We start from the raw sequence: 259,215 nt of genomic DNA, 5'->3' as shown, positions 1-259,215 counted from the left end.
GGAGTTTGTAGCTTCAAAACACGGGCTCCCCAAAGTTGACTTTCTTACAGGTTATATACCTTCACAGTATCTAAGCAATGAGCATGTGATGTCTTTGTTTAAGGTTTCCCAGGAGAGGGGAGGGAAAGTTTCAGTGGGGTAAACAAGGGGGAAAGGGTTTCCAGATCACTGGTCATAGTTATAGATTCTGCTGTTCTTGCTTTGTATTGTAACTATGGGATGTAGATCATTTATCACTGGCTGACTTGGTTACCCCTGCTGGCTCCTTTCCCTTGTATTCATTTCTCCCTTCTCAGGGAAGTGGGGCTATGCCCCTTCTTTCTCAGTAAGGCAGCAGAAATAAGGGACTAAGACTGTGCCAACATAGGAAACCCAACCTGGGGAACATTATAGACAACATGGCACCCTGGAGACCCTTGTCCTCAGCAATCTGAGGGGCAGGGGTCCTTGCAGTAGCTTGCCGGGCACCTTGCTGGGGGGATGGGGGTGAAAAGTGTGACCTTCCTCTTGTACCCACTAGGTCCAGAGCTCCCTCACTGCATCTCTTCACACTGCACCCCTCAGGCTACCTTGCCCTACAAGATCGGTGCAGCTAGTCTGACTGGGCTCTGCAGGCCTCCAGGACATCCTCAAACTTACCCACTGAGGGGAAAGAGAAGACCTGTAGAGCCAGTTCCCACAGGTCATTCCTAAGCCTCTCATTCACACATGGTGAAAGGAGGTTTTGTACCATGTGAAGTGCATACTACAATGTAGGTCCAGTTATTCCCAGCTCACAACTGTCCCAGGAGCCCGGTGACTCACACAGTACCACATAATGGTAAGTTGGGAGCGAGGGTTGAACCTGCAGCCTGTGAACTGTGCTTTCCAACCTCTCGTGGTTGCACTAGGAACGGGGGGATGCGAGGAGGGAGCCAGGTGGTCTCCAACCTGCAGTAACAATGGGAGGTCCTGGCCTCTGCAGCAGGGTGGTGGGGTGGCAGGATTGCGGGGCTGGGGAGGGGTTGACCAGGAGGTAGGTGCCCAGAAAACAGGCTGGCCCAGCTGGTGAAGAGCCTGTGTACTACATTGGGGTGCTCCTTACCTTCCGTGGTTTCTTATTTTGTTTTTATAATGAAATGGGGAACAAAACTCAAAAGGCACAGAAGGGAAACCATAAAAAAGGGAATCTCCTTCCTTCGCCTTTACCCTCTGTCATTTTGATTCTAAGATTCTCTCTTAGTCCAACAATTCCAGACACTCAGAGTGCCGAGTGAGTCTCCTCTCCCTGTCCTTGACCCTGGGTCTGCTCTGAGACCCTTTTTTTGTTTTTTGGGTTTTTAAAAATTTTATTTTTAAACATTTAAAAAACACTTATTTATTGATTTTTAGCAAGAGAGAAAGGGTGGGGGGAGAGAGACAGGAACGTAGGTCTGCTCCTGTGTGTGCCCTGGCCAGGGATTGAACTGGCCACCTCTGTGCTTCGGGACGATGCTCTAGCCAACCGAACTATCCGGCCAGGACCCCTTTCTGTGGGTGACATGAACACGCGTGAACTTCACTGTTTTTACTGCACAGTACATCGCAGACGTCTCTTAGCAGGTGCCAGCAACAACTGCAAGGCAGTCTCCTGTAGGCGGCAATTAATGTAAGCACTCTCCTGTTGATGGATATTCAAGTTATGTCCCATTTTTCTGGTGTCAACGATACTCTTCTCACTTTTCTATACCCCTAACTGTTCTTTATTAAAGTCCTCTTTAATATAAAATGCAACCTACCTCAACAATCAAAAGATGCATTTAAAAAAAAAGTAAACAGTTCATTCTGCCTCCATGTCCTTGCCCCACTGCCTAGCTGTCTGGAAGCACTGATGTGAATGGCCTGGGACCCAGGCTCATACAGACATCTCACATACCTCCATATTGGGAAGGGAAAGGTGTTTTTTGTTTTTTCTATTCACATGTAAGACTTAGATGTTGTCATTCCTTTCCTTACAACAAGAAAAACCTGGACAAACTGAATACCAATAACTTTTCTTGACTCATGTGAGTAAGGCTGCAGGGCAGGCAAACAACTTCCCTGGAACCTGCAGAGGCAGGTGTACCTAGAAAAACATAACACCCAGGACCTGGAGCAAGATGCCAGAAACTGGCAGCAACAGTTGAAGAGTAATTTTGACAAATAGTTTTTAAGTAGGCTAGGTAGGAATCTGTGTGTGTGTGTGGGGGGGGGGGGGCTGGATAGTAAAACAGGAGCTTGTACTTTGATAAGATTTTCCTCTAGGAACCACCTTGTGTTTGCAGAGTGAGGATAGAAAAAATATCTCTCCATAAGTCTAGCAGAGGGAGAGCAAGAACAGCCTTTACAACGCCCTCCAGACCTCACAAGCTTACCCAGGGGAGGAACTTCTCCACAGGGCTACTCTGAAGCCTTTTCCAAATGAAGGACTTCAAGAACACAGGCTGGGGTATGGTAAGCCAGAAGGGACTAGGGCTTCTGAAGGTTTAACCCCATTCCCAAGGCACAGGCTTTACAAAAGACTGAGACCTAAGTAAAATCTTAGAAGATAACGGAACAACCCTCCCTTCCCTACTCCTATCACCACATTAATAAACCTCCAGTAACAATAATAGTGGATTATAACTAAAAAAGACAAAGATACTCTCTAGAGGCCCGAAGGTAAGAAAGCCGTGAGAACGGAGACAAAAATAAGCCCTGCTAGAGTAACGTGATCATCTGGTGTCTGTATCTATGACAAATGTTAAAACATCCCAACTTTTAGCTAGATTAACATAAACTCTTACACTAAAAGCCTATTTACTTTATTATCTATTACCCTATGTAACATCTGGCTTCCAACAAACAATGGTAAAACCCATGGAAGGCAAGAAGAAGCAAAGTAGGAAGGACAAAGTTGGAAGGACCAGACTCACAGATGTTGGAATTAGCATATAAAATTATAAAATAAGTATGATATGTTTAAGCTTTAACAAGAATAAGTAGGCAACATGCAAGAACAGGTGGTAATACAAGTTGACAGGCAAGAATTCTAAGAAAGAAATCAAGTGGAAATGCTAGAAATAAAAAACACTGTGACAGAAATGAATAATTCCTTTTATGGATTCATTAATAGACTCAACATGGCTGAGCTTTATTGGAAAACACATTGAGACAAGTGAAAATGAAACTCAACATAAAAAACTTACAGGATACAGAGAAAGAAGTATAAGAGAGAAATTTATATCTGTAATGCATACATTGAAAAAGAAGAAAGATCTCAGGTTAATAACCCAATTTTAGACCTTGACTAAAAACTAGAAAAAAAAAACTAATCCAAATCCAGCACAAAAAAGAAAAATTTAGAATGAAGATAAATAAAATGGGCACTAAAATAAAATAGAAAAACATCAACAAAACCAAAAGTTGGTTTCTTGAAAAGATCAACTAAATTAAAAAACATTAGGTTAGAGTAACTAAGAACAGAAGAGACAAAGCTCAAAGTACTAAAATCAAAAACAAAAGTGGGGACATTGCTATCAATTTTACAAAAATAAAGATGATTATAAGAGATATAAATATTGAGATGCCAAAAAATTGGATAACATAGATGATATGGAAAAATTCCTAGAAACATGCATCTACTAAACTGGGTCATGAACAAGTAGAAAACCTGAATACACCTATAACTGGTAAGGAGATTGAGTCCGTAGTTTTTGTTTACACAACATAGAATAGCCCCAGACAAAATGACTTCACAAGTGAATTCCACCAAACATTTAAATAAGCTTTAACACCAATCCTCAAACTTCCAAAAAAAAAATTGAAGAGATAAGAACTATTCCTGACTCATTCCAAGAGCCCAGCACTGCCCTGATACCAAAGTCAGAAAAAGACACTACAAGAAAATTACACCAGGATATTCTTTATGAATATACAGATATAAAATTTTGCAATAAAATACTAGCAAACTGAACTCAGCAGCATATTAAGAAGATTACATACTGAGATCAAGTGAGTTTTATTCTTGATGACTGAGCAAGTTCTCAATGAAGATCAAACAACGTAATACATCACATTAATAAGGTGAAGAGAAAATAGCACATGAATGTCTCAATTGATGCAAGAAAAGTGTTTGACAAAATCCAATACCCTTTCATGATAAAAAGTATGCAGTATACTAGGAATAGAAGGAAACTTTCTCAACATGATAAAGATAATTTAAGGCTCTGGTTGGTTAGCTCAGTCAGTTAAGAGCAATGTCCCAAAATGACAAGGTTGTGTATTCAACCCCTGGTCAGGGCACAATATAAGAACATCTCAATGTTCCTGTCTCTCTCTTTCTCAAAAACAAAAATAATTTTAAAAAAATCACAGCTAACATCACATTCAGTGGTCAAAGACTAGATGTTTTCTTCTAAGATCAGGAACGAGACAAAAATGCCCTCTTACACCCCTTCTTTTAATGTAGTATTAGAAGTTTTAACCTGAGCAATTGATCAAGAAAAAGAAATAAAATAATTTCTATTTGCAGATTACATAATTTTTATGCAGAAAACTTTAAAGACCCATAAGAAAACAATTAAAGCTAAAAAATTAATTTAGCAAATTGGAGGATACAAAATCAGCATGAGTATTAGTTGCAATTCTATACACTAACAATGAACAATTTGAGAAATTTAATAAAACAATTTTATTTACAATAACATAAAAGTACTTAGAGATAAATTTAAACAAGGAGGCAAAGAATTGTTCACTGCAAACTATAATACACGACTGAAAGAAAATTTAAAAGACATCCCATGTTCATGGATCAAGAGACTCAACATTGTTAACATGACAGTACTGACTAAAGCAATCCAAAGATTTAATCCCTACGAAAATCCCAGAAGCCTATTTTTTATGTTTCTGGAGAAATAAAAAAAAATCCTAAAATTCGTACAGAATCTCAAGGTGTGTAAATAGCTAAACAATTCTGAAAGAGAGCAAAATTGGAGAACTCACACTTTCTGACTTGAAAACTTACTACAAAGCTATAGTAATTTGAATAGGGTGCTACTGGCATAAGAACAGACATATAGAACAATTGAATAAATAGAGAAACAAACAAATTTTACAAGGGTTCCAAAACCATACAATGGAGAAAGGATTGTTTTTTCCAATTAATGATGCTGGAAAAATTAGTCACATGAAAAATTACCTTATACCAATACAAACATTAACTCAAAATGGATTAAAGACCAAAATGTAAAAACTAAAACTATAAATATATTAAAGCACATAAGGAAAAGTCTTTATGATCCTGGATTTGGTCATGATTTCTTATCTATGACACCAATAGTATGGGAAACAATGGGAAAGAAGAAAAAACTTGGACTTTATCAAAATTAAAAACTTCTGTGCATCAAAGAACACTATAAAGAAAGTGCAATGACAACCTTTAGGATAGGAGGAAATATTGTTAAATCATGTCTGATAAAAGACTAATATTCAGAATATATAAAGAACTCTTATAGCTCAACAACCAAAAGATAAACAACTTTATTTTAAAAGGGGACAAAGGCCTTTTGGAGACTAGACATTTCTCCAAAGAAGATATAAATAAAACACATGAAAAGATGTCTGACATCACTAATCATTAGGGCAATGCAGATCAAAACCACACTGAAATATTACTTTATAACCATTAGGATGGCTATTACATATATTAAAAAGGAAAATAACAAGTGTTATCCAGGATATGAAGAAATGGAAACTTTTGTGTATTGCTGGAATGTAAAGTGATGTAGCTATGTGGAAAATTTTTTGGTTTCTCAAAAAAACTAAACATAGAATTACCATATAACCCATCAGTTCCACTCCTAGGTATATACTCAAGGGAAAGAAACACAGGGACTCAAATAGATATTTGTATACTACTTTTTGTAGCAGCATTTTCACAATAGTCAAAAGGTAGAAACAATCCAAATGTTCATCAACAATTTCATTGTATGTTTGTTAAATGTGGTATAAACGTACAATGGAATATTATTCAACTTGAAAAATAAATTAATTCTGATACATGTTACACACGGATTAACTTTGAATACATTATATTAAGTAAAATGAGGCAGACAAAAAAGGACAAATATTGTATGATTTGACTTATATAATGTTCCTGGAGTAGGCAACTTCATAAAGACAGACAATAGAATACAAGTAACTAGAGTCTTGGGGTGGTGGGGAGGGGGAAATAGTGTGTTATTGTTTAATGGATACAGTGTTTGTTTGAATGATAAAAAAAAAGTTCTGGAAATGTATAGTGTAATTATTTGACAACATTGTGAATGGACTTGATGTCACTCAATTGTACACTAAAAATGGCTAAAATAATAAATTTTATGTTATACATATTTAATCACAATCAAAAGGTTAAAAAAAATCAGCGAGTCTGAAAATAAGTAATTGAAGCTTCTCAATTTGAAACTTAAAGAGAAAATTAACTGGAAAAAAACCCCCAATATAGAACATTTAAGAACTGTGAGACATATCAAGAGGTGTAACATAGATGTGATTGGAATACTAAAAGGAGCAAAAAGAGAATAGAGCATAAAAAGTTTTAAAAAAATAATGGCTAGGCTCCTGCAAACTACTACCTTCTTTATTTGATCCAGCTAATAACACTGTTTTGTCTTTTTCCAAATAGCTCCAGATATATGGAAAAGATTTATATAGGTGGATGGGGATCCTCAAACCCCTCAGTGAGATCTTCTGAGCATGGCCTTTAAGATACCAAGAGGCAGAAAAAGCCCAATAGAGATCAGGGGAACTACCAGCTTTTAGGATATGCCCTTAAAGGCTCCAACTCTCCAAAGGGGTATCATAGGATGCCATCTGGGTCCTGCTTCAATAGTGGAAAGGAAGGTCATTGAGCTAAAGCCTGCCAAACTTACATGCCTCTGCTGTGAGGAAACAGGGACACTGGAAGGTAGGCTTCTCCCTCACTCCTCTAAGGGAGGGTTCAGTCTCTTCCAGCCCTGCTCCAGCCACCTATGACCTAACCTTGCCTAGAAAGCTGGGGTTTGCCACTGAAGGCTGAAGGTGCCCAGGGCCATCAGCCCCATCTACGACACTGTGAATGAGCCTAGGGTATTTCTTCCAAGAAGCAGGTAAACTGATCTCATTTGCACAAGGGCCACTTAACCATGTCTTGCCTGAATAGTCAGGTTTTTTATTCTTCCCTCAAAGATCTCTGTTGTGGGTGTTGATAGTCCTATTTTCTGCTACTTTGTTTAATATACAGTGTTTCCTTTATTCCTCCTACCTCAATGCCCCTCTCATATTTCAGTCTGGGACCTACTCCTAATTTAGAGCTCTCTTTCCCCCTTTTGCCAACTTCTATTATGAATCTACCTTTGCCACCCAGCTTAGTGTATCCCAAGGTTCTCTTTACCAAGCCACAGTCACAGAGCTCCAGGGAAAAGCAACCTGGTCTCATCTCTCCAGGCAGAGGAGAACAGAAGCTCCATTTCCACACACGCTGCAGATGGCTTTTCCAGTCTACCTGAATCATTACCAGCTAGAAGCAGCGGTCACTGGGACTTGGACATGAGCTGCAAAGTATAGAATTGTGACAACAATTCCAGTGCCATGCAGACTTTTCCTGGATGTGGACTTTTCCTGGACTCCTGCTCCTTGTGACAGCTCCTAACAGACTGAACTGGGGTTGGGTTGCATTTTTCAGGGATTTGGCATGGTGTTGGGGCCAACTTGGTCTTGGTGAACATGTTAAGGACACTACTCTTTTATGGATTCTTGCTGTATTGGCCAAGAGTTTGCTTAAAGGCTTTAATTACTGTAAAAAAAAAATAGAAGACTGGATAAAGAAGATGTGGCACATATATACCATGGTATACTATTCAGCCATAAGAAATGGTGACATTGGATCACTTACAACAAAATGGTGGGATCTTGATAACATTATATAGAGTGAAATAAGTAAATCAGAAAAAAACAAGAACTGCAGGAATTCATACATTGATGGGACATAAAAACAAGACTAAGAGACATGGACAGGAGTGTGGTGGTTATGGGGGGGCGGGGGGAGGGAAGGAGGGAGAGGGGGAGGGGGTGGAGGAGGAGAACAAAGAAAACTAGATGGAAGGTGACGGAGGACAATCTGACTTTGGGTGATGGGTATGCAACAGAATTGAATGACAAGATAACCTGGACATGTTTTCTGTGAATATATGTACCCTGATTTATTGATGTCACCCCATTAAAATAAAAATTTATTTATAAAAAAAATAATAAATAATGGCTAGGAACTTTCCAAATTAACAGATACACAAATCTGAGAAGCTTAGGGAATAGAAAACAGGATAAATATTATAAACACATACACACATACACACCTAGATATACAATATTATATCCAAACTGCAGAAACCAAAGACAAAGATAAAAACTTGAAAAAAAACCCCAGGGTAATGGGGGATGAACACCTTAATTATAGAGGATCAAAAATAAGAGTTAGAGGAAACTTTTTATTAGAAATCATAGCAATGTTAAAATAAAATAAATTTTTTAGACAGAAAGACATGGATAAATGTCAAACACTTGGATCTACATAAAGAAAAAGGAGCATCAGAACATAAAGAAAAGTAAATTATTTTATTTTTTAAATACTTACTAGATCTAAATGATAAATGTCTGCTTAAAGCAATAATAGTAATATGTAATGTACTGGGTGTTTGTGATGTATGGATACATAATATAAATAAGAGCGATTGTCACAAGGCACAAGAGGAAAGAATTAAGCAAACTCTGTTTCTAGGTGGCAGTACTCTACACAAAGAAGTATACTATAATTTGAAGGTGGACTTAGATTATTTTTTAAATGCATGTTGTAGACCTCAGGGCAACCACAAAAATAGAGTTTAAAATAAATATACATTATATGTTAAGATGAAATCAAGTAAGATTCATAAAACCAAAAAGAGGCAAGAAAAATGGGAGGAAACTACAAAGAATAAATGCAATGAATAAATATACTTACCTTAAGCGATAGATTTCATTCTAATCATATCAATAATTACATAAAATGAGAACACCATATTAAAGAACAAGAGCATGATACTGGATAAAAAGAAATCATCTACATGTTGTCTACAAAAGAAAACTTTTTTTTTTTTGTATTTTTCTGAAGCTGGAAACGAGGAGAGACAGTCAGACTCCCGCATGCGCCCGACCGGGATCCACCCGGCACGCCCACCAGGGGGCGACGCTCTGCCCACCAGGGGGCGATGCTCTGCCCCTCAGGGGCGTCGCTCTTTTGCAACCAGAGCCACTCTAGCGCCTGGGGTAGAGGCCAAGGAGCCATCCCCAGCGCACGGGCCATCTTTGCTCAATGGAGCCTCACTGCAGGAGGGGAAGAGAGAGACAGAGATGGAGATGGGAGGGGTGGAGAAGCAGATGGGCGCTTCTCCTGTGTGCCCTGGCCAGGAATCGAACCCGGGACTTCTGCACGCCAGGCTGACGCTCTACCACTGAGCCAACCGGCCAGGGCTAGAAAACTCTTTAATTATGACAATACATAGGTTAGAAGTGAAAGTATCAGAAAGATATACTATGCTAACACCAATTAAAAGAAAGTAGGAGTAGCTTATTAATTTCAGACGAAGCTGATTTCAGAACACAGTAAAATGGACCACTATATAATTATAAAGGAGTTAACTCTCCCAGAAGATACAACAATCTTAATGGTATGCACTTAGTAGAACATCAAAACATACAAGGCACAGCATAATAGAAATAAAAAAGAGAAATAGACAAGACCATTATTGTAGTTGGAGACTGTAACACTACTTTGTCAGCAATTGGTAGACCAAACAGGTAGAAACTCAGTGAGGATACAGATGACCTGAACAGCACTATCATTCAACTTGATCTAATTGACATTTATTTACAGAATACTCTATCCAATGACAGTAGAACACACATTTTCAAGCATACATGAAACATTCATGAAAACAGACCACATGTGGTCCACGAAACACATTGCAAAGTACAGTAATTATGCAAAGTATGTTCCCATGAAGGCACAGGTTAAACCATATATGTATAAAGGGGTTGAACACAGTAGTAAAGGGCTGGTTGCTAGCAGGTGGTGGGAGACAGGCTGTCACTGTTGGAGTTTACAGATAAGCAAGAAGAGAAGGCTAAATAAAACATATAGTAATGAGTTAGAGTCAGAGACATTAGTGTGAACTTGTGTTTAGCTTAACATAGGTACTTATGGATCAATATGAAAGTAGTTACAGATATGTGTGTACATGTGAGTTAGTATATGTGCATATATTTCCTTGCTCTGTCTCCTGAGAGGGCCTAGAAACACCCTAGTAGCAAGGAGCACATCCAGCCCTCAGATCTTTATTTATAATGATAGTCTCCAATGAAGAAAACTTTTATTTTTAGAAAATGCCTAATTCAAGGACTAGGGAGAGAATATACAAAATGAGCCCAGAGCATCAGAAAGTAAACAAGTGTTCACACACACACACACACACACACACACACACACACTGATGGAAGAGACACAGGAGACAGCGGAAAGAACTCCCAATGACTAACGCTGAAATTGTTTGAGCAATAAAAAAATGCAAGTACTGCATCATGGGTCAAGGGACGTGTAAGCTGTGCCTAGTGACTTGCTTTTAGAGTACAGTGTGGAAGGAGGGTGTAAAGTAGGCGTCTGCAAATTACGACCTGCTGCCGCATGCGGCCCCTTGAAGCCATTTATCCGGCCCCTGCCGCACTTCCGGAAGGGGCACCTCTTTCATTGGTGGTCAGTGAGAGGAGCACTGTATGTGGCGGCCCTCCAGTGGTCTGAGGGACAGTGAACTGGCCCCCTGTGTAAGAAGTTTGGGGACCCCTGGAAGTAACTTAGAGTGGATAAACCTGCAAAGTACTTACTATCCAAGCCAGGTAGTTAAAGATAAACCAGATTGAAAGCATGTAGGTTGATGCTATGTGGTGAGAATTGTCCTTCACTCTGTAGTCTTCCTTCTAAAACCCCACAACCTCAGTCTAACTACAACACACACACATATGCACACACACAAAACCACAGAGACACACATCAAACCAACCCAATTTAAAGGACAGTCTATAAAATACCTATTAGAGTGGCTTTCATTAACAAATCAACAAACAAGTGCTGGCAAGGGTATAAAGAAAGGGAACCTTCCTGCACTGCTGGTGGGAATGCAGACTTGTACAGCTATTATGGAAAGCAGTATGGCATTTCCTCAAAAAATTAAAAATGAAACTACCATATGACCAAGCTATCCTACTTCTAAGTGGGATATCTTAAGAATCCCAAAACACTAATTCAAAAGAAGATGTGCACCTCCAAGGTCATTGCAGCATTATTTGCAGTAGTCAAGGTCTGGGAACAGCTCAAGTGTCCATCAGTGGATAAAAAAGCTGTGGTACATTTACACAATGGAATAATACTATACAGCCATAAAAAAGAAAATCTTACCTTTTGCAACAGCATAGATAGACCTGGAGACTATTATGCTAAGTGAAATAAGCCAGGCAAAGGAAAACAAATACCATATGATCTCACTTATATGTAGAATCTAATTGTTGTGGAAACAAAGGAAGCGACTCCCAGAGGACAAAGACGCCCAGGCGGTGCACTGGAAGGAGGGGGTGAGACGCTCAGGCGGTGCACTGGAAGAAGGGGGTGAGACACTCAGGCGGTGCACTGGAAGAAGGGGGTGAGACGCCCAGGCGGTGCACTGGAAGAAGAGGGTGAGACACTCAGGCGGTGCACTGGAAGAAGGCGGTGAGATGCCCAGGCGGTGCACTGGAAGAAGGGGGTGAGATGCCCAGGCGGTGCACTGGAAGAAGAGGGTGAGACACTCAGGTGGTGCACTGGAAGGAGGGGGTGAGACGCCCAGGCGGTGCACTGGAAGAAGGCGGTGAGATGCCCAGGCGGTGCACTGGAAGAAGGCGGTGAGATGCCCAGGCGGTGCACTGGAAGAAGGGGGTGAGATGCCCAGGCGGTGCACTGGAAGAAGAGGGTGAGACACTCAGGTGGTGCACTGGAAGAAGGGGGTGAGATGCCCAGGCTGTGCACTGGAAGAAGGGGGTGAGATGCCCAGGCGGTGCACTGGAAGAAGAGGGTGAGACACTCAGGTGGTGCACTGGAAGAAGGGGGTGAGATGCCCAGGCGGTGCACTGGAAGAAGAGGGTGAGACACTCAGGTGGTGCACTGGAAGAAGGGGGTGAGATGCCCAGGCTGTGCACTGGAAGGAGGGGGTGAGACGCCCAGGCTGTGCACTGGAAGAAGGGGGTGAGATGCCCAGGCGGTGCACTGGAAGAAGGCGGTGAGATGCCCAGGCGGTGCACTGGAAGAAGGGGGTGAGATGCCCAGGCGGTGCACTGGAAGGAGGGGGTGAGATGCCCAGGCGGTGCACTGGAAGGAGGGGGTGAGATGCCCAGGTGGTGCACTGGAAGAAGAGGGTGAGACACTCAGGAGGTGCACTGGAAGAAGGGGGTGAGATGCCCAGGCGGTGCACTGGAAGAAGAGGGTGAGACACTCAGGAGGTGCACTGGAAGAAGGCGGTGAGATGCCCAGGCGGTGCACTGGAAGAAGAGGGTGAGACACTCAGGTGGTGCACTGGAAGGAGGGGGTGAGATGCCCAGGCGGTGCACTGGAAGAAGAGGGTGAGACACTCAGGAGGTGCACTGGAAGGAGGGGGTGAGACGCCCAGGCGGTGCACTGGAAGGAGCGGGTGAGACGCTCAGGCGGTGTACTCGAAGAAGAGGGCTTATTAACTGGCGAAGCAGCGTGCTTAATAGGCACCAAGACACGAGCTCCCTGAAGTGAACTGTTTTGAGTCTTATATACCTTTACAGCTTCAGCTTTTACGTGAAAGGCATCTGATTTCTCAGACCTACTGTCCCTCGTGTCTTTCAGAGGGGATGGAGCTAAAGGGAAGGTTTGGATTGTTTGTCCTTGACTATTCACATATACCATTTTCCTTGCTTGTGTTTCAAGGTGCTTCAGGAAGCTGATAGAGGAGCTGTGTAGCTGTGCTTTGTTACTTTTTAAACTGACTCAGTCCTTGGGCCCTTTCTCCCTCAGCCCCCCATTTGAAACTCTGAGAGTCTTTTCATGCTTGAGTCACTTTCCCCATCTGGAGCCTGAGGGAGCATTTGGTAGTGATGGGTCAAATATATATGGGCCACAGTTGGTTGTTGTGCTATAGCTTCTATCATGCCCTTCAGGCTATTACTAAGGCAGCAAACACGGACCTATCAAGCACATCCCTAGGAGAAGCAGGATTCCTCCTATTAAGGTTTTGAATCCTGCTAAAGCTGAGAACCATCCCCCCAAAAGGCTGTTGGTGTTCAATCCATGCCAGACTTGTACTGGCACATGCACTAATTTTGTCATCTTTTCTATGAGATCCTCAACTACCTGGTCATCTATTTGGAGGCAGCAACTAGTGAGATTAAATTCCTGCATACTCCTCTTTTGCCTGCCAGCAGATTGTCTAAAGCCAACTGTTTTGGTAGACGGTCTTTTGCATCTGGGTTTGCTGGTGTGCAAGGAGAGTTAGGGTCCTCCATTTCGTTGGTAATAACTTCTAAGACTGCCTGTAATTGGATAATCCTATTTATATAAATGAGGGTGTGGTATCCCCAAGATCCATTTATGTAGATGGGGGTGTGGTACCCCCAAGATCCATTTTCTGCCTAGGTGGCAGGTCTATAGTATTGGATTATCTGTTCTGGGGGCCACTTGTCATCTTTCCAGTCTCCTATGCTGAGTTCTCTCTTTGTTCAGCTCAAGGGCAGAGAGGCTGGGTAGCTGAGCCCCTCTCCTGTCCCAAGAGGCAGGAGGAAGAAGGAAGGCTTTATCATTCCAATTATACAACTCCCTTCCCAACTTCTGGGGAGGTGGGTGTAGGCCCTGTTCCCACAGATCCAATAGAGTCCGTTTGGTGCTACCCAATTTCATGCTTGGCCAAGAGTGCACCAGGCCTCGGCCAATTCTGGAAACGTGGCCAACGGATTTTTTTCTGCTTGGTTTCCCCAATGCTCTTGTTAGAAGATGCGTTATAATACCATTGGATGAGGCAAGTCAATTCCCCCCCGATTCAGTATGATTCCCTCCTCCTCTGGCTAAGCAGTACTGTCCTATGATAGCATGTCTTAAAGTCCACTGACGGCCACAGGAGGACTGAGCGGCAGCAGCATTTGGCAAAGCCTCAGAGGGGACCAATTCTTTGGCTTCCCATGGCCATTGATCCCCCATCAGAGTACCCCCACACACATAGCAGGAGGTGACATTCAAGGAATGAGCTATTCCTTCCGCCAATCTGAGGAATAGGTTTCTTTTGAATTGGGTTGGTGGAGGCAGGAGCTTAGCTGCCTCTTCATAGAAAGACTTAGAGATTTGAAAGGCTCTGGATGGGTATTTCTGCACCTGGCCCTGAATAATGATTGAAATATGGGGGTCTACTCCTGTTCCATTAATGCCAAGTGTTAGCTCTTCTCCAGCCTTCCAGAAGGAGTCCGGTGGATTGGTAATAACTAACTCTAAGGGATTGCACTCATGGCTGGTGCAATTTGATAAAGCTATGCCCTTCCTCAGATGTACCTCCTTTTTCTCTGAGCTATCCTTTTCTCAAGTTGCCCATAGAACACATGACCAATATGCACAGAGGAAACTTTGTGAGCATATATACTTTTCTTCTACCACGTAGCTTTTCTCTCAGCTGAGGGACCCACAAATCTTCCCATCCCCTATTTTTACATGACTCATGGCTGCACATGCATCAAACCTCAGTATAACCTGACTGGGGTTCCCTTTAGCCCTGGATTGGGTCATTGTTGACCCATCTCCCCACCATCCTACTGCCATTTTTATTTCAAACACCACTGAGGTGAGGGGATCTGTAGGTTATAGCAGACATAGGGCTGGTTATTTATTGGGTCACATACTGAATATTGGGTCTGGTAGCAACTCTCTGACCCTCTTTGGTGATGTGGTCCCCCCACCCATAGTCCAATTATAAGGAGCCCCACAATGAGGTTCCTCAAGCTTCGGTCATTCATTGACCAGCCAGCTCCGGGTTTGTGGCTGGAGCAGGGCATGTCATCTTCTTCTGTGTCAGCTTACAAGGGTTGGCTGGGTCCGTCTGTGCTGCCCATGAGGGTGTCTCTGTAGGGGCACAGCCTTCAGCCGGCTGAGGTGGATCCAGGTAGGTATGCCTTCTTCCTTGGCAACTGTAGGAATGGTCAGGATCATGGTGTAGGGTCCCTTCTACTTGAGCCAGAGGGGAGCTGGATTATAATTCTTTCTTTTTTTTAATTTTTATTTATTGATTTTAGAGAAAAGAGAAAGAGAGAAAGGGGAGGAAGGAGTGGGAAGCATCATCTTGTATTGTAGTAGTTACTTGTATGTGACTTGACTAGGCAAGCCCAGGGTTTCAAACCAGCAACCTTAGCATTCCAGGTCGACACTTCATCCACTGTGCCACTGCAGGTCAGGCCCTCATTTTTATTTTTATTTCAGCCCTTTTAGATTCCACATATAAGTGAGATCATACAGTTGGATTCTAATTCTTGACCCACACTTGGTCCCCTAGGGAAAAGGATGGATAGTGCAGACAGACTTATGGGAGCCATTTCTAACCCCGGGTGGAGATGGTAGTGGCTGCCCTGCCTAGAGCCTCTAACTGCCTGTGCAGCTGTTTGTTCCGGCCCCCAGGGAGTTCCTGGCAAGTTAGGTAATATTGGGGGAGGGCTATTGTATAATATCTCATAAGGTGAGCATCCAGTGTTTTTGGATGGGGTATACTGGATTTTAAACAGTATTAAAGGTAAGGCTTGCACCCATTTAAGACCTGTTTCTTGACATTATTTGCTAAGCCCTCACTTTAGGGTTCTATTCATGCATTCCACCTTCCCTGAACTCTGAGGTCTGTATGACACATGAAGCTTCCAAGTGATGCCCAAAGCTTGAGCCATCTCTTGTACCACTTTAGGCACAAAGGCAGGGCCATTGTCAGAGCCTATTTGAAGTGGCAGTTCAAACTTTGGAATGACTTCTCTAAGCAACGCCTTTGTTACTTCCCTGGCCTTTTTAGTCCGGGTAGGGTAGGCTTCTACCCGTCCTGAGTAGGTGTGTACTAGCACTAGTAAGTACTGGTAGCCTTGGCTTCTGGGCATCTCTGGAAATCCACCTGCACATTTTCAAAGGGGGCTGCCTCATAAGACTGGATACCTGGGGGCACTGGAGGCCCTTGTTTTGCATTGTTCTGACGGCAGGTTGGGCAGCGCAGGCTGACTTCCTTGGCCAGAGTTGCTAGGAGAGGGATGTAGAAATATCTCCCCAGCAGCTTTTCTGTCTTTTCTTGTCCTAAATGAGTAGCTGTATGCAGAGCCAGGACTACTGCTGGTCCTAACGGGTGGGGAGCTACCATTCTACCATCTGGCAGTTGCATCCAGCCGTCCTTTAGTTCTTTTGTTCCTTCTTTGTCCATCCACCTTCTCTTTCCTTCAGAGTATTTGGGCACAAGGTTCAGGACCTACAGGATGAGAGGGGTCATAGTGGCCTTGTGATAGGGTAGAGTAGGGGCCCTCTTTGCCTCGGCATCTGCTCTGGAATACTGCCAGAATTGTCCTACATGGCCTTGGCTGCTGCTAGTAAATCATGCCACAGCTGCTGCTGGTTAACTTCCAGGGGCCTGCCCTCAGTCCCATGTGTCAGGGCAGCACTCATCCTCCCCTCCCGTCTCACAGCTGTAGCCTCTTGCTGGTTTATCCTGGGGAGGACTGACCTTGGCGGTACAGTTGTCCAGGCGCTGTGCCACGTCTTTTTCCTTTGCTGAGCTCCAGGGCTAGAGTCAAGGCAATCGGATCTGCTCGTTGAGCGGAGGTGCCTTGGGGTAGAGGCTGCACCTCCACAGTCTGCAGAGTTGCCACTGCATACCCTGCCTGCCCTTCTCCCCTTGAGTTAGTAGTTGGAGCTGCTTCTGTCTACATACAGCTCCCAGTCTGGGTCTCTCAAGGGCTGGTCTAGCAAGCCCAGCAGGCTTGAATATACTGAATCAAGCACTTCCAGGCAATTGTGCTGTGGCCCTCCTTCCTGCACCGGGAGTAGTGCAGCTGGATTTCAAGTGGCCCACACCTCTATTACTAGTCTTGGGTTTTCACATAGTAAGCTCTGGTACTTAGTGAGGTGGGCGTCGGTGAGCTAGTGATGTCCTTTGGCATTCATTAGAGTCATTACAGCATGTGGCACCCGCACCTTTAAGTCTTGTCCTAAAGTTAATTTGTCTGCCTTTTGTACTAACATAGCTATAGCTGCCAATGCTCTTAAACACAGGGGCCAGCCTTTAGCAACCCCATCTAATTTTTTGGAAAGGCAGGCAACTGGTCTAGCCATGACCCTAGGTCCTGGGTTAAAACACCTACCGCCATCTTGCTTCTTTCAGAGACGTACAGCACAAAGGGTTTTGCTAGATCAGGAGTGCTGGGGCAACTTGCAATTCCTTTCTGTGAGTCTGAAAAGCACAGTCCGGATCAGGCCCCTACTCCATGGGTTCTTTTACTCTCCGCTTTGTGACCTTATAGAGGGGTTTATCCAGTACTGCAAAGTTGGGGTCCACAAACAGCAGAATCCTACTGCAGCCAGGAACTCTCTGAGAACCTGTCTCCTAGTGGTGGGGACCAAGATGTTTTGAATGACTTGCTTCCACTCCACCCCTAGCCTCCTCTTCCCCTGCCGGAGAGTGAATCCCAAGTACTTTACTTGCCTCTGACAGGTCTGGGCCTTTCTCTTGGAGACCTTATATCCATTTTTTTTTCAAGATGGTGTAGGAGCTCATCTGTTCCCAGTTTCTTAATAGGGAGTGAGGGAGTGTTCCAGGGCGATTGTTGCAGGATGGTAATGCCATGCCCCTTGAGCCTCTGCAGTGTACCTGGATTCCTCTTAAGGAATGGGATACTGTCTCTGGCTGACAGACAAGGCCCCAGATTTTAACTCTATTCACACCGGCACTTGGTTAATCACCTGCCCAAGAGGATTGTCTTTGAGAGTAACCTCCCAGCCAGAGGAGGAGGTCGTGAGCCTGGCTCTGGTGGGGCCATGGGAGGTGTCTCTGAATTGGGCAAGCTTATGCTGGAGCTCGATGGGCCTGGTGATGATGGGCCTGAGTTGGTGAGTTGGTGGCAGTCTCTGGGTTGGGTGAGGGGCCAGGTATAGAAGGCTACTTCTTCTGGTTCACTAGAGACTGAGATTTCTGGAACTGGTGGTGGCAGATGCTTCTTGGGTTGGGTGGAACACTTCCCTGCCTTTGCTAGTAGTACAGCGGATGCCTGACCTCTGAGCCAAGGGGGAGGGTGCAATACTAGTGTAAGCCAAGTGGCTATATAAGGAAACTGGTCAGGGTGGTCTGAATTTCCAGTGACCACCTGCCATACTTTCTGCACAATCGCCTTATCCAAGCTCCCTTCTGCTGGCCACTCAACCCTGAACGTGGACCATTCCAGTTCATACAAAGTTCCCAATTTCCCTGAGGACATGGTGACTCCATAATTCCCTGAAAATCCTTTCTTAAAGTTCTTGATCATCATGGCCAGGGAAGTGGGTTTTCCCTGTGAACCCCCCCCCCCATATCTCCTATGACAGACAAGGGTCACACCACACAGAGGGATTGGGGAAACAGTAGGGGGAACTTGGAGGGGACATCACTTGCTTCGTCCCTCACCGGCTGCTCTCCTTGCGGAGATGATCAGATCCTCTTGGCTTATGGCAGGCTGATATAAACCGTTAGCACATAATTCTGCCTCTGAGCCCTAGGAGGCACCCTACGGATCTGTGGTTCAGGACTCAACACTCACTTTAGCCCTGTGGAGGGAGTTGAAACCCCCTTCGATGTCCGTCTCGTTCACTCCACACTCACTTTCTTTCACACAGCTTCCCACCACTCCTAACCTGTCACCCGGAGGGTTATCAGTCCTCCTTCTGCCCAACTGGGGCAGGACCTCTTAGCTAGCTACCCTTGCCTGGTTTGCCTTACCGTAACTCAGGCATCCCCCCAATCTCTGTTCTTCCATTGTCTGATCCTTGCTGGGACCGACGGAGGGGATCCCCCCTTCATCCTGCGGAGGCATCCACACGGGGAAATCCCCAGTGCAGGCTCAGTGGGCAGTGTCTACAGGGTGGTCTGGGGGCTCCACAATGGAGGTGCCCAAAGTCCGCCAATTGTGGGCATAGTTCCTTCTCGCTTCCCCGCCAATGCACCAGAAACTTCATTGCAGGAACAAAAGAAGCAACTCCTAGAGGGCAAAGATGCTCAGACAACCGTAAGAGGACTTATTAGTTGGTGAAGCAGCGTGACCTAATAGTCACCAAGACACGAGCTCCCCGAAGCTTTTTTGAGTCTTATATACCTTTACAGCTTCACCTTTCACGTGAAAGGTGCCTGATCTCTCAGACCTACACATCACTCATGTCTCCGGAGCAGAGGAGCTGTGAAGGGGAAGTTCGGACCATTTGTCCTTGACTATTCACATATCCCATTTTCCTTGCTTATGTTTCAAGGTGCTTCAGGAAGCTGATAGAGGAGCTGTGTGGCTGTGCTTTGTTACTTTTTAAACTGATTCAGTCCTTGGGCCCTCCCTCCCTCATAATGAATACAATAAACAGAGGGACAAAACAGAAACAGAGGTGGGGTCACAGGGAGCAAACAGATGGACAGCTGTCAGAGGGAAGGGGCAAGAGAGGACGGGATCCAAGAGGGTGAAGGGATTAGTGAAATTATATATACATAATGTTATATACAGCCACAGGGGAGCAGTAGCCAGAGGAAAAAGGGGGTGGAGGTAGGGGCAGGGGTGCAAAGGAGAGGGATGGGGGTGGAGAGAGACTCTGCGTGGGGCGTGCAGGGTACAGTGTGGGGTGTAGAGGCTGTTATAATGAGTGGGACACTTGAAACCATGTCAACATAGTACATTAAAAATAAAAATTAAATAAAAGAAAGAAAACATTGTTCCCATATACTTCTCTCAAATTGCCTATACCGCCTTCTGCCCAGAAGTAACCACTACCCTGAATTTGGTATCTAGTGCTAGCTAGCCTCACGCACCCTTTCATACATTTTACTCAATTTAGGTTAATCCTTAAAAGTCCTCATGGTTTGTAGCTTTTTATTTTTTCATTGATTTGAGAGAAAGAGGGGAAGAAGAGAGACAGAGAGAGAAGCATTAACTCATTGTTCCACTTAGTTGTACACTCAATGGTTGCTTCTCATAGGTGCCCTGAGCAGTGATCAATCTGGCATCTTCGGTGTGCTGGAATGATGCTCCATCTACTGAGACACCCGGCCAGGGCGTGTGGCTTACAGTTTTTATTTTTATTTATTTGTTTGTTTTAAATGTTATTTATTGATTTGAGAGAGAGAGAGAGAGAGAGAGAGAGAAAGGAGGGGGGGGGAGTAGGAAGCATCAACTTGCAGCTGTTGCTTTTCAGACATGTGCCCGGATTTTGAACCAGTGACCTCAGCGTTCCAGTCCATTCCCTATCCACTGAGCCACCACAGGCCAGGCAGTGTTATATTTGGCATATATGGCATCTTCCTGTAGAGATTTCTATGCAACTTGCTCTTCTCACTCAGTGGATATTGGTGTCCAATACCCACCCACTCTGTTACGTGCACTTCTGGTACATATATTTCCCCTGGTGACAACATGTACTCAAAGTGAGTGTTGACAATGCCCCATAATCCATTCTCTTGTTTCCGAATTTCCATTTGTTTACAATCATTTTCCCTTCCAAGTGCTACAATGAACAATCTTGCCTGTATCAGAGGATTTCAAACAGTTTTTTACCGTGTTCTACAGTGGGAACATTTTAAAAATTTATTTTATTATTATTTTTTGTTTGTATTTTTCCAAAGTGAGAAGTGGGCATGGGGGGGGGGGGGAGCAGAGAGACAGACTCCTGCATGTGCCCGGCCAGGATCCACCTGGCATGCCCACCAGGGGGTGATGCTCTGCCCATCTGGGGCATTGCTCCTCTGCAATTGGAGCCATTCTAATGCCTGAGGTGGAGGCCATGGATCCATCCTCAGTGCCCTGGCCAACTTCGCTCCAATGGAGCCTTGGCTGTGGGAAAGGAAGAGAGAGATGGAGAGAAAGGAGAGGGGGAAGGGTGGAGAAGCAGATGGGTGCTTCTCCTATGTGCCCTAGCTGGGAATTGAACCTGGGACTTCCACACACTGGGCCGATGCTCTACTGCTGAGCCAACCGGCCAGGGCCTGCAGGGGGAATATTGATTTTATATTTTAAGCCAGTACACACATATTTACAAATGGTCCACGATGTAAATTTTATTCTCATTATCTGCAGTACACTCTTGATGTTTTCAATTGTATTTCATTTCATTTTTGAACACTGACCTTGGCCCACTGAATGGAGCCTGTGGTTCATGGTGGCTCCTGTCAGCAAGTGAAAAGCCCTTTGTATTTGTTGGACTGGAATTGCGGGGTGTAAAGATGTGAATCCTCTGCTTCGCCCTGCGTATTGCTGTCCTCGGGGCAGGGTGGGGGGGTCCTTCCTCCACAGAGAACAAGACTTCCCATGTTGTCAGACACCTTCATCTAGGGCCATCTGGTGGGTATAAAATAGTATTTCACTGTGATTTTTCCTGCCATTTCTCTGCAACTAATGAAACAAAACAACAATAACAAAAATCCTTTCTATGTGCCTCTGGGCCCGCCACACTTCCACTTCTGTGTAATGCCTCTTTGTGTCGTTTACCCATTTTTTCTATATTTTCTTTATGATTTGTGCATTTTGTGCAAAAACCACCTACTACTTACTCCATTTCTATGGGCTGTCTTTTTGTTTTCTTCTTATTATTTTTTTTCATGATGTCATTAAATTCATATAAAATTTGTGCTCTGTGTTTATGAAATCTTTATGGAAAATCCATAGATATATAGTTTCTTGCAGATTTTCTTAACAGTTTGCCTTTTTATATTTATTTTATATTTATTATTTGACTCACTTGCAATTTATTTTTGTTTGTGGTTTAAAACAAAAAATCTAATTTTATTTTATTTTCCAATATGACTGACAAATTGGTTTAGCAAATTGGTTTGTCAGCCCACACTTTGCCCACTGAAATACAGGCTCGGTCATAAAGCAAGGTTCCTTTGTGGGGTGGGGTGGGGGGTCTGCAGCTGAGTCCATGGCCAGTTTCTATTTCCCTGGACCAGGACATCCTGTCTTAATTATAACAGCTTTATGATATCTTGACAACCCGTTGGACAAGACTTTATATCTTATTCTTTATTGTCATAGTCTGAGCTCATTACTCTTTTATATATGGTAAATTATAAAATCAGTTTGACAAGTTTCTCCCCCACCTCACCCACCAAAACTGCTCAGAATGTATTAGCTTTGCAGTGAGTTTACATGAATTTGGAATGATTGACATTTTTAAACAATATTCCTCCACTTATTTAGATTTTCTCTAACGGTTTTTCCAAAAGTTTGCAATTTTTCTCTATTAGAAACTGCATCCATTTTATTTTTATTCATTTTGTTGGTATTATAAATGAAACCTTCTTTTAAAAAAAGTATACTAAGGGTTTGTTGTTGGGCCTTTCATTTTCACAGGGCTCAAACACCACAGTGGGATGAAGCCCCACGGTCTGCAGGGCTTGGACGGTGTGGCCTCCCACCGTGTCCTGGCTGGGACCCCCCTCACCTGCTCACCAAACAGGGCACCCCGCAAACATCCTGAGAGTTGACTCCTCTAAACCACGACTCCAGGGTCGCTGATTCAGCATTAGTACTGCCACTCCCCAAGGCACCCAGGTGTGAAACTAGGATCAAGAGACCATGTGAGGGTCCCCAACAGTGAGACAGGTCCAGGGAAGACAGCAGTCAGGTCAGTCGGGCAGAGCCCCGCCAGGCACTGTGCGGAGTGAGTGGGACATGGCAGCTACAAGCTTGAGCGGTTTCTTACCATCGGTGGGATCAACGGGGGCGATGGTGAGGGCAGGGGTGGGGTGGGGGTGGAGGCTTGGGTCGCTAACTTTCCTTATTTGTCTAAGAATGAGTTTCCTGGTCAGTACTAAACCTGGGAGTCCTGGGCAAACAGGGACATGCTGGTGCTCTCATGAGAAACATGTACTGTACAAGACAGGTCCACAGGAATGGCTACAAAACCTGTGCAAAGCTTTGCAAAAAGGGACCCTTTGGAACTGCCCAGGTTGCCCTGTATAAATTCGTCCTGCCTTGCCTGGTTTTCTAGAGCCCCCCCCCCCCCCCGCCCAGTGGCAGATGGGGCAGCGTCAGCCCCACACTGAGATGAAAAGAGGGAGAATCTCAGGAAGGGAACACCCCCAGCAAGAACTCTCCACAAAGATGACCCACAGGCAGTGCTGGCTCTTTCCTCCCTCAGCCCAGGTGTTACTGGCCGCCCTTCTCTCCCAAGTCCTTCTGGTAGGGTCCAGGCCCATCTCTTCATTTCCTAGGCCAGTGGTTCTCACACTCTAGTAAGCATCAGAATCAAAATATATGACAGAGGCTGGATATGCCCCCCCCCCCAACCTAAAATATATACTTTCTGGAGCTCTGCAGGAAGTTTGCTGACCCTGACCTAGACAGTGCTTGCAGCGAAATTTGCTGCTGGGCTTGTTACAACGTAACTGGGAATAAATATGCTAAGTTGGTAATTTACTGATCTTTGTTTGACTAGTCACAGAATAGAGCTAAGTATGTACTTAGCTCTAATGTACTAACAAGGTAGACTTATAAAAGTGTTGTGGACCGGTAATGGCAAAAAGCCATTATAGATTCAAGGCTTGGCAGGGGGCTTAAGTTCTACCCCCTCCATCTCCATATTTGGCTTTGATGCTCTGTGTTTGCACCCACTCCACTTCCTTCCTTGGGTTGCAGGAAGCAATATACATACCCTTCCTCTGACTCTTTGTTTTCAGATGTTTGTAAAATTCACTAATGTATACTGTTTTTGCCTTGGGAGAGTTCCTGTCTTAGCCTTTGATGTGCAACTTTGTATCAGGGTCCTTGATATGCATAGGTCCATATAATAAAGCGAACTGAGGCTGTGAGGCACTCAGATGCTGCCAGGCAGTTTGAGGAGTCCTCCCGGTCCCATCGGTTTTGTTCTGACAAAGTGTGTTTCCTTAATTCCGCACTGTTATTTGGAAGCTGCGCTGGTCCGCGGCATAAAAGGATTTCTATAAAATGCTAAACTGGATTTGTTGCTCTTATAACCACGATTCAATATTACTAGTTTAGCAACCAAAGTTATGTATTCTGTAACAAATCACAAGTATATAATCGAGCCTGCGCATTCACCTCTGGCCAATCTCTCATTACAGTTCAAAGGCCTGTTCCCCTCTGGCTGACGCACATCAAGGGTTAACATCTGAAGGAGAAGAATAAGCATCAGCTTCTGCCCTTCTCCCCACTCTCACCATACTGACACACCTGCAGCTCTGATTCTCGCTCAAGGCCAGCGGGACCTCAGGAATGTGGGAATGTGTTGGCACCTGTTACAGAGAACAGTAACTATAGTTTACAAGTTTTTTGCTAGATTCAATTCCAATGAAAGAGCAGACTCTGGCCTTCAGAAGCTCCAGCTCTGGGAAGAGTTGCTGACCTTCAACCAGTTATCTGAACACATGACTCCGAGTCCCCTCAGCAGGGAACTCTAACCTCGTCTTTTCAATTCCTTTATTCTATTTTTTTTTTGTTGTTTATTCCCTCTCCTTCTCCCTCCTTATAAAAATCTCTGTCTGCATCAAATGATTAAAATGGGTTTTTGAGGACAGGAGTCCCTCCGTCTTCTCAGGCTGCCAGTTCTTGAATAAACTTCTTTCCTTTGCCCCAACACCTGTTCCACAATTATCGACTGTTCGGCACAGCTGGCAGTTGAACCTGCGTTAGGTAACAACAGCACCACTGTCGGCCCCATTCCAGAGTGGGAAGAGCCAGCCGGCCTAAACCCAAACCTCAGGCCCCTACATGCTGACCTGGGCAGTCAGACCCATCTCCTGGCAGCAGAGTCTCACCTGGGTCACGGTGGTTCTGCCTCCTCAGTCAGTGAGGATTGCATGGGGTGCCCACACACAAGCAGCAGGTTCTGCACAATATGCCCCCATTAGGCCTGGTCTACCCCAGTGAGGAAGTCCCTGTGGACTGGACATCCTGTGGTTTTGGCATGGGTCTGGGAACGGCTTCCTCCACTGCCAGCAGGACTTCCGGGCTCCATATTTCTGCATAGAAAATGTGTCAAAAAGCAAGAGCGGTGCCCTTGCACTCGAGAACATCTTGGAGGGAGACAAAGAGAGAGCCTGTCTATTCCCTGGAGAAAGCTGACATTCTTCTGTAGCAATGTTATCAGTAACACGTACAAGTCTATAGTACTGTTGATGTATTTGAAAGGAAGTCTCTTTCTTGTTTTGTATGTTCTATCTGGAAATTGCAAGAAGGTGGTCTTTGAAAAAAATAATTTTTAAAAAATTTATTCATTTTAGAGAGGAGAGAGAGAGAGAGAAAGAGAGAGGAGGGGAGGATCAGGAAGCATCAACTCCCAAATGTGCCTTGACTAGGCAAGCCTGGGGTTTCAAACTGGTGACCTCAGTGTTCCAGGACCTGCAGTGCTTTATTCACTGCACCACCACAGGCCAGGCCTGAAAAAATAATTTAAACCAAGTTAAGAACAAACAAACAAACAGACCTGGGTTTAGGTAAGCCCAAGCATGGCCCGCTATGAATGACGTTGAACATCACCCCTGGAAGAAGCTTGTCTCTAGCCATCTTCAATATGCATCCCTCAGTGAGCATGCTCCTGGAGGAGGAAGGGGGGTGGGGGCGGGGGCCTCTGTGATGGAGCCCAAAAGGCCCAAAGCTTGAAGGAGGAGGGAGCATGGCAGCTGCATGCGGGGCCACCACCTCTGGGTCACCGAGGCTAGGCTTTCACCTGGCTCTGTCCTCAACCTGTGTGGAGGCAAGGGGTGATCATGTTCCATCCCTGGGCCTCCACTGTCTCCTGTCCTGTAACCAAGAGCTTCAAGATTCTAAAAGTCCAGAGCAGCATCAAGGGCCCTCCCCAGCTCCTGCTCAGTGTACAGGGGTCAGAGCTGGGAAGAATTTGTCATTAGGGTGTTTGCCCACACTGAGTGGGGCCTTGGAGGACCCAGTCCTACTCTCTGGAGCTCCCCCCACACCATGTATCACATTGTATATCGTGCCTCTGTTTGGATGGAGGGAAGAACTTTTGTGCAGGCACTTAGTCCCGCAGAAGAATGACCAGCCCTTGTCACAGCTCTCAGGGACACAGGGTGTTCAGACTCAGAAAGGGTTCTCACTGCTTCCTCCTGAGTCCTCACACATGCAGATGGAGTGGACTGCTGGCCACAGGCAGCTGTTTTCCTGTGGGGACAGCCTTCCCGCTATCTCTTACCAAAGTGCCCACAGCAAAAAATAGATCTGCAGGACCCACTCTAGCCACAGCATGGTGGCCTCCTGCTCAGGTCACAGCTGCCTTGCCAACTTGGAGACCCTTCTGCCTTCTCTGACCCCTTCACCATAAGAATGTACAGAACTTTTCAAAGAAGCCAAGCCTTTCTGCTGAGCTGATGAGACTTCTGTAACTCAGGGAAAGCAATGTTGGATTGGCTCTAACCCAGACTTTGTAAGGTTAGAGATTCATCATGTTCTGCAGGTGAACTCTGAACTCACTATTGTGTGAGGCCACAAGCCCAGGACTGCTGCCTCTCCTGCTCTATGCAGATTGCAGGAGGTGGAGGTGGGGGGGGGGGTATGGGAGCATGGGGCGGGCTGAGACATATCTTCTATCAGAGAAAAAAACAGGTGTTTTGAAGAGTGCCTAGTGGGGCCATGTGATGGATTTGGGTCATTTCTCTTGACTAAATGTGATAAACTGTAGACTTTTGAAATTGGTTTCTAAGAGCCCTTCCTTAAAATTAACAGCTGCCACATTTACCCAGCACATGTCAGGTGAGAGGACACTGTGCTTTTCTCCCATTTCAAAGATGAGAAACACTGGCAGGGAGAAATGATCTGGCTCTTCATTTTTTATTATTATTATTGAGTGCTGGGGAGACATAAAGACTCCCACATGTACCCCAAACAGGATCCACCTGGCAAGCCCACTAAGGGGCAATGCTCTGCCCATCTAGGGCCATTGTCCGTTGCTGGCAACTGAGCGCCTGAGGTGAAGCCATGGTGCTATCCTCAGTGCCTGGTGCCAACTTGCTCAAATGAGCCATGGTTTCAGGAGAGGGAGAGAGGGAGAGAGGGAGGGAGAGAGAGAAAGGAGAGGGGTAGAGGTGGAGAGGCCGATGGTTGCTTCTCCTGTGTGCCCTGACTGGGAATTGAACCAGGACTTCCATATCCCGGGCCAACACTCTACCGCTGAGCCAACTGGCCAGGGCATGGCCTGGCTCTTCTGTGTACACACAGAGCGAGGCTCGCACACTGTCAGACTCTAAGGCCAGAGCCTCTCCTATGGCCAGCATGGCCCCTAGCACTTGCTGTCTCCAAGATGGCCTGAGTCTCATTTTGCAAATGGCTCGTGGCATCATGACCATGACATGGGCTCAACAGCCAGCTGTCTGCCAGGGAAACACACAGAACTCCTCTTGAGAGCTTTGTGATATCACTGAGAATGGGAACCTGCTTCCCACATACGATGGAGAGAACAAGGCCTGCAGGCCAGACACTCATGCCAGTAGGTGGACTCTTGTGGAGTCGTGCCCACTGAGCCCCTCACGGGCCTGCCCAGCAATGCACTCTTGGCTGGTCAGCCATGACTGATGCAGCACAAAGTCATTCCAGGGTGGCCTGAGCACCTGTGTTCTGGCAGACAATAGTAGATGATATCTGGTGAAAGCGAGTCGGAGCCGTTCCACATAACATGTCCCAGATGTGTTCTGCACAATCTGCCCTCTGGAGACCCCCCTGGAGAAAGTGTCAAGAAAACAACCAAGGCCAGGAAAGACAACATGCTATTCTCTTTAGAGCCCCTAGAGGGGGGTGCCGCCCAGGAGAAGTGAGCGGAGACTGTCCATCTAACATTAGATTGAGCAGGGACCTGTGCTAGGGTGGGGTGGAAGCCAGATGAGGCCTGTTGTTGCAGTCGCTGGTGATTTTACCTCCCCTGCTGCAGACAGGTGGGGGAAGGGAGAGGCCGAGAAGACAACCAGAAGACTACTAAGCCCTGCATTGGATGCTCATCTCTTCAGGGGTTGTAGCATTTTCAGAAAGGACTTCACAATTCCGAGGGTGTGAGTGTAGGAAGTGAAAGGACAGCAGGTAAGGGACCTGTTCGCAAGGCAGTGAGGAGGTGGGAGGCCCTACCTAGTTCTCCTCTGCTCCCTCCCGTGTCTTGCCTACTCTCTCTGATCCACTGTTCATCTTTGGGAAAAGATGTGCTAAGCTTGTTGTGCTAAGCTCAGCTGGTGTCAGGGCAACTCAGAAGAAGCAGGCCCTGTGCTCCTGGACCACACCTGGCTGGGCAGCAGCACTCCACTTGTGGGCTGAAGGCCTGTTGAGGAGGCCACTGACATCCTGGGGCTAAGACCAGCTGTGTGGGGCTGATGAAAAGCTGACAGAGAGCAGTTGGCAGAGCCTTGTCCACCTTACCCTGATTCATTTGGCAAAAGAGGACTGGCTGCTGGCTTCATAGGCTGAAGAAAGAGCGGGGTGAGGGGTGTCCGTGGGTGAGCCTGGTTCATGCGGGCTGAGCTCAGTTTCCCTGATGCTCACTGCTGCCGTGACGGTGAGGAGATGTGAGCACACTTAAAACATAATAGAATATATATATATATATATATATGTCTCTGCTCCCGGGTTCCTGACTCGGAGCCCTAATAAGACCTTTCTAATTTCCTGAGTGGTAGAGTCTGACACAGAGCTCCTAAATCCCTTGGAATCTCCTGGCGGGTGGGAGTGTCTTTGTTCTAATTAGACAGTGCGTGGTGGGCTTTTTGATGGGTGCTGGAAAAACTAAGGCATGATGAAAAAGGTGGAACTTTCAGCTCCTACCTCCCATTCTCCAGAGTGGGGAGAGGGGCTAGAAATGGAGTTAATCATCAGTTATGCTTCACAAAAATTCCAGAAATATGGGGTTTAGAGAACTTCCTGGTGTGAACAGGTGGAAGTGCTGAGAGTGTGGGAGCTTCGCACCCTCCCCAGACCTCAGCCTACATACCACTTCATCCAGCTGCTCATCTTATCCGTTATCAGATCCCTTACTGTAGAGCAGACCAGTAAATATGGTGCTTCCCTAGGTTCTGTGAGCAAATTATGCAACCCGAGGAGAGAGTATGGGAACCCAATTTGTTGCCCGTGGGTCAGCAGTACTAGGAAGCCCTGCTCCTGGAGCTGTCACCGGAAACGGGGGAATGGGGCAGTCTCGTGGGACTCGGCCCTTAAACAATGGGCCCGGCATTTAGGTTGGAGTGTAAGAATTGAACTACACTGAGGGACTCCCAGCTGGTGTCGCAGAGAGCTCTGTGCTGTGAGGGTGTCAGTTAAGGAAAGCACACCACTGCTATCCCTAGACACATGCCCACCCCACAGAGGAGGCCCGAAACAGCATGGAATGTGGAAACCAAGGAACACAAAAATCGACAGCACAGCGTATTTGCGCATTTTCAAAATATATCTGCGCGCACATGCAGACACACACACACACACACACACACACACACACACAAAGATGGTCTCCAAAACCTGTAGCTGCCTGCAGTAAAGGAGGGATGGAAAGGATGTAAGGAGGAAAGGAAGAGAGAGTGAAGGTGGGAGGGAGGAGCAGCAAGGAAGAGAGAGGGGTGGAGAGGTGGAGGGCTTCTGCTGCTGTTAGAAAACCCACCACTACGCGTGACTGTTGAAATTATTCATTGGCTGAGTTAATCTGTGCTAAGTGAGGGTCTGTAATTAGTGGACCCTGTGCCTTGTTTCCCAACATGTATCTGATTGATGTCTGGGTCTCAGTGCTCCTTTGACTGTCAAGAGCATCCTGGCCTTGGGTACACATGTTATGCATGCCCATCTGGGTTCCTTTTACTTTTTTTTTTTTAATTGATTGATTTTAGAAAGACAGAGAGAGGAAGTGGGGGGAGAGAGAGAGAGAGAGAGAGAGAGAGAGAGAGAGAGAAGCTTCATTTGTTGTTCCAGTTAGTTGTGCATCCATTGGTTGCTTCCTCTATGTCCTCTGATCAGGGATTTGAACCCACAACCTTGGTGTTTCGGGATGACACTCTGACGAGCTAATCTAATCCAATGAGCCAGGGCCCCATCTGGGCTTCTTTCAGCAGAAACATTTATCCCTGCCTGGGCCCCTCAGTGGCTATCGTTTCCACCACAGCGCTCAGGACTCCCGCCGGTGGAAAACAGTTCACACAGAGGGTCCTGGACAAGCTCTGAGGGTGACCCTGTTCCTCAATTCAAGGGACTTGCTGCTATGGTGCTCTATTCCAGAAAAAGACATGGTTGTCACAGGCAGTTTTATTTACTTGCAGCAGGTAAAAAAACCAGGAGATTCATATCCAAAGCCGTGTCACCCAAAGGGAGGCTTATCTACTGCTTATCTACTCTATTTGGTCAGATACACATGAATCTCTTCTTTGCAGTTGGGACACTAATGTTGAGTTTCTGCCAGCCCATCCTGTTTATGGCTGCACCTGCAAGAACACTGTGCTACACATTAACATTTAGCAAGATAACATTTAGAAATAACTGCCTAGTCCTTGAGACCCTGGTCTCCTGAAATTTTTTTCATGCCTTATTTATTTATTTATTTTGGACAGAGACAGAGAGTCAGAAAGAGGGACAGATAGGGACAGACAGACAGGAAGGAGAGAGGAGAATTCTTCATTGCAGTATCTTTGTTGTTCATTGATTGATTGCTTGTTCACTTATAGCTTTCTCATATGTGCCTTGACCGGGGGCTACAGCAGAGTGAGTGACCCCTTGCTCGAGCCAGCAACCTTGGGTTTCAAGCCTGGGTCCTCCATGTCCCAGTCTGATGCTCTATCCCAGGGGTCCCCAAACTTTTTACACAGGGGGCCAGTTCACTGTCCCTCAGACCGTTGGAGGGCCAGACTATAAAAAAACTATGAACAAATCCCTATGCACACTACACGTATCTTATTTTAAAGTAAAAAAACAAAATGGGAACGAATACAATATTTAAAATAGAGAACAAGTAAATTTAAATCAACAAACTGACCAGTATTTCAATGGGAACTATGCTCCTCTCACTGACCACCAATGAAAGAGGTGCCCCTTCCTGGTGTGCGGTGGGGGCCGGATAAATGGCCTCAGGGGGCCGCATGCGGCCCATGGGCCGTAGTTTGGGGACCCCTGCTCTATCCACTGCGCCACCGCCTGATCAGGTTCACTCCTCATTTTTGAAGGAACAGGGACAAAGGTCATACTCCTATAACTGCATCCTGCTGAACATGGATGGAGCATGTCTTCGAGTTTAGAAGAGTGACATTCTTTGGCTGCCTGACTTATGAAAGTCTTGGGGTCCCCTGGCTTCTGGGAGTCCTGAGAACAGGTGTGAATACAGAGCACTACTCTAGCAGCCGACATGCACTATAAGGGGCAAGGCAGAAGCAGGCGAAACATCAAGGGGATGGAGACCCTGCTACTCAGAAACTCACACTCCAGTGGGGATCTAATGAGCAAAGTAGACCAGTACAGCCTCCCTGAGGACGAAGAGCTCTCCGCCTCTCAACATTGATGGCAGTAAGGGAGAGAAGCGGAGGGGTGCTGTCATATTCTAATCTTCTTCCCATATGACTCAAGGTTGTCATCCAGGAATCATTCATTGAGCTGCTAGTGCATAGGGTTTTGAAGCACAGTTAGGACCTGGGCAGGAGGTGACTACGCAGAAAGAGTGAGCACAGCAATCCCAGAGGGAAGGGACACCAGCTATGACAGTTCTACACAATATCCTGTCAGTGGCCTGTGGCTTCTCAAGCACAGTTTTGTGTGCCATGCTGTAAGTGAAGAGCTGCACCTCAGAGGCACTGTGGCCTGGGGAGGGAGGGCTGCTGGAGAGGAAGTCTTGATATGGCCCTTGCATTTGCTGCCTTGGGATAGCACCCCCTCTGATGGCAGGAAGCGCTCTTAGGGAACACACACTCATGTGGGTACACAGGAAGAAGGCAAGGCCAAACGTGTGGCCATGCTGATCAGGCTCACATAGTACAAGGCCCTCTATGGTCCAGTGTCCTGTTAGGCACCATCCCTAGTTAGCCAGCTGTACCTTCTTAGCTGCAGCTTGGAGACTGAAGCCTTTCTGAAAATCAGGATACAGGGAGAAAGCACCATTCCCCTGTATTCTCTTCATCCCCTAGACCTGCTTCCCAGTGGGTGCTGGGACGAGCCTTGAGATGAGCAGTTTACCTGAGGTCTAGATATCCCACAGAGGCCATCTTTCTCAGGCTGTGGCTCTTCTACCCTTTGTCCCCGGTTTGGAAACAGGAGCTCAGGACCAACTGTGAGCACAGGTGGTAATGAAACAGGAGAGGAAAGTGAGGCGAGCTGGTGATGCTGAGGGGCTGCTCACCTGAGGTACTGGCCAGCCTACCCTCTGCTCTCCGGCTGCAGGTGTCCGCACTGGCGGTCATCTCCTCCTGCAGCCTCGGGTTCCAGCTCTTCCAGCCCTCTGCTCTCCGGCTGCAGGTGTCCGCACTGGCGGTCATCTCCTCCTGCAGCCTCGGGTTCCAGCTCTTCCAGCCCTCTGCTCTCCGGCTGCAGGTGTCCGCACTGGCGGTCATCTCCTCCTGCAGCCTCGGGTTCCAGCTCTTCCAGCCCTCTGCTCTCCGGCTGCAGGTGTCCGCACTGGCGGTCATCTCCTCCTGCAGCCTCGGGTTCCAGCTCTTCCAGCCCTCTGGCTTCTGGACTTCTAGAGAAGAAGGGCTGAGAAGTTCTCCCCAAGGCTTTGCTTCACCCTGCCCCACCCAGGACTGACTGTGAGAGGCAGTGGACAGGCCCAGGCTGCCTGGTTTGGCAGCATAGCTCACCTGCCACAATTCAGACCCAATGCGCTAAGGACAGCTCTGGGTGGTGTGGCCTCCTTGCACCTGTCTCCGTACCAGCTTGCCCTCAGCCATGCAGCATTCTGTTCCTAAACTTCCGTGCCTGCCTCTACAGTGACAAACCACTGAGCGGCCCCTCCTCACTGCTTCCACAGCAGGGCAGTGCCAGGTCAGTCAGCACACTTACTTCCTGAGGAGGGGATGCAGGTTAAATGCCCTGCATTTAGTACAAAGAGTGAGATCTCCCCTCCCCCTGCCCCACCCCCAGCCACCCCACAGCTTTGGATTAAAGAGGGGAAGCTACTGGGCTGCTCAGAAAAGAGGCTGAGGCATCAGGAGACCTCAGGAGACTTCTGAACTTGGGTGGGCTCTGGCACAGGGGAGTGCACGACTGCGCACCTGCAGAGTCGAACCATCCTCTCAGGTAAATGGACAGAGAAGCAGTAAATGACTTCTTAAGAGTACTTTGTCTTACAAAAAGCAATTTACTTCCCTGTGTCGTTTCCACCTTCTTCTGGTACTATGGGGCTAGGAAGCCCAATCTTTTGACTTCTGTCACTTAAAGCAGTGGTCCCCAACCCCCGGGCCGCGGACCGGTATTGGTCCGTGGGCCATTTGGTACTGGTCCGCAGAGAAAGAATAAATAACTTACATTATTTCCATTTTATTTATATTTAAGTCTGAATGATGTTTTATTTTTTAAAAAATGACCAGATTCCCTCTGTTACATCCGTCTAAGACTCACTCTTGACCCTTGTCTCGGTCACGTGATACATTTATCCGTCCCACCCTAAAGACCGGTCCATGGAAATATTTTCTGACATTAAACTGGTCCGTGGCCCAAAAAAGGTTGGGGACCACTGACTTAAAGTACAGACTGGGCTCCAGGTGGGTCAGCCCCAGACGGTCTGGGAATGGACTCTTCTGTGCTGTTGTGGGGAAAGTGTTTCAGGGACACTTACATGGGAGGAGTTTTAAGTGATAGTGGCAGGACTTATTAGAGTGAAAAGAGACAAGTGACAGAGCAGTCTTGGAGAGATGTAGGGAGAGTGAGTATGCAGGCCCAGGGGAGCAAGCAGCGGGAGGACTTGGGAGAGGAACCAGAGGCGAAAGGAGAGTCTCCGCCTCTGCTCACTGCTCCCCTGGTTGCAAGCCTCGTGGCAACCCATGGAGTTTAGGAGAAAAGAAGGCAAAAAGTATGTGCCCAAGAGAAGGAAGGGCACTGGCATGTGTGTGTGTGCTGGGTTTGCTGTCTCGCTTCCATCTATTTCCTTGGGTTGAGGACAGAGCAGGCTTTCTTTCAAACTATCCCATCACTGGCCTGGCTTTTCCCAGGCTTGTGCTTGTGCCCTCCTCCATCCAATGTCTTTACTGGATTTTCTGGGGCTCGTGACCTGACACAATCCTTTTCCCAGTCGTTCCCAGGCTAGTCCCCTCTCTACCTTGACCTCTACTGAGCATGCACTCATGGACGGACTGTCCCCTCGCTCCGTTAGTCTGGGGGAACTGCACCAGTTACCCTCCAGGTGACTGTGAAATCGCCTTTGATCTAACAAATCTTACCCAGAACCTCCTTCTCCTTCATCAATAACTAACTGCCTACTCTGACAGTGGATTCTACCTGCTTCCTTTTGCAAGTACCAGTGAACTGACTCCTAGCTACATTTTTGAATGATAACAGACATTTTCTCTTTTTCTGTCACCAATCCAATCAACTAATCCTAGCTTTAAATACTCGTAGGATATTTGGCCTGTGTTATTGCTTATCTGGCAAAATTTCTGAAATCGCCCCTGCTAACAGAATATCTCCTTAATGAGTCTTGGCAGAGCGGTGGCTTGTTGTTTTTCCCTATCCTTCAGCGAAAGGGAAGTGTTGGAGTCTTATTCATACAGATCATAGTAAAACCAGAAATTCTGCCCCTACAGCCCCAAGCATATATTTTTACACCGTTAGCCATAGAGTCACCCCCAAGTCCCACAGCCAAACCTTTGCTGCTCTGTCCTGCTTGTCCCAGCTCATCTCCACTGGAAGCTGTGAGCTCAACTGCTTGTCCTCCTTGGTGAAGGTGATGTGGCCTGTCAGATGGGGGCCTTACTGTTCAGGGGACAACTGGGGTGTCTTTCCCATTTTCCATTGAGTTCCACCCAGGCTGTAGGTGCTCCAGAAAGTGCGTGTCTTGGATGGAAGCAGGGTAGGGGTTGCAGGAAGGGGGGCTGGTAAATGCTGAAACCCAGGAAGGAAAGAGGCCACACTTAGAAAACAGTGCCTCCCAGATTGAAAATAAACTCCCAGCCCTGAGCAAGGCTGCCTTGGACAGGACAGGCAGTTTTCTACCATTGACCCATTTGTTATAGTTCTTAATTTTCATTAGCACTTAATTTCTCTAAGTCTAAATGAAGCTCTTTGTATTCAATTCTGAAGAATCTATCCCAAGGGGCTGCACTCAGCGATGGAACCTGAGGTTCCCATGGCCGACACATTGACATATAGGACAAAAAGGCAAACATACAAAAACCACAGACAACCAGAGCTCACTACCGGGCATGTCTCAGGTTGCCTTGCTCGTGCTCCTCGGTCATCCAGAGTTAAATGCTAACCCGGAGATCGTCATGGGGTGAGGGTGGGGTGACTTATTTCTTCACATGCATACCCCAACCCTTTAGAGGTAGATCTAGATAGAGCCTTGAATCTAGCCTGCCAGAGACAGCTCCTACCCAACCAACCAGAAACCAGAAGCACCCTGGAAATGAACTACCTTTCCAACAACCATATACACAGAACAGGAATAGAAATACTAATTAAAGTGACAACGGGCCCGAACTACCTCCTCCCTTCCGAAATGCTGGACAAAACAGGTTCAAGTGGCCACTCTGCTTTACTGTGGAAGCCGTTCAGACAGCTGCTTCAGCAGTGAGCACCAGGTGAGAGAGTCCCACGGAGCCAGTCCTCCCTCCAGTGAAGAGACAGGTGAGTAAGCCCCAGAGGAGCTGCGGCTACTGACTGATTCACCGAGCACCCAAACCAGATTGGCAGAAAGTCCTTTATTTTGACAGGGACAGAGAAAGGGACAGATAAGGACAGACAGACAGGAAGGGAGAGAGATGAGAAGCATCAATTCTTCATTGCAGTTGTTCAGTGATTGCTTTCTCATATGTGCCTTGACTGGGGGGCTACAGCAGAGCGAGTGACCCCTTGCTCAAGCCAGTGACCTTGGGCTTCAAACCAGCAACTTTTGGGCTCAAGCCAGTGACCGTGGGGTCATGTCTATGATCCCATGCTCAAGCCTGCAACCACTTGCTCAAGCTGGTGAGTCCTCGCTCAAGCCGGATGAGCCTGTGCTCAAGCTGGCAACCTTGGGATCTGGAACCTGAGTCTTCTGCATCCCAGTCTGATGCTCTATCCACTGCGCCACTGCCTAGTCAGGTTGACAGGGAGTCCTTTAAGAAAATTCCTTCAGTCCCGGCCAGTTGGCTCAGCGGTAGAGCATCGGCCCAGCGTGTGGAAGTTCCGGGTTCTTCCCCTCCCACAGCCAAGGCTCCATTGGAGCAAGGTTGGCCTGGGTGCTGAGGATGGCTCCATGGCCTCCGCCTCAGGTGCTAGAATGGTTCTGATTGCAGCAGAGCAATCCCCCAAGGGGCCGAGCGTCGCCTCCTGGTGGGCATGCCGGGTGGATCCTGGTGGGGTGCATGTGGGAGTCTGTCTGTCTTCCTCCGCCCCCACTCTCCTTCTCACTTCGGAAAAATGTAAAAAAAAAAAAAAAAAAGGAAAATTCCCTCTCAGTCACCAAATTTGTTGCCAAACTCAAGGGGTTTGCACTTGCGATGTTTTATCCAAGAACAAGACGTGGTTGTTGCAAGGTAGTTGTATTTACGTGTAGCAAGTAAAGAAGATGAAACTACCTTACATTTTGGAATTGAGGGTGGAATTGAGGTTACCTGCTGACACTTTAGCAGGAATTCAGAGATAATTAGCCTGGAGCTTTTGGGGTTCAGGCCAATGAGGCCTTCCTGTCCCGGGAGAGTTTGGGGTCTGGCAGCTGAGGGACCAGAGGAAGTCCTTTCTGGCCATCTCACACCGAGCCTTCTTGCGACCTGCCTCGGCAAGACCGACACGCCCCCCAGGCTGCAGCCCCCTGCTGGCACCTCACTACCAGGAGACCCTGTCTGTGGGTGGAGCCATTGCACATATCTTGGTGCCATACTGCGTCAGCTGCCTCGGGCTGGAGATGCCCCAGTGCTCGAGCTGGGTCTTTCTTGTCATGGTCTTGGGTACCATAGACGGTCTGTGGGGTCAAACTGGCCTTGGTCACACTGGTTCTGCTACATCCTGGCCATGTGGCCTTTGCTAGCTGACCAGCTAGCCCCCCTCTACAACTGTCAGGGAACGCTGTTAGGGCAGTGACTGAGACAAGCGGCCCACGTGCCCAGTCTTATGTTTATTCCTTTATGCATTCATTCAAACCCCTGTCCCCTGAGGGACCTTTTAAAGCCACGTAAGGGGCTGGTGCCCTCCAGGTCCCAGGTGAGAAAGTTGATGGCCACAGAGGCTGGAACTTTCCCAAGACAGGAGACCCGGGGTTAGAAGCACACACTGGCCTCATCCTATAGCACCTCCCTGCTCCATCTGATAGGCTTCCCAAGGCAGGGGGAAGGGACCAGCCATGGCCTGTCTTCTGGCACTGAGCCCTTCTGCTACCCCTCCCCCATACCCAACAAGGCCCTGCCAGGGCCCTGTGACTTGATTGCATCCCCAGTGACCCACTCATGAACCCAGTGGATTCATTCCCCCCCTCCCCCCCCATCCTTTCTTCATGCAGTAGAACGTCAGTCAGACATGGGATTGAATCTTGACTCAGCTACTCCCGCACCAGAGGAGTAACTTTGGGAAATCATGACTTCTCAGCCTTTGTTTCCTCTTCTGTGAAATGGTCTGTAACTATAGTTGAAGTGCTTGCTCTGTGTGAGTCCAGGCACTGGGGAGAGTGTCTGTTAGAAGGCCCACAGGCCATCTAGTCCCTGTGCAGCCTCCCCCCACACCCACCCAGGCCCACAAGCTCGGGCCTGCACACCCCTGGGACAGGACATCCTGAGCAGCCTGTAGCATGACTGCCTGCATCATTTCATTATACAAAACCTAAAGGTCCTTGTGAATACAGCCTGAACCGCTACTAAATTGCTTTTTTATAATAATTGTGATTGTTTTCTATGTAAGAGAATTGATTCATAAAGATGTAAATGTACACAGTGTGAAACTTCTGTATTTCTTGTTTGTCGCTTTGCATGGGAGGATGAATCGCCAAGATTCTAAAGCGCCCTTGGATGGTGAGGGAGGGTGACGAACTCTTTGCTCATTCTTTCTGCCTCAGCTCCTCCGTCTTGTGTGTGAGCATGAATCTCTCTCTCTCTCTCTCTCTCTCTCTCTCTCACACACACACACACACACACACACACAGCCCCTCTGCAAAGGTGTCCCATATGAGCACACAATTGCAGTGGTCTAAAGTAGGAGCAGATTCTCCCAGTGCCCCGTCTCTGAGATCAGCTTTGGCTGGCTCCCAGGCACAGCAATCCAATGGCTGTCCTGCCACTGGCATGGGCCATGGGGACAGAGTGGGGTGGGGTGCAGTCAGGATCGTGAAAGTCTGGTGCCCAGGCAGTGCTGTGCGTCACCTTGGCTCTGGCACCTGCCCGTGGGTCTCCACCACTGGTCCTAAGGAAAGGGCCAGCTCTTTGCATGGAGTGCTTAGTCTGCCATAGGCTTCTGACCCAGCCTAGGAGGGAGACGGGACTGGGGACAGCCACAGAGTGCTGTGGAACACAGGCCTTTCGCTCAGGTCTAAATAAAATCACAGCTTTCTGAGCTGTCCCCTTCCCCCAGGCTCCTGAGTACCTCTCATCAGAAACCAGGGCTGTGCGGGTGCAAGGTCCACAGTACACGGGCATCCCCAGCTGGAGCGCAGGCAAGGTGAGGCCTGGAACAGGGATGGAAGCAGAGCCATGCGCAGGGGTCCTATGCTCCCAGGCAGCTGATGTTCCTTTGGGATCTGGCCTGCTCCTGAGACAGATCTGCCATTCCCAGATCCACAGACCCACTGTGGAAAGGGAGGCTGCAGTCAGAGAACTTAATCTTCTGGCTCTGATTTATTCTTCCTCCAAATGAACCCGGGTATTCCTCTGGCCTCATGGAAGAGAAAGAAGGCCTTGCTGTGGCAACAGCACTGCTTGGCCTGCTCCATCCAGACGTGAACGAGCTAAGCCTTCTTGACCCTGAAAGGGGTGCTCCTCTCAGGCTCCAGAGCCTGTGGGCAGGCCGCTCTTCAGAGCAGCAGCCTCCCCCCTTCTGAGTCTGGAATAAAATCTACTTGTTGCCTAGTGACAAAACTAGGTGGGCATCTTCATCATCTTTTATGGTCCCTTTTCTTTCCTGCAGTCATATTCTCCCTCCACCCTTTTCTCAGGCTTGGGAACAACCTCCCCAACCCCCAATGTGCTGCAGACAAAAGCCCATTCTGGCCTCTCTCTTTGAGACCAGACAGCCAGCCTCAGCGTCGCCCAGAGACTCTGGGCTCAAGCCTCCCCCTCTGCCCAGGCTGGCACAGCTCAGCCATTTTGGCACATCAGACTCCTGAGACACGGGGACTCTGACCTTCTCTCCGGGGGCCTGGTCAGCACCAGACTGGGGTCTTCTTCCTTTGCTGCCATCACCCTGCACTCTCCTCCGGCCCTAGTCTTGCCCTTACCTCCAGCCCTCTGAGCCTAGCTCTGGCTCTTCTCCACAATGAGCCCAGGGGCCACTCCGTACTCACATCCTCAACCAGGGTCTGTCTCGGAATTCTGAAGACACTGGCTTATTATCACGGGCAGACCTTGGCCCAAAGGCAAGTCCTCAGAAATACCCTCTGATGGTTCTCTTGTACACACATTCTCGCTCTGTTCACCCGAGTTGTAGTTCTCTGTCCCTGCTGTGTCCTGAGCTGAGAAAAGGAGGGCCCTATCGTGATCCAGGCTCATGCAGCAGCAGCACAGGAATTCAGGGGAGTCCCAGGGAAGATCCCAGACATGGACAGGAGAATGCATCCCAGCACGTGGGGGCAGTTGAAGTGCAGGACTGGAGAACAGGGAGGTGCAGGGGGAGAGGCACGGAGAACAGGGGCTATGAGTAAGGGCCCCCATCTGCTTCTGAGGCTCCTGCATGTCTAAGTTTCAGCAGACTCTCATATCCCTACCCCTTGCCTTTCACTGGGGTATGCTCTGAGGAGGCACATCAGTCCTTCAGCTCCCAGCTCATCTCCCAGGAGCTTTTTCTCAGCACTGCCCAGCCCTCTGGGCCCCTGCCCAGCCCGGGCCTGGACCCATCCCCCCACAGCCTGTTCCTCCATGGTCCTGACCCCTTGGAGTGGGAGGAGGTCCTGGGGCTGTCTGGAACATGCCTGCTCTGCTTTTGGTTTGAGGGTTCCAACAGCAAAGAAAGATCCCTGTTGTTCCCAAATAAAGACTACTGATTCTTTCTTTTTTTCTTTCCCTCTGTAATAAACCACCCATGGTGGTGGCCAGAGACTCTGTGGCCACTTTTCTTTGCCCTGTACAGAGCATGCTTCATGAATCATGACCTCAGGGTCATGACCTGATTTTTTTCAGGCTTGGGGAGAGAGATGGGAAAGGGTTGTTTGTTAATGCACTAAGCTGGTCACCTTATTGCTGAGTCCTCCTCTTCTCTGGACTCAAAATGTCCCAACTTCATCCAAATCACGGTCAGCACTTTTCTGGCTCCAGCAGGTAGGAAGGGGCAGTGAACATCCTGCCAAAGGGGCCAGGGCTGTGCTCTGTGCCCTGTGCCAGGTTCATCTCCCCGGAGTTCCACGTCCCAGCTGTGTGGGAAGTGTGGCCCAGGCTTCTGTAGGTAGGGCTCAGGTATTTCCAGTGACATATTGGTGTAGGATGTGCCATCACTGATGGCCCTTACTGAAATGCTCTCCTGCCCATGGGCCCCTAGCCTACAGCGCCACCACTGGAGAGCTAGACCTGGGGATTAAGCCTGCTCCTTCATCAAGTGTGGCTTTCTTTCCAAGAAGGGAGGCACAGAAAATCCCTCAGCAGAAGGGAACTGGAAACACTGGTGCCCTTCCCAGCAGAGGAGCTGACTGCCGGTAGGAAACAGGAAAGGATGCCCCAGAGGCAGAAGTTCCAGGCTGCTCACCCACCAGGGGGGCCCAGAGGTTCCATTCAGATCGGAATAGGATTACTGGAGACTGGGAAGGGATGCATGTTCAGGCCAGGCTCTTGAGGAAAGGTGTGTGTGTTCTGCTCATGTCCAAACTGTTCCTGTCTGTCTCCCGTTGTGTGTCTGTGTGGGTGAATGTCACCCTCCCCAGGAAGCTGGCCCACACCCTACACAGGGCTTGCTTCCTCCTATGACTGGGAGACCCTAAGAGCAGGAACAGACCCCCAGACCTGACATCAGTCTTTAGGGACAGCCCCACCCGTCAGGGGGTCAGGGCATGACTGGTACAATGGTCCCACAGGATCCGCGCACAGCACTGCTGGGTGGGACCAGCAGAGACTTGCCTGGAGTCCAGGGCAGCTGGTCCAGGCCTCTGTGTGACAAGGTGATCCGTGCATGGGATTGAGGGGCTTGTGCAGCTATTTGCATAGAACAGACTAAATTGAGAATAAGCTCCAGCATTTCTTTGATATGACCCCTTCCTCCTCCTGCCCAAATCCAATGCGAACCTGTCTGGCCTCGACCACTGGCATTACACCTGGAGTAGTGGGCAGGATTCAGTTCAGACTGGTCTGGAACCAGCATTACACAGTGCATTCAGGGAGAGGCACTGTATCGGCCTCTTTTTCTTTCTTTTTCTTTTTGGAATTAAATTTAATGGGGTGACATTGCTCAATAAGAGTACATAGGTTTCTGGTGAACATCTCTGTAGCATTTGAACTGTTGATTGTGTTGTGTGCCCACCGTATATTTATCCCTCTTTGCTTTCCTAACCCCCTCCCCCAGGTACCATTTCACTCTTTTCTATGTCCATGAGTCTCAGTTTTATAAAGTCATATAGATCTTAGCTTTTTCTGATTTACTTATATTACTTAGTAGAATGTTCTCAAAGTCCATCCATGTTGTTGTAAATGCTTATATGTCACTTCTAATGGCCGAGTAGTACTCCATTGTATATATAAGGTCTACCGGAAAGTTCTGTCCGTTTCTATCACAAGTTTCGACATGTAAGCACATGTTTTTTTGGCGCATGTGTGCCTCTCTATTTTTATCACTTAATGTATACATACTGACGTAGCAAATGAACTAAAACAAAGTTGATTCACGTTAGTCTTATGTGTGAAGCGATAGTGTACCCATGGCTACTGATAAAGTTCATTTACGCCACTGTAATTTTTACAAATTTCAACAAGGAAGAAATGCTACAGAAGCATGTCTGTCACATCCACCATATTCCCCGGACTTAGCATCCTCCGACTATCACTTGTTTTTGTCCTTACAAAATTTTTTGAAGGGCAAAAAATTCAAAAATGAAGAAGATATCAAACAAGCACTGGTTCAATTTTTCGCATCAAAAGATAAAACATTTTTCAAAAATGGGATATACAAATTGCCCTCACACTGGCAAGAAATCATTAATAATAATGGCAATTATATTATTTAATAAAGTTTATTGACCGTAAGAAAAATTTGTATTTTGTTTTATTCCAAAAACGGACAGAACCTTCCGGTAGAGCTTATATGTACCACTTATTCTTTATCCAATCCTCAATCAAGACACACTTTGGTTGTTTCCATGTCTTGGGCACCATGAATAATGCTGCAATGAACATGAGAGTGCATGTGTCTTTGTGTACCAATGTTTTTTAGTTTTTTTGAGTAGATAACCAGTAAAGGGATTGCTAGGTCATATGGTAGTTCTAGTCTTAATTTTTTGAGGAACCCCCATGCTGTCTTCCATAATGGCTGTACCAGTTTACATTCCCACCAACAGTGAATGAGGGTTCCTTTTTGTCCACAGCCTCTCCAACACTTGTTATTACCTGTGTTGATAACAGCCAATCTAACAGGTGTGAGGTGGTGTCTCGTTGTAGTTCTGATTTGCATTGGCCTCTTCAAAGGAGCTCTTTCTCTTGCCTAGTCTTGGCTGCAGCTGCCTCTGCAGCGTCTCCTAGTTTCAGCATCCCTCCACTCCCTAGGGATTTGACCTATACCCTATCTATCCAAACCACCCGTCCCTCCATTCTGTTAAATTAGCCAGAGGGAGACATTTCAGTCCTTTGTGACCCAGACCCTGGTTGTTGGCATAGGTCCATTCATATGTGTGCCTGGGGACTTGGAACAGGGAAGTAAAGCCAGTGAGGGAAGGTCACTAGTGAGGTCAGCCTTGGGCCCTGTGAGTCCTGTCTGTTTGCCTGAGCCCACACCCTTCCTGCCACCACAGTGCCTTTTGGCATCTGTGCAATGTTTTTCTCTCTGACCACTCACCCTTGAGTTGCTGAACCTGCTTAATTGCAGTAGGTAAGAGCCTTGAAATTGTGATCATAGAATTTAAAAACGGTGAACTTGGCTGATTAGAAACCCTGTTGTACAAATCCTCCTGCAAACCTAACAGTCCCACCATTTGTCTTTTATTTTTCAATATGCTATTTTAAGAGAAGTTTTAGGTTTACAACAAAATTGAGAGGAAGGTACAGAGATTGCCCGTTTATTCTCCTATCCTCACACATGCATATCCTCTCCCATTATCAATATTCGCCACCAGAGTGTTACCTTTGTTATAATTGATGAACCTACCTTGATGCCTCATTATCACCTGAAGTACATAGTTTACATTCATGAGAGTTCATTCTTGGTGTTGTATATTCTATGGATTTTGACTAATGCGTAATAATGACCTGTACCCACCATAAAAGTATTTATTATACAGAGTATTTTTATTGTCCTAGAAATCCTCTGTGCTCTATCTGTTCATCCCTAACCTCCAGCAACCACTGATCTTTTTCCTTTTATCTTTTCATAACAAAAGAAAGAACATACCTTTAACTCTACAGTACAGCCAAGTTCTCCCAAAATTGTGTTCTCCAGAAGGGTAACTCAAATACAAGAATAGATTTGACTTATTTCCCCGGAGAACATTCAGTGTTGTTATCACCCCCTAAGACTGCTGAGAGATTAAATGGCATAAGCTTGGCAAGGCTTGTCCAGGGCTGGGGCACAGTAGTTACTTGGTAGATGGAGTCATTATGATGGTTATTTTCTAACCTGGGGTTTTCCCTTTAGGCCTGGCTCCGCTACTTGAACAAGGATTCTCCAAATGTGGTCCCAGGACCAAAAGCAGTACTGTCACTTGGAAATTCATTAAAATGCAAATAATCAGGCCCCACCCTGGTCAGTGTCCACGTTCTACCACTGAGTCAATAGGCCAGGGCCAATTTATTGATTTTGGAATGTGAAAGGTCACTGGCTTGAGCAAGGGGTCACTGGCTCAGTTGAAGGCTCCTCCACTCAAGACTGTCCCTCTCGCTAAAAACAACAAACAATTCAACCATTAGCACTGAGACTTTTCCTGCCCATTTCCATTTTTACTGACCAATCAGAAAGGCTCCATTCCAATCAATCAGGATGTGGCTATTTAAAACTAAACTGTGAGGGTTTGGAATACTCATTTGCATAACATGGAGAAATCAGGGGTGGGGTGGGCCCTGTTCTCTATATAAACCAGTGTCACCTCTGCCTCAATGGGGGATACTTTGGGTTCTGCAGGGCCATAGCCATTTTGTGACTGTAATGCTGGAACAGCTCTGTGGGAGTCATTTCCCCCAAGATCGTCTCGCGAGCTGCTTTGACTGAGCTGTTTCCTAGCTGAGCTGTTTCACAGCCAAGCTGTTCCACAGTTGAGTCCTTTTCACTAAATAAAGCCTCTCCCCTTCACTACCCACCAAGTTGGGGCTTTCTGGAACAACCTTCCATTGACATTTCTTAGCAGAAAACAGTGTTCTCTACCTATCTAATTGAGTTACCAGCCCTGGGCTCTGGGCTCTGGGTGTTTTCCCTTCAGGTGTCCTTTCTAGCATAAAATTATATATAGTTAAAATTATTTTTACAACGATGTTTGTATAAAGATGAATATAATCCAGGATGGATTTATTATTATTATTATTATTATTCCGCTTGGGTGCCTACTTACATCCTTGTCTGCAGGAACATACCAGGGAATGGCCAGTGGTGGAGCGCTGTCAGGCTCTGGACAAACAGCTGGGTCCCAGTGGTGCTAGTCCACACTGTCCTCTCCCCAGCTGAACGAGCACAAACTCGTTGCTGAGCCTGTCAGGGTCTCTGTTTCCTCAACGTGTAAATGAGAGTGCTGGGCAAACACCGGAACTTCTCAAGGCTTGAAAAGCGAAGCTTGCGAGGCAGAAAGAGAGGCCGCCGGGTTCTGGAGACGGGCAGACCGTGCTCCACAGGGTGGAGATGCGAGTGTCGCGCACGTGCATGTGCGCGAGGCACGAGTTCGCTCTTAGACAACACTCCCAGGCTCCGGGTCCCGGAGCTGCCCTGGGCGCGGCACGGGACACGGGACACGGGAAGCGGGTTCCTGGGAGGCGCTGGGCCCTGGACGGCTCCTGCGTGTCTGTGCGTCTCTGGTTCTGTGGGGGACCCAACCCTAGGCTGGCACGTCTCGGAGACTCGCAAGTGCCCAGAGCAGCGGCGCGCGGGAGGCGGGGCGTGGCCACAGCGCAGCTCCCAGCCCCACGGGCGGCCCGGGCGCCGCACTCCGCGCCCGCCAGCCGCCATGCTCCGCTTCCTGCACTTCCTCCGGGGTTTCTTTCAGGTGAGAGAGGGCTTCGCTGGACGCGGGGTCCCGGGTGTGGGCCCCACTGGAGCTCCCTGCCGCCCCCGGTATCCCCACCTGCTGATCCGGAGACCCGAAGCCGGAAAGGAGAGGTGCGGCGTCGGAGGCGGCTGGACTGCCGTCCCGGGCCAGCTCGGGAGCGCGGCCGCCCGGTGCCCGGCCTCCCCGGCACCTTCTCGCCCCCTGCGGGTGGCGCGCTCGCTCGGGCAGGACGCCGGCTCTGGGAAGGAAGGCTTGTGCCTGTCCTGGTCGATGCCCAGGAATCTCTTGATACTGTTACTACCGGGCTGGAAAGCACCTGTGGGTACCGAAGGGGAGAAGGGACAGGCTTGGGGCACCGTTCTGAGGAGAGGTGTCTAAGCAGGGGAGGGCAACAGGACCTGGAGAGAGCGTTAGACTTATGCACGAGGTGCTCCCCACACCAGGCCCTAATGCCCCAACTGCCCACAAGCGGCCTTGGGCACCCACTCCTCAGGGGCACCTCTACCCTCCTGGCGAGCAATGCGGAAGGGTGGGTGGGAGGCAGGGTGCAGTGACTGAGGCACCAACTGCATTAAAAGAGAGGCAGGGAAATGCTGCCCGAGCAACAGGCCGGGGAGTGGCTGCTGGCTTCTGTGAGCTGGCCGTCCTAGGTGTGAGGCCACCTCCTCCTAAAGGGGCAGACTGAAGGGTGGGGGAGGTAGGGGGGAGAGAACTCTCTGCCACTGAGAGTCCTGAGGAAAGCAGCAAGGAGGCAGATGATCCAGGGCTGGACCTGCAGGAATTCCTGCAGCCAATTCCTCAGGGGATCTGGAAGAGCAGCCTGTGAATCAGCCCATATCCCCCGGAAAATTGTGCATGTACAAACATTAGGAGGGAGAGGGATATATAGCCTTGCAGAAACTTCACCAGTGAGTCAAGAAGATACCTTTAATGAGCACGGGTGCCTGGATGGTTGTCCAGAGCTGCAGCTGAGGACACGGACCAACCCTCCCCACTTTTGAACTCGGATTCTGTCACTAACAAGCTATATACAATCTTGCACTATCACTTAACTACTTTGGTTTCCCATTTGAAAATGTGGACAATTCCACATCTTTCAAGTTGGGTGTGAGGATCTTATTACAAAATGTAGGTGTGTTTAGAAAGTGGTGAGGCTGGGATATTGGTCCTTCCCCATCCCATGGCAGTGGTAGAAGCAAGTCACCTGGGTAAGGGGAAGTTCACGGGGCAGAATCTGAGTCACCCACTTGACCTCAGGAGTTTACTGAGCAGGCAGATGTGGCTGAGGAAGCAGTCACTGAACATCCCAGGACAGCTGCCTTGCCTGCCCACTGACTGGGAACCTCCTTGGAAAGGGGCTTTTGGGAAAGTATTCCCACAAAACACACTGTTCTCATATATATATTTTTTAAATTTTAAAAATTTAAAAATACATTTAATACTATTTTGTTTTAGTTTCAGTTATATAGCATAGTAATTGGACAATCATATACTTTACAAAGTGTTCCCCCAATATGTCCAATACCCACCTGGCACAATATACAGTTATTACAATACTATTGACTCTATGCCCTATGCCATACATCCTCATGACTATTTTGTAACTACCAATCTGTGTTTTTCAGTACCTTCAGCTTTTTCACTCAGTGCCCCAACAGCCCTCCCCTCTGGCAACCATCAGTCTAATCTGTTCTCTGTATCTATTAGTCTGTTTCTGTTTTGTTTGTTGATTTATATGTCCTTTGGAATCCCCATATAAGTGAAATCATATGGGATTTGTCTTTCTCTGACTCACTTATTTCACCCTCTAGGTCCATGCATGCTGTGCCAAATGGTAAGATTTAGTTCTTTTTTATGGCTGAGTAATATTCCATTGTGAGTTTGGTACCACAGCTTTTTTATCCACTCTTGTATTGATGGACACTTGAGTTACTTCCATATTTTGACTATTGTAAATAATAATGCAATGAACACAGAGGTACACATATTCTTTTGAATAAGAATTTTGGGGTTCTTTGAGTAAATCCCCAGAAATGGGAATGGGGGGGCCATAAGGCAGTTCCATATAAAATATTTTGAGATAACTCCAAACTGTTTTCCACAGTGGCTGCATCAGTCTGCATTCTCTCAAACAGTGCACGAGGTTCCCTTTTCTCCACATCCTTGCCAACAGTTGTTTGTTGATTTGTTGATGACAGCCATTCCTTCCCACCCCCACCTTCTGTGGCTATCAATCACATATTTATTTATTTTTATTAAGTTGATTAGGGTGACATTGGTTTGCAAAACCATACAGGTTTTAAGGGTACAACTCAATGAAACATCATCTGCACACTGCATCATGTGCCCATTGCCCCAAGCAAAGTCTCTTTATGCCCCCGTTCTACCTCTCCCCACCCCCACGTGTAAAGGAGCTATGTTACATTTACACAATGGAGTACTGCTCCACAGGAAGGAAGGGAGGGAGGGCGGAAGGGAGGAAGGAGAGAAGGAAGGAAAGAAATCTTACATTTTGCAACAGCGTGCTGAAGATTGTTATGCTAAGTAAAATAAGCCAATTAGAGAAAGACAAATACCATATGATCTCACTTATATGTGGAATCTAATTAGCAAAATAAACTGAGGAGCAAAATAGAAAAAGAGGCACAGATTCATGGAACGGACTGACAGCTGTCAGAGGAGTGGGTTGGGGGACTTGATGAAAGAAGGTGAAAGGATATATGAACACACACATATATATATAATTGTATATACATATGTATATATGTGTGTGTGTGTATATTGCATAGACACATGTAACATATAACACATAGAAACAGACAACAGTATGATAATAGCCAGAGGGAAAGAGGGTGGGAGTTAGGTTGATGATAGCCATTCTGACAGCTCTCATTGTAGGTGGTTGTTGTGTGTGTGTGTGTGTTGACATTTTTCCATTGATTGGGGAGGGAGAGAGAGAGAGGGGGAAGGGAGGGGGAGAGAAGGAGAGAGAGAGAAAAGCATCACTGGTTGTTCTACTTTGTTGTATACTCATTGATTGCTTCTCCTATGTGCCCTGACTGGGGAACCTAGGACCTCAGTGCACTGGGATGACACCTGATCCACTGATCCATCCAGCCACGGCTTCATTGGGGTTTTAATTTGCATCTCTCTGATGATTAGTGACATTGAGTATCTTTTCATGTGTCTATTGGCCATCTGTGTTTCCTCTTTGGAGAAATGTCTATTTAGGTTCTTTGCCCATTTTTAAATTGGATTGTTTGTTATTTGTGTGTTGAATTGTATACATTCTTTATAAATTTGGAATATTAACCCCTTATGAGATGTATCATTGGAGAAGATGTTCTCCCATTCAGTGGATTGTGTTTTCATATTGTTGATGATTTCTTTTGCTGTGCAAAATTTTTTAGTTTAATATAGTCCCATTTTATTTTTTTCTTTTGCTTTCCTTGTGCGAGGAGGTATATCAGAAAAAAATATTGCTAAGAGATATATCTGAGATTTTACTGCCTATGTTCTCTTTCCAGATTTTTGTGGGTTTGAGTCTAACATTTAAGTCTCTAATCCATTTTGAGTTTATTATTGTGTATGGTATAAAAAAGTGGTCTAGTTTTATTTTTTGCATTTCTTTTCCATATTTACCCAACACCATTTATTGAATAGACTATCTTTACCCCATTGTATGTTACCTTGCCACACCAAGGTCTGATTCCTGGCAAAACCTCTAATTTGCATGTGCTGCTTGTGAAGCTGACTGGATCTTGCTATGGTATTGTCTGAAGCCCACTACTGGATGTGTTGGTTCTGGGGCCGTGTGGGAGGGACTCTGATAAAGGTCAATGTCAGATGCTGCCTGTGACTAGCCCTGGGCTACCTGTTCAGAGATACAAAGTGATCCACAGTTTGTAGCTGTCTCTGCAGAGCCTCAGTGTGCATGAGAAGGGTCAAGCTGTGCACCAAGGCCAGCTTCCACCAGCACCAAGTCTGGGGGCAGGTCAGCAAAAGGCCATAGGCACCCAGAGATTGCCTCCACGTGCCTCTGCCTGCTGTCTGCCTGTTAGGCTCCATTGATGAAAGAGCTTCTGGTGGTACTCAGGTTGCGTGAGGTAGGTACTCAGTAAACAACCAGGTAGGGGTGATTGTCGTTTACCAGATTGATACAGGTTCAAACTCAGTCCAGCACTGGTTCTGAGGCCACTCAGCAAAACTCCCAGGGTACACCAACGCCAGCTGCCACCTGCTGGGTGCCTGTAGACCTTTGTAGTAGAGTGGCTCTCAGCAGGTCATCAGGCTGAGGCCAGCAGAGTTTATCAGGCCCAATTAGACCAAGGTTCGGCCTTGTGAAGGGTGGGCTCTGCACTGGTTGGACATGCAAGGCAAAAATGACTTCTATTCTAGAGTCACAGAACTCAGTTTGTTCGGTATTCTGCCTGGACCTCTTGGAAAGCTTGAGCTTGGCAGGGCCAGGCTGCCAGAAGTCTGGAGGGTTGTGCTAGTGTTGTCTTCTGAGGGGTAGGTGCCAATCAGACTTTTGTATGAAGGTAAGGGGAATGGCACCCTGTGCCAAAACCACACAACTCAGTCACTGATGCCCCTGAGTCTTCCTAGACCTTTACACCCCAGGCCCAGGCAGCTGACTCCTCCATAGGGCACCTGCTTGGCAGGGTGGGGTGACAGAGAGTCCAAAGGGAGAGGCTACTGCATCCTCGCAGGTTGATGCCGTGGGAGTGCTCCACCCAAGCAAGATGGAGTTGACGGTGGGAGATGCATTCAGCACAGGGACTCTTGTGCCTGTCCCTTCAGCTTTCTTCCTGGAGCCACAAACACTAGACTCTCCTCACATGACTCTAGTCTGCTCCTCCTTCTCTCTGCCAGAGTCCAGGGTGAGTAGTTTCAGACAATATTTTGTTTACTGATCCTGTAAGGGGGCACCTATGTCTCTAGCAGACTCTTGTCTCTCTTTGGCGACCAAAATCCCCACTGATTTTCACAGCCAGATGATATGTGGGTGCCTCTTCCCAGCTTTGGTGCTCTGGACTGGGGATCCCAGTATGGGTTTGAGACCCTATGCTTTTTAGGGGGAACCTATGCACTGAAATATTCCTCTGGATTCTCAGTCACTGCCCATGGGGTCAAGACCAGCCCTATTTGTGTTTTTGACTTTGATTATAAAATTTCTGTTCAGCTAGTCTTCAGTTGGTTGGTTTTATTGATTGATTTTAGAGAAACAGCGAGAGGAAGGAAGAGAGAGAGAGAAGCATTCATTTGTTGTTCCACTTAGTTGTGCACTCATTCATTAAAAGACTTTTTATATTACTGATTTAAGAGGGAGGAGGGAGAGAGAACGAGAGAGGAGGGGAGAAAAGGGTGGGAAGCATCAACTGTGTGGTAGTTGCTTCTCGTCTGTGCCTTGACTAGGTAAGCCTGGGGTTCTGAACCAGCAACTTCAGTGTTCTGGGTTGCACTCATTGATTGTTTCCCATGTGTGCCCTGACCAGGGATCAAACCCACAATCCTGTTGTTTCGGGATGATGCTCTAATGGACTGAGCTAATCGGCCATGATCTTCAGTTGGTTGATTTTAGTTATAATTCCAATTTTGTCCTGGGAGGAGGTAATTTCTGCCCACTCCACCATCATCTTGGATCTCACTGTCCTCACATTCTGTTTTGTTCGAAGAGGTCTTTCCACTCCTTTTTGTACCCAGAACCTGATGCCTCTGGGCCCTGGAGGTCCTGAGACACTCCCACCTTTTTCTTGCACATCACAGTGATGATAAGATGTCCCTCTCAGAATCTTCCTTTCTGTTGTCCTTCAGAGCCACCCTGGGAAGAGCCCTGAATGCCATGGCAGTCCACCTGGCTGTGCAGGTATATCTTGCAGGGCCACCTGTGAACACAATTTACACTTGTTTTTTCCCAGACACTGGTTGTAAAGAATGCCCTAAGAGGTTGTAGGTGTGGAAGGAGAAGGGAGCCACTTGATGGATTCATCTTCTGATCCTCCTGAGCACCTGATGCACTGGACTGACCACTTGAGCACTGTACTGACCACTTGATGATGTGTGCTTGACTTGATTGCTTGGTGGGTCATGAACTCTGCTTTGTTCTAGGAAACTCAGATCATTGTGGCCCTACAGTGAGACTCTGGTAGCAGAGACATAGTCTCCACCAAGGCCTAAGAGCAAGAGTGGTTTCTCAAACCCCAGACCCCAGGCAAGAATTCTGTTGAATCTTATTTCAGAATTTACAGAGTGTCCAAGTTGTAAAGAAAGGAAATTATAAAGATCAGAGTGGAAATAAGCAAATTAGGGTCTAAAAACACAATACAAAAGATCAATGAAACCAAGAACTGGTTCTTTGAAAAGACAAGATTGATAAATCTTTAACCAGATTCAACTCACCAAGAAAAATAGAAAGAAGACCTACATAAATGAAATCAAAAACAAAAGAGGAAAAGTAACAGCTAACATCACAGAAATACAAATGGTTATAAAAAAATCATTAAAAATATATGCCCCAAAATTAGACAATCTAGAAGAAATTAAAATTCCTAAAATCAAACAATCCTCTAAAAACGAATCAAGAAAAAATATCTGGGCCCTGGCTGGTTGGCTCAGTGGTAGAGTGTTGGCCTGTCATGTGGATGTCCCAGGTTTGATTCCTGGTCAGGGCACACAGGAGAAGCACTGATCTGCTTCTCCACTCCTCCCCTTCTTGGTTCTCTCTCTTTTTCTCTCTTTTCTCCTCCCTTCCTGCAGCCAAGGCTCCATTAGAGTGAGTTGGCCCTGGGCGCTGAGGATGGCTCCAAGGCCTCTGCCTCAGTCACTAAAAAAATGGCTCCAGTTGCAACGGAGCAAGGGCCCCAGATGGGCAGAGCATTGCCCCCTAGTGGGCTTGCCAGGTGGATCCCTGTCAGGGCACATGAGGGAGTCTGTCCCTGCCTCCTCTTCTCTCACTAAATAAAAAAAAGAAGAAAAAAATATGAACAGACTGATTACAACTAGTGAAATTGAAGCAGTAATTTAAAAACTCCCAGCAAACAAAAGTCCTGGACTGGATGGCTTTATAGATAATTTTACCAAACCTTCAAAGAAGAACTAACACCTGTCCTTCTTAAATTATTCCAAAATATTCAAGCTTATTTTCTGAAGTCAGCATTATCTTAATTCCAAAAGCACATAAAGACACTACAAAGAAAGAAAATTATAAGACAATATACCCGACTAATATAGTCACAAAAAACCTCCACAAAATATTAGCAAACAAAATAAAGTAAGTGGATTTATTTGTGGGATGAAAGGTTGGTACAATACCCAGAACTCAATTAACACAATACACCACATAAACAAAATGAAGGTTAAAAATCATATGATCATGTCAGTAGATGCAAAAAAAAAAAGGCTTTTGGATAAACCCAGCATCCATTTATGATAAAACTCAGCAAAGTGGGAATAGAGGAAACATACCTCAACAAAATAAGGCCATAGATGACAAATCCTACAGCCCACGTAATATTCAATGGGGAAAAAACTAAAAGCATTTCTCTTAATATCAGAACAAGACAGAGATGTCCACTTTCACCACTCTTACTCAACATATTTCTGGAAGTTCTAATCAGAGCAATCAGACAAGAAGAAGAAATAAAGAGCACCCAAATTGGAAAGAGAGAAGTAAAACTGTTGTTATTTGCAGATGACATATTATAGGTAGAGAACCCTAAACACTCCACAAAAAAAGAACTACTAGAATTGATAAATTAAATACCAAAAAATTTAAATACCTAGTAATAAATTTAAACAAGGAGGTAAAAAAACTGGATTTGAAAAATGATAAGGAACCGAAGAAAGAAGTTAAAGAAGATACAAATAAATGGAACCATACACTATGGTCATGAGTAGGAAGAATTCACATCACTAAAATGTTCATACTATCCAAAGCAATCTATACATTTAATGCAATTCCTATCAAAATGCCAATGGTGTATTTCACAGAACTAGAACAATCTAAAATTTTATATGGAACCACAGAAGACCCTGAACAGCAACAGCAATCTTGTGAAAGAAGAACAAAGTGGGAAGTATCATGCTTCATGATATGAAACTATACTACAAGGCTAAAGTAAAGTAATCAAGACAGTAAGGTACTGGCATAAAGACAGACATATAGGTCAAAAGTCAGAATAGAGAACCCCAAAATAAACTCAGGCTTATTTGGTCAATTAATATTTGACAAAGGAGGCAAGAACATACAATGAGGTAACAACAGTCTATTCAATAAATCGTGCTGGGAAAATTAGATATATGCAATAAAATGAAACTAGACCACCTTCTTATACCATATACAAAAATAAACTCCAAGTGGAATAAAGACTTAACTGTAAAACTCAAAACCATAAAACTAGAAAAAAAATCATAAGCAGTAAAGTCTGTGACATTTTCCTTAGCAATATTTTTTTCTGATCTATCTCATTGGGCAAGGGAAAGAAAGAAAAAATAAACAACAAACTAAAAAGCTTTTGTACAGTAAAAGAAACCATCAACTAAATGAAAAGATAACCTGCTGAATGGAAGAAGATATTTACCAATGATACATCTCATAAGGGGTTAATATCCAAAATTTATAAAGAACTTATACAACTCAACACCAAGAAAATAGACAATTTAATTATTTTTCTTTTCTTTTTGTGGTAGAGACAGAGAGAGGGACAGATAGGGACAGACAGGAAGGAAGAGAGATGAGAAGCATCAATTCTTTGTTGCGGCTCCTTAATTGTTCATTGATTGCTTTCTCATATGTGCCTTGACCATGGGAGGGGGGGCTACAGCAGACTGAGTGACCCCTTGCTCAAGCCAGCGACCTTAGGCTCAAGATGGTGAGCCTTGCTCAAACCAATGAGCCCGCGCTCAAGCTGGCAACTTCAGGGTCTCAAACCTGGGTCCTCTGTGTCCCAGTCTGATGCTCTGTCCACCATCTGGTCAGGCGACAATTTAAGTTTTGGGTTTTTTTTTTGACAATTTAAGTTTTTAAAAAATGAGCTGAGGACTTGAATAGACATTTCTCCAAAGAGGTTGTACAAATGGCCAACAGACATAAGAAAAAAATACTCAACAGCAATAATCATCAGAAAAATGCAAACTAAGACCATAATGAGACCTCACACAGGGCAGAATGGCTAGCATCAATAAATCAACAAACCAATAGTGCTGGCAAGGGTGTGGAGAAAAGGGAACCCTCATGCACTATTGGTCAGAATGTAGATTGGTGCAGCCACTGTGGAAAACAGTGTGGAGTTTCCTCCAAAAATTAAAAATGGAGCTGCCTTATGACCAAAGATTTTACTTCTGGGGATTTATCCAGAGAAACCTAAAACTCTGATTCAAAAAGAATATGTGCACCCCTATGTTCATTGCAGCATTATTTACAATAGCCAAAAAATGGAAGTAACCCAAGTGCCATCAGTAGATGAGTGGATAAAAAAGCTGTGGTACATTTACACAATGGAATACTACTTAGCTGTAAAACAGAATGAAATCTTACCATTTGTAGCAGCTTGGATGAACCTGGAGAGTATTGTGCTAAATTAATTAAGTCTGTCAGAGAAAGATAAGTACCATATGATTTCACTTATATGGGGTTTCTAAAGAGCAATATAAACAACAAACAAAACAGAAACAGACTGACAGATACAGAAAACAGACTGATGGTTGCCAGAAGGGAGGGGGTGAGAAAGTGAAATGATTAGTACTTAGAAAATAGTCACAGGGATGTAAAGTACAGCATAGGGAATATAGCCAGTAATATTGTAATAACTGTATATGGTGCCAGGTGGGTACTGGATATATTGGGAGGACACTTTCTAAAGTACACTATTGTCTAACCACTATGCTGTACACCTGAAACTAATACAAAATAATATTGAATGTAAAAAAAGTAATCTCCAAAACAAAAGAATAAGTATACCTCTATTAATGGTTTACTTACTGATATTTCTGTTTCTTACTGTTCTGAGATACTGGGACTACACATAATATTTTTTTCCTCAAGTTTTCATCTTTCCATCGTACTGTAAAATACGATGTGCTACAATCCATAATGTGCAAACAAGGCATTTCATATCTTATGTACATCATGTGAAAATCCCACACCAGAGTGAAAAACACAACTTCTATGGTACTTAATAATGCATGAACGTATTAATTCAAAACTCAGCCAAACTTAATATGGGAGGTATATTCACAGGTGTTCATCTTGCTGCTATTCCATAACTTATATATAAACATGTCTTTGCATTGTAAGGGACAATCAGGGAAACCCTTTTCTTGTGGTTGTGCACGTGCTCTCTGGTGCTGCCGGTGTGGGGTCAGGGCGAAGAGGAGGGAGCGGCTGAGTCTTCATCATTCCTCAGGAGACAGAAACCAGCATGGAGCTGTCATTTGATTTGCTTCTTCCCTGGCTAGGAGCCTGGCAGTGTCTTTGCAGGTAGGAGGTAGCTGACTTGTCCTGACATCCATGTCCTGGGTGGAGCAGGGCTCCGTGACATCTGGTAAATGAAGGGCAAGAGTATGACGATGAAGCCCAAGGAAAGGGGAATTGCTTGATTCCTCCACCGCCCTGGGTCCGGGCAGGCAGGACCCCCACCCTAGGTTACTTGAGGCTGCAGTGCTCCTCAGCCACACCCGTAATCAGAACCCCCAGCTACACACAGACCAAGTGCATCAGAATTTAGGGCAGGGCCCAGGCTCTGATGTCTAGGCTCGCAGGTGACTCCAGTGTGCACTGTCGTCCCTGGAGCTGCCTGCTGTGTCTGCCCCCACTTGTCACACTGCCCCATGAAACCAGGGTGAGGCCTGTGTTTTCTGCCCAGTGGACACAGCCCTGTTGACTGGACGTGACCGTGGGTGAGCAGGGTGGTACACTGCTGTAGTCTCCAGGCCAGCCAGGCCATCTTGAAACGCCTTGGATGCCAACCACGTTTGTACCAAATAGGTGGATTGGTCTCTCTCTGACAGCTTTTTTCCCCAGGAGGAAAAGATTTCCTGAACTTCAGAAGTGATCTTGGAGCAAGGCTGGGATCTGGAAGCTGTCCCACAGTGCTGCCTGCCCTTCCTGGGGTCCCTTTACATTGCTGGTGGGCCCTGGGACTCCCAGTGTGGACCAGCTCTCCCACAGAGCTCAGCACACTCAGGCACCTTCATCTGAACCCCTCTACTCTCTGAGTGTTGCGTAAGTTAAACAGGATAATAAAAACATGGATAAAAGCATGCAAATCACCCAAAGTTAGAGCTCAATGACTGTTAGTTCTATTTTTCTCTCCCCTCAAATACATACTTTTTCTTGTAACCGGTGGAGTTGAATGGAAACCCATCTCCTGATTCTGGGCCTAATGAGAGTGCTTCTTACATGGATGCTGTTGGCTATGGTCCCCAATGTGGGACAAAGTGCATTTTCAGCAGGAGAGTGCTGACTGTCAGAAACTTGCCTCAGAACAGTTGATGCAACTGATGGGAGAAACCTATGCCCTTGTGGGGGGGGCAGTTTTTCTCTGCATGAAGATTGAAGCTTGTGAGAAAAGCGGGAAACAGCTCAATGGTGGGACATGCATACCCTGGGACTAATTCTCAGCCACAGAGAGGAGGGAAGTGCCGGTATACGCACCAGCCTGGTTGAATCAGCAGAGAATTCGGTCAAAGGGGAGAAGGCCAGCATGCTATATGATTGCTTCTACCTACAATTCTAGCTATTATTAATGAATTTTTAGTAACAGAAAGCCCATCAGTGGTGCTAGGGTCAGGTTGAGGGGTAGGTGGGGGCAGGAGAGTGGGATGACAAAGGAGGAGGAGGTGATGGAGACGTTCATTGTCTTGACTGTGCTGATAGTTTCAGGGTATATTCACCTGTCAGAATCCATCAAGTCATACTTTCCATTTATGTTGTGTATCGCATGTCAATTACATGCTAGGGAATCTGTTAGCCAGGGCCTCTCACAGTGCTCATCTGGCTCTGAGAACAAGCCCCTTGCCATCCTTACCGCTTCCTGGGTCATGACCACAGAGACTAGGATAGTGACAAGGCTGCAGATGGACAGCAAGACAGTGGGTCCCATCTAAAATGGAAATGAGGTGACTCTGGCTATCCTAGGTGAGTGCTCAGCATGAGGCATCCTTAGGATAAGCATATCTGTGTGTCATCGATGGTGTGTCATTCCTGGCTGGTGCCATGAGGTGAGTACAGCCTGGGACTGTGCTATCCCGTGGCTCAATCACTGGAGGCCGGCCTCCACACCTGAGTCAGCTCATCTCCGCTGTAGTCTCCTGGGAGTGTATAAACACTCCTGCAGCTCTGGGAGATGGTGTTAGGAAGGACTTGCTGTGGGATTTGGGCTTGGTGAGGTGGGTTTGCAGAGATTTGAGGAAGCAATGATATTGTCAGGAAGCAGGGCTGTTTCTATGATTGACAACATAGGGACAAGTAGTCGGAGGCCGACTCTGGGATTGGTGGAGTGCAGCCATCTCTCAGAGGAGGCAGCATAGGGGCGTTCGGTCTTTGTGGCCTGGACAACATGCACGTTCTGTTTGGGACCAGCTGTGAACCAGGAGGGGGCTTATTGTTCCATCATGGACCCAGAGTGGCCTTGCCTCACAGATGTTCTGACACTGTTTGTTTCGCAGGGGGATACCAGGGCCACACTGTGAGGCCACGCTGGCTCCTGCATGTCCAGGCTGCTCTTGTCTTTCTTGATCATTTGGAAATGAATAGGATGCATACCCAAACCCCTGAGAGCTTTATCCACAAATACATGCTCAGACCCTTCTGGCCCTAGCAACTCAACTCTCCAGAGGTAACCCAAACAGATAATTTGGGAAAACCCCTGAGATGGTTCTGCTGTGTACCATGACCAAGAGCCCTGTGTCTCTTCCTGACTTCCAAATTCTAAATCCCGTGAAGGTGGTGCCCTAAGCCCCGCCCCTTACCCCTTTTCCTGCTCCCTCAGCCAACTTCATTCTCAAAAAGCCGGTTCTCCCCTCCCGGCTCAGGAATCTGGCCTTGCCCAACACTGCAGGCTGTGGACCAGGGTTGGGGGAGCTGTGAGGCAGGAGGTTTCCTTGCATGGTAAACTCAGCAGCACAACAGGTCCTGTGATTTTGGTGTGCAAGCCTGATGCAACTTAACCCTCCAAACCCTCAGACTGTGTGCCTAGTGAAATAAGTGCGACAGGAGACCACCCTGTAAGACAATTTTGGAAGTTCACATGCTCACCTTGGTGAGATACCTGGTCCTCTCTCCCAGGAGGACACACCGAATCCCTCTGGCTTATTTGCAGGTATCCTAACACAACAGGTCACACAGTGAAGCCTATGTGGCTGGTGGGCAGTAGGACAGACTACAGGCCTGGTGGAGATCTAACAGAGGTGTGTTGCTTCTGCGGGGCACTGGCTGTGTCAGAGAGAGAAGACCCTGCACCTGGGCCCGTGATGTTTTCCCGGCCCCACCATGAAGCTTGCAGAGTGGCCTCAGACGTCTGGCGGCAGGCCCTGCCTGGGTGCAGCCTAGGGTTTCCATGCCTGCATTTCCAGTATGGGCAGTTCATTCCATGCCTCTGAGTAGGTGTATTCTGCTGCAACACTGGAGTCACCACGTGCTGGGCCCCGCCCGCCCCCGCTCCCCCCACACCACACACAGGCTGCAGAAAGGGCAGGTAGGATGTGAGCAGCCTCTCGGCTTTGTGCAGCGCTGGTGGCACTCACTAAAGGCCAAGAGCCCTGCAGACGGCCGGGCACCGACTGCAGCCTGGATGGGACATTTTCTCCATGACTATAGACCAGTGTGTGCCTTTCCTCTTCTTGATGGCCTTGGGTGGGGGGAAGGCGTGACCTGGGGAATGCAGAGCAGAGATGACACAAATCAGAACACGTCTGTAGCAGATGACAGGCCGCATCGGCCAGCCATGGCTGGGTGGGGCCCAGTGTCAGCTCCTTATTTCAGTTATTGGGGAAGAGAGCTAGGGCAGGCTTCTTGGACAGCTCTAGTTTGCATTTAGTAAGTCGTGCAGTGTTGTTTCTCGAGCTGCCATGTCTTTTTCAAAAAAGGGAAGGCAACTCCCCCCACCATGAGATAGGCCCCTAGGACATGTGGGCAAGAATTTGCCCCCAGCCAAAATCTGGGAGCAGTTCCTCCAGCTTGTGGAAAACCCTTTTCATGACTAAATGGGCAGCTCCCACCTACTCTGCCAGGAATGGGAGCAGCTGTGTGGGCTTGGATGGGCAGCCACACGGCGTCTGTGGCCAAAGAGGAAGGAGAGGGGCCACCGTGGGTCTCCAGTGTGCCTGAGTAGCAGCAGGTTAGATCCCAGCCTTTTGAGGGTCCCATGAAAAAGCAGAGTGACATCATCAACACAGGCACACAGATACTTGAATCCTCCTCACTATGGCTGTCATCGGCTCGTATGTGACCTAGATCAAATCTCTAAGCCTTTCAGGGCCTGCATGGACACAGCCAGCAGGAAATGTGGGGGGGGGGGAGGGTGAAGGGCTGCTCCCGGGCTTCTGAAAGGCTCAAGTGAGACATCATGAACTAATGTTTGTAAACCCAGAGAATGGATCAAAGAGACCTGGTCCATATTCAAGGGCTACCACTTAGTAGCTTGTGCAGGTAACTCAGGCAAGTTGCTGTTCTGAGCTTCAGTACGGATAGCTTCAGAATACAGACAATCACACCTGCCTTATTTTAGAATTAAATTATGTGCAAAATGGTCTGCCCTGTGGTGGCACAGTGGATAAAGTGATCTGGAACACTGAGGTCACCGGTTCAAAATCCTGAGCTTGCCCGGTCAAGGTACATGCAACTACTATGAGTTGGAGCTTCCCATTTCTCCCTTCTCTTTTTCTCTCTCTCCCCCTTCTCTTTCTAAAAATCAATAAGTAAAAAAAATCTAAAAAACAAAGTTATGTATAAAGTGCACAGGGCAATATTGTGAGCCCTCCTTTGTATTTCATGATTATCAGTTGTAACTTCTCTTAAATTTCAGATTTTATTTGTGTTCTCTTTTTTTCTTGATGAGTCTGGCTAAAGGTTTGTCAATTTTGTTTTTCCTTTTCCCCAAAGAACCAGCTCTTGGTTTTGTTAATATTTCTTATTTTTAAGTCTTTATTTAATTTATTTCTTCTCTGATCTTAATTATTTCTATCTTTGTACTAACTTTGGGCTTCATTCTTCATTTTTCATTCTAAGTTCTTTCAGAAGTCAAGCTGAGTTGTTTATTGGGGTTTCTCTTGTTTCTTGAGATGGGCCTGTAATTCTATAAACTTCCTTCTTAGAACTCTTTTGCTGAGTCCATAGGATTTGCTGCTTTTTTGTGTGTCTAAATATTTTTTTATTTCTCCTTTGATCCCCCCCCCCCATGATCCAGTAGTTGCTCAGTAACATGTTCTTTAATCTCCACGTATTTTTAGCTTTTTCCGGTTTTCTTGTCATTGATTTCTAGTTTTATAACATACGGTCGGCAAAGGTGTTTGCTATGATGTTAATCTCCTTGAGTTTATTGAGATTTGCTTTGTGGCCTCAGCTATGCTCTATCCCAGAGAGCGTTTCATGTGCATGTGAGAAGAATGTATTCTGATGCTTTTGGATGGAATGCTCTGTACATATCTGTTAAGTTGATCTGCTTTAAAATGTTGTTTAAGACCAATGTTTCCTTACTGATTTTCTGCCTGGATGATCTATTTATTGATGTATGTGAGGCATTAAAGTCCCTTACTATTACTGTATTGCTCTAAATTTCTCCCTTTACATCCGTTCATATTTGCTTTATATATTCAGGTGCTTTTATGTTGGGTATATTTATATTTGTATTATATCTTTATCATTATGTAGTGTCCCCTTTGTATTTTATTACAGTCTTTATTTGAAACAGAGAACAACTCCATGCCTAAAGGCATTGTTAAAACAGTGGAGGTCTTGGTGGAGAGCAGTTAAGAGGAAGCTGGTAGCTTTATGAGTCAGGCTCGACAATTAACTAGAAGGGCTCATAAAAATCAGAAAAGCTGTTATACTCACGGTTATGGTTTATTATGGAGAAAAGGTGTCGGTTTTGAATAGGAAGAGAGAAGGCACGTAAGGTGAAATCTAGGAGAGACCAGGTACAAGCTTCCATGTGTCCTCTTGCTCTGGAATCACATACACAGTGCTTAATTCTTCCAGCGAAGATTGTGATGTATGTGAAGTGTTGGCAACCAAGAATGCTCAGCCAAGCCTTGATGAGTTTTACTGGTGTCCACACAGTCATGGAGTGCCCATGTGACTCTTGGCTACTCAGGCTTCAGTCCCTCAGAAGTCAAACTGATAGAGCATGGCCCAGGGCTGCTGGCATACAAAAACACTCTTATCAGGCAAGATATCCCAAGAATGAGGAGGTGATTTCCCAGGATCCAGCGAAGGGTCAACCTTTTCTTTGGAATGTGCATGGTTCGGGTAATTCAAGTCTGCTGAGATAACGCTTCAGTGCTCAATACAAGAAACAAGAAAATTAAATAGATAGCTAGGCAAAGCCCTCCTGACATGAGGTCAGCCCTGGGAGTTGGAAGGCTGTATGCATGTGCGTAAGTGGCAGCTGTTCAGGAGCTTTCAGAGCAGGAACATTCCCCATGCCACCTGCAGACCTGTCGACAGAAGGCAGAAGCTTCCCAGGTACAGGGGGTTAGCAGAACCTGTGACCAAACACTGGCTATATAATAAGTTGTTCTTGACCAGAGGCCACTCCTTAGAAGCCATGCTTTAAAATAAAACCACACACATCTTTGGAATTCTGAATACATGAGCAAGGCTATATCCTCTCAAAGCATGTTCAAACAAGGAACTTCAGGTACCTACCTAACTGAAGGTGGACAAAACTGTAAGCTCCCTGAACTGTGACAGTAGCTTCTAAGCCACACATACACCTAATGGTAAAGGATGAAAATGTAACAGTCAGGGAGACTTAGGCACAACACTTGGCCATAAGTGTCTCAGGCTAGGCAAGGGATAACCCCTAGGTCACTTGATTAACAGGGAAAGAAAACAAGGGGAGAAAACCTGAACAGGGGCATGAGATGCTTCACATGTTGGGGACCTGGATTTTGCAGAGTTAGTTCAGTTAAACCAAAACTGCCATTGATCAAATAAGCAACAACAACATCAGCAACACACAGGAAGAATATTTGTATCCAGAGTTGTTACAGTATAGTATCTGAAATGTCCAGTGTTCAACAAGAACAAAAGATACACAAAGAAATAAAGTGTGACCCATACACAGAGGGAAGGTAAGCCATAGAAATACATTTAAAGAGATATAGGTGGTGGCCTTGGCAGATAAGGACTTTAAAGCGGCTATGATAAATTTGTCCAAAACCTAAAGGAAACCATGCATAAAGATTTTTTTTTTTTTTTTGGTGACAGAGACAGAGAGAGACAGAGAGAGGGACAGATAGGGACAGATAGACAGGAAGGGAGAGAGATGACAAACATCAATTCTTCATTGCAGTTCCTTAGTTGCTCATTGATTGCTTTCTCATATGTGCCTTGACCAGGGGGCTACAGCAGACCGAATGACCCCTTTATCAAGCCAGCGACCCTGGGCTCAAGCTGGTGAGCCTTGCTCAAACCAGATGAGCCCGCGCTCAAGCTGGAGACCTTGGGGTTTCCAACCTGGGTCCTCTGCGTCCCAGTCTGATGCTCTATCCACTGTGCCACCACCTGGTCAGGTCATGCATAAAGAATTTAAGGAAGATGTGGGAACAGTGCCTCATCAAATAGATGATAAAGATAGAGAAAACAAAAATTAACCAGTGGAGAATCTAGTGTGGGAAAGTACAACCAAAATGAAAATTTCAGTCAACTGGCTCAACAGTCAATTTGAACTGGCAGAATATTTAATGGATTTGAAAATAGATTTGAGAGAGATTAGGTAATCTGCAAGAGAGAGAAAGACAAAGGGAAGAATGAACAGAGCCACACAGAAACGTGGAAGTGATTAAGCACACCAACATATGCATAGTGCGAGTACCAGAAAGAAAGGAGAAGGTAAAATGAAGTCATTCCCGGATACACAAAAACCAAAAAAAATTTGTTCCTGGCCAATCTGCTTTATAGGAAATACTAAAAGATATTCTTCAGGCCGAGAGCAGATGACACCAGAAGATACCGTATTTTTTGCTCCATAAGACGCACCTGACCATAAGACACACCTAGGGTTTTAAGGAGGAAAATAAGAAAAAAAATATTCTGAACCAAATGGTGTATTAAAATATTTAATAATATACTGTAATTTTTGCTCTATAAGATGCACGGGCATTTTCCCCTCCACTTTTGGGGGGGGGAGTGCATCTTATGGAGTGAAAAATACGGTAATTCAAATCCACACAAATAAACAGAATGCCAGTAAAGGTAATTATGGAAATAATTATAAGAGAATTTAATTGCATATTTCTTCTTTTTTCTTCCTTTAATTGTTTAGAAAATAATTGCAGAAGACAATCTGTACATCATAGGTGGGCCTGTGACATTTGGGAACAAAGCTGTATTGGAGCTTAACAGATGGTAACACTCAAATCCATAGAAGGGAATGAAGAGAATCAGAAATGATGAATAAGAAAGTTAATATAACAAGCAATATAAATATAGACTTCTCTTTAGAAAACATGAAATTGTATGAAGTAATTATAGCAATGTGTTGATGGATTTGTAACCGTTACAGACACAGTGCATACAACAATAGCACCAAATAAAAAGGAGAAGGGAGTAGAGCTACAGAGGAGTCAAGTTTTTAGATCTCACTAGAGTTAATATAAATCTGAAGTAGATCCCAACATGCGAAGATGAATATTGTAAAACCCTAGAGGAAGCACTAAGAAAACAACGGACAAACATGGTAAAAGGCTTTAAAGGAATTAAAATGTCACACTGGAAAACATTCACTAACTAAATGTAAAAGAAGATGATAAAGGAAAGAGACACAGAAAAACAAAACACATAAAACAAAAAGCTACCCCATTCTGAGAACGATAAAATGTTAAGAGTCACTTTATTTTTTTACTACTTGATAAAACAATTGAAAGTTAAGCTATCAGTCAAGAAACTGGTGAAATGAATGTATTTAGTAGTTAAGCATTTTATTTTTCAGGGAAAATGTGGCATGAAAATAGATCCATATGCTAGTGTGTCACTTTACATATGGCAGAGCCACCTAGAGGCACAGTTGAAGCAGCTGTCTGTGAAGCCATATTATATGCACCTGAACACAAAATAGGTGGGTTAATAAGCTTTTCTAAGTAAATGCTCAATAAACAGGAAGTATGTAAATTATCTAGTGCACCAGAAGCAGATAATAGGTTTAAATGAAACTGCTCATTATCAAATCAAGAATCTTCTTTACCATTTTGGGGGGAGGTCATTTGCTTGTTTAGGATGTCTGTCTTTCTTCCCTGATAACAATTACTTATAGTATTTGCAGCAAGTGATTTTTAGTAGAATGGAGTGTATGCTAAACTATATTATTTACTATAAAAAATTATCATCATCATTATTATTATTTTGTGGCAGAGACATAAAGAGGGACAGATAGGGACAGACAGACAGGAAGGGAGAGAGATGAGAAACATCAATTTTTTGTTGTGGCTCCTTAGTTGTTCATTGATTGCTTTCTCATATGTGCCTTGACCAGAGGGCTACAGCAGAGTGAGTTTTAGCCAGCGACCTTGGGCTCAAGCTGGTGAACCTTGCTCAAACCAGATGAGCCTGTGCTCAAGCTGGCGACCTCAGAGTCTGGAACGTGGGTCCTCCACATCCCAGTCCGATGCTCTTTCCACTGTGCCACCGCCTGGTCAGGCAACTATCAAAAATTATTGCCAGAAAACTTTTTGGATTTACAAACTTTCAAAGTGGTATACAAGGTAATTTTTTGAACATTGTCACAAATTACTTGTTACCTTCATATATGTATAAAACACTTAGAAATGTACTTGTGGAAGTTGTATACAGAGAGAAAAGTTGGGAATAGGCCTTTCCCAAGCACATGTGAGTGGGGAACCAGGTATGACTGTACATCAAGTGCAGTGAACCAACTGGAAAGTGCCTTTGCTTCTTCCTGAAGCCAAACACAGTCGAAATGCTGCTTATGTTACTGCCCCCCCAACACACATATACATGTCAGAATAAAGAATGCACATTTTAATTAAAAAAAACAAAAATAAAAGCAAAGCAGTAAATGTAAATGTAACTATACCAGTAATAATATTAAACATGAAAGGATTAAATTAATTCAGTCTGAAGTGGAGATAGTCAGATGGGTGAACAGAACAAAACAAAACAAACAGAAAAACAAGATCCAGGTGTATATATGCTCTTTATAGGAGACATTTTAGATTGAAATACACAAATTCACTGAAAGTTAGGGTGTGGAAATATACCACAAAAACAACATGAACTGGAACGACTATGTAAATATCAGCCTAAATAGATTTTAAAACAAAAACTTTACTACAGATCCAGAGATGACATTCTATAATGATAAAAAAGTTGATACATCCAGAGGATATGGCAATCATAAACATATATGTAGCTACTAACAGAATCCCAAAATACGTGAAGCAAAAATAGGCAGAATTTAAGGGAGAAACAAATACCTTAACAGTCATAGTTGGATATTTTAATATTAAATGCACCTGAATTAATTGATAGAATGACTAGGCAAAAGATCAACAAGGATACACGAGACTTTCATGACACATGAGACATAAAGCAATTAGATCTAATAGACATGTTTAGAATATCTCCCAAACAAAAGAATACACATTTTTCTCAAGCACATGTGAACGTTCTCCAGAAGAAACATTATTTTAGCCCCAAAAGAAGCCTCAAACATGTAAAAGGATTAAAATTATACAAAATATATTTTACAACCAAAATAGAATTAAATTAGAAATCAGTGACTGAAGAATGTTTGGGGAATTCTACAAATATGTAGAAATTAATATATTTCTAAATAACCAATGGATCAAGAAAAACACAAGGGCCCTGGCTGGGTTGCTCACTAGATAGAGCACCCTCCTGGAGTGCTAACATGATGGATTTGATCCCCAGTCAGTGCACATACCAGAAGCAATCAGTGAATGCATAAATAAATGGAACTAAGTGGAAGTTAGGGGAGTGCATAGCAGTAGAGAAAGTTATAGCTATAAGTGCGTATGTTAAAAAGAAGATAAAATGAACAATCAATAAAGGAAATGAGAAAAGAATTCCATTTATAATAGGATCAAGAAAGAATAACATAGGCCCTGGCTGGTTGGCTCAGCGGTAGAGCGTCATCCTGGCATGTGGATATCCCAGGTTTGATTCCTAGTCAGGGCACACAGGAGAAGTGACTATCTGCTTCTCCACCCTTCTCCTCTTTCTTCTCTCCCTCTGTCTCTCTCCTCTCCTTCCACAACCATGGCTTGGTTGGAGCGAGTTGGTCCTGGGCACTGAGGATGGCTCCATGGCCTTGCCTCAGACAGTAAAATACAGCTAGTGCTTGACTTACGACCACAATTGGTTCCAACAGACTGGTCGTAACACAATTTGGTCGTAAGTTGAGTTGGCTATATGTACAGTACTGTGAAATGATGTTATAAAAATCTTTAAGTCATATTTTATCATAATTTTCTTTCATTATTGTTATATATCATAAATTTTTATTCATTTTATGCCATTTGTATCATCTCTACACCATTTTGTTTCTTATTTTTACATTCGTCAGGTTTAAATAAAACACTGCATTACCAGTACAACTGGTTTAATATTTGCAAAGACAGTTTCCTCTTGGTAGGCATCTTGGGAGGGGTTTGATAAAAAATATCTAAGACACAAAACACAAATTGCTGTACCAATTCTGGGATAACAGTTGAAATGGTGCACACGGAGATGGTAGTGCTGCCAGAAGCTGGTCCACACTGTCGTACGCCCAGCTGGGCAACTTTTGCCCTGTCAGACATGGAGCAGTCATGGCTAGTGATTGTGGTCGTAAAGTCCAATGGTCGTAAGTTGCATAGGTCATAAGTCGATCAATATTTGTAACTCAGTTGCCAAGCAATGGAGCAATGACCCCAGATGAGCAGAGCATTGCCACATAGGGGGCTTGCTGGTTGGATCCCAGTCAAGGCACATGTGGGAGTCTGTCTCTCTGCCTCCCCACTTTTCTCTTAAAAATAAAAAAATTAAAAAATTTAAATTAAAATACTTAGGAAGAAGCTTAACTAAGGAGGCAAAAGATTTATACACTAAAATTACAAAATGTTGCTGAGAGAAATTAAACAAGACCAAAGTAAATAGACAGACATCCTGTGTTTATGGACAGGGAGACATTATTGTTAAGATGGCAATACTATCCAAAGTAATCTACAGATGCAATGTAATCCCTATTAAATTCCAATGACTTTTTTAATACATGAATAGAAAAACATTCTAAAATTCATATAGAATTTCAAGTGACTTTGAAGAGTCAAAACAATCTTGAGAAAAAAACAAATTCAGGAAGAAAACATAGAATGGTGATGGAGTAGGTGGACGTACAAACGTCCACCTCCCAGAACGAAAGTGGATTACAACTTAATTTTAAGAACCATCATCTGGAAAAACCAACTTTGGACTAAACTAAGAGGATTCTTTAACCAAGGATCACCAAAGAAGACACAAAGAGACTGGTAGGAAAAGCAGAAATGCTGAGAGGGCTGCCCAGCTCCTGGGAGCAAAGGGCAGCCCGGAGAGACTTGCATGGCAGGAAGTGAGTTTAACGGAGAGGGGAGGGGCCTGAGTCCCAGGATCAAAGCCCCAGCCTACATCCCCAGAGCCTAGAAGAGGTGTATGGACAATATTTAGCTGAGAAACAAGACAGGATACTGTTTGTGAGAAAGAGACAGATTTCCAGACCCAGGGTTCTTCTTCAAGGGACAGTGCAGAAAACCTCTTTCACAACCACTCACTCAGGGTTCCAGGGGATGGGGAGAGAGGAGAGGACCGGAGTAGCAGGAAGAGAGTATAATCTAGGAGGCAGAGGCAGAAACACTTTGAGGGAAAGCCACCCTAACCCCTGGGCTGATTCAATCCCCAAATCCGAAGTGAATATTTCCCCTAGAACCAGCAATACCAGCAAAGGGAAGCAGGACACCAGCCAAACAAGCTCTTTCGTGGCACTCAGAGCAGAGTCACTCAGAAGGAGGGAGCCTTAAGGAATATAGTATTGAGTGCTAGCGTCTGAGGTGCAGTGCCCCCAACCACACTGCTGAGGGCTCGCCGGAGGGCAGGTGGGGGCAGGACGCAAAAGCGCAGTCTTGATGGCGGGGGCGGAAGCCAGGCTAGCCACAACTGAGGCCTGGCGTGAGCTCAGTCTCACCAGGCTGGGGTGGAAGGGGTGCATGAAAGCAGTCCAGCTGGCTGTGGGCCCACCTGCAATCCCGCCCACAGGGGAAAGACGAAAGCCTAGGATCTTCAGAGACCTGCAGCTGAGTGCCAGCAGGCAGCCCCACCTGGCCTGCAGAGCTGGGGCTTGAGGCCTGATGCATGAGTGCAACTCTGCCCATGGGGGTAAGGCGAAAGCCCGGGAACAGTTGGAGACCTGTGGCTGTGCAAAAGTGCTCACCCCTGCCCATGGTGCCAAGGCTTGCGGCTCTGGGCCTGGCATGAAGCCCCACCTGCAGTGGTGGGGCAAGGGCTGAGGCTTGTAGACCCAGGCACCTGAACACAGCTCCTCCCATGGAGGAGAGGCTGAAACTGCAGCGACAGCCGGCTGGCACTGGCAACGCCGATACCCAAATGCCTGAGGTAGCAGCAGAGGGGGTGATGGGCCTGCAGACAGACCACACCTAGGGAACACAAAGGCCACAACCGTTGGACTACAGTGGCCACACCCTTCTTATACACAGACAAAATGGGAAGGCAGAGAAATGCAACCCAATTGAATCTTGAGCAATCCCCAGGAAAGGACTTGAATGAATCAGATATAACCAAATTACCAGATGCAGAGTTTAAAATAATGATTGTTAGGATTCTCAAAGATCTTAGAACAACAATAGATTATCAAAACGAACAACTAAATAAAGAGATAGCAAGTATAAAAAAGACATTGAAATAATAAAAAAGAATCAGTCAAAAATGACAAATACAATATCAGAAATGAAGAACACAATGGAAGGAATTTAAAGCAGGATAGATGAAGTTGAGGATCGAATCAGCGAGTTAGAGGATAAGATAAATGAAGGCATGGAAGCAGAGCAGCAAAAAGAAAAGAAATTCAAAAAGTCTGAGGAAACTCCAAGAGAGCTCTGTGACAACGTGAAGAGAAATAACATCCGCATCATAGGGGTTCCTGAAGAAGAAGAGAAAGAACAAGGGATAGAGACTTTGTTCAATCAAATCATAGCTGAAAACTTCCCTAAATTGATGCAGGAAAAAGTCACACAAATTCAAGAAGCACAGAGAACTCCATTAAAGAGAAACCCAAAGGAATCTACACCAAGACACATCATAATTAAAATACCAAAGTTAAGTGATAAAGAGAAAATATTAAAAGCTGATAGAGAAAAAAGGCTATCACCTACAAAGGAGCCTCCATAAGGATGACATCTGACTTTTCAACAGAAACACTTAAGGCCAGAAGGGAATGGCAAGAAATATTTAAAGTAATGCAGAACAAGAGTCTAAAACCAAGACTACTTTATCCAGCAAGGCTATTTATATATATTGTAAATAAAAAGCTTCCCAGACCAAAAAAAAAAAAAAAAAAAAAAAAAAGAAAAATACAACAAGGAATTTATTACAATGAAACCAATGCTGCAAGAAATGTTAAGGGGCCAGTTGTAAACAGATTAAAGGGGGAAAAGAATATAGCAAAAGAGGAATACAGCTTTAAAGAATAAAATGGCAATGAACAACTACATATCAATAATAACCTTAAATGTAAATGGACTAAATGACATAGGGTAGCTGCGTGGATAAGGAAACAGGACTCATACATATGTTGTCTACAAGAGACACATCTTAAAAGAAAAGACTGAAGGTAAAAGGATGAAAAAAATATTTCATGCAAATAGAAAGGAAAAAAAAAAGCTGGGGTAGCAATACTTGTATCAGACAAACTGGACTTTAAAACTTTTAAGAGATAAAGAAGGTCACTACATAATGATAAAGGAAGCAATCCAACAGGAAGATATGACCATTATAAATATCTATGCACCTAACATAGGAGCACCTAAATATATAAAGCAGACTTTGATGGATATAAAGGGTGAGATCAACAGCAATACTATAATAGTCGGGGATTTCAATAACTCACTAACATCACTAGATATATCCTCAAGAAGAAAATTAACAAAGAAACAGTAGACTTAAAGGACACACTAGATCAACTTGATTTAGTAGATATTTTCAGAAGCTTTCACCCTAAAGCAGCAGAATATACATTCTTTTCAAGTGCTCATGGTACATTCTTTAGGATAGACCACATGTTGGGGCACAAAAGCAGTCTCAACAAATTTAAGATTTAAATCATATCAAGCATTTTCTCTGATCACAATGGCATGAAACTAGAAATCAACCACAACAGAAAAACTGAAAAATACTCAAACTCTTGGAACTAAATAGTATGTTATTAAATTATGATTGGGTTAACAATGAGATCAAAGAAGAAATAAAAAAATTCCTAGAAATGAATGATAACGAGTATACAACAACTCAAAATTTATGGGACATAGCAAAAGTAGTACTGAGAGGGAAGTTCATAGCATTACAGGCATACCTTAAGAAGCTAGAAAAAGCTCAAATAAACCACTTAACCCTGCATCTAAAAGAACTAGAAAAAGAACAGCAAGTAAAGCCCAATGGTAGTAGAAGGAAGGAAATAATAAAGATCAAAGTGGAAATAAATGACATAGAGGCTAAAGAAATAAATAACAAGGAGCTGGTTCTTTGAAAAGTAAACAAGAGCCTGCCAAACTTACATGCCTCTGCTGTGAGGAAACAGGGACACTGGAAGGTAGGCTTCCCCCTCGCTCCTTTAAGGGAGGGTTCAGTCTCTTCCAGCCCTGCTCCAGCCACCTATGACCTAACCTTGCCCAGAAAGCTGAGGTTTGCCACTGAAGGCTGAAGATGCCCAAGGCCGTCGGCCCCATCTACGACACTGTGGATGAGCCTAGGGTATTTCTTCCAAGAAGCAGGTAAACTGATCTCATTTGCACAAGGGCCACTTAACCATGTCTTGCCTGAATAGTCAGGTTTTTTATTCTTCCCTTGAAGATCTCTGTTGTGGGTGTTGATAGTCCTATTTTCTGCTGTTTTGTTTAATATATAGTGTTTCCTTTACTCCTCCTACCTCAATGCCCCACTCATATTTCAGGCTGGGACCTACTCCTGATTTAGAGCTCTCTTTCCCCCTTTTGCCAACTTCTATTATGAATCTACCTTTGCCACCCAGCTTAGTGTATCCCAAGGTTCTCTTTACCAAGCCACAGTCACAGAGCTCCAGGGAAAAGCAACCTGGTCTCATCTCTCCAGGCAGAGGAGAACAGAAGCTCCATCTCCACACATGCTGCAGATGGCTTTTCCAGTCTACCTGAAACATTACCAACTAGAAGCAGCAGTCATTGGGACTTGGACGTGAGCTGCAAAGTATAGAATTGTGACAACAATTCCAGTGCCATGCAGACTTTTCCTGGAGGTGGACTTTTCCTGGACTCCTGCTCCCTGTGACAGCTCCTAACAGACTGAACTGGGGTTGGGTTGCATTTTTCAGGGATTTGGCATGGTGTTGGGGCCAACTTGGACTTGGTGAACATGTTAAGGACACTACTCTTTTATGGATTCTTGCTGTATTGGCCAAGAGTTTGCTTAAAGGATTTAATCACTGTAAAAAAAAAACACCTGGATAAAGAAGATGTGGCACATATACACCATGGTATACTATTCAGCCATAAGAAATGATGACATTGGATCACTTACAACAAAATGGTGGGATCTTGATAACATTATACGGAGTGAAATAAGTAAATCAGAAAAAAACAACTGCAGGATTTCATACATTGGTGGGACATAAAAACGAGACTAAGAGACATGGACAAGAGAGTGGTAGTTATGGGGGGTGGGGGGAGGGAAGGAGGGAGAGGGAGAGGGAGAAGGGGAGGGGTACAAAGAAAACTAGATAGAAGGTGACAGAGGACAATCTGACTTTAGGTGATGGGTATGCAACAGAATTGAATGACAAGATAACCTGGATATGTTTTCTTTGAATATATGTACCCTGATTTATTGGTGTCACCACTTTAAAATTAATAAAAATTTATTTATAAAAAATGAACTAATGATTAAATACAAATAAAAAAAAGTAAATAAGATCGATGAACCTTTAACCAGACTCACCAAGATAAAAAGAGAGAGAACTCAAATAAATAAAATTAGAAATGAGAATGGAGAAATAATAACTCCATTTCAGACATAAGAGAAATACAAAGGATTGTAAGAAAATACTATGAAGAACTGTATGCCAAAAAATTAAACAACTTAGATATAATGGACAAATTCCTTGAAACATATAATATTTTAAAAATCAATCGGGAAGAATCAGAAAACCTAAACAGACCGATTACAACAAATGAGATTGAAACAGTTATCAAAAAACTCCCAACAAACAAAAGCCCAGGGCCCAAAGGCTTCACAAGTGAATTCTACCAAGTATTCAAAGAAGAACTAACTCCTGTCCTTCTCAAGCTATTTCAAAAAATTCAAGAGGAAGGAAGTTTTCCAAGCTCCTTTTATGAGGCGAGCATAATTCTGATTCCAAAACCAGGTAAAGACAACACAAAAAAAGAAAATTATAGGCCAACATCGCTGATGAATCTAGATGCTAAAATCCTCAACAAAATATTAGCTAACTGGATCCAGCAATATATGAAAAAAATCATACATCATGATCATGTACCCTGATTTATTGATGTCACCCATTAAAATTAATAAAAATTTATAAAAAAATGAACTAATAATTAAATACAAAAAAGAAAAGAAAAGTAAACAAGATTGATGAACCTTTTATCAATTTATTCTGGGAAGGCAAGGCTGGTACAATATTCACAAATCAATCAATGTGATTCATCACATAAACAAAAGGAAGGAGAAAAACCACATGATCATTTCAACAAATGAAGAAAAAGCATTTGATAAAATCCAACAGCCATTTATGATCAAAACTCTTAGCAAGGTGGGAATACAGGGAACATACCTCAACATGATAAAAGCCATCTGTGAGAAACCCACAGCCAACATTATACTCAATGTGCAAAAATTAAAAGCAATCCCCCTAAGATCAGGAACAAGGCACAGGTGCCCCCTTTCACCACTCTTATTCAACGTAGTTCTGGAAGTCCCAGCCACAGTAATCAGACCAGAAGACGAAATAAAAGGCATCCAAATTGGAGACCTGAAGATGGCAGCGGAGTAGGCGGATGCACAGATGCCCAGCTCTCACCACCAAACTGGAATACAAATCAATTTAGGAAAAATAAGCATGAAAAACCAATTCTGGACTACAAGAACAGCTCTCAAAAACCAAGGAGCTAAGAAGAAGCCACAACAAACCTGGTAGGGAGCACCTGAATCTCCCCTGCTTACAGGAACAAAGGGGGGGAGGGTGAGGCTGAGAGCCCAGAGGGGATCTTACTCCAGGGAAAAGAGGAGAAAATACTGCTCACAGCCACTTGCCTGGCAACCAGAGAGCAAGGTGTGTTAAAAAGACCAGCTTATCTCCCAAGTGGAAAGGAGAGAGAGAGGGACAGACTGAGAGGGGCTAAGGAATGCAGGAGACGACCTAAAAAAGCTGACTCATCCGTGCTGGAGGCAGCCATAGCTGGGGGAGGGACTGACCCTTTCACAAAACAGTACTGAATTGCTTCCAGATCAGAGATCTCCAGACATCTCTCCAGCTGCAATCAGCACAACAAGACACAGCTGAAAACAAGAAGTGGGGAGGAGGGGCAGTAACTCAGGTTTCTATGGAGATCTGAGATACACCTCCCCCTACTGAAGCTGAGAAAACACCCTGCCCCCAGAGAGATTAATAGGTGGAAGAGGCCTTCAGAGTCTCAGGTTACACCCATCGCATTCCTGGATACAGTTTTTCAAGGAAGCCCCCTGCTGAGATCAGTACACAAGACTATCACCTGTTAAGAAAACAAACAAATCAAGACTTCAAAGCTACCTAAGTTCGAAAGTGGATTACAAATAATAGCTGATACCAACCCAAGAAGACCTAGAAATAACACAACTGAAAACTGGAGGCAGACAACACCAAGCCTAGACTCAACCAACTCTACAAACAAAACACCCAAACACAGACAATGAGAAGACAAAAAAGTGCAATCCAAATGAAACCACAAGAGAACCCTTCAGGAGATGAACTGAGTGATATGGAAATAATCAAACTTTCAGATGCAGAGTTCAAAATAATGATTGTAAGGATGCTTAGGGATCTTAGAACAACAATGGATGGTCATTATGAACACTTAAATAAAGAAATAGTAAGTATAAAAAAGAATCAGTCGGAGATGACAAATACAATATCAGAAATAAAGACCACAATGGAAGGAATTAAAAACAGGATAGATAGAGCTGAGGATCGAATCAGCAAGTTGGAGGACAACTGGAATGAAGGCATGAAAGCAGAGAAGAAAAAAGAAAGGAGACTCAAAAAGACTGAGGAAACTTTTAGAGAGCTCTGTGACAACATGAAGAGAAATAACATCCGCATCATAGGGGTTCCTGAAAAAGAAGAGAAAGAACAAGAGATAGAGACTTTGTTCAATCATATCATAGCTGAAAACTTCCCTAAATTAATGCAGGAGAAACTCTCACCAGTTCAAGAAGCACAGAGGACTCCATTAAAGAGAAACCCAAAGAAACCTACACCAAGACACATCATAATTAAAATATCAAAGCTAAGCAATAAAGAGAAAATATTAAAAGCTACAAGAGGAAAAAGAGCTATCACCTACAAAGGAGCCCCCATAAGGATGACATCCGACTTCTCAACAGAAACACTTGAGGCCAGAAGGGAATGGCAAGAAATATTCAAAGTAATGCAGAACAAGAACCTACGACCAAGACTACTTTATCCAGCAAGGCTATTGTTTAAAATCAAAGGAGAAATAAAAAGCTTCCCAGACAAAAAACAACTCAAGGAATTCATTACAAACAAACCAATGTTGCAGGAAATGTTAAAGGGCCTGTTGTAAACAGATCAAAGTGGGAAAAGAATATAGCAAAAGAGTAATACAGCTTTAAAGAATAAAATGGCAATAAACAACTACATATCAATAATAATCATAAATGTAAATGGATTAAATGATCCAATCAAAAGACATAGGGTAGCTGTGTGGATAAGAAAACAGGACTCGTACATATGCTGTCTACAAGAGACACACCTTAGAACAAAAGATACAAAAAGATTGAAGGTAAAAGGAGGGAAAAAAACATTTCATGCAAATATAAATGAAAAAAAAGCTGGGTTAGCAATTCTTATATCAGACAAATTGGACTTTAAAACAAAGGATATAGTAAGAGATAAAGAAGGCCACTACATAATGATAAAGGGAGTAATCCAACAGGAAGATATAACTATTATAAATATCTATGCACCTAATATAGGAGCACCTAAATATATAAAGCAGATTTTGATGGATGTAAAGGGCGAGATCAACAGCAATAGTATAATAGTAGAAGATTTCAATACCCCACTAACATCACTAGATAAATCCTCAAGAAGAAAATTAACAAAGAAACAGCAGACTTATTGGACACACTAGATCAACTCGATTTAATAGATATCTTCAGATCCTTTCACCCTAAAGCAGCAGAATATACATTCTTTTCAAGTGCTCATGGTACGTTCTCTAGGATAGACCACATGTTAGGGCACAAAAGCGGTCTCAACAAGTTTAAGAAGATTTAAATCATATCAAGCACTTTGTCTGATCACAACGGCATGAAACTAGAAATGACCCAAAACAGAAAAGCTAAAAAATTCTTAAACACATGGAAACTAAATAGCATGTTGTTAAATAAAGAATGGATTAAGAATGAGATCAAAGAAGAAATACAAAAATTCCTAGAAAAGAATGACAATGAGCATACAACAACTCAAAATTTATGGGTCACAGCAAAAGCAGTACTGAGAGGGAAGTTCATAGCACTACAGGCACACTTTAAGAAGCTAGAAAAAGCTCAAATAAACCACTTAACCCTGCATCTAAAAGAACTAGAAAAAGAACAGCAAGTAAAGCCCAAATGTAGTAGATGGAAGGAAATAATAAAGATCAGAGCAGAAATAAGTGACATAGAAGCTAAAGAAACAATACAGAGGATCAATGTAACTAGGAGCTGGTTCTTTGAAAAGGTAAACAAGATTGATGAACCTCTAACTAGACTCACCAAGAAAAAGAGAGAGAGGACTCAAATAAATAAAATTAGAAATGAGAATGGAGAAATAACAACTGACACAACAGAAATACAAAATATTGTAAGAAAATACTATGAAGAACTGTATGCCAAAAACTAGACAACCTAGACGAAACGGACAAATTCCTTGAAACATACAATCTTCCAAAAATCAATCTGGAAGAATCAGAAAACCTAAACAGACCGATTATACCAAAGGAGATCGAAACAGTTATCAAAAAAACTCCCAAAAAAGAAAAGTCCGGGGCCTGATGGCTTCACAACTGAATTCTACCAAATATTCAAAGAAGAACTAACTCCTATCCTTCTCAAACTATTTCAAAAAATTCAAGAGGAAGGAAGACTTCCAAGCTCCTTTTATGAGGCGAGCATAATTCTGATTCCAAAACCAGGCAAAGACAACACGAAAGAAAATTATAGGCCAATATCTCTGATGAATATAGATGCTAAAATCCTCAACAAAATATTAGCAAACCGGATCCAACAATATATGGAAAAAATTATACACCATGATCAAGTGGGATTTATTTTTTGGGAGGCAAGGCTGGTACAATATTCATAAATCAATCAATGTGATTCATCACATAAACAAAAAGAAGGAGAAAAACCATATGATAATTTCAGTAGATGCAGAAAAAGCATTTGATAAAATCCAGCACCCATTCATGATCAAAACTCTCAGCAAAGTGGGAATACAGGGAACATACCTCAACATGATAAAAGCCATCTATGAGAAACCCACAGCCAACATTATACTCAATGTGCAAAAATTAAAAGCAATCCCCTTAAGATCAGGAACAAGGCAGGGGTGCCCCCTTTCACCACTCTTACTTAACATAGTCCTGGAGGTCCTAGCCACAGCAATCAGACAAGAAGAAGAAATAAAAGGCATTCAAGTTGGAAAAGAAGAAGTAAAACTATCATTATTTGCAGATGATATGATACTATATATAGAAAACCCTAAAGTCTCAGTCAAAAAACTACTGGACCTGATAAATGAATTCAGCAAATTGGCAGGATATAAAATCAATACTCAGAAATCAGAGGCATTTTTATACACCAACAATGAACTGTCAGAAAGAGAAATTAAGGAAACAATCTCATTCACTATTGCAACAAACAAATAAGTATCTAGGAGTAAATTTAACCGAGGTTAAAGACTTGTACTCGGAAAATTATAAAACATTGATAAAAGAAATCAAGGAAGATACAATCAAGTGGAAGTATATACCGTGCTCATGGTTAGGAAGAATAAACATCATTAAGATGTCTATATTACTCAAAGCAATTTATAAATTCAATGCAATACCAATTAAAATACCAATGACATACTTCAAAGATATAGAACACATATTCCAAAAATTTATATGCAACCAAAAAAGAACACGAATAGCCTCAACAATCTTGAAAAAGAAGAATAAAGTGGGAGGAGGTATCACACTTCCTGATATCAAGTTTTACTACAAGGCCATTGTACTCAAAACAGCTTGGTATTGGCATAGGAACAGACTTATAGATCAATGGAACAGAACAGAGAACCCAGAAATAAACGCACACCTTTATGGACAATTGATATTTGACAAAGGAGTTAAGAGCATACAATGAAGTAAGGACAGCCTCTTCAACAAATGGTGTTGGGAAAATTGGTCAGCTACCTGCAAAAAAATGAAACTAAATCACCAACTTACACCATTTACAAAAATAAACTCAAAATAGATAAAAGACTTAAATGTAAATTGTGAAACCATAGCATCTTAGAAGAAAACAGGCAGTAAGCTCTCCGACATCTCTCACAGCAATATATTTGCTGATTTATCTCCACGGGCAAGTGAAATAAAAGACAGGATAAACAAATGGGACTATATCAAACTAAAAAGTTTTTGCACAGCTAAAGACAATAAGAACAGAATAAAAAGACAAACTATACAATGGGAGAACATATTAGACAATACGTCTGATAAGGGATTAATAACTAAAATTTATAAAGAACTTGTTAAACTCAACACCAAGAAGATAAACAATCCAATCAAAAATGGGCAAAAGAAATGAATAGACACTTCTCCAAAGAGGACATACAGATGGCCAATAGGTATATGAAAAAAATGCTCAACATCACTAATCATTAGATCATCAAATTAAAACCACAATGAGATATCACCTCATACCAGTCAGAATGGTGCTCATCAACAAAACATCACAGAATAAGTTTTGGTGAGGATGTGGAGAAAAAGGAACCCTCCTGCACTGCTGGTGGGAATGTAGACTGGTGTAGCCACTGTGGAAAACAGTATGGAAATTCCTCAAAAAATTAAAAATCAAACTGCTTTTTGACCCAGCTATCTCACTTTTAGGAATATACCCCAATAACACTATAGCACTGTTCAAAAGGAGAAATGTACCCCCCATGTATATGGCAGCATTGTTCACAATAGTGAAGATCTGGAAACAGCCGAAGTGTCTGTCAGTGGACAAGTGGATTAAAAAGCCTTGGTACATATATACAATGGAATAGTATGGGGCCATGAAAAAGAAGGAAATCTTACCTTTTGCGACAACATGGATGGACCTGGAAACTATTATGTTGACTGAAATAAGCCAGGTAGAGAAAGAAAAATATCATATGACCTCACTCATTTGAGGAATCCAAGGAACAATGTGAACTGAAGAACGGAATTGAGACAGAGGAGGGATCAAAGGGACCAGTGGAAAGCTGAAGGGGGAGGGTGCTATGGGGAGGGGGGCTAGGGAGATGTTGAGGGGAATGCGGGGGACGGGGGATGCATTTGGGGCAACACTAGAATCTATGTAAACACAATAAATTGAAAAAAAAAAAGAAGAAGAGCAGATTAGGACCCAGACACACAAAGAGGGAAGACCACTTAGGAGAAAACATTCGTCTACAAGCCAAGGGCAGTTTTCTCAGAGGGAACCAACACTTCCCACACCTTGATCTTGGACTTCCAGCCTCCAGAACTGTGGGAAAATAAATTTCTGTTGTTTAAAAAAAAGAAAAGAAAGAAAATATAGAAGTAACTTGGGCTAAGCTATGGTTTCTTAGATATAATATCCAAAGCAGTCAAAACAAGAGAAACATAAATTTGAAACTTCATCCATATCAAGAACTTTGTGTTGAAAACCAAAAATGTCATCAAGAAAGCTAAAAGTCCACAGAATGGTAGAAAATATTTACAAATCATGTATAAAATAAGATAATTGTATTCAGAATATAGGTCAATCATTCTTACAACTCATTAATAAAAATACAAATAACCCCAATTTAAAAGTAGGCAAAAGATTGAAAAGACATTTCTCCAAAGATGTTATACAAGTAGCTAATAAACACATCAAAATACGTTCAGTGTCACTAGTCATTAAGAAAATGCATATCAGAATCACAAATGCACTACCACTTCACACCCACTAGCATGGCTGTAGTGAGAGGTACAGGCATAGGCAAGTTTGAGGAGGATATGGAGAAGTTGGAACCTCGTACATTCCTACCAAGATTGTAAAATAATGCAACCATTTTAGAAAACAGTCTGGCAATTACTCAACAAGTGCAACATACATTACCACATGACCCAGAAATTGTGTTCCTATGTATTTCTTTAAGGAAAATGGAAGAATACATTTACACAAAGGCGGCCATGAATACTGAATGTGACTTTATTTATAATAATCCAAAGTTGTGGACAACTCAAATGTTCATCAGTGGTTGAGAAAATAAACAAATTGTGGCATATGTATGCAGTGCAGTACTGCTTAGCAGCAAAAGGATGAGTTATTGGCATGTACAATATAGATGAATCTCAAAATAAATATGCCTGTTGACAGGAGCCATTCACAAAAGACAACGTTACATATGATTTCATTTATAGGAAATCTCCAGATTAGGTAACTCTATGGAGACAGAAAGTAGATTAGTGATTGCCTATGGTGAGGAGGGGAGTGTATTGGGATGGAGAATGAGGGGTGAACGCTAATAGGTACGGGATTTCTATTGGGGAAAGAACAAAACATTCTTAAAGTAGGTTGTGGTGATAGTTGCACAACTCTCAATTTATTTAAAAGTGTTAAATTGTCTACTTTCGATAGGTAATTTGTACGGTATGTAAATTATACCTCAATAAATCTTTAAAAGGTGTGTGTAGGGGGGTTGCCGCTGGATTAAATACTTACCCCTTTGATGGCAGACACACATAGTGGTTTGTGTTTTAGGAGTAGAACCAGTCAACAGTGTTTTTCAAACATCTCTGTCACATGTAAAGCTCATACTATAACTGTAAGATGTGGAAGTGACAAAAATGTTGTTCCTTGCCCTCAGGGGGCGGGGGAGAGCTTGTTATTTAAGCAAGGATTGGGTTGTGAGGGTTACAACCACCATTGAAGGTTTTAAAGAATTCAGGGAAGGTTGATGTAGTCACAACAGGCATCCCACAAGAGGGAAGCATTTGCAGGGCCTTTAAAGCTAGATGGGCTTTGAGTAGATGGAGATTTAGAAAACAGTGGGCATCTGAAGGACTAGGGCAGGGGTCGGGAACCTATGGCTCGCGAGCCAGATGTGGCTCTTTTGATGGCTGCATCTGGCTCACAAACAAATTTTTAATAAAAAAATATTAACGTTAAAAATATAAAACATTCTCGCCTGACCTGTGGTGGCGCAGTGGATAAAGCGTTGACCTGGAAATGCTGAGGTCGCCGGTTCGAAACCCTGGGCTTGCCTGGTCAAGGCACATATGGGAGTTGATGCTTCCAGCTCCTCCCCCTTCTCTCTCTCTGTCTCTCCTCTCTCTCTCTCTCTCTCTCTCTCTCTCTCTCTCTCTGTCTTTCCCTCTCCTCTCTAAAATGAATAAATAAAAAAAAAAAGTTAAAAAAAAATATATAAAGCATTCTCATGTATTACAATCCATTCATTTCCTACCACTAATGTTCATGGTTGCGGATGGCTGGAGCCAATCACAGCTGTCCTCCAGGACAACACCAAATTTTTATTGGATAATGTGTAACGTACACGGGTCCTTGTATGGCTCTCATGGAATTACATTTTAAAATATGTGGCGTCATGGCTCTCTCAGCCAAAAAGGTTCCCGACCTCTGGACTAGGGCCTCTGTTTCTCAGGTGCTCCTTCCCTACACAGCCTCCTCAAGTGCCTTTTGAGGCAGCCAGGTGGATTTTGGGCAGCTCTAATTGCTGGAACATCATTCCTAGTCTTAAATGGAAATCTTCCTCCTGTTGATAATATCTTACCATTTTGAATGCAGTTACTATTGTCAGAACTGTGCTGAATCTCACATAAGGTTTCAAGTAACTCTTCCCACGTGAGATAATAGGGAATGTCATTTCCCTTCTCATCATCATCACTACTTTCCAGGTGGAAAAAATCCAGGCCTTTGGTATTAAGTGATCTGCCCACAGTCCCAGTCCCAAATCACATACTTGGGACCACCTGAAAGGCTGCCACCTGTTGATCTTTTTCTCTCATGTGTACTTCATACATCTAACTTTTCTCCCTTGTGATAGTTCATAAAACCAAAGATCGCTATCCTTTTCTGCCTTGCATCATCTTTTTTCCCTGGGGTTAAACAAGCTCAGCTGCTTAATCATTCTTCCTACAGCATGATTGTGCAATTCTCTCCTTTTCTGGATTACCAATCTGTGATTAAAATGATGTCAGAGACTCACAAGCAAGCCCAGAGGGCCTCGACTCAGTGGCAGTGTCCAGGTTCTTGTCACTACACAAGAAAGAATTTAAGAATATGACAGAGAGTCATCAAAGCCCAGAGATTTTTATTGAAGTGAAAGTATAAACTGAGACAGGGAGTGTGGGCAGACTTGAGAAGTGAGTCTCCCTCCCCAAAGGGTTGCCCGGTTGGGTTTATATACTGATATTTTGGGCCAAAGGAAGGGACTGGTAATGGGTGGGTTTTGGATGAGGCTGCAATGGAGCAGGCAAGGCACCACGTTCCCAACGGGAGGGGGAGTTTTGTCCTTATTTGTCATCCCCCCAGCTTATTTGTCATGGGTACTGGTCTGTCTGCAATGCTAATGATATTTAATGGCATTATCATTGGCTATAGGTCCCTGACCCTCTGTATTTTCCGATGGCTTTAGGCGACCCCTGTGTTTTGGTTGTTTGACCCCTGTTGGGGTCACGACCCACAGGTTGAGAACCGCTGCTCTATGGTCAGGACAACTGGCTCAGCTCGATAGGACTGGTCCTTGTTTGTCTCCGTCATTTTCCCTAGCAAGCTTACAAACCTTCCTACAAGAGGGAGAGAGGAAGGGCCTGGTACCTCAATCTAGCTGTGCTGCCTCAAAATCTTTCAGTCTTTGACTTGAAGTGTGGGCCTCAGAACTGCACTACAGTCAGCGTGGTCTTGTCAAGACCCAGGGAGTGCTGAACTTGACCCCATTTTTTTCTGTACAGTGTGTCACTTGATGCATCCTAAAGTGGCATTAGTTCTTTGGCAGCCACATTCCATTGTGGATTAAAATCCCTGCCAAGCTAGGTCAGTGAGCTGAACAGGGGAACATTTTTAAAGCTAGGTCTGCTGCCGGGTCAGGCCGATGAGGTTCAGACCTACGAAGAGCAAACAGCAGGATGGCCTCACTTCCCCTAAGACCAGCTTTACAAATAAAGTAAAAGGTGGCCACTTACATGGTACAAAATAAAATGGGCCTAGTGCCTCCTAATATTTCTCCCCAAACAACCCCATTATTCTGCTGTTTGATACTTTTATTTCAGAATGCAAAAGCTTGCATTTCCCAATCAGAGCTACCCTGGAAAATGCAATCCCCAACCCTCTTTACCAGAGAAGGCCCTGTTTACTCATGAACACTGAAGTGCAGTGACTACAGGGTGACTCTCTGCTGAATAAACCAATATGCTCATGGAGAGGTGGGCACGAGAGAAAGTAGGTGGGCAGTTGAACCCTAAGGAGGCAGGGAAGGAGGGCCACACATAGAAGACAGACTGAAGTTGTGAAACTGTAGGTTTTTGTATGAACACCTTAGTTTTTTATTTCTCTAGGCAAAATCCATGATTGTGAGGGTCATACAGTTACTTTATTAAAAGGTGCTGTGACAGGCAGGATTTGTGGTTTCCGTGATGTTTGTTCCCTGATGCATAACTCCCATGATATGTTATGAGATGAAAGGAACTTTGCAAATAAAATTAACTCAGCTAATTAGCTGACTTTAAAATGGGGCAGTTACATTTAAAATGTGGAGATGAAGGTGGACCCACTGTGATCACAAGGGTACTTATAAATAGAGGCAGAACAGTCAGAGTCTGAGAAGGAGATGTGACAATAGAAGCAAGCTCACCTTGGTGTAAGGTAAGATAGACACCACCTGTATGCACTGGCTTTGAAAATGGAGGAAGGGGCCACCAATCAAGGAATGCAGGAGGCCTCTAGGAACCAAAAAAAGGAAGGCAACAGAATCTCAGAGGGTCCCGTGGAGCCTGCAGAAGACATGCAGCCAGCTGATGCCTTGCATTTAATTCAACATTCTTAATTTGTTCCCAGTTTTAGGGGGAAAGCATTTAGCTTCTTGCCATTAAGTATGATGTGAGCTGTAAGTTTCCTATAGGTGTTCTTTATCAAGGGAGGAAATTTTCCTTTATCTTAGTTTGCTGAGAGGTTTTTTTAATCATGATTGGGTGTTGGATTTTGTCCAATGCTATTTCTGCATAGGATTATGTGATTTTTTTCTTGTTTATTTTGTTGATGGATGTATTACATTAATTGATTTTCAAATGTTGAACCAGCCTTGCATACCTGTAATAAATCTCTACTTGGTCATGGTGTATAATTCTTGTTCACACATTGTTAGGTTCAACCTACTAATGTTTTGTTGAAGACTTTTGCATCTATATTCAGGAGAGATGTCAATCTGTAGTTTTCCTCTCTTGTAGTATATTTTCAGGTTTTGGTATTCAGGTAATGCTGGCCTCATAGGGGGAGGGTTTGTACCCATTAACCTTGGGGACCGGAGGTTCCAGGATTGAGTTGTTTCTTAGACATTAGCTACATGCTAATTCAAATTGTTCACTTTGTTGGCATAGGGGCTTAGCTCTTCCTCCACTGGTTATCAAAACACAAGGCTCAAGCTTCAGGGAGAAGCTGGAAGAGGGGGTTTGTGCACGTCCCGGGATGCAGGCCGGGTTTTCAGACACTTCTCAGATCTAGACACCCTCCCCAGAAGAGAACCATAAATTTTGTATTAAAATTAGGGGTGTGTGGTTGACAGTAGATGAAATTCTGAAATTGAGATTGCCTTGAAGGACCTGGCACTGTTGCCCTCCACATGGCAGACCCCTCAATCCCATGGCAGGGCCCTGGCGTCAGCCGGGTGCAGGCCTCTTGCCAGCAGCTGACACTCCAGGGCCTGGCTCCTCCTCTTTCCAGCTCTCCTCCAAGTGGCCTGCTTTGAGCTGAATCACACCAATTGTGTGTCCCTTCCCTGTGGCCACTGAGTATAATTGCAGATCTTACTGTGGGCAGGTTCTTTTATGCAATATCTGCAGTGTTCTTAATGAGGTCTCTAATGGGGTCACTGAGAAGGGGCACTGTCTCCCTGCCAGCTCCTTGTGAGAGGGAAGAATTTCTTTGTTGTTTGGGGATTATGGGTTGCGCAGGGATACAAAGGAGAAGAGATGAAAAACTGGGCCAGGACGTTGATGCTGTGTGTGTGTGTGTGTGTGTGTGTGTGTGTGTGTGAAGCAGGAGGGCTGCGGTGCACGTTGGTAGGTAGGACAGCGTGGGGCCTGTGAGGGAGCCCCCTGTGCGGAGAGTGCTGTTTCCGTCAGGCTGACCGGGGGCACCTCCTGGCCTACAGCAGGCCAGCAACTGTCACCTGCACCACATCTGCATGTTCATTCTGGGCACAGGTGCACACTCAGTGTCAATTTGTAGAGCACACTTTTCATAAGCTGGAGAGCTCCAAGTCGGACCACTGATGTAGAGGTGACTGTGGGCACTAATGTTCTTTTGTGGCTGTGCTTCACTTCAGAGGAATGGGCACATACAGGTTTTGAGCCAAACTGCCCGTGTTTAAATCTGACTCATTTGTTTTCTACCTGATGCAACTGTGACCAAGTTATTTGATTTCTCTGTGCCCATTTCATTATGGGTAAAACGGGAATGTAGTGCCTATGTCATGTGCTAAGGGTTAAATAAATATCATGCTCACTATTCCCAGTTTATGAAAGAAAATTTAGCCTCAGAGGTTGACACTGGTCCCTTTTTACTTAGCTGTGAATGCAGAACCAACTGGGACATACGTCTAATTTCAGTTTTGGTTCTCTTTTTAGTATACCGTCTGCCTGTCAGATCAAGGGAACAAATCCCAGGTGGTAGGCTATCAGAAACCATCCACGCTCACACTGGGGAGTATGTGTGCTGTGGGGGGTGGAGGTTGGCTCAGGTGACACAGCTTGAATTTTCATAAGATGCTCCCAAGCTCTCAGGACAACCCGAATTGATCAGGGCACTTTGTGAGGGAAGTGACACCTATTTCCCTGGTGGTAATGCTGTGTGGAGCTTTCCTTGAGAGATGAAAGCAGGGGACTATTTTGAAATTAACTCTCCTGATTTTTTTATTCCATTTACTGGGGTGACATTAGTTAATGAAATTACAGAGATTTCAAGCGTACAGTTCTGTGATACATCATCTGTATATTGCACTGTGTGCCCACCATTCAACGTCAGCTTTCCTTCCAGCACCACACACTCGGTCCCGTCTACCTATATTTCCTACCGCCTTTATCTCTGGTAACCACCGTACTGGTTGTGTCTATGAGTGTCTGTTTGTTTTGCTTGTTCATTTGTTTCTTTCAATGTTATATTCCACATATGAGTGAAATCATTTGGTTATCAATTTTTTTTCTGTCCGACTTACTTTGTTTAGCATGATGGTCTCAAGATCCATCCAGGTTGTTGCAAATGGCCAAGTATCGATAGTATTCCGTTGTATATACGTACTACATCCTCTTTATCCAGTCATCTATCAAAGGACACTCTGGTTGCTTCCACGTCTTGGCCACCACGAGTAATGCTACAATGAACATAGGGGTATATATAACTTTGTGAATAAATGTTTTACCATTTTTTGGTTAGTTACCCAGAAGAGGGATTGCTAGGTCATATGGTAACTCTATTCTTAAATTGTACTTACTATCAAAAGGAAATGTGTTTTTTTTGGTTTGGTAGCTGTTTTCTTTTAGGGTATGTCTTCTGTTGTTGCTGTTTATCAGTCATACTCTTTGCAATTAAGTCACTTTTTTCCCCCTCTGGCTGCTTTTAAGATACTTCCACTTTTCTTACTTTTTTTTTTTTTTTCCTGATTTGTATAGAGGTAAATATTTTTTATCATTTGTTCAGCTTGAGGGTTGTTCGATTCTTAGATGTATGGATGGGTGATTTTAACAGGTCTACAAAATTCCCAGTCATTAATTTTTTGAATATTGTATCTTTGCCATCTTCTCTCCCTCTCTCTCTCTTTCTTTTTTTTGAATTCCAGTTTAAACTTATGATAGGTCTTCTCCTTTATGTATCTTAACCACTATTCCATAATTTCCACATTTTATCTCTCCATGTTATATTTTGTGAAATGCTTTTTTTTTTTTTAATAAATTTTTATTAATGGTAATGGGATGACATTAATAAATCAGGGTACATATATTCAAAGAAAACATGTCTAGGTTATTTTGTCATTAAATTATGTTGCGTACCCCTCACCCAAAGTCAGATTGTCCTCCGCCACCCTCTATCTAGTTCTCTGTGCCCCTCCCCCTCCCCCTAACTCTCTCCCTCCCTCCCTCCCATGTCCTCCCTCCCCCCACCCCTGGTAACCACCACACTCTTGTCCATGTCTCTTAGTCTCATTTTTATGTTCCACCAATGTATGGAATCATGTAGTTCTTGTTTTTTTCTGATTTACTTATTTCACTCCTTATAATGTTATCAAGATCCCACCATTTTGCTGTAAATGATCTGATGTCATCATTTCTTATGGCTGAATAGTATTCCATAGTGTATATGTGCCACATCTTCTTTATCCAGTCTTCTATTGAAGGGCTTTTTGGTTGTTTCCATGTCTTGGCCACTGTGAACAGTGCTGCAATGAACATGGGGCTACATGTGTCTTCACGTATTAATGTTCCTGAGTTTTGGGGGTATATACCCAGTAGAGGGATTGCTGGGTCATAAGGTAGTTCTATTTGCAGTTTTTTGAGGAACCACCATACTTTCCTCCATAATGGTTGTACTACTTTACAATCCCACCAACAGTGAATGAGGGTTCCTTTTTCTCCACAGCCTCTCCAACATTTGCTATTACCCGTCTTGTTGATAATAGCTAATCTAACAGGGGTGAGGTGGTATCTCATTGTAGTTTTGATTTGCATTTCTCTAATAACTAATGAAGCTGAGCATCTTTTCATATATCTGTTGGCCATTTGTATCTCTTCCTGGGAGAAGTGTCTGTTCATGTCCTCTTCCCATTTTTTTATGGGATTGTTTGTTTCTTGTTGAGTTTTATGAGTTCTTTGTACATTTTGGATATTAGGCCCTTATCTGAGCTGTTGTTTGTAAATATCATTTCCCATTTAGTTGGCTGTCTGTTTATTTTTATATCAGTTTCTTTTGCTGAGCAAAAACTTTTTATTCTGATGTAGTCCCATTCATTTATCTTTGCCTTCACTTCTCTTGCCATTGGAGTCAAGTTCATAAAATGTTCTTTAAAACCCAGGTCCATGATTTTAGTACCTATATCTTCTTCTATGTACTTTATTGTTTCAGGTCTTATATTTAGGTCTTTGATCCATTTTGAATTAATTTTAGTACACGGGGACAGGCTATAGTCGAGTTTCATTCTTTTGCATGTGGCTTTCCAGTTTTCCCAACACCATTTGTTGAAGACGCTTTCTTTTCTCCATTGTATGTTGTTGGCCCCTTTATCAAAGATTATTTGACCATATATATGTGGTTTTATTTCTGGGCTTTCTATTCTGTTCCATTGGTCTGAGTGTCTATTTTTCTGCCAATACCATGCTGTTTTGATTATCGTGGCCCTATAATATAGTTTAAAGTCAGGTATTGTAATGCCCCCAGCTTCATTCTTTTTTCTTAGGATTGTTTTGGCTATTCGGGGTTTTTTATAGTTCCATATAAATCTGATGATTTTTTGTTCCATTTCTTTAAAAAATCTCATAGGGATTTTGATGGGAATTGCATTAAATTTGTATATTGCTTTGGGTAATATGGCCATTTTGATTATATTTATTCTTCCTATCCAAGAACAAGGAATATTTTTCCATCTCATTGTATCTTTTTCGATTTCCCTTAACAATGCTTTGTAATTTTCATTATATAGGTCCTTTACCTTCTTTGTTATGTTTATTCCTAGGTATTTTATTTTTTTTGTTGCAATCGTGAAGGGGATTATTTTTTTGAGTTCGTTTTCTAATATTTCATTGTTGGCATATAGAAAGGCTATGGACTTTTGTATGTTAATTTTGTATCCTGCGACCTTACTGTATTGGTTTATTGTTTCTAATAATCTTTTTGTGGAGTCCTTCGGGTTTTCGATGTATAGGATCATATCATCAGCAAAAAGTGATACCTTTACTTCTTCTTTTCCGATATGGATGCCTTTTATTTCTTTGTCTTGTCTGATTGCTCTGGCCAGAACTTCTAGCACCACGTTAAATAAGAGTGGAGAGAGTGGACAACCCTGTCTTGTTCCTGATTTAAGGTAGAAAGTCCTCAGTTTTATGCCGTTTAATAGGATGTTGGCTGATGGTTTCTCATATATGGCCTTTATCATGTTGAGATATTTTCCTTCTATACCCATTTTGTTGAGAGTCTTAAACATAAAATTGTGTTGTATTTTATCAAAAGCCTTTTCTGCATCTATTGATAAGATCATGTGGTTTTTGTTCTTTGTTTTGTTGATATGGTGTATTACGTTAACCGTTTTGCGTATGTTGAACCATCCTTGAGATTCTGGGATGAATCCCACTTGATCATGATGTATTATTTTTTTAATATGTTGTTGTATTCGGTTTGCCAGTATTTTGTTTAGTATTTTAGCATCTGTATTCATTAGAGATATTGGTCTGTAGTTTTCTTTCTTTGTGCCATCCTTGCCAGGTTTTGGTATGAGGGTTATGTTGGCCTCATAAAATGTGTTTGGAAGTATTGCTTCTTCTTCAATTTTTTGGAAGACTTTGAGTAGAATAGGAACCAAGTCTTCTTTGAATGTTTGATAGAATTCACTAGTATAACCGTCTGGGCCTGGACTTTTATTTTTGGGGAGATTTTTAATAGTTTTTTCTATTTCCTCCCTGCTGATTGGTCTGTTTAGGCTTTCTGCTTCTTCATGACTCAGTCTAGGAAGGTTGTATTGTTCTAGGAATTTATCCATTTCTTCTAGATTGTTGTATTTGGTGGCATATAATTTTTCATAGTATTCTACAATAATTCTTTGTATATCTATGATGTCTGTGGTGATCTCTCCTCTTTCATTTTGGATTTTATTTATTTGAGTCCTGTGCCTTTTTTCCTTGGTGAGTCTTGCCAAGGGTTTGTCAATTTTGTTGATCTTTTCAAAGAACCAGCTCCTAGTTTTATTGATTTTTTCTATAGTTTTTCTGTTCTCTATTTCATTTATTTCTGCTCTGATTTTTATTATCTCCTTTCTTCGGCTGGTTTTGGGTTGTCTTTGTTCTTCTTTTTCTAGTTCCTTAAGGTGTGAAGTTAAGTGGTTTACTTCGGCTCTCTCTTGTTTGTTCATATAGGCCTGAAGTGATATGAACTTTCCTCTTATTACTGCTTTTGCTGCATCCCATAGATTCTGATATGTCGTATTTTCATTTTCATTTGTCTGTATATATCTTTTGATCTCTGCGCTTATTTCTTCTTTGACCCATTCATTTTTTAGAAGTATGTTGTTTAGTTTCCACATTTTTGTGGGGTTTTCCCCCTCTTTTTTGCAGTTGAATTCTAGTTTCAAGGCTTTATGATCAGAAAATATGCTTGGTACAATTTCAATTTTTCTAAATTTGCTGATATTGTCTTTGTGGCCCAACATATGGTCAATTCTTGAGAAGGTTCCATGTACACTAGAGAAAAATGTATACTCTGTCGCTTTGGGATGAAATGTCCTGTAGATGTCTATCATATCCAGGTGTTCTAGTATTTCGTTTAAGGCCACTATATCTTTATTGATTCTCTGTTTGGATGACCGATCTAGAACCGTCAGCGGTGTATTGAGGTCTCCAAGTATGATTGTATTTTTGTTAGTTTTTGTTTTAAGGTCAATAAGTAGCTGTCTTATATATTTTGGTGCTCCTTGGTTTGGTGCATATATATTAAGGATTGTTATGTCTTCTTGATTCAACTTCCCCTTAATCATTATGAAATGACCATTTTTGTCTCTGAGTACTTTTTCTGTCTTGTAGTCAGCATTATTAGATATGAGTATTGCTACACCTGCTTTTTTTTGGGTGTTGTTTGCTTGGAGTATTGTTTTCTAGCCTTTCACTTTGAATTTGTTTTTATCCTTGTTGCTTAGATGTGTTTCTTGTAGGCAGCATATAGTTGGATTTTCTTTTTTAATCCATTCTGCTACTCTGTGTCTTTTTATTGGTAAGTTTAATCCATTTACATTTAGTGTAATTATTGACACTTGTGGGTTCCCTACTGCCATTTTATAAATTGCTTTCTGTTAGTTTTGTATCTAGTTTGATTCTTCTCTTTTGTTTTTCTATCATTTGTTTTTGTTTGTTTGTGTTCCATACTTCTTTCCTCTGTTGCTACCTTTTTTAAGTCAAGTGTTTTTGTGGTGGTTTTTTCAAGGGTGGTTACCATTAAGTAATGAAAAGGGTACCTACCATATTCATTGTAGTACCCTATCTTATAAGTATTTCTGCACTTCATCGTCCTTTGCTACTGTTAATCTCCATCCTCTCCCCCCTTTTTTTCCTTTGTTGTCACAGTTTAAGTTTGGTTTTATTGTGTTCTTGGTGGAGCTGTTACTTGTGGTGTTGTTTTCTTTTGTTCTTAGAATCTGGTTGGAAAACCCCCTTTAGTATTTCCTGGAGTGGGGGCTTTCTGTTGATAAATTCTCTCATCTTTTCTGTATTTGTGAATGTTTTTATATCTCCTTCATACTTGAAGGATAGCTTTGATGGGTATAGTATTCTTGGCTGAAAGTTCCTCTCTTTCAGGGCTTTAAATATTGGGGTCCACTCTCTTTTAGCTTGTAGAGTTTCTGCTGAGAAATCTGATGATAATCTAATAGGCTTTCCTTTATATGTTGTACTCTTCTTTTCCCTGGCTGCCTTGAGAATTTTTTCTTTGTCATTGGTTTGTGTCATCTTTATTATGATGTGCCTTGGAGTGGGTTTGTTGGGGTTAAGAAAACTCGGTGTTCTGTTTGCTTCTTGAATTTGAGACTTTAGTTCTTTCCACAGGCTTGGGAAGTTCTCGTCTATTATTTGTTTGAGTATATTCTCCATTCCATTTTCTTTCTCTTCTCCCTCTGATATACCTATTATTCTTATGTTATTCTTTCTGATGGAGTCAGACAATTCCTGTAGGGCTTTCTCGTTTTTTATTATTTTTGCGTCTCTTTCTTCTTCTCTCTGTTGTGCCTCAAGTTGTTTGTCTTCTATTTCACTAATCCTATCCTCAATCTGGGCTGTTCTGTTAGCTAAGCTTGTTACCTCGTTTTTCAGCTCGTGAATTGAGTTTTTCATTTCTGTTTGATTTGTTTTAATAGTTTCAATTTCCTTGGTAATATATTCTTTGTGTTCATTGAGTTGTTTTCTGATCTCCCTATATTGCCTTTCTGTGTTTTCTTGTATATCTCTGAGTATTTTTAAGATTTCTATTTTAAATTCTGTCATTTAGCTCCAAGGCTTCCAATATGTTAAGTCTTTTCTCCATAGATTTTTCCACATCTATTTGTGTTACCTCTCTTTCTTTTGTATCCATAATATTCGATTTCCTCTTTCTTATTGGCATCTGAGGGTGGTCTTGTTGATAGCACTAATTAGAATTAATAAAGAGTAAAAAGTAAAAAAAAAAAAAAAAAAAAAAAAAAAAAAAAGGTAAAACACCCCACAAAAAAAAAACAGTAGTAATTTATTATTTCCCCCTTTTTTTCTTTCTTCTCTTTCCCTCCTCTCCCCTCCTCAGGGAAATATCGTGCCTATAATGGAGGGCCTGATTTGGGGTGAAGAGTTCAAGGGGCAAAAAAAGGGAGTAGGGACCTACTAAATGCAAAAAAAAAAAAAAAAAAATGGAAGAAAATTTTAGACAAGCATAAGATGATTTGCTTGTAAGTGATGGTCAACTAAGAGATATAATGAGAGGGATAAGAGGGAACCAGAAAAAAGGACCAAAAAAAGAATAATAAAGAAGAAAAAAATAAAATTAATAAGTAAAAATCTGTTGTATTAAGTGGAGCGAAGACTAAATACAATGGAGACCTTGGGTTGGGAGGACCCAAAATGCCACAAAAATAAACAAACAAGAAAAAAACAAAAACAAAAGCAAAAAAGAAAAATAAAGCCAAAAAAAGCCTTGAGTCCCAAATTAACTAATTTGTTCGTGATTGAGGATTAAATGGGAGGAAAGTAAAACGAGAAAAGAAAAAACGAATAGAAAGGAAAAAATAAGAAAAAGAGGAAAATGAAGGAAGAAATAAAAAAGGAAGAGAAAAAAACAAAATAAAGCAAATAAAAAAAAAAAAAGAGAGAGTGAGAGTTAAGTGTTTTGGAGTATAACCTTAAAGGAGGGTGAGGATGAAGAAGAGAAATAAAATGTAACAGTTATGGGTAGTGTAGTTCAAGAAAAGGGAAGTATAAGATGGGCAGAGAATAGAAGGACCGAGGTGGAAGAAATAAAGGCAATAAGATAGAAGAAACAAACAACAACAACAAAAAAAAATTAGTGGAACAAGTTGTAAAGTCTGTGGATTTTTCTTGATTTTGAGAGGTTAACTTCTTCCTTTTTCTTTTCTCTCCCTCTTCCTGGTTGGTGACTCTGTACCCCAGGCTCTGCCCCTGTGTCACACTTAAGTAGGGATTTGCAGTTGATGGGATTCTATTGCAATGTCATATAATTGGCTTTAGTCTTGCTGGTAGTCAAGGCTTGTTGGCGTTTGCAGGGTCCAACGATGAGAGAGTTTGCTTTCCTGGATTCTCTCTCCTAGTCCCCCCTTCCTGAATTAGCAGCCTGGTGATCCAGCTATAAGGCTGCAACTGCTTCTGCCTGGGGAGTAAGAGGCTCAAAGAGCTGGGAAATCCCCACTCAGTGCAAGGCTTTGGGAAAGACTCTGGCAGTCAGAGCCTCCAGTGTAATTAGGCGGGGGTGGGAGTCAATTGTTGTCAAGGTGACTGTTCAGCACCTAGCATTCAGTTGGACCTCTCAACCCAGGCTTTCCACACTTTGTAACCTGTTTTGGCTGGGAAGAAGAGGCACTAGTCTCTGCTTGCGACTAGTGTAGTATAGATCTTATTATCTGCCAAGTCCCTCTTGTTAGCATTTATCCCTGAATATGGAGGCTCTATCAATCAGAAGTTGCCCCCGCCCCTTTAGCGAGAGGCACTAAAAAATATCACACCTCTTGTCTTGGGTCGCTGAACTGAGAGAGATCTTATCAATTAGAACCGAGGGTGCACAGATTTCATGGGTTAAGCTAATTTCAGTGATTGGGTCGCAGCTGTGCTCCCGAAGGTATTTTAGGCTGCCTGCGCGCGCCCCTCCCTCAATGCTTGATTGTTAGCTTGAATGGCTGGGTGAGGTGCCCTGCCCACGGAGAGAATCTCCCAAGTAGAAGACCACCCTGGTGCCTCTCCCGCTTGCCCTGCCGCTGGCGGCTGGATCGCACCAGGCACAGGATAATGGGGCACCCTGGGTGTGTGGGCCAGTAAGGCGCTCTGGGCATGTGGAATGCCCAGGGCACGCGCGCGAATGGGGTGCTCCGGGCACCGGTGGCTGGCGACTCTCACTCGCAGTGCGCGGGCCGCTGGGAACGTTAGCGGTGCTCGCTCTGCAACCGGACCGGGCGCGCGCCGGCGGCTGCTCGCTGCTCCCGAGTGTGGGCTGCTCGCGCTCCGGAGTGTGGGCGGTGCTCGCTCTGCAACTGGATCAGGCACACCGGTGGCTGCTCGCGCTCCGGAGTGTGGGCGGTGCTCGCTCTGCAACCCTACTGGGCGCGCGCCTGCGGCTGCTCGTGGCTCCCGAGTGTGGGCTGACTCACCACAGGCGCACTCCCTCGTGGCTTGAATGAACGTCGCTGCGGTAGCTTCCTCCACACCCTCGTCTCTCAGATTCAAGTGATAACAGTCCTTTCGCTTTCAGTTTGTGTGGAACTCCGGAATGCTCCGAGGATAAATTTTTCTGTTTCTAGTTGATAAATTTGTTGTGATTTAGGGGAGATCTGTCGATGCGCTGCTCAAGGCGCCATTTCCGTGACGTCACTCGAAATGCTTTTGACTTGTTGCTGACTCTCTAATTTTCTCTTTAGTTGTGTTTCATTTGCTGTAAAGCTATCTGCTGAATTTTTAATTCTTTTATTATAGTTTTGATTTCAAAGAGTGTTAATTTCTGGGAGGTAATTTTTGTTTCTTGTAGATACTTAAGTGTATTTACACTTAAGTGTATCTATACTTAGTATGTTTCTTTAAACATACTACACATAATTTTTTTAAACTTCAAGTATTTTGTATTTTTTGTCTCTTTTTGTCCTTGGGGTCATCCTGTTAAGTACTTTTATGTCCAGCATTGAGATAAGAACACTGAGACACTTGTCTCAAGGTCTCTTAGTTCACTTTCTACTGCCTGCTGTGGCTACAAGCTGAAGCTTTGGGAAATTGAGACCTCTGAGTCAAGAAATAAGTTTTGAATTTGATCCCTGCAGCAATTTTCAGAGAGATTAACTCTGCCTGAAAGAGCCTCCCTGCAACCTGTAGAAAAGAGGTAGTCATTGAGCATGGATAAGAGTTTATTAGAGATAAGATTTATGTCTCTGATTCACTGTGAGCTCCCTGAGGTCAGGGACTATGTCTGGGTATATCCCTGTGACTATAGTGCTTTGGAAAAAACTCAGTAAATATGTGCAATTAAATGATCCAGTTTTTTGGGTACATAGCTGGGATGCAATGTACTTTTAGGAATGAATTAATAAATGACTAAAATAGCAACACATTTAAAACAAACAGACAAAAAAATTGAGTAGTATTTGTTGAGTGTTTGTCAATATCTAGCTATGAACAACATCTAGGTTGGGGGTTGGCAAACTTTTTCTTTGAGGGTCCAGATAATAAATATCTTAGATTTTGCTGACCATATGATCTATTTTACAACTACTCAACTCTACCCTTATAGCCTTCATTAGTCAGCTAGGGATGCCATAACAACAGAACACCTCAGACTGGGTGGCCTAAAGAACAGAAGTTTATTTTCTCATGGGTGTGGGTTTAGAAGTCCAAGGTCTAGGTGTCATCCAGGTTGGTTTCTGGATAGAGCTCTCTTCCTATATTTCAGAAGGCCACTTCTTGCTGTGTGTCCTCACAAGATATTTTCTATGTGTGTGTGTGTGTGTGTGCAGAGATGGAAAGAGTTACACTAGATAGATAGATAGATAGATAGATAGGTAGGTAGGTAGATAGATAGATATCTTCCTTTTTTTATTTTTTATTTTTCCGAAGTGAGAAGAGGAGGTGGCAGACAGACAGACTCTGGCATGTGCCCAACCAGGATCCACCCGCCATGCCCACCAGGGGGCGACGCTCTGCCCTTGCTCAGCTACAACCAGAGCCATTATAGCACCTGAAGCAGTGGCCATGGAACCATCCTCAGCGGCTGGGCCAACTTTGCTCCAATGGAGCCTTGGCTACGGGAGGGGAAGAGAGAGACAGAGAGAAAGGAGAGGGGGAAGAGTGGAGAAGCAGATGGGAGCTTCTCCTGTGTGCCCTGGCCGGGAATCAAACCTGAGACTTCCACAGGCCAGGCCGATGCTCTACCGCTGAGCCAACCAACCAGGGCAGATACAGTGGTACCTTGAGATACAAATTTAATTCGTTCTGTAACTGAGCTCATAAGTTATTCAACTAGTATATCAAACTGCTGATACTGGACCCATGCACCAACATGCCAACTAGAGGCAGCTTCCCAAATCACAACTCATATCTCGGAATTTGTCTCGGATCTCGAAAAAAAATACAGATCGAGTCGCAGCTCGTATCTTAAAAAATTCGTATGTTGGTCCGTTCATATCTCAAGGTACCACTGTATCTTCTTCTTATAAGGACATCAGTTCCATTAGATTAGACCCCCCCCCAGTTTTTATGACCTCATTTAACCCTAGTAACTCCTTAAAATTCTTATCTCCAAATACAATTTCATTGTGAGTTAGTGCTCAGCTTATAAATTTGACAGGGGGATGCAACTCAGTCCATCACAGAGATGGAAGTAGCTATAGACGATGTGTAAATGGATGGGCAAAGGTACATTCTGGTGAAACAGTGACAAGCTGGATTTGGTTCATGGGCTATATATAGTTGGCTGACTCCCACTCATCTAGATATTGAAAGAGATTAATTTGTAGATTTGGAAAAACTTATTTGCAGTATTTCTTTGGGGCACTTACTCTAGAGACTCAGCAGGAAGGTTACAGCACTTGGCACATAGCCAGGGCCAGATTCTCCTCCCCACCCCCGCTGACTGACTGGGTGTTTTGACCTTCTTAGCCTTCCTTGAAGGCTGCTGAGAAGCCTCGCTCATTAAAAACACCTAATGTGGTGACAGTAGTAAATAGGTGCTTAACAAATTTTTTTTATTGCCCTGATACTCTTCTACTTCCTGTAGAACGAGCTACAAAATGTTAGTTTAAATGGCATTTGGTGTGATGTGTGTAAGTGAAGCAAACTGTATCCTGCTGTTCATGTATGTATTAATTCATTTAGATATTTATTGAGCAGTTCCTATGTGTAAGACAAGAATTCTAAGTGATGGGAACACAGATCTGATTAAGAAAAACAAAACATTGGCTTCCCCTGTTGCATGCTGACAAAATGTGGCTCTTGCCAAAGTTATAGTGTCACTGAAGAAAGCCTGCAAATCCTCTTGGTGGTGCCTCTTTTACAAGCTTTTATGTTTCCGTTCATAGCTGCTCTTCGGAATGTGCCCACTTTCAATCTCCTCCTGAGTTCATGCATTTTCCTGGTTGCTTCCCTAATCTCTGCAGTAGGTATGGACCTTCCAAGTAGTCTCAGAAGTCAGTAAGACTTCGGAGGAGTTGGGGCCTGGAAGAAATGAGTCTTCTTAGGGGGTGAGCAGCTGCTTGAATCAATGAGAAAAGGTAGCAAAATCAGCCTTGGCGCTTCCTCCCACCACGAGGGGGTCCTCTTGTACAAAACCCTCCCTGATTTTGGCATCCTGATGGACTCCTACATAACGCTGGTTTCAGTGAGGACCTTGGGCCACGGTTGTGGTGTAGTGGGGTCTGAGCGGTGGCTCACTGAGATGTGATGGCCACTCTCTCAAGCCAGGTGAATGCTGTTTCTGGGAAAGCACTTCCGAGAGTGGGGTGGTGGGAGGACCAGGTGAGTGGCTGGCTCTCTGCGGTGGCTGCAGTGCGCCATGGGAAGAGACAGCAGCCTGAGGGTCAACTCAGATTCTCTTATGTTCATATATTTATTAACCAGCATAGACACCATGCCAGAGACAGCACAGCCTCGCTGTCATCCCGTAAGTGCTCCCTGGCTGCTGCCTCGGCGTGCGTACAGGTACAGGTGCGGGGGGAATGGATGGATTGACACAGGGGTGGACAGCAGTAGGATACAGTGGGAAGATCAGCAGATTAACAAAGAGCTGTCCTTTCATCCCAGCTTTGCCCTTTCCTGTTAGCTACATGTTGGGGAGCAAATCACTTTTCCAGGCTTTACCATGCCCAGACTCCAAGTACAAAATGACATTATTGACCATTGCCTTTTCTAGACTATTAATTTCAGCAGAAAATCAAGTGTTGGCACCTGTAAGCTTTGCCCAGTGGTGAACAGCTCGCTGGTGGCAGACTGAGGCCCAGGGCCAGGGGCAGCCCCCCATAGCAGCCAGGACCTGCCTCGTCACCCACCACGAGCAGCACACAGACAGCCATCTCCCACACGACAGAGCAGGCCCCCCTCTCCTGGACTGCGAGCCTCCTCTCTTCCTCGTGGCCTGCACAGATTTTGCCTGCATTCATGGCCTGCCCGCTGCCTCCTCCTGAAAGTTTTCCTCTGCCAAGAGGCCCTGCCTCTGAGGTTCGTGCACCGGCACAACCATCCCTCTAAACGTTCGTTTCCTACACTGTTGCCAGAGTAGATTTTCTCACTTGGAAACGTGTTTCATTACTTTCCTGTTTAAAGGTGGTGGCTTCCTAGTCAGTGCCCTGCAGGCGAAGGCCAGAGCCCTGAGCCGGCTGTATGACCCTCTGGATTCTGGTTCCACTCACCTGTGGAGCTTTGTTACTACTTTTTTGTAGTCATCACCAGTGTTTCAACTGTGGTAAATTACTCATTTTCATGCTGTGTTTTATCTTGAAAGTACAGTCTTCATTTTTTCTTTGAGAGGGAGAGGAGAGAGAGAGAGAGAAAAAGGGGGGAGAAGCAGGAAGTATCAACTCATAGTAGTTGCTTCCTGTATATACCTTGACCAGGCAAGCCCAGGGTTTTGAACTGGAGACCTCAGCGTTCCAGGTCAACGATTTATCCACTGTGCCACCACAGGTCAGGCTTGCAAGTACATCCCTGAACACCAAATATCCGCTCTGTCAGGCCTTCCTCCTGGTGGACTTGACTCATTTCAAAGTTGAGCTCACACACCTCGTCTAGAAAGCCTTTTCTGTCTGCCCGAGGCTGCCTGGGAAGTCCCGCTGAACACGAACATTTGGCTATCCTAGGATTCATCATCTGGCCTTATAATTTTCTTTTTTCTTATCTGTACCTTCTTATATTTATATCTATATCTATATCTATATCTATCTATCTATCTATCATCTATCTATCTATATGTATGTATATATATATCTTCATTACCTAACATAGAGCTTGGCACAGCAGGTATCCAATAAATAAATGTTTGCATAAGTTACTGAATTGTCGAGGATGAATAAATTCAACCTGACTAAACTTTCTTGCACTGTTGTCTAATAATTTGTCTTGTGCCATCCTTAACCCTTTCCTGCTGTGTTCTGGCTGCTCTTAGCCGCCTGGCACCGTGCGGGGAACAGGTGACAGCCATGGGAGCTGGCATGTTGGACTGTGCTGAGCTGCCCCTTCTGCTGCATGGGCCATTGTATTCTGAGCGGGGTGGGGAGGCGCAGTTTCCTTCCTGCTGTGCTTCTGGCACTCGGCCCCAGGGAGCATAGGGTGGAGCTGGGGAAGGAGGGCCTGTGCTTCTGCTTCGTTCCAGCAGGTGTGTAGCCCCACCTGGTGAATCAGCCTAGGCAGAATGGGCCTAAGAAAGCACATATTGGTGTTGCAAATGCCTGGAACCTCTTTCCAGACTTTGCAGGGCTTACCTCCCTACCTAGTCCAGGCATGTTCCTCAGTTCCGTGGAGAAGGCACTTGGTAGACACCTCGGTTTTCTTGTGTCCCTGACAGCTGGACCTAGCAGGTAAGAGGGCTACAAGTGTTTAAGAGGGGAGACTTATCTTCTCTCTGAGAAGGGACTTTGGATGGGATATAGATGGACCTTTTACTGTTTTCAGAACTCAGCCTGCCTTGCCTGGGTTGAAGGTGGGTGCCAACCACAGACCTCTGGGGTCATAGCAGGACATGGACAATCCCCTCTATAAACATCTGACCTCCAGGTATAGTTTCAGGATTTTGAATCTGGGTCTGTGTGTTACAAACTATGGACATGCATGTCAATTTGCTATGGGTGTGATGTTTTCTGTATAAGATACTTATTGAGCTAAATTAAACTTTAACTTAAACAGAAATACAGAACTTACAGAAACGATGTTTACTTACATGCTTGTTCCTGCCCGTGTGTTTCCCCTCTGCCCACCCAAAGCTATTGCTAGATTTCTACAACTATAGCAGTCAGGGAGGGCTTAATCACTCCAGGCCTAATTCCTGGGGAACATTTGATATGAGGTTTTATAAAGACAAAGGACTGTTTAATGAATTCGGAGCCTCTGAATCACAAACTTAATCTAGTAGTTGCTCTCAGTCTTTCCTCATGAATGAAGCCCTGAGACACTTGGAAAGAAAAAGGGGCTGGCCCTGGCCGGTTTGCACAGTGGTGTGTGGATGTCTTGGGTTCAATTCCTGGTCAGGGCACACAGGAGAAGTGACCATCTGCTCCTCTACCCTCCCTCCCCTTCTCTCTCTCTCCCCTTCCCACAGCCATATCTCAATTGGTCCAAGCGAGTTGGCCCTGGGTACTGAAGATGGCTCCTTGGCCAACACCTCAGGCACTAAAAATAGCTCAGTTGCTGAGCAACGGCCTAAGGTGGGCAGAGCATCACCCTGGTACGGGGCTTACGGGGTGGATCCCAGTCTGGCACACGTGGGAGTCTGTCTCTCTGCCTCCCCTTCTCTCATTTAATAATAATAATAAAAAGAAAACAAGGGGGTCAGTGTTGGTGAGGGTGTGGCCTTGCCCACAAAGGCCACCTCTGAAAGTGGGGTGTAGGGGAGGTGTGGGATGAGGAGGGGATTTTCCTGTTATTTAGTATCCTTCTACGTTCTTTGCCTTGTTTGCATAATGAAGCATCTACTGCCTTTATGAGTTTTAGAAAAAGTAATATTTTCTGAAGGGAAGAACTGGTGAGAGTTTCGACAATAGTATGCAGTCCAGGTTTTGCTTCTTTTCCCCAGGTCCCCATTCTGTAGTTCCCTGCATGGCCTCCCCTCCCCTGTGTGTGCAATTGTTCAGGATACTCTGTCCCCTCCATTAGCTTCTTCCATGAGTCTCTTCCTGGTCGCCGTAGAGATTACAGCATGGGTCTTTAAAATTAGCTTTATTCAAGTATAATTCACAGATAATAGGGTTCACTACTTTCAAGTGTACAGTTTCATGAGTTTTAAGAGAGGTGTATTGTGTAGTTGTATAACTACCACTACAGTTATTATGCAGAACTGTTCTAGTCCCTAAAAATGTCCCCTTCTGCCTCTACCTGGTGAATCCCCTTCCCCTGGTCCCAACAACTGTGCCTCTGTTCCCTGTCATTCTCCATTTCCCTTTATCCAAGAGTTTCACGTAAATGAAGTGTGGAGTGTGGAGCCTTTGATGCTGGCTTCTTCTTTTTTTTTTTTTGTATTTTTCTGAAGCTGGAAACAGGGAGAGACAATCAGACAGACTCCTGCATGCGCCCGACCGGGATTCACCCGGCACGCCCACCAGGGGCGACGCTCTGCCCACCAGGGGGCGATGCTCTGCCCCTCCGGGGTGTCACTCTGCCACGACCAGAGCCACTCTAGCGCCTGGGGCAGAGGCCAAGGAGCCATCCTCAGCGCCCAGGCCATCTTTGCTCCAATGGAGCCTTGGCTGCGGGAGGGGAAGAGAGAGACAGAGAGGAAGGAGGGGGTGGGGGGTGGAGAAGCAAATGGGCGCTTCTCCTATGTGCCCTGGCCGGGAATCGAACCCAGGTCCCCCGCACGCCAGTCCGACGCTCTACCGCTGAGCCAACCGACTGCTTCTGAGACTCAGCTGTGTCATTGAGTGTGAGAAGTCCATGCTCTGTCAAGACTGATGTATGTTAATCAGGCACCAGGTGGTGCACATTTGGACTGTTACCACTTTGGGTATTATGAAATATGTTATGAATATGTGCTTACAGATCTTTGTGTGGACATGTGTTTTCTTTGTTTTTATAAGATCTTAGGAGTAGAGTTGCTGGGTCACATGGTAATTAATACATGGTAATTTTATAAGAAAAAGACAAAATGTTTTCTAATGGTTGTGTCTTTTTACATTCCCACCAGCACTGACTGGCAACTCCAGCTTGCTCCATATCTTCACCTCACTTGCTTTGGTATTTGAACCATCTTAGTGGGTGTAAAGTAGTATCTTGGCCCTGGCTGGTGGCTCAGTGGCTAGTGCATCAGCCCAGCATATAGATGTCCTGAGTTTGATTCCCAGTCAGGGCACACAGGAGAAGCAACCATCTGCTATTCCTCCCTCTTCTATTCCTCTTCTCTTCCCACAGCCAGTGGCCTGATTGATTCCAGTGTGACCCTGGGTACTGAGGATAGCTCCATTGGAGTGCATCAGCCTCGGTGCTAAAAATAGCTTGATACTTGAGCATCGGCCCCAGATGGGGTTGCCAGGTGAAACCTAATTGGGGTACATGTGGGAATCTGCCTCACTATCTCCCCTCCTCTCACCTAAAAAAGGGGGGGGAAGCTCAAAAAGAATAAAATATAGTGACAGAAATCCAGATAAGTCAGTGATCACAACAAATGCATGCTGGTTAAACTCTCCACCTAAAAGGGATTGACTTGGATTTTGGAAACTCAGCTAAATGTTGGTTATGAGAAACACACCTAAGGCCCATAGAAAAATGGAAAATAAAAGAATGAGAAAACATGTACTAGGCAAATACCCAAAGAAATTTCATGTGGGCATATTAATATTAGAGAAGATAGCCTTTAAAGTAAAATAAACAAATAAAAACCTTTTATTAATGATAAAGAAGGTTACTCTGAATAATACAAAGAGCCTACCCCAAGGAAGATGTAATAATTCTAAACTTGTTTAGGCATCTACTGACATAAAATTTAAATACATAAATCAAAGGTTTACAGAATTAAAGTGGAAATTCTGTAAACAAATGCACCACTACCCATAGTTGATTCAACATGCTTCTCTTAATAAGAGACAAAAAACTAGTCAAATTATTGAGGAGTTAAATACAGTTAACAACCTTGATCTAATGGGCACTTACTTAACCAGCAAGAACTCTTAGAAAGTACACATTCTTTTCAAACACTCATGTGGCATTTTATAAAACAGGACCTTGTAGAATGCCATAAAGCCAGTTTCAGCTCATTTCAAAGACTCAATATCATACAGATCACATATGCTGATTATAATTTAATTAATCACAAACAAAAAGTAAAAGATAACTAAAACATACTTTATTTATTTACTTATTTATTTATTATTAGGTGAGAGGAGGGGAGATAGTGAGGCAGACTCCCTCATGTGCCTGACTGGGATCCACCTGGCAATCCCATCTAGGATTGATGCTCAAGCACCAAGCTATTTTTAGCTCCTGAGGCTGATAGTTCCAATGGCGCTCTCCTCAGTGCCTGGGACTACGCTAGAACCAATCGAGGAGAAGGAGAGGGGGAAAAGGGAGAGAAGGGGAAAGCAGATGGTTGTTTCTCCTGTGTGCCCTGCCTGGGAATCGAACCCAGGACGTCCATACACTGGACTGTCGCTCTATCCACTGAGCCACCAGCCAGGGCCACTAAAACATACTTTTAAATAAACTATGGCTCAAATAGTAAATCATAATGGAAATTAGAAAAAAATTAGAATTGCAAGATAATACAAATACCACCTATTACAACTAAGGGCATGGAACTGAAGTTGAATTTAGAAAGGGATGTGTTATCCTCAAATAGTAATGTTTTTTAAAACAGTAAATGGGAGAGGAAGAGGTGTGTTGATAAAACATAAGCTGTGTTGTTGAGGATTTGAGAAGGGAAGAAGATGGGTGTGGGTATTCTGTGGGAGGGAGGCTTATAGGCAGAGACAGCAGGTGAGGGAAGAAGTGACAGTCAAGAGGGTTGGGATGCTGGAGCCTGCTTGTCAATACTATTCTCATCTCCCTCAGGGACTGTTGTCACGGGCTCACCCCTCTGTGTAGAAAACCCCGCTGCAGCTGTGCTACTCACAGGAGAAAGTCCAAACACCGTCCCTAGTGTCGAAAGCCTCACGTACTTACGGAAATAAAAAAAAAATGTAGGAAGTGCCAAAGCTGACAAAAGCTTTTCTGCTTAAAAACATTAAAATTTGATCCACCACCCACCCTCCAAATAAATAAATTAATAATAAGAACTCCGAGCTTCAGTGAAAAGGATACTTTTTGTCCCTCTAGATTCAGCCCTTGAGGCCATCCCTCAGGGACGACCCTGGAATTATCTGGATTTATACTGAGAAATTATTTAAAGATTACTACTGAATCAACTCAGGAATAAAATGTTATTTCTTTGTAGGATTTAGAATCTGATATTCAACCAAATAAAATGATTAAAAAAGAATTCCTATCCATATTTCAACATCTGTACCATTTAAGTAATATTAAACCTGCTGTTGCAATGCTCTTGTGTAGACTACAGTAATTTTGTAATCTGGGAGAATTATTTTAGACATATTTTTCCAAAGGCCTTTATTTTCATTGAGACAGAGCAAGAACTCTTGCCAAAATTCTTGGAACTTGAAGAAAGGCTTGACCCTCAGAAGTACCAGTGAGGGGTCCAGTCCCTTGGCTGCAGCCCTTCCCCTTCCTGGCCGTATCCTGGGTCACGATACTGAACTGAGCAGGGGTAGGGGACAGGAATGAGACATGTAGCGTTTTGGCATAGTCATGTTTAGATCATTGGTCATTCGGACCTTGGGACAGTGAGATCCTCTGGACCTGAAGAATGTGAGTACTGATGTCAGAGAAGTGGCAAGCATCAACTCATAGTTCCTTCTCACATATGCCTTGACCAGGCAAGCCTGGGGTTTCGAATCAACAACCTCAGCATTCCAGGTCAACACTTTATCCACTGTGCCACCACAGGTCAGGCAGAATACTGATGTCAGTATGAGTCTGTAAAGTGACACCAAGCTATGACAATGTGGAAAGGACTGCTCAAATGCTCCACAGTCAAGAGGTCATTTCTCGGTTTACCAAGATGGTTGGTGAGAAGAGGGGATGGAGGTGCTCTTGAAGACAGGAGATACTGAGTAGGAGTACACTACAGGGATTCTCCATTCACTGGTCCATGACAACAGGAACTTGCTGTTGCACAGTCCTCTCTGCTTGCCAAGACGTTCACATCTGTGTCTTGCTCGTCCCCATCAAACTAGGGGAGACTGTAGACCAACAGCTATTATTTTAGTGTTGAGGTGCCTGGCACCTTAGAGTCAGGTGATTAGAGAAAGTTCATGCAGTGGATGTGAGAGACTGTGCCTTCCTTAACTCTTTCTCCCCTTGGACATCACATAAAACATACAGCCCTCCTTTCCAAATATTTTTTAATGTTTCTTTTTCTATTCCCAATGCCTTCCTGCTTTGCAATGTATTTGAAGCTATAGTATCATATTATTCTTGAGTTTCTGAATCCACCTTGCAACCTAAAAGTCTCACATATCACATGCTTTGGGTTTTGTTTTCCTTATCTTGGTTAAGGAGGAGTAAAAGCAATTTTTACTTGAGAAATCTCTTACAACATATCCTGAGAAATCGTGCTCGGGAAGGGCTAGTTCAGTGAACTACTTCTGTATAAAAGTTTGTGTGAAGAAGCCTTAGTTATAAGTGGGCTGACTGGTTGCTTCACCCCTGGCCTGGAGAATCTTCTGGGAGTTTGATAACTGAGTATTTAGTACAGCATTATCACAAAGTTCAGGGTGCTGTATGTAAAATACATGCACAATCCAATATATTGGATGAATCTCCAAAATACTATGCTGAGAGAAAGAAGCCAGACTGCAAAGAGTACATACTGCGTGTTCTGTCGTCTGAAATGCTAGAAATAAAAAAATCCAGACTGTCTGACAGAAAGCAGATTGTTGGGGGCATGAACCATGAAAAAGAAGATACCTACTAAGAAGGAGTCCTGCTAGCTAACTGGGCTCATATTAAAAAGAAAGAAAGAAAGAAAAAAAACAAGGCGGGGGAGCCTAGTACCTGTTTCTGAGCAGGGGTCTCTCATGCAAATCCCACTTCAGGAAGAAGCCCTCACTGAACTCCTTGCCTCCAACAGTGAACTCCCTGCTGCACTGTGTTCCTGCCCTCTGAGTCAACCTTTATAGAGGAGTTCCTGGAGTCCAATAGAACTAAGGTTTTCCCCAAACAATTGAAGTATCTTTACCAATCAATCAGAGAGGCTCCATTCTGACCAATCAAGACAGTGCCTTTTGGACCAATCAAATCGCAAGGATTGGAGTCCTCATTTGTATGAGGACGGACCAATCAGGGACCAGGGGCAAGCACTTATCGCTATATAAATCAGCTCCCCTCTGGCTTTAGCAGCACACTTTCCCTTTCCACCAATGAGTGCAGACTGAAGACTACCTTTCCCCACCTGGAGCTGAAACAGAAGATGTCTTGCTGGAGCATAGCAGGGCACATTAGCACAGAGCAGAGCTGTCTTGCTGGAGTGGGATCTGGCCACCTCACTCCAGGGCTTCCTAATAGCCATGCTCTTTCACAGCCTTGCTGCTTCATAATTGAGCTGTAACACCATTAACCTGCTCTCACAGACTCACAGCCCTGCTGTATCACAGTTGAATAGTTTGCACTGAAGAAAGTTTCCTTCACCCCACCCCAACTTGAGGAGTCCTGTTAGTGTTGAACTGGTGCCAGTGACCATCCACTGGTTTGGGGGGCAGTGTGAGAAGGAAGGAAGAACGAACTGCAGATTGCCTGATGGTAGTTGCATGGATATGCACATCTGTCAAATGCATAGATCTGTACACTTTAAATGGATACATATAAACTTGTATCTCAATAGGTTGATTAAGAAATTAGAGAAGGAAAATCTTCAACTACTTGCACAGTTCTCTGTTTCTCTTCCTGTTCTCAAAGCTATCTAACACAGGCACATGTGTTTGCAATTTCCATAGTTCTTGATTTTGTTTTATGGATTTTTTTTTTTTGTATTTTTCTGAAGCTGGAAACGGGGAGACAGTCAGACAGACTCCCGCATGCGGCCAACTGGGATCCACCCGGCACGCCCACCAGGAGCGATGCTCTGCCCACCAGGGGGCGATGCTCTGCCCCTCTGAGGCGTCGCTCTGTTGCGACCAGAGCCATCCCCAGTGCCTGGGCCATCTTTGCTCCAATGGAGCCTCGGCTGCGGGAGGGGAAGAGAGAGACAGAGAGGAAGGAGGAGGGGGGGGTGGAGAAGCAAATGGGCGCTTCTCCTGTGTGCCCTGGCCGGGAATCGAACCCGGGACTTCTGCATGCCAGGCCGACGCTCTACCACTGAGCCAACTGGGCAGGGCCGGATTTTTTGTTTTTGTTTTTGTTTTTTTTTTTTGGCTTCAGCAAACCTAATTCAGAAAAGACTTCTAAGTGCAAGAGTCTTGACATTAGTCCAGTTGGTTGCATAAGAACAAACAGAACAGAGTGACGTCACGGAAATGGCGCCGTGAGAAGCGCGTCCGACAGCTCTCCCCTAAATCACAACAAATTTATCAACTAGAAACAGAAAAATTTATCCTCGGAGCATTCCGGAGTTCCACACAAACTGAAAGCAAAAGGACTGTTATCACTTGAATCTGAGAGACGAGGGTGTGGAGGAAGCTACCGCAGCAGCGACGCTCATTCAAGCCGCGAGGGAGTGCGCCTGCGTGCTATCAATAAGACCACCCTCAGATGCCGATAAGAAAGAGGAAATCGAATATTATGGATACAAAAGAAAGAGAGGTAACACAAATAGATGTGGAAAAATCTATGGAGAAAAGACTTAACATATTGGAAGCCTTGGAGCTAAATGACAGAGAATTTAAAATAGAAATCTTAAAAATACTCAGAGATATACAAGAAAACACAGAAAGGCAATATAGAGAGATCAGAAAACAACTCAATGAACACAAAGAATATATTACCAAGGAAATTGAAACTATAAAAACAAATCAAACAGAAATGAAAAACTCAATTCACGAGCTGAAAAACGAGGTAACAAGCTTAGCTAACAGAACAGCCCAAATTGAAGATAGGATTAGTGAAATAGAAGACAAACAACTTGAGGCACAACAGAGAGAAGAAGAAAGAGACTCAAAAATAATAAAAAATGAGAAAGCCCTACAGGAATTGTCTGACTCCATCAGAAAGAATAACATAAGAATAATAGGTATATCAGAGGGAGAAGAGAAAGAAAATGGAATGGAGAATATACTCAAACAAATAATAGACGAGAACTTCCCAAGCCTGTGGAAGGAACTAAAGCCTCAAATTCAAGAAGCAAACAGAACACCAAGTTTTCTTAACCCCAACAAACCCACTCCAAGGCACATCATAATAAAGATGACACAAACCAATGACAAAGAAAAAATTCTCAAGGCAGCCAGGGAAAAGAAGAATACAACATATAAAGGAAGGCCTATTAGATTATCATCAGATTTCTCAGCAGAAACTCTACAAGTTAGAAGAGAGTGGACCCCAATATTTAAAGCCCTGAAAGAGAGGAACTTTCAGCCAAGAATACTATACCCATCAAAGCTATCCTTCAAGTATGAAGGAGATATAAAAACATTCACAAATACAGAAAAGATGAGAGAATTTATCAACAGAAAGCCCCCACTCCAGGAAATACTAAGGGGGGTTTTCCAACCAGATTCAAAGAACAAAAGAAAACAACACCACAAGTAACAGCTCCACCAAGAACACAATAAAACCAAACTTAAACTGTGACAACAAAGGAAAAAAAGGGGGGAGAGGATGGAGATTAACAGTAGCAAAGGACGATGAAGTGCAGAAATACTTATAAGATAGGGTACTACAATGAATATGGTAGGTACCCTTTTCATTACTTAATGGTAACCACCCTTAAAAAATCCACCACAAAAACACTGGACTTAAAAAAGGTAGCAACAGAGGAAAGAAGTATGGAACACAAACAAACAAAAACAAATGATAGAAAAACAAAAGAGAAGAATCAAACTAGATACAAAACTAACAGAAAGCAATTTATAAAATGGCAGTAGGGAACCCACAAGTGTCAATAATTACACTAAATGTAAATGGATTAAACTTACCAATAAAAAGACACAGAGTAGCAGAATGGATTAAAAAAGAAAATCCAACTATATGCTGCCTACAAGAAACACATCTAAGCAACAAGGAGAAAAACAAATTCAAAGTGAAAGGCTGGAAAACAATACTCCAAGCAAACAACACCCAAAAAAAAGCAGGTGTAGCAATACTCATATCTAATAATGCTGACTACAAGACAGAAAAAGTACTCAGAGACAAAAATGGTCATTTCATAATGATTAAGGGGAAGTTGAATCAAGAAGGCATAACAATCCTTAATATATATGCACCAAACCAAGGAGCACCAAAATATATAAGACAGCTACTTATTGACCTTAAAACAAAAACTAACAAAAATACAATCATACTTGGAGACCTCAATACACCGCTGACGGCTCTAGATCGGTCATCCAAACAGAGAATCAATAAAGATATAGTGGCCTTAAACGAAATACTACAACACCTGGATATGATAGACATCTACAGGACACTTCATCCCAAAGCGACAGAGTATACATTTTTCTCTAGTGTACATGGAACATTCTCAAGAATTGACCATATGTTGGGCCACAAAGACAATATCAGCAATTTAGAAAAATTGAAATTGTACCAAGCATATTTTCTGATCATAAAGCCTTGAAACTGGAATTCAACTGCAAAAAAGAGGGGGAAAAACCCACAAAAATGTGGAAACTAAACAACATACTTCTAAAAAATGAATGGGTCAAAGAAGAAATAAGCGCAGAAATCAAAAGATATATACAGACAAATGAAAATGAAAATACGACATATCAGAATCTCTGGGATGCAGCAAAAGCAGTAATAAGAGGAAAGTTCATATCACTTCAGGCCTATATGAACAAACAAGAGAGAGCCGAAGTAAACCACTTAACTTCACACCTTAAGGAACTAGAAAAAGAAGAACAAAGACAACCCAAAACCAGCCGAAGAAAGGAGATAATAAAAATCAGAGCAGAAATAAATGAAATAGAGAACAGAAAAACTATAGAAAAAATCAATAAAACAAGGAGCTGGTTCTTTGAAAAGATCAACAAAATTGACAAACCCTTGGCAAGACTCACCAAGGAAAAAAGACACAGGACTCAAATAAATAAAATCCAAAATGAAAGAGGAGAGATCACCACAGACATCATAGAAATACAAAGAATTATTGTAGAATACTATGAAAAATTATATGCCACCAAATACAACAATCTAGAAGAAATGGATAAATTCCTAGAACAATACAACCTTCCTAGACTGAGTCATGAAGAAGCAGAAAGCCTAAACAGACCAATCAGCAGGGAGGAAATAGAAAAAACTATTAAAAATCTCCCCAAAAATAAAAGTCCAGGCCCAGATGGTTATACTAGTGAATTCTATCAAACATTCAAAGAAGACTTGGTTCCTATTCTACTCAAAGTCTTCCAAAAAATTGAAGAAGAAGCAATACTTCCAAACACATTTTATGAGGCCAACATAACCCTCATACCAAAACCTGGCAAGGATGGCACAAAGAAAGAAAACTACAGACCAATATCTCTAATGAATACAGATGCTAAAATACTAAACAAAATACTGGCAAACCGAATACAACAACATATTAAAAAAATAATACATCATGATCAAGTGGGATTCATCCCAGAATCTCAAGGATGGTTCAACATACGCAAAACGGTTAATGTAATACACCATATCAACAAAACAAAGAACAAAAACCACATGATCTTATCAATAGATGCAGAAAAGGCTTTTGATAAAATACAACACAATTTTATGTTTAAGACTCTCAACAAAATGGGTATAGAAGGAAAATATCTCAACATGATAAAGGCCATATATGAGAAACCATCAGCCAACGTCCTATTAAACGGCATAAAACTGAGGACTTTCTACCTTAAATCAGGAACAAGACAGGGTTGTCCACTCTCTCCACTCTTATTCAACGTGGTGCTAGAAGTTCTGGCCAGAGCAATCAGACAAGACAAAGAAATAAAAGGCATCCATATCGGAAAAGAAGAAGTAAAGCTATCACTTTTTGCTGATGATATGATCCTATACATCGAAAACCCGAAGGACTCCACAAAAAGATTATTAGAAACAATAAACCAATACAGTAAGGTCGCAGGATACAAAATTAACATACAAAAGTCCATAGCCTTTCTATATGCCAACAATGAAATATTAGAAAACGAACTCAAAAAAATAATCCCCTTCACGATTGCAACAAAAAAAATAAAATACCTAGGAATAAACATAACAAAGAACGTAAAGGACCTATATAATGAAAATTACAAAGCATTGTTAAGGGAAATCGAAAAAGATACAATGAGATGGAAAAATATTCCTTGTTCTTGGATAGGAAGAATAAATATAATCAAAATGGCCATATTACCCAAAGCAATATACAAATTTAATGCAATTCCCATCAAAATCCCTATGAGATTTTTTAAAGAAATGGAACAAAAAATCATCAGATTTATATGGAACTATAAAAAACCCCGAATAGCCAAAACAATCCTAAGGAAAAAGAATGAAGCTGGGGGCATTACAATACCTGACTTTAAACTATATTATAGGGCCACGATAATCAAAACAGCATGGTATTGGCAAAAAAATAGACACTCAGACCAATGGAACAGAATAGAAAGCCCAGAAATAAAACCACATATATATGGTCAAATAATCTTTGATAAAGGGGCCAACAACACACAATGGAGAAAAGAAAGCCTCTTCAACAAATGGTGTTGGGAAAACTGGAAAGCCACATGCAAAAGAATGAAACTCGACTACAGCCTGTCCCCGTGTACTAAAATTAATTCAAAATGGATCAAAGACCTAAATATAAGACCTGAAACAATAAAGTACATAGAAGAAGACATAGGTACTAAAATCATGGACCTGGGTTTTAAAGAACATTTTATGAACTTGACTCCAATGGCAAGAGAAGTGAAGGCAAAGATAAATGAATGGGACTACATCAGAATAAAAAGTTTTTGCTCAGCAAGAGAAACTGATATCAAAATAAACAGACAGCCAACTATATGGGAACTGATATTTTCAAACGACAGCTCAGATAAGGGCCTAATATCCAAAATTTACAAAGAACTCATAAAACTCAACAACAAACAAACAAACAATCCAATAAAAAAATGGGAAGAGGACATGAACAGACACTTCTCCCAGGAAGAGATACAAATGGCCAACAGATATATGAAAAGATGCTCAGCTTCATTAGTTATTAGGGAAATGCAAATCAAAACTACAATGAGATACCACCTCACTCCTGTTAGATTAGCTATTATCAACAAGACGGGTAATAGCAAATGTTGGAGAGGCTGTGGAGAAAAAGGAACCCTCATTCACTGTTGGTGGGACTGTAAAGTAGTACAACCATTATGGAGGAAAGTATGGTGGTTCCTCAAAAAACTGCAAATAGAACTACCTTATGACCCAGCAATCCCTCTACTGGGTATATACCCCCAAACCTCAGAAACATTGATACGTGGAGACACATGTAGCCCCATGTTCATTGCAGCACTGTTCACAGTGGCCAAGACATGGAAACAACCAAAAAGCCCTTCAATAGAAGACTGGATAAAGAAGATGTGGCACATATACACTATGGAATACTACTCAGCCATAAGAAATGATGACATCAGATCATTTACAGCAAAATGGTGGGATCTTGATAACATTATAAGGAGTGAAATAAGCAAATCAGAAAAAAACAAGAACTACATGATTCCATACATTGGTGGAACATAAAAATGAGACTAAGAGACATGGACAAGAGTGTGGTGGTTACCAAGTGTGGGGGGGGAGGGAGGACATGGGAGGGAGGGAGGGAGAGAGTTAGGGGGAGGGGGAGGGGCACAGAGAACTAGATAGAGGGTGACGGAAGACAATCTGACTTTGGGCGAGGGGTTTGCAACATAATTTGATGACAAAATAACCTAGACATGTTTTCTTTGAATATATGTACCCTGATTTATTAATGTCATCCCATTACCATTAATAAAAATTTATTAAAAAATAAAAAATAAAAAATAAAAATAAAAAAAAAAAAAAAAAAAAAGAACAAACAGAACACAAAGCAAACACATATGAATTTGTTCTTTCTTGCTAAAAACAGTAGGTAGATGTATGCTTCTTGTCATGACTCATACATGTATTTATACTTACTTAAACTGCAAATGCTCATGCAGCCCCATCTGACTTCAATAGGGCTGCTTTAACTATGTGCTCTGTTTCCCCCTTACTGTTGGGTTTGGCTTTATCACTTGTTTTCTTTGTTAATAAAGCGTAGCTCTTCATACTTACCTGTCTTTTCCTAGGGGCACACGGGGAGCTAATGAAACGTTTCTGAATCTTCCTCCTTCCAAAACAGGCAGACCCAGTGTAGATGTGTACAGATGTCCTCGGGCCTCATCTCTGACTCCCCTCTTTTTGCCCTTCCAGACTCCAGAGCCAGGTGCACACCTGCCAGGTGAAGGTAAGATTGAAGATAAGCAGCTCCCCTCTTCTCCTGCAGAATCAGAGAAACAGGGATGGAACCCAGAAACAGACCACGATGACCCTGAGACATTGTCCCACCAGAGTGGAAGTCAATGGGACACAGACACTGACCACTTTGGAAGTGCTTCCGACACAGAGTCCCTGACTGGTGACTTAATGAGGGGAACCTGCCCCCCTCTGAGTGGCACCTCTATGGATGGAATAGCATGTTCGGAATGCCCTGATGGCCCAGACACTGCACCATCTCAGCAGCAGTACTGGATTGGTGTTCCTGGCCTTGACCCAAAGGAAGAACGAGATTTGTCCCTTGACTTCAGGGAACAGTCTTATGACAGTGGTTTCCGAGCCTTTGCTGCCCGCACTGGAGAAGAGAAGGCGGAAGACGCCCAGGACTGCATGGCCAGCCTGGAGCGACAGCCTTTGCTGGCAGAGGCTCACCATGTAGAGGGCTGCTCACAGGGGGCTGCAGGTAGCTGCAGTCTCCAGCCAGCAGAGATGATAACCATACAGGATCTCAGAAGGCTCTCTGTCGTTTCTCTTCAGAAATCCAGGTCTGAGAGTTCTCTGGCTGTTCCAGCAGTCTGGCCCTTCCTTCTTCGGTGCTGTGAACTGGGCCAGAGCTGGCCACATATCTGCAATAGGGCCAAGGGACCCGGGCTGCCTCTCAGAGGCCCTCTGGACAGCACAGCACCCCTAGGAGCCAGGAAAAAAATGGGGTATGTCCCAGACCCCACAGTGAACTCAGATGCATCTTGCTCCCACTCCTGCTTTGATGTCCCCTGTCAGCTTCCTTTAGGGAAATCTTGCCTCCGACATGCCAAGCTTTACCACAGTGCTCCAGAAAATATTAGTAATAAGAGCAGGGCATCCTGTGGGCACTTCTCTCTGCACACAAGGACATTGTCCAGGGCCCATTCCATTGCAGGGTTTTCCTTAAAAAATTCCAAGGATCTTCCAGGGCGGAACTTTGTGATGTTTGGGACCCAACTGAAGGAGAGAACAGAAGCAGAACGAGATACAAGCACACAAAACCCCCTGTCCCCTTTCCCAATCCGAGTGTCCTGTGTGCTTCCTGCTCCCCATTTGCAGGATCAGTACAAACCCAGTGCTTTTAGCTGCAGGAGGGCCTCTCAGGAAATACCATCTGAACACCTCTGTCTGGATAACCAGTTAGGACAGGATTCTAGGTCCTGCCCAGCCCTTTCATGCCATACTGCAGAGGTGGTGAGCCTCAGTTCAGAGGAAGTGCTAGCGCCTGCAAAGTGCAAGTCGAAACACAGTCCAGAAAGCAGACCAGAGGAGCCCCAAGCCACTGGCCCTGAACCAGAGGCTGCTGATGAACAGAATCACCTTCCGGACTTTTCTGTTGAGGCAGAAAACCAAACCAATAATTACACATCAAAGTATGTTCTCACTGAGAAAAGAAAGCCACCTGCTAGGGCCAAGTTCTCACATCATTCTGGTAATAGCGAGTCACAGATGTGGAAGAGAGACTGGACCAGTTGCTCCAGAGCAAGTGATGATTTAGACACTCCAGAGACCACCCTGACATCAAGTACAGCGGACACTTCAAAGGACATAGAAGACATGATCGTTCCATACCCCAACTGCGCAGACAATGCCTTGCAGGATTTTTCAGAAATAACTTCAGCAACCATGTCTCACTGCAGCTCTAGATATGATGAGAAGGAGTGTGACCAGGACCCAGAGGGTGCTGCCACACTTTCAGCCAGGGCCCTGCCGCTGGAGCCCAAAGCAGACACATCTTTTCGGGGCAGGTGCACGCTCATCATTATAGCTGTTGAGCAGAAAGGTCTTCAGGCCACCACAAGGAGAGGGAGTCCTCTCCCAGAAATGCAGTTCTGTGAGTTTCTGGAGGGAAGACCAGGATCTCCCCAAAGTGATAGAGCGACTCCCAATGCATGTCCCATGAGTGGGACACCACAGACCTGTGGCAAGGAGTGTGAACTGCCATCAGCCCACAGACTGGGAGGCAATGATGGGACTCTTCAGCGTCTGCCCCAAGCTGCAGGGCCCGGGGCAGTCCTGGTCCCCCAAGCAGCTTGGGGAGAAGAAACGTGTTCCCAGGAGCCTGCAGGGGACATGCTGAGTGCGGAAGAATCTGCAGAAGAGATACCACCTGGGACCGGCCGGAGCGCGGGGCCTGGGCTGGGTGCGGAGGATGCTGTCAGGGTGCCAGGTCCCAGGCCTGAGGACCCATGCGGGGCCCCCGAAGATGGTGCTGCTCTGTCCACTGCCTGTGCCCCACTGCTCCACCAGCTCGGCCAGGCTTCACAGGAGCCCAGGGAGCACCTGGTGCCTCTTCCCAAGGTGTCCTCCTTCGGGAAAAGCCAGCCTTTGGTCGCCCCGAACCTGGGAGGGAGCACTGCCTCTGCCCCTGACGCCGTCCTCCATGGCCCGGGCAAGGGGGCTGCCGCACCCACCCGGTGTGGGGACACGGACACACCAGAGGGCCTTGGCAGCAGAAGACTGTCCTCAGAAAGCTGCGATGATGCCAGGAGACTCCAGACTCCGGAAAAGAGGCTCAAGGGGAGGCTGGCCATTGCTCACAAGACCTTTGCAAATTTTTTTGAGTCCAAAGTTTTAGGCAAAGAGAACACCACTGAACGTGCTCCAGGTTCTCTCAAGGGCCAGAGTGAAAAGGGCAGGCTGCTTCGGAGTTCCTGGCATGTGTTTCTTAGAAGCAAAGCTTCAGAAGGTCCGAAAAGGCCCTCCTTAGTGAGTCCGGGTCCTGGCCCAGATGGCCAGAGCCCCCTCAACCCTTCGCGAGAAACAAAAAGCCACTGTAAGGAGCAGGCAGAGGACAAGGAAAGTTGTGTTTTTAGAGATCACTGGGCACTCCCACCTTCCCCCACCCCTTGGGCATCCAGAATTTTAGTCGCTCCAGATAGCAGGAGAAGAAGTGAACCAACCTTCCAATGTACAAGCCCCCAGGAGAGTGGTAGGTACCTACACTCAGGTATCTTTTCTGAAAAGTCCAGGCTGATGTCACACACTAGCCCTTGTGCCCAGCAGCCTGGGATCAGCTACACTGTCCCCTACAGCTCGGCCTGTTGCTTGGCCTATGGAAACCAAGGCATGCCCTGCAGACCCTTAAGCCCCAAGCCCCAGAGCTCCAGACCTGGTGCCCAGCAGGCAGATTTTCGCCACCCTGGCATGGGCAGTGCCATCTCCATGGTTTTTCTTAGAAACTACAACAATGAGGATAGCAGCCCAGAGGTCCCTGAAAGGTCCAGGGCCCACAGGGCCAGGACAAGACTCCTACTTTCACTGCAGACGCTGGACCAGGATGACCAGAAGGAGAGCTGGCAAAGAGGCCAGCATTCCCATAGTCTGAGCACACCATCCTCGCTCAGGGACCTTCCTGGGAGTGAGGTGAGTTAACAAGTTATCTGTGGCTTCCCCAACACTCACTGCCCCCTTTTTTAGCGAAAGAGGAAGGGAGAGAAAGACAGGAACATGAATGTTCCTGTCTTGAATGTGCCCTGACCAGGGATCGAACTGGCTTCCGGATGATGTTTTCACCAACCCACCTATCTAGCCTACAGCTCTTTCTTTACTCTTAAGGCAAAACAAGAGAGAACCACACAGATGTTTTCCTAAGTGATGCAGAGGTGAAATAGGAAGGCCAGTCTGTCTTCCCCAGGAAATGCCCAGTTACACTCCCAGAGTGACCCCTACCTTCATCAACAATGTGCAGCCAACTTCTTGGAATTTGCAAATTAACAAGTCAGAATTGGCATTTCATTATAATTCTAATTCTTAGGTGTTTGTCCAAGGCACATGCCTCCTGCTCCTCATACAAAAAACCCACCAGAGCACAGGGACAAGCGGGAAGGCCCTCTGGGCTCTGACCAACAGATACGGTGTGCTCACCGAGTTTCCAGGCCCCCGTGGGGGCTGCTTCACAGGAAAGGGCGCTGGGGAAGAGGTTTTCCTAGTGGTGTATTCTCGCCATGCTGGAATTAGACATTGTACATTCAAAGGCAATTACTCTCAGCTGACAATATGACCCTTTACTCGACATATTTTCTCACTACTAAGAAGCTAAACATTAACTTTCAACTTTTTCCTCTTATGCTAATTTTAAAAAACATTACTAAAGGGGGAAAAAGTAAATATAGATGTAGAAGGGAAAAGGTGACAGTCTTCCTCCCAAACCCTTCAACCCTGTTCCCCATTGGAGTTATGCAGTGGGGTCATACACATATATTACTTGGCAACTTTTTTATTCTCTTAATAATACAGCATGGGTAGTCCTTCAGTGGTTTTATGTACATTGTTCTCTATTTAAAAGTCACATACTGCCTGACCAGGAGGTGACACAGTGGACAAGTGGACAGAGCATTGGCTGGGGACACTGAGGATCCAGATTTGAAACCCCGAGGTTGCTGGCTTGAGCATGGGCTTACCAGCTTGAGTGCAGGGTCGACAGCTTGAATGTGGGATCATAGACATGACCCCATTGTTGCTGGCTTGAGCCCCAAGGTTGCTGGCTTGAGCAAGGGGCCACTTGCTCTGCTGTAGCCCCCCGGTCAAGGCACATATCAGAAAGCAATCAATGAACAACTAAGGTGCTGCAGTTATGAGTTGATCTCTCTCTCTTCCTGTCTGTCCCTCTCTCTTGCTAAAAACAAAAACAAAAACAAAACAAGTCACATACTATTTCATAGTATGGCTACACTTTCTTTTAGTTAACTATTACCCCACTGATTGCTATTGAGATGGTATTTGGTTTGCGGGAGTCATAAGTAATGCTACAATAGCACCCTTGAACACACATCCTTCGGTATTGATGTTTTTATTTCTGTAGGATATAAAAGGGATTGCACAATCAAAGGATACGTGTGTTTAAACAAGTTTTTCCCATTGATTTGAGAGCAAGAGAGAGGAAGGGAGGAAGGAAGGAGGAGAGAGAGAAGCATCAACTTGTTAATCCACTTAATTGTTCCATTTAGTTGTGCACTCATTGATTGCTTCTCCTATGACCAGGGATCGACCTGCAACCTCAATGCACTGGGAGGATCCTCTATCTACTTAGCCATCTGGTCAGGGCCTGTGTGTTTTCCATTTTAACAAGATCTCAGATTACTTTCTGAAGTAACTGTGGCAATTAACACACGTGGTGCCTGACCTGTCGTGGCACAGTGGGATAAAGCATCGACCTAGAACACTGAGGTCACTGGTTCGGAACCCTGGGCTTGCCTGGTCAAGGCACATATGGGAGTTGATGCTTCCTGCTCCTCCCCCTTCTCTCTCTCTCCCCTCTCTGAAAATTGAATAAAGTCTTAAAAAAGAAATTAACACATGTGGTAGCAGTGTATGAGAGTGCCCGTTTCTTGACCTTTCTCCCACTTAGATGCTTATTGCTCCTTTTAATTTTTTTTATCTTCAATACAAACAACTTGATTTTAAAATACAGATTTTATAATGCTAGCTAACTCAGTAAAAGCAAGTAGTAAAAAAAGGGGGGTTATTAGTCTAATATCAACATGACTGATTTACTAGTGCTATAAATATACTGCTTACAAATATTGGGGGATATTTTACTGCTTCATATTTATTTTGAAATATCCCCTAATTTTTGTGAGCAGTATATATATATGTCTAGGTGTATACATGTATGTGTGTGCGCACGCACACACTCACACACAATGGAAAATACACATTCCCTGAGCTTGTCCCTGTGCTCAGGTGGCTGAGCCTCAGGCAACACCTACAGTCTGCCTGGGTTTTAACAAGCAGTAAGTGAGATGTTTATAAAGTGACTGGCAAAAGGGCCAGACAAGAAGTGGGTGCTCAATACATGTTCGTTCCTATTTCTCTTAATTTTTAAAATCCAATGGGGGAGAGGAAGGGCCTAGCACTCTTGCACATCACAACATGTAGAAAGACTAGAGAGCGGCAAATGCACGAATACGGCAGAATGCGAGGTGCGAGAAGCTCCGAAGGTGGTTCTCTCCCGCGGAAGCCCTGGGCAGCAACAAAACAGGAACCTCATTGGTGATTCGAAGGCTCCATCGTGTGGCTGCTCCTGAGAAAGCAGGCTACGATTGTCAGGGTATTTGCTAAGAATTCAGTTGTCATTCCTGTTTCTTCCTTCCACAGCGCTTTTAAGGAGCAAGAGTTGTTTTACTCCAATATTCTAAAACAGTGGTTCTCAAACTTTTGAAGCCAGGGCACATTTAAAATCCTACAAATAATTGTAGGCTCACTATATACAAATTTCTGAGAAATATGCTATAATTAAGTCAAATATTAAAGAAAAAAAATAAAGTCCAAGCGAGCTTTTATGGTAATTAAATGAAATAAGTACGACAAAATTAAATTTATTGATATTTAAAACCATTTTTATGTTACATTTTTTTTAGTTATGCTTTTTAGAATTTGTAAAAAAGAGGTGTTTAAAAACAACAAAAAAGTAGCCCTGGCCGGTTGGCTCAGCGGTAGAGCGTCGGCCTGGCGTGCGGGGGACCCGGGTTTGATTCCTGGCCAGGGCACATAGGAGAAGTGCCCATTTGCTTCTCCACCCCGCCCCCCTCCTTCCTCTCTGTCTCTCTCTTCCCCTCCCGCAGCCAAGGCTCCATTGGAGCAAAGATGGCCCGGGCGCTGGGGATGGCTCCTTGGCCTCTGCCCCAGGTGCTAGAGTGGCTCTGGTCTCGGCAGAGCGACACCCGGGAGGGGCAGAGCGTCGCCCCTGGTGGGCGTGCCGGGTGGATCCCGGTCGGGCGCATGCGGGAGTCTGTCTGACTGTCTCTCCCCGTTTCCAGCTTCAGAAAAATACAAAAAAATAAAATAAAATAAAGTGAGCTTTAAAAACAACAAAAAAGTTATCTTTTTATTTATATAGATACATACTTAGTAAGACTTAGTAAATTTGGCAGGTCCCAGTGCGAATGTTTTAAGTTTCTTCATTCTTGTGTTTATGAAAAACATGAGCCTGATGTGTCCTAGTGGTTTCTGCAATGTTTGGGCATATATCTGAAAGGAAAACTCATTTCCTCGTCAATACATTGAAGAATTCCTCTTTTTAATCTTAATTGTGTTGAGGGTAGAAAATCCTAATTCACATAAATACGATGTTGAAAATTGTAGTAAAATGTTCAAAGCTTTTTTAGATGTTGCCACATATTCTTCTTTTATAGAAATCCAAAAGGCTTCAAGAGACAATTCCTTATGTTTAATCATCAATCTATGATCAGTGGATATAGCTTCCAGTTCTTCTTCTTCTGTTAATGTTAAACCAAAATCACTTGAAGCTTCCATGAATGGGTTTCTAGTCCAATCGTATTGTTCAGTGTTAAGTGATTTAAATTCTGTCCATCAGCCTTCAAGTCTTATTTTATTTACACTTAACTTTTGCTCACTTCAAAAACCGGATTCTTCAATATCACTCTTCTTTTTGAGAAATCTATTTTATTTGGGTGTATTTATCTAAAAATAATATAATGATGTGTTAATTAATATAATAATGATGTGTTAACAAAAAGAACAGTATATTCTGTAAGGAAATGATATAATAGAGGAACTATATTTATTTTTATATCTGGGCACATGCCGTGAACCAGTGCAGCTAGTAATTCCAAGTCCCGAGTGGGAACAGTGTGGAATTAAGAAAATACGTGTAATTAAGAAAATATGGGGTTGGAAAGGCCCTGTAATTGCTGCTGGCAAGAACAAAGCACTCCCAAAAACTGCATCTTGCTTTGTTTATAGGGCAAAGTGGACCATTAGCAAATCAATGAGATCTTTGATCATGGTTCCAAGGCAACCCAAGAATTTTACCAAATGAAGAAAACCCCCACCATACATATCATCTTAACTTTATACCAAACAAAGGATAGAAAAAACATGTCTCCAGTTTTTCTGGGGAACATGGGGGGTAGTGTAAACAATCCAGCACCACAGCTTAACAGCCTTTTGCAACCTAATCAGGCAAGTGAGGAGGGGGTTGGGCAGACTGTCAGCTTATAGCCAATTCCCCACACCTCTGTCCCCCAAAAATCTAAACTCCAAAAACCCTGTTGGTTTTCTGGTCTCCAACAGGCACATATTTCTCTGGAATACCATAGAGCAGTGGTCCCCAACCCCCAGGCCGCGGACTGGTACTGGTCTGTGGCCCATTTGGTACCGGTCTGCAAAGAAAGAATAAATAACTTACATTATTTCCGTTTTATTTATGTTTAAGTATGAACGGTGTTTTATTTTTTAAAAATGACCAGATTCCCTCTGTTACATCCGTCTAAGACTCACTCTTGATGCTTGTCTCGGTCATGTGATGCATTTATCCATGACCACCCTAAAGGCTGGTCCATGAAAATATTTTCTGACATTAAACTGGTCCATGGCCCAAAAAAAGTTGAGGACCACTGCCACAACGCACACTTTGAGAACCACTGCTCTAAAACAACCATTTTTAACATTTTGTTAAATTTGCCTCCAGCTTTTTTCTATAAACAACTTTTAGATACTTTTTCACACCATCTAATAGAGGCTATAATTTTCTGTGATGTTGTATCCTAGTTTTTCTTTAAAGCTCTTTTTTGAGAAAAATAGATGGCATACAGAAAAGCATAATGTACAAATATGGTATATTGTTGTAAAACAAACACACAACAATCTCCACGTGTCGGGAAGCACCACACCATCCCCTGCCCCTAACCCTTCCTGTTCAGAGCACCCTTCCTTCTCTCTGGCCATTACCACTGTGCAAAGGTTTATGGTAGTCACTTCCTTGACTTTCATTGTAATTTTACTACTTAATTTTGCACCTACAGTGTGGTTTCTGTGGGCCTATTTTTAGCTTTATGTAAGTAAAACCTTATATATTCCTTTAAGCTTCCAGTCTATTGTCTGCCTTCTTTTGCTATAATTACATTAAGACTCATCCCTGTGCTGAGTATCTAACCTTCTCTCCTTTTCGTTGTTGTACAAAACTACTCTGAGTGAGCATACCACAGTGTGTTTACTGGGCAGCTGCTGCTGGGTGCGGGGCTCTCTCCAGTTCAGGCTGCTCGGACCATCTGTGCCCAGGTGCCTCCCGCACTCGCACTTGCGCTTCTGTAGGCTGGGCCTCTCAGGGATGCGTATCTTCAGCTCTGCTAGACAGTGCCTGATATTTTGCCAAAGTGATTGTGCCAGTTTACATTCATTCCTTAAGCATTTCCTTTGCTCTGTATTCTCATTAACATTTGGTTAGTGTTGTCAGGCTTTTTAAATGTACCCCTTCTGCTAGGTGGGTAGAGGTATCTCATTGTTGTCTTGATGTGCATTTCCCAACTTTTAAAGAGGCTGAGCACCCTTTACCTGCTTATTGACAATGTGGCTATCATCTCTGGGGACATGTCTGACCTTAGCTCTCGTCCATTTGTTTATGATGTCTTTTTTTTTTTTTTTTTTTTTTAACCAATTTGTCTATGTTCTGGATACAATCAGTTAATGTGTCACAAATAAGATTTCCCATTCTATGGCTTATCTGTTTCCTTCAATGGTACCTTTTGATGAACACTAGTTCTTAGTTTTTAAAAAAAATTTTCCAGGAGAGAGAGAAAGATATCAATTTGTTATTCCCCTTATTTATGCACTCATTGGTAGCTTCTTTTATGTGCCCTGACCAGGGATTGAACCCATGACCTTGGCGCTCTGGGATGATGGTCTATCCACCCCTCCAGGGCCCAAGTTCTTAATTTTAATGTTGTCAAGTTAATCCATTTTTTTCTCTACTCCAAGGTCATGAATAGAACCCCCTAAGTTACCTTTTTTTGTTTTAAGTTTTCATGGTCTGGTTTTTCATATTTAGGTCTCTGAGATGCCTAACCCTGGTGTTTGGTCTGTTGGTCTATGTTGACTCAGTGTCCTCATGACTAGTATACAGGAATATAGGAAGTGCTGCTGTCCAGTTGATCAAACCCTCTCATTTTGTTCTTCTTCAACCTGATAAATATTTATTGAGTGCCCACTATGGGGCCAGGCTGTACTTTAGGTGCTGTGGATACAGTAATGAATAACACATAAAGACCTCTGTCCTCAGAGCAGGAAGCAGGGAGCAAAGGTAGCAGGATTTAATAAATAATCGAGCAAATAAGATTATTTCAGGCCTGATGTATGGTGGTGCAGTGGATAAAGTGTCAACCTGGAATGCTGAGGTCGCTGGTTCAAAACCCTGGGCTTGCCTGGTCAAGGCACATATGGGAGTTGATGCTTCCCCCCCCCCCCTTTCTGTCTCTCTCCTCTAAAATAAATAAAGTCTTAAAAAAACATGATTATTTCAAACACTGAAGACTAGAAAATGTTGGAAATGTAATTAAGAAACTGAAAAGGTTAAGGGTATAGAGAATTAAGGGCAAGGAGGGTGATACTCCCTTAGGATGGAAGTTTGGAGTCTAACGTTAGAGCCAAGGCTTGAATGATGAAGAGCTGGTACATGTGGCCCTCCCAAGGCCAGCCCAGCGTTTCAGTGAATGGGAGAATTCCCTCACTCACATACTGCTGTGTCATTTAGCCCTCCAGAACATCATCTCTTTTTTTTAATTAATTAATTTTTTTATTCATTTTAGAGAGGAGAGAGAGAGAGAGAGAGAGAGAGAGAGAGAAAGAAGGGGGGAGGAGCAGGAAGCATCAACTCCCATATGTGCCTTGACCTGACAAGTGCAGGGTTTTGAACCCAGCAACCTCAGTGTTCCAGGTCTATGCTTTATCCACTGCGCCACCACAGGTCAGGCCACAATGTCATCTCACACCTGGGAGACCGAAGCATATGTGTGTGGTTGTAGGACGGCGGCAGCCCTTGGGTGTGAAAGGTGCTGTTTAGATACGAAGATTTCTTTTCAATGTCAGGTTTAAGGGGAAAAACCCTACACTGCCTGGGGAAGCAGGCTCCAGCATCTGCATTCCAGCTAAGGGATTTTAGGGAGGAGATCGAGATCAAGAGGGCAAAATGAGAAAGAACTGTTTGTGGGTAAGATGAATGGAGAAAGAACTAGGTGCTTAGAAACCTGTGCACATTTTATTCCTCTCTCAGATGTAATCTGGCCTTCATGAATATGTGTACCAATGTCCCGTTCCACTTTAACCAGGATTAAAGTAAATTTCATGAGAGTTCCAAGTCTAAGGTCCTACAATTGTATAAGGTTTGGCATCAGAGAGAATTCTGATTATTAATAAGAAATGGAAATTGTATACTAGTTGAGTCCAATAATGGTCTAGCTTTTCTAGTAGTGAATACAAAAAGATAAATACAACTAGCAAAACAGTATGAAAAGAAGCAAAGAAGAATACAATGTGGCTTGAAAGAATCAGAATAGCAAGAATAATAAAGCATATGTTGTAAGGAATCAGAACACTAGATCACCATTCTCAAAGTGTAGTCGTTGGACTACATGGGTTATTCTGTTGTTTAATTTCTAAGTAGGTAGAAATTTCCCATTACCTTTCTATTACTGATTTCTAGTTTAATTTATGATCAGAGAAGGATACTTTGTACAACTTCAATCCTTTTAAATTTAAGTTGTTATTGTTATTATTGATTTTATCATTATCACCAAGGATATGGTTTGTTTTGGTGAAAAGTACCCATGCACTTGAAAACAATATGTGTTCTGCTGTTGGGTGGACTATTCTACAAATGTCCATTAATTCCAGTTGGTTGATGATGATGTTCGCTTCATCTCTTCCTCTGCTATTCTGTTTATTTGTTCTATTGATTATTGAGATAAAAGTGTTAAAGTATCCAACCGTAACTGTGGATTCTCCATTTTTCTTTTAAATTTTATCAGTTTTTGCTTCATATATTTTGGAGGTCTGTGGTTAGGTGCATACACATTTAGGATTATTGTGTCTTCCTGCTGAATTTACCCTCTTATTATATAATACCCTTTGGTATCTTGGTAGTTTTCCTTGATACTTGTGTGTATGTGTGTGTAAGCTGCATTTTATTTGAAAATCCACCCACTTTTGCTAACATACATTTTAATATTGTAAACAAAATAGAATCTGAAGAGACAATGCAGTAGGCATGCTTACACTCATGTACTAAATTGCTTTCCTACAACAAACTTTCCTTGTTAAGGCCCATCTCAACCCAAATGGTAAGATGTATTTACATAAGGCACCAATCAACAGTGCAGTTTATTTCTTCATTTACTAAACTCTTGGCTAGACACTAGATTTAAAGATATTATTTCCTCTTATTCAGAAGACATATGATCATAACATGGCATGAGCCAAATAAAAAGTTCCAGGATTTTTCCCCTACCCATCCCCCATCACACCTCCTCGTTTTACTGAAAAGGAGGAAAGTCTTGAAGTGAAATCAATTCCTCACATTCATTTTGGAAAGGACCTAATGTCAAATGAAAAATAAGGACATGCCAAAGTAGCCAAGTTCCTTCTTAATGCACTAATGCTTCCTCTTACCTATTTCATCTGAAATCTATGTATTTTGTCTGATATCAGTATAACTATTCAAGTTTTTTTAAATTAGAGTTTATGTGGCATATGTTTTTCCATCCATTTATGTTTTACCTACTTTTATCATTACTTTGAAAGTGGGTTTCTTGTAACAGCATATAGCGAAGTTTCTTTTTCTCATTTATCCATTTTGTTTTTTAAGAGAGAGGAAAAGAGAAGGAGAGGGAGAGAGCAGGAAGGGAGGGGAGAAGCATCAACTAGTAGTTGCTTCCACTTCAGTTGCACACTGATTGCTGCTCGTATGTGCCTCGACCAGGGCCAAGCCCCATCTCCTTACTCGAGCCAGTGACCTTGGGCTTTCCATGCCAGCAACCTTTGAGCTCAAACTGGTGACCTTTAGGGTCATGTGGAGGATCCCACACACACACTCAAGCCAGTGACGCTGTGCTGACAAGCCTGGTCTCAGAGCCAGCGACCTTATAGTTTCAAACTGGCGACCTCTGCATTCCGGGCTGATGCTTTATCCACCATATATTAATAGATATCTTCAATCTCCCCCTTCATGCTGTAGTTGTCCTAGGTCATCTACATATATCAAAACCTCATCAGACAATATTATAATTTTTACTTTTAACTATCAAACGTATTTTAAAGAACTGAGAGGAGAAAAATAATCTGTTGTATTTGACCACATATTTACTCCTTCTGTTGCTCTTACTTCAATACCTGAAGTTTAGTTTCCCACTGGTATCATTTCGCTTTTGTATGAAGATCTTCCTGTAAATTTCTTTACAGCAGGTCTGCTCGCTATGAATTAATTTTTCTTCATGTGAGATTGTATTTATTTCACCTTCTTTACCTAAAGTATTTTTTTGCTGGATATAGAATTCTGGGTTGACAGTTGGCTCAGCATTTTAAAACCATTGTCCCTTTCTTTCTGGTCTTCATGAAAAATCTGTAGTCCTTTGAATGACTATTCCCCTACAAATAGTATGTTGTTAATTTCTGGCTGCTTTCAAGATTTTTTTTTATTCTCTTTAGTTTTCAGTGGTTTTGTTATGATGTGTTAGGCACTGATTTCCTTGGGTTTTCTTGTCTGAAGTTTAATGACCTTCTCATGTCTGTAAGTTAATGTTTTTCAGCATAATTGGGATCTTTCCAGAAATTATTTGTTGATACTGTTCTGCACCATACTGAGGATCCAGGTTCAAAACCCCGAGGTTGCCGGCTTGAGCTCAGGGTCACCGGCTTGAGTGTGGAATCATAGAAGTGACCCCATGATCACTGGCTTGAGCCGAAAGGTCACTGGCTTGAAGCCCAAGGTTGCTGGCTTGAGCCCAAGGTCATTGGCTTGAGCAGGGGGCACTGGCTCAGCCACAGCCCCTGGTCAAGGCAAATATGAGAAAGCAATCAATGAAAACTAAAGTACTGCAACTACAAATTGATGCTTCTTACCTCTCTGCCTTGTCTGTCTGTCCCTGTCTATCCCCCCCCCTTTCATGCGTGCACATGCGCGTGAAAAAAGAAAGAAAACTCAACACAGGATGAGTGTCACTTAAAATTCTGGTGTCCTTCCCCAATCTACCTGCCACCATTTACTTTCAGAGTCCTCGGATAACTGATCTATATGTATGTCCAATTTTTAGTTTTATTCAAAGGGAAGAGATGGGATGGAGTGTCATACTCCTTCTTAATACTTGTGTGTTTATGTTTCCAGAAATCACTAAAAGAATTCTTTAAGCACTCTTTGGTTAATTGTGTGAGAGACACAAAAGAAAAGGAAGGGGGACATAAAGTTAATACAATAACTTCTTAAAGGAGACAAAACTGGGAGGCACCAATTTTATCTATGGACTTTGGGGTAAAAAAAAAAGTAATATCCCTTGCCTTCCGAAGACCCCATGCAACACTGGTCCTTACTGTTTGAAGGGTAGGGTCTGCCTCATAATTATGAGGTGTCAGACTTCGTGAGTTGTATCCCAATTAAGTTCTCCTAAAAGAATATGCCTCAGCTAAAATGAACAGTTTTGCAGGCTGTGTGAGTTCTCAGCTGGGGTAGATTTAAAGATTTGGAACCTTCCTAACAGCCCTCATTTCACATTGTTGAATGACCACCCGTTGTGCCATGGTTGCCACATATTGCCATACAGGTTGTAAGTACCAAATTTAGGAGCAGCTTTTCTTTTCTTGCCATGAATATTGAAGTGAACGGCCATCTTCCTGAACTGTTGCCATTCTGGCCGTGTGCTCTGCTCAAAAGTCCTGAACAGTTAGAAAAATGTGGCAATGACATGTCTTCTCTTTTCTTCATTTACTCTCTCTTTCCTCCTCTCCCAGTTTTGGAGGCAGACGACCATTACCTCTCCAGTGTCTTGGAATCTCCTTAGAAGAAGCCATCCTTTCTCCCAGAGTGCCCCAACACGGCTGAACCACCTGGGCAGGCAAGAGCACACACCTGACTATGGTGAGTTATATGCCTCTCTATTTTGTTTCATACTCTGGTGTCTTGGAAAGAAGAACAAGTGAGAGGGTGTTGTTGACTACTATGTCTACATCCCTGGCAGAAGTAGCTTGAAGGTGAAAGGGATAAAACACTGTCTCTTATCTCTTCAATTAGGAAGAGGTACCTACATACCAATCAGAGAAAGGGAATTTTTGGCTTAGGGAACATTTGATTATTAAATCCCAAAACATGACTCCATTTATTTAACCAACCAACCAAACAAACAAAACGACTGACCATCCCTTGGGTCTTGCTATAGGATACAACTTGCAAAAGAAGCAATCACATAGAGTGCTTTCTCTAATCTAGTAATAAAATTTGGGTATTTTGCATTCTGAGAGACCAATCTCTTCCTTGAGTTATTTTTTAAATTTATTGGGTGACATTGGTTAATGAAACCATACAGGTTTTTAGTGTACAACTCAATAAAACATTATCTCCGTAATGCATCATGCACTCACTCCCATAGTCAAGTTTCATTCCCTCCCCACTGAGCCCCCCTTTGCCCACTTACCTCCCTCTGCCCACCTTTCTCTCTGGATATCACCGCACTGTTGTTGGTGTCTATGTGTTATATGTGGATATATGGATATTTTGCCTATATATATATATATACATATACATATATATATATATCTCACAAAAACTAGGGGATATTTAAAAATTAATATGAAGCTATATAAAAATCCCCCAATTTGTGAGCAGTGTGTGTGTGTGTGTATGGCTTAATCCCATCACCTTTTTTCATCCAGACCACCAATCCCTACCCTCTGAAAGTTGTCTGTCTGTTCTGTGTATCTATGCTTCTGTTTTTATCTTGTTTGTTAAATTATTTTGTTGATTAGATTCCACATATGAGTGAGATCATATGGTACTTATATTTCTCTGCCTGGCTTATTTCCCATGGCATAACGCAATCCAGGTCCATCCATGCTGTTGCAAATGGTAATGTTTCCTTCTTTTTTATAGCTGAGTAGTATTCCATTGTGTATATGTACCACAGCTTTTTTATCCACTCTTCTTCTGATAGGCACTTGGGCTGTTTCCAGATCTTGGCTATTGTAAATAATGCTGCAATAAATGTAAGGGTGCATATATTCTTTTGAATTAGTGTTTTATGTTTCTTTGGATATGATCCCAGAAGTGGAACTGCTGGGTCATAAGGCAGTTCCACTTTTAATTTTTTGGGAAAACTCCATACTGTTTTCCACAGTGGCTGCACCAATCTGCATTCCCACATGCAGTGCACAGGGGTTCTCTTTTCTACACATCCTTGCCAGCACTTGTTGTTGATTTATTTATTTTTAGTTTTCCTAAGAAATAATCTGAGTTTGAGATATCTGATGAGACACTGAGAAGAAGACCTCAAATACTCCCTTTTGATTTATTGGTGATAGCCATTTTGACAGGCATGAGTGATATTTCATTGAGGTTTTACTTTGTGTTTCTCTGGTGGTTAGTGATGTTGAGCATCCTTTCATATGCCAATTGGCCATCTGTATGTCCTCTTTGGAGAACTGACTTTTCAGGTCCTTTGTCCATTTTAAAATCAGGTTGTTTGTCTTCTTAGTGATGAGTCATGTAAGTTCCTTATGTACTTTGGAAAGTAACCCCTTAGCTGATGTATTATTGGTGAACACGTTCTCCTCCACAGTAGGCTGCCCTTTTATTTTATTGATGGTTTCTTTTGCTGTGCAAAAACTTTTTAGTTTGATGTAGTTCCATTTGTTTATTTTTTCCTTGTTGCTACAAGAGATGTCTGAGATTTTACTGTCTATGTTTCCTTTTAGGATTTTTATGGTTTCATGACTTACATTTATGTATTTGATTCATTTTGAGTTTATTCTTGTGTACAGTGTAAGTTGGCAGTCTAGTTTCATTTTTTGCATGTATCTGTCCAATTTTCCCAACACCATTTTTTTGAAAAGACTGTCTTTATTCTATTTTATGTTCTTACATCCTTTGTCGAATATTAATTGACCATAAAAGTGTGTACTTATTTCCGGGCTCTCTGTCCTCTTCCATTGATCTATATACTTGTTCTTATGACAGTACCAGGCTGTTTTCATTACTATGGCCTTGTAGTATAGTTTGATATCAGATATTGCGATATGTCCAATTTTGTTGTTTTTTCTCAAGAAAGTTGAAGCTATTCAGGGTTTCTTTGGTTCCAGATAAATTTTAAATATTTCTTCTAGATCTGTGAAATATGTCATTGGTATTTTAATAGGAATTGCAGAGTCTATAGGTTGCTTAACTTAGTATGAACATTATAATGATGTTAATTCTTATAATCCATGAACATGGTATATGGTTCCACTTACTTGTATCTTCCTCAATTTCTTCAGTATCCTATAATTTTATGAGTACAGGTCTTTCAGCTACTTGGTTAAATTTATTCCTAGGAACCTTATTTACTTTACTGCAATAATACCTGGGATTGTTTTCTTAAATTTCTTTCTGATAGTTCATTATGAGTGCATGAAAATGCCACCAATTTCTAAATATTAATTTTGTATCCTGCTACTTTACCTAATTCATTTATCATTTCTAGTAGTGTTTTGGTAGAGTCTTTAGACTTTTCTATGTACAGTATCATGTCATCTACAAATGACAGTTTTACTTCCTTTTTTTCCAGTTTGGATGGCTTTTATTTTTTTCTTCTTGTCTGATTGCTGTGGCCAGAACTTCCAGTACTATGTTGAATAGGAGTGGTGAAAGCAGACATCCCTGTCTTATTCCTGATCTTACGGCAAACTCAGTGGTGGGATTCAGCCAGTTTGCACCGGTTTGGCAGAACCAATAACTAATGTTTTGTTGAGTTTGGCGAACTGGTTATTAAAATGGCACCTGTAATCAGGGTTCTCTCTAAGGAGGGTGTTGGGGCAGCCACCCAGTGTGGAAATCACAAATTGACATTCCTTATTCTTTTTAATGTTCATCTTCACAACAGCGTATTCTAAGCACCTATAGTAATGCTCATTCCGTCATAGGTGAAAAAATTGCAAGTGAGGATGCCAATCAAGAAGCAGTATGAACTATCTTAAATAACAGTTTTATTGTTTTTTTGTCAGGTATTATTATTTTTTCATTAGTATTTTAAAACTATAACATAATTTAGTTTTGTGTGCCTCTTTTATTGATTGTATTTAAGTTTTAAATGTGTGAAATAATAAACTATCTTTTGGTATATTGCTTTTTTGTACTTAAAATGGTCATTAGGGCAGAGAGCCCGTTGTTAAACTATTTGAATCCCACCACTGAGTGTGTAAGCCTACAAAGAGCAGACGACAGATGCACAGCAGCCACTGACAGAGGGCAATAAATGTGAGGAAGGGGTAAGTGAAGTCTCACTGAGAAGGCAACCTTTAGTGAGATCTGAAGATTGAGAAGGAGCCAGTAAATTGCAAAACAAAGACAACATTCAGGTAAAGGGAACAGTAAGTGCAAAGGCCCTGAGGCAAGCAGGAGAGCTAGCAGGAAGGCCACAGTGGCTGGAGTGCAGAGAGCAAGGGACAGGGACTATGACGGCTGGAGAAACAGGCCAGCCTAGAGCACACAAGGACTTGTAGGTCTTGCTTATTGTGAAAAAGAGGAGCTTCTGAAGGGTTTAAAGTAGAAACATGTCATGGTATAATTTCTATTTTAGACTTTGCTCTGGTTGCTCTGTGGAACTAGAGACTGAACTTGTCTTCTAGGTACAGAATGGTGGTGGTAGCAGTAAAGTAAGAGAAAGGGACACCTTTGACATTCCTTTTGGAGGTAGAATGCACAGACTTGCTGATAGATTGGGAGGGGTGTCTCCTGGTCTGCAAGTCACACTGGCAATGGCCATCTCCTTCCAGACCAGTTTTTCCTACCCGCAAGGCCCAAACTCTTAGGCCTCAAAAGGACAACCTTCCAAGACCACAGACAGTGACTCCCCCTTGGAGAAGAGCCTGCACTCAGGAACAAGGGGAGGGAAGTGCTGTTTTTCCCAACCGACGGTAAGAAAGAATGGAGGCATGGGTGGGAAGTGCGCATGCCAGCTATGGAGCGGTCAGGAAAGACGGACAGGTTCCTCAGATAAGTAAACGAAGGGAGGGGCCTTCAAGGTGCACAGATATGGCTGAGTCACCCCACCCTCAATGTCCATCAGCTGAACCCTCAACAACACCGCTATTACCTTATGCTTGTACAGAGCTTTGTACTTTACATAAATGTTTACGTGTCATGGACCCAGCCCTCGGAGTGGTTAGGGCAGCTTTAGTAAATTCATAGAGGAGATAACAGAAGACCCACAAGGAGAGGAGACAATACCTAGATAACTATGAAGATGCAGGGTTCCTCATGATAGAGAGCAGGAACACATGGCTTAGGAAAAGGACATAGGCTACAGGAAATGGACAACAGATGCAGAGAAGAGGCGAGAATGCCCACTTTTCCATCGTCCACCCTACCCCAGCTTAGCTGTATCTGCTTTTCATCCTCACCTTGTCTACAACCAGCTCCCTAGGGCTTGGTGGCGTGATGGGGGGGTACGGTCAGCAGCCTTTACCAGTTCATATTAGCCCTTCCCCCTCATACTTCTCCCCGTGAGACCAGGTCTCCCCATTTTCCACCGTCCATATTTCATGTCAGCATTTTTTGATTTTCGAGCTTGATTGGAGCAGTTGGGGGGTACCTCATTCTTTAGGCACAGTCCAAGAACCCCCAGAAAACTCGTGAGTGTCTGGGAGGGTCAGAGGAAACCTCAGCTCCCTTCCCTGTTTCCATCTGAGCAAACATCTGGAATCCCTGGCCCTAGGTCATGTATTTTGTGACTCCACTGTCATCTGCGCCTATCACTGGACTTTTCCAGCCACTTGCCAAAGTCGCTTGGCATAAACCGTGACGCTCCTATAATGGCCTATTATTCATTCCACGCCACCTGGCTAGCGTGTCTGGGGCGGGGCAATATTCTACCCGCTGGTTGCCCCAGAATGGCCGGTTCCCACGCACAGCGTATGTGCAAGGGATCCGCCGAGGAGGGTCGTGTCCGGGCCGAGCGCGCTCTCGGATCTGGTGCGGCCCAGGGCTGACACTGGACTGCCCGACTCGGATGGTCTCAGATCCTGATGAATGAAAGCGAAGGCCCACCCTCTACTCACCACCGTGCACCCAGTGTCCCTCGTGAGAACGCCCCGTTGTGATCTGTGCGCGCCAGCGCTGGCGGCGGGCGCGGACCTGCGCGGACCACGGCCGTGGGGCCCCAGCGCCGCGCCCGCCACCCCCGCTCCAGGGATACGTGCGCGCGCGCGTGGGCGCGTGCCGACAGGGTCCGCGCGACATGCGCGCGGGAGGGTGGCAGATGCGCTCTCTGGGTGGGCACCCAACCTATCCCCCAGCTTCGCGCAGTCTGCGCCCGCAGATTCGAGCAGGCGGTGGCTCTAGTGGCGCTCCATGATGTCAGCGGGCCCGGAGCGGCGGCCGCGCGGCGAGGATGGAGCCGAGGGCGCCGCGGGTCCGCCAGCGCGCCCCTTGCCCTCCGACAGTGGTGCGGGCCCGGACCCTGGCTCGCTCGCTCCGTCGCCCAGCAGCCCCGCCGCCACCGCTGCTTCCCTCTCGTCCTGGCCCGCTCCGCCGCCCGCGGCCCAGCCCCCTGCGAGCCTGTGGCTGGAGCTCGGGTCCCCCTGCCTGCGGACGCAGCAGTGCCCGAGCGAGTCCAGCGGGCAGGCGAGCGGCGAGCTCGGCACCAGCAGCAGCAGTGCTGGCGGCAGCAGCTCCGGGCTGTCCCCGGGCTCCGACTCGGACAGCAGCGGCGTGGTGTGCGGCGGCCGCGGTGGCTCGCGCGGCGCCCTGTCGCGCTCCTGGAGCCTGGAGAGCCTGCGCTCCGCCACTGCCGGTAAGGGCGCTGCGCCGCCCTCAGCGTCTCCCGTGCCTCCCACCCCCGCGTCTGTCCTCTCCGCTTCTCCTTACCCCTTTCCCTGCTGGACCTCTTTGACTCATTCCCCTTTCCATTTCTGGCCCCTTGCTGCCCCTTGTTTTGCCCTTGTGATTCTTTTTACTCCCTACCCACCTTTTCCCCCAGATATCCTATCGCCTCCTTCCCATTTCTGTCCCTTCTTTCGCCCACTTGTACCAGTAGGCTACCTGTTGCAGCCAAGACACTGTTACCCACCCCGCACCCTCCCTCCCCCAAAGTATCCTCCGCAGCTGAGCTCGTCTACAACTGGGAAACTGAGTGTTTAAATAAGAGTTTGGTCTCTTCGCCAAACTGTTCTTGACCAATGGCATGCGTCTGCTTTTCTGAGCTGTAGCTCCATGACCTGTGTAAAACAGGAGATAAAAGAGGGCTCATTGGCCCGGGGATGGGCAGGATTCAGTGTGTCTGGGGCTCCCAGCCCGAGGAGGGGCTCACCCTGGACCCTCTGAAACAAGCAGAGCAGTTTCCCTGAGACGGGATTGCAAGAGTGTCCCCTGGGACCTTGCGCTCCCTCTAATAATCCCCTTTCTACCAGGAGGACCGAATTCTGCGCATGCATTGAGAGAAACACTTTGATCCTAAATGTTAGTTAAGCAAGGAGGCCCAGAGTGACTTAACGAAGGGTAACCCTTGATTCGTTGCTACACTGTATTCTTTTATATTTTACTTCTTGGAAACACTAATTATTTTTGAGCTCCTTCGTTGGAAGTTATAAAGGAAAACAGGTGCTGCCTGGGAATGGGGGAGGTAGTGCACCCAGCATGCCCATGCATGGGGTGGGGGGTGCGGGCTGTGAAAACCTCAGCGCCCCATCATGGGCCGGACGGGAGGCTGTGCAAGTGCCTGGGTTCGATCAGCAAAGCCAGAGGGGAGCAGGATGCCCTGCAGGCAGCAGGGTCAAGCCCTCCCCACCCCACCCCCAGGATGGAGCACAGGCAATACTGGGCCACGTTGGGAAAAGTACAGTGTAAGCCCCTTCGTGCGAGAGTACCATGAATGGTAGATATGGGGTTAGGGCTCTGCCCTGAAGTCATCAGGTGTGGGAAAGTGAAGGATGCCCGAACACTGCATGGAGTTCAGCATCACTCTTACCTACCTGGTCCCAAAACAGACACATGAAGCACAGGAAGGTGAATAATTGAGATGTCAGTTTCTCCCCAGGCTAAAAGTTTTTCAGAACTCTGGGACTCTGACTCTCCCCTTCCCCATTCCCTTGAAAACTCTTCTTACCCTTCTCTCTGGGGTGCTTAAGTGGAACTCAGTTCAGTTTTAAAACACCAAACTACTATAGACAATTCTGCAAGGGGCACTTCAAGCAAAGTGGGAAATGACTTCTCTCTTCTCTTTGCCCAAATGCCTTTCCTATCCTTTGCAGAATCTGAAGCTTACCTGCTCAACTCAGTAACAGCAATCCCCACCCAAGGGGGCTTGAGTGGAAAGCGGAGGATTTGCTCCCATGAACTCCCCCACTGTTTCTTCCTTCTGCCCAGGGCAGGGGTAAGGCAAATGGAGATGGCAAGACCTGAGGTCCAGGGATACCCCAACCCAGACCCTGAGGTAGCCGGGATGAGTTTCAGAGACAACAGCTATATGTGCATGAAGGCCTGGGGGGGGGGTTGGGGCCAAGATGAAAGCTAAGGCCCAAAAGGCTGCTCCTTGGGCTCAGAGCAAGGCAACGTTTAAAACATCATGGTATTGGAAGAGTTGAAGTAAGACCCAGAACCCTGGACCACTGAAGATGGGTTCCAGGTACTGCTGAGCTCATAAGCGGAGTACCTGTACTCAGGGCATGCTGGTCAGTCACTAACTACAGAGACAGTGAGGAAAATGTTTTTAGTTACCTCTTTTTTCTCTGCCCCCATTCCCATCCTCAACGCTCTACTTCCTGCCTTGTTTTAGAAGGCCCTGCTTCAGTAGTGTTCAGTGCACTGCTGTGAGTACTGGAGAGCTGTGTAAGTCCATGAAGCCATCCATCAACTGAATTCCTGGAGAGAATTAAGCCCCAGTGTACTAAGACACCATTGTATGCAATGAGTGAACAGTCTTCTAGAATTGTACTAGCCGTTTGCCATCCTTGAGAGTAATTGGGAAAATAGGCACTCAGTGATATTCGGAGTTGTTCAGATGAAGAAATCTGGTTGGAAAGGCTGCCATGGAGGAGCCTTGATGGGAAGGTACATTTGGTGAGCATCTTCTCTGTGCTGGATATGGTGCTCCCTGTTACCTCGGTTACCTCAGTGCAGTGAGTATTGTCATTCTACAATCCAGATACAGAAACGGGCTCAAAGTAAAGCGGTCAGTCACCCACCCAAGGCTGCCCAGCTTGGCCATGCCTGACCAGAGCTTCAGGCCTGCTTTTGCTGTCACTTGCTGGGGGTCTTTTGCTGGGTTCATGGAAGTAATGCAGGCCCAGGAGGAAAGGCAGTGTGCTGGGGTGGGGGTTCACAGAGAGGTAAAGTCTTGGCTATTTGCATGCTTGCTGTTGTGTTTATTCAACAACCCCAGCTTTTTTCCTGAGTCCCAGCCACCTCATTTGCAAAATGAGGACATTGAAATCCGATATCTGACCTCTTTTCTAATCAACCCTAAAATTCCGTGATTTTAGAGCTATTGATTTGGAGTGGGTACGCCCAGTGAGTTGGCATTTATTGCATACTGTTTTTCTGTTCGAGTTGTCTGTGGCTCTAAGACAAAGCACACATGCGTTCAATTGGATTGTGTTTTATTTTTTAAGAAAGATTAAGAATTACCAATAAAAAATCCTTAGCAAAACTTGATTGTTGTCATGATTCTTAGATACATGACTCTGCTAAGCCTTTTGCAGAAATTGTCAGCAAGAACCAGAAAGGCTTATGCCTGAGGCTGGAATTATAACTTGCCTGCAGGGCAGAGCTTTAGCGGGGCATCCAACAGAGGACTGTAGACTCTCCTTGTTTACAAAAGACTTCTTGATTTCAAATGTCTGGACTTGGCATTTTCCATTGAAACATTACCTATCCTGGTATGGAGGCTTTGCTTCAGGGCCGATTCTGAATGTAAAACGTACAGAGTAGACAGGGTGAAGTTTCTGTGACTCTTCTTTCTGCCCCTGTTCTCATCTCCAATGTCTGTAGCCTCCACAGCCCTCAGCTATGCTATCAGATTGCTATTACTTGGCTTTTTAAAATTCTTATTCTGGATGTGTTACATTAACAGGCTTAATTCTCAGTTTAGGCTTCTGGGGTTGACAGTTTTTACTCTCCTGTCAATGTCACGATTTCTTCTTGGGAAAGAACAGAGGCTACATCCCATTCCTCTGCAAGCCACAGAAGCATTTTTCTGGCTCAAATGGGAATCCGGCTTTTGAGAAGGCTGTGCCACTCTTGCAATCAGACATTTATTTAATGCATTGTGTTCTAGGCACAGCACTGGGCACTAGAAATGATAGACAGGTCATACAAGGTTATTGCCCTTAAAGAAATCACAGCACCGAAAGAGACAGGCAGTGATGATTCATTATGAGTGCTGTGATAGAAATAAACCCTATGGGATGATGTCTTGACAGTGACCAAGTCACTCTCAGTAGATGATTCTTTAGGACTCTCAGGACTCAGAAGAGCTGTTATACTTATGTTTAAGTTTATTACACTGAAAGTATTCAGATTAAAATCAACCAAGGCAAATATGCATAGGGAAGAGTCCAAGGAAAACCAGGCACAAGCTTCTCCGCATCCCCTCCCATGGAATCCCATGGACCATACTTAATTCTTCCACCAACAGTGTGACAGCATGTAGGAAGTATTGCCAAACAGGGAAGTTCACCCAAGCCTTGAGGTCCAGGGCTTTTATTGGAGGTCACTTAGGCATGCTGAGTCCACAAGACTGACTGTATTTTCTAAGTCTCCAGCCCCTCCAGAGCAGTGTAGCTGAAGGCCCCCACCACAAATCACATTGTTAGCATAACCATCTGTCATAGCCCAAGACCCTAGATATACAAAAACACTCTTGTCCCTGGGTAGTTTAAGGACTTAGAGGCAAACTCCCAGGAGCCAATTAAGACTAATCTTTTTTTATTTAATTCATTTTATTTTATTTTATATTTTAGTGAGAGAGACAGAGAGAGGGGCAGATAGGGACAGACAGACAGGAAGGGAGAGAGATGAGAAGCATCAATTTTTGTTGTGTTTCCTTAGTTGTTCATTGATTGCTCTCTCATATGTGCCTGGACCAGGGGACTACAGCAGAATGAGTGACCCCTTGCTCAAGCCAGTGACCTTGGGCTTCAAGCCAGCAACAATGGGGTCATGTCTTTGATCCCACGCTCAAGCCAGTGATGCCTCACTCAAGCTGGTGAGCCCGTGCTCAAGCTGGTGACCTTGGGGTTTTTTTTTTTTTTCTTTTTTTTTTTTTTTTAATTTCTGAAGCTGGAAATGGGGAGAGACAGTCAGACAGACTCCCGCATGCGCCCGACTGGGATCCACCCGGCACGCCCACCAGGGGCGACGCTCTGCCCCTCCTGGGTGTCGCTCTGCCGCGACCAGAACCACTCTAGCGCCTGGGGCAGAGGCCAAGGAGCCATCCCCAGCACCCGGGCCATCTTTGCTCCAATGGAGCCTTGACTGCGGGAGGAGAAGAGAGAGACAGAGAGGAAGGAGGGGGTGGGGGTGGAGAAGCAAATGGGCGCTTCTCCTATGTGCCCTGGCCGGGAATTGAACCCGGGTCCCCCGCATGCCAGGCCGACGCTCTACCGCTGAGCCAACCGGCCAGGGCGACCTTGGGGTTTTGAACTCTGTGTCCCAGTCCGATGCTCTATCCACTATGCTACCACCTGGTCAGGCTTTATTTTTTAAAAGATTTTTATTTATTGATTTTACAGAGAGGGGTGGACAAGAAGTAGTTGTTTACTCTAGCTATTCATTGGTTGCTTGTCATGTTTGCCTTGACCAGACAAGCTCATGGTTTTGAACCAGAAACCTCATCATTCCAGGTCGGTGCTCTATCCACTGTGCCACCACAGGTCAGGCAGGACCAGTCTTTTTATTTATTTTAGAATGTTCAAAGCTTGAGCATCCACACACCTTTACTGCCCAACTAGAGAAGCTCAGAAGAGGGGTACCAGACCCAACCTATTATGGGGGGCAGGGCTAGTTCCTCTAAGTCAGCGGTTCTCAACCTGTGGGTTGTGACCTCCGCCGGTTGAGAACCGCTGCTCTAAGTGCTCCAGAGGAACCTTTCAGGGAGGTGTATCACCTGAGCCTTACTGCCCTATGTTAGCTGTGGTGAGAGATAGAAAGCTTTCAGAGAGAGGATTAACATAAACATGCAGAAAGATGTGGGAAGGAATGGAGCCTGTGTTTACTGAGCATCTGTGCTAGGTACACTGCTAGATGCTTTGAATATGAAAAATTGAAAATAGTATGCAATGAGCAGCTTAGCAAGAGGTGAGGCTAGAGACAGGAAGAACAGGCTGTGGTTAAGAAATATGGACTAAATTCTAGGAGCTATGAAAAGGTTTTCTCTTTTTTTGTGACACAGAGAGAGAGAAATGGACAGATAGGGACAGACAGACAGGAAGGGAGAGAGAGAAGCATCAGTTCTTTGTTGCGGCATCTTAGTTGTTCATTGATTGCTTTTTCATATGTGCCTTAACGGGGTGGGGGGGCACGGCAGAGTGAGTGACACCTTGCTCAAGCCAGTGACTTTGGGCTCAAGCCAGCGACCTTGGACTTCAAGCCAGTGACAATGGGGTCATGTCTATGATTCCACATTCAGGCCAGTGACCCCACACTCAAGCTGGAAGAGCCCGCACTCAAGCCAGTGACCTTGGGGTTTCAAACCTGGGTCCTGTGCATCCCAATCTGGTGCTCTATCCACTGTGCCACTGCTTGGTTAGGCAAAAAGGTTTTAAGCAAAAGGTTGATATAGCAAAATTGCTTGCGTTCTTCCTTTCCTTTCTTTGTATTTCCTTTTAAAGTTATTCATAGTAAAAGTTAATCTCTGGTATTTATTTATAGGAGTTTTGACAAATTTAGACAGTCATGTAACCAGCACCATAATCAAAATGTAGATGAGTTTCATCACTACAAAAAATTCATGACCCCTTAGTAGTCAACCCTTCCCCGCCAAACCAGCCTGTCTCTGGCTAGTCGGTTTTCCGTTCCTATTGGTTTGCCTATTCCAGAATGTCATGTATACTAAATGGCATCATATCATATTGTCTTTTGAGTCTGACTTTTTTCACCTAGCATGGTGGTTTGAGATTCATCTTTGTTTTTGCATGTATCAGTGGTTTTTCTCCCCCTTTTAATTGGTGAATAATATTCCACTGAATGAATATACTACAGTTTGTTTATTCACTAATTGAAAGAAATCTGTCTGTTATAAATAAAGCTTCTGTGAGTGAAAATTAGTGCCTTGAGTCTGTATGGACATAAGTTTTCATTTCTTTTGGGTAAATACCCAAGTACTGAATTGTAGGGTCGTTTGGTGTGTGTATGTTTAAGTTTGTGAGAAACTACTTAACTCTTTTTCAAAGTAGTTGTGCCATTTGGCATTCTCACCATCAAAATATGACAGTTCCCATTGCTCTAAATCCTTGTCAGCTCTTAGTATTGTCAGTTATTTTAAGCCATTGTGTTAGTTGTATAACATATCATTTGATTTTAGTTTGCATTTCTCTAATGACTACAGATGTTGAACATTTTTTCATCTGCTTATTTGCCTCGTGTATATCTTCTTTGGTGAAGTGCCCAACTTTAGTCCAGTTTTCATTTTTCCCCCTATTACTGGGTTTTGAAAGTTCTTTATTTATTTTGTGTATAAGTAGTTTGTCAGATACATGGTTTGCAAAGTTTTTTAGTCTGTGGCTTGTATTTTAACTCTCTGGTAGTGTCTTTTGCAGAGCAAAAGTTTGTACTTTCAATGGAATCCAACTTGTTGTTTTCCTTGTATGTATTATACTTTTACTTTTGTATCCAGGATCTCTTTACTGAACCTGAGAACACAAGGAGTTTCTGCTGTGCTTTCTTCTAGAAGGTTTTCTAGTTTTAAATTAAGATCTTTGATCCATTTTGAGTCAATTTTTATATGGTTTGAGATGAGATGAAGGTTCATTTTTTACATGTGGATGTCCAGGTGTTGCAGTACCATTTGTTAAAAAGACTGTGACTATCCTTTCTTCAATTGCTTGTGTACCTTTGCCAAAAATCAGCTGTCTATTTTTGTGTGGTTTATTTCTGGACCCTGCTCTTTTCGTTGATTTGAGAGTCTACTCTTTTGCCTGTATCACAATAACTTCTTTTTCTTTTTCTTTTTAATTCAGTGAGAGGGTAGACAGAGACAGAATCCTGCATGCACTCTGACCCTGATCCACCTGGCAAGCCCACTAGGGGCGATACTATGCCCATCTGGGGCTTTACTCCATTGCTCAGCAACTAAGCTCTTAGTACCTGAGGTGGAGGCCATGTAGCCATTCTCTCTCTCTCTTTTTTTTTTTTAATTTTCTGAAGCTGGAAACGGGGAGAGACAGTCAGACAGACTCCCGCATGCACCCGACTGGGATCCACCCGGCATGCCCACCAGGGGCGACGCTCTGCCCACCAGGGAGCGATGCTCTGCCCCTCTGGGGCGTCGCCCTGCCGCAACCAGAGTCACTCTAGCGCCTGGGGCAGAGGCCAAGGAGCCATCCCCAGCGCCTGGGCCATCTTTGCTCCAATGGAGCCTTGGCTGCGGGAGGGGAAGAGAGAGACAGAGAGGAAGGAGGGGGTGGGGGTGGAGAAGCAAATGGGCGCTTCTCCTATGTGCCCTGGCTGGGAATCGAACCCGGGTCCCCCGCACACCAGGCCGACGCTCTACCGCTGAGCCAACCGGCCAGGGCCCATGTAGCCATTCTCAATGCCTGGGGCCAACTTGCTTCAATGGAGCCATGGCTGGGTTGGGGGGAGAAGTGAGAGAGGGAGGGGGAGGAGAGGAGAAGCAGATGGGAGCTTTTCCTGTGTGCCCTGACCAGGAATCCAACCCAGGACATCCACACACTGGGCCAACGCTCTAACACTGAATGAGCCCATTAGCTAAGGAAACAGTGTCTTGATTACAGTAGCTTTACAATTTCTTGAGATCAGTAACATGAATCTTCTAATTTTGTTGTTCTTTTTCATATTGCTTTAGTTATGCCATTTTTATTCGCCTTTTCATATGCATTTTTTGAAGATTTTATTTATTGATTTTAGAGAGAGGAAAGAGAGAAAGAGGGGGTGGGGAGCAGGAAGCATCAACTCATAATAGCTGCTTCTCATATGTGTCTTGACCGGGCAGGTCTGGGGTTTCAAACCAGCAACCTTATCGTTCCAGGTCGACGTGTTAGCCACTGTGCCACCACGGGTCAGGCCATATGCATTTTAGAATCAGCTTGTCAAGATCAACAAAATATCCTCCTGGGGCTTTGACATGGATTCTGTTGACTCTGCAGATCAGTTTGGGGAGAATTGAAATTTTGACAGTATGGAGCCTTCCTGTTTATGAACATTGTACATCAGAGGCTGGAAAGCTGAGCCAGAAGTCTCCAGCAGATGTCACCTGCAGTACCTATAGATTTGAGCAAATTCTTCTCTCCTAAAATTTCCAAAATATCTTAAAATTCCTGGGCCTGCCAGAATGAACTTCCTCACTGGCCTTTAAGGCTGGGAACCTTAGAAACCTGGGATTAGGCCAGTTTTTCCAACAGGGCTTTGTAAACATTGGCTCCATGAAGTCAATGTTAGGTCCTTAAAAGTGTGTGGTTGTGGCCCTGGCCGGTTGGCTCAGTGGTAGAGCGTCGGACTGGCGTGCAGAAGTCCCGGGTTCGATTCCCGGCCAGGGCACACAGGAGAAGCGCCCATCTGCTTCTCCACCCCTCCCCCCTCCTTTCTCTCTGTCTCTCTCTTCTCCTCCCGCAGCCGAGGCTCCATTGGAGCAAAGATGGCCCGGGCGCTGGGGATGGCTCCTTGGCCTCTGCCCCAGGTGCTAGAGTGGCTCTGGTCACAACAGAGCGACACCCCGGAGGGGCAGAGCATCGCCCCCTGGTGGGCAGAGTGTGGCCCCTGGTGGGCGTGCCGGGTGGATCCCGGTCGGGCGCATGCGGGAGTCTGACTGACTGTCTCTCCCCGTTTCCAGCTTCAGAAAAATACAAAAAGAAAAAAAAAGAAAAAAAAAAGTGTGTGGTTGTGTTTGATTAAATTAGTATTCTCAAAAGCACATTGCAGGAAAGACTTTGGTTGCTTAGCCAAACTTCCAAGTATTCCTCTTGTTAACAAGGAGATCAGATTCTTATTGAACCTATGCAAATAATTGTATTGCTATGAAAATAAGAATGTCCAGTAAGAGTTTCCAAATTCTGGAAGGGTTAGGAAGGGAGAAAAAAACATTATTTACAAATGTTTAATTTCATTTTACAAAAGCATAGTTTACTTGATTATTTATGAATTAATAATTTAAGAGGAAAGAAAAGGTATTCTTTATATATCTAGAAAACAGAACTTTTAGAACTTTAAAATACCAACAGTGTTCCAAATACAACAGTAATTCTTCATCAGTTCATTTGTTTTGTGTAATTCTTGCTCTGTTTTTGCAGTCTCTTAAACCCATCTGTTTCTCTACTCAAGTTTTGGAAATGCTGGCTCAGTCCACTAATGCAGTATCAAAATTGTTTGTTAATCAGAACCCTGTACCCTAAAGTACCTGGCATAGTCTTTTCTTTCTTTTTTTTTGTGACAGAGATAGAGAAAGAGAGAGAGAGAGAGAGAGACAGGGACAGACAGGCAGGAAGGGAGAGAGATGAGAAGCATCAATTCTTTATTGTAGCACCTTAGTTGTTCATTGATTGCTTTCTCATATGTGCCTTGATGGGGTGGGGGGGGCTACAGCAGAGCGAGTGACCCCTTGCTCAATCCAGCGACATTGGGCTCAAGCTGGTGAGCCTTGCTCATACCAGATGAGCCCGCACTCAAGCTGGTAACCCCAGAGTTTCGAACTTGGATCCTCTGCATCCCAGTCCGATGCTCTATCCACTGTACCACTGCCTGGTCAGGCCTGGCATAGTCTTTTCAACATTCTGAGACAGGTCTTTGGTGAAGTCTGGGGTCAGTAGCTGAAGTGTCAGTATAAAAAAAAAACTTATCAATCAAACTATGGCTATGGGAGGGGAAGAGAGAGAGAGAAGTAGGAGGGATGGAGAAGCAGATGGTCACTTCTCCTGTGTGCCCTGACCGGGAATGGAACCTGGGACTTCCACATGCCCAGCTGACGCTCTACCACTGAACCAATCAGCCAGAGCAAATTTGGGATTTTAAAACCAGGGAGTTGCCTGACCAGGCGGTGGTGCAGTGGATAGAGCGTCGGACTGGGATGCAGAAGACCCAGGTTTGAGACCCCGAGGTCGCCAGCTTGAGCGTGGGCTCATGTGGTTTGAGCAAAAATTCACCAGCTCAGACCCAAGGTCGCTGGTTCAAGCAAGGGATTGCTCGGTCTGCTGAAGGCCCGCAGTTGAGGCACATGTGAGAAAGCAATCAATGAACAACTAAGGTGTCGCAATGCGCAATGAAAAACTAATGATTGATGCTTCTCATCTCTTCGTTCCTGTCTGTCTGTCCCTGTCTATCCCTCTCTCTGACTCTCTCTCTCTGTCTCTGTAAAGAAAAATAAAAAAACAACAACAACAAAAAACAGGGAGTCATTGAAGAAGGATGGGAGTGGGCTTATCTCAGGATATGGGAGAGCAGGATAGTCCTTTGTGACTAGCCCTCTCACAAAACACAAAAAGATCACAAGAAAAGGGGGATTTCTCTGTTTTCTGGGAGCATGGGGCTCAGCTAAAGTTCAGCGTTGTCAGAATTGTTTTCTCTGCTTCTCTGGTCAGGAAGGGATTGTGTATGTCTGGGATTGTTTTTCCTGAAGTGTTTGGAATTCAACAGTGAGTCAAACTGGGCCTGGAGGACTTTATTTTTGTTGTTAGAAGGTTTGTTTTTGCTATGAACTTGATTCTCTCAACAGGTATAGAATTATTCAGGTTGTGGGTTTTTGATAGTTGTATTGATACTTTCCAAGGAGTTGTTCCATTTCAGATAAGTTGTTGAATGTATGAGCACAAAGTATTTATAGTATTCCCTTATTTTGCTTTTAGTGTACTTAGAGTCTGCTCTCTTTTATTGTTAATTGTAATCTGTATCTCTTGTATTTTTCACTCAATACAACTAGAGTTTTATCAATTTTATTGACTTTAAAAAGAAACAACTTTGATTTTATTGATTTTCTCTCATTTTTCTGTTTTTTAATTTCATTTATCTTTATCATTTCCTGTTTTCTGATTTCTTTGGAGTTTTTTTGCTACTCTTTCTCTAGTTTCTTAGGGTTTAATGTTGATTTGAAACCTTTTCTAAAAGAAGCATTTAGGCCCTGGCTGGTTGGCTCAGCGGTAGAGCGTCGGCCTGGTGTGCAGGGGACCCGGGTTTGATTCCCGGCCAGAGCACATAGAAGAAGCGCCCATTTGCTTCTCCACCCCCCCCCTTCCTCTCTGTCTCTCTCTTCCCCTCCCGCAGCCAAGGCTCCATTGGAGCAAGGATGGCCCGGGCGCTGGGGATGGCTCCTTGGCCTCTGCCCCAGGCGCTAGAGTGGCTCTGGTTGCAGCAGAGCGACGCCCCGGAGGGGCAGAGCATCGCCCCCTGGTGGGCAGAGCATTGCCCCTGGTGGGCATGCCGGGTGGATCCCGGTCGGGCGCATGCGGGAGTCTGTCTGACTGTCTCTCCCCGTTTCCAGCTTCAGAAAAATACAAAAAAAAAAAATAATAAAATAAAAAATAAAAGAAGCATTTAAACCTATAAATCTTCATGTAAGCACTGCTTCAACTATGTCTCACAGATTTTGATGTTATTTTCATTCAATTAGAAATATTTTCTAGTTTCCCTTATGACCTCCTTTAATATTCAGACTGTGTTTTAAATTTCCAAATATTTGGGGATATTTTCAAATATCTTCACTGATTTCTAGTTTAATTCAATGAATGATAAAGAACACATTTTATATGATTTAGATATTTTTAAAGCTTTACTTTATGAGTCAGCATATGTTCTATATTGGTTAATGTTGGGTGCAAATTTCATTTTCAAAGGTCATTTTTACTTTTATGTAAGGAGACCAGTGTGAGTCCATCTAGAACTGAGCTGGACTGGGGGAGTCAGGCTGCCTGGTGGTGAAGTGATGGATTAAGGCAGGCCAAAATGAAAGCGATGGCCAAGCCTTTCACCACTCACTGCATAGACAAGCAGGAGAAAATGCTGTCTCCCTCGAAGCTCCATCTTCCCCATGTATCCCTGCATGTGGGTAGAGGGTCTCATGGCTGACAGAAGCCAAAACACTGTGGACAGGCCTGGGGTAGGGATCGGGGAAAGGATAGGAGTTCTGGGTCCTGAGTCGGAGTGAAGAAAAGTATCTGTAAGGTTTCCTTTCTATCTCCCTATAAGGAAATCTTGGCAGAAGTCCTCGAGGAAGGCCTTGGCTGAAGAGGCCTTTGACTAGAGGTGCCCAAGTTGGGAATGCAGATGCCTGCGGCAGCTGCCTGGCTGGGCTTGTATCCTTGACTCCACTCCCTCCAGAGGGTGTGATGCATTGGCCCTACCCCAAGTCTGCTGGGGGAAGGGGACAGCTTCCCCAGTAAGTCCTTTTTTTTTTTAGAAATTAAATTTAATAGGGTGACATTGATTAATAAGAGTACATAGGTGTCAGGTGAACTGTTGATTGTGTTGTGTGCCCATCACCCAAAGTAAAATCATTTTCTGCCTGACCTGTGGTGGCGCAGTGGATAAAGCGCTGACCTGGAAATGCTGAGGTCGCCGGTTCGAAACCCTGGGCTTGCCTGGTCAAGGCACATATGGGAGTTGATGCTTCCAGCTCCTCCCTCTGTCTCTCTCCTCTCTAAAAATGAATAAATAAAAAAAAAATCATTTTCTGTCACCATATATTTGTCCCTCTTTACTCCCCTCCCTCCCAACCCCCTCCTCCTGGTAACTATTGTACTTCACTTTTATCTATGTCCATGAGTCTCATTTTTATATCTCACCTATGTTTGAAATCATATAGTTCTTAGCTTTTATTTTTCCTTTTTTTCTTTTTTTTTAAAGCAAGAGAAGTGGAGATAGAAAGACAGACTTCGCGTGTTCCCCGACCGGGATCCACCAGGCAACCCGTCTGGGGCCAATGTTCGAATCAGCTGAGCTATCCTTAGTGCCCACGGCTGATGTTCGAACCAGTCATTCCCCTGGCTGCAGGAGGGGAACAGAGAAAGAGAAGAGAGGGACGGAGAGGAAGAGAAGCAGTTGGTCACTTCTCATGTGTACCCTAACAAGGGATCTAACCCAGGACTTCCACATGCCAGTCCAGTGCTCTGTCCACTGAGCCAACTGGCCAGGGCCTTCTTAGCTTTTTCTGATTTATATATTTTACTTAGTATAATGTTCTTAATTGTCATGTTGACATAAATGGCAATATATCATCATTTCTTATGGCTGAGTAGTATTCCATTGTATATATGTAACAAATCCTTTTTACCCAGTCCTCTATCGAGGGACACTTGGTTGTTTCCTTGTCTTGCCCACTGTGCATAATGCTGCAATAAACATGGGGGTGCACATGTCTCTACGTACCAATTTTGTCTAGTTTTTTTGGGAAGATACCCATTAAAGGCATTGCTGGGTCATATGGCAGTTCTATTCTTAAGTTTTTGAGAAACTACCATACTTTCTGCTATAATGGCTGTCCCACTTTACATTCTGCCGGTCAAATAAGTTTATAAATATGATATATATGTTTGTTCGCTTATAGTTTGCATTGGCTGTGGGAGACAGGCTGTTAGCTGGCAAAGTCATTATAGCCTAAGGCTTAGTTTTAAGACTAAGCCTTTCCCTTCCTTCTGATACTAAGGTCTTCTCAAAACTAAGCTTTTCCCCACACCCTTGACTGTTGCATGATAGCGGGTGGTGCACTCTCATGAGGAATCCCATTATGCCTTCCTTAGATAAGTGACTTTGTATCAGAGACTTCCTTGTTTGTATATTGGATTAAAGGTTTTGATTTCTACACTATAAAATGGGGCAGAGGAGCCCATGCTGGATGAGAGCAGAGAAAGGCCACGTAGAGGAGAGAAGAAGCAGCCAAGATGGCAGAGTGCTGAAGGAGAAGCCAGTTTGTGCAGAGTTTGTGCAGAGAAGCAGATGGGGAACAGAAGTGAATAAGGCTGGTGAGGTAGAAACTTTGATTCTAGGAAACTCGGATAAGTCAGTAGCTTTGGGAGCCCTGAATGGAAAAGGAAGTGTTTTCCCACTAAGTGTATTTCTTGCCCACTGGATGCAAGCTAGGTTTAAAGCTAATGGCCCACGAGTTCTTGGCTCTGTTGTTTCATTACCATCTTGTTCAAATAAAATGTGAACCTGCATTGGCCAGGCAGCTGTGATGGTGGCCATGGCTACTAGCTTTACATTTGGTGTAGCCTGTGGCAGGATTTGAAACCGATTGGTATGGAGCCACCATCACCTTTGAGCAGTGGATTAGAGGATTGGCTGCTGTTATGGTTCCCCATGGCTGTCCTATTGGGGGCCATAGGCTGGCTGACTTTTACAGCCATGCATGAGGAAACCAAGAGCTCTGTGGAAGAGGCTGCCCGGGACCTGCATACCGAGCAATGGAAGGAGCTGGAGCAAATGTGGGAGAAAGAGATGCTGACCCTGGAGCTGGAGGAAGCACCGGAGGAGGCCGACCAGGTTCGTGAGATTCGCTTGGAAATGGAGCAGCTACTAGAGAAGGAATCACAGGTTCGTGAGTTGCAGATTGCCCTGGATATTGTGGAGAGCCAGCAGCAGCAGGAGGCCAGGGTTGAGGCCGGGGCCAGGGCTGTAAGGCTCATGGAGCAGAAGGTGGCAGTGGCCTGGGGCTCAAGCCCAGCAGCAGGAGATGGTGTTTCTAGTTCCTCTTTGGAGGATGAGGAGAATCAGGATGGAGTTGCGATCCCAGACTCCAGAAGATGAGAGCCCAGCAGCAAGGAGTACCTACTACGCCCCTGGTAGGTTTGCAATTTTGGGACATAGAGGTGAATGTCATCATTCTCTCCAGGGCAGAGATGGAAATGCTAACTGCCATTGCTACGTGCTCCTCCTTGGGACAGTGTAAGACCTGCCAGGATGGCAGGAATGAGGGGAGAGGCTGAGGCCCCATGTATGTGGACTGATTCCTGGACTACGACCAGAGTGGGCATTGGCCCCTTTGTTGGATGGACTTATGGATTTTGGACAATGTGAAATACCCTGATGTGGTGGGGGGTGGCTTTGTTGGAGACCCTCCCCCCACCCCGGGAATCTTTTCAAATGGCTAGAAAGAAGGCTGAAGACATTTTGTGCTTTTGGCAAAGTGCTCAGAGACAGGTGAAATGTATCTTTGTAACTGTTGAAATTATATAATTTGTCATGTTGTTGTAATTCGTGTAATGTGCCTAATTTCCTTGTGCAGGAATACCTGTGCTTTAGATTGTGTAGCGAGCAAAATGGGTGGAATGTTGGTCAAGTAAGTTTGTAAATATATGTTTGCTCACTTATAGTTTGCATTGGGTGTGAGGGACAGCCTATAAGCTGGCAAAGCCATTATAGCCTAAGGCTTAGTTTTAAGACTAAGCCTTTCCCTCCCTTCTGATACTAAGGTCTTCTCAAAACTAAGCTTTTCCCCACACCCTTGACTGTTGCATAATGTGGGGTGATGCACTCTCATGAGGAATCCCATCATGCCTCAGATAAGTGACTTTGTATTAGAGACTTCCCTATTTTGTATATTAGATTAAAGTTTTTTATTTCTGCACTATAAAGTGGGGCAGACCAGGAGCTTGGTCTCTCTCGGTTCCTGAGATTAGCATTAGAGAGCAGAGTAAGGCCACATGGAAGAGAAGAGAGGCAGCCAAGATGGTGGAGTGCTAAAGGAGAAGCCAGTTTGTGCAGAGTTTGTGCAAAGAGAAGGAGATGGGGAACGAAGGAGAATGAGGCTCGTGAGGTAGACACCTTTGATTCTAGGAAACTTGGATAAGTCAGTAGCTTTGTGAGCACTGAATGAGTGGGTTTTGGAGCCCAGTGTGTGTTTTTACTTGCCCGCCGGGTGCAAGCTAGGATTAAAGATGATGGCCCATGAGTTTTTGTCTCTTGTTTCTTTACCAACTGTCCGAATCCAATGCACACCTGCATGGGCCGGGCGGCTGTGATGCTGGCCGTGTATACTGGCTTCACGGGAGCTTTCATAATTCCTTGGCTTTTGGTTGTTCACTGTCTTATGCAAATATCTTGGTTTCTCAGTGGGAAGTAGCTTGCTGTGGATGTAGGCAGACTTCACAACCACACCCTTTCTCTTTAAAACATGAGCTCTTCAAACCTCAGTTTCTTATTTACAAAACAATGGTGATTGCTGTTTCACACTCTTTGTATCAAGTAAGATACATGAAATTTCCTGATGCATCATATATTCTCAGTAGATTTTCTTTTCTTTTCTTCTGTCTGGAGCATGAGAACCAATTTTTAAAGTTTCTTTACTTTCTCTGTAGCTTTTCTAAGCCGAGTTCTGGTCAAAGCAAGAGACACTCAGTAAGCATTGATTGATGGGAATGTTTATTGAGTCCCCAGAGGCACTAGGATGAGTTGCCTGTGGGCAGGTGGTGAAAAACTCTAAAAGACAGTCTGTCCGGTCATATTGAGTCAATCAGAAAGACAACAGCCCAGCATCCTACTAGAGTCTGCCCTGTCTCAGAGATGTGAATGACACTGATGTTAAAATTGGATTAATCTTTTCTGAACTCTGATTTTGTCAGCAGTCTGCCATTCTTTGGATAGGTGGTGTGTGGCAACAGTTGCTGGAATGCTACTGACACGCAGAATCATTGAGGAGAAACTGACAACCTAGCCTAGAAATTCAATCCTTAGCACAGTTATATGTTTATTAGCTGGTGGTTTTCAATTTGGTCTTCTGGAAAACAGGATTTTGCAAAATTAATGGGCTTTATTAGAAAGTATGTAATTTGGATAAATGAGTGATAATAACTTGGAAATACTTATGCAGTAGATCTTCACAAGGAATTTTTGTTGAGTAAGGACTTTTTAAAACCCTGACACTTACAAAAGCCAAAGGAAGATCTCTGTGGGGCAGGCAGTACTGCAGGGGAGCCTCACCCCACAGATCTCCCAGGAACCTCCACCCACATGGTCTGTACCTGCTTCTGGGGAGGTCTAGAAAGGAGGAGCCTGGCTGACTGCATGTTTGTTCTGGTTCTGGGTACACCTTGGAACCAAGATAACTCTTAGTTGTTTTTTATTATTGATTTTAACATTATGTTGACATAGATTCTAGTGTCCCCCTATGCATCCCCCCTTCCCCGTGTTCCCCTCAATATCCTCCTTGCCACCCTCCTCCAAAAGCCCTCTCCCCTCCCTCCAGGATTTGCTTTTCGGCTCTCAATAATGCTGTGTTATGTGTATATAATTTCTTTTCTTTTCTTTTCTTTTTTGTTTTTTTTTGTTGTTTTCTTTTTTTACAGAGATAGAGTCAGAGAGAGGGATAGATAGGGACAGACAGACAGGAGTGGAGAGAGATGAGAAGCATCAATCATCAGTTTTTTGTTGCGACACCTTAGTTGTTCATTGATTGCTTTCTCATATGTGCCTTGACCATGGGCCTTCAGCAGACTGAGTAACCCCTTGCTCGAGCCAGCAACCTTGGGTCCAAACTGGTGAGTTTTGCTCAAACCAGATAAGCCCTCACTCAAGCTGGCAAACTCAGGGTCTCGAACCTGGGTCCTCTGCATCCCAGTCCGACGCTCTATCCACTGCACCACCACCTGGTCAGGCTGTGTATATAATTTCACCAATCTCTTCCTTCTCTGATCCCATCCTCTCATCCCCTTTCCCTGTCCACTTTCCCTCTGGTCCCTTTAATCCCACCTCTATCTCTATTTCGTTACTCAGTTCACATTGTTCATTGGATTCCTCAAATGAGTGAGGTCATATGATCTTTTTCTTTCTCTGCCTCGGTTATTTCACTTAATATAATAGTTTCCAGGTCCATCCATGTTGTCCCAGAAGGTAAGATTTCCTTCTTTTTATGGCCCCATAATATTCTATTGTGTTTATGTACCACAGCTTCTTAATCCACTCGTCCACTTTCGGACACGAGGCTGTTTCCAGATCTTGGCTATTGTAAACAATGCTGCCATAAACATGGGGGTGCATTTCTTCTTTTGAATCAGTGATGTGGTGTTCTTGGGATATATTCCTAAGAGTGGCATGGCTGGGTCAAAAGGCAGTTCCACTCATAATTTTTGGAGGACTCTCTATACTGTTTTCCACAGTAGCTGCACCAGTCTGCATTCCCACCAGCAGTGCAGGAGGGTTCCCTTTGCTCCACATCCTCTCCAGCACTTATTATATATTGTTTTGTTAATGAACACCATTCTGACTGGTGTGAGGTGATATCTCATTGTGGTTTTAATTTGCATTTCTCTAATGACTAGTGATGTTGAACATTATTTCATCTGCCTTTTGGCCATCTGTATGTCCTCTTTGGAGAAGTGTCTATTCATTTCATTTGCCCGTTTTTTGATTGGATTGTATATCTTCCTGGTGTTGAGTTTTACAAGTTCTTTATAAGTTTTGGTTATTAACCCCTTAACAGATGTATTGTCAAATATGTTCTCCCATTGTGTGATTTGTCTTTTTATTTTGTTCATATTGTCTTTAGCTGTGCAAAAGCTTTTTAGTTTGATATAGTCCTATTTGTTTATCCTGTCCTTTATTTCCTTTGCCCGTGGAGATAAATCAGCAAATATATTGCTGCGAGAAATGTCGGAGAGCGTACTATGTTTTCTTCTAAGATGCTTATGGTTTCACGGCTTACATTTAAGTTTTATCCATTTTGAATTTATTTTTGTGAGTGGTGTAAGTTGGTGATCTACTTTCATTTTTCTGCAGATAGCTGTCCAATTTTCCCAACACCATTTGTTGAAGAGGCTGTCTTTACTCCATTGTATGCTCTTACCTCCTTTGTCAAATATCAGTTGTCCATAGAGGTGTGGGTTTGTTTCTGGGATCTCTGTTCTGTTCCATTGATCTGTATGCCTGTTCTTATGCCAGTACCAAGCTGTTTTGAGTACAATGGCCTTGTAGTATTCCTTGATATCAGGAAGTGTGAAACCTCCTACTTTATTCTTCCTTTTCAAGATTGCTGAGGCTATTCGTGTTCTTTTTGGGTTCCATATAAATTTTTGGAATATGTGTTCTATATCTTTGAAGTATGTCATTGGTATTTTAATCGGTATTGCATTGAATTAATAAATTGCTTTGGGTAATATAGACATTTTAATGATGTTTATTCTTCCTATCCATGAACACGGTATATGCTTCCACTTGTTTGTATCCTCCTTGATTTCTTTTATCAGTGTTCTATAATTTTCCGAGTGCAAGTCTTTAACCTCTTTAGTTAAATTTACTCCTAGGTACTTTATTTTTTTTGTTGCAATAGTGAAGGGGATTGTTTTCTTAATTTCTCTTTCAGACAGTTCATTGTTGGTGTATAAAAATGCCTCTGATTTCTAAGTATTCATTTTATATCTTGCCACCTTGCTGAATTCATTTATCAGGTCTAGTAGTTTTTTGCCTGAGACTTTAGGGTTTTCTATGTACAGTATCATATCATCAGCAAATAATGATAGTTTTACTTCTTCTTTTCCAATTTGGATGCCTTTTATTTCTTCTTCTTCTTGTCTGATTGCTGTGGCTAGGAGTTCCAGAACTACGTTGAATAAGAGTGGTGAAAGGGGGCACCCCTGCCTTGTTCCTGATCTTAGGGGGATTGCTTTTAACTTTTGTCCATTTATTATGATGTGACTGTGGATCTGTCATAGATGGCCTTTATCATGTTGAGGTATGTTCCCTGTATTTCCACTTCGCTGAGAGCTTTGATCATAAATGGGTGCTGGATTTTATCAAATGCTTTTTATGCATTTATTGATATTATCATGTGATTTTTCTTCTTCCTTTTGTTAATGTGATGAATCACATTGATTGATAGATTTGCAAATATTGTACCAGCCTTGCCTCCCCAGAATTAATTCCACTTGATCATGATGTATGATTTTTTTTCATGTAATGCTGGATCCGGTTTGCTAATATTTTGTTGAGAATTTTAGCATCTAAATTCATCAGGGATATTGGCCTATAGTTTTTTTTCTTTGTATTGTCTTTGCCTCGTTTTGGAATCAGAATTATGCTTGCCTCATAAAAGGATCTTGGAAGTTTTCCCTCCTCTTGAATTTTTTGAAATAGCTTGAAAAGAATAGGAGTTAGTTCTTTTTTGAATATTGGGTAGAATTCTCTATGAAGCCATCTGGCCCAGGGCTTTTGTTTGTTGGGAGCTTTTTGATAACTGTTCCAATCTCATTTGTTGTAATCGGTCTGTTTAGGTTTTCTGATTTGTCCAGATTGATTTTTGAGAGATTATATGTTTCAAGGAATTTGTCCATTTCACCTAGGTTGTCTAATTTTTTGGCGTACAGTTCTTCATAGTATTTTCTTACAACCCTCTGTATTTCTGCTGTGTCAGTTTCTTCTCCACTCTCATTTCTAATTTTATTTATTTGAGTCCTCTCTCTTTTTATTTTTGGTGAGTCTGGGTAAAGATTCATCGATCTTCTTTACCTTTTCAAAGAACCAGCTCTTGGTTTCATAGATCCTCTATTGTTTTTTAGCCTCTATGTCATTTATTTCCACTCTGATCTTTATTATTTCCTTCCTTCTACTTCCTCTTGGATTTACTTGTGTTCTTTTTTTCTAGTTAGATGCAGGGTTAAATTGTTTATTTGAACTTTTTCTAGCCTTTTTTTTTTTACAGAGCCAGAGAGTCAGAGAGAGGGACAGACAGACAAGAATGGAGAGAGATGAGAAGCATCAATCATCAGTTTTTCATTGTGACACCTTAGTTGTGCATTGATTGCTTTCTCATATGTGTCTTGAACGTGGGCCTTCAGCAGACCGAGTGACCCCTTGCTCAAGCCAGCAACCTTGGGCCCAAGCTGGTGAGCTTTTTGCTCAAACCAGATGAGCCTGCACTCAAGCTGATGACCTTGGGGTCTCAAACCTGGGTCTTCCGCATCCAGTCTGACAGTCTGTCCACTGTGCCACCTCCTGATCATGATTTTCTAGCTTCTTGAGGTACACCTGTAATGCTATGAACTTCCCTCTCAGTACTGCTTTTGCTGTGTCCCATAAATTTTGAGTTGTTGTATGTTCATTTTCATTCGTTTTAAGGAAATTTTTTATTTCTTTCTTGATCTCATTGTTAACCTATTCATTATTTAATAACATGCTATTTAGTTTCTAAGTGTTTTTCAGTTTTTCTATTGTAGTTGATTTCTAGTTTGATGCCATTGTGATCCAAGAGGATGCTTGATATGACTTAAGTCTTCTTAATTTTATTGAGACTCGTTTTGTGTCCTAACATGTGGTTTGTCCTAAAGAATGTACCACGAGCACTTGAAAAGAATGTATATTCTGCTGCTTTAGGGTGAAAGATTCTGAAGATATCTATTAAATCCAGTTGATCTCGTGTGTCCTTTAAGTCTGCTATTTCTTTGTTTATTTTCTTTTTGAGGATCTATCCAGTGCTGTTAGTGGGGTATTGAAATCCCCTACTATTATAGTATTGCTGTTGATCTCACCCCTTATGTCCATCAAAGTCTGCTTTATATATTTAGGTGCTCCTATATTAGGTGCATAGATATTTATAATGGTTATATCTTTCTGTTGGATTTCTCCTTTTATCATTATGTAGTGACCTTCTTTATCCCTTTTTATAGCCTTTGTTTTAAAGTCTATTTTGTCAGATATAAGTATTGCTACCTCAGCTTTTTTTTTTCTTCTTGAACCTGTGTGACTCTTTCCTGCATCAATGTAGGCAAATTTTTACCTTTGATTTCTTCATTCAGGTTCTCTATCCCTTGTTATTTCTCTTCTTTTTCAGGAACCCCTATTATGCGGATATTGTTTCTCTTCATGTTGTCACAGAGCTCTCTTAGAGTTTCCTCAGACTTTTTGATTCTCTTTTCTTTTTGCTGTTCTGCTCCTGTGCTTTCACTTATCTTGTCCTCTAAATTGCTCATTCAATCCTCTGCTTTGCCCAGCCTGCTTTTAATTCCTTCTAGTGTAGTCTTCATATCTGATATTGTGTTTGTTATTTCTGGTTCTTTTTTATGATTTCAATGTCCTTTTTTAAAAAATTTTTTTTTAATTTATTCATTTTAGAGAGGAGAGGGAGAGACAGAAAGAGGAGAGACAGAGAGAGAGAAAGGGGGAGGAGCTGGAAGCATCAACTCCCATATGTGCCTTGAGCAGGCAAGCCCAGGGTTTCAAACTGGCGACCTCAGCATTTCCAGGTAGATGCTTTATCCACTGTGCCACCACAGGTCAGGCTTAATGTCCTTTTTGATGCCAGCTATCTCTTTGTTTAGGTACTCATTTTGTCCATCCATTGTTGCTCTAAGATCCTTGTGCATTCTAACAATCATTATTCTAAACTCTGCATTCAGTATCTTGTTTATTTCCATTTTATTCAGTTATTTTTCTGAGGATTTCTCTTATTGATTCATTTGACTTGCCATTCTCTGTCTTCCCATTTTTTCTCTGTATAGATTAGATACCACTCTAACTATGTTTTTTAGGTCCTGAGCTGATGCTCTACATATCTCGCTGCTGGATGTACCAGCCCTAGACCTTTCTGGCTGGAATCTGGCACAGACCAGTAGGGGGTCACTGTTTTGGGCTGGCACTTAGCAACCTTCTTGGAGCTACAGGTGATCCAGAATTTGTGGCTGCCTCTGCTGGGCCCTGATGCCGTTGTAACTATCAGCTGCACTCCTAGGCTGGGTTTTATAGATTCTTGGCCAGTGTTTGTGACCTTTCTATTCCTGATATGAGATCTTTCTGCCACCCCCCTCTGCCTCTGCCTCCTCAGGCACTTGGGCACCAGCGCAGGCTTGTGGGCCGCAGTTCCGGCTGCTCCGCGGATGCTGAGGACTCCTTGCCTCTCTGGGCTTTACCCCTCACCATCTCCAAGCGGGCCATCTGGTCCACCCCCTGTAGGCCCGCAGCATCCCTCGCTGGGCTCCATCTCCTGCCGTGTGCGGGATGCCTTACCCCACTGGGGTCCGCCCTGCCCTAGCTCAGAGGACACCTTGTCTCACAGGTTTCCGCCCTTGTAGGCATGCGGAAGGCCTCTCCCAACTCCTCCCCCTGCTGTTGTGTGGGCTGCCTCATTGGGCTCTGCCCCTGACCACTGTGTGGGCCAAGCACCACCACAGCCACTGCAGCTGGGCCCTCCTGCCCTTCAGAGGGTTCTCAGCAGGTTGGAGGTCCATGTAGCCCAGATCTCAGCACTAAAATCCTGTGTCCCTGATGCCCCCCTGCTTCTAAGTGTCTCGCTGCACTGACTGGAGCTTGAGAACCTCTGGTAGGCGGGGTAATTGCTTTCCTTTGCTGGCTTGGTTCTCCCAGGAAGAATGGGCACTTTAGGTTTGGGGAGTGACACAGTTCAGGGGTCAGGGTGGCTGTACCCCACAGTCTCTCCCTGTGCCCCCAAGACTACACTCTTCTCTCATTACTCCAGTCCTTTCAGTGATCCCCACTCCCAGAGCCCCAGGTTAAGTGGCTTTAACAAGGTTTTCTGTGCGGTCCCTTTAAGACGGAGCCTGGGTCTGAGAGTTTTGTCTCCCTCTTGCAAAGAGTAACCAGGCTCTTCTTTCAGCTAAATATTGTCTGTACGCCTCCTCTAGCCTCTGGGGCTCCAGGCTGGGGCTCCAGTCCTGGGGTCAAGGATCCACAACTCTCCAGGAAACCCACCCCTCAGTGAGAGACCCTCCAGGCCACCGCTTGCTCATGGGCACGAGCAAGCCCTTTTTGCGTCTCCACCCTTCCTACCAGCTCAGTGTGGTTCCTTTGGTGATGTTTGATTATAGATTCCTATCAGTTTAGTCCAAAGTTGGTTTTTCAAGATGATTGCTCCTAAGTTAAGTTGTAATCCACTTTGGTTCTGGGAGGTGGGAGTTGTAACATCCGCCTACTCCATCACCATTTTCCCTCTACAACTCTGTTAGTTTTTAAACCACCACATTCTGAAATGTTTCCATTCTGATTCTTTTCTCCTTAAAATAGAAAGAAAGGCTCAGGGAGGGAATTGGGTTGATGCAGCTCACTCAGTGGCAGAGTGAATCCCTCCTCAAAGCTGTATGAAGTCCTTTCACGGCCATGTCCCAGGCCCTGCCTCCCTGCATGTGTGCATGTGTGTTGGGGCCACATACGCATACCACCCTCAGCCTCCCGCCACACTGATGTGTGCAGAGGTTTATGTCCCCCACCCCCAGAGTCCTTGCAGAGCCCATGTCTGAGTCTCTGTGCTAATGCAAGAGTGATCTGTACCCAGGGACATACACATTTCAACTGAGACCTTGTGGAGGTAGCATCTCCACTTTTTAAACTCAGTCCAATGTTAGCAAATAGCTTGTAAGTCAGGTTAGTAAGAAGCTAGGAAATTCCTTGATGAGTGGAATGAGGGAAATGGAGAAAAATAGTTAAACAAACAGCTGAACAATGAACAGCTGGCAAAAAAATCAGAATACCTTATACTCCCTAACCAATGACACTTAATAGCAGATGGTTTACATCTCTTCTCAGAGTTTAAGTCATGCTGGTTGGGGAGATAGATAACAGAAACCTAGCTTGTGCCATTAGTGCAGCCAAACCCAAGAATGGATAAAATCAGAGGAGTAAATAACAACAGTGAAAAACCATTAGAGGCAGACAAATTCAAGATAGAGGTGAAGCTGATCAGAGAAGGATCCCAAACCTTTATATGCTTGTTCTGATGCATCAGCATAGTAGAAGAAACATGTGGAAAGCTGATGAATATTCTGACTGAGATCCTCCCCTGAAATTCCTGCCTGCAGAAAACAGATAAAAACCTCAAGACAAAGGACCCAGGACTCACTTTTTATTGAGTATCCCATGCCTCCCTTTCCTCTGGTGTGTAATTTTGCTTTCTTTCTCCTAAACTCTAGGACCCTACTAATACCTAACTTTTTAGTCAGTGAAAGGCAGCCCCATCTTAGGTCACTTTTGTCTCTGTAACTTTTACTACCTAGGGAGTCTAGGCGGCTCAACCTAGGCTTACTTCTGTTACTGTGACTTCCTTTATTGTAGGCAGTCCAGCCTATGCTCGCTTCTGTTGTTGCAGGAAGTGACACCCCATGGAGGATAAGACACTCAGACAACTTGATTAATAGAAGGAGGAGAATTTATTAGTAGCCAGTGGAGCATGTGGGGCTAGTAGCACCAAAGCACAAGCTCCCTGAATTAGATTTTCTTACGGGTTCTATACCTTTACAGTATCCAAGCAATGGGTGCATGATTCCTCTAAGGTTTCCCAGGACTCAAGGAGAGGGGAGAGGGAGTTTCAGTGGGGTCAGCGAGGGGGAAGGAGTTTCCAGATCACTGGCCATGGCTACGTACAGATCCTTTTCTTGCTTTGTGTTGCAAGCAGCTCCTTGCAACCATTTAGAGAACTATGGGATGTAATTAATTTACAACTGGCTGACTCAGTTATCCCTGCTGGCTCCTTTCCCTTGTATTTTTCTGGTTTCTCCCCTCTCAAGGGAGAAGGGATGCTTGCCTCCTCCTCACTGTTACTATGATCTTGCTTCTTCTATCCAAAGCTCTTCCTTTGTTTCACTGTCTCACGCTTTAATAAATATACTCTCAAAATCACCTGGACTTGGGCCCTGGCCAGTTGATTCAGTGGTAGAGTGTTGGCCCAGTGTGTTGAAGTCCCAGGTTTGATTCCTGGTCAGGGCACACAGGAGAATCACTCATTTGTTTCTCTACCTTGCCCCCTTCTCTCTCTCTTTCTCTCTCTCTCTTCCCCTCCTTCAGCCATGACTCAATTAGCTTGAGTGAGTTGGCCTCAGGCGCTGAGGATGACTCCATGGCCTCCACCTCAGGCACTAGAATGGCTCTGGTGACAACGGAGCAATGGCCCCAGATGGGCATAGCATCACCCCCTAGTGGGATTTCCAGGTCGATCCCAGTCAGGGCACATGTGGGAATCTGTCTCTCTGCCTCCTCTCCTCTCACTAAGAGAAAATAAAAAAATCACCTGGACTTGCATCTTCAATTCTTTCCTGCATGAAGTCAAGAATCCACACATTCCAAAACATACTGAGACAGACCTATCTTGGCCCAGTCCCTTTCCAGTGACAATTTGCATATGATTTTGTGGTTGCCCCATGGAAGGCAGGATTAACCACCCTACCCATCCACCTGCGCCAAAACCTGGTGTAGATACTGAGTCTGATGACACTACATACACACTAAGAAAGCATGAACAAGTTTATTGCTCACATAATGGGGCTCTCTGGGAGAGCAGGCATTCTCTCAGCCAGTCTGTAACAGCTGGAGCACAAAGTGGGTGGGAGCTTGAGATCGTATTGTGACTAGAAGTGGGCTGGGGTGAGGGCTTCCGGATACCAGACTAAAGGGGTCCATTTGTCTGCATCATTGAAGCTCAATAAGAAACAAACAGGAGCTTGCAGCAAAGAAAGTAAAGGTTTATTTCAGGAAGAGGCCCATGCCAGAGACAGGTGAGCTAGAGCTCAAACATCAGGCTCCCTAGTGGCTTTGAGGGGTTGGGTTATATTAGAGAAAAATAATTAATTATAGTGACTCAGAGAGTTAGGGTCATGGTCAGGGCTGTGGTTTCCACTGAGTGGATAGCTCTTGGGTAGAGAGTAGTTGGTCAGTGCATCTGGTCCTGTTGTCAGCCATAGAGTTGCTTCATCTGGTTTCAGCACTTTCTGGGTCTGAAGCTGAAGCACAACTGAGGCGTAGGTGTTAGCTCTAGTTTTGACTGAAACTCTGTCTCTATGGTCTACGACCAGAGGCTTATTCCTAAAATTATTTGATGCTTATTAGAATCACATTCCTGTGGGCTTAATGAATAAGGGAGAGGCTGTGCAAGGGAGAAGGAGGCAGTTGAATCAGGTTGCTGGATCAAAAGGAAAGAAATGAGAAAAGTTCATGTTAAATAAGTGAACGTTCTACCGTTACAACCCATCTCCTGCCCCCTCAGGTGCAGCCACAGAAGGCAGGAAGGCCCTCAAACAGATGAATCAAGGCACATCAGCAAGCAAAGTGACTCCAGTAATCTTTAGAGGCCTTTGACTTTCTGAAAAACATAATTTAGTTCTGAGCTGTGTTGGATGTGATGTGAGTAGGCTTGTTCTACAGAAAAGATTTAGTTGGAGTTATTTTTTAGTTCAAAGCATGGATTTTATATTCAAGTTGAAGTCAAGAATCTACATGCTTTTGGTCATGGGTTTAGGGGCCAGAATGTCTGGGTTTGAATCCCAGCTTCATCATGTTTTGTTTGTGTGACTTTGAGCAGATTAATTTAACATGCTCTGTGACTCAGATTCTTTAAACTGAGGCAGTAGTGCCCATTTATAGGTTTGTTTGAAATAAATGAGATTATAATAAAGCATATACCTGAGTTTCTAATACATAGTGAGGAATCAAAAACGTTAAATTTATTCTGGAAATAACAACCCATGCAGTAAAATAAAATAAACCAAGAGGCAAAATATTACAAAGGAAGAGACAAACACATTATAATTTAAGATCATTGTTTGTTTATTGGGAAACCAAAGAAAACCAACTAACTATTAGAAACAGACAGATTAATTTAACTGTTCACAAATTCTGTCCAAAAAATTTAATTTCCAATATATAAACAAAATAAGTAATACATATATAAAAATTAATTTTATAAACAAGCATAATGCAAAAAAAAATGTTATATAGGTCTCTAACCAAAAGGAAAAAATACTTTTGTATCTTGAAAAGAAGTATGAAGGGGCTATGTAAAGAAATTTTACATTTTATTGAAACAAACCTTGAAAGTTAGAAAACTTTTAAATAATATAATAAAGTAAAATGTCCAGAGGCAGATTTTTTTTATTATTTTTATTTATTTATTTTTAGATTTTATTTATTAATTTTAGAGAGAGGAGACATAGAGAAAAAGAGAGAGAGAGAGAGAGGGAGGGGGAGAGAGAGAGAGAGAGAGAGAAGGGAGGGAGGAGCAGAAAGCATCAACTCTCATATGTGCCTTGACCAAGAAAGCCCAGGGTTTCGAACCGGCAACCTCAGTGTTCCAGGTTGATGCTTTTACCCACTGCACCACCGCAAGTCAGGCCAGAGGCAGATTTAATAGCAGGTGCACCAGGGACGTGCTCTGAGCCCTGACGTCTAAAGGGCCCCGCAAAACCCCAACTTTACACTTTTTTCTAAAGACACCAAGTTTGGTTTCATATGTGCAATTTTAACATTAATACTACTTAATATTTTTTATTTCTTTAAAAACATGGTTAACATGTATTTTTATTTTCCCTGCCTCCTCTCTCTCTCTCTCTCTCTCTCTCTCTCTCTCTCTCTCTTTTACAGAGACAGAGAGAGAGTCAAAGAGAGGGATAGATAGGGACAGACAGACAGGAACGGAGAGAGATAAGCATCAATCATCAGTTTTTCGTTGTGACACTTTAGTTGTTCATTGATTGTTTTCTCATATGTGCCTTGACCGTGGGTCTTCAGCAGACCCAGTAACCCCTTGCTTGAACCAGCAACCTTGGGTCCAAGCTGGTGAGCTTTGCTCAAACCAGATGAGCCCGCGCTCAAGCTGGAGACCTCAGGGTCTCAAACCTGGGTCTTTCGCATCCCAGTCCGACGCTCGATTCACTGCGCCACTGCCCGGTCAGGCTCTCTCTTTTTTTTAAGGGGCTCAATATTTTTCTTCTACGCCTCAGTCTTTAACCAACCTTAATCCACCTCTGAAAAATGTCATCTCTAAGTTAATTAAACTAAACTTTCTATTTAGTTCAATGCATTCATTTATTTAAGAAATAGTGAGCATTTTCTGTACCCACGTCAGTGCTAGAACTGAGGGTATAATTGTCATGTGGGTAGCTAGATATTGATAGGGGAAGTGAGAAGGAAATCAGACAAAAATCCTGCTTGCTTTACTAGGAAATTATAGTTTCAGACACCCTGAAAGATCACAGTCTTACCCTCCTATGGGGATTAACAGTCCTCCCTCCCCTGTGTAGGAATGACCTCCCCAGGGTACAATGGGTCCATCCTCAGACTACTTGAGGTTGAGGTTTGTGCAGTAGAAGCCAAAATGGGGCCACAGAGTCCTGTCAGTCTAGCCTGAAACAAAAGATCTGATTGGTTAGGGGAAGAACAACTGACAAGCCTGAAAGATGAAGTTGGTTAGTTTTAAAGAAGGCCTAGTCCCTCCTAATGTCCATGTAATATAACACAACCCTAACAAAGAAGCCTCTCTGCTTTCCCTCACTTGGAAAAATGCAACTCACCCCATTGCTTGGTGCATTCTCCAAGCTTCCCTAGGAGCCAGGTAGCCCGGCAGCCAGTGAACTCCAGTTGCCTACCTGGACACAGTGTAAACCCAAGTGCAGCAGAGATCACACACTGTGCTGGGAGACAAGGCTGGACTAAGCTTTGAGATGGACTGAATCATGGCACATAATTTCTAGACCAGGGGTCCCCAAACTTTTTTCACAGGGGGCCAGTTCACTGTCCCTCAGACTGTTGGAGGGCCAGACTATAAAAAAAAACTATGAACAAATCCCTATGCACACTGCACATATCTTATTTTAAAGTAAAAAAAAAAAAAAATGGAAACAAATACAATATTTAAAATAAAGAACAAGTAAATTTAAATCAACAAACTGACCAGTATTTCAATGGGAACTATGCTCCTCTCGCTGACCACCAATGAAAGAGGTGCCCCTTCCGGAAGTGCGGCGGGGGCCGGATAAATGGCCTCAGGGGGCCGCATGCGGCTCACGAGCCGTAGTTTGGGGACCCCTGTTCTAGACACTGGTCTTTCTCCTGGTCCTGATGAAGGATTTTTTCCCATGGCCTGAAGGAAAGGAGACATTGGGTACCTGGGGGCAGCCTTCTTTGTCAACCCCAAATAAGTGTTACCAAAAAAACCTCATCCTCCCTACACACGAGTCTCTGCATGCCTTCCCTAGGACTCCACAGAAGAACATGTCCACTGGAAACATTTCCTGGTGACCAGGAAGAAGAGACTACAAAGAGGGGGTTGCTGGAAGGGTTCCTCACTTGCCCCTTTGCTGTGCTTATCTGGGTTTGCCAGTTCTTTTTCTTTCCTCTACTACCCTTTCAGACCCAGATCCAGAAGTTTCCTTGGCCACAACTTCATGGGTGTGGGCCAAGTAGTCTCATTCCATTCCCAAGCCACCATCTTGCAGCCACTGCCAATGCCTGGATGTTTCCCCTGGCTTGCGGCAAGTCAGAACTGTATTTTTCCTTTGGGCTGATGGGCTGATGGATGCGGGGAACACAACATGTGGGAAGTGTGCGCACACCTGCTGATGTCACAGGTTTTATTCCTGGTGCTCAAGACCTACTGCAGGCACCCCTGGGAGCAGCATGGGTATGTCTTGCAGCTGCCCCCAGACCCAGCCAGGCTGAATGTCTTGTGTGTGCATGGCTCTGTCCCCCTGTATCTTCACCTCCATCCTGGCATATCCCCCTCATGGGAGCTGCTGCAACAGCAGCCAGCACCCCAAGTGCCCCAGGTGGGCAGCTGCCAAGGCTCCTGCTGTAACTACAGCTGTTTGTTTGGCCCTGGGGACTATGCAGTCCATGCAGGTATACAATAAGTGAAAATGGAACTTGATGACCAACAGGACAACTATGGCCTTACTCCCTGTTGGAGATTTTGATCAAAATATTATACCAAGATACTTGGAGATAGCCAGATTCTGGTGTTAGTGATTAAGTCCAATGAAGAAAATATATATTTAAGATATTGTGAGGCCAGTAAATGCAGATGTGGTTGTTCCAAATATGGTGGGCCTATCATTTTGAGTTAAAAGAAACTAAGGAGATAGAACAATTAAATGCAGAATGTAAATGTTGTGGTCTTTTCCTGATGTCTGACTCCCCTCTTGAGCAATGTTAGGCTCAGTCCTTCATTACATTGTCATGGAGCATTTCCCTATGCACTGAGATACAGCAGAGACAGAAATCAGTTATGAAAACTTCTTGTGGGGGGCAATCCTGCCCACGGGGGTGGGGCGGAGGCCGGGGGCTAGCCATGGCTATTATACTGGGTATGCACATGCAGTTCCATCCACAGAAATGAAGCGGAAGCTGCAGCGACTGCAGTGGCAGGCAGGCGCCAACAATGCCCATGCCTGAATGCCCGAGGTGGCAGCAGGGGTGGTAACGGGCATGCAGACAGACCACACCTCGGGAACACAAAGGCCACACCCATTGGACTCCTTTGGCCACACCCTTCTGAGGGCTGAAAAGAAAGAAAAATATAAAATAAAATATAAAAGGTTGGATAGAAAGACACCTGAGGCTAAGGGGCAAGCTACATCCAATACCTTACCTAACCCCTGATTTATAGTACTGAGCCCAACAAGTAGCCACCAATAAGAGATGGCAGAAATCAAATCTCAGGGGAACCTGAACATTTACATGAACATCCTCCAGGCCAAAAGTAGATAAAAGCCAGCCTAAGTTGATACTAACAATGGCACCTGGACTCAGCAGAGGCAGCCACAGGATCTGGGTTGCCTTTTGCTCCAAAGGGCTAGGCTCTGACCAAGAAGATCCAGGGAGGGCACATCCAGAGGCCAGATATGAAGAGCATCAGTACCTAACAACCCTTGTTAGAGTGACATCGTAAGGAAGGGCTCCTCACACCTGACTCAGTTAAGATATAGAAAACAGAAAAGAGGCTCTCTTTTAAGGAGACCACAACTCAAACAAGGCTGCAAACCACAAACAGAAGCAATGGGAAGACAGAGGAATGTAAGCCATATGAATCAACAAGAAAAATCTCCAGAAAAAGATCTGGATGAAATGGAAGAAATCAAATTACCGGATGTAGAATTTAAAATAATGATTGTTAAGATGCTTAAGGATCTCAAAGCTACAATAGATGGACTTAATGAGCACCTAAATAAAGAAATTGTAAGCATCAAAAAGGACACTGAAATCATAAAAAAGAACTGGACAGAAATGACAAACACAATATCAGAAGTAAAGACGATAGTAGAAGGAATTAAAAGCAGGCTGGATGAAGCAGATAATTGAATCAGTGACTTAGAGGACAAGATAAGCAAAAGCACAGAAGCAGAACAGCAAAAAAAAAAAGAGGATCAAAAAGTCTGAGGAAACGCTAAAGAGAGCTCTGTGACAACATGAAGAGAAACAATATCCATATAATAGGGGTTCCTGTAGGAGAAGAGAAAGAACAAGGGATAGAGAACCTGATTGAAGAAATAATAGCTGAAAAATTTATAATTTGATGCAGGAAAGAATCATCCAGGTTTAAGAAGCAGAGAGAACCCCATTTTAAAAAATCCCAAAGATACCTGACCAGGTGGTGGTGCAGTAGATAGAGCACCAGACTGGGATGTGAAGGACCCAGGTTCAAGACCCCAAGGTCGCCAACTTGAGCACAGGCTCATCTGGTTTGAGCAAGGCTCACCAGCTTGGACCCAAGGTCACTGGCTTGAGCAAGGGGTTACTTGGTCTACTCAAGGCCCATGGTCAAGACACATATGAGAAAGCAATCAATGAACAACTAAGGTGTCGCAATGAAAAACTGATGATTGATACTTCTCAACTCTCTCTGTTCCTGTCTGTCTGTCCCTATATATCCCTCTCTCTCTCTCTCTGTCAAAATAAATACAAATAAATAAAAAGATCCCAAAGAGACCTACACCAAGACACATCATAATTAAAATATCAAAACTAAGAGATAAAGAAAGAATACTAAAAGCTGCAACAGAAAAACAGTTTATCACCTACAAAGGAGCCCCTATAGGATGACATCCGACTTTTCAAAAGAAACACTTGAGGCCAGAAGGGAATGACAAGAAATATTCAAAGTAATGCAGAACAACTTTATCCAGCAAGGCTAAATAAAAAGGCTCTCAGACAAAAAAAAAAAAAACTCAAGGAATTCATCACAACAAAACCAGTGCTGCAAGAAATGTTAAGGGGCCTACAGTAGACAGAACAAAGCAGTAAAACATCTAGTAAAAGAGAAATGTAGATTTAAAGAAAAATATGGCAATAAACAACTACATATCAGTAATAATGCAAATGGATTAAATGCTTCAATCAAAAGAAATAGGGTAGCTGCGTGGATAAGAAAACAAGACCCATACATATGCTGTCCACAGGAGACCCATCTCAAAACAAAAGATACACATAGGTGGAAAATAAAAGGATGGAAAAAAATATTTCATGCAAACAGATATGAAAATAAACTGGGGTAGCAATACTTATATCTGACAAAATAGACTTTAAAACAAAGACTATAGTAAGGGATAAGAAAGTCACTACATAATGATAAAGGGAGCAATCCAACAGGAAGATATAACCATTATAAATATCGATCACCTAATATGGGAGCACCTAAATATATAAAGAGAACTTTTATGGACATAAGGGGCGAGATCAACAGCAATACTATAATAGTAGTGGATATAAATACCCCACTAACATCACTGGATAGATCCTCAAGAAAGGAAACTAATAAAGAAACAGCAGAATGAAGGGACACACGAGATCAACTGGATTTAATAGATATCTTCAGAACCTTTCATCCTAAAGCAGCAGAATATACATTCTTTTCAATTGCTTATGGTATATTCTCTGGGATAGACCACATTAGGGTATAAAATGAGCCTCAACAAATATAAAAAGATTGAAGTTATATCAGGTCTCTTCTCTGACAATAATGGCATGAAACTAGAAATCAACTACAATAGAAAAACTGAAAAACACTCAAACACTTGGAAACTAAACAGCATGTTATTAAATAATGAATGGGTGAACAATGAGATCAAGGAAGAAATAAAAAATTTCCTTGAAACAAATGAAAATGAGCATACAACAACTCAAAATTTATGGGACATAGCTAAAGCAATCTTGAGAGAGAAGTTCCTAGCATTACAGGCATACCTAAAGAAGCTAGAAAAAGCTCAAATAAATAATTTAACCCTGCAACTAAAAGAACTAGAAAAGGAACAGCAAGTAAAGCCCAGAAAAAGTATAAGGAAGGAAATAATAAAGATCAGAGTGGAAATAAATGACATAGAGACTAAAAAAACAATAAAAGATCAATGAAACCAAGAGCTGGTTCTTTGAAATGGTAAAGAAGATCGATGAACCTTTACCCAGACTCACCAAAAATAAAAAGAGAGAGGACTCAAATAAATAAAATTAGAAATGAGAGTGGAGAAGAAACTGACACAGCAGAAATACAAAGGGTTGTAAGAAAATACTATGAAGAACTGTACGCCAAAAAATTAGACAACCTAGGTGAAATGGACAAATTCCTTGAAACATATAATCTCTCAAAAATCAATCTGGACAAATCAGAAAACCTAAACAGACCGATTACAACAAATGAGATTGGAACAGTTATCAAAAAGCTCCCAACAAACAAAAGCCCTGGGCCAGATGGCTTCACAGGGAATTCTACCCAATATTCAAAAAAGAACTAACTCCTATTCTTTTCAAGCTATTTCAAAAAATTCAAGAGGAGGGAAAACTTCCAAGATCCTTTTATGAGGCAAGCATAATTCTGATTCCAAAACGAGGCAAAGACAATACAAAGAAAAAAAACTATAGGCCAATATCCCTGATGAATTTAGATGCTAAAATTCTCAACAAAATATTAGCAAACCGGATCCAGCATTACATGAAAAAAAATCATACATCATGATCAAGTGGAATTAATTCTGGGGAGGCAAGGCTGGTACAATATTTGCAAATCTATCAATCAATGTGATTCATCACATTAACAAAAGGAAGAAGAAAAATCACATGATAATATCAATAAATGCATAAAAAGCATTTGATAAAATCCAGCACCCATTTATGATCAAAGCTCTCAGCGAAGTGGAAATACAGGGAACATACCTCAACATGATAAAGGCCATCTATGACAGATCCACAGTCACATCATAATAAATGGACAAAAGTTAAAAGCAATCCCCCTAAGATCAGGAACAAGGCAGGGGTGCCCCCTTTCACCACTCTTATTCAACGTAGTTCTGGAACTCCTAGCCACAGCAATCAGACAAGAAGAAGAAGAAATAAAAGGCATCCAAATTGGAAAAGAAGAAGTAAAACTTCATTATTTGCTGATGATATGATACTGTACATAGAAAACCCTAAAGTCTCAGGCAAAAAACTATTAGACCTGATAACTGAATTCAGCAAGGTGGCAGAATATAAAATTAATACTCAGAAATCAGAGACATTTTTATACACCAACAATGAACTGTCTGAAAGAGAAATTAAGAAAACAATCCCCTTCACTATTACAACAAAACAAACTACCTCTGAGTAAATTTAACCAAAGAGGTTAAAGTCTTGTACTCGGAATATTATAAAACACTGATAAAAGAAATCAAGGAGGATATAAACAAATGGAAGCATATACTGTGTTCATGGATAGGAAGAATAAACATCATTAAAATGTCTATATTTCCAAAAGCAATTTATAAATTCAATGCAATACTAATTAAAATACCAATGACATACTTCAAAGATATTGAACACATATTCCAAAAATTTATATGGATCCAACAAAGAACACGAATAGCCTCAACAACCTTGAAAAAGAATAAAATGGGTGGTATCACACTTCCTGATATCAAGTTATACTATAAGGCCATTGTACTCAAAACAGCTTGGTACTGGCATAAGAACAGGCATATAGATCAATGGAACAGAACAGAGAACCCAGAAATAAACTCACACCTTTATGGACAATTGATATTTGACAAAGGAGGTAAAAACATACAATGGAGTAAAGACAGTCACTTTAACAAATGGTGTTGAGAAAATTGAACAGCTACCTGCAGAAAAATGAAAGTAGACCTCCGACTTACACCATTCACAAAAATAAACTCAAAATGGATAAAAGACTTAAATGTAAGTCAGGAGACCATAATCATCCTAGAAGAAAACATAGGCAAGAGGCCCTGGCCGGTTGGCTCAGCAGTAGAGTGTCGGCCTGGCATGCGGGGGACCCGGGTTCGATTCCCGGCCAGGGCACATAGGAGAAGCACCCATTTGCTTCTCCACCCTCTCCCCTCCTTCCTCTCTGTCTCTTCCCCTCCTGCAGCCAGGGCTCCATTGGAGCAGTGATGGCCCGGGCACTGGGGATGGCTCCTTGGCCTCTGCCCCAGGCGCTGGAGTGGCTCTGGTCATGGCAGAGCGACGCCCCGGAGGGGCAGAGCATCACCCCCTGGTGGGCAGAGCATCGCCCCTGGTGGGCGTGCCAGGTGGATCCCGGTCGGGTGCATGCGGGAGTCTGTCTGACTGTCTCTCCCCGTTTCCAGCTTCAGAAATAAAATTAAAAGAAAAGAAAAGAAAAAAAGAAAACATAGGCAGTAATCTTTCTGACATCACTCATGGCAATATATTTGCTGATTTATGTCCATGGGCAAGGGAAATAAATGACAGTATAAACAAATGGGACTATATCAAACTGAAAAGCTTTTGCACAGCTAAAGACAATATGAACAAAATAAAAAGACAAATCACACAATGGGAGAACATATTTGATAATACGTCTGATAAGGGGTTAATAACCAAAATTTATAAAGAACTTGTAAAACTCAACACCAGGAAGATAAACAATCCAATCAAAACCTGGGCAAAAGAAATGAATAGACACTTCTCCAAAGAGGACATACAGATGGCCAACAGGCAGATGAAAAAATGTTCAACATCACTAGTCATTAGAGAAATGCAAATTAAAACCACAATGAGATATCACCTCACACCAGTCAGAATGGCGCTCATCAACAAAACAACACAGAATAAGTGCTGGCGAGGATGTGGAGCAAAGGGAACCCTCCTGCACTGCTGGTGGGAATGCAGACTGGTGCAGCCACTATGAAAAACAGTATGGAGATTCCTCAAAAAATTATGAGTGGAACTGCCTTTTGACCCAGCCACCCCACTCTTCTTTATTATGTGCGGCTTAAGTGTCTGTCGCCGATAGCTTATTGGTTGTTTGCGTAACTGTACTAGCCAATGGGGTGAAGTTGCCACGGCTGAACGCAAATTGAGCGGGTCAGGGGATAAAGTGAACATTTGTTTGCATTGGCAATCATCTGCTTTTGAAACAATTTAAGGCTGAACGCAAATTGAGCGTGTCAGGGGGAAGGTGAACATTTGTTTGCATTGGCAATCATCTGTTTTACATAAAAACTACGTCTTAACGTAATTTCTTTTAAGAATGCCTCCTAGAAAATACAGCACTGAGGAGGAGAGAAAAGGAACGAAAGCTGCACAAAAACGGCTTTCTCGACAAAAAGAAACAGCTGAGCAGAGAAAGACAAGGCTTGCTTCAGTCGCAGAGCAAATGCGTCTTTCTCGGCAAAATGAGACTGATGAGCATAGAGAAACAAGGCTTGCCTCAGATGCAAGACAAAAAAGCCTGTCTCGACAAAATGAGTCCCTTGAACAAAGGCAGGAGAGAAATGCAAAAAAACGACAGAGTAATGCTGACCGAAACACAAAAAGGATTAAAACAGTTTCAAACACAGAAACTTTAATTTTGGAGCATTCCTCTGGTGACATGAATATTAAATGTGAACACTGTCAGTCCTTAAACTTCAAGTTAGAAACTAATCAATTTGACCATGGCAAGAAAGGATTTTCTCAGTGTTGCAAGTATGGAAACATTGTAGTTCCACTAATTGAGAATTATCCACCACTCTTGAATAAATTATTGACTAATCAGCATCCAAATAGCAAACAGTACATGGATAGCATTCGATCCATTAATAGTTCGTTTGCTTTTGCGTCCATGGGAAACAAACCAATTGACTTGCCTGGACCAGGACTTTATTGCTTTCAACTTCATGGTCAAGTTTACCATCAAACTGGAACTTTGCATCCTTCTAACAGGAAAAGAAAGTTTGCTCAATTATATATACTTGATCCCTCAGAAGCCAGTTCGGCACATTTAGAATGGAATAAAAGAGTTCCTGAGACCTTAATGAAATGGGGGAATTATTTCAAGACATTAACCCATTTGCTACTGCATATAAAATGATGCACAAAGTTGAAAAAAAGTTGGCCTCTAATGCTATAGCAAGCAATGAGCCAGCAATCATGTAAAATTAAAAATAATTGATGGTCCTCTGCAAGGCGAGCTTAAAAATGATGGAAAGATCTACACAAGAAATGTTGTGTACAAAGAGATCTTTGACATGTGAATTAACATTTTATTATTTAAATCACCTTTATTTATTGAGCTAGTGGTGGCTCTTAAGAAATGTACTGCCAGACTAGGAAGATGGCAGCGGAGTAGGCGGACGCACAGACGCCCAGCTCTCAACACCAAACTGGAATACAAATCAATTTAGGAAAAATCAGCATGAAAAACCAACACTGAACAGCAGGAACAGCTCTCAAAAACCAAGGAGCAAAGAGGAAGCCACAATAAACCTGGTAAGGAGTGCCTGAATCTCCTCTGCTTACAGGAACGGCAGGGGGGGGGGGCGAGGCTGAGAGCCCAGAGAGGATTTCACAGAGGAAAAAGAGCAGAAACTACTGCTCACAGCCACTTACCTGGCGACCAGGGAGCAAGGTGGGTTGAAAAGACCAGCTTATCTCCCAAGTGGAAAGGACAAGGAGAGGGACAGACTGTGAGGGGCTAAGGTATGCAAGAAACGAAATAAAAAAGCTGACTCATTCATGCTGGAGGCAGCCATAGCTGGGGGAGGGACTGAACCTTTCACAAAACAGAGCTGAAGTGCTTCCAGATCAGAGATCTCCAGACATCTATCCAGCTCCAATCAGCGCAACAAGACACAGCTGAAAACAAGAAGTGGGGAGGAGGGGCAGTAACTCAGGTCTCCATGGAGATCTGAGATACACCTCCCCCTACTGAAGCTGAGAAAAAACCCTGCCCCCAGTGAGATTAGTTGGTGGAAGAGACCTTCAGCGTCTCAGGTTACACCCACAGCATTCCTGGTTACAGTTTCAAGGAAGCCCCCTGCGGAGATCAGTTAACAAGACTATCACCTGTTAAGAAAACAAACAAATCAAGACTTCAAAACTGCCCAAATCTGAAAGTGGATTACAAATAATAGCTGATACCAACTCAAGAAGAACTAGAAATAACACAACTGAAAACAGGAGGCAGAAAACACCAAGCCTAGACTCAAGCAACTCTACAAATAAAACACCATTATGAGAAGACAAAGGAGTGCAACCCAAATGAAACCACAAAAGACACCCTTGAGAGATGAGCTGAGTGATATGGAAATAATCAAACTTCCAGATGCGGAGTTCAAAATAATGATTGTAAGGATGCTTAGGGATCTTAGAACAACAATGGAGGGGCAGTTTGAAAACCTAAATAAAGAAATAGCAAGTATAAAAAAGGATATTGAAATATTAAAAAACAATCAGTCAGAGATGACAAATACAATATCAGAAATGAAGACCACAATGGAAGGAATTAAAAATAGGATGGATACAGCAGAGGATCGAATCAGCGAGTTGGAGGACAACTGGAATGAAGGCATGAAAACAGAGAAGAAAAGAGAAAAGAGACTCAAAAAGTCAGAGGAAACACTTAGAGAGCTCTGTGACAACATGAAGAGAAATAACATCCGCATCATAGGGGTTCCTAAAGAAGAAGAAAAAGAACAAGGGATAGAGACTTTGTTCAATCATATCATAACTGAAAACTTCCCTAAATTAATGCAAGAGAAACTCTTACAAGTCCAAGAAGCACAGAGAACTCCATTAAAGAGAAACCCAAAGAAACCTACACCAAGACACATCATAATTAAAATACCAAAGCTAAGCGATAAAGAGAAAATATTAAAAGCTGCAAGAGAAAAAAAAGTTATCACCTACAAAGGAGCCCCCATAAGGATGACATCCAACTTCTCAACAGAAACACTTGAGGTCAGAAGGGAATGGCAAGAAATATTCAAAGTAATGCAGAACAAGAACCTACAACCAAGACTACTTTATCCAGCAAGGCTATCGTTTAAAATCGAAGGAGAAATAAAAAGCTTCCCAGACAAAAAACAACTCAAGGAATTCATTACAAACAAACCAACGCTGCAAGAAATGTTAAGGGGCCTGTTGTAAACAGATCAAAGTTGGAAAAGAATATAGCAAAAAAAGGAATACACCTTTAAAGAAGAAAATGGCAATAAACAACTACATATCAATAATAACCTTAAATGTAAATGGATTAAATGATCCAATCAAAAGACATAGGGTAGCTGCGTGGATAATAAAACAGGACCCATACATATGTTGTCTACAAGAGACACACCTTAGAACAAAAGACACACATAGATTGAAGGTAAAAGGATGGAAAAAAACATTTCATGCAAACGGAAATGAAAAAAAAGCTGGGGTAGCAATACTTATATCAGACAAATTGGACTTTAAAACAAAGGATATAGTAAGAGATAAAGAAGGCCACTACATAATGATAAAGGGAGTAATCCAGCAGGAAGATATAACTATTATAAATATCTATGCACCTAATATAGGAGCACCCAAATATATAAAACAGACTTTGATGGATTTAAAGGGCGAGATCAACAGCAATACTATAATAGTAGGGGATTTCAATACCCCACTAACATCACTAGATAGATCCTCAAGAAAGAAAATTAACAAAGAAACAGCAGACTTATTGGAAACACTAGATCAACTCGATTTAATAGATATCTTCAGATCCTTTCATCCTAAAGCAGCAGAATATACATTCTTTTCAAGCACTCATGGTACATTCTCTAGGATAGACCACATGTTAGGGCACAAAAGTGCTCTCAACAAATTTAAGAAGACTGAAATCATATCAAGCACCTTCTCTGATCACAACGGCATGAAACTAGAAATGAATCACAGCAGAAAAGCTCAAAAATTCTCAAACACATGGAAACTAAATAGCAGGGTGCTAAATAATGAATGGATTAAGAATGAGATCAAAGAAGAAATAAAAAAATTCCTAGAAACGAATGACAATGAGCATACAACAATTCAAAATTTATGGGACACAGCGAAAGCAGTGCTGAGAGGGAAGTTCATAGCACTACAGGCACACTTTCAGAAGCTAGAAAAAGCTCAAATAAACAACTTAACCCTGCATCTAAAAGAATTAGAAAAAGAACAGCAAGTAAAGCCCAAATGTAGTAGAAGGAAGGAAATAATAAAGATCAGAGCAGAAATAAATGACATAGAGGCTAAAGAAACAATACAGAGGATCAATGAAACTAGGAGCTGGTTCTTTGAAAAGGTAAACAAGATTGATGAACCTCTAACTAGACTCACCAAGAAAAAGAGAGAGAGGACTCAAATAAATAAAATTAGAAATGAGAGAGGAGAAATAACAACTGACACAACAGAAATACAAAATATTGTAAGAAAATACTATGAAGAACTGTATACCAAAAAACTAGACAACCTAGATGAAATGGACAAATTCCTTGAAACATACAATCTTCCAAAAATCAATCTGGAAGAATCAGAAAACCTAAACAGACCAATTACACCAAATGAGATCGAAACAGTTATCAAAAAACACCCAACAAAGAAAAGTCCAGGGCCTGATGGCTTCACAACGGAATTCTACCAAATATTCAAAGAAGAACTAACTCCTATCCTTCTCAAACTATTTCAAAAAATTCAAGAGGAAGGAAGACTTCCAAGCTCCTTTTATGAGGCGAGCATAATTCTGATTCCAAAACCAGGCAAAGACAACACAAAGAAAGAAAATTATAGGCCAATATCTCTGATGAATATAGATGCTAAAATCCTCAACAAAATATTAGCAAACCGGATCCAACAATATATGGAAAAAATCATACACCATGATCAAGTGGGATTTATTCTGGGGAGGCAAGGCTGGTACAATATTCATAAATCAATCAATGTGATTCATCACATAAACAAAAAGAAGGAGAAAAACCATATGATAATTTCAATAGATGCAGAAAAAGCATTTGATAAAATCCAGCACCCATTCATGATCAAAACTCTCAGCAAAGTGGGAATAGAGGGAACCTACCTCGACATGATAAAAGCCATCTATGAGAAACCCACAGCCAACATCATACTCAATGGGCAAAAATTAAAAGCAATACCCTTAAGATCAGGAACAAGGCAGGGGTGCCCCCTTTCACCACTCTTATTTAACATAGTCCTGGAGGTCCTAGCCACAGCAATCAGACAAGAAGAAGAAATAAAAGGCATTCAAGTTGGAAAAGAAGAAGTAAAACTATCATTATTTGCAGATGATATAATATTGTATATAGAAAACCCTAAAGTCTCAGTCAAAAAACTACTGGACCTGATAAATAAATTCAGCAAAGTGCCAGGATATAAAATCAATACTCAGAAATCAGAAGCATTTTTATACACCAACAATGAACAGTCAGAGAAATTAAGGAAACAATCCCCTTCACAATTACAACCAAAAAAATAAAGTACCTAGGAGTAAACTTAACCAAGGAGACTAAAGACTTGTACTTGGAAAATTACAAAGCATTGATAAAAGAAATCAAGGAAGATACAAACAAGTGGAAGCATATACCGTGCTCATGGTTAGGAAGAATAAACATCATTAAAATGTCTATATTACCCAAAGCAATCTATAAATTCAATGCAATACCAATTAAAATACCAATGACATACTTTAAAGATATAGAACACATATTCCAAAAATTTATATGGAACCAAAAGAGGACACGAATAGCCTCAGCAATCTTAAAAAAGAAGAATAAAGTGGGAGGTATCACACTTCCTGATATCAAGTTATACTACAAGGCCGTTGTACTCAAAACAGCCTGGTACTGGCATAAGAACAGGCATATAGATCAATGGAACAGAACAGAGAACCCAGAAATAAACCCACAGTTCTATGGACAACTGATATTTGACAAAGGAGGTAAGGAAATACAATGGAGTAAAGACAGCCTCTTTAACAAATGGTGTTGGGAAAATTGGACAGCTACCTGCAAAAAAATGAAACTAGATCACCAGCTTACACCTACTCACAAAAATAAACTCAAAATGGATAAAAGACTTAAATGTAGGCCGTGAAACCATAAGCATCTTAGAAGAAAACATAGGCAGTAAGCTCTCCGACATCTCTCGGAGCAATATATGCTGATTTATCTCCACGGGGAAGTGAAATAAAAGACAGGATAAACAAATGGGACTATATCAAACTAAAAAGCTTTTGCACAGCTAAAGACAACAAGAACAGAATAAATAGACAAACTACACAATGGGAGAATATATTTGACAATACGTCTGATAAGGGGTTAATAACCAAAATTTATAAAGAACTTGTAAAACTCAACACCAGGAAGACAAACAACCCAATCCAAAAATGGGCAAAAGAGATGAATAGACACTTCTCCAAAGAGGACATACAGATGGCCAATAGGCATATGAAAAAATGCTGAACATCACTAATCATTAGAGAAATGCAAATTAAAACCACAATGAGATATCACCTCACACCAGTCAGAATGGCGCTTATCAACAAAACAACACAGAATAAGTGCTGGCGAGGATGTGGAGCAAAGGGAACCCTCCTGCACTGCTGGTGGGAATGCAGACTGGTGCAGCCACTGTGGAAAACAGTATGGAGATTCCTCAAAAATCTGGAAATCGAACTGCCTTTTGACCCAGCTATCCCACTTTTAGAAATATACCCCAAGGACACCATGGAACGGCTCGAAAAGGAGAAATGCACCCGCATGTTTGTGGCAGCATTGTTCACAATAGCGAAGATCTGGAAACAGCCCAAGTGTCCGTCAGAGGACGAGTGGATTAAAAAGCTTTGGTACATATATACTATGGAATACTACTCAGCCATAAGAAATGATGACATCGGATCATTTACAATAACATGGATGGACCTTGACAACATTATACGGAGTGAAATAAGTAAATCAGAAAAAAAAAAAAAAAAACTAAGATGAATCCATACATAGAAGGGACATAAAAATGAGACTCAGAGACATGAACAAGAATGTGATGGCAATAGGGGCAGGAGGTTGGGGGAGGGGGGAGGGGGTGAAGAAGGAGCGAGGGGTTAGGGGAGGGGAGGGGCACAAAGAACACCAGATAGAAGATGACAGAAGACAATTGAACTTTGGGGGAGGGGTATACAGCACAATCAAATGTCAAAATAATCTAGAGATATTTTCTCTCAACATATGTACCCTGATTTATCAATGTCACTGCATTAAATTTAATAAAAAAATAAAAATAAAAATAAAAAAAATAAAAAAAGAAAGAAAGAAAAAAGATTATTCTAAAAAAAAAAAGAAAGAAAGAAAAAAAGAAATGTACTGCCAGTGGTTTCCTTCATTGCACTCTACTTTAAGCAATTAAGCAAGTAGAAGGGGGAAACCCCGTGGGGCACTAAGCAAAGGGGTGTCCTCGCCACCTGCCCTGGGTAATTCAGTTTGAATTAGCAGACACTTTTGCACAAATCATTTTAATTACAATTTATAATATCTAGGACAGTAGTCATTTCATATGACCGCCAGGCTTTCTAGTAGGAATATATCCCAAGAACACCACATCACTGATTCAAAAGAAGAAATGCACCCCCATACTTATGGCAGCAGTCTTTACAATAGCCAAGATATGAAAACAGCCCAAGTGTCCATCAGTGGATGAATGGATTAAAAATTTGGTACATATGCACAATGGAATACTGTGGGGCCATTACCTTTTGTGACAACATGGATGGACCTGGAAACTATTTTTTAAGTGAAATAAGCCAGGCAGAGAAAGAAAAATATCATATGACTTCGCTCATTTGAGGAATCCAATGGACAATGTGAACTGAGGAATGGAATAGAGACAGAGGCGGGATCAAAGGGACCAAAGGGAAAGTGGACAGAGGGAAAGGGGATGATATGATGGGATCAGAGAAGGGAAAGAGATTGGTGAAATTATACACACATAACACAACGTTATAGAGAGCAGAAATCGTAATCCTGGAGGGAAAGGGGAAGGGCGTTGCGGGGAGGTGGGTAAGGGGGATATTGTGGGGAACATGGAGGAGGGGGGATGCATTCAGGGGACACTAGAATCTATGTAAACAATAAATTAAAATTAAAATTAAAAAAAGAAAAATCTCTCTGAAACTAGTAAAAAAGACTTCTTGGGGAAAAATTGGGAACTTTAGTGGGAGCTATATGATAGCCAATATTTTTAAGCTGATGTTAATATTTTGTTTGATAATGGTATTATTTCATGTAGGAGAATGTTTTTCCTAAGAGGTACATGCTGAAGTGTGGAGGAGAGAAGTCTCGTGATGGACACAACTTAACTTTTAAATACTTCAGCACAAAACAAAGTGTGTGACATATATCACACCTGTATGGGGAGAGAATATGTGTATGGGAAAACAAAAAGAACTAGAGTTGTTACTGAAGGGTACAGATATACAACTAGTAGATAAATAAATCCTAGAGAGCTGATGCACAACATAGTGATTACAGCCAACTGTACTGTTCCAGGTACACGGTTTCTGTGCCTGATGATTTGAAAGAAAGGCCAATATTCAGTACATCCGAGTTTGGAGCAAGAAAAGGTTTATTGATAAAGAAGGCCTAGCTTAAGAAGATGGGAAAACTAATCCCACAAATCTATCACAAGAGAGAGCCCAAAATTGAGGAAAGGGGGTAGGGTGGGGCAAGAGGTGGGTGTGGGTTTCAGACAGGTAGAAAGATAGGCCTTGAGAGGGATGCCTTTGCTCCTCAGAGGTTGTTGACCCCACTATCTGAGTCTGGTTCTGGGAACTCCTCTGACTCTGAAAAGCAGTCATTACTTTGTGTATATTCCGCTATGTCTTCTCTAACAAGAGGCTTCTCCAGCCTCAAGCAGAATTCTTCCGGATAACTAGTATATCTATAGCCTGAAGGCCATCAGAGAGAGCAAGAATTTCACTCTGTTACAATACAGGGGGTACTTGGATTACAACACAGTTCTGTTCCTATGACAGTGACGTGACCCGAATTTTAGTGTTAAGTCGAAACACGCCCTAGCCCTATCCTAACACAGTTGTAAAATAATAATTTAGAACATAAAAACACAATTAAGCCACAGAAAAATGAAAAGGACATAAATATACTGTAGTGTAGTAAAAGAAAAAGATGACAAAAAGAGTGTAAAAAAGAATTGCTTATCTTTATTCCTGTGGTTGGCTTGCACACTGGAAGGTGCTTGCAGTGGCAGGGTGGGAGAGAGTGGCCTATTGAGAAGAGGAAGCTGGAGAGGCAGGAGGTCCTGCAGAAGGTGCTGGAGACACTGGGTCAGGTGAATCAGGATTGCCTAACGTGCAGGAGACTCTGGAGACGATTCTACCTGAACTACATTTTGAGAAGCAGCTGATGTAGAGGGTACCAGATCTGTTGCAGGCTTCTCTACCTTCTTAAAGAATTGTTCCAGGCTAGCTGGGGACACCAACTCCTTCACTCATATTCTGTGTTACTGCATATTCTTCCGCCATGGGCAGCCAAACTAGTTCACTCGTGTAGTCCGTTAAGTGCGATACTAATGGCGTAAGCTGAAACACTTACTTCTCAATTTTTGAAAGTTTTTATGGGAGTGAGCATTGTAACCCTGAAATATCATATGTCAAGACTGTCGTAACCCAAGGACCCCTCTGTACTACAATGTTGCTAAGAGAGTAGATCCTAATTTCTTTCACCACAGGGGAAAAAAAAATGTGATAGTTACATGACCCAATACAGGTACTATTAGATAATGCTAAGGGGTGGTAATCATATTGCAATATATAAACTTTTAAATCAACACATTGTATATGTTAAGCTTATACAAAGCTATATGTCAACTATATCACAATTTTAAAAAACGAAGGAGATTAAGCAAATGTGGAAGTGTAAACAGTTGGTAAATCTAAGTAGAGCAGCAGACCTGCACGTTTTCTGTAGTTTTGCCATTTCCCAAAATAAAAACTGGTGGAAAACACAGGTTCTCTTCTTTCATACAGTGTCAACCCAAGACCCCATGTTGCCCAGGGGCTGAGCTGGGGAGCTTTTTATACTGATGGAGGAGAAAACTACATACTCACAGATTATCAGGTTAGCATTTGAAAGGCTGGAAGGTTGTATTTTACAATTCATGGTCACATGCATCAGAAAGGAGTTATAGGGTCTGTGTGGGTCAAATAAGTTTGCAAATATGATGTATGTGTTTGCTTCCTTATAGTTTGCATTGGGTGTGGCAGACAGGCTGTAAGCAGACAGGGTTTTTATAGCCTAAGGCTTAGTTTTAAGACTAAGCCTTTGCCTCCCTTCTAATACTAAGATCTTTCCAAAACTAAGCTTTTCCCCACACCCTTGACTGTTGCATGATGTGGGTGGTGCACTCTTATGAGGAATCCCATTTATGCCTCAGATAAGTGGCTTTGTATCAGAGACTTTCTTATTTGTAAATTGGCTTAAAGGTTTTAATTTCTATACTATAAAATAAGGCAGACTGGGGACTCTCTCTCTCAGATCCTGCCATCAGCATTGCAGAGGAGAAGCAGCCAAGATGGCAGAGTGATGAAGGAGAAGCCTGTTTGTGCAGAGAGAAGGAGATGGGGAAAAGAAGTGAATAAGGCTGATGAGGTAGAAACCTTTGATTCTAGAAATACTTGGATAAGTCAATGGCTTTGGGAGCCCTGAATGGAAAGGGAAGTGTTTTCCCACTGTGTATATTTCTCACCCGCGAGGTGCAAGCTAGGATTAAAGGTAATGGCGCATCAGTTCTTGGCTCTGTTGTTTCATTACCATCTGACCAAATCAAATGCAAACCTGCACGGGCCAGGCGGCTGTGATGGTGGCTGTGGCTACTGGCTTTACACATCAGTAGCTCCTTATAACTGCTCCTGACATTTATGTATAGATCATGTCTTAGTTTCCTTCTACTGGACATGCCTGTATTTGTCAACGGGTTCCTCTTGAATGTATGTTGCCAAGTTCTGGGGATTGCAAGTCAAATGTGTTCTGTCCAGCACACTGGAACCAGCACTCCACAGATGATAACATTACATCGAAGATATGAGTAACCATCTATAAAGCCAGTAGCCACGGCCACCATCACAGCCGCCTGGCCCATGCAGGTTCGCAGTAGATTCGGACAGATGGTAATGAAACAATGGAGCCAAAAACTGGTGGGCCATTACTTTTTTTTTTTTTTTTTTGTATTTTTCTGAAGCTGGAAACAGGGAGAGACAGTCAGACAGACTCCCGCATGCGCCCGACCGGGATCCACCCGGCACGCCCACCAGAGGCGATGCTCTGCCCACCAGGGGGCGATGCTCTGCCCCTCCGGGGTGTCGCTCTGCCGCGACCAGAGCCACTCTAGCGCCTGGGGCGGAGGCCAAGGAGCCATCCCCAGCGCCCGGGCCATCTCTGCTCCAATGGAGCCTCGGCTGTGGGAGGGGAAGAGAGAGACAGAGAGGAAGAGGGGGGTGGAGAAGCAAATGGGCGTTTCTCCTATGTGCCCTGGCCGGGAATCGAACCCGGGTCCTTCGCATGCCAGGCCAACACTCTACTGCCGAGCCAACTGGCCAGGGCCATGGGCCATCATCTTTAATCCTAGCTTGCACCTGGCAGGCGAGAAAATACACACAGTGGGAAAACACTTATAAGTCCATTCAGGACTCCCAAAGCCACTGACTCATCTGAGTATTCCTAGAATCAAAGACCACACCAGCCTTATTCACCTCTTTTCCCCATCTCCTTCTCCTCCACAAACTGGCTTCTCCTTCACCATTCCACCATTCTGGCTGCCTCCTGCACATGGCCTCCCTGCCCTGCTCCATGGGCTCTTCCTCTCTACAAGAAGTAATCACTTTCTCCTAGCTCCACCTTTTAAAACCTTTTGGCACAAAAGCCCTCCCCCAACACACATTAGCACAACGAAGCCCCTTCCCAAGCAAAATGGGCATTAATATTATCACATAGGCAATGGCCAGCCACGTGGGCAGCACTATCTTGAACAAAGTGAGCATAATATATCTTATCTGCCCAACAGAAACATGATAGAGAAGATGAACAAAAAAGTTGTTCTTTTGAAAAGTCTAGCAATTACTTTTTTAAAAGTCTAAAATTGGTAAACTCTTAGCAAGATTAATCAAGGAGGATTAAAAATAGAAAAAGTATATGTTGGTCAAATAAGTTTCTAAAATATGATTTTTATGTTTGCTCACTTATAGTTTACATTGGGGGCTGGGCAGCACCAGGTATATGTGGGTCTGTGCAATTGCAAATTACCTTTCCGCTTGGGAAGGGCCATTGTTTTGCTAATATTTGCTGGAGGAGAGGTTTTTGCACCAGAAAGTTCTGAAAAAAGAAAGAAAGAGAAGCCATGTTTGCAGAGTGAGAGATGAGAGAATACAGAGTGCTGAAGAAGAAGCTAGTTTTGCAGAGAAAGAAGCCATGTTGGCAGGGAAAGAGAAGGTGTGCAGATGGGGAGCCAGAGCTGAGGGGCTTTGCGAGCTTCGCTGAGACTGGTGGGGCCTTGATTCTAGGAGGAACCAGAGAAGATTCTCCTGGTTGTGGAACCAGAGGGAAGTGTTTTCCCTGCCTGTTTGCTCATCGGCCAGTGGAAGACTTTAATAAAGGAATGGCCCACCATTTTTTTTGGCTCCACTGTATCTTTACTGTCTGCCCGAATCCAACGTGAACCTGCATGGGCGTGGCCACGACGGCTGCGACTACTGACCACACAGTACAAATCACCAGTAGGAATGGGGAATAACTCATTACAGATCACATAGACATTTAAAAAGATTTAAGACCATCTTTTGAGCAATTTTATGACTATAAACTTGAAACTTAGATAAAACAATTTATTAAAATTAGCCAAGAATAAACAGAAAACCTGAGTAGTTTTACATCAGAAAACAAATGGAATCCCTAATTGAAAAACTTTCTCAGAGAAGAAAATAGGATTAGGTAGCTTCACAGCTGAATTCTAGCAAACTTTTAAGGGAGAAACATCCTTTTATATAGATTCTTTTAGAGAATAACAAAGGAGAAAACACTTAAATTCATTTTAGGAGGCCACATAGCATTGGAAAATTATAAAATATGATATATTCATCAGAATGGAGCAAAAACTCTAAACAAAAAATAAGCAAATAAAATTCTGCATTATATATCAAAAGGACACACCTGAGTTTATTAAACATTTAAAAATCATTCAATAGGTACAACTAGTACCTATTGGAAGACAGTTGGGTGGTTTCTTAAAAAGGTAAACATATAGTACACCCACCATATTCCTCAGCCATTCCACTGTTATATATTTGCAGATGAAAATTGAAAACAAAATCTGCAAAAAAATCTACAGTTAATGTTCATAATACCTTTCTTTATAATAGCCAAAAAAAACAGAGGCAGCTCAGATGTACATCAACAGGTGAATGGATAAGCAAAATGGGGTACATTCACACAATGGATACTACTCAACAATGAAAATAGAGTGAACTATTTGATACACAGAAGAGCACAGATATGTCTCAAGTTATCAAGTTAAGTGAAAGGACCCAGACCAAAAAAGATTGGTTTCCCTCATTTATATAAAATTCTAGAAAACCCCAAATACCTTATACTTATAAAAAGCATATTTGGCCCTGGCCGGTTGGCTCAGTGGTAGAGCGTCGGCCTAGCGTGCGGAGGACCCGGGTTCGATTCCCGGCCAGGGCACACAGGAGAAGCGCCCATTTGCTTCTCCACCCCTCCACCGCGCTTTCCTCTCTGTCTCTCTCTTCCCCTCCCGCAGCCAAGGCTCCATTGGAGCAAAGATGGCCCGGGTGCTGGGGATGGCTCTGTGGCCTCTGCCCCAGGCACTAGAGTGGCTCTGGTCGCAACATGGCGACGCCCAGGATGGGCAGATTATCGCCCCCTGGTGGGCAGAGCGTCGCCCCTGGTGGGCGTGCCGGGTGGATCCCAGTCGGGCGCATGTGGGAGTCTGTCTGACTGTCTCTCCCCGTTTCCAGCTTCAGAAAAAATGAAAAAAAAAAAAAAAAAAAAAAAGCATATTTGTACTTTACAGAGATTGAGAGAGATGGAGGACAGAATTTCAGAGAATCGTGAGGAAACTTTTGGGGATGAGAGAAATATAAGTAATTTTGTATGTGGTGATGTTTTCACAGATGTGTATATTTGTCAACACTCATCCATCTATACTTTGTACAGTTATATGTCAGTTATACCTCATATAGTTATAAAATAAACCAATCAGTATAACTGACCACATTCACAGAATAAAGGAGTGCTGACCTTTACTAAATAGACAGCCAGCCCTGGCTGGACAGCTCAGTTGGTGGGAGCCTCATCCAGAAGCACAGAGGTTGTCGGTCGACCCCTGGTCAGGGCATGTACACAAACAGATCGAGGTTCCTCTCCCGCCCTTCCTCTCTCACTAAAATCAATTAAATTTTTCTTAAATTAAAAGTAGATACAGCCAGATATTTCTACAGAGAAATTTATTTGGGGTTCTTTGGGAACAACGCAACAAAGAATTGCAGTTCACGACATGAGGTCTAATGGCAAACCACATGTAAGTCCGGAGAAACAAAAGAGAGGAACTCTTTTGGACTTAGGAAGGGCTGTTGTTCGTAACATATTTTACAATGTTATGTATTTTTCTGGTGTCAGTTGACACTTCTCTTTTATTTCTGATTTAACTATTTGGGTCCTCTTTTTCCTTTTCTTGATGAGTCTGGTTAAAAGTTTGTCAATCTTGTTTATCTTTTTCAAGAACCAGCTCTTGGCTTTATTGATTTCTGAATTTTTTTAGACTCATTTTATTAATTTCTGCTTCAGTCTTTATTATTGACTTCCTTCTCTCTTTAGGCTTTTTTTTTTTTAACTTCCTTTAAGTGTGAAGTTAGATTACTTGATATTTTTCTTGTTTCTTGAGATAGGCCTGTAATGCTATGAGCTTTCCTCTTTGGACTGCATTTGCTGTGTCCCATAGATTTGGGGTCGTTCTGTTTTCCTTTTCATTTGTTTTACAGTAGCTTTTGATTTCTTCATTGATCTCACTGTTAGCCCATTCATGGTTTAGTAACATGTTATTTAGCCTCCGTGTCTGTAAAGCCAGCCGCCTGGCCCATGCAGGTTCGCATTAGATTTGGACAGACAGTAATGAAACAACGGAGCCACAAACTGGTGGGCCATTATCTTTAATTCTAGCTTGCACCTGGCGGGCAAGTAAAAACACACACTGGGCTCCAAAACCCACTCATTCAGTGCTCACAAAGCTACTGACTTATCCTAGTTTCCTAGAATCAAAGGTTTCTACCTCACCAGCCTTATTCACCTCTGTTCCCCATCTCCTTCTCTCTGCACAAACTGGCTTCTCCTTCAACACTCTGCCATCTTGGCTGCTTCTCCTGGCCTCTTCCACGTGGCCTTTCTCTGCTCTCCTCTCTAATGCTAATCTCAGGAACTGAGAGGGCAAACTCCTGGTCTGCCCCACTTTATAGTGCAGAAATCAAAACCTTTAATCCAATATACAAAATAGGGAAGTCTCTAATACAAAGTCACTTATCTGAGGCATGATGGTATTGCACCACCCCACATCAAAAAGGGTGGGAAAGGCTTAGTCCTAAAACCAAGCCCCAGGCTACAAGGATCCTGCCTGCCCACAGCCCTCCCTCAATGCACATTAATATCACCTGGGCAACGGGCTTCCACGAGGGCAGCACCATCTTTAACAAAGTGAGCATAATATATTTTATCTGCCCAACAGTGTCATTATGTGCTTTTCCATTTTGTTTGTTTGTTTGTTTAGAGAGGAGAGAGAGACAGAGAGGAGAGAGAGACAGGGGGGAGGAGCTGGAAGCATCAACTCCCATATGTGCCTTGACCAGGCAAGCCCAGGGTTTCGAACCGGCGACCTCAGCATTTCCAGGTCACTTTTCCGTTTTTACTGTTGTGATTTCATACCATTATGGTCAGAGAATCTCCTTGATATGTTTCAATCTTCTTAAATTTGTTGAGACTTGTTTTGCATCTTAGCATGTGAGCTATTCTAGAAAATGTTTCATGTGCACTTGAAAAGAATGTATATTCTGCTTTTTTGGAGTGAAATGCTCTGAAGATATCAGTTACATATATATGAGCTAGTGTGTCATTTAAAGCTGCCATGTCCTTGTTGATTTTCTATCTGGTATATCTATCCATTTGGGGTGTTAAAATCCTCTACTATGATTGTATTGCTTTTATTATTTTTTCTTTTTTAAAATAAAGGAAGGGAGGCAGAAACAGACCCCTGCAAGTGCCCCAACCAGGATCCACCTGGTAAGCCCACTAGGGGGCAATGCTCTGCCCATTTGGGGCCCTTGCTCCATTCCAACTGGAGCCATTTCTTTTAGTGCCCGAGGTGAAGGCCATGGAGCCATCCTCAGTGCCCGGGGCAACTCACTCTAATTGAGCCATGGCTGAAGGAGAGGAGGAGAAAAGAGAGAGAGAGAGAGAGAGAAAGAAAGAAAGAAAGAAAGAAAGAAAGAAAGAAAGAAAGAAAGAAAGAAAGAAAGAGAAGTGAGAGGCGGAGGGGTAGAGAAGCAGATGGCGCTTCTCCTGTGTGCCCTGACTGAGAATTGAACCCAGGACATCCACATGCTGGGCTGATGCTCAACTACTGAGCCAACTGGGCCTGATTGTATTACCTTTTTTCTTTTTTTGTGACAGAGACAGCAAGAGAGACAGAGAGAGGGACAAATAGGGACAGACAGGCAGGAAGGGAGAGAGATGAGAAGCATCAGTTCTTTGTTGCAGCACCTTAGTTGTTCATTGATTGCTTTCTCATATGTGCCTTGACCGGGGCTACAGCAGACCGAATGACCCCTTGCTCAAGTCAGCAACCTTGGGCTTCAAGCCAGCAACCTTTGGGCTCAAGCCAGTGACCATGGGATCATGTGTATGATCCCATGCTCAAGCCAGTGACCCTGTGCTTGAGCTGGCGACCTTGGGGTTTTGAACCTGAGACCTCTGTGTCCCAGTTTGACACTTTAGCCACTGCACCACTGCCTGGTCAGGCTGTTTGTTTTACTTTTAATCTCTCCCTTTATGTCCGTTAAGATTTGCTTTACGTATTTAGGTACTCATATGTTGGGTGCATAAATGTTTATATCCTTTTGTTGGATTGCTCCCTTTATCATGATGTAGTGTTCTTCTTTGTCACTTACTATAGCCTTTGTTTTAGTCTTTTTTATCTGATCTAAGTATTGCGATTTCAACTTTTTTTCATTTCCATTTTCAGGAAAATCTTTTTTCATCTCTTTACATTTAGTGTGTGTATCTTTTGTTCTGAGGTAGGTTTCTTATAGATAGAAAATATATGGGTCATTGAAAGGCAGAAACCATGGGCTGAACCAAAAACACAAGGCTAGTGTGTTCCAAAAGGAAACTTTATTTTATAAACACCTGGGTGGAGGAGCGCTGAGACCAGCAAAGTGTGTCAGCCAGGAGGGAGGGATGGGGCAGGGGTTATATGGATTCTTCAAAGAGCCTTGGGCAAAGGCGGTTGCAAGATCGCTTCTGTTTGTGCTTGAGAGTAGCACCATAGTTCCTCAAAATTGTCTGCACCCTAATCCAATCATCCATTATAATCATCCAGCAGCAAGGGAGGTCTGAGCTGGATTACTGAGTAGGCAAGTCCTTCCTCCTTCAGGCCTGCATTGTGCTTAAGAAAGATGGTGGCTGAATAGCCATTTTATCTATCATTCTCATCTTGTTCTCTTATTAAAAGATAAGAGGCATTGTTCTCTTAAGACTGCTGAGAAGGCCTAACCAGGCGGTGGCGCAGTGGATAGAGCATCGGACTGGAATGCATAGGACCCAGGTTCAAGACCCCGCGGTCGCCAGCTTGAGCAAAAGCTCACCAGCTTGGACCCAAGCTCGCTGGCTCAAGCAAGGGGTCACTCGGTCTGCTGAAGGCCCGCACTCAAGGCACATATGAGAAAGCAATCAATGAACAACTAAGGTGTTGCAACGCGCAACGAAAAACTAATGATTGATGCTTCTCATCTCTCTCTGTTCCTGTCTGTCTGTCCCTGTATATCCCCCTCTCTGACTCTCTCTCTCTAAAGACTGCTGAGAAGGGGCATCATGGACACCTAAGAGAGAAATCCTATACTTGCTGGGGTATTAGTTGGTATCTGTGTGAGGCCTGGAGGAGGAATAATTGGCTGACAGTTTTATTGGTGAGTCTGGATTCAATTCTGTATGAAGCACATGAAAATTAATAGGAGGGTGTTGGGTAGATAAAATATATTATGCTCACTTTGTTAAAGATGGCGCTGCCCACATGGAAGCCTGTCACCCAGGTGATATTAATGTGTGTTTGGGGCAGGCTGAGGGCAGGCAGGATCCTTGTAGCCTGGGGCTTGGTTTTAGGACTAAGCCTTTCCCACCCTTTTTGATGTGGGGTGGTGCAATACCATCATGCCTCAGATAAGTGACTTTGTATTAGAGACTTCCCTATTTTGTATATTGAATTAAAAGGTTTTGATTTCTACACTATAAAATGGGGGCAGAATGGGAGCTTGCGCTCTTGTTTCCTGAGATTAGCATTAGAGAGGAGAGAGCAGAGAAAGGCCACGTGGAGGAGGCCAGGAGAAGCAGCCAAGATGGCGGAGTGTTGAGTGAGAAGCCAGTTAGTTTAGTGCACAGTTTGTGCAGGGAGAAGGAAGGAGATGGGGAACAGAGATGAATAAAGTCTGGTGAGCTAGAAACCTTTGATTCTAGGAAACTTGGATAAGTCAGTAGCTTTGTGAGCACTGAATGTGGGTGGGTTTTGGAGCCCAGTGTATGTTTTTACTTGCCCACTGGGTGCAAGCTAGGATTAAAGATGATGGCCCACCAGTTTTTGGCTCTGTTGTTTCTTTACCGACTGTCCGAATCCAATGCAAACCTGCATGGGCCAGGCTGCTGTGATGGTGGCTGTGGATACTGGCTTTACACTGGGCTTTTCCCCACACTCTTGACTGATTGCATGATGTGGAGTGGTGCACTCTCATGAACAATCCCATCATGCCTCAGATGGATGACTTTGTATCAGAGACTTTCCTATTTTTTATATTGAATTAAAGGTTTTGATTTCTGCACTATAAAGTGGGGCAGACCTTGAGCTTGCTCTCTCGGTTCCTGAGATTAGCATTAGAGAAGAGAGCAGAGAAAGGCCACATGGAGGAGGCCAAGAGAAGTAGCCAAGATGGTGGAGTGCTGAGTGAGAAGCCAGTTTGTGCAGAGTTTGTGCAGAGAGAAGGAGATGGGGAACAGAGGTGAATAAGTCTGGTGAGCTAGAAACCTTTGATTTTAGGAAAACTCAGATAAGTCAGTAGCTTTGTGAGCACTGAATGAGTGGGTTTTGGAGCCCAGTGTGTGTTTTTACTTGCCCGCCGGGTGCAAGCTAGGATTAAAGGTAATGGCCCACTAGTTCTTGGCTCTGTTGTTTCATTACCATCTGTCCAAATCTAATGTGAACCTGCACTGGCCAGGCGGCTGTGATGGTGGCCACGGCTACTGGCTTTACACCCATTCTGCAAGGAAGTTGAGAAGGCAAACACTTTGATTCTTTGAATCTTGTTCTGAGGGGTTACAGAGGACTAAATCATCCATGTACTTTGTAAGGATAGAGGATCCTAAATATAAAACCTGTAAATCGGTCACTAGGACCTGTGCAAAGAGGTGAGGACTATCCCAGAAGCCCTGGGGTAGGACCATCCAAATGAGCTGGGACAGGTGTGTGTCAGGATCAGTCCAAGTAAAGGCAAAGAGGTCTTGTGAATCAGGGGGTAAGGGAATAGTAAAGAAAGCATCTCTTAGGTCTAGTACCGTAAAGCGAGAAGTTCCTGCTGGAATGTGGGAGAGGGTAGTATATGGGTTGGGAACAAGAGGGTGTAAGGGGTGTATTGCCTGATTGATGAGACGAAGGTCCTGGATCAGACGATAGGTTTCTTTACAGGGAGGATTGGGGTATTGAAAATGGAATTAGTGGGGCAGGGGAGGCCATTATGGAGCAGGTGAGTGATGATGGGTTTGAGTCCTGACTGTGTAGGGTCTGGGATGAGATGTTGTTTCTGGGAAGGGAACTGATTGTGGTCCTTAACCCTCATCTGAACTGGGACATGGTGGCTAGCTATTGATGGGGTTTTGATGTCCCACCCTGAAGGGGTGACGAGGGAGCTGGGAAAAGGCAGGGAAGGTTCAGTTAAGTGATTTCCAGATGTTTGTAAGAGGAGTAGGAGGTTAGCTGACCCTGAAGGGTCTGGCATGTCCCCAGGGGTATTATGGAAAGTAAGGGTCTGGCATGTAGCTTAGACAGGATGTTTCATCCTAGGAGCAGTGTGGGACATGAGGGCAAAATTAAAAAGGCATGGGTAAAGGTCTTGGCCCCTAAAGAGCAGGACAGAGGAGCAGTCGAACGGGGCTGGGAGACCTGGCCATCAGTTCCCACAACCAAAATACCCAGGCTCCTTAAGGGACCTCTATATTCAGGCAAAGCAGAGTAGGTTGCCCCTGTGTCAATGAGGAAAGAAAGAAATGTGCCTACATGCTACCATCAAGGTTACCCGAGGCTCAGAAGATGTGGTGACCGTTGGGGCATCTGTCCTCACGCACCTTCAGTCTTCAGTGGCCAGGTCTATCAACTCCGGAAAGGAGACACCCGCCAGCCTAGGAAGGGTGGGGTCTTACCTAGAGAGGTCCGATCACAGTCTGACTTCCAATGGGGCCCACTGCAAAAGGGTCAAGGCTTTGGGGTCTGGCTTGGATAAGAGCACTTGCTGGCCCAGTAACCTTCATTGCCACACTTGAAGCAGGTGCCAGGCAGGGCATTATTGTTAATTTGGGCATTGGCCTGAGGTCCATTTCTACCATTTCAGGACTGTTGGCTCCGCTGGCGCTGCAGGCCCTTGATGGCAGCAGCAAGCATCTGGTATTCAGCTACCTTCTGTGTCTTTGCCTCCTCATCTCAGTTATTAAAGACCTTGAAGGCTAGTTTTAATAGATACTGTTGAGGGGTTTGAGGGCCATCTTCTAACTTCTGTAATTTGTGCCGGATGTCGGCCACAGATTTGAAAATGAAATTCTTGTGAAGGACTAGTTGCCCTTCTGCACTAGAGAGGTCTAAGGTGGTATATCTCTCTGAAGGGCCTCCATGAGGTGCAAGAGGAAGAGAGTAGGATTTTTAGTGGGGTATTGAGTGATCTCCTTTAACTTCTCATAATTTACAGCCTTATGGGCTTCCTTCTTGACGTCCTCTATGAGGCAGAGAATCAAGTGGGCCCAGTTTCTTCTACCTGCCCATTCTGCCTGGTATTCCCAGTGGGTGTCACAGGTGGGGACAGCCTCATTACCCACTGGTTGATTGGGGGCTTGCTGTGAACAGAGTCAGCGTGGGACCGGGCATGGGTTCAAATATGTTTCTTCTCCTCAGGTGTTAAAGTTGTGGAGAGGATTACATGGAGACCATGCCAAGTAAATTCATAGGATGGGGTGAGATATTCAAATTCCTTTCTGTAGTTGGTAGGGTCAGTGGAAAAAGAACCGCGGCATTTAGATATTTGTGATAGGTTGGTTAGGGAGAAAGGGACATGGAATTGGACAATGCCTTCAACCCCAGCTACCTCCTGTAAAGGGCATTCTAAGACTGAGGCCAAGGGAGGGAGGGAGCAGGGGCAAAGACCGTCCCAGGGAGGGTATGTGCTTGTGAAGAAAGGGTCTGTGGCTGCAGGAAAATCTTGGGGGGAGGTGGGAGTGAGTGGTGGCACTGAATAGGGAGGGGGCTCTGGATGTGATGGGGGTGGTGTCCTGGGAATCAGAAGGTTGAGGAGTGTTGTGAACCAGCATGACAAATAATTTTGCAGATCTCAGGTGGGAATGGTGGAGGATTAGGAAATAAACACAGAAAGAAAAATGATGGGATCGGGAGGTCTTCTTGTGGCTGATGGCCTACCAAAAGGGCAAACTCTTATTTCCTCATCAATACATTGAAGAATTCCTCTCTTTTTATTCTTAATTGTGTTGAGTGCAGAAAATCCCCACCATACATATAGTCTTAACTTTACACCAAACAAAGGATAGAAGAAACTTGCTTCCAGTATTTCCGGGGAACATCTGGGGTAGTGTAAACAATCCAGCACCTAGCTTAACAGCCTTTTGCAACCTAATCAGGCAAGTGAGGTGGGGGGTTGGGCAGACTGTCAGCTTACAGCCAATTCCCCACACCTCTGTTCCCTAAAAATCTAAACTCCAAAAACCCTGTCAGTTTTTTGGTCCCCAATAGGCACACATTTCTCTGGGATGCCATAGGGTGCACCTGGAAATGTTCTAGGGCGCATTAGTGCACCCTGGCACATACTTTGAGAACCACTGCCCTATTCTAGACCATCAATTCACCCCAGGGGATTTGATTTCACCAAAGAGAATGAAAAAAAATCTCTTAAATACTACAGTGGTTTGTGGCCCTTCATGAGTCACAGAACATTAAATCAGTATGTCTGTGATATTAAAATTAGAAAATATGTAAAAGGTTTTTGAGGGAGCACAGTGGGAAAGAGGTTGTAGCACACTCAGAGGACGCACGTGTGCCAGTGCGCATGCCCCTACACCTGCCTGCTGCGTCACAAGCCAGTGCGCATGCCCCTACACCTGCCTGCTGCGTCACAAGCCAGTGCGCATGCCCCTACACCTGCCTGCTGCGTCACAAGCCAGTGCGCATGCCCCTACACTTGCCTGCTGCGTCACAAGCCAGTGCGCATGCCCCTACACCTGCCTGCTGCGTCACAAGCCAGTGCGCATGCCCCTACACTTGCCTGCTGCGTTACAAGCCAGTGCGCATGCCCCTATACCTGCCTGCTGTGTCACAAGCCAGTGGAGCCTGAAGCGGCGTCTGGCGCCCAGCGCTCAGTGTGTGCGGAAGTTGCTGTGTGGCTGGAGCGTGAGGCTGACGGGAGGAGGACGCAGTCGCCGCCACGTGGGAGTGTGAAAAAAGACCCATCAGAGAAGCAGTTATTGCTGAGTTGCTCCATCCTTATAAGGTCAAGGCATGTGCAGCTTAACAGGCATAAACGCCAAGACAAGGACAAGAGTGTGACCTCTAAAAAGTTGAAAATAAAGAGACACGAAAGGGAACAGGATCAGAGTAAATGTGTGCAGGGAGGTTGTATTCTATGCTTCTGGTATTCCTCTAATGCAGGATGATATGTACCATGACTGTATATGTCATTAATTTCCAAAGTATATATATTTGTATGTAGATACCATAGTTCCCATATATAAGATGCTCCCATGTATAAGATGCACCTTGATTTTGGGGCCCGAAATTTGAAAAAAAAAATACATTACATAAAGTTATTGAACTCATTTTAAAAATTTTTTTTAAAAACTTTATTTATTCATTTTAGAGGGTGGGGAAAGAGAGAGAGAGAAGGGGGAGGAGCAGGAAGCATCAACTCCCACATGTGCCTTGACCAGACAAGCCCAGGGTTTCAAACTGGCAACCTCAGTGTTCCAGGTTGATGTTTTATCCACTGCGCCACCACAAGCCAGGTTGAACTCAAGTTTTATTCATCATAAAATTCATACAACTTCTCATCACTGTCAAAACTCCCATCCTTTAGCTTGTCCTCATCTGTGTCTGATGACGAATCACTGTCTTCATATATTGCCTCGTCCTCAGTTCCATCTATGGCATTTGAAATGCCACACTTCTTAAATCACTTGACAACTATCTCAATCTTGATGTTATCCCAGGATCTTTTCACCCAGGCACAAACTTCTATAGTTGGTTTCTTCACTCTTCTGCTGGTGTCAAATTGTCCCCAGAAGACGTCATTCATTGGTTCCATTCATCTCTCATGGCAGCTTGGAAGGGTTTGTTAACACTGACTGACATCAAGTGGTTGGAGCTGGGATGTCAAGCCTCCAGGTATGACGGCAAGTTTTGTTTTTTGCTCTGCAGCAATCTTCTTTGTGTTTTTTGTTATGTGTGCCCTGAACTGATCAAGCACCAGCAGGGCAGGTTTGTGTAAGAGCCCACCTGGTCTCCTTCTCCAAACTTTCTCAAACCAGATCTTCATCCCATCTTGATCCGTTCAATCCTTATCATGAATGTGGACAATCACTCCTTGAGGAATATTCTTCTGGCATTGTTTTGTGCTTAAAAATCAGCATAGCAGGCAGCTTGGTTCTGTCAGCACCAACAGTTCTGTTACTTGGGACACCAAATTGAAGGGGACTTCATCCATATTTTTAATGTGTCCCAACTCAAACCGATATGTCTTCCACATTGAATGACAAAACAATGAAATTCAAGGACCTTCTGCTCATAGCTTTCAGGCGTCTTTTGGGCAAGTCTGGTGCGTGTACACATGCTTAGTCCATTCTGTTTCATGAACCTGAAGCACCAATTGTGTCCTCCTTTGAAATCAGTAACTTCTTTTTTTTTTTTTAAGCTGTGCCATTTATTGTGTGACTAATCACTTAAGTCCTGCAGCCGAACTTGAAACTGCCAGAGCTGCTCTCTTGGGTTCAGGTGTTGTTCCTTCATGGAAGCCATGCCTGAAACTCTGGTAGACAATTTTCAGAAGTCTCCTGCGACCGGCCCCGGTGGTGTTCGCCGCTTAGCCTTGGTGCTCCAGTTATACTTCTTGCGCTTGGCGGGCATGCCGCACCGCCCTCGCCGCAGGTGGACTTCTGTGGGTGGTAGGCCTTGGAGCTGCGGTGGCACAGCGTGTGCATCTTGTTGCGGCACTTGCCGAACGACGACGTGCCCTTCGTCATCTTGTCGTCAGAAGCAAGGAGGCAGTAACTTCTTTTTCTTCAGCAATCCTTCCTGCCTCATGCTGAACCATCTCTGTGGACACAGGAATTCCAATGCCCTTTGCTCTTCAATTCGTATCTTCAATTCTCTCTCTAAATTAGGCCATTTTGCTGACTTACCGCTCATGGCCTTCTTCTTCTGTGGCGTTTTCAGTAGGGTTTATTCTTCCTGAAGCCACTCTCAGATTGATTTCTCAGTTGGAGGAGGACCAAACTTACATTCAGCAGCATGATTTCCATTCACTTTTGCAAACTGGATCACTTTTTTTTTTTCAGGAACAGAGAGAGAGTCAGAGAGAGGCATAGACAGGAACGGAGAGAGATGAGAAGCATCAATCATCAGTTTTTCGTTGCAAGACCTTAGTTGTTCATTGATTGCTTTTTTATATGTGCCTTGACCGTGGGCCTTCAGCAGACCGAGTAACCCAGGGGTCTCAAACTCAACTCAGCACGTGGGCCGCAGAGCAAGATCACAGCCGTTCTGCGGGCTGCGCTAGGTCTACAAAAGGCAACTGTTACGCAACACTTTTCTCACTGCAGTCGAAAACAAAAAAAAATCAGTACAACAAACACAATCGTACATGCAGTTTACTCAGTGTCACAAAACGACCAGAAACTGTAGTTCGCATCACAACTGCTGTTAACTAAGCTAATATCTAGCTAGGATGCTAGAGAAATGAAAAATACAAGTAGGCCCCTAGGCTTACTTAATTTTATCCAAAATATTTTGAACTTCGTGGATTAGTCTGCGGGCCACACAAAATTGTTTGGCGGGCTGCATGCTGCCCGCGGGCCGCGAGTTTGAGACCCCTGGAGTAACCCCTTGCTCGAGCCAGCAACCTTGGTTCTAAGCTGGTGAGCTTTGCTTAAACCAGATGAGCCCGAGCTCAAGCTGGCGACCTCGGGGTCTTGAACCTGGGTCCTCTGCATCCCAGTCCAACGCTCTATCCACTGTGCTACTGCCTGGTCAGGCCAAACTGGGTCACTTTTAACTTGAATTCAGCACTACATGAAAATCTTTTCTGAGCCATTTCTGGGCAGAATGTGGCAGAACTTAACCTACCGCAGTATACCGATAACAAGTGCGAAACAATAAGCACAAAGGCAACAAGTGCAAAAAAGCGGGAAATGCAAGTAAAAAAACTGCAACACACCCAGTTCTTAGACCCCAAAGTTTTCAAAAAAGGGTGAGTCTTATATATGGGAGAATAAGGTAATGTATAGTTCTTTGGATATGTTTTATATATATATATATTTCATAGCATTTTTCCCATAATGAATTGTTTGTATTTTTCTGAGGGGCCTTAATACCCTGACACATTGAGAAGTGGTTTTGAGTGGATCCACCTGGTGGGGCTAAGTGTCCTGGCACTGCCGGTATTTGTGTCTTCCTGTTTGTGGAGTTGGTGGGGACTGAATGGACCGAAAGGCAGGTGATTCCAGTGGTGGAGTGAAGGCTGACCAGAGCACTCTTTCAAGCAGACCTCATTTTTGCAGCAAGAGTGGTTTGAGAAACTAGTTTCAGATCTTCTCCCTCCCTTCAAAGAATGAGCATTTATCCTGAAAGCTTTTGTGTCCTTTTCTCCTTGCATCTTTCTCCCTTACTTAGCTGCCTTTTTTTTTTTTTTTTTTTTTTTTTTTTGCAGAGAGAGAGAGAAAGAGAAAGAGAGAGGTATAGATAGGGATAGACAGGAAGGAAGAGAGATGAGAAGCATCAATTTTTTGTTGTTGTTGTGGCACTTTAGTTGTTCATTGATTGCTTTCTCATATGTGCCTTGACCGTGGGGCTACAGCAGACCAAGTAACCCTTTGCTCGAGCCAGCGACCTTGGGTCCAAGCTGGTGAGCTTTGCTTAAACCAGATGAGCCTGCGCTCAAGCTGGCGACCTCGGGGTCTCAAACCTGGATCCTCTGCATCCCAGTCCAACACTGTATCCACTGCGCCACCACCTGGTCAGGCATTACTTAGCTACTCTTTGCCAACTGGTCTCTCTCCTTCCAGCCATCCCCGATGGAGCTCTGGACATGGCCATCCATGTGGACAAGACAGGGAGTGAGGAGGACCTTTATGAAGATGTGCACAGCTCCAGCCACCACTACAGCCACCCTGGAGGGGGTGGCGAGCAGTTGGCCATCAATGAGGTAATGGTCAGGGCTGTGTGGGTGGAGGGAGGGGCAGGGAGGGGTGGCCTGGCTGTCAGGGCCACTCCTGCACACTCATGCAGGCGTCAATGTCCATGTCTCTGTGTTGTGAGCAGATGGCAGTGGTAACGGTGCACACGGCACAGTTTCAGCTGACAGCATTCACTTTAGGTCATGGCGTTCACCAGCAGAGCTTGATCAAATACAGAGCTCTCCCTTGTGCTCTCCAGGGGCCTATAGGAGACCTGGAATAGCAGGCAGGACGTCTAGGACCTAAGATGTAAGAGTGCTGGCCTGTCCTGCCAGGAACCCCTGTAAACCCCTGGTTGGAAGATGTTCTGTGTGGCACAAGGAAGGCCCTGACCATCCTAGAAGTTGTCTGGGTGGGAGCGGGGGCAAGGCAAGTGAAAACTGACATTTTTCCTTTTGACTCCAAGAGTTCAAAAAAGTATTGCTGTTGCTATGACAACTGTGTGCAAGTTACCTATCTTCTCCCTCCCTCCCTTCCTTCCTCTCTCTTTCTCTCTCTCGCCCTCTCTCTTTCTTTCTCTCTCTCTTCCTTTCTCTCTTTTTCTCCTTTCTTCCTACCTTCCTGACAGACTGGGTTGATAAAAAAGGAGAATACTAACATAGAGCAGAAGAAAACAGTGAGAAACTTTTTCAAAGCGAAGTGGTTCGGTTCCCATACCACGTTCTCCTTTTGCATTCTTGAAGGAGACAGAAATTTTGAGGTCTCGACTGTCCTCCATTTTTCTCACTTGTACTCCTGTTTCTTGGACATTACATGGTAGTTAATTGGTATAACTACACTTTCCTAACATTGCCAGGCTCTCCTCCTGGTTGAGATGTACTGTGTATTTCTACTTCATTAAAACCAGAATTTGAGAACCCAGGATTTTTCATCACCAGAAGGTTTTTTTTCCCTCAGGAGGGGATCAATTTACAAATAACTTTTAACATTACTGTCAATGAATGGGCTGGTCAGAAACCTTCCAGGAATATGGTGTCCTCATTACCTTCTTGATAGATGGGCATAAACTGCCAATGGTGGACAGACTCTTCTTACAGGCTCAGCTCTGAATAATGATGTTTAGGTCATTAAATAGGTCCTGGCCAATTGGCTTAGTGGTAGAGCATAAACCCAGCATGTGAAAATCCTGGGCTCAATTCCCGGTCAGGGCACACAGGAGAAACAACCATCTGCTTCTCTTTTCCTCCTGCAGCCATGGCTCGATTGATCTGAGCACATTGGCCCCAGATGCTGAGCATGGCTCCCTAGAGCTTCTACTTCAGGTGCTAAAAATAGGTCTGTGAGCATGGGCCCCAGATGGACAGAGCATAAGCCCCAAACAGGGTTCACTGGATGCCGGGTGAAGCTGTTTGTAAGAGTCTGTCTCATTATGTCCCCTCCTCTCACTTAAAAAAAAAAAGATATCAAAAGCACAGGCAACAAAAATAAAAATGGACAAGTGGGATTGTATCAGACTGGAAAGCATCTGTACAGCAAAAAAAAAAAAAAACGATCAATGGAATGATAAGTCACCTACAGAATGGGATAATGTATGTGTAAACCATGTATCTAAAAAAAATAACTCAATAGCAAAAAATATGATTTTAAAATGGGCAAAAGACCTAAGTAGACATTTCTTAAAAGAAGACACAATGGGCACATAGAAAAATGCTGAACATCACTAATCATCTGAGAAATGCCAATCAAAACCACAATGAGATATCACTTCATATCCGTTAGGATGGCTATCATCAAAAAGAGAAGTGTTGTTAGGATGTGGTTAAAAGGGAATCCTCGTGCACTATTGTTAGGAATGCAGATTAGTGCAGCCATTGTGGAAAACAGTCTGGAGGGTCTTCAAAAAATTTAGAAAAGATCTAGTATATGATGCAGCAATCTCACTTCTGGGTATATAACCCCCCCCCCCAATGAAAGCATAATTTCTAAGAGGTTTCTGCGCTCCTATGTTCATTGCAGCATTATTCACAATAGCCAAGATATAGAAACAACATAATGGTTTTTCACAGATAAATGGGTTAAGAATATATATATACATGATGGAATATTGTTCAGACTAAAAAGAAAAAGAAATCCAGCACTTTGTTACAAGATGGATGGAGCCAGAGAACACTATGCCAAGGAAAATAAACCACACACATAAAGACAAGTACTGTATGTTCTCAGTTGTGTGTAGAATCTAAAAGTCAAACAGAGTAGAATGGTGGCGGCCAGGGAGTCAGGGAGGGAGGAAGCAGGGAAATGTTGGTCATAGAGTGCAAAGTTAGTATGTGGGGCGAATCAATTCTGGAGATGAGATGTACAGCACGGTGACTATAATTAACAATATGGTCTTGTACACTTGAAATTTGTTAAGATGATAAATCTCAAGTGTCTCACCACACACACAAAATGTAACTATGTGAGGTGATGGGATGTTAATTAGCCTGATTGTGGTAATTATTTCACAATATACACATATATAAAACGTCAACTCATACACCTTAAATATATACAAATTTATTTGTCAGTTATATCTTAATAAAACAGTGTGGGAGTGGTTAGCAGCTGAAGAAGCCAGCAGCTTTCCTACAAGGTCACAGTGACGCTCTGATGGGCAAGGTCAGTAAGAAGAGATCCTGAGTTGTGGTCTTCCTGAATGCCGCAGCGTGGCACAGCCTCAGTCTGCCCAGAGTTCAAGTCCTGACTCGACGACCCCTATATTCCTGTGTGATTTATGACTGCGCAAGTTCCTGGACCTTTAAGAGCTGCATTTGCTCATCTGTGGAGTGGGGGCCAAAGGCATATTTCATGATGTTTATTAGGAATCAGAACCCATGGCCTATCCGCATGGGTCAGGTATGCCTGTATCTGCAAGGTGCCAAAGCACCCCAGAGCCACTGTCCTTGAGCCTGGTCTTGCTGGTTCCCTGAGCCCTGCCACGGAATCGCCGAGGTCAAAGCACTGCTTTCGCCTGAGTCCCCGCGCCCCTGCCGCCGGGTGCTAGGCTCCCGCTGGGAGCCGTGGCACGGACTGACGTGCGGGCTGTGCAGAAGAAGCCAGCCCTGTAGCACGCTGGCTCCGCCCCCTCCGGGCGCTGCGGTCCCTGCTCAGGCTCCTGCGCCGCGGGATCTCCAGGCGCAGAACCGAGGCCGCGCGCTATGGCCAGGGTCCCGCAGGCCCAGCACCGCCAGGCGGCCCCTGGAAGCGCCCTGCGCGCTGTGCTGCGCTGCAACCTGCCCCCCGGCGCTCAGCGTGTGGTGGTCTTCGGGGTGCTGGCGCTCTTGGTCCTCATCAACGTCGTGCTGGTCTTCCTGTTGGCCTTCCGCTGACCGCCCATGGCAGCTCCGGGTGAGTGGCGCTACCATCGTGCACCCTCCGCGCTGTGCTTCTCCTTCCGGTGCGCGCTGCGGTGTATGCTCGCTCCCAACTGGGTGACCCCCATTTAAGCGGCACCGGCCCGGGGCCCGCGTGCCCCAAGCCGACTCCACCGGCAGGCCACCCCTCCTGCTGCGAGTGCGTGGTACAGAGACTCGGGGGCGTGGTGACATGTGCCAAGGTCCTTTGGTCTGTTGTCTGTAGTGTGCGTGTGTCTGTGACTACAATGGCGCATCTCTGGGTGACTGCAGATGCGGATGCAGATGTAGCCTTGGGCGCTGTGAGCACAGTGTGAGAGGAACTGGACACTCATTTCTCTGTGGGTTTAAGAGATGTCTGTGAAAAATGAGCAGGCTCCTCTGCACGTTACCAGCTTTTTCCATTTTCTATCTTGAGATAAGTGGGCCCAGTGCACCCCACCCACTACATGCAGAGCCCCCACCCCTGCAAGTGTGCCTGGGGAGCCGCGTTCCCAGACCGTGATTGCAGCCCTCCACCAGCTTGCACAGTGAGAGGGGAGGCCAGGGACATTAGGGGGCACTTTGAGGCTGAGTCTGGCTTCCTCAGGCCTGTCAAAATTCTTCGGGGCATAGGAAGGGATCCTGCCTCTTGCACCTGCTGTCTTAGTCGTGAACTTTTTCTTCCACTGGGACATTCCCCCACCTGCCCCACATAAATACCTCATACCTCAGAGCCAGCTTCTGCTCCCCAGTTCCAAGCCAAAGGGAGCCTAATCCTCCCCCTCAGCCAGCCCTGTGGTCTTGTGCAGCTGCATCATGGACAGAGTGGCCAGGAAGGGCCACTACCCAGAAACCCCCCCAGCTTGGGCCCTGGAGGCCTCTGGACTGTTCTGGCGTAGAATGCTTCTCTGAGCTGGTGGAGCTACACTGTCATGGTGACATCACCTAAAAGGTAATGTAATTGCTATAACTCATCAGAGCGCCTCCCATTTGTGCATCTACACAGCTTTGTGACCCATGGGGAGCACATTGTTACTGTAGGCATCCATGAGAATCGAGGCATAGGGACATCAGGGGAGTTGCTCCTGCTGGGTGTCCACCAAGTGCCTCTTGTACTGAAACAAGGAAGTGACAAAGGTTACCAGCCCCTCCACCACCACTACCACTAAGGGCTTCCAGGTGACTGGGCTGGACAGGTATGGGGCCCTGTCCATAAAAGTGTAGGGAACCCTGCTCTCTTTAGGGAAGCCCTGCCTTTCTGCTACACCTGCGCCCTTCCCACAGCTATGTAGGAAACCACCTGTGCAGGATCACACCTCTCTGCAAAGGCTGGCAGAATAAAACAGGAGGAAAAGGCTCTGGGCCACACAAGAGGGGCCTGAGCTCAGGGCTCATTTGAAGGAAGCTGGGACATGTGGAGATGCCTGACCTGGTTAATACCAGGCAGGAACAACTTGGGAAGGGAAAGTGTACAGTGGGCTATGTGAGGTGTGTCAGCATACTTCCTCCTGCCTGGGCTCCAGCAGTGCAGGCAGCCTCCATGATGTCCTGGAGACTCATGTGTGCAGCTGGTATAAAGAGTCCACAGCCTCTTCTGGGGAGCTTGTATCCACTAGTGAGCATGTGGATATGTGTTGACAGGGGTGTGCCAGGGGCTGTGCAGTAAGAGGTAGTCTGAGAACACCCACCTCTCCAGGATCCAGACGACTAAGCTCAAACAAGACATATTTGTTATCTATTGGATCCAAACCTTAGTTTACCTAAGAAGCTCCATTGTCTCAGTAACTCATCACTCAAAACGTACAAATCTTCATGATGCATATATGTGCCTGAGGTCACACAGGCCCTCTGTCTTTTTTTTTTTTTCTTGTCATTATTTATTTATGGTTAACATGAATTCAAAGCCAAGTATGGAATTTCTATTATACTAGAGCAAATCAAGAAATCAAGACACAATTTTCATCATCAAATCTTAATCTTCAGAGAACAACATCTCTACGAGGTTGGCCTGAAGACATTCGGATTCTACTAGTTTCTGAGGTGTTCCATATTTAAGTAGTGTAGGCACTGCAGTTATTTTCAAGTTTTTTCTGAAGTCATTATTTGGATCCTTCCAATAAGGTTTTTCTCCTACTTGGCAGTAGATGAACACACTTCCCTCGCAAATATGCTTCAGCCCCTCTTGTACGACTGGTTCAGCTCCTCGTAATAGGCCATGGGGAAAGCGCACTGCGCTCTGCAGGAAGACTCTTTGGACCGCCTAGAGGCAGAGCCCCACGTGGGCGGGGCGGGCCTGTTTCCAGGCCCTCTGTCTTGACGCACATTCTTACTTGTGGTCACACATACCCTGTGTCCTGCCTGATGTTCATGCTCACTCGTCACCTGCACTGTCTGCGCATATGCTCATGCCCACCCGTGTTCACATGCCCTCAGTCCTGACGCTCACACTCTTCCATGTTCGCATGGGCCCTTTGTCCTGATGCTCACGCTCCCCCGTGGTCGCACGGGCTCTGTCCTGACGCTCACGCTCCCCCGTGGTCGCACGGGCTCTGTCCTGACGCTCACGCGCCCCCGTGGTCGCACGGGCTCTGTCCTGACGCTCACGCGCCCCCGTGGTCGCACGGGCTCTGTCCTGACGCTCACGCGCCCCCGTGGTCGCACGGGCTCTGTCCTGACGCTCACACTCCCCCGTGGTCGCACGGGCTCTGACCTGACGCTCACGCGCCCCCGTGGTCGCACGGGCTCTGTCCTGACGCTCACGCTCCCCCGTGGTCGCACGGGCTCTGACCTGACGCTCACGCGCCCCCGTGGTCGCACGGGCTCTGACCTGACGCTCATGCGCCCCCGTGGTCGCACGGGCTCTGTCCTGACGCTCACGTTCCCCCGTGGTCGCACGGGCTCTGTCCTGATGCTCATACTTACTTGTAGTCACACAGGCTCTCTGTCTGATGCTTATACTTGGTCACATGCACCCTGTGTCCTGACTTGTAGACACACATCCTGTGTTCCGATCCTCACACTAACCCATGGTCACTGCCCCTGAATGGGGACATTTTCCTGCAGCCTGCATTCTCATTGGCTCTAGCAGATCATCTTTGAGTACAGGCAGTCCCCAGGTTATGAGTGAGGTAGGATCTGTAGGTTTATTCTTAAGTTGAATTTGTACATAAGTTGGAACAGGTTCATTGACCTATTTTTTTTTAATTCAGTGAGAGGAGGGGAGGCAGAGACAGACTCCTGCATGCACCCTGACCAGGATCCACCTGGCAAGCCCACTAGGCTGTGATGGTCTACCCACCTGGAACCCTTGCTCCATTGCAGCTGGAGCAATTTTTTAGCACCTGAGGTGGAGGCTATGGAGCTGTCCTCAGCTCCCGGGGCCAACTCACTCTAATCAAGCCATGGCTGCAGGAGGAGAGGGGAGAGAGAGAGAGAGAGAGAGAGAGAGAGAGAGAGAGAGAGAAGCAAAAGGGGGAGGGATGGAGAAGCAGATGGATGCTTCCTCTGTGCGCCCTGGCCAGGAATCAAACCTGGGACATCCACACACCAGGCCAACACTCTACTATGGAGTCAACTGGCCAGGGCACATTTACCTATTAAATGCAACTTAGATGTTGGTCTTAACATAGTTGTTTTTTTTTTTTAAACATAGTTTTTATTTTTACCCTTCTGTGCATATAAATACTTAAACATTTTCAAAGCTACAGAACCTATATTGTTCATAACTTGGGGACTGCCTGTACTCTGCTTCTTTCTTGCCCTCAGGTTAGACCCCCAAAGCCAGGCACAGTGGTCTGCTTGTGTGCATGGTGCACTGCAGCTGCTCCATCGAATGCTGCTCCCTCCGTGCAGCTCCTCTCGTGTGGCCTCACTGAATCCTCTTGTCTTACCCTGTCTGTATTGCAGCCAGGAGCTCTTGATCCCGGGCCAGGCCTCTCTGCAAAAGAGGGCATGCCTATAGCAGGTCTTTAGCTGCAGGAGTGCAGTGGTCCTTTGAGGAGATCTGCAGCCTTCCAGGAACAGTCCGGTGCTCTGTGCACAGGGTCCCGGGTGACCTCAGGGCTCTGCAGCCCCTGGAGGCTGCTGCATGTGAGAGCCAGTGTACACACAGGGGTGAATTATTCTTGGGAGTACTTTCGTCAGAGTTTGAAGCAGGTTTTACCCACAGAAAAAATGAACTGGTGGTTTCTGAATGGACTTGCTTGGCCCTGGCTGGAAGAAAGGCCCAGTCTGAGTGGCCTCCCATGCCAGGCGGCCTTCCCACCCTTCACCCTACCCTTTGGGGCATGGGTATAATACCAGTGGTCAAGGTCAGGCAGGTTCTCATTGAATCCGGGCAGACAGTAGAGGAACTGAGAGCCGGAAAGTGTTGGGCCATTCCTGTTTATTGGAGGCTCGCAAGGACAGGCGAACAAATAAACAAAAAAGGAAAAGAGCTAATGAACAAAGGAAAACCTGCTTTTCAAAGTGAAGGGCAAGGGGGCAGGAAAACTGTACCTCGCAACGGCGAGAAAGATCTGGGAGAGTTGCCCCCAAAGGAAAGCACCTCCACCCTTACATAGAATATATACACGTGGCCCTTCCACGTGCTCAAACACTAATCAGGCAAAGTGCTTGCAGCCGGTAAACTGGTGAGCAAGCCTAACACAGCTGTGTCCCCCACAATGGGGAAACAGCAGCTGGAACTCAATAGGTGGAGACCCAGCCAGTCCTGCTTTGGGTCCCATTTCTGTGTGAGGGTGAGCATGCACCCTCTCTGGGAGCACCCAAGGAAGGCTCCAGTGGGCCTGAAACCGAGGGGCAACTCACCCCAGTGAGGGGCAGAGCATGCAGCTCAGCTCAGAGGTCCCATCTGGAGATGCCCAATGCCCTGACTTCTTAGTCAAAGAGCCAGACCATGTGTAATGCTGGTGGTTGAGGCCAGGCAGGTTCTCATTGAATTTGGGCAGATGGTAAAGGAACTGTGGAGCTGGAAAGCGTTGGCCATTACCCTTTTATTAGAAGCTCACAGAGATGGGCGAGCAAATATGCAGAGGAAAAACTGCTTTTCACAGTGTAGGGCAAGGGATCAGGAACGCCACCCCGCATCGTGGTGCTGGTGGCTTAGGGAACCAGAACTGCTCCTTGCAGTGGCGGGAGAATGATCTGGGAGAATCGCCACTGAGGGAAAGCACCCACAGCTTTTCATAGAGACACATTTATGGCTTTTTGCCACACACAAATCGTACGAAGTGCTTGCAGCTGGGAAACCAGAGAGCTAGCCTAACACAGCTCTTTCCCCATGCTGTAACTATGAAAACCAGAGCCATATTTGGTCATGCAGCCCCAGAACACCCTCCTTTTGCCCTAACCCTCAGAGCCGTTCATTACTGGAGGAGCAGAAACTGAGCCCACATTCCCAGAAAGCAGGTGTCAGTCCCTTGGGAGGGGGGCTGGGAGCACAAGGGCTGCCTGGCCACAACCTGCATAGGGAGAAGTGAACCCGAGGGGAGGCGACAAGGAATTAAGACACAGAGACATAACGCAGGAAAAAGCTGGGACCAGGTGGATCTCTGAGCTCTGATGGAGACTGAGATGCCCGCCTAGAAGCAGCATGTTTATTATATAGCACATATGTAATGCCAGTGGCCGAGGCCAGGCAGGTCCACATTGGATTTGGGCAGACGGTAGAAAAATTGCAGAGCCGGAAAGAGTTGGGCCATTCCGTTTAATAGTCTCACAATGTAGGACAAACACACAGGCAGGGGAAACCACCTGTAAAGCCAGGAGCCGCCATCGTGGCCATTCACATGCAGGTTCGCATTGGATTCGGACAGTCGGTAAAAAAACAGCGGAGCCAAAAACTGGTGGGCCATAGTCTTTAATTCTAGCTTGCACCCGGCGGGCAAGTAAAAATATACACTGGACTCCAAAACCCAGTCACATGCAGTGCTCACAAAGCCACTGACTTATCCGAGTTTCCTAGAATCAAAGGTTTCTAGCTCACCAGCCTTATTCACCTCTGTTCCCCATCTCCTTCCTTATCCCAAATACAAACTCTACACAAACTGGCATCTCACTCAGCACTCCACCATCTTGGCTGCTTCTCCTGGCCTCCTCCACGTGGCCTTTCTCTGCTCTCCTCTGCTCTCTCTTCTAATGATAATCTCAGGAACCAAGAGCCTAAGCTCTCGTTCTACCCTCATTTTATAGTGTAGCTTCACAACCTCTAATCCAATATAAAAAATAGGGAAGTCTCTAATACAAAGTTACTTCTCTGAGGCATGATTGGATTGTACCACCCCACATCAAAAAGGGTTAATCCCAAAACCAAGCCCCAGGCTACAAGGATTCTCAACACACATTAATATCACCTGGGCGACGGCCTCCATCTTTAACAAAGTGAGCATAATACATTTTATCTGCCCAATACCACCTCTCAGGCAAACAAACAGCAAAACGGCCCCTCACAGTAGCGGGCAGGCGACCCACCATCCACAATCCCCCACTTCTCCTAAGTGCAAGCACTCGTAGCCTTATACAGGCCATGCGCACGTGCCTCTGCCAGGTGCTTACACACTAATCAAGCGAAGTGCTTGTAGCTGGTACACCAGGGAGCAAACCTAACTTGGCTGCCCCACAGTATAAGAAAAGGTCGAAAGTTCAGGGATAAGAAAATAAGACACCTGTCATCAGCCATCAGTGACCCATTCATGGTCTTAAGCTATTCTTCTGTGAGCCAGAAGTCATATACATAGTCACTTCCTTCTTCCCTAGGGCCAAGTAGCCTTGCAACACTTGCACCCTTTGTCATGCAGAAATTTTAAACATGCAGGTCCCCTTCCTTGCTAAAACCTGCTTTTAATCCTGTCCTGGCCTCTGGCTCAAATGCTCCCTACACTGCCTGCCTCTTGGAAATGTGATGTAAGCTCTGTGCCCACCCTCTGGATCTCCTGATGTAAGGCCCATGACCACGCAGGAAGATGGATCCTCACCATTTATTGCAGCAGAGAGAAGTTGTCAAGCTAGTTGCTGCAGCCATCATCACAGCCGCCTGGCAGGTTCGCATTGGATTTGGACAGACGGTAATGAAACAGAGCCACGAACTGGTGGGCCATTATCTTTAATCCTAGCTTGCACCCGGCGGGCAAGTAAAAACACACACTGGGCTCTAAAACCCACTCATTCAGTGCTCACAAAGCTACTGACTCATCCGAGTTTCCTAGAATCAAAGGTTTCTAGCTCACCAGCTTCATTCTCCTTTGTTCTCCATCTTCTCTCTGCACAAACTCTGCACTTACTGGCTTCTCTTTCAGCACTCCACCATCTTGGCTGCTTCTCCTTTCCTCCACGTGGCCTTCCTCTGCTCTTCTCTCTAATGCTAATCTCAGGAACCAAGAGAGAGCAAGCTCTTGGTATGCCCCACTTTATAGTGTAGAAACCAAAACCTTTAATCCAACATACAAACAAGGAAGTCTCTGATACAAAGTCACTTATTGAGGCATAATGGGATTCCTCATGAGAGTGCACCACCCCACATCAAAAAGGGTGGGAAAGGCTTAGTCCTAAAACCAAGCCCCAGGCTACAAGGATCCTGTCTGCCCACAACCTGCCCCAGCAGACATTAATATAATCACGCCCATCCCAAGCAAGAAGGGCAACCAATTCCATCACCTGGGCGACGGGCTTCCACGTGGGCAGCGCCATCTTTAACAAAGTGAGCATAATATATTTTATCTGCCCAACAATCCACCCCTATGCTCACTCTACTACCCACAATCTACACCACTGGCATCCCTGTGCAAGGAAATTAGGCACATTACACAGATTACAAATACATGACAAATCATACAGTTTCAACAATTACAAAGGTACATTTCACCAGTCACTGAACACTTTGCCAAAAGCACAAAATGTCCTCTTTCTAGCCATGGGAAAAGCTTCCTGGGGCAGGGGAGTGCTTCCAGCAAAGCCGTCCCCCACCCCCATCAGGGTATTTCACATTGTCCAAAATCCGTAAGTCCATCCAACAAAGGAGCCAGTGCCTACTCCGGTCATAGTCCAGGAAATCAGTCCACGCTCATGGGGCTTCAGCCCCTCCCCTCATTCCTGCTGTCCTGGCAGGTCTTACGCTGTCCCAAGGAGGAGCACGTGGCAATGGCAGTCACCATTTCCATCTCTGCTCTGGAGAGCATGATGGCACTCACCTCTATGTCCCCAAATTGCAGACCTAACAGGAGCATAGCAAGTACTCCTTGCTGCTGGGCTCTCATCTTCTGGAGGCTCTAGATTGCAACTTCTGCCTCATTTTCCTCATCCTCCAAAGAGGAACTGGAAACACCAGCTCCCGCTGCTGGGCTCGAGCCCCAGGCTGCAGCCGCCTTCTGCTCTGCAGACCTTGCAGCTCCAGCTCTGGCCTCAGCCCCGGCCTCCTGCCACTGGCTCTCTTCAACATCCAGGGCAAGCTGCAACTCACGAACCTGTGAGTCCTCCTCTAGCTGCTGCTCCATTTCCAGGCGAAACTCGCAAACCTGGTCGGCCTCCTCCTCCTCCAGTGCTTCCTCCAGTTCCAGGGTCAGCATCTGTTTCTCCCACATTTGCTCCAGCTCCTTCCACTGCTCGGTTTGCAGGTCCCAGGCAGCCTCTTCCACAGAACTCTCAGTTTCCTCATGCTCGGCTGTAAAAGACAGCCAGCCTACAGTCCCCAAAAGGACAGCCATGGGGAACCATAACAGCAGCCAGTCTTCTACTCCACCGCTCAAAGGTGGTGGTGGCTCCATACCGAACTGTATTGAATCCTGCCACAGACTATGGCAAATATAAAGCCAGTAGCCACAGCCACCATCACAGCCGCCTGGCCCAGGCAGGTTTGCATTAGATTTGGACAGATGGTAATGAAACAACAAAGCCACAAACTGGTGGGCCATCATCTTTAATCCTAGCTTGCACCCGGCGGGCAAGTAAAAACACACACTGCACTCCCAAACCCACTCATTCAGGGCTCACAAAGCTACTGAATTATCCGAGTTTTCTAGAATCAAAGGTTTCTAGCTCACCAGCCTTATTCTCTTTTGTTCCTCATCTCCTCCTCTCTGCACAAACTCTGCACTTACTGGCTTCTTTTTCAGCACTCCGCCATCTTGACTACTTCTCCTGGCCTCTTCCACGTGGCCTTCCTCTGCTCTCCTCTCTAATGCTAATCTCAGGAACCAAGAGAGAGCAAGCTCCTGGTCTGCTCCATTTTATAGTGCAGAAATCAAAACCTTTAATCCAGTATACAAATAAGGAAGTCTCTGATACAAAGTCACTTATCTGAGGCATAATGGGATTCCTCATGAGAGTGCACCACCCACATCAAAAAGGGTGGGAAAGGCTTAACCCTAAAACCAAGCCCCAGGCAACAAGGATCCTGCCTGCCCACAGCCCTCCCCCAACACAATATAACCACGCCCATCCCCAGCAAGAAGGGCAACCAATACCATCACCTGGGTGATGGGCTTCCATGTGGGCGGTGCCATCTTTAACAAAGTGAACATAATATATTTTATCTGCCCAACAGAAGTTAATACAAAGAGTATAAACCAGGTGTAAAGTGGCTGACTTAGTAACCAACCACACAAGAACAATCTTGAGGTAGCTATTACAGATGGAGCAGCTGTATAAGACGTATCTATCTCTCCTAGAGCTAGGGAATTAAGGAAGAAGGTTGGAATAATTAGAACTGAAAATTATATGGGCTTGGGACCTAGAACTCTGAGGAGGGGTGCTGCTCAGCTGGTGTTGATGGGGGGGGGGATGCCATGAGACTTGTTCTGCAAGTGTTCAAATAACTGCAAACTGGATCCAGCTGCTGCAGTGTTGGTACCACCAGACCAGGCTGAGGCTGCAGGTGACCTCACAGATACTGCAAGTCGACAAGAAGCCAGCAGGAGGCAGCAAGTCCCATCACCCCTCCAGCTGTGTAGTCCCCTCTAATGTCACTTTAGGAGAACCTAACCGAGTCACAGTATCCCAGTCCCAGTGTCATAGAGCAGAGATGATGGAGGAAGCTGAGAGGCAGTAGTTTAACCACTGGCCTGATGGGGAGGGAAGAAAGTGTGCCCTGCACCGGGGAGCAAGCAACATGCTTGGCCCTCAGATCCTGTGCCTCACCAAGATTCCAGTGGTCAAGGTCGCTTCCGGCTTCCTCATGCGCCTCGCCAGTCTAGACATGCCCAGGGCATAGCCCTGCCCGTCCCCCAAGAGTGGCTGGCTCCAGCAGAGCCTCTACTTGCTCTTCTGTGACATGAATAAGCATCCCTTTTCCCAGGGCTGCTGAGGGGCGGGGTGCAGAGGCAGGAGCACTTGCCCCACAAGGAGGTCCGTGGCAGCCTCACTCCACTGACCTGCCTGTCCGTGGCTCTCTCCACAGCTCATCAGCGACAGCAGTGTGGTCTGTGCAGAGGCAGGAGCACTTGCCCCACAAGGAGGTCCGTGGCAGCCTCACTCCACTGACCTGCCTGTCCGTGGCTCTCTCCACAGCTCATCAGCGATGGCAGTGTGGTCTGTGCAGAAGCACTCTGGGATCATGTCACCATGGATGACCAGGAGCTGGGCTTTAAAGCTGGGGATGTTATAGAAGTAATGGATGCCACGAACAGAGAGTGGTGGTGGGGTCGTGTCGCTGATGGCGAGGGCTGGTTTCCAGCTAGCTTCGTGCGGGTATGACACCGGCCTGAGCTTCTCCCAAGCCCGTAAAGAGCCACTGGCTCTGCTAAGAAATGCAAGCCTGAAACTGCTCTGGTGTTGGGTATGGACTTCCTGCTCACCGCTGTGGGCTGGCTGGGTGGGGTCAGGAAGGCCAGAGCAGGCAGTTGGGACACAGCCTCCTCCTCCCGCAGAGACAGCACCAATTCCAACCCCTGCTCCCACCCTTCCCTTCAGTAGCCAGAGAGGAACAGGTGAAGGTATGTGGCTGCCTCCAAGAGTAGCCGGCATGTCAACACCACCACAAACACCTGCTTACCAGGCGTTTACTAAGCACCATGCAGGACATTCACTGGGCCTTCTCAGTGGTAGCACAGCAGCCCTGGGAGCTGCCCACCTCACTTACACCAGAGGCACAGACAAGCTACGTCCTTAAGTCGGAGCAATCACAGGGAGGGACTCAGACCCTACTTAGGGGGGCCTTTGGTCTTCAAGGAAGGAATCCAGGTGCTGACTCCAAAAGGCCGGCAGAGGGTAGTAGGGAGCCGAGAGCCCAGGCCCTGGGGTGCAGTTTGCTGCTTCCCCTGCCCCAAGCCTTTCCAGTTATGGGCCAGAGAGCCAGCAGGGCCACCTTCCCATTTTCGTTGCTCATGGACCCTAGAAAGCCCGGTATGAGCAGGCGGGTTCAGCAACGACAGTGAGCAACCGCTCTGATGAAGCCGGGTGCCCAGCACAAGCCCTGAGCAAGCAGTAGGGTATCCTCGGAGGAAGGCAGTGGTCATCGGGCCTGCTGTCCCCTGTCTGGATGAGCCTTGTTCGGGGGGTGGGGGGGTGGGAGGAGAGCCAGTCCCTGTGCGTCCTGCCGGCTCTTGGAGCCCGTTACTCGCAGACGCAGGCGTGCGGGGCACCGACCCTTGCTTGGCGCTGACCCGCCGCCTCGCCTGCAGCTGCGGGTGAACCAGGACGAGCCCGCGGATGACGCGGCTCTGCAGGCCGGAGACATCGGAACCGGGGCGCAGAGCAGCAACAGGGACCAGATGCGCACCAACGTCATCAACGAGATCCTCAGCACCGAGCGGGACTACATCAAGCACCTGCGGGATATCTGCGAGGTGAGGCAGGCCGCGCGGCGCGGCGCGGGCGCGGCGGGGGCGGGAGGGGACCTGACCGCCGGACCCTGTCCCCAGGGCTACATCAGGCAGTGTCGCAAGCGTGCCGACATGTTCAGCGAGGAGCAGCTGCGCACCATCTTCGGGAACATCGAAGACATCTACCGGTGCCATAAGGCTTTCGTGAAAGCTCTGGAGCAGAAGTTCAACAGGGAGCGTCCGCACTTGAGCGAGCTGGGCGTCTGCTTCCTGGAGCACGTGAGCCCACCCGCCCGCTCAGAAGTCGCTCTGCAGGCTAAAGGCCAGGCAACCTGCCACCCTTTTCCCGGAGCTGCTAGGCCCCACTCCCTGCCCTGCCCAAATGTTCTCACCCTTCCACGCAGTTTTAGAAGTGTGGTTGGTTCTGTGGGGGGATGAACCAAGTCAGAAAAGGCTCCTTTGGAGCAGGGGCCCAAGTGGAGGGCAGAGCTAGGCCTGGATGTCTGTTGAGCCCCTGATGGGCTGTTTGCCACAAACTCTGGGGCTCTTCACAGTGAGCAGATTTGTGTAATTTACAGTGCTTGCTTCCACTCCAAATACCAGCTGGCGTTAGCCTCGGTTCACTGGCCTGGTCTCGGAGACGGACTCCTTCTGGTTTTGCCTGATAGGGAAGGCCCAGGTGTTATCCTCCTGTGACAGTTGTAGGGCTGAGCAGGGGATGCCAAGCCAAGCCTATTAGGGACAACGTGGGCTTCATCCTGGCTACTACCAGTGGCGACCGGGAAGGCCCTCTTGCCTCTCTCCAATGGCAGGAAACTAGGAAGGAAGACCTTGGTCTGTCCATGCAGAGGAACCAATGCTGGGTCTGAGACCTGTGTGAGCCTAGGGCTGGGGTCTAGTTATTCAGCAGGTAGAGCTGGGGCCAGAGGAATGGGAACAGGCACTTTATTGACACCACCTAGTGTGAGCACCACAGCAACCCAGCACCAGCCCACAGCTGCTGCCTGCTCACCTAAGTCCATGTCACCAGTCACTTCATGGCAGACCTGGCCTCTCTTGGGCTTCAGGTAGAAGATACTTAAGAAAGCGAGAGAGGCTTGACCTGTGGTGGCGCAGTGGATAAAGCCTCGACCTAGAACACTGAGGTCGCTGGTTCAAAATCCCGGGCTTGCCTGGTCAAGGCACATATGGGAGTTGATGCTTCCTGCTCTTCCCCCATCTCTCTCTCCTCTCTAAAAATGAATAAATGAAATCTTAAAAAAAAAAAAAAAAAAAAAAGAAAAAAAGGAAGAAGAAGAAGAAGAAGAGAGAGAGAGAGAGAGAGAGAGAGAGAAGATATAAGAGATAAGAATATTGTGAGGAAGAAGCAGGACCTGGGCCGAGTAGAAGCCGGGAAGCACAGCTGTGGACCTTGGCATCCATCCACTCCATTAATCTCTCAATCCCTGTCCTTTTTGGTCTTCTTTATTAACATCAGCGATTGCATTAAAAAACAAAAAGATTTTGACTGTATGTCAGAGTATCTGCTGGGGGCTCTGCTGAGAAAGGCTAGTGGTGGGTTCAAGGTCTTTGGCATCCCTGGGTATGATTCACAGTGGCTTGTGCCATTGTAGGGGGTAGACAGAGCCTGGGCCCCCTGAATGCAGCTCCTGAAGGAAACGCCCTCCCTCCTTCCTCACCTATGCTGGGTGCCTGCTGGGGAGATGGCCATTCTAACCTCCTGCTGTGCCCCCAGCAAGCCAACTTCCAGATCTACTCAGAGTACTGCACCAACCATCCCCATGCCTGCGTGGAGCTCTCCCGGCTCTCCAAGCTCAGCAAGTACATGTACTTCTTTGAGGCGTGTCGACTGCTACAGAAGATGATTGACATCTCCCTGGATGGCTTCCTGCTGACCCCTGTGCAGAAGATCTGCAAGTACCCGCTGCAGCTCTCTGAGCTGCTCAAGTACACCCACCCCCAGCATAGGTAGGGACTGGGAAGGAGGGAGGGTGGCCTTTGTGCTGAGTACTCTTAGTGTGCTGGGCACTGCTGTGGGCACGGGAGGGACAGCAAGGAAGACCATCCCTGCTCTCACACGCCATTACTGGGATGAGGGAAGAGGACAGAAACAGGGCAGTGTGCCCTGTGTGGCATTTATGGAGAAGATGGGGGTGTGCACTGACAGGCGAAGGAACTGACAGGCGAAGGGACTGACAGGCGAAGGAACTGACAGGCGAAGGGCACAGCCCGAGGGAAGGAGTTCCTCATGGGGCCCAGGAGGCCCCAGCCCCTCTCTGCTCTTCATCTCACAGCTCTCCTCCATTTGTTCCGCTCCAGGGACTTCAAGGACGTGGAAGCAGCCTTACATGCCATGAAGAACGTGGCCCGGCTTATCAACGAACAGAAACGGAGACTTGAGAACATCGACAGGACTGCTCAGTGGCAGAGCTCCATAGAAGACTGGGAGGTGAGGGCCCAACTCTCCAGAAAATACCGCAGGCTTGGCCACTGGCTTTAAAACCATGCTTGCATCAGTGAACAACTAAAGTGCTGCAACTACGAGTTGAGTTGATGCTTCTCATCTCTCTCCCTTCTCTCTCTCTCTCTCTCTCTCTCACTAAAAAAAGAAAAAAAGAAAATCATGCTTGCTCCTAAAATAGTCAGGAAGGAGCTGGGGCAGGAAGCTGTGCAAACGAGACCTGGGGGTGGAAACACCAACCCTCTCTGCCCAAGCGCCTCGCCTGAGCCCTGCTGCGGCCTGGAGCTGGCCTGGCGGCTTCTTTCCTGTGAGAGCGCCTGGGAGCTGACCCCTCGTGTTACACAGCCCCAGTGATGATGCATGACGCTGCCCCCAAAGTGCAGACAGCCAGTCCAGCACCAGGGCTGTTCCTCTGCCCACAGGGGACAGGCCAGATCCTCAAGTTTCAAAACTCTCAAAAGAAGGAACAGGCCTGTCAAAGCAGCACCAGAAACAGGTTGCCACCAACCAAGGCCTCCTGGGCCCACTTTCCCAGCTTAAGCATTCCCCGGGTGGATGCCAGCCTTGCCTTCTTGGGCAGCATGCGGCCTGCACTAAGGGTGACATCCCTGTCCTCCAGACGCACTCCTGTTCTCTCCATCCCCCCACCCCCCGCCCACCAGCCATAAAGTGCAAAAAACACAGATTCCTGGGCCCCACCCTAAGTGTGATGTTAGAATCTCTGTGGGCTTTATTGTCTTCATGGAGACTGGTTCTGAGGTCGGCCCTGGCTGAGAACCCCAACAACCTCATTTATCCCAAACCGAATGGCTGCTGGCAATGCCTGGCTGCGGTTGCATTTTCCAGCGGAACTTAAAGAGGCAGTGCCTACTCGGAAAGCTTTAAGTCTGACGAGGGGACTACAGACACTAAATACAGTGAGCTGGGAAGAAGGAAGTCTTCCAAAAGAAGACTCTGCCAGACAGCCTCCGAGGTGACCTGTGGCCAAGGTCTAATGATTCTCCGGGGCAGCACTGTCCAAAGTGTCATGTGAGCCACATGGGGAATTTTGTACATCCTTGTAACCGTCTTAAAAAAGAAAAACAAAACAAAACCATGAACTAGCTTCGATATCCAAAACATTGTTTCAACATGTAATGGACATAAGATTAGTGAAATATTTCAGTCTTTATTTCATACTATGTCTTCCAAACTGGTGTGTATTTTAACTTAGATAACATCTCAGTAGGGATTAGCCACATTTCACGTGCTCGCACCACTGGCTGAAGTGGGCTCAGTTTACAGAGATGACAAATTCGAACCACCTTTCTACTCTTCCTCCCTCACTGTCTCCACCGTGTCCTTAGGCTTCTGGAGCAACCCCTCCCTCTGGCCTGCTGCTCCCTGCACACCGTGGGGGCCACAGGCGCGGGGCCCGTCAGGAGCAACCACTATCCCCAGTGATGGAGGAAGGGAGCAGAGCCCAGCAGAGGGGCTCCTCTGAGCTGCAGCTTAGGGGCACTCAGCCCATGGCTCTTCTTGCGGTCTCCCAGGGGGAAGATCTTCTGGTCAGGAGCTCTGAACTCATCTACTCGGGGGAGCTGACTCATGTCACACAGCCACACGCCAAGAGCCAGCAGAGGGTGTTTTTCCTCTTCGACCACCAACTCATCTACTGTAAGAAGGTATAAGAGTCACTATTCCCTGTTGGGTGGTCTGTGTAGAGCAGGGGTGGAGAGAGAGAAGCTAAGCGCCGGAAGCAGCTGCCCTGAGCAGGTGCCACATACAGGTGCTTCCTGTTTCTCAGGAACCCTGATTAGGTCAGGCCCTTTGAGGGCTGGGGGAGGTGGGTCTGCAGAGTGACCCTTGTATCCCAGGGAACATGGAGTCGCCCTCACAACCCAACCAGGGCCCAGTGCTGTTAGGACACCCTCTTTCCTGACCCAGCCATCTCTTCTATCCAAACCAACCCCAGCTTCCCCTCCCTCCCCTGAGGTCCTCTGCTCTAGCAGCATCCCTGCCTGCTCTGTGCTGCTAGCTTCTACCTGAAAACAGTCCAAGTGGCCCTGTCCAAAAGCCCTCCTGACCACTGGGTTGGCCCAGGCATACCTGGTGCTCTTTTCTCCTATGGGGTATAGGCCCCGGCCCACTGGCTGTACCCATGGCTGCCTCCCCATGAAACTAATGGTACCCTTCAAGACCCCAGGCCAGCAACTTCACTGAAGGAGTGAGGCTCCTCTTCATAGATCTGACATGTAGTCGGTGCTGCGTCAGGCTCACTCTACCCTTGTGAGCTCATCGTTTGCTGGAGGGATAAGTGGGTGCGTGGCCCACTGGCCCTTCCAGTTACAGGGCAGAGCATGAGGCAGGGCCATGGGGATGGTTAGGAGAGCTGTTCAAAGGATGGGAAGGGCCTGACAGGCAGGCTGGGCCAGCACCTCATGGCATCTCTGGCAGGACCTTCTCCGCCGGGACGTGCTGTACTATAAAGGCCGAGTGGACATGGACAGCCTGGAGGTGGTGGATCTAGAGGACTGGAAAGACAGAGATCTGCACATGAGCATCAAGAATGCCTTCCGGCTGCACTGTGGAGCCACGGGAGAGAGCTACCTGCTGTGTGCCAGGAAGCCGGAGCAGAAGCAGCGCTGGCTCAAGGCCTTCACTAGGGAGAGGGAGCAGGTGCGGCTGGACCAAGAGACAGGTGCGAGACCCCACTCAGCTCTGTTCCACTCTGAGGGCCCAGCAGGCCTCACCCTCAAGTGCAAGGTCAGGGCAGCTGGTGATTGGGGTAGCCTGTCTCACAGCCCAAGGGCCTCATGGTTTGGTGAGGCTCCCAGCTGGCTTTCAGACCCAGGCCATGTGTCTGCCGGCGTTTTGGGGGGGGTGGCTTCCACCACACACACATACACATCTACTCCAGTGAGCTCAGCTGCAGGGACCTGGGGGAGCCCTCCTTCCTGCACAAGCCCTGGAAGAACACGGGAGTGGGAGGTGGGTGTGGCCTCTACAAGCCTGTCCCATACCCCCACGAGCAGGGTGTCTCTCCACTGCATTCCCTTCTTGTCCCTGTGCCCCTTGTCCTCACACTCAGCAGTGACCAGACTGGCTTGTGTCCTGGGAAAAGCCTCTGGTGAAGGATGGAGTAGGGCAAGGGAGGATGTGGGGAGGTCCCCGAGGTGGGCACCAGGACACCTGGGCTCTGCCTGGAGGCAAGGCAGGCTGGCTGAGCGGGACAGTGAGCCCTGAGCACTGGGGGACAAGCAGGCTCCATAGCGGGCTGCGCCAGGGCCAGGAAGCACAGGACAGGACTGTAGAAAGGGGAGGAGTAAGAGCAGCCTCGTCCTCACAGGGAACAGGTATCTCATAGTGCCCCTCCCTCCCAGGCTTCTCCATCACAGAATTGCAGAGGAAGCAGGCCATGCTGAATGCCAGCAAGCTGCAGGCAGTGGGCAAGCCCAAAGGTAAGCAGGCAGAATCCCACCTCCACCTGTGGCAGCCTAGCCCTAGTCATAGTTAAACCCTTCTCTGACGCCCAAAGCAAAGCCAGCTAGCACCTCAGCTACCCACTGCCCTTTGCAGGTGTTGGTACCCCTAGGTTGGTGTTGAAATTTACTGCAGTATCCAGTTGATGCCCTCAGACCTCCCCCACACACACACACACCACCACTAGGGACAGTGTCACTTCCCCAGGAGGGCCTGCTTTGTGGTGGTCATCCTCATGACCACCTAGCAGGGGGCTCACACCGCCATTCCTCAGAGGCACTGGCACCGCCTTGCACAGGGTCTGTGCCACAGAGAAGGTCCACGACCCCACACCCTCCCAGGCTCCGAGCTCTCCTCTGCAGGCTAGAGGGTGGTCCAGGCTCAGCCCAAGTTCCCGACCATGGGAGCCTGAGGCAGAGCCAGGGGACAGCCCCATCCCACCGCCCTGCCGTGGTTATGGTTGCCACCATACCCAGTGCCACCAGCTCCCTAGGCACCTGTGTAGCCCGTTGTCTTCCTTCACAGCCCTCAGCCGGCCCTACTACCTATCGCGGCAGAAGCCCCTGGCACTGCCGAGCAGCCTGCCCCAGCAGCAGGCCTCAGTGCTGGCAGAGCCCAAGCGGAAGCCGTCCACTTTCTGGCACAGCATCAGCCGGCTGGCGCCCTTCCGCAGGTGAGCGCCGCCCCGCCTAGTAGCACCTTCTGGACCTGCGCTGCCAGCTAGCGTTCCAGCGTTTCCGCCCGAGGGCCACCCATAGCACCCGATCTCCTCTGCTTGTTCCGTAAGCTGGATGTGAGCGGGGCCGAATGAGGCAGCCCCTCTGTGCCAGCAGCATGTGCCAGGCTCTGCACCAGTGTCGGCCCCTCCCCACTAGCGACGCACTGAAGACACAGGCCGGAGGGCGGGAGCTCACAGCACAAAGACCTCCTGCCACCCTCCAGACCTTTGTAGGCCTCCTGAGGGTCACAGCTCAGAACCACCAGCCCAGTGGACATGTGTGAAAGGACCAACCACTCAGACCCAGTTCTCTGGCCACTGAATCATTCCTCCTCCTGTGTTCTTCAGGCAGGAGGAGGGTGTCTGCCTCCCACCACTTGGAAAGTTGGGCTGTGTGCCCCTCTGCCCTCCAAATCTCCTTGCAGGCCCCCAGCTGGCGGTGCCAGGTAGCTGGTCTCCCTGGAGGGGGACCCCAGGAATTCTGCGTACAACTGTGACTGGCCCCAGAGCCCACCGTTATGCTCCCCAGTTCCCTTCTAGACACTCCTGCCGCTGGAGAGCCTCCTCATGTGTAACGTGTTTCGAGTCAGCTGCATACTTCCATCACTGTATGTCCACATGTTACCTGTGTGTTGACTCCATCCAGAACCTGGTTCCAGGTTCGTATTTGGATTTTGTTTTTCTAACAAGGGAGAAAAAGAACTGTTAGTGACAGGAAGATTGCTTTACCTATGTGAGCATGAGAAGCCATAAAGCCTGAGCATGGCCCAGCGTGTGGGCTGGAGGGAAGCCCACTTCCCACTCTAAGGAGCGGTGCCACCAGTGCAGCCAAGGGCCTGGCGTGTGGGTGCCGGGTGCCCCTCCGGTCTGCGGGGTCAGCAGCACGTGGCCACTTGCACTACCACACCTTCTCTCAGCCAGAAACTAGATCTAATTTCATAAAGAAACTTGTGAAAAACCTCCTGCTGCCAGCTCTTGTCTTCTGTTGGTGCCTGTGCAGTTATTTTCACCTCTGCATGCCTACCCTTCCGAGCCTGTTCTCTCTGCCCCAAGCTTTTTCTTAACCTGCAGAAAATGAGCCCAGTAATACCCAGAGGTGGGGTAGGGCCTCACCTAGCCGAGACCATGCCTCAGGGCTTTGGTGGAGGTGGCTAAGGTGGCCAGGCTGAGTGTTTCAGAGAAGCTCGGGACAGCTGGGGAACAGGGTGGGGCCTGAGTGCTGTCCAGGTGTGGATATGGTGGGCTCAGCCTCTCCAGGCCCCCAGGGCCTGGAAGCATCTGCTCCGTGACTGCTCTCAAGGTCTGTATTTAGCTGACGTCAGCAAGTGTTTGTGGGACAGGTAGCCCATAGTCCTGGTTCTCAGCGTCTTTGTCAGTGAAAAGGGGAAGACTATGTCTTCGCAGGATGACCTGGGCCATGGGACCAGACAAGGAATGAGGGTAGCCTCCCTCCCCTTCTCTCAACCTGCTGGCTCCACATACCCTTATTCACGGCCAAGGTCAAGAGGACATGGCTTGAGGTGGAAGCCAGCTGAGCACCACAAAGGCATCTGCCCAAAATCCCAGCCAGGCAAACCACCTTGAGACAAAGCCTACAGGAAACAATCATGAAAACTACTATGCAACACAAGTCAATCTTTATTGAAAACTGCAGTGTTAATACATAACTCTTGTTACAATAAACGTGCTTTTAATAATTTTAAATCTGAGCTTATCTACTCATCAGATTGCATAAAAAATTAAAACAGTATGACTTGACACATAACAGACTGGCTCAGAATGGACATTCCATTCCTTTGTACTGATTGATGGCTAGGCCCAATGCAGAGGTGACGGGTGCCTTAACGCTGGAAGACAATGCTGACGTAAGCTTAAAAATGTACCAAGGAACAGTCTAAAAACAACTACTTAAAAAATCATTTAAAAATATTTTTAAAGGAGCCATTTCCTAGCAGGTCACAACCTACGTAGCTCCTTGGCCCTTCCCCTCCCAGTGGCCGTCAGAGCAACCCTGAGGGTGCCCCGGAGTCAGGGCCTCAGGGCCAGGCCCATGGTCACTCTCTGCCCGGGAGATGCCAGCAGGGCTCAGGAAGTGCAACGGGCTGCCTGTCCTCTCTTACACGCCCTGGAGGATGTCATCTGAAGCTCATTCAGTTCCCTGGACAGAGACATTTGCCTCTGTCTGTCCCTGTCCCAAGTGAGCTGACTTTAGTCCTGGGGACTCCTATAAAGTGATGCCACAGGTTTTCTGTTCTTCAAATGAATAGGAATGGAGAGACAAATCCTTTGAAACATGTTACACCAACTTTGCAACTTTCGACCCGAATAAATCAGACCCTCTTCTGAAGCATGTCATCTGTAGACTCCTCAGTCTGCTGCACCATGCACCACACCACACACTCTTGAGATGTGCCAGCCAGTGAGCTAACAGTCTGCCCTTCCCCTAAGCCAACCACACTCCTCTTACAGACACCCCCACCCCAGGAAGGACCAGGGACCAGAAGTTTCCGCCCACCTCAAGCCATGCACCCTTAGACTGTCCCTGCCCCAATGAGCAGAGTCAGACAAGTGTCCTGTCCTGTCTGGGCAGTGCTCATGCCGGCAACGACCAGGGTGTCCAGCTGTGAACTGCCACGGGGAGCAGGTGGCCTACGTAATACTGTTTCCAGAGGGCAGGAGAAGCCTGGGTTGTCCCACTAGTGACACCGTCCGTGCTTGCTACTGGTCTGCCACCACTGGCAGGCATGCAGACTCACATGAGGACAACACTGCCAGATATGAGCCTGTCCAAAGTGCCTTCAGAACATAATTCCTCACCACTGTCTACCCAGCTGCCCATGGTTCAGGATGCTGAAAGGCCAGGTGTCCAGCCCAAGCCTCAGGACCTTCCTCAATGTCCTAAAAGCACTATGTTAGCATTGCACACAAGAAACATTCACAGAATAGCAACTGGTAGGCCTAATAACCACACCAACAAGAATGTTCTGGAAATATTTAAGCAAACGACATAAAAGGCTCTGGAAGTGCCTCTGTGCCTGTTACCAGGAATGGCACTGGCCTTGATACTGGCCTCCCTTCTCAGAGGCAGCGAGTTAATGGGACCACTGCTTGCTAATCGCTAAACAGTCAGTCATCCAACCCAGAGCCAAATAAAATTCCAATAAGTGAGAAACAGACCTTCTAAACTTTAGGGAAGAGGATATAAAACAAAACAAAACAGAACAAAATAAATATCCATGATGCTGTCCATATTTATAGGAATTAGGTCCTTTGCTTGCCCGTCTCAACTTCTACAAGAATAGAATTTAGCTAAAAGACTCTCAAATTAGGAATGTCACATAATAAAAAAACAAAACTTATTTTAAATGTTCCACTATTGTGCTTGGGATATCAAATTATGCAACTTTATAATAGGCCTTCTATTCATTAATTAATTTTACTAGAAGGAATTAAAAATGTTGCTAAGATGACAACCTGAAATACTTTTAGTGCTCCTAACTCAAGACTTGCACATGCCACACAGGCTCCTGTTTCACTACCATAACTGGAGGCTGATGCCCTGACAGTTTCAAACTGAACAGAGAGAATCTATAACACAAAAGTACTTGGTAAAGTCTCTCAACTCAACCTGACCAAAGAAAGAATTTAAAAAACATCAGGAGACCATGTTTATGAAGGTGATGTAAATGGGGGGGGGGGGGGGGGAGGGAATGCAATCCACTCTGCTTTCTCTTGAAAACACCATTTAACTTCATGCTCATGAAAACACTCACCCTGAATTTGCCAAGCGAGCCTGAAGAAGCCTTCTATGCAATGCCTAACAGCTTCCTCCTGAATTCAAATGACTCCACCCTTCCAGGGAGCCATGTAAGTGTGCACACATGCACTGTCGTGTTTAAAGCACACACTAAAATCATTCTCTCTTCTCTACTACACTAAATTGAGGAAGCTGAGTTCTCTGTTACTTGGTCAGTTCAGCCTTTGGAACCCTCAGACCTACAGCTATTACAAAGCATCCACTATACAAACGGAATCACAACACAGCTTTTAAGAAGTGTACAGAAATTGTGCGCACACACGCACACACACGAGTTAAGTGCTCATGAAGCAATTTAAAGTACTTATCAGTAAACACACTATGTTAACAAACATTAGGAATAAAGAATCTTTTCTTTACAATGATCCATGCAAAAATATTCCTAAACTTCTTATAAAATAAAATGTGAAAAAACATTACAAAGCTTACTATAAAAAATAAGGTTACCAAAGGCTCAGGGGTGGAGTGTCCCACTCACCAGCATGGCTGAATGCCAAACCAGAGCTGGAGCCCTGACTTAGCTGCCAGAGATAGAGGAAGAGCACCCTCACCCGAGAACACAGCGTCTGAAACAGCTATGAGCTGGACAGGGGCAGACACCCTCCTACACACCTGACAAACCGCTGAGAGGGTACAAACCCTCTTCCCACATTCCTATCAACTCTGTCTCAAAACGTTCACTCCCATCAATACAAGTTGAGCCCATCTAGGGAAAAAAACCACCCTCAATTTCTTATGAACAATATTCATATTTCAACACAAAATCCTTCCAAGGTGAATGCACTTGGAAGTGCAAAACCCTTGGAAGGTGAATGCACTCTGATGTTGCCTGGCCGCTCGCTGAGCACGCGTGCTCTGCGTTGAGTGCCCTCAGCTGTGCTCACACCACAGACGCCAGGCTGTCTTCTCTCACCCCTCCTCATGCCTGTCTCCAGGTGGTCTCAGCGGACAAGCCCCCACTGGGTGGACAGGCCCAAGCACAGCCCTTGGCCCTATCTTTCTGTAACAAGTAATCAATTTCAAATAAAGGTTTGCTCCCCCTTAATAGTTCTTAAATATACAGCCTTTCTTCATAACACACAGCTGAAATTTTGCCCTTCTTTGTGGGGGAAGAACAGCAGCGCCTACATGTTTTCAGTTAACCCAACATTTCTTAGGAAAGAAAAAAAGAAATGGTTTTCTAAGCTAAATCAAGGAGAGAATAATACCTCCTCCAAGTCTGTTTCTTTCACAAACCTTCCACCCCAGGAAATAATTTAATCCTACGTAGGTCTTTTCCAGTAAGATAGAAAACAGCATCTCTACCCATAAGAGATGTGTAATGAAAATGTATACAGCAATCCAGACAAACTGTGTCTTGCCCCTAAATATACCAGCCCACAACTCTCACCTTTAATGATACCCTTTTCAGAATGTCCACATCACAGCAACCCCTGCACTCTCCCTCAGGGCTGTCAGTGTGAAAGAAACAGACAGCTAAATGCTCAATTCCGTCTTTCCCATGGGCAGCCCACATTAACCCGGAAGGCTGAAGAGCCACCTCAGAGATTTCAGATGCCCCATGAAGACAGTCACTTTAACACTTAAAACTTGAAGACTCTGCATACATCACAACATTGTATTAGTGAGGACCAGTTGTAAAACAATATTCCATTCCTTTGGGTTTTGCATACGATGGTTTTGCATCAGTCAACTGCAGGTAGTTTGAGCAAGCTTTGTTTTTGTTTGTTTTTTTAAACATGCATTCAAATAGATATAATTTCAGAATACATTAATACTCCTTTTTTATCATTACAGTTAGCTAAAAAAATTGCCAGACAGCCCCAAACAGGATTTGCTTTAAAACCAACCCACAGTTAGTTGGAGACTAACGGCACTGAGGCCTGCAAGGCCAGGCCATAGTAGTGTTTAGCTAAGTGTCGAGAGCGTTAGGAAGAAAGTCCTGGTTGGAGGCACGAGGCCTGCAGCACCAGCTGTGGAATATCCATGGTGTGACTGCACAGCTCCATCCTCAACCTGGTGGGAGACAGAGACACACACAGTCACAGAGCTGCTTGGGAAGAAGGGAGGCATTCCAGCTAGAGGAGGACGGATCCCACAAGAACCAGAAAGGGCAGAGACGAAAAGGCCACTGTTCCTAGTCCCCGCAGGCCTCACAGACTCCTAGTTAGAACTGAGCTACTCATCCTGAGGAGGCCGGTGCAAGGAACAAGTGCATGGTGTGCAGAGCGAACACTCAGTGACCCCTCTTCCTTCCACGTGGTAGAGACCCAACATAAACAAAACCAGAGACTGCACTGACCTGGAGCATTTTCTCATTAGTGCTTAATTATGGTAGATCTGCCATTCTCCACTGGAAAATCAATGCACTTCAGTCAAGAGCCAACCTGTGCTTTGCTAGTCACTTACATTCGCAGGTGATCACCACTGAGGGGGCACGTAGCTGTAGGTGGGTGTTCCTGGACCCCGATACGTGGGCACAGTGACTGGGTGGGGGGCAACAGGAGTTGGGGAGTGGGCAGTCAGCAGGGTACCTGCAAGAAGAGAGAGTAGACCCTTATTGATCAACGTTATCCTGTTAAATTTAATTTTCTAAATAAAATTTTTTTAAAAAAAGTAAAAAAAAAAAAAAAAAAGAGAGAGAGTAGCATGTCTCAGTGGCAGGCACTGCACAGCTCCCTCCTGTGCGATGAGGGAGGTCAGGAAGAGGGCAAGGCCTTGACCTTGAGTGCTGTCAAAAAACTGATTATGGAACAACTCAAAGATGTGTGAACACAGCAAGCTCATTTTGGTAATACGTTTGTGGAAATCTTTATACCTCCCTTCACTTAAGCATACTCAATTATTTTTGTGGATTAGATGATAAATGGCAAAATAAAAAATACTATTAATTCAGTCTTTAAAAAGAAGGAAATTTGTCACATGCTATAACAAGCATGAATCTTGAGGACATTATGGTAGATGAAAAAAGCCAGTCACAAAAAGACAAATACTGTATGATTCCACTTATTAGAGGTCCCTACAACAGTCAGGTTGAAAGAGACAGGAGAATAGTGGCTGCCAGGGAGTGGGGGACAGGGGAAAGAGGGAATTGTTTATAGAAACAGTGCTTCAGTTTTGCAATACAAAGTTCTGGAGATATTTCACAGCAGTGTGAATATACTTAACACTACTGAACTGTACATTAAAAATGGTTATTATGACAACAAATGAATGAGGGAAGAATGGAGGGAGACTCCAAGCTATGTAAGCTTCCAAGTACACGGAGATAAATGTACTTTTCCCTGTACCTGAAGGAACTCCACGGTTACCTGAGTCCATCACAGGCGAGCGTAACAGCTTCACCTGGCTTCTCTTCCTGCCCTCTCCTACCCCCCGCCCACACTCGTCCAAGACCTACCTGTCCTCCCCTCCCTCTACCTGTCTCAAAGATGGAGCTTCTGTCTGTGTCACTATCTTTTCTGCCTTCAAAGATGGGAACTATGGGAAAACCAAATAAAACAGAGACTGAGCAGAAATACCTTTCTCTCTAGCATAATTTTCTTACACTGAAGTAAAGTCTAGAAAACCTAGAGGGAACAATATTAAAAATAAAATAAAAACAGCCACGAGCAACCAAGTGCAGAGTGTGCAGCGGGCCCCTTGCCACACACAACTCAATGCCCCTGGCAGGAAACCTACTCCCTGGCTCCGTGCAGAGGTGTGCACCCTAGCCAGGGTTCTCGTTTCTCTGTGGTTTCCTCTCCTTGGGAGATAAAGTCGATGACTGCACAGGATTTATATTAGCAGTTGAGATCTCTAGCTTTCCTAGACAGACAGCCTGGCTGGCAAAGGAGCCCATGCTAAAGGGAAGGACCAAGAGGTCCAGCCCCAGCACGTGCGTCCCCTCTGCTCAGGCTTTTCTTGCTCACAGAAGGGATCGGGCCCTCCTCATTCCCACTGCCCAATGGCTTAGCTCAGCACCAAAGAGGCCTCTCCAATTCCGAGTGCCACTGGCCATGCTCTCCCAGGAGGGACTTGGTTCCTGGTTTATGACTCCACCCCCACTCCCGTCTCCTCTCAGCTGAAAGGAGAAGGGAAAAAGAAAAAGGGAATATGCTGTTTCTCCTTCCCCACAACTCAAGACATGAAATCCAAGGCTCAGGGTCAGAGTGAGCTCTCCCCTCCCAGCTTTCACCCCACCACAGAACAGGTGACCCGGAGTTGCCTTACCTGCTGACATGGCCATCGTGGTCCCAGCCACCATGCCCATGGTGACCCCGTTGCCTCTTGGAGCAGGGATGGGAGCAGGGTACACTGTTGCTGGCATGCCGTTGGGCTGCACCACCGTGGTGTGGTGGATGACGTGGGGGGGTGCCGCGTACAGGGGCTGTGTGTAGAACGTGCCTTGCTGCAGGGAGGGAGAGAGACAGCTGCAACAGGGTCCACACCCAGGGGTCAGGGCCCAGCCGGGACTGACTACGCACAGTGCAAAGGCCTACCTGTGCATACGGGCTCTGCTGGGGGTAGGCACTTCGCACAGGGTACACGGCAGTCTGGTAGGGGTTAGGGGAGGAGGAGTACGGTGGCACCGCCCCGCTGGTGGGGGAACAGGACACTTTGTAAGGTGTGCCAGGACTGTAACCTGAAACAAAGAAGCCCAGTATCTCCTCACAACTCACATCTGACCAGACATAGGGAAGGAGCCAACTGTGCGGGAAGGGGTAAAGTGGCTTTCCAGCCCCGACCGCAGTCAGGATCTGACACCACAGGGCCCCATAGAGACTCCATCAACTGGGATTCCGAGACCCTGTCCCACCCCACTGAGGACCCAACACAAGCCCTTTCCAGTGGCTTTTCCATACAAATGTCCTGTCTTGGCCCATGCTGCCAACTCTCCTAAAAACCTCTCAGACTAGTGGCACCTGGCCTTGGCATACCCCTTCACTTTTGCTAAGTGGCCTGATGTCCAGCACTAGCAGCAGCCTAACTTGGTTCACAGCTTGAACAAAATAAAGGATAAAAATCATTACTATCTCAATAGATGCAGAAAAAGCATTTCACAACTCTCAATAAAATGGGCATAGAAGGAAAGTATCTCAACATAATAAAAGCTGTGTATGTGACAAACTCACATCTAGCATCAAATTCAACAGTGAAAAACTAAAAGCTTTTCCTCTAAGATGAGGAACAGGACAAGGTTTACTCACTCTCACCACTGTATTTGGAAGCCCTAGCCAGAACAATTAGGCAAAGATAAATAGATAAATGAATAAATAAAAGATACCCAAATAGGATAAGAAGTAAAACTGTCACTATTTGCAGATGACATACGCTTTTGTATAAAGAAAACTAAAGACTACCAATAAACTATTAGAAATTATCAAGATACAGTCAAGTTGCAGGGCACAAAATCAATATAAAAAACTGGTATTTCTATATACTAACTAAAAAGAGAAAAGAGAAATTAAGAAAATAATCCTATTTATAATCCAAAAAAAGAGTAAAATACCTAGGAATAAATTTCACCAAAGAGGTGAAAAACCTGTACAATGAAAACTGCAAGAGTTTTAAAGTTGAATATGACACATAACACTGGAAAGATATTCCATGTTCACATACTGGAAGCATTAACTTTGTAAAACTGTTCCTATTACCTAAAGCAATCTACAGATTCAATGCAATCCCTATCAAAATCCCAATGTCATTTTTCACAGAAATAGAACAAAAAATTCTCAAATTTGTATGAAACCACGAAACACCCCAAACAGCCAAAGCAATCCTGAGGGGGGGAGGGGAAAGGCTGGAGGTATTACATTCTATGACAACAAACTATACTACAAAGCTACAATAATCAAGAGTATGAGCATTAACTATCTCTGAACTAGTGGCTGACCAGGTAGATCAAGATAGCAGAATAGTTCCTCCCTAAAGTTTTTATCATCAGTATACCTCACAAAGCAAAAGTAAAATAGAATAGCATTGTTACTCCCTCAGTTGATTCATCAAGTTGAATGGAAAATATTTCAATTTCTTTATCCCCTCTATAAGTTGCTCTTCAATATTGTTCGCCAGATCAACAATTCTCTGACCACTAATACCGGAAAGCAGTATATAGCCTCAAGGTTTTGTGTGGCTTGAGGAACCAAAACTTCCTGAGTAACATTTAAGATGCAAGGCTTTACTAATTCTTCAATAGTGAATAGTTTTTTTGTTCTTGATATTTGAAGGACAGCTAAATAAGATGCTTGAAGCAGCAATTTGTCACTAGTCATCATTTTTTTCATTTGAATTTTTATTTGGTTGTGTAATATTTCAAAACAATCCAGTGGCTTCTCAGTAAGACTGCTGTTTCAAATGCAAATGACGAGTTAAGTTTGGAAGATTTCTAACATCTCCCCCACCTCCCCCTCACCCCAGCCCAGCAGGAACCCAAACTCAGATAAGGCTGCATAGAGTTCTGATTCCATAGAGTTCTGATTCCTTCGCCTAAACCAGGTGACGCTCAAGCTCAGCTAGTTTCTGTTTGGAGAGAGAAGACCCTCCCCAGGTTCCCCTATATTATTTTGAAATTTATTAACTGCTATATTAAACTGTAAGTAAAAACAATGCCCAAGTTTGAAGACAAAAATTTTAATACCAGTGCTTAGCTAAAAGAAAGCTCTGTTTTCAGTTAAGATTGGCAAAAGTAATTTTAAAGATGAGAACAATTAAAAAGCCCCTCTCTCTTCTGCTCATCTAGTCTTTAAAGGGGATAAAAAAAAGAAATGTGATGGTTTCTATAGTAGATAAAGCAAATACTGCAAAATAACAACTGATAAATCTAGGTGGAGGGTCCTGTGGGCATTCGCTATGTTTCCTTGATTCCTCTATATATTTAAAAATATTTAATAGTGAATAAGGTGAAAAATTATACTGCCCTCAGATGGTGACACAGGATTGAGAGGATCTAAGCCAGCCAGCAAATCTCCCTCAGTCAGGCACGGGCTTAAGTGACAGGCAGACAGAGGCCTGGAGGCCCATCAAGGGCCACTGGAAGATGAATACAAAATCCTGCTGAACCTTCAGAAACAGCTGTCAGCAGGAAGGCACAGCTGTTAAGCAGTCTGATCTGAAAGGTGGGCTGGCAGCTAGGTGTAGCTGGAAGAACTAAAGGAGGTACAACAACACACAGTGTTCAATACACAAAGCCAGCTCTACAGATAGTCAGGGTTCTGCATGAGAAACTGCTTCATAGGAGTAAGAACAGGAGAAGCTATTTGTGGAAGTAAAAAAAATAAAAACAAAACAAAATAATACATTCATGACCTAGAGGTACAACTGGAGAAAACAGAGCCTCAAAAAACCAATCAATATTCCTGATTAGAGTCCATGACCATGTTGTCACTGTTCAAGCTGCAGAGAGCTTGGAGCTGGGCTGAAAGACAGCGGAACCAGTTTCTGAGGACACCATGCAAACCAGAGCGGGGACAAGCTTGGCCTACAGCCCTCTGAAGACAGGTTCTCTGACTCAGAAGCGCTCCTTTGGCCCCAAAAACGCACTGGTAAAAAGGTGAAGTCCTTTACCTACAACCAATGACAGGTAACCTGTGGTGTCTCTGTGCTTCTAGTGAAGGCTGAGGTGTGTAGCTGCAGAAATCCCTCCACTGGCCCTAGAACTTGTCATCACCTGAGGTGCCTTTATAAACAGTGTCTCACATGCATGCTTTGTTGAATATAAGGGATGACTTAAAGTGCCTACTATGTGTATTACATCTGTCAGAATGCAAAGTAGCAGGTACTCCAGTTCAGGCAGGAGAGAAAGTATGAATAAGAGCTAGGCACAAATCAAAACCAAGAACTATCTGGGAAAGAAGACATCATCTTTGGGTGTGAGCTATAGTCTGAACAAAGGTGGTCAGAGTGGAAAATGAAAAGAGATGAACAGAAGGACATTACTGTTAACAATACAGGAAGAATTCAGGAAGAGGACACTACTGCTGCCTCCTGTCCAAGTTAACTGTGTGAGGCTGAGGTTCCTTTAAAGGACAAAGCGGTGCCCGGCCGCCCAGTGAGGCTGAGTCCTCAGTCAGAGCCTGGGCCGCCACTGCTGCTGCGGACCCACAAAGTCCGGTCCCGGTGAACAAAGCACGAATGAGTCAACATCAGAGTGTAGGTTCGCAGAGGGAAATCCCACCATAAACTATCTTTACAAGTTCAGATCCAAACCAATATTAGTTTCAAAAATGTGAAAATATTCTCGTGTAGAAAATAACTTAAAAAAAATGACTTTTAGAAACTAACCAAAAAACAAAACAAAAAAGACCTTCTTTTAAAACTATAACCAAAGTGCTAAAATAATCTTAAAAGAAATATCAAGAATTTTAGCAACATGGAAGTTCCACCTGTTCACAGAGCAAGGTATCTTTAGTTTCTAGTAATCTACACTCTTTTGCAAATACATGTTCAGGCACAACTACTTACCTGTAACAACCTACATTTAGAATGAAGACCTGTGTTGTGGAAGGACATCATTAGTCAACTAAAGCTTTGCATGCAGTCAGAGTTAAGCCCCCCCCCCCCCAAAAGAGACAGAGAGAGGGACAGAAAGGGACAGACAGACAGGAAGGGAGAGATGAGAAGCATCAATTCTTTGTTACGGTTCCTTAGTTGTTCATTGATTGCTTCTCATATATATGTGCCTTGACCAGGAGGCTAAAGCAGAGCGAGGGACCCCTTGATCAAGCGAGCGACTTTGGGCTCAAGCCAGGGATCCCATGGTCAAGTCGGCAACCCACACGCAAGCTGGTGACCTCGGGGTTTCGAACTTGGGTCCTCCGTGTCCCAGTCCGATGCTCTACCCACTGCGCCACTGCCTGGTCAGGCCGGAGTTAAGCTTTGACTGCCCACATCAACAAGGCTAATCTTAGGAACCAAGGAACAGACCCCAAATCCTGATTCTATATATAACCACTCCTCTCAAAGCCCACCCACCTAACAGTCTACCGCTGCTGCAGATCACGCACTTCTGTCACGCTGCACATGCAGCGTGCATACCTGTTTGGAAGGCAGGATTCGCTCCTGGGTACATATTGGGCGAGTAGGCAGGAGCTGCTGCTGCGTAGCCCATGGGAAAACCAGCTGGGGAAAAACAAAGAGAACAGTTGGATGTCATCACCTAATTTTACAGCCAGGGTTCCTGCAGACCCTGTCACTCTCATCTTCCTCACAGAACTTGACTGACTTGAGTCCAATGGCACTATGTGGGCTGAACAGTCCATCTCTGGTTTCTCCTTTCCTCAGAACTGTGACAGGTCACAATCCTAATCATGTCTTTTAAACCTATGAGTAAATGCCTACAATATTCTACAACTGAAAAAATTCAGCAAACTGAGTTAGAATGTAAAAAAAAACAAAATGAAACTAAAGCACATGCAAGTATAAATCAGAAAACTTGTAATACTCTGGCAGCTTGACCCTGGCTGCCCAAGAGTTACAAGAGTGCTAAGAACACTGTGATGGAGGAGCTCTAACTGGGACCACAAACACACAGAACTGGGGAAGAGTCAATCTCACGACCCACCTGCGAGCAACCTAACCTTTATTAATACAAAGAAGGAATCCTTCATAAAATCAAACCACAGCCACTAACAATTCATGCGAACACAAAAGAAACAGCAAATAAGATATTAAGTGTTAAAGTCAAAATCCTGGCCACCAGCAGATGAGAGTTACGCAGCAGTAACTTCTGTGACGATGTGAAGTGGTTCCCAGAAAGCATTAAGCTGACAAAGCTAAGTGAACACAACCTGCAACTCTATTCCAGAAAAGCACCTGCGATTCGGCCATGATGGGTACACGGCCAATAGTCTTCAGCAGCAGCACCTTCCAGGGCCACCTGGCCTAATGAGGGCTCCTCTCACAGCCAATCTTTGCCCCAGGGCTCAACACTGAGCTGGCTGAGACTTTGACAAATGTGTATTACAGTGCTTAGCACCCTGAATTTTATCAATCTGCCTGGTTTTACTCGGTGTTTCCTTAATAATACCACCAGTGAGTCATGGTAACACTTCATGTAGTGTTTCACCTGACCAGGCTGGTGGCGCAGTGAATGGAGCATTGGCCTGGGATGCTGAGGACCCAGGTTTGAAACCCCAAGGTAGCTGGCCTAAGTGCAGGCTTGCCAGCTAGAGCGCAGGGTCACTGGCTTGAAACTCAAGGTTGTGGCTTGAGCAACAGGGGTCACTTGTTTTGCTGTAGCTCTTGGTTTCTGAAGTAACTCCAACCTTTCATAGGCTTTTCCCCAATAATTTTATTTCTTTCAGCTTCACATCGTCTGTGTATTATCCTGATGAATACTAAGGTTTAAGGTAACATTCACCAAAGCAGCCACGAGCTTCATAAAAGCAAAAGTGCTTGTATGCCTAAAAGCTCCAACCAGGGAGTCTGACAAACTCATCATACGCTCATCGTAAATTATGCTATACTGACACTGTCGCAGCAGCGCTGCAATAAATTCACAGAAGTTTGAATAAAAATTTTTCCACTGAGCCCTGGCCGGTTGGCTCAGCGGTAGAGCGTCGGCCTAGCGTGCGGAGGAACCGGGTTCGATTCCCGGCCAGGGCACACAGGAGAAGCACCCATTTGCTTCTCCACCCCTCCGCCGCGCTTTCCTCTCTGTCTCTCTCTTCCCCTCCCACAGCCAAGGCTCCATTGGAGCAAGGATGGCCCGGGCGCTGGGGATGGCTCTGTGGCCTCTGCCTCAGGCCCTAGAGTGGCTCTGGTCGCAACATGGCGACGCCCAGGATGGGCAGAGCATCGCCCCCTGGTGGGCGTGCCGGGTGGATCCCAGTGGGGCGCATGCGGGAGTCTGTCTGGCTGTCTCTCCCTGTTTCCAGCTTCAGAAAAATGAAAAAAAAAAAAAAAAAATTTTTTTCCCACTGAGGTTGAGGCATGGTAAAGGATGGTAATCATCACTATCCTCATCAGATTCTTCTGTCATTTTCCTGATAATTTCTGCATTCTGCATATTTCATAACATCTCTATTTTCACAGTATCTTGACATTCTGAACACTGAATAAAAAAGTTGATTGAATCTGGAAATGTGATGTCCCTGTCTTGTTTATATGATTCAATCCAGTAATCCACTCCAGACTTTGCATTTTCTCCCGGTTTTATCACTTCAAATAATGTGGCTTCCCCTTTCTGTTGAGGGTGCCCATTAGCTCTTCTGTGGTCTGTTCCTGACTCCAGCTTCAATTCTACTCTTTTCTCCTGGAGATTTTCAAGGTTTCTTATTTGTAGATGGAGGCCAGCCATGATGACCCCTTTTTCTTTTTCCTTTGACCTGTTTCCTCAAGTTTGCTGCCAGCATCAGAATAAGCAGTAGTTTCATTAGCTGAATCCTAAAACACTGGTAACTCTGAAGTCATAATTGCTGGAGAGGTGTTTCCACAACAGAGCAAAAGAAGCAAGTGCAGTACAGCTTGAACTGTGGTGGTACAGTGGATAGTCGACATGGGACACTGAGATCCCAGATTCAAAACCTCAAGGTCACCAGCTTGAACAGAGGGTCATCGCATGATCACATGGTCGCTGGCTTGAGCCCAAGGTCAGTGGCTTGAGCAAGGGGTCAATGGCTTGGCTGGAGCTCTGGGTCAAGGCATGTATGAGAAGTAATCAATGGACAACTAAAGTCATGCAATTATGAGTTGATGCTTCTCATCTCTCTCCCTTCATGTCTCTGTCTCTCTGTCTGTTTGCCAACTCCCTCTTGTGCTAAAAAAAAATCAAGTGCAAGAAAACTCAAAATTGTACAAATAACCTCAAACGAAATCCTCAGCTGCCCATCTGGCACTACAGCTGTTGACCTCAAAACATCTCCAGTGTATTATTCTCCATGTGAGGAGGTTTTGGGGGTGCTGGTTATGTGGGAACACTTTCCAGTTGGGGATTACACACATGCCAATCATTACGCTCTTTTAACAAGTTTGTGGGAAAGCCTCAAAACCTGGACTAGGAACAAATGCCTCTAGAGCAGTTCTTCATCTGCCACTGTCAGGTGCTCCAGGGAATACTGCAGCCTCAAGACTTGATTTATGTTAGTTTCTCATATGGACCCCCTGGGAAATACAATATAAAGTTGAGTCTCAAACATCCCTGAATGATTACATACTGTTAGGAAATATTTCTCCCCCCATCCTCATACCCCAAGCAAAAACTAATTTCCTTCTGGGCCAGTGAATGGGCTGCTTCAGTCTATCTCTTCACTGGGAGTAACACCCTCTGGAGAAACCAGACTGATGACAGCTCCCTCTCCAACTGCCAGCCTCACTTTCTGTCCCCACGTGGGTTATCTAAACCCATAAATAGCAAATGCACCCAGGATAGGCACAGCATCAGCCCAATAGCCAAATATACTGGTTTTTATATCACTTTCATATTTACCTGCAGATGTTTGTTTCTCTTACGTTCTTACAAGTTCAGTTACATATATGTGGTGTGTATGTGTACATATGTGTATATGTGTGTGTATATATGTATACATTTTCAAATATTTCATTCAATTTTCTAGGTTTATTTTTTTATCAAGATTTTAAAGTTATCTGTCCCACTATATTATCAAAACCCAAAAGGAACTGTAACATTAGAAATAATTATTCCTTGTTCAAAGTCACCAATTAGGACAACCATTTGCTATTTTTGACCAACCAGCTCCTATTCCCCCAATTTTGTTTCACCCATTCCTCACAGCCCCCATTTGGCTAGCCAACTCTACTAAGGATGGGGAATGTGGCTCAGACCTAAATTAATCAGTAGACCTCCCTCCCTGCCCAGGGATGGAAGCTGAGTCCAATCAGAACAAAGCACAGGACTGGTTTGAACAGAGATCAAGGTGACCATGGGGCTTTCCTGTAGAGCAGAGATAAAAAGGCTATTCAAGGGACTGATGGTGAGGGTTAAACACAGATCACAATGGGAAGACGTGTGACATGTGATCAATGCTGAGCCCAGGATGCAGAGAAACTAGATCCTAGTCCTAAACCATTGGAGCCATCAGCACTCTTGATTTCTCAGTCCTATGAGCCAATACAGTTCCTTCCTTGTCTAAGCCACTCTGAGCTTTGTTAACTGAAAGCATTCTTAGTGACACAGGCATTCACCAAGTGCTCAAAGTTCAGTAATGAAAACAAACTGTCCTTGCTTACCTGGATAACCAATTCCTTTGGCATTTGCATAGGGAACCCCAGAAGAACCAGGGCTATAAACAGGATTCATGACTTTAAGAACTAAAAAGAAAAAAAAGTGATTTAGTCAAACACTAATGTTCTTAGGTTTTTCTTCAGCATCAGTCTCAAGAAAGCAGGTCGCAAATGTCTTTCCTTTCCTCTCCTTTACATAAAGGCAGCTCATGCTGCTGCCAACCAACAGTGAGCAGAAAAGCAACAGTGAAGCCCTCAAAGGCACCACCAGGACCCTGTAGACTTTCCTGTTCTGCTTCAGTTCATCAGAAGGTAAGAAAGAAAGTGTTCTCTGTGCTTAAAACTGGGGAGAAAAATCTGTAAATAACCTAAATGTCCTTACAACAGAATAGTTAAGTAAAGCATATCTACCCATAACAAGAAATTAACAAGCACTTGCTTTTTATAGAAAAAGTGTTTAAAAACATAAGGCTGATATACTGTTTAGTGAAAAAAGAAGAGTACAATATTGTAGTATGCAACAGGATTTGGATTTGTACCCACACATACAGGCATGGCACCCTCAGCACAACAGAAAAAAGTCTGGTAGGAAATAAAAAAATGAAGAGTAATTGTCTCCAGAGGGGTGGGTTTAGTCTTCTTTTCGCACTTTTCTCTATTTCTTAAATAACTTCTGTAAAATATACATATATTTTCTAAAAAAGACTACAGTCCAGCAACTCTATTACCCATTCAACACTATAATTTTTTCTTTAAAAAGCTCAAGAATTTGCACAGCAACAATCATGATTTTACCCCTTCCCTGACAGAAATGGTTATCCTTAATATTAACCTGCAAGATCCTCTGAATTTCATCTCCCACTGTATTTTTAAAGTGTGAGCTTACCTCCATCACAGGCATTGTTTGTTATAACTCACAGTCCACCACAAGATTTTCTCAAGAAAGAGGGGAGAGGAGAGGAGAGGAAAAAAAAGAGGGGGGGAATAATTTCCTTTTTTTAAAAATTTTTATTTTATTTTATTTTTCTTTATTTCATTATTAATTTTTTTTAAAAAAAAACAACTCTTTTCGATTTGTTATTTTTTTATTTTTTTTTAACTTTTTATTCTTTATTAAATCTCATTAATACTATCAACAAAACCACCCTCAGATGCCATTAAGGAAGAGAAAATCGAATATCATGGATACAAAAGAAAGAGAGGTAACACAGCTAGATGAGGAAAAATCTATGGAGAAAAAATTTAATATATTGGAAACCTTGGAGCTAAATGACAGAGAATTCAAGATAGAAATCCTAAAAATCCTCCGAGATATACAAGAAAACACAGAAAGGCAATATAGGGAGCTCAGAAAACAACTCCATGAACACAAAGAATATATGTCCAAGGAAATTAAAACTATAAAAACAAATCAAACAGAGATGAAAAACTCAATTAACGAGCTGAAAAATGAAGTAACAAGCTTAGCTAATAGAACAGGTCAGATAGAAGAGAGGATTAGTGAAATAGAAGACAAGCAACTTGAGGCACAACAGAGAGAAGAAGAAAGAGACTCAAAAATTAAAAAAAATGAGATAGCCCTACAAGAATTATCTGACTCCATCAAAAAGAATAACATAAGAATAATAGGTATATCAGAGGGAGAAGAGAGAGAAAATGGAATGGAGAACATACTTAAACAAATAATTGATGAGAACTTCCCAAGCCTGTGGAAAGAACTAAAGCCTCAAGTTCAAGAAGCAAACAGAACTCCAAGTTTTCTTAACCCCAACAAACCTACTCCAAGGCATATCATAATGAAATTGACACAAACCAACAGCAAAGAAAAAATTCTCAAGGCAGCCAGGGAAAAGAAGAATACAACATATAAAGGAAGGCCCATTAGATTATCATCAGATTTCTCAGCAGAAACTCTACAAGCTAGAAGAGAGTGGACACCAATATTTAAAGTCCTGAAAGAGAGGAACTTTCAGCCACGAATACTATACCCATCAAAGCTATCCTTCAAATACGAAGGAGAAATAAAAACATTCACAGATACAGAAAAGATGAGGGAATTTATCATCAGAAAACCCCCACTCCAGGAATTACTAAAGGGGGTTCTCCAATCAGATACAAAGAACAAAAAAAAAACAGAGCCACAAGTAAAAGCTCCAAGAAGAACACAATAAAACCAAATTTAAACTGTGACAACAACAAAAAGAAAGAGGGGGAGAAGACGGAGATTAACAGTAGCAAAGGACGATGGAGTGCAAAAGTACTCACAAAATAGTTCGCTACAATGAACAGGGTAGGGACCCTTTTCATTACTCAAAGGTAACCACCATAGAAAAAACCACCACAGAAGCACATGAGATAAAAAAGATAGCAACAGAGGAAAGATGTATGGAATACAACCAAATAAAAACAAAAGATAGAAAAACGAAAGAGAAGGATCAAACAAGACACAAAACTAACATAAAGCAAGATATAAAATGGCAATAGGGAACTCACAAGTATCAATAATTACACTAAATGTAAATGGATTAAACTCACCAATAAAAAGGCACAGAGTAGCAGAATGGATTAAAAAAGAAAATCCAACTGTATGCTGCCTACAGGAAACTCATCTAAGTAACAAGGATAAAAACAAATTCAAAGTGAAAGGATGGAAAACAATACTCCAAGCAAATAACATCCAAAAAAAAGCAGGTGTAGCAATACTCATATCGGATAATGCTGACTACAAGACAGGAAAAGTACTTAGAGACAAAAATGGCCATTTCATAATGGCTAAGGGGACACTGAATCAAGAAAACATAACAATTCTTAATATATATGCACCAAACCAAGGAGCACCAAAATATATAAGACAGCTACTTATTGATCTTAAAACAAAAACTGACAAAAATACAATCATACTTGGAGACCTCAATACACCGCTGACGGTTCTAGATCGGTCATCCAAACAGAGAATCAACAAAGACATAGTGGCCTTAAACAAAACACTAGAGCACCTGGATATGATAGACATCTACAGGACATTTCATCCCAAAGTGACTGAGTATACATTTTTCTCCAGTGTACATGGATCATTCTCAAGAATTGACCATATGTTGGGCCACAAAAACAATATCAGCAAATTCAGAAAAATTGAAGTTGTACCAAGCATATTTTCTGATCATAAAGCCTTGAAACTAGAATTCAACTGCAAAAAAGAGGAAAAAAGTCCCACAAAAATGTGGAAACTAAACAACATACTTTTAAAAAATGAATGGGTCAAAGAAGAAATAAGTGCAGAGATCAAAAGATATATACAGACTAATGAAAATGACAATACGACATATCAGAATCTATGGGATGCAGCCAAAGCAGTGATAAGAGGGAAGTTCATATCACTTCAGGCATATATGAACAAACAAGAGAGAGCCCAAGTGAACCACTTAACTTCCCACCTTAAGGAACTAGAAAAAGAAGAACAAAGACAACCCAAAACCAGCCGAAGAAAGGAGATAATAAAAATCAGAGCAGAAATAAATGAATTAGAGAACAGAAAAACTATAGAAAAAATTAATAGAACAAGGAGCTGGTTCTTTGAAAAGATCAACAAAATTGACAAACCCTTGGCAAGACTTACCAAGGAAAAAAGAGAAAGAACTCATATAAACAAAATCCAAAATGAAAGAGGAGAAATCACCACGGACACCGTAGCTATACAAAGAATTATTGTAGAATACTATGAAAAACTTTATGCCACTAAATTCAACAACCTAGAAGAAATGGATAAATTCCTAGAACAATACAACCTTCCTAGACTGAGTCAAGAAGAAGCAGAAAGCCTAAACAGACCTATCAGTAGAGAAGAAATAGAAAAAACCATTAAAAACCTCCCCAAAAATAAAAGTCCAGGCCCTGACGGCTATACCAGCGAATTTTATCAAACATTCAAAGAAGACTTGGTTCCTATTCTACTCAAAGTCTTCCAAAAAATTGAAGAAGAAGCAATACTTCCAAACACATTTTATGAGGCCAACATAACCCTCATACCAAAACCAGGCAAGGATGGCACAAAAAAAGAAAACTACAGACCAATATCTCTAATGAATACAGATGCTAAAATACTAAACAAAATACTAGCAAATCGAATACAACAACATATTAAAAAAATAATACATCATGATCAAGTGGGATTCATCCCAGAATCTCAAGGATGGTTCAACATACGTAAAACGGTTAATGTAATACACCATATCAACAAAACAAAGAACAAAAACCACATGATCTTATCAATAGACGCAGAAAAGGCTTTCGATAAAATACAACACAATTTTATGTTTAAGACTCTCAACAAAATGGGTATAGAAGGAAAATATCTCAACATGATAAAGGCCATATATGATAAACCATCAGCTAACATCATATTAAATGGCACTAAACTGAAGGCTTTCCCCCTTAAATCAGGAACAAGACAGGGTTGTCCACTCTCTCCACTCTTATTTAATGTGGTACTAGAGGTTCTAGCCAGAGCAATCAGACAAGACAAAGAAATAAAAGGCATCCATATCGGAAAAGAAGAAGTAAAGGTATCACTTTTTGCAGATGATATGATCCTATACATCGAAAACCCCAAAGAATCCACAAAAAGACTACTAGAAACAATAAGCCAATACAGTAAGGTCGCAGATTACAAAATTAACATACAGAAGTCAATAGCCTTTCTATATGCCAACAATGAAACAACTGAGAAGGAACTCGAAAGAATAATCCCCTTCACGATTGCAACAAAAAAAATAAAATACTTAGGAATAAACATAACAAAGAATGTAAAGGACTTATATAATGAAAACTATAAACCATTGTTAAGGGAAATCGAAAAAGATATAATGAGATGGAAGAATATACCTTGTTCTTGGCTAGGAAGAATAAATATAATCAAGATGGCTATATTACCCAAAGCAATATATAAATTTAATGCAATTCCCATCAAAATCCCAATGACATTTTTTAAAGAAATAGAGCAAAAAATCATCAGATTTATATGGAACTATAAAAAACCCCGAATAGCCAAAGCAATCCTAAAGAAAAAGAATGAAGCTGGGGGCATAACAATACCTGACTTCAAACTCTATTATAGGGCCACGACAATCAAAACAGCATGGTATTGGCAGAAAAATAGACACTCAGACCAATGGAACAGAATAGAAAGTCCAGAAATAAAACCACATATATATAGTCAAATAATTTTTGATAAAGGGGCCAATAACACACAATGGAGAAAAGAAAGCCTCTTCAATAAATGGTGCTGGGAAAACTGGAAAGCCACATGCAAAAGAATGAAACTGGACTACAGTCTCTCCCCCTGTACAAAAATTAACTCAAAATGGATCAAAGATCTAAACATAAGACCTGAAACAATTAAGTACATAGAAGAAGACATAGGTACTCAACTCATGGACCTGGGTTTTAAAGAGCATTTTATGAATTTGACTCCAATGGCAAGAGAAGTGAAGGCAAAAATTAATGAATGGGACTACATCAGACTAAGAAGTTTTTGCTCAGCAAGGGAAACTGATAACAAAATAAACAGAAAGCCAACTAAATGGGAAATGATATTTTCAAACAACAGCTCAGATAAGGGCCTAATATCCAAAATATACAAAGAACTCATAAAACTCAACAACAAACAAACAAACAATCCAATAAAAAAATGGGAAGAGGATATGAATAGACACTTCTCCCAGGAAGAAATACAAATGGCCAACAGATATATGAAAAGATGCTCATCTTCTTTAGCTATTAGAGAAATGCAAATCAAAACGGCAATGAGATACCACCTCACACCTGTTCGATTAGCTGTTATTAGCAAGTCAGGTAATAGCAAATGTTGGAGAGGCTGTGGAGAAAAAGGAACCCTCATACACTGTTGGTGGGAATGTAAAGTAGTACAACCATTATGGAAGAAAGTATGGTGGTTCCTCAAAAAACTGAAAATAGAACTACCTTATGACCCAGGAATCCCTCTACTGGGTATATATCCCCAAAACTCAGAAACATTGATACGTAAAGACACATGCAGCCCCATGTTTATTGCAGCATTGTTCACAGTGGCCAGGACATGGAAACAACCAAAAAGCCCATCAATAGATGACTGGATAAAGAAGATGTGGCACATATACACTATGGAATACTACTCAGCCATAAGAAATGATGACTTCGGAACATTTACAGCAAAATGGTGGGATCTTGATAACATGATACGAAGCGAAATAAGTAAATCAGAAAAAAACAGGAACTGTATTATTCCATACGTAGGTGGGACATAATAGTGAAACTAAGAGACATTGATAAGAGTGTGGTGGTTACGGGGGGGAGGGGGGAATGGGAGAGGGATAGGGGGTGGGAGGGGCACAAAGAAAACAAGATAGAAGGTGACAGAGGATAATCTGACTTTGGGTGGTGGGTATGCAACATAATTGAACGACAAGATAACCTGGACTTGTTATCTTTGAATATATGTATCCTGATTTATTGATGTCACCCCATTAAAAAAATAAAATTATATAAAAAAAAATAAAAATAAAGTGTGAGCTTAATATTTCAGTACTCTCATCTAGTGAGTCACTCACTGATTTACGTGGCAGTAAGGGTTAAGGCAACTCGAACAATAAAAACAACACAGGGAAGAGTGGGCAACAAGTAATAGTACATCTGAGCTCTATACTTTCTGCTCATTTTTTCTGTGACCTGAATCTGCTCTAAAAAATAAGGTCTATTTGAAAAACAAAAACACATGAAACAGACATGCATTTACTTGTTTAGCCTTTCCCATGTCCCTAGCTAAAATGTAGTCAAATGCATGCAGGAAACAGGACTTGGACCTATTTACTGTAGTACCTCCGGCACCAATAACAACGTCTGGCACCAAATAGGTGCACTACCTGCTGTCTTTCTAAAAAACACATGCACCTCAAAACTCTGGGTATTAAATGCCTTTACAAAGACAAAATACAAAAACGAACCCTTTAAATTTCCAGCTCACCTGACTCATTTAGAATATTCAAAATCAAGCAATTCAGTATGCAAAGAAACATACTTAGTCACATCTTTAACCTTTGTAATGAGTTCTACTTTAAATTAGGAATAAACTGGGCCATCAGTGACTGGGACAGTCACTATCTGAATAACTGCCTAATTTCTGTACATTCTAAACCAAAGGCAGATGCCAAATTTGCCATGACATCTACAACTAGAGCTGAGAGGTAAGTCTAGATCTAAACAGACCTTCTGCAACGATGCAGATATCCCCTCTACTGTGCTGTCCAATAAGGCAGCCATTAGCTAAAAAAAAAAAAAACTACTGGGCACCCAAAAACTGTGGCTAGTGCAAGATTTGAATTTTCAGTTTTATTTAACCCTTTGAGTAGTACAATGCTTGTACATCCTCGTGCCTCCTGATCATCCAGAGTGCGATCAATTTATTTTAAAAATGTGTGAAGCAACATTAAAAAAAGGCAAATGTATGTTCTTCTTGTTTCCATAAATTGGTTATCAAACAAACATGATTTTAAATTAATAAAACTTAACTGGAACTAATTTCATTTTTTTGGAAAAAACAAAACAACTCAGTCTTGGGGGTCAGCAAACATGAAAAAAACTCACTACCCAAAGGGTCAATTTCAGTTTAAATTTACTCACATGTGGCTAGGGGCTACCACAGTGAACAGTATAAGTCTACAGAACAGACTAGAGAGTAAAGAAGGATAGCAAGGTATGTAACAATTAAAATCAATTGTGAATTTTTACTGTGCAGTTTAAGAATAAGCAAATTGGCAACTACCAATTCCTAATACCCTATACTTTCAACCCATTCTTGATAGACCTACAACATAAGAATTATGGAGTCCCTTACATATTTCAGCTATTTTTCTGGTTCAACTATCATCTCTCAAAAAGTCAATGTTTCTAAAAACTCTGTTCCTCTATTCTGTGCCAGAATCTAATTTTATTTTCTTAACTGAATTCAAGACAAGCAAAGCACTATGCAAAGGTCATAGAGAAAACAAAAGAGCAAGTCACAGTCCCTGTTCTGAGTTTACAATCTAGAAAAGTACTATCCAATAAATAGAACTTTCTGTTAAGGTAGAAATGTGTGGCTCTGGCCGGTTGGCTCAGTGGTAGAGTGTCGGCCTGGCGTGTGGAAGTCCCGGGTTCGATTCCCGGCCAGGGCACACAGGAGAGGCGCCCATCTGCTTCTCCACCCCTCCCCCTCTCCTTCCTCTCTGTCTCTCTCTTCTCCTCCCGCAGCCAAGGCTCCATTGGAGCAAAGATGGCCCGGGCACTGGGGATGGCTCCATGGCCTCCACCTCAAGCGCTAGAATGGCTCCCGCTGCAACAGAGCGACGCCCCGGATGGGCAGAGCATCGCCCCCTGGTGGGCGTGCCAGGTGGATCCCGGTCGGGCGCATGCGGGAGTCTGTCTGACTGCCTCCCCGTTTCCAGCTTCAGAAAAATACAAAAAAAAAAAAAAAAAAAAAAAAAAAAGAAATGTGTCCGCTCTGTCTACATGTAGTAGTCTGCTATTGAACACTTCAAATGTGGCCAGCATATTTTAGTGGAACTACATTTTAGTTTAAGTTTTAATTAAACAGTCACCTGTAGGTGATGACTACTGCAAGGACAACACAGGGTCTGTAAGACAAGACATGAAAATAGTGATACAGGGCAAAGAGTGTTAAGAGCCACAAAAGAGTCAAGTGTTCCAAGGGTTCAGTGGGAGAGGGCAGGGATGGTCAGGGAACACCTGACTAGAGAAGGTATTTCCAATAAGCTCTAAACAGCAAGTAAGATGCCAAAATGCCATAGAAATTATACAATATAAAATGCACACTAGAAATACTGGGCAAAAAGGCTTGTCTAGAGCTTAGGTTACCTGTAGGGAACCAGTAGGTGATCAGAGACATAGGTTAGGTTAGAACCATTATGTGGAGAGCCTTCCAGGTGGGCAGAGCAGGAATGTCAGCTGGTAGGCAATGAAGCTCATGAAGAGCACGGAAGTTAAAAAACAAGCTACCAGATGACCTGGCAATTCCACTCCTGTGTGGAAACTGCCCAAGAGGAAGTAAAAATATACATCCACACAAAAACTCATATACAAATGTTTATGAAAGCATTACTCATAATGACCAACAATTGTAAACAACCCAAATCACTGAACACCACAAGGCTCTCCTATAATGACCTGACTCACAGTCTAAACCAATAATAAAAATGTTCTCTACATTTGGCCACTAAAATAGACAAATTGCACTTGAATTCTAAATACCATTAATTCCAAACTACCTGGAGGTTACCTTCCCTGAAAGAAAACTTTTATTTCCCCAAAGGCTAATAATAAATATTTCCTAAAGTATTTAAATAAAAAATTATAGGTAATAAAATATAACAGGATTGATGAAAGAAATGCTGCAGTTCCCTCTACAATTCAACACAAGAGCTTGCACCAGGTAATAAAAAGACAAATTCTGTAAACAAATGTCAACAGCTCCTTCAGTTATTTGTTCAAATGAAAAATTCCTCCCCAGTATGGTGCCTCAAAGGTTGGCAAAATACCTTATTAAGCCCTGTCTCCCTGCATCTCTCTAGTGCCTCGCACAAAGGTGGCTCACAAATATCTTCTGAATGTTCTTGAATAAAAGAACTATCAACAGATAATGTAGGACTTTTCATGGCAATAAATATGATATTAAGACATTTATTTAAAATCTAATTCATATTGTTGAAATACATCTATTTATTGGTTAGTGAATATGAAAGCTGAACCCACTGACCAATCTTACCATCACTAAGTCAAAGTAGAACATCACGTGCATCCTTATGCAAAGACATTACTCTGCACCACCTACAGTGTAACTGCTATAAAAACACTAACATCTGAACCCAACAGAGTTACACCTAACTTCTGGTTTCCAGGAAAAGACAGGACAGGATTTGGAGGAATATGCCTAACAATACCATAAAACAATCAGACAAACCCTAAAGGTGGGGCTTTTGAGTCAATAGTCTGTAGAAAGGTGGAGGGTGAGGACAGTTCCAGAGTAAAACAGATTTATACATAAAAGCTGTAAGTGCCTGATCGGTGGTGGTGCAGTGAATAGTGTTGACCAGGGATGCTGAAGACCCAGTTTCAAAATCCCAAGGTCACCAGCTTGAGCTCAGGGTTGCCGGCTTGAGCATGGAATCATTGAAATGATCTCAGGGTCGCTGGCTTAAAACCAAAGGTCGATCCATGGCTTGAAGCCCAAGGTCACTGGCTTGAGCAAGGGATTAAGCCAGGCCTATCAAGGAAGGTATGAGAAGCAATCAATGAAAAACTGAAGTCCCACAACTATAAGTTGATGCTTCTCATCTCTCTCCCTTACTGTCACTGTCTCTCTCGCTTAAAAACAAAAAAACAAGCCATAGGTGGATTTTGTTTGTATCCTGATTTACATTGAGCCCTGGCCTGCTACATTGAAAAAAACTGTAAAATAGTATTTTAAAGATTTTGAGATACAACTGAATATGAACTACGTATCAAATGACATCAAACAATTTTTAATTTTGTTACATGCGACAGCATTTTGGTTAAAAAAGGATGTCCTTTTAGAAATACGTACTAACACACATTAGGATTAAAATGATATGATGGCTATAATTTAAAATATTTCTGAATAAAAGAAAAACTATAGTAAAATGCTAATAATTGTTGCATTGAGATGCTGGGTACATGGCCGTATAATGTACTGTTATACACTTTAAATCTGCATAATGAAAAAGGAGAAAAAACCACCATCACTACTGTGCCTAAGATTCTAGTGCCACTGACCACTCAGAAACCCTCAATTTCCCAGTCTGATTAGGTTGGTATGAACCAAGGATCCCAATTCCAAGGCTGGATCCCATAGGTATCACTTTTTAAAAAATTTATTGATTTTAAGGCCTGACCTGTGGTGGCGCAGTGGATAAAAAATTTATTGATTTTAGAGTGACAAAGAGAGGAAGGGAGAGGCCGAGAGAAACATTGATTTGTTGTTCACTTATTCATGGATTCATTACTTGATTCCTGTATGTGTCTTTACTAGGGATTAAACCTGCAACCTTGGTGTTTCAGGATAATGCTCTCCCAACTGAGCTAACTGGCCAGGGTCACTTTTTTTTTTTTTTTTTGTGACAGAGACAGAGGGAGAGTCAGAGAGAGGGACAGGTAGGGACAGACAGACAGGAAGGGAGAGAGATGAGAAACATCAATTCTCTATTGCGGCTCTTAGTTGTTCATTGATTGCCTTCTCATATATGCCTTGACAGGAAGGGGGAGCTACAGCAGAGTGAGTGACTGAGCCCTCACTCAAGCCGACAATCTTGGGATTTTGAACCTGGGTCCTCCATGTCCAAGTCTGAAGCTCTATCCACTGCGCCACCACCTAGTCAGGCAGGGTCACTCTTTTTTAAGTTTCCCATTTGAAATGACCGAAATGTCAGAGTTCCTATGAGTGGTTTGACATCTGTATCAGAAGAAAAATCTCAAATTTATCTTTAATAAAGACAGCAAAAAGTCTTTGATTTGAAAATGCAATTAGTAATCAGAAGAAAAGTATATTTGACTCATCACTATACTACTTTCTCTAGTTTCAAAACATGCTATGATCTAAATAAAGCTCCCACATGAAACAGTAATTATAAAACTTTAAAGGCCTTATACATTAGTATTCCATATCATCAAAACTAATCTCAAGAGGTTTAAATTCTATCTCTAAGACACCAACATACAAGATATGATACCCTTTCAGACAATCAACACTGGAAACTCTCTGTGATGTACGATATCATCAATAGTGCATATATAGGAGGAAGTTCCCAACTCCCACAAAACTTGACCTTCAATACCAAGGTTTGCAATCTATTGGAAGAAATTCATGTATTTCTGCATAGAACCAGGGAGACTTCAACGGTATATAGAGTGACACATGCACTGTTTTAAAATTGCTCTCAACTAATCCAGAAAAAAGCTGTTTACATAAGACAAGTTTAGTAAACAAAAACTTTCCTTTAAACTACAGAACCTATAAAAATTAAAGTAAACCCCAATGCTAATCCTCTACTTCTGTGGCATTACACCAGAGGTTCTCAAAGTGTGCGCCCTAGATGATTTCCAGGTGCACCCTATGGTATTCCAGAGAAATATGTGTCTGTTGGGGACCAAAAAACCAACAGGGCTTTTGGAGTTTAGATTTTTGGGGGACAGAGGTGTGGGAAATTGGCTGTAAGCTGACAGTCTGCCCACCCCCCCACCCCCCCTGCCTGATTAGGTTGTAAAAGTCTGTGGTGCTGGATTGTTTACACTACCCCCCATATTCCTGGGAAAAGACTGGAGGCAAGTTTCTTCTATCCTTTGTTTGGTGTAAAGTTAAGACTATATGTATGGTGGGGGGTTTTCTATACTCAACACAATTAAGAGTGAAAAGAGAGGAATTCTTCAATGTATTGACAAGGAAATGAGAGTTTGCCTTTCAAATTTATGCCCAAACATTGAAGAAATCGCTAGGACACATCAGGCTCGTTTCTCATAAACACAAGAATGAAAAAACTTAACACATTCTCACCGGGACCTGTCAAATTTACTAAATCTTACTAAGAATGTATCTATATATATAAAAAAATAACTTTTCTGTCATTTCTTAATTTTTTAACCCCTCTTTTTTACAAATTCTAAAAAGTATAACAAAAAATGTAACAAGAATGTTTTCTTTAAAAAATATGGAACGCTTCACATATTTGTGTGTCATACTTGCACAGGGGCCATGCTAATCTTCTCTGTATCATTCCAATTTTAGTATATGTGCTGCCGAAGTGAGCACAAAATTGTTTTTTAATGTCAGAATAAATTTAATTTTGTCATATTTATTTCATTTAATTACCATAAAAGCACATCTGGACTTTATTTTTTCTTTACTATTTGTCTTAATTATTATAACATATTTCTCAGAAATTTGTATATAGTGTGCCTACAATTATTTGTAGGATTTTAAATGCACCCCGACTTCAAAAAGTTTGAGAACCACTGCATTACACCACTTCACCATCCCAGTGTCTGAAAATTCATATAGCTTTGGAACAACAACAGTCTAACTTTAAAATGGAAATGAGCTGAAAGGCAGTTGGGGGGCGGAGTAACTGAAAATCCTAACAAAACTAGGACAGCCTGAGAGCAGGGGTAGCATCTGCAGCACAACATGCCTTCTCCTTCCCCCTTCCCCGAGTGGCAGACACTTGCCCGACCACCCCCCCCCCCAATACTTTCAGGATTCCCAAGGACAGGAGGCAAAAAGAGGGGCGCTCTCTGCTCAGCATTTCTAAGTCTGTGCTGTACCCAGCGGAGCCCAAGGAAGCAGGCTGTCTCCAGCTCTTCAAGCCTGCAGGGTCCCTTACTAGACTTAATTTCACAACACGACTCAAACCTAAATAACGTGTGGAAACACTCGTTGCAAACCCGCGTAGTTTAAAAAAAAAATCATAACGGGCATCACAATAACTTTAACATTAGAAAAAAATATAACTTCGAATTGTTCAATTCTTGGCTGTTAGTGCCATAACAATCCACTACATCTATACTTACCGAAGTTTAAAAATGTGCCCCTAATTATAGCCAAAACCCCAAAAACTTCCCATCTGGTTTTTCATAGGCTAATGCGGACAGTAACTTCAAATTACATAGACGAGGATCATTTGAAAACTTAAGTAGCGGGAACCAGACACACCTGTTCATTTAAAAATGTTTTTATGTACGACTTTAACTACACTAACTCATCCAAAACATGAAATGCCCACGCATATACACTAAAATAGAACCCCTGTCTGTAGGCAGGTGGTAGAGCTACACCTGTTTTTCAAAGAACTCAGACAGGGTGGGCCACGACACGTCCTTTCTGCAGAAAGCACCGAACGCCCTTCAAGCTGGAGGCAGACTGAAGGTAAACAAAGTGAACACTTTGCACAGACGGGTTGGTTATTAAAGTCAGAAGCACCTAAGTTACGGAAACCACCCGCCACTTCCCCATTTTTCATCCGTCTTCCTGACCCAATCTCAGCCCTGAGGGAGGCCCAGGGAACAACATCCCGCTGCAGACACCCCACCTGTCCGCGCCCGCTCCGCCCGCCAACCTGGCGCCGCACCCAGCTCCCCACCCACCGCAGCCCAACCTGGCTCGGCCGGGACCCACAGACTCGGCGCGGAGAGCGCCAAGCGCCGGCTCGACCTTGGTGCTGCCCCAGAGCCGCCGCACAAAGCGCCGCACTTCCGGCCGGGCAGTCGCGCGCCCCGCCCCGGGCGTCCACCGCACTCACCGCGCGGCGCGGCGGCCCGGGCCTTGAAGACCAGCGCACGCCGGCTCAGGACGGGCGTGGCGGTGCGGCTCCGCGAGGCGCTAACGCCGCGGGGGCCTGTTCCGATGCAGGCGCACAGTGGCCGAGCCCGTTTCTGCTGCCGCCACCCCGGCCCGACTCTCCTTAGCCCGCGGTCCCGCCCGCCGCTGCGAAGCCACGAGCCTCCAACCTCACTTCCGTTCGGGCGCGCCGCCGCGGTGGCGCGCCGGCACGTCATTCAGCGGCCCTTTCCGGGCTCGGGAAGCGACGTGCGCGCTCCCGGCGGCGTCCGGGAGGTGCCGGGTGGAGAGGCGGCAGGGGCGGAGAGTTGTGTAGACCCCGCGGAAAGAGAGCGGTTTGCAGGCCCGTTGCTACACTTGCCCTGGACGCCCGCGGTGTGTTTGTTGACCTTTTCGCATGAACGCTCACGTGGAATGCTTTTCCTGCAGCTACTTTTGCCGCTACTACTGCTGCAGTATGGAAAGAACGTATTGGAACGGATGGTAGCGTTGTATTAACGTCTTAGGAGAAATTGCATTTGATTTAGTGTTTTGAAAACAGCCGCTGCCCTGCAAGAACCGTCGTGTGAACATGTGAAGGGGCGATGTTGGTGGGGGACCCGCCCCTAGCTTGGAAGCTCAGTGTACAGCAGAGCACCGGGATCAACTGCAGCCAGGGCTGGTCCAGCGGCCGCAGGGGTAGTTGCACCTGCTGCCCCACCCACGGCACTTTGGCCACGACGTCGACGCTGAGGGACCGCGCGGCCACCCGCCTGCGTGCAGCGCTCCCTCTGCCAGACACTGTTGTCCACGCTCTACTCCATTATCTCCTTTAATACGCGTCATAACTCTTTTTACAAGTTATGAGATTAAGGCACAAAGAGGTTGACGAACTGCCTCAAAAACACACAACTACTGGGAAGCTGATCAAAGAGTCAACCCCCAATTTTGGGGCTACAGAGTGTTTACTCTTAAAAGGGAAGTTCTGGCTTTTAGCTTTCCCATACTGTGACCCCATGAAGGAATATACCTGTGAAAAATAACTCCTGGTTAACTGGGTCCAAATTTATAACCAGTGTACAGAAGCCACTATTCACAGAGACGCCGCATACAATGGAAAGCCAGAGACTGAGCTGCCCAGCCTCCTGCACTGCATTCCTGCCTTCTGAGCCCAATCTTATGAAGAGTTCGTGCAATCCTATTTTGACCAATGACCTGCGATCTGCCCTGTCCAATTGGAGGTGTGCAGGTATGTCCTCATTTGCGTCTTTTTCCCAACCACCGGCTCCATAGGAACAATCAGGACAGTGCAATTTGGGCCAATTTGGATTTCTAATCAGCATAAAAGTGGACCAGTGAAAGACTAGGGCAGGTACTTTCTCAGTCAGGGAGCTCGGGTTGTCTGTGGGAGTATGCTTTCCATTTATGCTGGAAGCTGCATTTTCCCGGTTCACCTGAATTAATTCTCTCCCTTTACTGCACCCCATATGAGGGACTCCTGTTGCCATTGGATTGGTGGCAGTGCCATTGGATTGGTTTTCAGTGACATTGAAAACTGAGGTTACTGTCTTTGTAGCACGAATAGGACTCACAAGTTTCCTGCCTGAGCTCATAACTAATGAGTTTGCTAGGAGGGAGGTGGAGGAGTCCTGTGGTGCAGGCTGGGATGGGTCATCTGGCTAGAGCCCAGAGAAAGTGGGACAACCTTGTGGGCCTGTACTCATCAGACAGAGCCCAGGGCAGTCTAGTTTGCCCTGATGGAGCAGAGAACCTGATCTCCTGGAATACCCCCTACAGTTCCTAAAGACTACACTTGGCCTCTGTAAGATTTCAGTGCAAGTTAAAACAGTTGTAAAGGACATGATTTCTGGCACACTGTAAATGTAGTTTTAAATAAAACTGGATGTCATTCTTTGAAACATAGAGACCATAGTGATTTGATTGCTGCTATTGTTCATGTTAAAAATACACCAATAAGTTCTATAACAGGACAGAATTTCATTGTTCCTTTTTCTCCTTGAATTCCTGCTTCCATTCCATTGCTTCTGCAGAATTTTACCTTAATATGTCTGTAGTGGAATAATCCATTGCATGGCCTTGGATGGGAACACAACCAACAAGAAAAGAATGTTTTGCCAAGAGAATTGTTTTGTGACTTGAAGGTGGGTCACTGAAACAGGTCTATGTGACTGAAGGCAGTTGCTGGGCTTTTTCTCAGTAAAATATTCTCATAAGATATTTGTTCCTTTCAAGGTTATCCCTTGAGATAAAGAGATGAATGTTGTGGGAACCATAGAAGCAATAGCAATTAATGCCTTTTGATATTATATTGTTATTAAGCTATCATGCAGGTGTATTCCATGTATCTTTAAGTAAAAGTTATGCTTGATGTTATGCTAATTTCTCAGTAAACAAGCTTTTTGAAATCTTGTGAATAAAAATAGGACACAGCACGAACTCGGGGCCATTTGCCTGAGCGAGCAGTGGTCCTTTGCTAGTCCATGATGATTTCGTCTCCTGATCTCTCTCTCTGCGCCCCCGACACACAACATATGTCAGTGTGTTGGCATCCTTTTTTATTTTTGTATTGCTCATATCTGTTAGAATAGCTATGAAATACTGCTGTAACAAGCCCAAAATCTCAGTGTCTTCACACAACACAATTTATTTCTCACTTAAGCATCGGGTCCAAAGCAGGTGGGATCATCTAAAGAAGTACACAAAAAATAAGAGAATTCATCAACAAGCAGTAATCAAAATGAACAAAAAAATAGCTAGCATGTATTTAAATTACAACTAGTTAGATGATATAAAGGAAAAAGATTTATTTCCTCAAGGTTACTTATAGGGAAAAATAAAAAAACAAATATATAAAAATAAAAATAAAATGCCTAGCAATAAACTGAAAGGCAAAAACCACTGGCCAAACACTGGCCAAACGGGGAAACAAGGCTAGTGTGTTCCAAAGGAAAGTTTATTTTAAAAGCACCTAGGTGCAAGCAGGCCGAGACCAGCAAAGGGTGTCAGCCCTAAGCTGTGGGAGGGAGCCTTAGATATAGGGGTTGCTACAGGCATTTGCTGGCATGGGGTTGCCTGCACCTGGACATGTTCAGATTAGCATATCTTGCTTTGTGGCCATGGTCACTGACTTGACTATAAGAAGTAGGAGGGGGATTCAGCTGTAGAAACATAAGTTCTTTCTGACACAGAATAGGCCTAATCAGCATGGTCCTTTCTGGTGTCCTTGGTAAATTTTGAAGACAGTGGAGGTCAGGAATCTCCCAGGAACAGCTGGGTCCTGGCACTGGCTAGGCTTTTACAAACAACCATTGTGATTTAAACTTCCCTGTCAGGTCCCTCCCCAATGTAAGCTTCCCCTGACTTTCTTTTCTTTTCTTTTTTTTTTTTTTGTATTTTTCTGAAGCTGGAAACGGGGAGAGACAGTCAGACAGACTCCTGCATGCGCCCGACCGGGATCCACCGGCACGCCCACCAGGGGGCCACGCTCTGCCCACCAGGGGGCGATGCTCTGCTCCTCCGGGGCGTCGCTCTGTTGCGACCAAAGCCACTCTAGCGCCTGGGGCAGAGGCCAAGGAGCCATCCCCAGCGCCCAGGCCATCTTTGCTCCAATGGAGCCTCGCTGCGGGAGGGGAAGAGAGAGACAGAGAGGAAGGAGAGGGGGTGGAGAAGCAGATGGGCGCTTCTCCTGTGTGACCTAGCCAGGAATCGAACCTGGGACTTCTGCACGCCAGGCCGATGCTCTACCACTGAGCCAACCGGCCAAGGCCTCCCCTGACTTTCTTGCAAAGGGAATCTTTTTGCTACATTTCAAAGTAAAGGCCAGGAAGTCATTAAGAGAGAGAGAAGCAAGCCAATTAACTATAACCTCACAGTGGGGGATGAAAATGTTCTAATTTAGCCTTAGTGGGAAGTTGGGTGAAGGGAATTTCAATTTTAAACGGGCTCTGGAGTTAAAGGAGCCCCGAACCCAAACCTAACAATTTCCTCACTCTACAAAAGCCTTCTCCAAAGCACATTTTATTAAAACTGTCAAAAGTTAACAACAAAGAAAGAATTCTCAAGGCAGTTAGGGAAAAGAAGGAAGTAACTGGGAAAGCCCATTAGATTCTCATTGGACTTCTCAGCAGAAATCCTACAAACTAGAAGTGAGTGGACCCATATATTCAAACTACTGAAAGAGAGAAATTTCTAGCCAACAATAATATATTCAGCAACATTATCCTTTAGATATGAAGGAGAAATAAGACTTTTTTTTTAGATATATAAAAGCTGAGGAAATTTACCACCAGAAGACCTCCATTGCTTGCATGGGGTTATTCTACCTGAAAAAAAGAACAAAAAGAAACAGAAGAGCTCTGTTGCAGGGAGTTACTCTACTTGAAAGGGGGTTATTCTACCTGAAACAAAAAAACAAAAGGTCACAAACTATTTTTGTGTTGGAACAGAGAGATATGAGATAATGGATGTCCCGCCACACAATCAATTAGCCAAATTAAGAAATTAGGAATCTTTAATTAGCCGGCTACACTGACCGAATGGAAACCTAAGTAGTTCAAATCAATGCGGCCCTGAACAGTTTGGGGTTAGGTTTTTTTTTTGTTTGTTTGTTTGTTTTGGGGGTTAGGTTTTATAGGGAGAATTACATACTGATTGAGGAATGGGGAGAGGAGAAAGTATAACAGTAAAACAAAGCGGTGAAACAAACTTTCTTACAATGTTTATCAATAGGGTTAATTCAGAGAGAAACATTCTGAAGATACCTGCTACTTTGCAAAGCTAGTCCAAGGCCCCAGTCTGGGAAACCAGCCCCAAGGCCAATAGGGAGTAACTTTCAGAAAAAGTAAGTTCTGCTAAAAGTCTCTTTGTTTTAGAGAAAGTAAGTTTGCCAAAAATTACTCATGTTTAAGAGCCTTTCTTTTCTACACTTCATTCCCTACTGGTTTTAATTAAATTTTAATCAAATCATTGATTGATTGTTGTTTTTGTTGCTATCCTCTTGTATTGGGGTGTATTGATTTGTGATTACTATTAACTTGATAGAGTTTATCCTCTTTTGAATAAACCTTGTAATAAAATTAATTAAACATGGTCCTACTATCAAACAAGTTAAAAGTAGAGGACCAATTGCTGCAGACAAAAGGGTAGTGAGCCATGGTGACCAATTAAACATTCTTTGGAACTAATTCTCTGACAGTTCAAATTCTTTTCTTCTCTTTTCTATGTTTGCTTTAACTAAAGATAGGCTTTCTTTAATTATACTGGAATTATTAGTACAAAAACAAGTTTTATTTAATGCTGCACATAAACTACCTTGTTAAGGATAAATCTAAGCCTCTTCTATTTTGTATACAAATAAATGAGGTATAACATTTGCTAGAATATATAATAGAGGCTTATTCTGTTCCTTAAACTTTTTTTTCTCTTTGTACAACCGCTTACAACCTGCAACCTTTTGCAACTTACATAAACCCTTAGCTTTCATGAACTTTCTTATCTATTGTGAAATAACTAGTTTTCATAACTTTTTCTTTCTTGAAAGTACATTTATACATTATACCTTCTATTATCAAAACTATACAATCCCTTTTTTATCAGAACTTGTAATTTTAAAGATCTTAACCTTCAATGACAACTTAAGTTAGTGATAAGCAATTTTCTTTTAAAATGTGCCTTTTTTTGGTGGTGTCCTCCCTTTAAGTAGCTTGTTGGATACATGATTAATATGTATAGGTTACTTTACAGGGTAGCTATGAGTACATATAAATATATTTTTCATTTACTTTGTAGCTGCTTTCTTAGCAAAGGGACTTATACCCCCCTTCTTTATTACTCATACCAGCACATGTATTAAATCTTAAGATGACTCGCTCTGGCCTTCCTCCAACCCAAGCTCCCCCCTTTCCCAAAGTTTAATTATAAAGACATCTCCCAACAGCGAGGTTCCTCAAGCTTCTGCTGTGCAGCCTAGCGAGCTTCCGGTTTGTGGCTGGAGCAGGGCATGTCGTCCTTCTCAGGGTCAACTTACAGGGGTTAGTGGGATCTGTTTGCACTGTC

At 44.3% G+C, this 259,215-nt stretch overlaps 2 protein-coding genes, 1 long non-coding RNA gene, 1 other non-coding gene and 1 pseudogene across 5 annotated transcripts; 2 read left to right on the top strand and 3 right to left on the bottom strand.

Annotated features, from left to right (window-relative positions):
* The first annotated feature begins 45,706 nt into the window (after positions 1-45,706).
* On the top strand, positions 45,707-222,748 carry ARHGEF4 (Rho guanine nucleotide exchange factor 4). Its single transcript, XM_066237640.1, is given in 14 exon segments — positions 45,707-45,940; positions 114,893-118,345; positions 129,716-129,842; positions 199,910-200,049; positions 213,895-214,074; positions 215,007-215,171; positions 215,247-215,426; positions 216,883-217,115; positions 217,467-217,596; positions 219,141-219,272; positions 220,045-220,288; positions 220,971-221,048; positions 221,596-221,687; positions 221,690-222,748. Coding segments are annotated over 14 exon segments (5,298 nt in total). The 5' UTR covers positions 45,707-45,901; the 3' UTR covers positions 221,795-222,748.
* Positions 197,565-197,869, bottom strand: LOC136308655 (large ribosomal subunit protein eL37 pseudogene; annotated as a pseudogene).
* Positions 222,749-223,408: 660 nt separating the features above from the next.
* On the bottom strand, positions 223,409-255,195 carry FAM168B (family with sequence similarity 168 member B). 2 transcript variants are annotated; one of them, XM_066237641.1, is made up of 7 exons: positions 253,124-255,195; positions 238,773-238,853; positions 234,621-234,704; positions 230,087-230,229; positions 229,818-229,995; positions 228,015-228,139; positions 223,409-227,621 (listed from the first exon to the last, which is right to left on the bottom strand). In XM_066237641.1, the coding sequence occupies exons 1-6, from the start codon at positions 253,377-253,379 to the stop codon at positions 228,027-228,029; spliced, it is 855 nt and encodes a 284-aa protein (XP_066093738.1). In that variant the 5' UTR covers positions 253,380-255,195; the 3' UTR covers positions 223,409-227,621; positions 228,015-228,026. The 2 variants fall into 2 exon arrangements, with proteins under 2 accessions (XP_066093738.1, XP_066093740.1); XM_066237643.1 differs by lacking the exon at positions 253,124-255,195 and adding an exon at positions 252,980-253,105.
* Positions 251,531-251,637, bottom strand: LOC136309720 (U6 spliceosomal RNA). Its single transcript, XR_010726372.1, has one exon. It is a non-coding gene; the product is annotated as a U6 spliceosomal RNA (small nuclear RNA).
* LOC136309485 (uncharacterized) lies at positions 254,256-255,648 on the top strand. Its single transcript, XR_010726278.1, has 2 exons — positions 254,256-254,389; positions 255,192-255,648. It is a non-coding gene; the product is annotated as an uncharacterized lncRNA (long non-coding RNA).
* Positions 255,649-259,215: the final 3,567 nt, after the last annotated feature.

Source organism: Saccopteryx bilineata, chromosome 6, assembly GCF_036850765.1.
Source record: "Saccopteryx bilineata isolate mSacBil1 chromosome 6, mSacBil1_pri_phased_curated, whole genome shotgun sequence".
Lineage (NCBI taxonomy): Eukaryota > Metazoa > Chordata > Mammalia > Chiroptera > Emballonuridae > Saccopteryx > Saccopteryx bilineata.
This window is presented reverse-complemented; position numbering and strand designations above follow the sequence as displayed.

Bases quoted from the DNA above. Each gene is read 5' to 3' on its own strand.
- FAM168B (XM_066237641.1), bottom strand. From the start codon at position 253,379: ATGACGTGCCGGCGCGCCACCGCGGCGGCGCGCCCGAACGGAAGTGAG. The intron at 230,230-234,620 runs GTATGCACGCTG...TCTTTGTTTCAG, and splicing joins GAATCCTGCCTTCCAAACAG to GTTACAGTCCTGGCACACCT. The intron at 229,996-230,086 runs GTAGGCCTTTGC...CCCTCCCTGCAG, and splicing joins AGCAGAGCCCGTATGCACAG to CAAGGCACGTTCTACACACA.